The sequence below is a fragment of the Phyllobates terribilis genome, unplaced genomic scaffold (assembly GCF_046119375.1).
Source record: "Phyllobates terribilis strain yellow unplaced genomic scaffold, ASM4611937v1 Scaffold_12__6_contigs__length_324123572, whole genome shotgun sequence".
Taxonomy (NCBI): domain Eukaryota; kingdom Metazoa; phylum Chordata; class Amphibia; order Anura; family Dendrobatidae; genus Phyllobates; species Phyllobates terribilis.
In genome coordinates this window covers 244,078,058-244,366,415 of record NW_027362772.1, presented here as the reverse complement: position 1 = coordinate 244,366,415, position 288,358 = coordinate 244,078,058, and the positions used below count along the sequence as shown (strand labels likewise).

General features: G+C 47.5%; 2 protein-coding genes across 5 annotated transcripts; both read left to right on the top strand.

Annotated features, from left to right (window-relative positions):
* The first annotated feature begins 91,297 nt into the window (after positions 1-91,297).
* On the top strand, positions 91,298-127,299 carry LOC141171544 (membrane-spanning 4-domains subfamily A member 4A-like). 3 transcript variants are annotated; one of them, XM_073655225.1, is made up of 7 exons: positions 91,298-91,411; positions 92,941-93,109; positions 117,700-117,828; positions 120,077-120,133; positions 121,855-122,019; positions 126,643-126,762; positions 127,061-127,299. In XM_073655225.1, exons 3-7 carry the CDS (start codon positions 117,766-117,768, stop codon positions 127,148-127,150), a joined length of 495 nt encoding a protein of 164 aa, XP_073511326.1. In that variant the 5' UTR covers positions 91,298-91,411; positions 92,941-93,109; positions 117,700-117,765; the 3' UTR covers positions 127,151-127,299. The 3 variants fall into 3 exon arrangements, 2 of the variants coding, with proteins under 2 accessions (XP_073511326.1, XP_073511327.1); XM_073655226.1 differs by lacking the exon at positions 92,941-93,109 and having other exon boundaries at positions 91,317-91,411; XR_012252338.1 differs by lacking the exons at positions 117,700-117,828; positions 120,077-120,133; positions 121,855-122,019 and having other exon boundaries at positions 127,061-127,295.
* Positions 127,300-129,706: 2,407 nt separating this feature from the next.
* Positions 129,707-233,961, top strand: LOC141171543 (membrane-spanning 4-domains subfamily A member 4A-like). 2 transcript variants are annotated; one of them, XM_073655223.1, is made up of 7 exons: positions 129,707-129,856; positions 131,355-131,523; positions 132,891-133,022; positions 206,553-206,609; positions 230,786-230,947; positions 231,575-231,694; positions 233,614-233,961. In XM_073655223.1, the coding sequence occupies exons 2-7, from the start codon at positions 131,359-131,361 to the stop codon at positions 233,719-233,721; spliced, it is 744 nt and encodes a 247-aa protein (XP_073511324.1). In that variant the 5' UTR covers positions 129,707-129,856; positions 131,355-131,358; the 3' UTR covers positions 233,722-233,961. The 2 variants fall into 2 exon arrangements, with proteins under 2 accessions (XP_073511324.1, XP_073511325.1); XM_073655224.1 differs by lacking the exon at positions 206,553-206,609.
* The last annotated feature ends 54,397 nt before the right edge of the window (positions 233,962-288,358 follow it).

Here is a 288,358-nt window from a genome sequence, read left to right as displayed (position 1 = left end):
GGCAAGATTTCCGTGTCCTCACCAAGATGACGACTGACCATGCTCTCCTCCTCCTCCCCCTCCTTCTCCCCCCCCCCCCGTCCTCAGGCCACCCACGCTGAACCGACGGTATGACAGTTGTAGAGGTACTACCGTCTACAGCGGATGATACCAGCTCCTGTTCTTCCTCCTCCTCTTCTCCCTCATTGTCCCCCAATGAACGTTGGGATGAGATAAGGCTGGGCTGTGTGTAATCGCCCGCTACGGCTTCTTGATCCATCTCATCATACTCTGGCTCCAATGCCTCCTCTTTAATTCTCTGCAGAGAGCATTGCAAAAGACAGATAAGTGGGATGCTGACACTAATGATGGCTTAATCGTCACTCTCCATTTTGGTGGCCTCCTCAAAGTTTGTCAGGATGGTACATATGTCAGACATCAAGGTCCACTCCTGAGGTCTTATGTGTGGAGTCTGACCTGAATATCAACGGACTTGTTGCAGCTGGTATTCCACAACTGCTCTCTTCTGCTCACAAATCCATAGCAACATGTAGAGGGTAGAGTTCCAATGTGTGGGGACATCACACATCAGTAGGTGTGCCGGAAGCTGCAAACGCTGCTGCAACACAGCAAGGGCGGCGGAAGCTGAAGCCGACTTGCGAAAATGAGCTGACAGGCGGCGTACTTTCACGAGAAGATGTGGCAACTCGGGGTACGATTTAAGAAACCGCTGAACCACGAGGTTAAGCACATGAGCCAGGCATGGTACGTTTGTGATCTCGCCTCGCCTCAGAGCCGCCACCAGGTTACGGCCATTGACACACACGACCATGCCTGGATGGAGGTTCAGCGGTCTCAGCCACAGATCTGCCTGCTCTTTCACCGCTGTCTACAACTCACAAGCAGTGTGAGGTTTATCACCTAAGCTTATGAGTTTCAGCACAGCCTGTTGACGCTTGGCGGAGGCAGTACTGCAATGTTTCCAGCTTGTAACTGATGTGGCGATATCTGAGATGGAGGCTGAGCATGAGGAGGAGGAGGAGGATGATGCGCAGGAGCTGTACACTGTGGGGGCAACTCTGACTGACATAGGGCCCGCAATTCTCGGTGTGGGGAGGATGTGTTCCGTCCCAAGATCCGACTGGGTCCCGGCTTCCACAATGTTTACCCAGTGTGCTGTCAGGGAGATGTACCATCCCTGGCCACAAGCACTTGTCCACGTGTCCGTTGTCAGGTGGACTCTCCCAGTAACTGCGTTGTTGAGGGCACGGCAGATGTTTTGGGACACGTGCTTGAGTAGTGTGGGGATGGCACACCGGGCAAAATAGTGTCGGCTGGGGACCGAGTACCAAGGGACGGCCACCGCCATAAGGTTGCAGAAGGATTCCGTCTCCACCAGCCTAAAAGGCAGCATTTCCAACGCAAGCAGTCATGAAATGTGCGAATTTAGGACTGTGGCCTGTTGGGCGTTAGCTGCAAATTTCCGCTTTCGTTCAAAGGTCTGGGATATGGACAATTGAACGCTGCGGTGGGAGGTGGGCGTGGACGTTGATGCTGTTTCTTGAGAAACTGTCATAACAAGTGAAGACTGAGAGGAGGGGGCATCTTTACATGCAGTATGGACAGGGGATTTCCTTGCACACACAACAGGGGGTTCTATTGCACGCACAACAGCGGAAGAAGCAGTGGTGACACCTGCTGCAACTGGTCGTGGACCCTGGGGTTCACCCCACAAAGTCGGGTGCTTTGCTGTCATGTGCCTGATCATGCTGGTGGTGGTCAAGCTGGTAGTTTTGTCACCCCTGCTGATGCTGGCATGGCAGGTGGTACAAATGGCCTTTTTGGGGTTATCAGCAGAGTCTTTAAAAAAATTCCAGACTCTGGAAGACCTACCGGTTGTACTGGCAACGTCCCTGGTGTTGGTGTTATGGGGAACGGTTGCCTGCCTTCTGTCTGCGGCCCCCACACTGCTTGTTCCTGCCTGTTGCGGTACTCTGCCTCCCTCCCCCTGTGTGCTGCTGGCCTTACTCTGCATGTCCTCCTGCCACGTTGGGTCAGTTACTAGATCATCCACCACCTCCTCCTCTTCCACTTGCGCACCACGATCCTCCTCCTCACTTCCTGGCAATTGTGTCTCGTCATCGTCCACCTCTTGTGACAAATTGCCAGCGTCGACTTCCTGTGGCCGTGGCTGTTCAAATATTTGAGCATCGCTACATGGGATCTCCTCTTCCACCACTTCAAGCGGAGCAGGCGAGGGGCACAAATATGGAAATGGACCAGTGAACAGCTCTTCAAAGTGTCCAAGTGCGGGATCAGTGGCTGTCTGACGATACTCGGCATGGTGGGAGGAAGGAGCATAAGGGTGAGGAGGAGTATGCGGTCGAGACTCACGGCTACTAACATTTGACAGTGTGGAAGACAGACCGGAGGTGGTGGTGCTCAGGTAACAGGAAGAATTATCTGCTATCCAATTAATAACCTGTTCACACTGATCAGTTCGCAATACTTGTGTTGTTCTGTGCTTCCCTAGTAATTCAGTCAAGAAGTGGGAGCGAGAAGATGTGGCTGTTGCTTGTGGCACATTTTCACCTTGGCCACGGCCCCGTCCTCTGCACGCACCATCACCAAAACGTCCACTTCCACGTCACTTGCCACGCACCTTGCCCATTGTAAAGGAAGTAAAATGGCTTACACTCACACTATCAATGGAAAAAGGGAAATATAAAGGAGATTAGAACCGTGGAAGAGGAAAACCATAGTTCTATTTCTCTTGCCTACACCCGACTCTTTTAAACAATCAGAACAATCAGGGATAAACTATTACTGTTTTTCTTTACGGAAAAAATACCAAAACCTGAATAATAGAGATTTTTTACCGTGGAATGGCAAAACCACAGTTATTGTTTACTGGGGTATACCATAAAATTTTAAATATGTATATTTGAGGAAAAACAGTGAGCGACAAACTCAAACTGTTTTATTTTAGATACAAAAGGCCCACTACTGGATACTACAGAGATTTGACCGGCGGAAATGCAAAACCACACTGGGATTTGTCTGGCCTACAACAGACTATTTTCAACACATATATTTTTGTGTCAGAACAGTCAGGAGACACTACTGTTTTTTTTAAGGCAAAAAGAGCGAAAAGCAGGATATAAGAGATTTTTAACCATGGAACAGCAAACCCACAGTTATAATTTACTGGTGTATACCAGACATTTTTAAATATATAGATTTGCGGCTGACTAGTGAGCGACACACTCAAACTGTTTTTTTTTTTAGATACAAAAGGCCCACAACTGGATACTACAGAGATTTGACCCGTGGAAATGCAAAACCACACTGGGATTTGTCGGGCCTATAACAGACTATTTTCAACCGATATATTTTTGTGTGAGAACAGTCAGGATACACTACTGTTTGTTTTTTTTAAGCAAAAAAAGCGAAAAACAGGATAATAGTGATTTTGTAACCTTGGAACAGCCAACCCACAGTTATAATTTACTGGTGTATACCAGACTTTTTTAAATATATAGATTTGCAGCTGAACAGTGAGCGACACACTCAAACAGTTTTTTCTAGATACAAAAGGCCCACAACTGGATACTACAGAGATTTGACCCGTGGAAATGCAAAACCACACTGGGATTTGTCGGGCCTACAACAGACTATTTTCACCAGATATATTTTTGTGTAAGAACAGTCAGGAGACACTACTGTTTTTTTTTAAGGCCAAAAAAGCGAAAGGCAGAATAATAGAGATTTTTACCGTGGAACAGCAAACCCACAGTTATAATTTACTGGTGTATACCAGACTTTTTTAAATATATAGATTTGCGGCTGAACAGTGAGCGACACACTCAAACTGTTTTTTTTTAGATACAAAAGGTCCACAACTGGATACGACAGAGATTTGACCCGTGGAAATGCAAAACCACACTGGAATTTGTCGGGCCTACAACAGACTATTTTCAACAGATATATTTCTGTGTGAGAACAGTCAGGAGACACTACTGTTTTTCTTTCAGGCCAAAAAAGCGAAAAGCAGGATAATAGAGATTTTTTACCGTGGAACAGCAAACCCACAGTTATAATTTACTGGTGTATACCAGACTTTTTTAAATATATAGATTTGCAGCTGAACAGTGAGCGACACACTCAAACTGTTTTTTTTTTAAACCAAAGGCCCACAACTGGATACAACAGAGATTTGACCCGCGAAAATGCAAAACCACAATGGAATTTGTCGGGCCTACAACAGACTATTTTCAACAGATATATTTTTGTGTAAGAACAGTCAGGAGACACTACTGTTTTTTTTTTTTAGGCAAAAAAAGCGAAAAACAGGATAATAGAGATTTTGTAACCGTGGAACAGCAAACCCACAGTTATAATTTACTGGTGTATACCAGACTTTTTTAAACATATAGATTTGCGTCTGAACAGTGAGCGACACACTCAAACTGTTTTTTTAGATACAAAAGGCCCACAACTGGATACTACAGAGATTTGATCTATGGAAATGCAAAACCATACTGAGATTTGTCGGGCCTACAACAGACTATTTTCAACAGATATATTTTTGTGTCAGAACAGTCAGGAGACACTACTGTTTTTTTTTAAGGCCAAAAAAGCGAAAGGCAGGATAATAGAGGTTTTTTACCGTGGAACAGCAAACCCACAGTTATAATTTACTGGTGTATACCAGACTTTTTTAAATATATAGATTTGCGGCTGAACAGTGAGCGACACACTCAAACTGGTTTTTTTTAGATACAAAAGGCCCACAACTGGATACTACAGAGATTTGACCAGAGGAAATGCAAAACCACACAGGGATTTGTCGGGCCTACAACAGACTATTTTCAACAGATATATTTCTGGGTGAGAACAGTCAGGAGACACTACTGTTTTTATTTCAGGCCAAAAAAGCGAAAAGCAGGATAATAGAGATTTTTTACCGTGGAACAGCAAACCCACAGTTATAATTCACTGGTGTATACCAGACTTTTTTAAATATATAGATTTGCGGTTGAACTGTGAGCGACACACTCAAACTGTTTTTTTTTAGATACAAAAGGTCCACAACTGGATACTACAGAGATTTGACCCATGGAAATGCAAAACCACACTGGGATTTGTCTGGCCTACAACAGTCTATTTTCAACAGATATATTTTTGTGTCAGAACAGTCAGGAGACACTACTGTTTTTTTTTAAGGCAAAAAAAGCGAAAAGCAGGATAATAGAGATTTTTTACCGTGGAACAGCAAACCCACAGTTATAATTCACTGGTGTATACCAGACTTTTTTAAAAATATAGATTTGCGGCTGAACAGTAAGCGACACACTCAAACTGTTTTTTTTTATATACAAAAGGCCCACAACGGGATACTACAGAGATTTGACCCGTGGAAATGCAAAACCACAATGGGATTTGTCGGGCCTACAACAGACTATTTTCAACAGATATAGTTTTATCTCAGTACAGTCAGGAGACACTACTGCTTTTCTTTAAGGCCAAAAAAGCGAAAAGCAGGATAATAGAGATTTTTTACCATGGAACAGCAAACCCACAGTTATAATTTACTGCTGTATACCAGACTTTTTTAAATATATAGATTTGCGGCTGAACAGTGAGCGACACACTCAAACTGATTTTTTTTGAGATACAAAAAGCCCACAACTGGATACTACAGAGATTTGACCGGTGGAAATGCAAACCCACACTGGGATTTGTCGGGCCTACAACAGACTATTTTCAACAGATATATTTTTATGTCAGAACAGTCAGGAGACACTACTGTTTTTCTTTAAGGCCAAAAAAGCGAAAAGCAGGATAATAGAAATTTTTTACCGTGGAACAGCAAACCCACAGTTATAATTTACTGGTGTACACCAGACTTTTTTAAATATATAGATTTGCGGCTGAACAGTGAGCGACACACTCAAACTGATTTTTTTAGATACAAAAGGCCCACAACTGGATACTACAGATATTTGACCTGTGGAAATGCAAAACCACACTGGGATCTGTCGGGCCTACAACAGACTATTTTCAACATATATTTTTGTGTCAGAACATTCAGGAGACACGACTTTTTTTTTTTAAGGCAAAAAAAGCAAAAAGCAGGATAATAGAGATTTTTTACCATGGAACAGCAAACCCACAGTTATAATTTACTGGTGTATACCAGACTTTTTAAAATATATAGATTTGCGGCTGAACAGTAAGCGACACACTCAAACTGTTTTTTCTAGATACGAAAGGCCCACAACTGGATGCTACAAAGATTTGACCAGTGGAAATGCAAAACCACACTGGGATTTGTCGGGCCTACAACAGACTATTTTCAACAGATATATTTTTGTGTCAGAACAGTCAGGAGACACTACTGTTTTTCTTTAAGGCCAAAAAAGCGAAAGGCAAGATAATAGAGATTTTTTACCGTGGATCAGCAAACCCACAGTTATAATTTACTGGTGTATACCAGACTTTTTTAAATATATAGGTTTGCGGCTGAACAGTGAGCGACACACTCAAACTGGGTTTTTTAGATACAAAAGGCCCACAACTGGATACTACAGAGATTTGACCTGTGGAAATGCAATACCACACTGGGATTTGTCTGGCCTACAACAGACTATTTTCAACAGATATATTTCTGTGTGAGAACAGTCAGGAGACACTACTGTTTTTATTTCAGGCCAAAAAAGCGAAAAGCAGGATAATAGAGATTTTTTACCGTGGAACAGCAAACCCACAGTTATAATTTACTGGTGTATACCAGACTTTTTTAAATATATACAGTGCCTACAAGTAGTATTCAACCCCCTGCAGATTTAGCTGGTTGACACATGCGGAATTAACTTGGCATTGTGACATTTGTACTGTAGATCAGCCTGGAAGTGGGAAATGCACTGCAGCAAATTTTGTTTTTGTTTTTGTTGTTTGTTTTTTTAAAACGTTAAAAGTTAATTCAGAGTGTCATTTATTATTCAACCCCTCAAACCACAAGAATTCTGTTTGGTCCACCTAAATTATTAAGAAGTAGTCCAGGCACCAAAAATAATGAGCTTCACATGTGTGGATTAAAGATCTCTTTTGCCAGCCTTTTCTGACTATTTAAGACCCTCCCCAAACTTGTGAACAGCACTCAGACATGTTCAACATGGGAAAGACAAAGGAGCATTCCAAGGCCATCAGAGACAAGATCGTGGAGGGTCACAAGGCTGGCAAAGGGTACAAAACCCTTTCCAAGGAGTTGGGCCTACCTGTCTCCACTGTTGGGAGCATCATCCGTAAGTGGAAGGCTTATGGAACTACTGTTAGCCTTCCACGGCCAGGACAGCCTTTGAAAGTGTCATCCCGTGCCGAGGCCAGGCTTGTCCGAAGAGTCAAGGCTAACCCAAGGACAACAAGGAAGGAGCTCCGGGAAGATCTCATGGCAGTGGGGACATTGGTTTCAGTCAATACCATAAGTAACGTACTCCACCGCAATGGTCTCCGTTCCAGACGAGCCCGTAAGGTACCTTTACTTTCAAAGCGTCATGTCAAGGCTCGTCTACAGTTTGCTCATGATCACTTGGAGGACTCTGAGACAGACTGGTTCAAGGTTCTATGGTCTGATGAGACCAAGATCGAGATCTTTGGTGCCAACCACACACGTGACGTTTGGAGACTGGATGGCACTGCATACGACCCCAAGAATACCATCCCTACAGTCAAGCATGGTGGTGGCAGCATCATGCTGTGGGGCTGTTTCTCTGCCAAGGGGCCTGGCCATCTGGTCCGCATCCATGGGAAGATGGATAGCACGGCCTACCTGGAGATTTTGGCCAAGAACCTCCGCTCCTCCATCAAGGATCTTAAGATGGGTCGTAATTTCACCTTCCAACAAGACAACGACCCAAAGCACACAGCCAAGAAAACCAAGGCCTGGTTCAAGAGGGAAAAAGTCAAGGTGTTGGAGTGGCCTAGTCAGTCTCCTGACCTTAACCCAATTGAAAACTTGTGGAAGGAGCTCAAGAATAAAGTCCACATGAGACACCCAAAGAACCTAGATAACTTGAAGAAGATCTGCATGGAGGAGTGGGCCAAGGTAACTCCACAGACCTGTGCCGGCCTGATCAGGTCTTATAAAAGACGATTATTAGCTGTAATTGCAAACAAGGGTTATTCCACAAAATATTAAACATAGGGGTTGTATAATAATTGACCCACACTTTTATGTTTAAAATTTAATAAAATTCAACTGAGCAACATAACTTTTTGGTTTGTAAGATTTAAGCTTCTGTTCATAAAACCTACTCTCATTTGCAGTTTGAAGGCTCTAACTTATTTGCATCTTATCAAACCAGCTAAATCTGCAGGGGGTTGAATACTACTTGTAGGCACTGTAGATTTGCGGCTGTACAGTGAGCGGCCACACTCAAACTGTTTTTTCTTAGATACAAAAGGCCCACAACTGGATACTACAAAGATTTGACCAGAGGAAATGCAAAACCACACTGGGATTTGTCGGGCCTACAACAGACTATTTTCAACAGATATATTTTTGTGTCAGAACAGTCAGGAGACACTACTGTTTTTCTTTAAGGCCAAAAAAGCGAAAAGCAGGATAATAGAGATTTTTTACCATGGAACAGCAAACCCACAGTTATAATTTACTGGTGTATACCAGACTTTTTTAAATATATAGATTTGCGGCTGAACAGTGAGCGACACACTCAAACTGTTTTTTCTAGATACGAAAGGCCCACAACTGGATGCTACACAGATTTGACCCGTGGAAATGCAAAACCACACTGGGATTTGTCGGGCCTACAACAGACTATTTTCACCAGATATATTTTTGTGTCAGAACAGTCAGGAGACACTACTGTTCTTCTTTAAGGCCAAAAAAGCAAAAAGCAGGATAATAGAGATTTTTTAACGTGGAACAGCAAACTTACAGTTATAATTTACTGGTGTATACCAGACTTTTTTTTAAATATATAGATTTGCGGCTGAACAGTGAGCGACACACTCAAACTGGGTTTTTTTAGATACAAAAGGTCCACAACTGGATACTACAGAGATTTGACCTGTGGAAATGCAAAACCACACTGGGATTTGTCGGGCCTACAACAGACTATTTTCAACAGATATATTTTTGTGTCAGAACAGTCAGGAGACACTACTGTTTTTCTTTAAGGCCAAAAAACCGAAAAGCAGGATAATAGAGATTTTTTAACGTGGAAGAGCAAACCCACAGTTATAATTTACTGATGTATACCAGACTTTGTTAAATATATAGATTGGCGGCTGAACAGTGAGCCACACTCAAACTGTTTTTTTTTAGATACAAAAGGCCCACAACTGGATACTACAGAGATTTGACCCGTGGAAATGCAAAACCACACTGGGATTTGTCGGGCCTACAACAGACTATTTTCAACAGATATATTTTTGTGTCAGAACAGTCAGGAGACACTACTGCTTTACTTTAAGGCCAAAAAAGCGAAAAGCAGGATAATAGAGATTTTTTACCATTGAACAGCAAACCCACAGTTATAATTTACTGCTGTATACTAGACTTTTTTAAATATATAGATTTGCGGCTGAACAGTGAGCGACACACTCAAACTGATTTTTTTTTAGATACAAAAAGCCCACAACTGGATACTACAGAGATTTGACCGGTGGAAATGCAAAACCACACTGGGATTTGTCGGGCTTACAACAGACTATTTTCAACAGATATATTTTTATGTCAGAACAGTCAGGAGACACTACTGTTTTTCTTTAAGGCCAAAAAAGCGAAAAGCAGGATAATAGACATTTTTTACCGTGGAACAGCAAACCCACAGTTATAATTTACTGGTGTATACCAGACTTTTTTAAATATATAGATTTGCGGGTGAACAGTGAGCGACACACTCAAACTGATTTTTTTAGATACAAAAGGCCCACAACTGGATACTACAGATATTTGACCTGTGGAAATGCAAAACCACACTGGGATTTGTCAGGCCTACAACATACTATTTTCAACAGATATATTTTTGTGTCAGAACATTCAGGAGGCACGACTTTTTTTTTTAAGGCAAAAAAAGCGAAAGGCAGGAGAATAGAGATTTTTTACCGTGAAACAGCAAACCCACAGTTATAATTTACTGGTGTATACCAGACTTTTTTAAATATATAGATTTGCGGCTGAACAGTGAGCGGCCACACTCAAACTGTCTTTTTTTAGATACAAAAGGCCCACAACTGGATACTAAAAAGATTTGGCCCGAGGAAATGCAAAACCACACTGGGATTTGTCGAGCCTACAACAGACTATTTTCAACAGATATATTTTTATGTCAGAACAGTCAGGAGACACTACTGCTTTTCTTTAAGGCCAAAAAAGCGAAAAGCAGGATAATAGAGATTTTTTTACCATGGAACAGCAAACCCACAGTTATAATTTACTGCTTTATACCAGACTTTTTTACATATATAGATTTGCGGCTGAACAGTGAGCGACACACTCAAACTGATTTTTTTTAGATACAAAAAGCCCACAACTGGATACTACAGAGATTTGACCGGTGGAAATGCAAAACCACACTGGGATTTGTCGGGCCTACAACAGACTATTTTCAACAGATATATTTTTATGTCAGAACAGTCAGGAGACACTACTGTTTTTCTTTAAGGCCAAAAAAGCATAAAGCAGGATAATAGAGATTTTTTACCGTGGAACAGCAAACCCACAGTTATAATTTACTGGTGTATACCAGACTTTTTTAAATATATAGATTTGCGCCTGAACAGTGAGCGACACACTCAAACTGATTTTATTAGATACAAAAGGCCCACAACTGGATACTACAGATATTTGACCTGTGGAAATGCAAAACAACACTGGGATTTGTCGGGCCTACAACAGACTATTTTCAACAGATATATTTTTGTGTCAGAACATTCAGGAGACACAACTTTTTTTTTTTAAGGCAAAAAAAGCAAAAAGCAGGATAATAGAGATTTTTTACCATGGAACAGCAAACTAACAGTTATAATTTACTGGTGTATACCAGACTTTTTTAAATATATAGATTTGCGGCTGAACAGTGAGCGACACACTCAAACTGGGTTTTTTAGATACAAAAGGCCCACAACTGGATACTACAGAGATTTGACCTGTGGAAATGCAATACCACACTGGGATTTGTCAGGCCTACAACAGACTATTTTCAACAGATATATTTCTGTGTGAGAACAGTCAGGAGACACTACTGTTTTTATTTCAGGCCAAAAAAGCGAAAAGCAGGATAATAGAGATTTTTTACTGTGGAACAGCAAACCCACAGTTATAATTTACTGGTGTATACCAGACTTTTTTAAATATATACAGTGCCTACAAGTAGTATTCAACCCCCTGCAGATTTATCTGGTTGACACATGCGGAATTAACTTGGCATTGTGACATTTGTACTGTAGATCAGCCTGGAAGTGGGAAATGCACTGCAGCAAATTTTGTTTTTGTTTTTGTTGTTTGTTTTTTTAAAACGTTAAAAGTTAATTCAGAGTGTCATTTATTATTCAACCCCTCAAACCACAAGAATTCTGTTTGGTCCACCTAAAGTATTAAGAAGTAGTTCAGGCACCAAGAATAATGAGCTTCACATGTGTGGATTAAAGATCTCTTTTGCTAGCCTTTTCTGACTATTTAAGACCCTCCCCAAGCTTGTGAACAGCACTCAGACATGTTCAACATGGGAAAGACAAAGGAGCATTCCAAGGCCATCAGAGACAAGATCGTGGAGGGTCACAAGGCTGGCAAGGGGTACAAAACCCTTTCCAAGGAGTTGGGCCTACCTGTCTCCACTGTTGGGAGCATCATCCGTAAGTGGAAGGCTTATGGAACTACTGTTAGCCTTCCACGGCCAGGACAGCCTTTGAAAGTGTCCTCCCGTGCCGAGGCAAGGCTTGTCCAAAGAGTCAAGGCTAACCCAAGGACAACAAGGAAGGAGCTCCGGGAAGATCTCATGGCAGTGGGGACATTGGTTTCAGTCAATACTAGTGTTGAGCCACCCCCGTAGTGTTCGAGTTCGGTTCGGTTCGTCGAACACCCGTGTGTTCGCCGAACTGTTCGTCGAACTGTTCGTCGAACACCTTCGAACACCGTTAAAACCAATGGCAGGCAAACAAAAACACATAGAAACACATAGAAAACACCTTCAAAGGTGTCCAAAAGCTGACAAACTGCTCAGAAGACACAACTAACACATGGAAAAGTGACAAGTACATATAGTCATGCGAAAAGAAAAGAGGTGGAGGAGTAAAAGGAGGGGGAGACACAGATATAGGCATGTCATGCCCTTCTAAAATCCAAAAAGTGAGAAGCCGAGATGGCCAGTCCGCTCCTGCCCGTGCCACCTCCGTGTCGCCGGGTTTGTGCCAGAGCCGCGGTGAACCCTGACGGCCAGCCCCCCTCTCCCAATACTGGTGCCTGTCCGCTGGTGGGTCGAGAGAGCCCCCCTGTGGTGGAGGCAGCTCTAAGCTTTTTAATTTAAATTGTCCCTCTAATTTGAATGAATACACTTTAAATCCATTTACAAGGATCTATTGGAGGGCAAGTCTCATGCCAGCAGCCGTGTAATTCCAGCTCCAGTAGCGTCCACTAAAGCTGCTGCAGTTAAAAAGCTTTTATAAGGATCGAGCTCGGCTGTCCACCGCAAGGCATCCTAGTGCCAGTCCCAGCCCCTATGCCTTGGGGTGCCTCCTGATGCTCTTCACTAAGTATCCCGTGGTCCCGAAGCATTTCCTTTGAAAAAATTAAGTGTCCAAACTACAGGTGGTGTAGCTTGCTTAACAGCCGGGATAATCCGCTGACTAGCAGACACTGCTACTAGGCACAAAGTATTTCCTGGGCTAGATGCAGTTAAAAATTTGTAAGTAGATACTCTCGTTGGATGCTGAGAAAGCATTCCATAGAGTCTCCTGGCACGCCATATATGATTCTCTTAAAAAGCTTGGGGTAGGGGTCTAGGGGACCCTTTTATAGCCAAAATCACGGCCCTGTATCACAATACGTCACCTAGGCTGAAGATAAATGGAACTGTAGCACCGAGGGCTCGGTTGCTACAGACGTATTGCACCTCACCCAGAGGTGTGATATCTCACTCTCAGATAAGGATGGAGTGTGGATCAGGACCCGACACCTGCATGCATTACACCACATTGCCGTGGGGCAGGGCGACCAATATGCCCCTGAGATGGGCACGACAGTCCCTGTCCCTGGCTGGAGTGGGGGGAGGGAACACTGAGGAAGGGGAACCCTGCAGTGCAGGAGCAGGGAGGAAGCAGTTCCTGGGTGCATTGAGAAGGGAGTATAAAAGGTGGGCACCATCTTAGTTCAGTGCAGAGAAGTCTGAGCAGAAGTGGCAGGGAGCAGGGGCTCTGCATGAGCTCTGCTCCGGAGGCGGGCCTAGTAACAGAGGCCCAGGCCTGCAAGAGGGAGAAGGAAGGAAGAGGAGCGGAGAAGGCTCCAGGAACGAGGAATGAAGGGATCCCAGGGGTGCGGACGGGCGAGTCGCCACCGCACGCCCGAATCCACCTGCGTGGAGGGGTCAGGCCAAAGGGGGAGACCGGTCCCCGAACTAGTGGAGGCAGGAAACGACCCTCAGCTAGAAACCGGAGGCTCTGACATTTTATGTGGCGCAGCCCCTTGCTCCACCCGCTAGGAAGGCACCACATAGGGTCAGGGAAACTGGCGCCAAGTTTACCAAGAGGAGGCCCGAGGCAGCCGGACAGAAGTGTTGGTAAGAAAGGCCAGACAAAGGACACACAAAGGGGGTCCTGTGAAGCGCTCCAAAGTTATCTGGGAGTTGTCTGAGCCCCTCACCTGGTGAGCACAGTACGACGTGGGCAGCCGTTACCTGCAGACGTGGTCTGGATAATAAGAACTGTGAGTAAAGGCCCTGAACTGCATCACTGACTCCGTGTCGTTACTGCTGCTGCCCTGCACCATCACCCCCATCCTCCGCATACACTGCCCTGAGGCTATACTCCTCCCGTGGGGAGTTATGCTACGCTCTGCTGCACCCACAACACCAGCCTTAGCGGTCTGCCCTGTAGCGGCGGTTCACTCTGACCGCAATCCACGGGTGGCGTAGTCGGACATTTAAACATCAAAACCACATAAATAGTTCCGCCACTGGTTTGACCGCCCTGAGCCACGGAACCGGATCGCCGCCAAGAAGACTACAACCACCAGCATCCACCAAAAAGGGTCCGGCTCCGGGTGTCCCAAGGCCCAGGGGGTGCGTCAGAACATTTTCATCACCTTTCACAATCACCAATGGGACAAGGCAGGGATGTCCTCTGTCCCCTCTCTTATACATCCTAGTGACGGAGCACCTGCTCTCATCAATTCGCCATAACCCCAATATTAGGTGGATTGAGGTGGGAGGCACCGAGTACAAGTGCTCTCTATTTGCTGATGATGTCCTAGTAAATGTAGCACCCTGAGGATTCGGCTGCTACAGGGGTATTGCACCTCAACCCAGAGGTGTGATATTCCACTCCCGAGTAAGGAAGGAGTGTGGAACTGAGCTCGGTAGGCTGCATGCACTACATACATCCCATTTCCGAGGAGCAGACCGACGGTACTCCCACTTAGAAATGTGCAGGTACGACCGAGTCTGTTCCTGGCTGGAGTGGGAGGGGGGTGGTACATCCCAAGTAGTGTAGGGGCAGATAGGGGGAGCAGCCTGGGTAAAGATAGGAGCTCATTGGGTGCTGGTCACCTGAGCTCACACATAGAGGGTGTATATAAGGTGGGCACCAACTAAGAACAGGGTCAGTTGCAGAGAGGAAGTCAGCGAGCAGAGGAGAAGAAAGACCCAGAGTGAGAGAGGAGAAGAGAGAGAGAGACCCAGAGGGGGAAACAGCAGAAAAGGACTCCAAGACCCCAAACTTAAATCCCCGGGTGAAGAGTCGGCACAGGGTACCGGAACCCAAGCTGGTGGGGGCAAAACACACCCCAGCCAGAGACCGGAGACCGTGGGCAGCGTTTGTCACGGTCACCCACCAAATCCACCACGAAGGCATACCACGTGGAGGGTCAGGGAACCCGAGGCCAAGGGTCTCCCAACAGAAGGCCCGAGGGAGCTGGACTTGGGTGGATCAATAGTGGGGACGGCCAGAGAACGGACAGAAGGAGAGCTCAGGGTCACGCTCCGGACTTATTTGGGGGTTGGCTGGATCCAGAACCTGGTGGACGCAGCACGGCTCGGGAGGTCACTCGAAGCTGGAGTGACCAGAACATCAGCAGTGAGTAAACATCCTAAACTGCATAACCCGACTCTGTCTCTGATTGCCGTCTACACTGCATCACCACAACCCCCATCCTCTGCACCTGATCCCCCTGAGGCTACACCCCACCCGTTGGGGGTTATATCATCAAAGCTGCACCTACACCATCAGCCTCAGCGGACCCTGCTGCAGCGGCGGCCACAGTGACCGCAACACAACGGGTGGCGTAGTCGACATTAAGAACTTAGCAACATCTGTAGGACTGCCACATACAACTCAGTTTGACACCCTGGGCACGGACCGGGTCACAGCCACTCGGAAGACTACAACTCCCATCTGATCCGGCTCCGGATATTCCCCCTAAAGAATATGGCCCAGGGGGCGCGTCATATATATCACTCAATCACATATATCCATCCCTGCTGTTGTGGCTGAAATAGATCACTTTGTTACATGGTAAAATTTTAAAATCAATGCAGCGAAGTCTGAGGCCCTCGATGTCTCCCTCCCTAAATCCATATAGGATTCCATCCAGTCCAACTTTCCCTTTGCCTGGCCCTCACAGGGTATCAAATACTTAGGAATTCCTATTCATAGAGACCTCTCCCATCTATGTTATCTTAATTTTGGGCCCTTTATTGAACAATTCCATACAGACCACGGTTGGCAAGTTAGAACTGTAAGATTCACTACGTGAACCACTGGTGTTTTGTGGAAAAGCACATGTACACCGCGTTCCAAATTATTATGCAAAAAGTGTTTAGGAGTGATAAGGGAAGAATTTGTTTGTTTGTCAGTTAAACTCATTGATGGTGATGTGTGTCAGGGCTCTTTATATCACTGTAAGCAATTGCAGACACCTGTGCTAATTAGTTTGGCAGGTGTGTCCAATGAAAGGCAAGACTACTTAAGAAGGCTCTCTCACATTATTAAGCAGCCTACATTTTCTGCCAAAATGGGAAAGAAAAAGGATGTGTCGGCTGCTGAGAAGCAACAAATTGTGGAGTGTTTAGGTCAAGGCATGACTACAATCAACATTGTGCGATGATCAGGATGAAGTGTCTTGGCAATCAAGAAGTATGTAGCTGATTCACAGTACACACGTGTGCGTGCTGATAAGGGCAAATTGAGGACTCTTTCCTACAGGCAATTACGTCAGGTTGAAAGAGCAGCGGCAAAAAAGCCTTGTCATAGCAGCAGACAAGTTTTTGAAGCTGCTTGTGCCTCCAACGTCCCCCGAACAACAAGATGCAGGGTCCTTCAGAGGTTTGCAGCTGTGCATACGCCATCCTGTCGACCTCCTCTATCCACTTCACACAAGCAGAAACGGCTCCAGTGGGCCAAACATTACATGAAGACTGATTTCAAAACTGTTTTGTTCACGGATGAGTGCCGTGCAGCGCTCGATGGTCCAGATGAATGGAGTGGAGGATGGCTGGTTGATGGACACCCCACGCAAACACGGCTACAGCGCCAACAAGGAGGAGGTGGAGTAATGTTTTGGGCTGGAATCATGGGGAGAGAGATTGTCGGCCCCTTTAGGATCCCTGAAGGCGCTAAAGATGAACTCCATAATGTATGTGGATTTTCTCAAACAGCACTTCCTGCCATGGTTCAAGAAGAAGAACCGTGTATTTCACAGCAAGATCATTTTTCTGCATGATAATGCACCATCTCATGCTGCACATAAAACATCTGCATCTCTGGCTGATATGGGCATAAAAGGGGACAAACTTATGGTGTGACCCCCATGCTCCCCTGACCTCTACCCCATTCAGAACCTTTGGAGCATCATTAAAAGGAGTGTCTATGATGGCGGGAGGCAGTTCACATCTAAGCAACAGCTCTGGGAGGGTATTCTGTCCTCATGCAAAACAATTGAAGCAGAAACCATCCAAAACCTGACAAATTCAATGGACGAGAGAGTTCAGAAGCTCCTTTCGAACAAGGGGTCCTATGTGAAAATGTAACATCACCTAGAATAAAGTTTTGAGTTGAAAACTGTTTGATTTCAGTTTCTAACAACCTGCTAATGCTTATAATTTCAAAAATGACCATTTTTTTGGTCTTTATTAAAATGAAAAGGTTGATCGAAAAGTTTGGGGGATCTAAGAGTGTGGCAACCCAGTAGTCATGATTACTTCGAATTCTGACAATATGAGGGTCATGCTGCAGGTAGTGCAGCAAGAAGGCACTTATGTGTCTTGCGCATCTCGGAGCCCCAAAATTATTTTCCGGGCTAGATGCAGCTAAAAATTATTTTTAATTTTAAATCTGGTGAAGCTTATTATAGATGGCCTAATAGGATCAGTGCTGCACACTGCTACAAAGCCCAAATTATTTTCCAGTCAAGATACAGATAAACATGATTAGTAATTTGAAAGCTTAAAACGGTTGGTAGGGTGATTTTAACCAATCATCAAGCTTTTACTCTCCCCAGGATGACACAGGGGTAGAAAAGTCGTTTCGGATCCATGATTTGTTCATCTTTATGAACGTGAGTCTGTCTACATTATCAGTGGAGAGCCGCGTGCGCTTATCTGTCAGCACACCACCAGCAGCGCTGAACACACGTTCAGACAGAACGCTGGCTGCGGGGCATGACAAGATCTCCAAGGCGTAAGTGGCTAGCTCCGGCCATTTATCCAGATTGGAAGCCCAAAAAGAGCAAGGGTCCAGTGACACAGTCGTGGCTTCAATGTTTACTTGGAGATACTCCTGTACCATCGTCTCTAGGCGTTGACTATGTGTCAGACTTCTTGTCTCCTGTGGCCTTGCAAAGGATGGGCTAAAAAAGTGGTGAAATGATTCCGCAAAATTGATGTTACCAGCAGATACTGTGGTTCTGTTACGGTTTGAGTGCTGAACACTTGACGGTCCCACGGTTGGCAAGTTGGAACTGTGAGATTCACTACGTGCACCACTGGTATTTTGTGGAAAAGCACATGTAAGATTCTGCAACAGTCTCTGCTGATACTCCTGCATGCGTGCATCCCTTTCTATGGCAGGAATAATTTCTGCAAATTTACTTTTGTACCGGGGATCTAACAGTGTGGCAACCCAGTAGTCAGGATTATTTCTAATTCTCACAATTCGAGGGTCATGTTGCAGGTAGTGCAGCAAGAAGGCACTCATGTGTGTTGCGCATCCAGGAGCACCAAGTCCCTGTTGTGTTGGTGGCGAGGTAACAATCATGCTTCCTTCCTCTGTCCTCTCCCCCCAACCTCGCACAACAGAAATGTGATCAAGGTCTCCCTCATCTGATAAGTCTTCCATCAGTTCGTCCTCCACTTCTTCCTGGGCTCCTGCACCTTCCTCACTAGTTTGGCTGCTACCATGCGCCCTGGTAAAATCATCTCCCCCACCCTCACATGCCTGCCGCCCTGGTGCTGCCGACCGTCTGGACCTTGCAGATGTTAGCCCTTCCGCATACAACTCCTCCTCCTCTACTTCCTCCACCTCCTCTTGTGCCACCACCTGACTCCGAATTCTGTTTAACATGTGCTCCAGCATGTAAATCACCGGAATAGTCATGCTGATAATGGCATCGTCAGCACTAAACATCTTCGTCGCCATTTCAAAACTGTGCAGAAGGGTGCATAGGTCCCTGATCTGAGACCACTCCTCCAGCGTGATTTGCCCCACCTCTGAATCTCGTTGGCCCAGGCTATACGTCAGAACGTATTGCACCAGGGCTTGTTGGTGCTGCCACAGTCGCTGCAACATGTGCAGAGTTGAATTCCACCGGGTAGGCACATCGCATTTTAGCCGGTGAAGTGGCAGGCCCAACGACTTCTGTAGAGATGTAAGTCGCTGAGCTGCGGGATGCGAACGGCGGAAGTGAGCACACAGCGACCGTGCCCTCTGCAGAAGGCCATCTAGTCTGGGATAGTGGGCTAAAAATTGCTGGACAACCAGGTTCAACACGTGAGCCATACAAGGCACGTGTGTGACATTGCCCCGGCGAAGGGCCGCACCCAGGTTTGCAGCATTGTCGCACACGGCCTTCCCTGGTTTCAGGTCCAGTGGAGACAACCATTCATGAAATTGGTTCCCCAGAGCTGACCACAACTCCTCAGCTGTGTGACTCACATTTCCCAGACATTTCAATGTAAAAACCGCCTGATGACGTTGAGCCCTACTGCCAGCATAGTAAGGAGGTGTGCAGGATCCCTTCTGCGCAGTTAGAAAGCTTGTGGCATGACCAGACAGGCTTTGGGTGCAGGTGGAAGACCGAGAGGAGGTTGAGGAGGCAGAAGCAGTGGAGGAAAAATGACATAAAGAGGATTGACGCACAACTCGTGGGGACGGCAAGACTTGGACAGCAGCCCCTTGTCCTGCTGTCACCATAGTTACCCAGTGCCCAGTCAGCGACATGTAACGCCCCTGTCCATGCCTACTCGTCCAAGTGTCTGTGGTGAAATGCACCCTGTCACACACAGAGTTTCTCAAAGAAGCGGTGATGTTGTGTGCGACATGCTGGTGGAGCGCAGGCACACCTTTCTTTGAGAAGTAGTGCCGACTGGGCATCTGGTACTGGGGCACTGCGACGGACATAAGGTCTCGAAAATCCTCTGTGTCCACCAGGCGGAAAGGCAGCATTTCTGTAGCCAAGAGCTTGCAGATGGTGAAATTCAACCTCTTAGCTTTCTCATGGCTAGGAGGAAATGGTCTTTTACTTGTCCACATCTGAGGGACCGAGGGCTGGCTATTGTGCTTAGACGGGGTTGATAAGGGTGTCCCCGGCAAACTGCCGGTCTGTGAGGAAGATGCAGGCGGACATGTTAGGTTGCCTTGATCCAAAGGTGGTGCTATCGATGTCGGACAGCGCTCAAGACCAGCTGGTGTTACCACCTCCAAAGAAAATGATGACCTGCCAATCATGCTGGCTGTTGCGGGTAAAGAGGTGGCAGGTCTGCGCCCCAAAACAGGTGTGACTGCTGTCCCCCCAGTCACAGAGGATTAAGAGGCCGCGGATGTACAAGATATGGCAGACGGTGGTTGGCCCGGCCGGCTAGACCGCATTGTAGCACACTGAGCTTCCCACTGCAACTTATGCTTCATGTCCATGTGCCGGTTCATGCATGAAGTACTCAAACTATGTATTTTTTGGCCTCTACTTAGCTTTTGCTGACAAATGTTACAGATAACACGAGTTGGGTCATCTTTATCGATCTGAAAAAATGCCCAGGCTATGCAAGGCTTAGCACCCATGCGACCTGAAGAGCCACCACGACTTGTGGTGAGAGGCAGAGTTGTGTTTGAGGATGCAGTTGTTGACGTGCTTCCAGTACTACGTCTCTGTCCAGGAAGGCGCAACCTGACCTCGTCGTCACTAGCATCTTCCTCCACCTCCTCTGCTGACCTCATCTCTTGGCTGACTGTGGGTTGACAGTAAGTGGGATCTCCGACCTCATCATCATCACCCTGTGCGTTATCACACCCGTCGTCCTCAGAGCCAACCTGTTCCTGCCCTGACAAAAAACTAAAGTTGTCGCTCCAATCAGGTATTTGAGTCTTATCATCGTCTTCCTCATTGTCTCCACCAACAGGAGTTACAGTTTGGGAATGAGGGTCTACATTATGGTCAGAACCTTCTGCGTCTGGTCCTGGATCCGACTCATAAAGATTCTGGGCATCAGTGCAGATCATTTCCTCGTCTGGATTCACAGAAGCGCTGGAGTCGACCTCTGATTCCCAGGCTATAGTATGAGTAAACAGCTCTGCAGACTCAACCATCTGTTCTACCTCATACTCAGACGGGCAGCTGGAGATTTGGGAGCTGTGAGGAAGCAAGTGCGATTTGGGTGACACCTTTGAGGACTGGAGTATTTGTGATGTTGAAGTTGATGTGGAGGAGAGCCCACTTAAAGGAGCACTTGATATCCGTTGAAGCACCTGATGTTTTTGTGCCACATCTGGAATTTGTAGCGATTGGCGTGGCCGTAAGAAAGGGATCTTATCACATTGTCCGCTAAAAGAAGTAGACATTTTAGTTTGGCTGGAAGATGGTCTTTCTTCTGCACCTACCCCACGGACACAACCTTTTTTCCCCTTCCCAACACGCCTATTCCCCTTTCCACCAGCAGCAGGCCTTTTTCCACTCATTTTGGTGGTTAACTAATTCACAACTCTGGAGTTGTTTGCACAAAAAAACAATGGATGGTAACCGAGCAGAGCTGAGTGGCCAAACTGTGGTATTAGGCCAAAACTATTGGCTGGGTTAGATGCAGAAAAAAATTATTTTTAATTTGCAACCTGATGGAGGTCAGTATAGATGGACTAATAGACCAAGTCCCACACACCGCTAGAAGCCCAAATATTTTTTCAGAGCTAGATGCAGAAATTTTTTTTATTCAATTTGCAACCTGATGGAGGTCAGTATAGATGGACTAATAGACCAAGTCCCACACACTGCTAGAAGCAAAAATATTTTTTCAGAGCTAGATGCAGAAAAAAATTATTTTTAATTTGCAACCTGATGGAGGTCAGTATAGATGGACTAATAGACCAAGTCCCACACACCGCTAGAAGCCCAAATATTTTTTCAGAGCTAGATGCAGAAAAAAATTATTTTTAATTTGCAACCTGATGGAGGTCAGTATAGATGGACTAATAGACCAAGTCCCACACACCGCTAGAAGCCCAAATATTTTTTCAGAGCTAGATGCAGAAAAAAATTATATTCAATTTGCAACCTGCTGGAGGTCAGTATAGAAGGACTAATAGAACAAGTCCCACACACTGCTAGAAGCCCAAATATTTTTTCAGAGCTAAATGAAGAAAAAAATTATTTTTAATTTGCAACCTGATGGAGGTCAGTATAGATGGACTAATAGACCAAGTCCCACACACTGCTAGAAGCCCAAATATTTTTTCAGAGCTAGATGCAGAAATAAATTATTTTTAATTTGCAACCTGATGGAGGTCAGTATAGATGGACTAATAGACCAAGTCCCACACACTGCTAGAAGCCCAAATATTTTTTCAGAGCTAGATGCAGAAAAAAATTATTTTTAATTTGCAACCTGATGGAGGTCAGTATAGATGGACTAATAGACCAAGTCCCACACACCGCTAGAAGCCCAAATATTTTTTCAGAGCTAGATGCAGAAAAAAATTATATTCAATTTGCAACCTGCTGGACGTCAGTATAGAAGGACTAATAGAACAAGTCCCACACACTGCTAGAAGCCCAAATATTTTTTCAGAGCTAAATGAAGAAAAAAATTATTTTTAATTTGCAACCTGATGGAGGTCAGTATAGATGGACTAATAGACCAAGTCCCACACACTGCTAGAAGCCCAAATATTTTTTCAGAGCTAGATGCAGAAAAAAATTATTTTTAATTTGCAACCTGATGGAGGTCAGTATAGATGGACTAATAGACCAAGTCCCACACACCGCTAGAAGCCCAAATATTTTTTCAGAGCTAGATGCAGAAAATTTTTTTATTCAATTTGCAACCTGATGGAGGTCAGTATAGATGGACTAATAGACCAAGTCCCACACACTGCTAGAAGCCCAAATATTTTTTCAGAGCTAGATGCAGAAAAAAATTATTTTTAATTTGCAACCTGATGGAGGTCAGTATAGATGGACTAATAGACCAAGTCCCACACACTGCTAGAAGCCCAAATATTTTTTCAGAGCTAGATGCAGAAAAAAATTATTTTTAATTTGCAACCTGATGGAGGTCAGTATAGATGGACTAATAGAACAAGTCCCACACGCTGCTAGAAGCCCAAATATTTTTTCAGAGATAAATGAAGAAAAAAATTATTTTTAATTTGCAACCTGATGGAGGTCAGTATAGATGGACTAATAGACCAAGTCCCACACACTGCTAGAAGCCCAAATATTTTTTCAGAGCTAGATGCAGAAAAAAATTATTTTTAATTTGCAACCTGATGGAGGTCAGTATAGATGGACTAATAGACCAAGTCCCACACACCGCTAGAAGCCCAAATATTTTTTCAGAGCTAGATGCAGAAAAAAATTATATTCAATTTGCAACCTGCTGGAGGTCAGTATAGAAGGACTAATAGAACAAGTCCCACACACTGCTAGAAGCCCAAATATTTTTTCAGAGCTAAATGAAGAAAAAAATTATTTTTAATTTGCAACCTGATGGAGGTCAGTATAGATGGACTAATAGACCAAGTCCCACACACTGCTAGAAGCCCAAATATTTTTTCAGAGCTAGATGCAGAAAAAAATTATATTCAGTTTGCAACCTGATGGAGGTCAGTATAGATGGACTAATAGAATGATGCTATGCCCAAAAGATTTTACTTCACTAGGTGCAGTAAAAAAATTGGTATTCTATACACAGGTGGTATATCTTGCAACACAGATAGGCTACTCCACTGACTAACACACTCTGCAATAGGCCAAAAAGGATTAGCTTTGCTAGATTCAGCCAAATGCTGTGAAAAAAACTTGCACAGCACTGGCACAGACCTGCCTGGCAAAAACTGATAGGAACTGATGTAACCTAGTCCTGAAAAGGACTCCAATTACAATTAGTCTTTACTCCCACAATCTATCTATTTAAGAGCACAGACCTGCCTGATAAAAGTCGTAGGAAATGCTGTAACCTAGTCCTTAAAAGGACTGCAATCACAACTATTCCCTACTCCCAAGCTATCTGTATATTTGTGCGAAAATTGGCTTGAAATTAACAAGGTATAGCGCACACAGCAACAGCGGTGCCGTCTAACACGCAGCTGCAGCAGTGAGAAAATGGTGGCGACGGGGAAAATGGCTTGGTCTTATAGGGCAAGGACATGTGACATACACTGCCAATCACACATGCCCTTGCTTGTGTGAAAAAAAGCACTTCGCTCCGTGTGTGCGCTGCTGATAGGCTGACAGATTGCACCTCCCCACTGCAAATGCGGGAAAGAGAAAAAAAAATGGAGATCTTCATTGTTCCTGCAGAGATCCATCCCCTGCCCCTCCCCCCGCCCCGCTGTACACTCAAACTGCGTATTAACATTAATTTTCATCATTACTGAGAAAAAATCCAGTTATGATTTTGGTGCACGAACAGTTATCGAACATAACCTCGAACAGCCGAATTTTTCTCAAATTGTTCGTGTTCGCCGACCGGCTCGAACACCGCCCAAAACAGCTCGAATTTGAGATTGGCGAACAGTTCGAGTAGAACAACGCTCATCTCTAGTCAATACCATAAGTAACGTACTCCACCGCAATGGTCTCCGTTCCAGACGAGCCCGTAAGGTACCTTTACTTTCAAAGCGTCATGTCAAGGCTCGTCTACAGTTTGCTCATGATCACTTGGAGGACTCTGAGACAGACTGGTTCAAGGTTCTATGGTCTGATGAGACCAAGATCGAGATCTTTGGTGCCAACCACACACGTGACGTTTGGAGACTGGATGGCACTGCATACGACCCCAAGAATACCATCCCTACAGTCAAGCATGGTGGTGGCAGCATCATGCTGTGGGGCTGTTTCTCTGCCAAGGGGCCTGGCCATCTGGTCCGCATCCATGGGAAGATGGATAGCACGGCCTACCTGGAGATTTTGGCCAAGAACCTCCGCTCCTCTATCAAGGATCTTAAGATGGGTCGTAATTTCATCTTCCAACAAGACAACGACCCAAAGCACACAGCCAAGAAAACCAAGGCCTGGTTCAAGAGGGAAAAAGTCAAGGTGTTGGAGTGGTCTAGTCAGTCTCCTTACCTTAACCCAATTGAAAACTTGTGGAAGGAGCTCAAGAATAAAGTCCACATGAGACACCCAAAGAACCTAGATAACTTGGAGAAGATCTGCATGGAGGAGTGGGCCAAGATAACTCCACAGACCTGTGCCGACCTGATCAGGTCTTATAAAAGACGATTATTAGCTGTAATTGCAAACAAGGGTTATTCCACAAAATATTAAACATAGGGGTTGTATAATAATTGACCCACACTTTTATGTTTAAAATTTAATAAAATTCAACTGAGCAACATAACTTTTTGGTTTGTAAGATTTAAGCTTCTGTTCATAAAACCTACTCTCGTTTGCAGTTTGAAGGCTCTAACTTATTTGCATCTTATCAAACCAGCAAAATCTGCAGGGGGTTGAATGCTACTTGTAGGCACTGTAGATTTGCGGCTGAACAGTGAGCGACACTCAAACTGTTTTTTTTTAGATACAAAAGGCCCACAACTGGATACTACAGAGATTTTACCCGTGGAAATGCAAAACCACACTGGGATTTGTCGGGCCTACAACAGACTATTTTCACCAGATATATTTTTGTGTCAGAACAGTCAGGAGACACTACTGTTCTTCTTTAAGGCCAAAAAAGCAAAAATCAGGATAATAGAGATTTTTTAACGTGGAACAGCAAACTTACAGTTATAATTTACTGGTGTATACCAGACTTTTTTTTAAATATATAGATTTGCGGCTGAACAGTGAGCGACACACTCAAACTGTTTTTCTAGATACGAAAGGCCCACAACTGGATGCTACACAGATTTGACCTGTGGAAATGCAAAACCACACTGGGATTTGTCGGGCCTACAACAGACTATTTCCACCAGATATATTTTTGTGTCAGAACAGTCAGGAGACACTACTGTTCTTCTTTAAGGCCAAAAAAGCAAAAAGCAGGATAATAGAGATTTTTTAACGTGGAACAGCAAACTTACAGTTACAATTTACTGGTGTATACCAGACTTTTTTTTAAATATATAGATTTGCGGCTGAACAGTGAGCGACACACTCAAACTGTTTTTTCTAGATACGAAAGGCCCACAACTGGATGCTACTGTTAGAACCTTGCTGTTAGGTTTTTTTTCCTTTGCTGGTCTCATGACCTTGTTGGCCTATTTAATCCTGCTCCCCCCTTCTGGCTTTGCTGGACTTCATTGTATATCTACTTTCTAGCTAGCCTGTGCTCTGTATCTAACTCTGTTAGTTTGCTTGGTCTACGGACCTCTATGTTCTATCTATTTTGTTTGTTCGTCTGTCTGCTACTATTTCTGTTAGGAGGTGTCCCATATTCCTCCCAGTCCTTAGTACTTGTAGGGATTCCCTCCCCACATCTATAGGTCTCCGTACAGACTAGATTAGGACTTTAGCAGGTCTGATCGCAGGATCAGGTTCCCTGTTACATCGTAGGGATTCAGCTGAGTCCTATAGTAGGGACAGATCTCCTCTCTTTCCTTAGCTTTGGTAGCAGCAGTTCTTGCGTTGTTTTGTGGCAGACAATCAAGAGGGGTGGTCTGAGTTTCTGCCACTTGCCGAATTTGCTCTGAACAATCATACATCTTCTTCTGCTGGTTGTTCGCCTTTTTTTTGTTGTTCTGGGAGACATCCGTCGTTTGGGTCGTTCTCCAAGTTGGGATCTGCCGTGCCTGAGGAGGAGAATTTTTCCGATGATTTGGAAAGAGTTTGGACGGATGTGCGTGGTAATCTTCAGGAGGCCAACAGAAAATCTAAAGACTACTTTGATAGGAAACGACAGGAGGTTTTGTTCGCTGTTGGTGACATGGTTTGGTTGTCCTCTAGGAATCTGCGGTTGAGGATTCCTTCTAAGAAATTGGGTCCCAAGTTTGTAGGGCCCTTTAAGGTGCTTCAGGTTGTCAACCAATCTGCTGTTAGGTTGGAGGTTCCTACCTCCTGGAGAATTAATCCGGTCTTTCATGTCTCTCTGTTAAAAAAAGCTGTTGTGTCGGATGGTGACGCCTCTGCCTCTGTTCCTCCGGTGGTGGAGGACGGGGAATATGAAATTTCTCGCATCCTTGACTCTAGACGGTATAGAGGTAGTTTGCAGTATCTTGTGGCCTGGAAAGGTTTCGGACCCGAGGATAACTCTTGGGTGAGGTCAGATGATGTTTCCGCGTCCAGACTTATCAGAGCGTTTCACAGGAGATTTCCTGATAAGCCTGGTCCTAGGGGATCCGGAGGATCCTCTTAGAAGGGGGGGTACTGTTAGAACCTTGCTGTTAGGTTTTTTTTCCTTTGCTGGTCTCATGACCTTGTTGGCCTATTTAATCCTGCTCCCCCCTTCTGGCTTTGCTGGACTTCATTGTATATCTACCTTCTAGCTAGCCTGTGCTCTGTATCTAACTCTGTTAGTTTGCTTGGTCTACGGACCTCTATGTTCTATCTATTTTGTTTGTTCGTCTGTCTGCTACTATTTCTGTTAGGAGGTGTCCCATATTCCTCCCAGTCCTTAGTACTTGTAGGGATTCCCTCCCCACATCTATAGGTCTCCGTACAGACTAGATTAGGACTTTAGCAGGTCTGATCGCAGGATCAGGTTCCCTGTTACATCGTAGGGATTCAGCTGAGTCCTATAGTAGGGACAGATCTCCTCTCTTTCCTTAGCTTTGGTAGCAGAACATAACAGCTACAGAGATTTGACCCGTGGAAATGCAAAACCACACTGGGATTTGTCGGGCCTACAACAGACTATTTTCAACAGATATATTTTTGTGTCAGCACTGTCAGGAGACACTACTGTTTTTCTTTAACTCCAAAAAAGCGAAAAGCAGGATAATAGAGTTTTTTTACTGTGGAACAGCAAACCCACAGTTATAATTTACTGGTGTATACCAGACTTTTTTAAATATATAGATTTGAGGCTGAACACTGAGCGACACACTCAAACTGTTTTTTTTTTAGATACAAAAGGCCCACAACTGGATACTACAGAGATTTGACCCGTGGAAATGCAAAACCACACAGGAATTTGTCAGGCCTACAACAGACTATTTTCAACAGATATATTTTTGTGTCAGAACAGTCAGGAGACACTACTGGTTTATTTTTTATGGCAAAATAAGCGAAAAGCAGGATAATAGAGATTTTTTACCGTGGAACAGCAAACCCACAGATATAATTTACAGCTGTATACCAGACTTTTTTAAATATATAGATTTGTGGCTGAACAGTCAGTGACACACTCAAACAGTTTTTTTTTAGATACAAAAGGCCCACAATTGGATACTACAGAGATTTGACCCGTGGAAATTTAAAACCACACTGGAATTTGTCGGGCCTACAACAGACTATTTTCAACAGATATATTTTTGTGTCAGAACATTCAGGAGACACGACTTTTTTTTTTTTATGGCCAAAAAAGCGAAAGGCAGGATAATAGAGATTTTTTACAGTGGAACAGCAAACTTACAGTTATAATTTACTGGTGTATACCAGACTTTTTTAAATATATAGATTTGAGGCTGAACAGTGAGAGACACACTCAAACAGGTTTTTTTTAGATACAAAAGGCCCACAACTGGATACTACAGAGATTTGACCCGTGGAAATGCAAAACCACACAGGAATTTGTCAGGCCTACAACAGACTATTTTCAACAGATATATTTTTGTGTCAGAACAGTCAGGAGACACTACTGGTTTATTTTTTATGGCAAAATAAGCGAAAAGCAGGATAATAGAGATTTTTTACCGTGGAACAGCAAACCCACAGATATAATTTACTACTGTATACCAGACTTTTTTAAATATATAGATTTGCGGCTGAACAGTCAGCGACACACTCAAACAGTTTTTTTTTTATACAAAAGGCCCACAACTGGATACTACAGAGATTTTACCCGTGGAAATGCAAAACCACACTGGGATTTGTTGGGCCTACAACAGACTATTTTCAACAGATATATTTTTGTGTCATTACATTCAGGAGATACGACTTTTTTTTTTTAAGGCAAAAAAAGCAAAAGGCAGGATAATAGATATTTTTTACCGTGGAACAACAAACCCACAGTTATAATTTACTGGTGTATACCAAACTTTTTTAAATATATAGATTTGCGGCTGAATAGTGAGCGACACACTGAAACAATTTTTTATTTGATACAAAAAGCCCACAACTGGATACTACAGAGATTTGACCTGTGGAAATGCAAAACCACACTGGGATTTGTCGGGCCTACAACAGACTATTTTTAACTGATATATTTTTGTGTCAGAACAGTCAGGAGACACTACTGTTTTTCTTTAAGGCAAAAAAAGCGAAAAGGAGGATCATAGAGATTTTTTACCTTGGAACAGCAAACCCACAGTTATAATTTACCGGTGTATACCAGACTTTTTTAAATATATAGATTTGCGGCTGAACAGTGAGCAATACACTAAAACTGGTATTTTTTAGATACAAAACGCCCACAACTGGATACTATAGAGATTTGAACCGTGGAAATGCAAAACCACACTGGGATTTGTCGGGCCTACAACAGACTATTTTCAACAGATATATTTTTGTGTCAGAACAGTCAGGAGACACTACTGTTTTCCTTTAAGGCTAAAAAAGTGAAAAGCAGGATAATAGAGCTTTTTTAACGTGGAACAGCAAACCCACAGTTATAATTTACTGCTGTATACCAGACTTTTTTAAATATATAGATTTGCGGCTGAACAGTGAGCGACACACTCAAACTGTTTTTTTTTTTAGATACCAAAGGCCCACAACTGGATACTACAGAGATTTGACCCGTGGAAATGCAAAACCACACAGGGATTTGTAGGGCCTACAAGTGACTATTTTCAACAGATATATTTTTGTGTCAGAACTGTCAGGAGACACTACTGTTTTTCTATAAGGCAAAAAAAGCGAAAAGCAGGATAATAGAGATTTTTTACATTGGAACAGCAAACCCACAGTTATAATTTACTGGTGTATACCAGACTTTTTTAAATATATAGATTTGCGGCTGAACAGTGAGCGACACACTCAAACTGTTTTTTTTTAGAAACAAAAGGCCCACAACTGGATACTACAGAGATTTGACCCATGGAAATGCAAAACCACACTGGGATTTGTCGGGACTACAACAGACTATTTTCAACAGATATATTTTTGTGTCAGAACAGTCAGGAGACACTACTGTTTTTCTTTAAGGCCAAAAAAGCGAAAAGCAGGGTAATAGAAATTTTTTTACTGTGGAACAGGAAACCCATAGTTATAATTTACTGGTGTATACCAGACTTTTTTAAATATATAGATTAGCGGCTGAACAGTGAGCGACACACTCAAACTGTTTTTTTAGATACAAAAGGCCCACAACTGGATACTACAGAGATTTGACCTGTGGAAATGCAAAACAACACTGGGATTTGTAGGGCCTACAACAGACTATTTTCAACAGATATATTTTTGTGTCAGAACCGTCAGGAGACACTCCTGTTTTTCTTTAAGGCCAAAAAAGCGAAAGGCAAGATAATAGAGATTTTTTACCGTGGAACAGCAAACCCATAGTTATAATTTACTGGTGTATACCAGACTTTTTTAAATATATAGATTTGCGGCTGAACAGTGAGCGACACACTCAAACTATTTTTTATTAGATACAAAAGGCCCACAACTGAATACTACAGAGATTTGACCCGTGGAAATGCAAAACCACACTGGGATTTGTTGGGCCTACAACAGACTATTTTCAACCGATATATTTTTGTATCAGAACAGTCAGGAGACACTACTGTTTTCCTTTAAGGCTAAAAAAGCGAAAAGCAGGATAATAGAGCTTTTTTAACGTGGAACAGCAAACCCACAGTTATAATTTACTGGTGTATACCAGACTTTTTAAATATATAGATTAGCGGCTGAACAGTGAGCGACACACTCAAACTGTTTTTTTTAGAGACAAAAGGCCCACAACTGGATGCTACAGAGATTTGACCCGTGGAAATGCAAAACCACACTGGGATTTGTCGGGCCTACAACAGACTATTTTCAACAGATATATTTTTGTGTCAGAACACTCAGGAGACACTACTGTTTTTCTTTTAGGCCAAAAAAGAGAAAAGCAGGATAATAGAGATTTTTTACCGTGGAACAGCAAACCCACAGTTATAATTTACTGCTGTATACCAGACTTTTTTAAATATATAGATTTGCGGCTGAACAGTGAGCGACACACTGAAACAGTTTTTTATTTGATACAAAAAGCCCACAACTGGATACTACAGAGATTTGACCTGTGGAAATGCAAAACCACACTGGGATTTGTCGGGCCTACAACAGACTATTTTCAACAGATATATTTTTGTGTCAGAACAGTCAGGAGACACTACTGTTTTTCTTTAAGGCCAAAAAAGCGAAAAGCAGGATAATAGAGATGTTTTACCTTGGAACAGCAAACCCACAGTTATAATTTACTGGTGTACACCAGACTTTTTTAAATATATAGATTTGCGGCTGAACAGTGAGCGACACACTCAAACTGTATTTTTATTAGATACAAAAGGCCCACAACTGGATACTACAGAGATTTCACCTGTGGAAATGCAAAACCACACTGGGATTTGTCGGGCCTACAACACACTATTTTCAACAGATATATTTTTGTGTCAGAACAATCCGGAGACACTACTGTTTTTCTTTAAGGCCAAAAAAGCGAAAGGCAAGATAATAGAGATTTTTTACCTTGGAACAGCAAACCCACAGTTATAATTTATTAGTGTATATCAGACTTTTTTAAATATATAGATTTGTGGCTGAACAGTGAGCAACACACTCAAACTTGGTTTTTTTAGATACAAAAGGCCCACAACTGGATACTACAGTGATTTCACCTGTGGAAATGCAAAACAACACTGGGATTTGTCGGGCCTACAACAGACTATTTTCAACAGATATATTTTTGTGTCAGAACAGTCAGGAGACACTACTGTTTTCCTTTAAGGCTAAAAAAGCGAAAAGCAGGATAATAGAGCTTTTTTAACGTGGAACAGCATACCCACAGTTATAATTTACTGGTGTATACCAGACTTTTTAAATATATAGATTAGCGGCTGAACTGTGAGCGACACACTCAAACTGTTTTTTTTAGAGACAAAAGGCCCACAACTTGATGTTACAGAGATTTGACCCGTGGAAATGCAAAACCACACTGGGATTTGTAGGGCCTACAACAGACTATTTTCAACAGATATATTTTTGTGTCAGAACCGTCAGGAGACACTACTGTTTTTCTTTAAGGCCAAAAAAGCGAAAGGCAAGATAATAGAGATTTTTTACCGTGGAACAGCAAACCCATAGTTATAATTTACTGGTGTATACCAGACTTTTTTAAATATATAGATTTGCGGCTGAACAGTGAGCGACACACTCAAACTGTTTTTTATTAGATACAAAAGGCGCACAACTGGATACTACAGAGATTTGACCCGTGGAAATGCAAAACCACACTGGGATTTGTCGGGCCTACAACAGACTATTTTCAACCGATATATTTTTGTGTCAGAACAGTCAGGAAACACTAATGTTTTTCTTTAAGGCCAAAAAAGCGAAAAGCAGGATAATAGAGATTTTTTTCCATGGAACAGCTATCTTACAGTTATAATTTACTGGAGTATACCAGACTTTTTTAAATATATAGATTTGCGGCTGTACAGTGAGTGACACACTCAAACTGTTTTTTTAGATACAAAAGGTCCACAACTGGATACTACAGAGATTTGACCCGTGGAAATGCAAAACCACACTGGGATTTGTCGGGCCTACAACAGACTATTTTCAACAGATATATTTTTGTGTCAGAACAGTCAGGAAACACTAATGTTTTTCTTTAAGGCCAAAAAAGCGAAACGCAGGATAATAGAGATTTTTTACCTTGGAACAGCAAACCCACAGTTATAATTTACTGGTGTATACCAGACTTTTTTAAATATATAGATTTGCGGCTGAACAGTGAGCAACACACTCAAACTGTTTTTTTTTTTAGAAACAAAAGGCCCACAACTGGATACTACAGAGATTTGACCCATGGAAATGCAAAACCACACTGGGATTTGTTGGGCCTACAACAGACTATTTTCAACAGATATATTTTTGTGTCAGAACAGTGAGGAGACACTACTGTTTTTCTTTAAGGCCAAAAAAGCGAAAAGCAGGGTAATAGAGATTTTTTTACCGTGGAACAGGAAACCCATAGTTATAATTTACTGGTGTATACCAGACTTTTTTAAATATATAGATTAGCGGCTGAACAGTGAGCGACACACTCAATCTGTTTTTTTAGATACAAAAGGCCCACAACTGGATACTACAGAGATTTGACCTGTGGAAATGCAAAACAACACTGGGATTTGTAGGGCCTACAACAGACTATTTTCAACAGATATATTTTTGTGTCAGAACCGTCAGGAGACACTACTGTTTTTCTTTAAGGCCAAAAAAGCGAAAGGCAAGATAATAGAGATTTTTTACCGTGGAACAGCAAACCCATAGTTATAATTTACTGGTGTATACCAGACTTTTTTAAATATATAGATTTGCGGCTGAACAGTGAGCGACACACTCAAACTGTTTTTTATTAGATACAAAAGGCGCACAACTGGATACTACAGAGATTTGACCCGTGGAAATGCAAAACCACACTGGGATTTGTCGGGCCTACAAAAGACTATTTTCAACCGATATTTTTTTGTGTCAGAACAGTCAGGAAACACTAATGTTTTTCTTTAAGGCCAAAAAAGCGAAAAGCAGGATAATAGAGATTTTTTTCCATGGAACAGCTATCTTACAGTTATAATTTACTGGAGTATACCAGACTTTTTTAAATATATAGATTTGCGGCTGTACAGTGAGTGACACACTCAAACTGTTTTTTTAGATACAAAAGGTCCACAACTGGATACTACAGAGATTTGACCCGTGGAAATGCAAAACCACACTGGGATTTGTCGGGCCTACAACAGACTATTTTCAACAGATATATTTTTGTGTCAGAACAGTCAGGAAACACTAATGTTTTTCTTTAAGGCCAAAAAAGCGAAAAGCAGGATAATAGAGATTTTTTACCTTGGAACAGCAAACCCACAGATATAATTTACTGGTGTATACCAGACTTTTTTAAATATATAGATTTGCGGCTGAACAGTGAGCAACACACTCAAACTGGGTTTTTTTAGATACAAAAGGCCCACAACTGGATACTACAGAGATTTGACCCGTGGAAATGCAAAACCACACTGAGATTTGTAGGGCCTACAACAGACTATTTTCAACAGATATATTTTTGTGTCAGAACAGTCAGGAGACACTACTGTTTTTCTTTAAGGCCAAAAAAGCGAAAAGCAGGATAATAGAGATTTTTTACCTTGGAACAGCAAACCCACAGTTATAATTTACCGGTGTATACCAGACTTTTTTAAATATATAGATTTGCGGCTGAACAGTGAGCAATACACTCAAACTGTTTTTTTTTAGATACAAAACGCCCACAACGGGATACAATAGAGATTTGAACCATAGAAATGCAAAACCACACTGGGATTTGTCGGGCCTACAACTAGTGTTGAGCCACCCCCGTAGTGTTTGAGTTCGTTTCGGTTCGTCGAACACCCGTGTGTTTGCCGAACTGTTCGTCGAACTGTTCGTCGAACACCGTTAAAACCAATGGCAGGCAAACAAAAACACATAGAAACACATAGAAAACACCGTCAAAGGTGTCCAAAAGCTGACAAACTGCTCAGAAGACATAACTAACACATGTAAAAGTGACAAGTACATATAGTCATGCGAAAAGAAAAGAGGTGGAGGAGTAAAAGGAGGGGGAGACACAGATATAGGCATGTCATGCCCTTCTAAAATCCAAAAAGTGAGAAGCCGACACGGCCAGTCCGTTCCTGCCCGTGCCACCTCCGTGTCGCCAGGTTTGTGCCAGAGCCGCAGTGGACCATGACGGCCAGCCCCCCTCTCCCAATACTGGTGCCTGTCCGCTCGTGGGTCGAGCGAGCCCCCCTGTGGTGGAGGCAGCTCTAAGCTTTTTAATTTAAATTGTCTCTCTAATTTGAATGAATAGACTTTAAATCCTTTTACAAGGATCTATTGGAGGGCAAGTCTCATGCCAGCAGCCGCGTAATTCCAGCTCCAGTAGCGTCCACTAAAGCTGCTGCAGTTAAAAAGCTTTTATAAGGATCGAGCTCGGCTGTCCATCGCAAGGCATCCTACCGCCAGTCCCAGCCCCTATGCCTTGTGTGCCTCCTGATGCTCTTCACTGAGTATCCCGTGGTCCCGAAGCATTTCCTTTGAAAAAATTAAGTGTCCAAACTACAGGTGGTGTAGCTAGCTTAACAGCCGGGATAATCCGCTGACTAGCAGACACTGCTACTAGGCACAAAGTATTTCCTGGGCTAGATGCAGTTACAAATTTGTAATTAGATACTCTCGTTGGAAGCTGAGAAAGCATTCCATAGAGTCTCCTGGCACGCCATATATTATTCTCTTAAAAAGCTTGGGGTAGGGGTCTAGGGGACCCTTTTATAGCCAAAATTACGGCCCTGTATCGCAATACGTTACCTAGGCTGAAGATAAATGTAACTGTAGGACCCTGAGGGCTCGGTTGCTACAGTCGTATTGCGCCTCACCCAGAGGTGTGATATCTCACTCTCAGGTAAGGATGGAGTGTGGATCAGGACCCGACACCTGCATGCATTACACCACATTGCCGTGGGGCAGGACGACCAATATGCCCCTGAGATGGGCACGACAGTCCCTGTCTCTGGCTGGAGTGGTTGGGTGAGGGAACACTGAGGAAGTGGAACCTTGTAGTGCAGGAGCAGGGAGGAAGCAGTTCCTGGGTGCATTAAGAAGAGAGTATAAAAGGTGGGCACCATCTTAGTTCAGTGCAGAGAAGTCTGAGCTGAAGTGACAGGGAGCAGGGGCTCTGCATGAGCTCTGCTCCGGAGGCGGGCCTAGTAACAGAGGCCCAGGCCTGGAAGAGGGAGAAGGAAGGAAGAGGAGTGGAGAAGGCTCCAGGAACTAGGAACTAGGAACGAAGGGATCCCAAGGGTGCAGACGGGCGAGTCGCCACCGCACGCCCGAATCCACCTGGTGGAGGGGTCAGGCCAAAGGGGGAGACCGGTCCCCGAAACTAGTGGAGGCGGGAAACGACCCTCAGCTAGAAACCGGAGGCTGTGACATTTTATGTGGCGCAGCCCCTCGCTAGACCCGCTAGGAAGGCACCACATAGGGTCAGGGAAACTGGCTCCAAGTTTACCAAGAGGAGGCCCAAGGCAGCCGGACAGAAGGGTTGGTAAGAAAGGCCAGACAAAGGACACACAAAGGGTGTCCTGTGAAGCGCTCCAAAGTTATCTGGGAGTTGTCTGAGCCCCTCACCTGGTGAGCACAGCACGACGTGGGCAGCCGTTACCTGCAGAAGTGGTCTGGATAATAAGAACTGTGAGTAAAGGCTCTGGACTGCATCACTGACTCCGTGTCGTTACTGCTGCTGCCCTGCACCATCACCCCCATCCTCCGCATACACTGCCCTGAGGCTATACTCCTCCCGTGGGGAGTTATGCTACGCTCTGCTGCACCCACAACACCAGCCTCAGCGGTCTGCCCTGCAGCGGCGGTTCACTCCTACCGCAATCCATGGGTGGCGTAGTCGGACATTTAAACATCAAAACCACATAAATAGTTCCGCCACTGGTTTGACCGCCCTGAGCCACGGAACCGGGTCGCCGCCACGGAGACTACAACCACCAGCATCCACCAAAAAGGGTCCGGCTCCGGGTGTCCCAAGGCCCAGGGGGCTCGTCAGAACATTTTCATCACCTTTCATAATCACCAATGGGACAAGGCAGGGATGTCCTCTGTCCCCTCTCTTATACATCCTAGTGACGGAGCACCTGCTCTCATCAATTCGCCATAACCCCAATGTTAGGTGGATTGAGAGTACAAGTGCTCTCCATTTGCTGATGATGTCCTAGTAAATATCACTCAATCACATATATCCATCCCTGCTGTTATGGCTGAAATAGATCACTTTGTTACATGGTCAAATTTAAAAAATCAATGCAGCGAAGTCTGAGGCCCTCGATGTCTCCCTCCCCAAATACATACAGGATTCCATCCAGTCCAACTTTCCCTTTGCCTGGCCCTCACAGGGTATCAAATACTTAGGAATTCCTATTCATAGAGACCTCTCCCATCTATGTTATCTTAATTTTGGGCCCTTTATTGAACAACTCCATACAGACCAAGGTTGGCAAGTTAGAACTGTAAGATTCACTACGTGAAATACTGGTGTTTTGTGGAAAAGCACATGTACACTGTGTTCCAAATTATTATGCAAAAAGTGTTTAGGAGTGATAAGGGAAGAATTTGTTTGTTTGTCAGTTAAACTCATTGATGGTGATGTGTGTCAGGGCTCTTTATATCACTGTAAGCAATTGCAGACACCTGTGCTAATTAGTTTGGCAGGTGTGTCCAATGAAAGGCAAGACTACTTAAGAAGGCTGTCCCACATTATTAAGCAGCCTACATTTTCTGCCAAAATGGGAAAGAAAAAGGATGTGTCGGCTGCTGAGAAGCAACAAATTGTGGAGTGTTTAGGTCAAGGCATGACTACAATCAACATTGTGCGATGATCAGGATGAAGTGTCTTGGCAATCAAGAAGTATGTAGCTGATTCACAGTACACACGTGTGCGTGCTGATAAGGGCAAATTGAGGACTCTTTCCTACAGGCAATTATATCAGGTTAAAAGAGCAGCGGCAAAAAAGCCTTGTCATAGCAGCAGACAAGTTTTTGAAGCTGCTGGTGCCTCCAACGTCCCCCGAACAACAAGATGCAGGGTCCTTCAGAGGTTTTCAGCTGTGCGTACGCCATCCTGTCGACCTCCTCTATCCACTGCACACAAGCAGAAACGGCTCCAGTGGGCCAAACAATACATGAAGACTGATTTCAAAACTGTTTTGTTCACGGATGAGTGCCGTGCAACGCTCGATGGTCCAGATGGATAGAGTAGAGGATGGCTGGTTGATGGACACCACACGCAAACACGGCTACAGCGCCAGCAAGGAGGAGGTGGAGTAATGTTTTGGGCTGGAATCATGGGGAGAGAGATTGTCGGCCCCTTTAGGATCCCTGAAGGGGTAAAGATGAACTCCATAATGTATGTGGAGTTTCTCAAACAGCACTTCCTGCCATGGTTCAAGAAGAAGAACCGTGTATTCCACAGCAAGATCATTTTCATGCATGATAATGCACCGTCTCATGCTGCACATAACACATTTGCATCTCTGGCTGATATGGGCATAAAAGGGGACAAACTTATGGTGTGACCCCCATGCTCCCCTGACCTCTACCCCTTTCAGAACCTCTGGAGCATCATCAAAAGGAGTGTCTATGATGGCAGGAGGCAGTTCACATCTAAGCAACAGCTCTGGGAGGGTATTCTGTCCTCATGCAAAACAATTGAAGCAGAAACCATCCAAAACCTGACAAATTCAATGGACGAGAGAGTTCAGAAGCTCCTTTCGAACAAGGGGTCCTATGTGCAAATGTAACATCACCTAGAATAAAGTTTTGAGTTGAAAACTGTTTGACTTCAGTTTCTAATAACCTGCTAATACTTATAATTTCAAAAATGACCATTTTTTTGGTCTTTATTAAAATGAAAAGGTTGATCGAAGAGTGTGGGTGATCTAAGAGTGTGGCAACCCAGTAGTCAGGATTGCTTCGAATTCTGACAATCTGAGGGTCATATGTTTCAGGTAGTGCAGCAAGAAGGCACTTATGTGTCTTGCGCATCTCGGAGCCCCAAAATCATTTTCCGGGCTAGATGCAGCTAAAAATTATTATTAATTTTAAATCTGGTGGAGCTTAGTATAGATGGCCTAATAGAATCAGTACTGCACACAGCTACAAAGCCCAAATTATTTTCCAGCCAAGATACAGATAAACATGATTAGTAATTTTAAATCTGGTGGAGCTTAGTATAGATGGCCTAATAGAATCAGTACTGCACACTGCTACAAAGCCCAAATTATTTTCCAGCCAAGATACAGATAAACATGATTAGTAATTTTAAATCTGGTGGAGCTTAGTATATATGGCCTAATAGAATCAGTACTGCACACTGCTACAAAGCCCAAATTATTTTCCAGCCAAGATACAGATAAACATGATTAGTAATTTGAAAGCTTAAAACGGTTGGTGAGGTGATTTTAACCAATCATCAAGCTTTTACTCTCCCCAGGATGACACAGGGGTAGAAAAGTCATTTCGGATCCATGATTTGTTCATCTTTATGAACGTGAGTCTGTCTACATTATCAGTGGAGAGCCGCGTGCGCTTATCTGTCAGCACACCACCAGCAGCGCTGAACACACGTTCAGACAGAACGCTGGCTGCGGGGCATGACAAGATCTCCAAGGCGTAAGTGGCTAGCTCCGGCCATTTATCCAGATTGGAAGCCCAAAAAGAGCAAGGGTCCAGTGACACAGTCATGGCTTCAATGTTAACTTGGAGATACTCCTGTACCATCGTCTCTAGGTGTTGACTATGTGTCAGAATTCTTGTCTCCTGTGGCCTTGCAAAGGATGGGCTAAAAAAGTGGTGAAATGATTCCGCAAAATTGATGTTCACAGCAGATGATGTGTTTCTGTTACGGTTTGAGTGCTGAACACTTGACGGTCCCACGGTTGGCAAGTTGGAACTGTGAGATTCACTACGTGCACCATTGGTGTTTTGTGGAAAAGCACATGTAAAATTCTGCAACAGTCTCTGCTGATACTCCTGCATGCGTGCATCCCTTTCTATGGCAGGAATAATTTCTGCAAATTTACTTTTGTACCGGGGATCTAACAGTGTGGCAACCCTGTAGTCAGGATTATTTCTAATTCTCACAATTCGAGGGTCATGTTGCAGGTAGTGCAGCAAGAAGGCACTCATGTGTCTTGCGCATCCAGGAGCACCAAGTCCCTGTTGTGTTGGTGGCGAGGTAAAAATCATGCTTCCTTCCTCTGTCCTCTCCCCCCAACCTCGCACAACAGAAATGTGATCAAGGTCTCCCTCATCTGATGAGTCTTCCATCAGTTCGTCCTACACTTCTTCCTGGGCTCCTGCACCTTCCTCACTAGTTTGGCTCCTACCATGCGCCCTGGTAAAACCATCTCCCCCACCCTCACATGCCTGCCGCCTTGGTGCTGCCGACTGTCTGGACCTTGCAGATGTTAGCCCTTCCGCATACAACTCCTCCTCCTCTACTTCCTCCACCTCCTCTTGTGCCACCACCTGACTCCGAATTCTGTTTAACATGTGCTCCAGCATGTAAATCACCGGAATAGTCATGCTGATAATGGCATCGTCAGCACTAAACATCTTCATCGCCATTTCAAAACTGTGCAGAAGGGTGCATAGGTCCCCGATCTGAGACCACTCCTCCAGCGTGATTTGCCCCACCTCTGGATCTCGTTGGCCCAGGCTATACGTCAGAACGTATTGCACCAGGGCTTGTCGGTGCTGCCACAGTCGCTGCAACATGTGCAGAGTTGAATTCCACCGGGTAGGCACATCGCACTTTAGCCGGTGAAGTGGCAGGCCCAACGACTTCTGCAGAGATGTAAGTCGCTGAGCTGCCGGATGCGAACGGCGGAAGTGAGCACACAGCGAACGTGCCCTCTGCAGAAGGCCATCTAGTCCGGGATAGTGGGCTAAAAATTGCTGGACAACCAGGTTCAACACGTGAGCCATACAAGGCACGTGTGTGACATTGCCCCGGCGAAGGGCCGCACCCAGGTTTTCAGCATTGTCGCACACGGCCTTCCCTGGTTTCAGGTCCAGTGGAGACAACCATTCATGAAATTGGTTCTCCAGAGCTGACCACAATTCCTCAGCTGTGTGACTCACATTTCCCAGACATTTCAAAGTAAAAACCGCCTGATGACGTTGAGCCCTACTGCCAGCATAGTAAGGAGGTGTGCAGGATCCCTACTGCGCAGTTAGAAAGCTTGTGGCATGACCAGACAGGCTTTGGGTGCAGGTGGAGGACCGAGAGGAGGTTGAGGAGGCAGAAGCAGTGGAGGAACTTTGAGATAAAGAGGATTGACGCACAACTCGTGGGGACGGCAAGACTTGGACAGCAGCCCCTTGTCCTGCTGTCACCATAGTTACCCAGTGCCCAGTCAGCGACATGCAACGCCCCTGTCCATGCCTACTCGTCCAAGTGTCTATGGTGAAATGCACCCTGTCAGACACAGAGTTTCTCAAAGAAGCGGTGATGTTGTGTGCGACATGCTGGTGGAGCGCAGGCACACTTTTCTTTGAGAAGTAGTGCCGACTGGGCATCTGGTACTGGGGCACTGCGACAGACATAAGGTCTCGAAAATCCTCTGTGTCCACCAGGCGGAAAGCCAGCATTTGTGTAGCCAAGAGCTTGCAGATGGTGAAATTCAACCTCTTAGCTTTCTCATGGCTAGGAGGAAATGGTCTTTTACTTGTCCACATCTGAGGGACCGAGGGCTGGCTGTTGTGCTTAGACGGGGTTGATAAGGGTGTCCCCGGCAAACTGCCGGTCTGTGAGGAAGATGCAGGCGGACATGTTAGGTTGCCTTGATCCAAAGGTGGTGCTATCGATGTCGGACAGCGCTCAACACCAGTTGGTGTTACCACCTCCAGAGAAAATGATGACCTGCCAATCACGTTGGCTGTTGCGGGTAAAGAGGTGGCAGGTCTGCATCCCAAAACAGGTGTGAATGCTGTCCCCCCAGTCACAGAGGATGAAGAGGCCGCAGATGCACAAGATGTGGCAGACGGTGGTTGGCCCGGCCGGCTAGGCCGCATTGTAGCACAGTGAGCTTCCCACTGCAACTTATGCTTCATGTCCATGTGCCGGTTCATGCATGAAGTACTCAAACTATGTATTTTTTGGCCTCTACTTAGCTTTTGCTGACAAATGTTACAGATAACACGAGTTGGGTCATCTTTATCGATCTGAAAACATGCCCAGGCTATGCAAGGCTTAGCACCCATGCGACCTGAAGAGCCACCATGACTTGTGGTGAGAGGCAGAGTTGTGTTTGAGGATGCAGTTGTTGACGTGCTTCCAGTACTACGTCTCTGTCCAGGAAGGTGCAACCTGACCTCGTCGTCACTAGCATTCTCCTCCACCTCCTCTGCTGACTTCATCTCTTGGCTGACTGTGGGTTGACAGTAAGTGGGATCTCCAACCTCATCATCATCACCCTGTGTGTTATCACACACGTCGTACTCAGAGCCAACCTGTTCCTGCCCTGACAAAAAACTAAAGTTGTCGCTCCTATCAGGTATTTGAGTCTCATCATCATCTTCCTCATTGTCTCCACCAATAGGAGTTACAGTTTGGGAATGAGGGTCTACATTATGGTCAGAACCTTCTGCGTCTGGTCCTGGATCCGACTCATAAAGATTCTGGGCATCAGTGCAGATCATTTCCTCGTCTGGATTCACAGAAGCGCTGGAGCCGACCTCTGATTCCCAGGCTATAGTATGAGTAAACAGCTCTGCAGACTCAACCATCTGTTCTACCTCATACTCAGACGGGCAGCTGGAGATTTGGGAGCTGTGAGGAAGCAAGTGCAATTGGGGTGACACCTCTGAGGACTGGAGTATTTGTGATGTTGAAGTTGATGTGGAGGAGAGCCCACTTAAAGGAGCACTTGATATCCGTTTAAGCACCTGCTGTTTTTGTGCCTCATCTGGAATTTGTAGCGATTGGCGTGGCCGTAAGAAAGGTTTCTTATCACATTGACTGCTAAAAGAAGTAGACATTTTAGTTTGGCTGGAAGATGGTCTTTCTCCTGCAGATGTTACTGTTGCTTTAACACCTACCCCACGGACACAACCTTTTTTCCCCTTCCCAACACGCCTATTCCCCTTTCCACCAGCAGCAGGCCTTTTTCCACTCATTTTGGTGGTTAACTAATTCACAACTCTGGAGTTGTTTGCACAAAAAAACAATGGATGGGAACCGAGCAGAGCTGAGTGGCCAAACTGTGGTATTAGGCCAAAACTATTGGCTGGGTTAGATGCAGAAAAAAATTATATTCAATTTGCAACCTGATGGAGGTCGGTATAGATTGACTAATAGACCAAGTCCCACACACTGCTAGAATCCCAAATATTTTTTCAGAGCTAGATGCAGAAAAAAATTATATTCAATTTGCAACCTGGAGGAGGTCAGTATAGATGGACTAATAGAACAAGTCCCACACACTGCTAGAAGTACAAATATTTTTTCAGAGCTAGATGCAGATAAAAATTATATTCAATTTGCAACCTGATGGAGGTCAGTATAGATGGACTAATTGAACAAGTCCCACAAACTGCTAGAAGCCCAAATATTTTTTCAGAGCTAGATGCAGAAAAAAATTATATTCAATTTGCAACCTGATGGAGGTCAGTATAGATGGACTAATAGAATGATGCTATGCCCAAAATGTTTTACTTCACTAGGGGCAGTAAAAAAATTGGTATTCTATGCACAGGTGGTGTAGCTTGCAACACAGATAGGCTACTCCACTGACTAACACACTCTGCAATAGGCCAAAAAGGATTAGCTTTGCTAGATTTAGCCAAATGCTGTGAAAAAAACTTGCACAGCACTGGCACAGACCTGCCTGGCAAAAACTGATAGGAACTGATGTAACTTAGTCCTGAAAAGGAATGCAATTACAATTAGTCTTTACTCCCACAACCTATCTATTTAAGAGCACAGACCTGCCTGATAAAAGTCGTAGGAAATGCTGTAACCTAGTCCTTAAAAGGACTGCAATCACAACTATTCCCTACTCCCAAGCTATCTGTAGATTTGTGCGAAAATTGGGTTGAAATTAACAAGGTATAGCGCACACAGCAACAGCGGTGCCGTCTAACACGCAGCTGCAGCAGTGAGAAAATGGTGGCGACGGGGAAAATGGCTGGGTCTTATAGGGCAAGGACATGTGACATACACTGCCAATGACAACGCTCATCTCTACCTACAACAGACTATTTTCAACAGATATGTTTTTGTGTCCGAGCAGTCAGGAGACACTACAGTTTTTCTTTAAGGCCAAAAAATCGAAAGGCAGGATAATAGAGATTTTTACCATGGAACAGCAAACCCACAGTTATAATTTACTGGTGTATACCAGACTTTTTAAAATATATAGATTTGCGGCTGAACAGTGAGCGACACACTCAAACTGTTTTTTTTTAGATACAAAAGGCCCACAACTGGATACTACAGAGATTTGACCCATGGAAATGCAAAACCACACTGGGATTTGTCGGGCCTACAACAGACTATTCTCAACAGATATATTTTTGTGTCAGAACAGTCAGGAGACACTACTGTATTTTTTTAAGGCCAAAAAAGCTTAAGGCAGGATAATAGAGATTTTTTACTGTGGAACAGCAAACCCACAGTTATAATTTACTGGTGTATACCAGACTTTTTTAAATATATAGATTTGCGGCTGAACAGTGAGCGACACACTCAAACTGGTTTTTTTTAGATACAAAAGGCCCACAATTGGAAACTGCAGAGATTTGACCCGTGGAAATCCAAAGCCACACTGGGATTTGTCGGGCCTACAACAGACTATTTTCAACAGATATCTTTTTGTGTCAGAACAGTCAGGAGACACTACTGTTTTTCTTTAAGGCCAAAAAAGTGAAAAGCAGGATAATAGAGATTTTTTACCGTGGAACAGCAAACCCACAGTTAAAATTTACTGGTGTATACCAGACTTTTTTAAATACATAGATTTGCGGCTGAACAGTGAGCGACACACTCAAAATGTTTTTTTATTTGATACAAAAGGCCCACAACTGGATACTACAGAGATTTGACCCGTGGAAATGCAAAACCACACTGGAATTTGTCGGGCCTACAACAGACTATTTTCAACAGATATATATTTGTGTCAGAAAAGTCAGGAGACACTACTCTTTTTTTTTAAGGCCAAAAAAGCGAAAAGCAGGATAATAGAGATTTTTTACCGTGGAACAGCAAACCAACAGTTATAATTTACTGGTGTATACCAGACTTTTTTTAAATATATAGATTTGCAGCTGAACAGTGAACGACACACTCAATGTTAGGCGTCGGTCTGGTTCTGGATTTGAAATGGGTCCAGGACCTTCTGTGGTCTTCCATTTCAGTCCAGCCAGGGCTGATGCTGCTCAGCATCATCATCAGCCCCAACGCCTAGCTGGTCCACGAGACATACAGATTGTCTCTCATGTATTGGCACCTAGCAAGGTTAAGCATAGGTTGCAGAGTGAGACAGGGTGCTTGGAGTTTAAGTCCAGGATTCTCCGTACTGAGCATGCCCGTGACCTGGCGGATCGTGATTGGTAGTTTGGCACCCACCTGACCCGGTGACCTGGCACCGCCTGATTGGTCCACGGGTAACGTCACCAATGGCGTGTCGGTGGGCAGGGCTTAGTCTTTAAAAGGCCCGCCCACAAACATGGCGGCGCGCTCGGATCATTGAGCATGATGCTTTTGTGTGGACGACTGTGCTCCACGTGTAGTTTCCTCAGGCAGGTCTAGTGAAAGTAGGCAGGTAGCTCCGCCTTGCAGTCTGGCTCTGTCAGAGGGGATCGCCTTACACCCCGAGCAGCCTGCAGACGTCCTACTCCCTGTAGACACCTGTGGACCACGTGGAGAAATACTTCTCTGTCCAGTAGCACGCCGGCAGAGGGCACGTACCCGTCGGCGTGAGTCACACACGCATCTTAGCGCCAACTTCTAATGCGTAGCACCTGTATCGAAGACAGGGCTACTGTTTTTCCCTCGGTTGCACGTCTCCCTGCGGTTCTTGGAGATTGTGTGAACCGCTGAAATCCGCTCCGTGTGCTTTAACATGGAGTGGTTTATCAGTTAAGTAGGTGCTATCCTGGACGCTCTTCTCCCGTGCAGTTAACGGAGATAGAGCGAACCGCTATACCCGTTCCTGTGTGCAGAAACACGGAAGGGTTTAACATTTAAGTTTGTCGCTTTCCTTTCCACCCAGAAAGTGTTCGGCAGCAGTCCACCAGGCTGCATTGCGGACCCCGGGATTGGTTGCGCTCCATTTATTAAAGTTGTTTGCAACTGCCCTCCTAACACTCAAACAGTTTTTTTAGATACAAAAGGCCCACAACTGGATTCTACAGAGATTTGACCCATGGAAATGCAAAACCACACTGGGATTTGTCGGGCCTACAACAGACTATTTTCATCGGATATATTTTTGTGTCAGAACAGTCAGGAGACACTACTGTTTTTTTTAAGGTAAAAAAAGCAAAAAGCAGGATAATAGAGATTTTTTACCGTGGAACAGCAAACCCACAGTTATAATTTACTGGTGTATACCAGACTTTTTTAAATATATAGATTTGCGGCTGAACAGTGAGCGACACACTCAAACAGTTTTTTTTATATACAAAAGGCCCAAAACTGGATACTACAGAGATTTGACCCGTGGAAATGCAAACCACACTGGGTTTTGTCGGGCCTACAACAGACTATTTTCAACAGATATATTTTTGTGTCAGAACAGTCAGTAGACACTACTGTTTTTTTAAGGCGAAAAAAGCGAAAAGCAGAATAATATTGATTTTTTACTGTGGAACAGCAAACCCACAGTTATAATTTACTGGTGTATACCAGACTTTTTTAAATGTATATATTTGCAGCTGAACAGTGAGCGACACACTCAAACTGGTTTTTTTTCGATACAAAAGGCCCAAAAATGGATACTACAGAGATTTGACCCGTGGAAATGCAAAACCACACTTCTGTTTCTGTGGCCTTTACCAGACTCTTTTCAACTTATATATATTGTGTCTGAAAAATCAGAGACACACATTTTTTTTGCGGGGGGGGGGGGGACAGCAATAGGTTAACCAGCCCTGTTAATCGTTTTCTATTTTCAGCAAGATTACTTTAGTTAGAATTTTGAAACTCTAGGTATTCCTCAGTAATATAGTTGTTTGTCATTTCCAGTTGTTCATTTATTTTTATGTTACAGGCATTTTCGGTATAACAACTCTTTTTTGAAAATACCCATTTTTATGTTCATGCGTTCTAGGGTTAATAAGACGGGTATTTGTACAGTGTGAAGGAGGAAAAAAAAAGAGGATTTAGATGAAAAAAAAGGATTTTTACTGGCCCCCGAGACCTGGAGCTAAGTCCAGCAATTTCAGAAACAGGAGCACACAGGACTGTAATGCAGCGTTTGTTGGTATAACCACTATGTCTCCTATACAGCCTGCTTGCCTGATATCTGGGATGGATATTAGTCCTGAGAAGGACTGTTTGTTTGTTCTGGCAGCCTTTACAGACCCTACACTAACTATTTTGCAGGAAAAATCTCTCCCTAGCTCAGCAGCGCTCTCCCTACACTGTCTAATCTGGAGCGACTGTGTCCAAGATGGCGGCGCCCGGTTTTAAATACTCGAAGTGACGCTGTGCGGACAGCCAATCACTGTAATGCCCACAAACAACATGACTGCGGCATTACAGTGACTGGCTGGCAATCCCTGCATGTTCATTGGCTCTGTAAAGAGCGCCAAACATGCAGGGCGGAGACCCGAGCTCCCGCCCGAGTAACCCGGAAATGCTCTGTGCTCGCTGAAGCGTGATGCTAAGGCGAGTACCGAGCAGTGTCGAGCATGCTCGCTCAACACTAGTTATCTCACCTATCCAAGAGAAAGGAATAACTTTTTATGACGAATATAACATTAACTAGAAGTAGTCGTGACATTTTCTTTTTTCTTCCCAATTTTTGAGGAAATGGTGCTCTCTCGTATCTATTCTCCTCTTTTTCATATTTTTACTAACCTTTTACGAGTCAGCAAATTCAGACTGAAGCAGAACGGAAAGTGACTCTTTCCTATAAATTCCGTCACATTTTTTTTTTTATCTTTTTTGTTTTCCTGTTTTTCATATAGTCTTTAACAATCAACGGTTAAAAAGATACAGAAAGTGACGGTGCTCAGAAATTCATAAGAAAACCACAGATACTGTATAATTGAGGGGCAAAGTTCTTCCAGTAATTAGCAGGAAATTGCATGTATCAAATAAAAATCAAGTTATTCCAGTTTATGATGTGAGAGTACTGGAGGAAGTAACATGTCACACTGCAAACAATATAAAACCCTCTATTCCTGCTATCTACTTATTCTGCACAGTGTCAAATTCTGCATTGTTCTCACACTTGAAAATTGCAGAATACAATTACCTGCAGATTAGGTACACGGACCCCGCAAGGGGCAAAACCACTAGTGCAACATACAGTTCTTACAACAAAAAAATAGTTCTCAATAGGGCATTTAATAATAATAATAATAATAATGATCTTTATTTATATAAAGCTAACATATTCCACAGCGCTTTACAATTCAATTTTATACACTTTTATATTTTCCGTGACATGTTTCATACACATGTAACATCTTTTTCTTCTCACAGAGGTTTAGGAGCAGTTATGAAATGTAATAAAAAAACTATGTCAATGAACAGGCCAATGTAATATATATTCCAGCTGCTTCGTGACCTCTTTGAAAAACGGAAGGAGCAACTTCCTGGTGTGTGATGACTTGTGCCTGTCTGCTTTCAAATAGTCACAGGAGATCTTGTTGACTTCTAATATTTTAGCGAGTCAGTCGCTGGGTCACACATGCTTATAGATTATGGATACCTTTGAGGGTCATTTAATTTTTCACTTATATGCATGAATTTTGGAGTAAAGATAATTTTTTCAGTTGGGTTTCATTAAAAACGTACCAGTTGAATTTCAAGACCGTTTGTTTCCCTGCTTATTGCTGACTGCAGTATGAGTTCACCGAGAAAAGGTCAGTCAGCTCATTCTTGTGGGAGATTTTTTAGCTCTTGTAGGGCTTATTCAGACATCAGTTTTACATGTACGAGTTCAGTCTGTGTTTTTATTGGATAGAATACATACCCACTAAAGTCTTTGGGATTGCTCATTTGTCAGTGCATTTTTGTGGACTGAGCGGTCCGCACAAGAAAAGGGAGACCTGTCCGATCTTGATCAGAGTCATGGAGTCATGGATCAAACTCATCAATGCAAGTCTATGGGTCAGTGAAAAGCTCGGACAGCACTCGGATGCAGAGATGAGTGGATCGATCGGCTATGAAGCGACTTTGAGTTGAATTTCCTAAAATCCTCTTTTCTTGGAGAATTCGTACAATTTGCAATTCAATTTGGGAGGATCATAAAAAAATAAATGTCTGGTACCATTAACACACTGCTGAAGACTTCAGCAGCCAAAGAGCAGGCTCATGATATCAAGTGTCACCTCAAAGGCTTACCCATACTGACCTGCATCTATTGTAAAGTGCTACAGAGAAATAGTCATGACCGAGCAACTGTCGAGTTTCGCTCTGGCACCTTACAGACAAGGCGTGTCCCAGTCCCAGTGTGCTGTAGTGTGTAGGTGTTACGCCCACAGGTGGCACAAGTGGTTCGTGTACCCACTGTGCCACAGGGCCAGGCCTGCCTATGAGGGGGCTTAGCTACCTGGTGTTCATTGGAGCTCCTGATTGTGGAGTCAGGCTTGGCTGTAGGTAGCTGCCAGGTACCACTCCTGCTGCTGATCTCAGGGGTCAGGTATGCAGACACAGATAGGAAAGGATAGGACTAGGTCTCCATTTAGACTACAAGGTTCTGGATCCTCTGGCGGAACGGTTACTGACACGGACTCGGGCTCCGTTCAGACTACTAGTTTCAGGATCCACTGCAGAATGGTTACTGACACTGAGACTCATACAGGGCTGATTCGGAGACTGGTTGTATCTGTCCAGGTATACAGGGTACTCGGATAGGCACACGTTCAGACACAAAGGTCTCAGATACTGATTCAGGGACTGGCCGCACATGGACCGGGGGACGAGGTTTAGCACTGGCCACACTAGGACAAGGGACTTTGGATTCAGGGCTGGCCGCACAAGTAGCAGGGACTTTGGGTTCAGTACACTGACCACACCGGGACCAAGGATTCAGGTTCAGGACACTGACCACATCGGGACCGGTGATTCAGGTTCAGGACACTTGCCACACCGGGACCAGTGATTCAGGTTCAGGGCACTGACCACATCAGGACCAGTGATTCAAGTTCAGGACTCTGGCCAAACCGGGACCAAGCATTCAGGTTCAGGACCCTGGCCAAACCGGGAGCAAGGATTCAGGTTCAGGACCCTGGCCACACCGGGACCAGTGATTCCGGTTCAGGACACTGGCCACACACCGGGACCAGTGATTTAGGTTCTGAACACTGACCACACCTGGTCCAGGGGAACTCACAACTTCACTGGTAGAACACCACACTACCTAATAACTTAATTTGTTGCTTGATGACTTCCTATGGGGGTGGGAGTCTTTTATATAGGATGACTCCCAGCTATTCGCCATCTTGCAGATGAACACTAAATGCTTCTCAGCTATAGGCTGATGACATTTACTTTATCTGCGTGCTGCCCCTTTAAAAGCAGGGGAGCGCGTGCGCTTTAGGCACACCACCGGGAGGTGTGGCACGCACACACGTACCAGGAGGCAGGAAGCAGGGACCACAGCGCAGGGCTGAGGGTGAGTATGCTTGCATCCCACTGCCTCTAGGCTTTTGTCCTCAGGAGTCACTGCACACAATGCATTGGACACCAAGTTCTTTTCAACAGCCAAACATTTACTATACAGTCCAAGTTCATCAGGTGATGACAGGTGGGGTAGGGCATAGCAATTCACATTTTCTTCATCCTTAGCACAACTTCTTCAGTTCTGTTGCTAGCTCATTCTGGACTACCCCCGAGCCCACTGATTCTTTCAGTCTCAGGGATTTTCCGTCCACCTTGGCAGTGCATTCGAGATCGGCCATCACGTTCCGTTTATGCAGGTCCCTGTCCATCTTCCACTGTACTTCAGAGGACATGATGTATCCGGCAGTCCTGATAGCAGAACTTAGGCTTTGGATGCGACAGGCGCGACTGCAGGGGTATCCCAGTAATGCCTCCCCCTGCCAGGAACAAACGACAAGTGCCGCCCCTAGCAACACACCGCACCTTTACTTGACGTTCACTATCACTTCACTAACTCTCCTTGAACTCTCCCTATCAGGAAGTGCCCCCTCTTTTTATTAAGACTAGTGCCCACCCACTGGGCTAGTTCTATCATTAACTATTTTCTATCTCACTGCTCAACCTATTATCCTTATTCTATGTCATCTGCTATCCTAAGCTTATCATATACTATAATCTACTCACATTAAGCATTAATACTTCACATACTGTACATAATTCATTAAATAGGATACATATGACTTTTACATATAAAACCACACGATAGTCTTTACATGACGCATTTCTTGTCTTCTGGAGCAGGAACAGAGTAAGACAGTCCACATCCCTTACACTATCACATTGTTTAGCTTTTAGTGCAGGCAATCAGATGGACTATCACAGCCATTATAAAAGATGAGAGCAGGGAAATCAGCAGCCATTTTTGGATTTTACAGCATAGAGATAGGAGGTCAGAGCACACAAGGATAGAAAAAGGTTTAAATTAATGTGGTGTACTATTGCAGTGCTGAAGTACACTGAAAATGGGAGTGGTAGTCTGAGTCAGTGATTAATAATCCAAAGATTCAAGTGGTAGGGAATAGAGATGAGCGTTGTTCTACTCGAACTGTTCGCCAATCTCAAATTCGAGCTGTTTTGGGCGGTGTTCGAGCCGTTCGGCGAACACGAACAATTTGAGAAAAATTCGGCTGTTCGAGGTTATGTTCGATAACTGTTCGTGCACCAAAATCATAACTGGATTTTTTCTCAGTAATGATGAAAATTAATGTTAATACGCAGTTTGAGTGTACAGCGGGGTGGGGGGAGGGGCAGGGGATGGATCTCTGCAGGAACAATGAAGATCTCCATTTTTTTTTCTCTTTCCCGCATTTACAGTGGGGAGGTGCAATCTGTCAGCCTATCAGCAGCGCACACACGGAGCGAAGTGCTTTTTTTCACACAAGCAAGGGCATGTGTCATTGGCAGTGTATGTCACATGTCCTTGCCCTATAAGACCAAGCCATTTTCCCCGTCGCCACCATTTTCTCACTGCTGCAGCTGCGTGTTAGACGGCACCGCTGTTGCTGTGTGCGCTATACCTTGTTAATTTCAAGCCAATTTTCGCACAAATATACAGATAGCTTGGGAGTAGGGAATAGTTGTGATTGCAGTCCTTTTAAGGACTAGGTTACAGCATTTCCTACGACTTTTATCAGGCAGGTCTGTGCTCTTAAATAGATAGGTTGTGGGAGTAAAGACTAATTGTAATTGGAGTCCTTTTCAGGACTAGGTTACATCAGTTCCTATCAGTTTTTGCCAGGCAGGTCTGTGCCACTGCTGTGCAAGATTTTTTCACAGCATTTGGCTGAATCTAGCAAAGCTAATCCTTTTTGGCCTATTGCAGAGTGTGTTAGTCAGTGGAGTAGCCTATCTGTGTTGCAAGATATACCACCTGTGTATAGAATACCAATTTTTTTACTGCACCTAGTGAAGTAAAATCTTTTGGGCATAGCATCATTCTATTAGTCCATCTATACTGACCTCCATCAGGTTGCAAACTGAGTCTAATTTTTTTCTGCATTTAGCTCTGAAAAAATATTTGGCCTTCTAGCAGTGTGTCGGACTTTCTCTATTAGTCCATCTATACTGACCTCCATCAGGTTGCAAATTCAAAATAATTTTTATCTGCATCTACAGTACCTCTGAAAAAATATTTGGGCTTATAGCTGTGTGTGGGACTTGTTGTATTAGTCCATCTATACTGACCTCCATCAGGTTGCAAACTGAATATATTTTTTTCTGCATCTACCTCTGAAAAAATATTGGGCTTCTAGCTGTGTGTGGGACTTGTTGTATTAGTCCATCTATACTGACCTCCATCAGGTTGCAAACTGAATATATTTTTTTCTGCTTTTACCTCTGAAAAAATATTGGGCTTCTAGCTGTGTGTGGGACTTGTTGTATTAGTCCATCTATACTGACCTCCATCAGGTTGCAAACTGAATATAATTTTTTTCTGCATCTAGCTCTGAAAAAATATTTGGCCTTCTAGTAGTGTGTCGGACTTTCTCTATTAGTCCATCTATACTGACCTCCATCAGGTTGCAAATTAAAAATAATTTTTATCTGCATCTACAGTACCTCTGAAAAAATATTTGGCCTTCTAGCAGTGTGTCGGACTTTCTCTATTAGTCCATCTATACTGACCTCCATCAGGTTGCAAATTCAAAATAATTTTTATCTGCATCTACCTCTGAAAAAATATTTGGGCTTCTAGCTGTGTGTGGGACTTGTTGTATTAGTCAATCTATACTGACCTCCATCAGGTTGCAAACTGAATATATTTTTTTCTGCATCTACCTCTGAAAAAATATTGGGCTTCTAGCTGTGTGTGGGTCTTGTTCTATTAATCCATCTATACAGACCTCCATCAGGTTGCAAACTGAATATAATTTTTTTCTGCATCTAGCTCTGAAAAAATATTTGGCCTTCTAGCAGTGTGTGGGACTTTCTCTATTAGTCCATCTATACTGACCTCCATCAGGTTGCAAATTCAAAATAATTTTTATCTGCATCTACAGTACCTCTGAAAAAATATTTGGGCTTCTAGCTGTGTGTGGGACTTGTTGTATTAGTCCATCTATACTGACCTCCATCAGGTTGCAAACTGAATATATTTTTTTCTGCATCTACCTCTGAAAAAATATTGGGCTTCTAGCTGTGTGTGGGACTTGTTGTATTAGTCCATCTATACTGACCTCCATCATGTTGCAAACTGAATATATTTTTTTCTGCATCTACCTCTGAAAAAATATTGGGCTTCTAGCTGTGTGTGGGACTTGTTCTATTAGTCCATCTATACTGACCTCCATCAGGTTGCAAATTGAATATAATTTTTTTCTGCATCTAACCCAGCCAATAGTTTTGGCCTAATACCACAGTTTGGCCACTCAGCTCTGCTCGGTTACCATCCATTGTTTTTTTGTGCAAACAACTCCAGAGTTGTGAATTAGTTAACCACCAAAATGAGTGGAAAAAGGCCTGCTGCTGGTGGAAAGGGGAATAGGCGTGTTGGGAAGGGGAAAAAAGGTTGTGTCCGTGGGGTAGGTGTTAAAGCAACAGTAACATCTGCAGAAGAAAGACCATCTTCCAGCCAAACTAAAATGTCTACTTCTTTTAGCGGACAATGTGATAAGATCCCTTTCTTACGGCCACGCCAATCGCTACAAATTCGAGATGAGGCACAAAAACAGCAGGTGCTTCAACGGATATCAAGTGCTCCTTTAAGTGGGCTCTCCTCCACATCAACTTTAACATCACAAATACTCCAGTCATCAAAGGTGTCACCCAAATCGCACTTGCTTCCTCACAGCTCCCAAATCTCCAGCTGCCCGTCTGAGTATGAGGTAGAACAGATGGTTGAGTCTGCAGAGCTGTTTACTCATACTATAGCCTGTTAATCAGAGGTCGACTCCAGCGCTTCTGTGAATCCAGACGAGGAAATGATCTGCACTGATGCCCAGAATCTTTATGAGTCGGATCCAGGACCAGACGCAGAAGGTTCTGACCATAATGTAGACCCTCATTCCCAAACTGTAACTCCTGTTGGTGGAGACAATGAGGAAGACGATGATAAGACTCAAATACCTGATTGGAGCGACAACTTTAGTTTTTTGTCAGGGCAGGAACAGGATGGCTCTGAGGACGACGGGTGTGATAACACACAGGGTGATGATGATGAGGTTGAAGATCCCACTTAACGTCAACCCACAGTCAGCCAAGAGATGAGGTCAGCAGAGGAGGTGGAGGAAGATGCTAGTGACGACGAGGTCAGGTTGCGCCTTCCTGGACAGAGACGTAGTACTGGAAGCACGTCAACAACTGCATCCTCAAACACAACTCTGCCTCTCACCACAAGTCGTGGTGGCTCTTCAGGTCGCATGGGTGCTAAGCCTTGCATAGCCTGGGCATTTTTTCAGATCGATAAAGATGACCCAACTCGTGTTATCTGTAACATTTGTCAGCAAAAGCTAAGTAGAGGCCAAAAAATACATAGTTTGAGTACTTCATGCATGAACCGGCACATGGACATGAAGCATAAGTTGCAGTGGGAAGCTCAGTGTGCTACAATGCGGCCTAGCCGGCCGGGCCAACCACCGTCTGCCATATCTTGTGCATCCGCGGCCTCTTCATCCTCTGTGACTGGGGGGACAGCAGTCACACCTGTTTTGGGGCGCAGACCTGCCACCTCTTTACCCGCAACAGCCAGCGTGATTGGCAGGTCATCATTTTCTTTGGAGGTGGTAACACCAGCTGGTGTTGAGCGCTGTCCGACATCGATAGCACCACCTTTGGATCAAGGCAACCTAACATGTCCGCCTGCATCTTCCTCACAGACCGGCAGTTTGCCGGGGACACCCTTATCAACCCCGTCTAAGCACAATAGCCAGCCCTCGGTCCCTCAGATGTGGACAAGTAAAAGACCATTTCCTCCTAGCCATGAGAAAGCTAAGAGGTTGAATTTCACCATCTGCAAGCTCTTGGCTACAGAAATGCTGCCTTTCCGCCTGGTGGACACAGAGGATTTTCTGACCTTATGTCTGTCGCAGTGCCCCAGTACCAGATGCCCAGTCGGCACTACTTCTCAAAGAAAGGTGTGCCTGCGCTCCACCAGCATGTCGCACACAACATCACCGCTTCTTTGAGAAACTCTGTGTGTGACAGGGTGTATTTCACCACAGACACTTGGACGAGTAGGCATGGACAGGGGCGTTACATGTCGCTGACTGGGCACTGGGTAACTATGGTGACAGCAGGACAAGGGGCTGCTGTCCAAGTCTTGCCGTCCCCACGAGTTGTGCGTCAATCCTCTTTATGTCAAAGTTCCTCCACTGCTTCTGCCTCCTCAACCTCCTCTTGGTCTTCCACCTGCACCCAAAGCCTGTCTGGTCATGCCACAAGCTTTCTAACTGCGCAGAAGGGATCCTGCACACCTCCTTACTATGCTGGCAGTAGGGCTCAACGTCATCAGGCGGTTTTTACTTTGAAATGTCTGGGAAATGTGAGTCACACAGCTGAGGAGTTGTGGTCAGCTCTGGAGAACCAATTTCATGAATGGTTGTCTCCACTGGACCTGAAACCAGGGAAGGCCGTGTGCGACAATGCTGCAAACCTGGGTGCGGCCCTTCGCCGGGGCAATGTCACACACGTGCCTTGTATGGCTCACGTGTTGAACCTGGTTGTCCAGCAATTTTTAGCCCACTATCCCAGACTAGATGGCCTTCTGCAGAGGGCACGGTCGCTGTGTGCTCACTTCCGCCGTTCGCATCCCGCAGCTCAGCGACTTACATCTCTACAGAAGTCGTTGGGCCTGCCACTTCACCGGCTAAAATGCGATGTGCCTACCCGGTGGAATTCAACTCTGCACATGTTGCAGCGACTGTGGCAGCACCGACAAGCCCTGGTGCAATACGTTCTGACGTATAGCCTGGGCCAACGAGATTCAGAGGTGGGGCAAATCACGCTGGAGGAGTGGTCTCAGATCAGGGACCTATGCACCCTTCTGCACAGTTTTGAAATGGCGACGAAGATGTTTAGTGCTGACGATGCCATTATCAGCATGACTATTCCGGTGATTTACATGCTGGAGCACATGTTAAACAGAATTCGGAGTCAGGTGGTGGCACAAGAGGAGGTGGAGGAAGTAGAGGAGGAGGAGTTGTATGCGGAAGGGCTAACATCTGCAAGGTCCAGACGGTCGGCAGCACCAAGGCGGCAGGCATGTGAGGGTGGGGGAGATGGTTTTACCAGGGCGCATGGTAGCAGCCAAACTAGTGAGGAAGGTGCAGTAGCCCAGGAAGAAGTGGAGGACGAAATGATGGAAGACTCATCAGATGAGGGAGACCTTGATCACATTTCTGTTGTGCGAGGTTGGGGGGAGAGGACAGAGGAAGGAAGCATGATTGTTACCTCGCCACCAACACAACAGGGACTTGGTGCTCCTGGATGCGCAACACACATGAGTGCCTTCTTGCTGCACTACCTGCAACATGACCCTCGAATTGTGAGAATTAGAAATAATCCTGACTACTGGGTTGCCACACTGTTAGATCCCCGGTACAAAAGTAAATTTGCAGAAATTATTCCTGCCATAGAAAGGGATGCACGCATGCAGGAGTATCAGCAGAGACTGTTGCAGAATCTTACATGTGCTTTTCCACAAAATACCAGTGGTGCACGTAGTGAATCTCACAGTTCCAACTTGCCAACCGTGGGACCGTCAAGTGTTCAGCACTCAAACCGTAACAGAACCACAGTATCTGCTGGTAACATCAATTTTGCGGAATCATTTCACCACTTTTTTAGCCCATCCTTTGCAAGGCCACAGGAGACAAGAAGTCTGACACATAGTCAACGCCTAGAGACGATGGTACAGGAGTATCTCCAAGTAAACATTGAAGCCACGACTGTGTCACTGGACCCTTGCTCTTTTTGGGCTTCCAATCTGGATAAATGGCCGGAGCTAGCCACTTACGCCTTGGAGATCTTGTCATGCCCCGCAGCCAGCGTTCTGTCTGAACGTGTGTTCAGCGCTGCTGGTGGTGTGCTGACAGATAAGCGCACGCGGCTCTCCACTGATAATGTAGACAGACTCACGTTCATAAAGATGAACAAATCATGGATCCGAAACGACTTTTCTACCCCTGTGTTATCCTGGGGAGAGTAAAAGCTTGATGATTGGTTAAAATCACCCTACCAACCGTTTTAAGCTTTCAAATTACTAATCATGTTTATCTGTATCTTGACTGGAAAATAATTTGGGCTTTGTAGCAGTGTGCAGCACTGATCCTATTAGGCCATCTATAATAAGCTCCACCAGATTTAAAATTAAAAATAGTTTTTAGCTGCATCTAGCCCGGAAAATAATTTTGGGGCTCCGAGATGCGCAAGACACATAAGTGCCTTTGTAACATACCTGGCGGCGTCCTTGCATGGTGGTCCATCTCCCACTGTGCAAGAGGGCGCACTTGATCTCCTGTCCAGAATGTCTCTCTGGCTTCCCTCCATGCTGTCTGTTTGTGTCTGTTTCTGCTGCTTAAGGGCGGCGCCCGATCACTTCCTGCCTTTTGTACCTGCTGTGGGTCACACCCCTTGTGCGTCCTCAGCCTATTGCTGTCTGTCACCTGGTATATAGCTCAGCAGCTCCCTTCTATCCCTGCCTGAGCATAGTGTTTCCTTCAGTGTGTGCTTGCACTCTGAAGGTGCCAGGTCCCGTCTCTTGTCTCCTGCTTTTTGTATCAGTTCCCGTGTCTGAACTGAGTCCTGTATGTCTCCTGCCTTGCGGTATCAGCTCCCATGTCTGAACTGAGTCCTTTCTGTGTTCTCTTGTCTGTCCTGTCTGAACACGCTCCTAGCCTGTTCCTCCTGCCTTCTAGGGGCCGATTACCTAGACCCGTTCCTGTATCTTGTCTGACCTGTCTGAACTCGCTCCTAGCCTGTTCCTCTCGCCTTCTAGTGGCCGATTTCCTAGACCCGCTCCTGTGTCTGGTCTGTCCTGTCTGAACACGCTCCTTGCCTGTTCGTTCCGCCTCTCTGGGGGCCGTATTCCCAGACCCGCTCCTGTATCCCTCTGCAGTGTCGGTCTCCTCCGTACACTCAGTTCCAGTCTGAACTCTCTCCTGTCCTTTACCTGTTTTGCCTCTATGTCCGTTCCCTTCCTTTTTCTGCAGAGTCTGAACTCGTACCTAACTCCTGCTTGTTGTCTCTGCAAGTACTGTGTGAGTATCTGGCTCTGTCTTTCCCTTCCTGTCTGTTCCGTGTGAACAGAGCCCTGTCCTCCCTGCTCAGCCTTGTCTGCACTCTAGCTGTGCTTGCCTGTAACCCTCTGCCTGTATTGTTCCTGAGTCCCGGTGTGTACTGGGTCCTATCCCGCCTGTGTTCCTACCTGCTAGTGCCTCCCTGTCTGCACTCTAGCTGTGCTTGCCTTTACCCCCCTGCCTGCATACCAGTCGTGCCTGCCTATACCCACCAGTCTGTGTGCCAGCCTACCAGCCTGTTCCTGTATTCCCCTGTGTGGGTCAACAGCCGTGTCCGGGGTCTGTCCTGGAGTAGCACCTGGTCCCTCTGCTCGGTTCCTCCTTGGTGCACTGGCGTCGTATGCCGTCGTGCGACCCTGGTCGGATCGGGTGAATACTTAGTCACGCCCCTCCAGGCATTCACTCTCCGGCACGGTCCAGTGGAATCACTACCAATCACACGCACACGCCGCTTAGCCCGGGCGTGTGCATAACAGCCTTCTTGCTGCACTACCTGCAGCATGACCCTCATATTGTCAGAATTCGAAGTAATCATGACTACTGGGTTGCCACACTCTTAGATCCCCCAAACTTTTCGATCAACCTTTTCATTTTAATAAAGACCAAAAAAATGGTCATTTTTGAAATTATAAGCATTAGCAGGTTGTTAGAAACTGAAATCAAACAGTTTTCAACTCAAAACTTTATTGTAGGTGATGTTACATTTTCACATAGGACCCCTTGTTCGAAAGGAGCTTCTGAACTCTCTCATCCATTGAATTTGTCAGGTTTTGGATGGTTTCTGCTTCAGTTGTTTTGCATGAGGACAGAATACCCTCCCAGAGCTGTTGCTTAGATGTGAACTGCCTCCCGCCATCATAGACACTCCTTTTAATGATGCTCCAAAGGTTCTGAATGGGGTAGAGGTCAGGGGAGCATGGGGGTCACACCATAAGTTTGTCCCCTTTTATGCCCATATCAGCCAGAGATGCAGATGTTTTATGTGCAGCATGAGATGGTGCATTATCATGCAGAAAAATGATCTTGCTGTGAAATACACGGTTCTTCTTCTTGAACCATGGCAGGAAGTGCTGTTTGAGAAAATCCACATACATTATGGAGTTCATCTTTAGCGCCTTCAGGGATCCTAAAGGGACCGACAATCTCTCTCCCCATGATTTCAGCCCAAAACATTACTCCACCTCCTCCTTGTTGGCGCTGTAGCCGTGTTTGTGTGGGGTGTCCATCAACCAGCCATCCTCCACTCCATCCATCTGGACCATCGAGCGCTGCACGGCACTCATCCGTGAACAAAACAGTTTTGAAATCAGTCTTCATGTAATGTTTGGCCCACTGGAGCCGTTTCTGCTTGTGTGAAGTGGATAGAGGAGGTCGACAGGATGGCGTATGCACAGCTGCAAACCTCTGAAGGACCCTGCATCTTGTTGTTCGGGGGACGTTGGAGGCACCAGCAGCTTCAAAAACTTGTCTGCTGCTATGACAAGGCTTTCTTGCCGCTGCTCTTTTAACCTGACGTAATTGCCTGTAGGAAAGAGTCCTCAATTTGCCCTTATCAGCACGCACACGTGTGTACTGTGAATCAGCTACATACTTCTTGATTGCCAAGACACTTCATCCTGATCATCGCACAATGTTGATTGTAGTCATGCCTTGACCTAAACACTCCACAATTTGTTGCTTCTCAGCAGCCGACACATCCTTTTTCTTTCCCATTTTGGCAGAAAATGTAGGCTGCTTAATAATGTGAGAGAGCCTTCTTAAGTAGTCTTGCCTTTCATTGGACACACCTGCCAAACTAATTAGCACAGGTGTCTGCAATTGCTTACAGTGATATAAAGAGCCCTGACACACATCACCATCAATGAGTTTAACTGACAAACAAACAAATTCTTCCCTTATCACTCCTAAACACTTTTTGCATAATAATTTGGAACGCAGTGTACATGTGCTTTTCCACAAAACACCAGTGGTTCACGTAGTGAATCTTACAGTTCTAACTTGCCAACCGTGGTCTGTATGGAATTGTTCAATAAAGGGCCCAAAATTAAGATAACATAGATGGGAGAGGTCTCTATGAATAGGAATTCCTAAGTATTTGATACCCTGTGAGGGCCAGGCAAAGGGAAAGTTGGACTGGATGGAATCCTATATGGATTTGGGGAGGGAGACATCGAGGGCCTCAGACTTCGCTGCATTGATTTTAAAATTTTACCATGTAACAAAGTGATCTATTTCAGCCATAACAGCAGGGATGGATATATGTGATTGAGTGATATATACTAGGACATCATCAGCAAATAGAGAGCACTTGTACTCGGTGCCTCCCACCTCAATCCGCCTAATATTGGGGTTATGGCGAATTGATGAGAGCAGGTGCTCCGTCACTAGGATGTATAAGAGAGGGGACAGAGGACATCCCTGCCTTGTCCCATTGGTGATTGTGAAAGGTGATGAAAATGTTCTGACGCACCCCCTGGGCCTTGGGACACCCGGAGCCGGACCCTTTTTGGTGGATGCTGGTGGTTGTAGTCTTCGTGGCGGCGACCCGGTTCCGTGGCTCAGGGCGGTCAAACCAGTTGCGGAACTATTTATGTGGTTTTGATGTTTAAATGTCCGACTACGCCACCCGTGGATTGCGGTCAGAGTGAACCGCCGCTACAGGGCAGACCGCTGAGGCTGGTGTTGTGGGTGCAGCAGAGCGTAGCATAACTCCCCACGGGAGGAGTATAGCCTCAGGGCAGTGTATGCGGAGGATGGGGGTGATGGTGCAGGGCAGCAGCAGTAACGACACGGAGTCAGTGATGCAGTCCAGGGCCTTTACTCACAGTTCTTATTATCCAGACCACGTCTGCAGGTAACGGCTGCCCACGTCGTACTGTGCTCACCAGGTGAGGGGCTCAGACAACTCCCAGATAACTTTGGAGCACTTCACAGGACCCCCTTTGTGTGTCCTTTGTCTGGCCTTTCTTACCAACACTTCTGTCCGGCTGCCTCGGGCCTCCTCTTGGTAAACTTGGCGCCAGTTTCCCTGACCCTATGTGGTGCCTTCCTAGCGGGTGTAGCGAGGGGCTGCGCCACATAAAATGTCAGAGCCTCCGGTTTCTAGCTGAGGGTCGTTTCCTGCCTCCACTAGTTCGGGGACCGGTCTCCCCCTTTGGCCTGACCCCTCCACGCAGGTGGATTCGGGCGTGCGGTGGCGACTCGCCCGTCCGCACCCCTGGGATCCCTTCATTCCTCGTTCCTGGAGCCTTCTCCGCTCCTCTTCCTTCCTTCTCCCTCTTCCAGGCCTGGGCCTCTGTTACTGGGCCCGCCTCTGGAGCAGAGCTCAAGCAGAGCCCCTGCTCCCTGCCACTTCTGCTCAGACTTCTCTGCACTGAACTAAGATGGTGCCCACCTTTTATACTCCCTTCTCAATGCACCCAGGAACTGCTTCCTCCCTGCTCCTGCACTACAGGGTTCCCCTTCCTCAGTGTTCCCTCCCCCCACTCCAGCCAGGGACAGGGACTGTCGTGCCCATCTCAGGGGCATATTGGTCGCCCTGCCCCACGGCAATGTGGTGTAATGCATGCAGGTGTCGGGTCCTGATCCACACTCCATCCTTACCTGAGAGTGAGATATCACACCTCTGGGTGAGGTGCAATACGTCTGTAGCAACCGAGCCCTCAGGGTGCTACAGTTCCATTTATCTTCAGCCTAGGTGACGTATTGCGATACAGGGCCGTGATTTTGGCTATAAAAGGGTCCCCTAGACCCCTACCCCAAGCTTTTTAAGAGAATCATATATGGCGTGCCAGGAGACTCTATGGAATGCTTTCTCAGCATCCAACGAGAGTATCTAATTACAAATTTTTAACTGCATCTAGCCCAGGAAATACTTTGTGCCTAGTAGCAGTGTCTGCTAGTCAGCGGATTATCCCGGCTGTTAAGCAAGCTACACCACCTGTAGTTTAGACACTTAATTTTTTCAAAGGAAATGCTTCGGGACCATGGGATACTTAGTGAAGAGCATCAGGAGGCACCCCAAGGCATAGGGGCTGGGACTGGCAGTAGGATGCCTTGCGGTGGACAGCCGAGCTCGATCCTTATAAAAGCTTTTTAACTGCAGCAGCTTTAGTGGACGCTACTGGAGCTGGAATTACCGCGGCTGCTGGCATGAGACTTGCCCTCCAATAGATCCTTGTAAATGGATTTAAAGTGTATTCATTCAAATTAGAGAGACAATTTAAATTAAAAAGCTTAGAGCTGCCTCCACCACAGGGGGGCTCGCTCGACCCACCAGCGGACAGGCACCAGTATTGGGAGAGGGGGGCTGGCCGTCAGGGTTCACCGCGGCTCTGGCACAAACCCGGCGACACGGAGGTGGCACGGGCAGGAGCGGACTGGCCGTGTCGGCTTCTCACTTTTTGGATTTTAGAAGGGCATGACATGCCTATATCTGTGTCTCCCCCTCCTTTTACTCCTCCACCTCTTTTATTTTCGCATGACTATATGTACTTGTCACTTTTCCATGTGTTAGTTATGTCTTCTGAGCAGTTTGTCAGCTTTTGGACACCTTTGAAGGTGTTTTCTATGTAATTCTATGTGTTTTTGTTTGCCTGCCATTGGTTTTAACGGTGTTCGAAGGTGTTCGACGAACAGTTCGACGAACAGTTCGGCGAACACACGGGTGTTCGACGAACCGAACCGAACTCGAACACTACGGGGGTGGCTCAACACTAGTAGGGAATTGCTGGACCTGCAGAGTCAATGTTACTGTTAATTGATTGATCTGTGATATACTGCACCTTAATAACAGCATTTTTTTATTCTTCACACAGGGAAAACGAGGATATTTTGATACCCTTCTATCTTAATTTTGCTACTGAAGAAAAATCCTAAAACCAAGGCTTGTGTGTCATAGAAATCATGCTGCTAGGCTTGTAAGATGGACAAGCTATCAGCTATATCTTTTTTGCATTTCTTTTGCCTCTTTTGTAATTTTTTTGTTAAGACAAGAGAAAAAATTCCACATTCATGAAGTGTAAATGTTCTTGTAAAAAAATCATGACTTCGTCTGTTTGCATTGCCTGTATATAGACACTAGCAGCACAGGTATCTGCCTCCAAAAAGGGACAATATTTGGACCATACTTACAATTTAAGTGGTCTAAAAAGTTTGTTACTGGCGTGTTGCTAAAAAAGCTACTGATTACCACTACCACATGCGATTTCCCCTAGCCAGAAGGGCTGAGGTCATTTTAATATTACTAAGACTATGTTTGCATTAAAGAGCTCAAAAGGTGGTCAATACATTCCTAAAAGACACACATAGTTTCTGGGAAATTATATGATTTGCAGTATTAAGATTTGCTGCAAATCAAATTTTTAGGAAAAGTTTGGCGAAGCTGACGAATTCAAATTTCAAAAGATCCACTTATCTCTACTTATAATAGATGTCATCTGTGTGCTGTTTGCTTTTCACTAACTGATGTTTGAAAACCTCCATCTATTTTCTTTGCTAATGAGGAAAACTTATGAAAATCTGATGGTAAAAACTGAAACACTGACCATACACTGAGGAAACTCTGATCCAAAACACTGATCAAAATTGGACTTTTCTTTGTGTATAAGAAAAATAACTGATGCGTGAATGAGCCCTTGGTTTTTTTCTTTCTCTGAGCTCCTCTCTACTGGTTTATGACCACAGACCACCTTAAAGGAGAGCTGAACTTTTATGTGGTCATAAATCAACTGAGAAGAGCTCAATAAAGAGAAGTAAAAGATTTAGGGTACATGCACAAAATATGTTTTTTATTCAGATACGCTCTGAAACCTGCTTGAAAACGCGCTAAATAAGAGCTAAAACGTATCTGCAATGTAAAAGCTACTTGCTGTGTATTTGTTCTGTCTTTTCAATTAAATTTTTTCCAAAGATGCCAAGCGGTTAAAAAAAAATGATCTAATTATTGCTCAGGTGGCTTCCGCTTGGAAAACACTTACTAGTTTATTTAATACAGTTTTTTAAAAAAAAACAGCAGCCAAAGATGTTGCAAACCAACAACCGAATAGATGTCAAAAATATTTCAGGACAAAAAATGCTGGCATGTCCTGAAGTGTTTTCCCACTGAAAAACTTGCCTGGCTCGCTCACGTCTAAAAGGCATCATAATCACACACTCTTGCACTGACATCATTCTGCAGCCAGAAATATTGGAACACAGAGGTTGTAGGAGGAAATAGTGCAAAACGTTTAATGAAACCTAATTACAAAAATACATGCACTTACTTAAACAAATAAATAGTTAAAAAATTGCCTCAGAAAATGGCCCAAATCCTTTACCCCCGAGAGTGGTTTGCACATTAATGACCAGGCCAATTTTTACAATTCTGACCACTGTCATTTTATGAGGTAATTACTCTGGAACGCTTCAACTAATCCCCCTGATTTTGAGACTGTTTTTTTGTGACATATTGTACTTCATGATAGTGGTAAAATTTCTTCAATATCACTTGTGTTTATTTGTGAAAACAACGGAAATTTGGCAAAAATTTTGAAAATTTTGCAATTTTCAAACTTAGAATTTTCATGCCCTTAAATCAGAGAGATATGTCACACAAAATAGTTAATAAATAACATTTCCCACATGTCTACTTTACATCTGCACAATTTTGAAACCCAATTGTTTTTTGTTAGGAAGTTATAAGGGTTAAAAGTTGACCAGCAATTTCTCATTTTTCCAACAAAATTTACAAAAACATTTTTTTAGGGACCACATCACATTTGAAGCGACATTGAGGGGCCTTTATGACAGAAAATACTCAAAAGTGTCACTATTCTAAAAACTGCACCCCTCAAGGTGCTCAAAACCACATTCAAGAAATTTATTAACCCTTCAAGTGCTTCACAGGAATTTTTGGAATGTGGAAGAAAAAAATGAACATTTACATTTTTTCACAAAAATTTTACTTCAGACCCCAATTTTTTTTAATTTTGCAAGGGTATCGGGAAAAACTGGACCACAAAATTTGTTGTGCAATTCCTTCTGAGCACACCGATACCCCATATGTGGGGGAAAAACACAGTTTGGGCGCACAACAGGGTTCAGAAGGGAAGGAGCGCCATTTGACTTTTTGAATGTAAAATTTGCTTGAATAATTAGCGGACGCCATGTTGCATTTGGAGAGTCCCTGATGTGCCTAACCAGTGGAAACCCCCACAAGTGACACCATTTTGGAAACTAGACCCCATCAGGGAACTTATCTAGATGTGTGGTGAGCACTTTGAACCCCCAGGTGCTTCACAGAAGTTTAGAACATTGAGCTGTAAAAATAAAATTTTCATATTTTTCCCACAAAAATGTTTTTCAGCCCCCAATTTTGCATTTTCATAATGGTAACAGGAGAAATTGCACCATGCAATTGTTGTGCAATTTCTCCTGAATAAGCTGATACCCCATATGTAGGAGAAAACCACTGTTTGAGCGCATGGTAGGGTTCGGAAGTGAAGGAGAGCCATTTGACTTTTTGAATGAAAAATTTGCTTGAATAATTAGCGGACACCATGCTGCGTTTGGAGCGCCTAAACAGTGGAAACCCCCCACAAGTGACATCATTTTGGAAACTAGACCCCTCAGGGAACTTATCTAGATGTGTGGTGAGCACCCTGAACCCCCAAGTGCTTCACATAAGTTTATAACATGGAGCTGTGAAAATAAAAAAATCAAACTTTTTCCCATAAAAATTATGTTTTAGCCCCAATTTTTTTATTTTCACAATGGTAAGATGAGAAAATGGACCCCAAAAACTTTTGAACAATTTCTTCTGAGTACGCCGATACCCCATATGTAGGGAAAATGCACTGTTTGGGCGCACGGCAGGGTTCAGGAGGGAAGGAGCACTGTGTGACTTTTTGAACGCAAAATTGACTGAAATTGAGAGTGGACGCCATGTCGCGTTTGGGGAGCCCCTGATGTGCCTAAATAGTGACCCCATTTTGGAAACTAGACCCTTCAAGGATTTTATCAAGGGGTATAGTGGACATTTTAAACCCAGAGGTATGACACAGAAATTGATAACATTAGCTCATCATAATGAAGAAGTTGTCATTAGTCTTGAGCGCAAGTGCTCACTACTTGAGTTTGCATTGGGTACTTGGGTATGCACCATGTATCACTGGTGGTGAGTGACATGATGAGTCCCCGCCCCACATGTTTCACGGTTGCTCAACACCCAAAACAAAACATGCGGGGATCACTCATGCATGGCAAGCAATTCCCGCAAGTTTTTTTGGGCAGGAAGCATATGGGGCGGAGACTCGAGCATGTCACTCCAGCACCCGCGATACTCGGTGCATACCTGAGCACCCAAAGCAAACTCAAGTAGCGAGTACTTGCGCTCAACACTAGTCCCCATATCATCATTTTTTTTCTTTATTTTTGAAAGAATCCCAACCCCAACACAACCCTAACCCTAGCAAAACCCTAACCCTAACCCTAGAACCCTAACCCTAGCACAACCCTAGCACAACCCTAACACAATCCTAGCACAACCCTAACACAACCTTAACCCTAACCCTAGCACAACCCTAACCCTAGCACAACCCTAGCCCCGACCCTAGCAGAACCCTAACGCTAACCCTAGCACATCCCTAACCCTAACAATACCCTAGCACATCCCTAACCCTAGCACAACCCTAGCACAACCCTAGCCCTAGCACAACCCTAGCCCTATCACAACCCTAGCACAACCCTAACCCTAACTCTAGCACAAACCTAACACAATCCTAGCACAACCGTAACCCTAGCACAACCCTAACCCTAGCACAACCCTAACCCAAACCCTAGCACAACCCAAACCTTAGCACAACCCTAACCCTAGCACAACCCTAAACCTAACCCTAGCACAACACTAACCCTAACTCTAGCACAACCCTAACCCTAGAGTTTATTTTTTATGCCTTTCCTCGTGCGGTATAAGTGATTAGACAACTTTATTCTTCGATTACAGCGATACCAGATTCATATCGGGTGTTTATGATTGACAGCTGTCACACACTAAAAGACGCTTTTTTTAGCGAAGACTAGTTTTTGCATCGCCATATTTTGTGAGCTATAATTTTTCCATATGTCGGCTGACAGAGTCATGTGATGGCTTGTTTTTTGCGGGATGAGTTGACGTTTTTATTGGTATCATTTTCAGGCACGTGACATTTTTTGATCGCTTTCTATTCTGATTTTTGGGAGGCTGAATAAACAAAAAACAACAATTCAGGAATTGTTTTTTTTTTTTATGCCGTTCTGCGTGTGGTGAAATTGATAAGGCAGTTTTATTCTTCAGGTCAGTACATTTACAGTGGTACCACATTTAGATCTTTTTTTAAGTTTTGGGGCTTTTACACAATAAAAACAATTTTATAGAAAAAATAATTTTTTTTGCATTGCTTTATTCTGAGAGCTATAACTTTTTTATTTTTTTGGCTGATGGAGCTGTATAGCTTCTTGTTTTTTGCAGGACAAAATGACGTTTTCAGAGGTACCTTTTTTTATTTATATTCGTCTTTTTGATCGCGTTTTATTCCATTTTTTGGGGGCGGTATGATGATAAAGCATTGCTTCGTCTTTTATTTATTTTTTTTACTGTGTTCACTAGAAGGGTTAACTAGTGGGACACTTTTATAGGTCAGGTCGTTCCGGACACGGCGATATCAAATATGTGTACTTTTTTTTCATGATAATAATTATAGATGGTACATTATATTTTTCTTTTTGGTGGATTATTTTTTTTTTTCACTTTTTGACAGTTTTCCTACTTTTACACTTTGTCCCACTATGGGACTTTCACTTTTTTACAGTCTGATCGGCTGTACGTTTTCAGAAAATTCTGCCATTTCTGGCCTCCATTAAAAAAAAATTTCAGTGTGTTAGCGAAGTTTTTAACACCGGTTTGCCGTGCAAAATAGTTACCTACAGGCCAGGTATTTAAAATTGTTGTTTGTCTGTCACACGGATCACATATATTCAGCCATTTGTAGTGAGCGTGGAAGATATTGTCCTCCATTTAAAATGGGCAAGGCGCGTGGCAAAGGATGGGGAACTGGACGTGATGGTGATGGTGCATGCAGAGGCCGAGGCTGTGGGTAAGCTGAAATTGTGCCACAACAAATAGCCACATCTTCTCACCCGACCTTCCTGTCCAAATCCTAGGGGACCGCAGCACACCACTATTGAACCCAGAGCAGTGTCAAAAGGTTGTTGGTTGGATAGCAGATAATGCCTCCAGTCACTTTGCCACCACCAATACCCTGTCTTCCCGTCAAGTCTCAGTAGCCGTAAGTCTGGACTGCATATTCCTCACCTTGATCCTCCTTCCTCCCACTATGCCGAGTGCCCAGAGACAACTGATGCCCCACTTGGACACTCCGAAGAGCTGTTCACTTTTCCATTTATAGATTCAGGCCTCTCGCCCGCTCCACTTGAAGCCGGGCAAGAGGAGATCGCATGTAGCGATGCCCAAATATTTGAGCAGCCACGGTCACACGAAGGCAACGGGGTCACGGGGGGAAAGTGTCACAAGAGGTGGACGATGATGAGACACAATTGCCAGAAAGTCAGGTGGAGGACCAGGGTGCGGAAGTGGAAGATGAGGTGGTGAATGATATAGTAACTGACCCAACCTGGCAGGAGGACATGCAGAGCGAGGACAGCAGCACACAGGGGGAGGGAGGCAGAACACCCCAACAGGCAGGAAGAAGCAGTGTGGTGGCCGTAGACAGAAGGCAGGCAACCGTTCCCCGTAACACCAACACGAAGGAAGTTGCCAGTACAACTGCTAGGTCTTCCTGAGTCTGGTTGTTTTTTAAAGACTCTGCCGATAACCCCAAAAAGGCCATTTGCACCACCTGCCAGACCAGCATAAGCAGGGGTGGCAAAACTACCAGCCTGACCAACAACAGCATGATCAGGCACATGACAGCTAAGCACCCGACTTTGTGGGCCGAACCCCAGGGTCTAGGAACAGTGTCTGCGGGTGGCACCACTGCTTCTTCCGCTGTTGTGCATGGAAGCCAATCCTCTGTCCAGGGTGCACGCGAAGATGTCTCCTGTCCTGCACCTGTCATTGTACACTCTCAAGTAGCAGCATCAGGAAGCACATCCACGTCTTTGTCCCAGTGCAGCGTTCAGTTGTTCATACCCCAGTCCTTGGAACGCGAGCGCAAATACGCAGCCAACGCCCCATAGGCAGCACTACTAAATTCCCACATTTCGCAACTGCTTGCGCTCGAAATGTTGCCTTTTAGTCTTGTGGAGACGGAAGCATTTGCAACCTTATGGCGGTGGACGTCCCTTGGTTCCCCAGCCGCCACTATTTCTCCCCGTGTGCCGTCCCCACATTACACAAGCACGTGTCTCACAACATTAGCCGTGCCCTCAACAATGCAGGGAATGTCCACCTAACCACGGAAACGTGGACAAGTGCTTGTGAGTAGAGATGATACATCTCGCTGACAGCACACTGGGTCAACATAGTGGAAGCCGGGACCCAGTCGAACCTTGGGATGGAACACGTCCTCCCGAGGCCATGGATTGCGGGCCCTAGGCCAATCAGGGTTGCCCCCAAAGTCTACAGCTCCTGCACCTCATCCTCCTCAGCCTCCATCTCCAAAATGACCACATCAGTCACAAGCTGGAAGCACTGCAGCACTGCCTCAGTCAAGCGGCAACAGGCAGTGCTGAAGCTAATATTCTTAGGTGACAAACCGCACAATGCTGAAGAGTTGTGGACAGCTCTGAAAGAGCAGGCAGATCTTTGGCTCACACCGAACCTGCAGTCAGGCATGGTCGTGTGTGACAATGGCCGGAACATGGTGGCGGCTCTGAGGCGAGGTGAGCTCACACACGTACCTTGCCTAGCCCATGTGCTTAACCTTGTGGTTCAGCGGTTTCCCAAATCCCAGAGCTGCCAGATCAGCTTGTTAAAGTATGCCACCTGTGTGCCCATTTTAGAAAGTCACCTACAGCTTCCATCACCCTTGCCATGTGTGGCACCCCTGAGGGTTCAGTCGCCACAGAGGTACTGCATCTCACCCAGAGGTGTGGTATCCCACTCTCAGGTAAGAATAGAGTGCTGCCTGGGACCCTAACACCTGCATCACACCAGTAGGGCAGGGTGAGATTGCTCCTAAGGGAGAGCACAGTCCCTGGTCCCTGGCTGGAGTGGAGGGGAACCAAGTGAGGGGGAACCATGTAGTCGGTGTGGGTGGAGGACGTAGATCAGGGGAGCACTGGTGAGGGAGTGATATAAAAGAGGGAACCATCTTGAAAGTTAAGATCAGTCAGTGAGGAGTGGTGTTCAGTTGGAGGAGGAAAGTGAGGGGAGCAGAGGCTCTGCACGAGCTCTGCTCCAAAGCGGGCCTGAGGAGAGGCGCAGGCCTGAAGGAAGAGGAGAGGGAGCAGGAGAAAATCTCCAGGAGCAGAAGGGATCCCAGGGGGGGTACGGGAAGTGCTGGAGGCCACCCTTACGCCCGAATCTGCCAGGCGGTGGAGGGATCGAGCCGCAGAGGGGACCGGCCCCTAAACTAGTGGAGAACTACAAGGCTCAGCTAGGAACCAGAGGCTACTGTACTTGCAAGGTGCAGTGGCCACAACCGCAATTATATCGCCGAGAAGGTGGCCACAGAGGGTCCAGGGGATTGCAAGTCGCCCGACAAGACCCGAGGCTGCTGGATTGGGACACTGATTGTGAGGCGCAAGGCAGGAGGGCGAGAGCCAGCGCAGGAAGATGACTGAGGAAGGCACATAGAAAGGGGTCCTGTCAGGCACTCTTGAACTACCTGAGGGATTGCTGAACCCCTGCCTGGTAAATGCAACGCGACGTGAGAGGTTGTAGTCCGGAACCTGTAACCTGAGGAACTTAACAACTGTGAGTAAACTCAAAGAGATGGTCTATTCTCATCAGATCTATATCCACAGGTGTGCACCACCAAAATAGTCATGTTAGGTAGGGGAAAGGGGAAGTAGGAGAAGTGTGGATATATAGAAATATTTAAAATTCATAAACTTTATTAATTTATTAAAATCCTTTAAGTACAAAATTTCTCATGCATCTATAGATGCATATAAGGTAACCATCTATTGGAGTATAAAGATGGAACCCTTAGAAAAAGCCGGTATACCGGCGAAACGCGCATTGGGGATTATATCTGAGCTATATGAGAGTGTAGGGGGGAATGAGATTAAGCCCTAGGAATATGCACACAATTGCTGCACTTTGAAATAGGGGGAGCCGCGTTAGTATTCAAAGCTGCAGCGGACAGCAGAGAGTCTAAGTGCCCTAACTGCAGTGATCAGCTGTTCGAGCTGGGCACGCTAAGCACGTGTGCGGTGAGAGAGCTAGGAGATAGCGGACTGCTCCTGATACATGTATACGCACATAGTTGTTCATATGTATTGTATTACATATTTCTTATTCAGTTTTTCCAGAGTACATTTTTTGTTTTGTTTTCACCTTTTTCTTTTCATATATTCAGTCTAGTCTTCTCTGTGATTGGTATTTTCTTGATTGTTTTCATATGTTTTTTTGTATCCAGGATTATTTGTTAGCATACTTAAGTCCAGTTCAGAATATTTTTTTCATAGCCAGTGTTCAAGAGTTTTTTACTCGAAACGTGTATGGTATATGTTATACACATCACCCCATAATATATGCTTTGTCATCTGAGATGTCCATTTTTTGTCTTCTCTACAAGTTTTTAAAAGGATTTGCCAATAAGGATTGTTGAATTTTAATTAATTGCCTGGTGTGTTGAGCTGGATCCATCTTCAGTTCCTCATTGACCCAGGCGCTGTGCAGCAGCGAGGACACCGTGCTCCATGCCAGACTGGGATTACATCTCAGGGGTGAGCTGAAATTTTCTCTTTATTCATATACCAGTACAATATGCCTATAGGAAAGAAAAGTACTATTTAGATCTTTAGGAAGAGAAATATTTCCATTAATTAACCATGCAGACTGAAGTTCACTGTAGGGCTCTTACAGATGTCAGTGATTTTTTTTTTCATGCGCAAAAAAACTGACCTATTTTCATCATTTTGGATCAGATTTTCATCAGAGCCCTTAAAAATTTTAACCTGCAATGTGAAGCGTCGGCGTCCCTGCCCCCTGCTAGGCAGAGACGCCGTTCCTCTCACCTCCCTGCTCCGTCCTCGGCGTCCTCTTCCCGCGCTGCTGGCAGCGCTCGCCGCTTCCCGTGCACTGTGCTTAGGGCGCGCGAGTGCTCCCTCTCTCTTAAAGGTCCGCGCGCGCCGCCCTAAGGAGTCCCCGGCCAATTGCCGGTGGAGCTCCCATATATAAGGCACCTCCTCCAAAATGGAGGTGCCCGAGCAAAGTTGTTGCAAAGCCTTTCACCTCTGCTTCAGCCCTCAGGTCCCGTTGCCAGTCTGCTTTCCAGCTCTGTCTACCTGCTTGCATTCCTGCGGTCCGACAGTCTGTCTACCTGCATCCGCCAGTCTGTCTATGGACCAGTCCGCCGGCGGATCAGGAAGCTCCTGCCTGATACCTGCCTGATACCTGCCTGATACCTGCCTGAGAACACCTGCCAGCCAGCCGAGAGACTCTTACCCGCTCACCTGGGAGCGCTCACCTGCTACCCGCCAGTTAGCCTACCTAGAGGCTCTGCCGTCACTTGCCGTGACCTCCTGCCAGCCAGCCGAGAGACTCTTACCCGCTCACCTGGGAGCGCTCACCTGCTACCCGCCTGCTAGCCTACCTGGAGGCTCTGCCGTCTCTTGCCGTGACCACCTGCCTGTCTAGAGACTCTTACCTTGCTGTCACTTGCCGTGACAACCTGCCTGTCTAGAGACTCCTACCCTGCTGTCACTTGCCGTGACCACCCGCCTGTCAAGAGACTGTTCCCGTCACTTGCCGTGACCTCCTGCCCTTCTACCCAGAGACTGTTCATGTCACTTGCCGTGACTACCTGCCCGCCTTCCCTGGGAGCCACCCGCTTCCTTACAAGGACTGCCCCTTTGTATAGTAGCTCAGAGGTTCCACCTCCCAGACCCGTTACAGTTTGCTCGGGCCATGGAACCCGGTGGCACCCAAGCTCCCTCGCTCTCAGACCTATGTCATGAACTTTCCCGTCAGAGGTCCCAACAGGACTCCATCTTGGGCCACCTGCGTAGTGTTCACTCCCGCCTGGACACACTGACTGCCTCGTCAGGAGCTGCTTCCACTCGCACAACTACTACCCCGGCAGCGCCGCTGCCCATCAATACCATGGCATCCCTTCCCGGTCCCCGCCTTTCCGCCCCGCCTCGTTTTGGTGGAGATCCCGGTCAGGCACGGGGCTTCATTAACCAGTGCACCCTGCACTTCGAACTTTTGGCACACCAGTTTTCCACCGACCGAGCCAAAGTGGCCTTCATCATGTCCCATCTCACTGGGGAGGCGCTGGCTTGGCTAAATCCTCTATGGGAGAGAGGAGACCACCTGGTGTCCAACCTTCCAGCCTTTCTCACGGCCTTCCGGAAAGTCTTCGACGAACCAGGGCGAAAGACCTCATCCACCTCATCTCTGCTACGCCTCCATCAAGGGAGTCTCACCGTGGGCCAATATGCCATACGGTTCCGTACCCTTGCTTCTGAGCTTGCCTGGGATAACGACGCCCTGGTGTCTGTCTTCTGGGAAGGTCTATCCGGCCGGATTAAGGATGAACTTGCCGGTCGGGACATTCCTACCACTCTCGAAGATTTAATAACACTTGCCACCCGGATTGACATCCGGTTCCAGGAGCGTACCAAAGAGGTCACCCGTGAGAGGAGGTTTCCTCGCCTTGCTCCTACCTTCCAGAATCCCGTCACTTCCTCTGTTACTCCCCAGGCGCACTCACCCGAGTCTATGCAGGTCGACCAGACCAAGATGGTCAAAACCCGTCAAGAGTCACGCCGTGCCGAGGGGAGCTGCTTCTACTGTGGCAGTAAGGAGCACCGGATCCGTTCCTGCCCGGAGAGGTCGGGAAACGCCTGTGTCTAGGATTGCTCAGAGAGGTCGTCCTAGACAAGAATAAACCCTCTCCATCTCTGATGCTGTCGGTCTCTATCATCTGCGGGGAGAACCGTTACTTTGAACTAGCTCAACTTGATTCTGGAGCTGCCAGAAATCTTATTTCTCAGTCCCTGGTAGAGAAATACTGCATTCCCACCAAACCTCTGGCCGAACCCTTATCTGTCGCCTCCGTGGACGGGGGTCTCTTACCGCATCCCATCCAACTTATCACCGAACCCATAACTCTGCAGGTGGGAATGCAGCACTCTGAGAGCATCTTCTTTCATGTTCTACCTGGACTCTCTCATGCCCTTTTGCTTGGCCTACCTTGGCTCCAGAGACATGCACCCGTGCTTGATTGGCAGACCGGAGAAGTTCTTCGCTGGGGACTGCCATAAGACTTGTTTAGTTCCCGCTCGTCCTGACCGTCCTTCTCCTCCCCCAGCCAATCTACCCGGCCTGCCGGTACCCTATTGGTCTTATGCTGATGTCTTTAATAAAAAGGAAGCAGAGACATTACCTCCTCATAGACCATACGATTGCCCTATCGACTTGGTACCTGGCGCTACTCCGCCCCGAGGGCATATCTACCCTTTGTCCGCTGCTGAGACCCGGTCCATGTCTGAATATATCGAGGAGAACCTGGCCCGGGGATTTATCCAGAAATCTACCTCCCCGGCGGGAGCAGGCTTCTTCTTCGTTAAAAAGAACGACGGCTCACTTCATCCCTGCATAGACTATAGAGACCTTAACCAGATCACGGTGAAGAATAAATACCCCCTTCCGCTCATTCCTGAATTATTTGACCGTCTGAGGGGTGCTAGAATCTTCACCAAGCTGGATCTCCGTGGGGCCTATAACCTGGTTCGTATCCGTCAGGGGGATGAATGGAAGGCGGCATTCAACACCTGGGACGGCCACTATGAATACCTCGTAATGCCCTTCGGTCTCTGTAATGCTCCCGCCGTCTTTCAAGAGTTGGTCAATGATATCTTCCGTGACCTTCTCTACTACTGCGTGGTGGTATACCTAGACGACATCTTGGTCTTCTCTCCGGATCTCCCCACACACCGGAGGGACGTTCGTCAGGTCCTGCTCAGGCTCAGACAAAACCACCTCTACGCAAAATTTGAGAAGTGCCTCTTTGAGCAGACCTCGCTTCCATTTCTAGGCTACATCATCTCTCAGACCGGTCTACGAATGGATCCTGAGAAACTTTCTGCCATCCAGAAGTGGCCCCGACCGGAGGGGTTGAAGGCTATCCAGCGGTTCCTGTGCTTCGCCAACTACTACCGCCTCTTCATTCCGCACTTCTCTTCCCGGACTGCCTCTATCTCTGCGCTCACCCGTAAGGGCGCTAATCCCACAGAATGGCCGCCCGAGGCAGAGGAGGCCTTCCTGTTTTTGAAACAAGCTTTCTCCTCCACTCCTGTGCTGCACCGTCTGGACAGCAACAAACAATTCTTCTTAGAAGTAGACGCTTCCTCCTCCTCCTCCGGAGCGGTGCTCACCCATCCGGAAGAATGGTAACCTGCGGCTTCTTCTCCAAACTCTTCTCCTCATCTGAGCGCAATTATTCTATAGGAGACTGAGAATTGCTAGCCATTAAGTTGGCACTGGAGGAGTGGCGTTACCTGCTCGAGGGGGCTCTTCACCCGGTAATAATATACACAGATCACAAAAACTTGGCTTATCTCCAGAGTGCCCAAAGACTTAACCCGCGCCAAGCCCGGTGGTCCTTGTTCTTCGCCCGCTTTGATTTCATTCTTCATTTTCGCCCGGCAGACAAAAATATCAAAGCTGATGCCTTGTCCCGATCCTTTTTGTTCTCCGATCTAGAGGAGGAGCCAAAGCACATCATCGACCCCTCCAAGGTAATGCTGGTGGCTCCCGTTGGTCTAAATCGTCTTCCACCCAGTAAGACGTTCGTAACAGTACCTGATCGTGAGAAAGTCCTACACTGGGAACATTCGTCTAAGCTAGCTGGCCATGCTGGCCAGAAAAAGACCCTTTTGCTTATTACCCGGCATTACTGGTGGCCTACCCTGCACAAGGACGTAATAGACTTTGTCTCAGCCTGTGCGTCCTGCGCCCGCAAAAAGGTTCCTAGACATCTGCCAGCCGGCCGCCTTCTGCCTCTTCCCATACCTGCTGCCCCGTGGCAGCATATAGCCATGGACTTTATAACGGATCTCCCTGTTTCTGCTGGTTGTACGGTCATTTGGGTGGTCGCTGACCGCTTCTCTAAGATGGCTCACTTCATTCCCCTGCCGGGCCTTCCGTCTGCATCTGAATTGCTAAAGACTTTATCCATCATATTTTCTGTCTTCATGGTCTCCCTCTCCACATCGTATCCGACCGAGGAGTTCAGTTCACCTCTCGCTTCTGGAGAGCCATGTGTAAACTGCTGCTGGTCACCTTGGACTTCTCCTCTGCTTATCACCCACAGTCCAATGGTCAAGTAGAGCGGATCAACCAAATTTTAACCAGTTACCTCCGGCACTTTGTTAATGCCCACCATTCCGACTGGGTGGATATTTTACCGTGGGCCGAATTTTCCTATAATAATCACGAGAGCGAGTCTTCCTCCAAATCCCCGTTTTTTATTGTCTACGGTCAACATCCTCGGATCCCGTTTCCCGTCTCCGCCTCGGTGGATAATCCGGCCGCGGAATCTCTTGCTAGCGAATTCTCCTCCATTTGGGAGAGTACCAGATCCGCACTTCTTCAGTCCTCCGAGCGGATGAAGAAACAGGCTGACAAAAGACGTCTGGATCCGCCCCAATTCCGTCCTGGAGATAAAGTCTAGCTCTCGTCCAAGTATGTCCGGCTCAAGATTCCTTCCTACAAGTTAGGGCCTCGGTTCATCGGCCCACTGGAAGTTATCAAACAAATCAACCCGGTGGCCTATAAATTGAAACTCCCGGCCAACTTGCGGATTCCTAACTCCTTCCATGTATCTCTCCTCAAACCTGTGGTACTTAACTCTTTTTCCAAGTCTACAGGTACGCCTCCTGCTCCGGTTTCCGCTGAAGACGAGTTTGAGGTAGAGAGCATTCTGGCCACCAACAGGGTAAGAGGAAAGACCTTTTCTCTAGTGGATTGGAAGGGGTTTGGTCCTGAGGAGAGAACGTGGGCGCCCGGGAGAACATCCATGCCCCGCTCATCGTTGATAAATTTCTCTCCGGCCTAAAAAAGGGGGGGCCTAAAGGGGGGGGTACTGTAGCGTCGGCGTCCCTGCCCCCTGCTAGGCAGAGACGCTGTTCCTCTCACCTCCCTGCTCCGTCCATGGCATCCTCTTCCCGCGCTGCTGGCAGCGCTTGCCACTTCCCAGGCACTGTGCTTAGGGCGCGCGCTCCCTCTCTCTTAAAGGGGACGCGCGCGCCGCCCTAAGGAGTCCCCGGCCAATTGCCGGTGGAGCTCCCATATATAAGGCACCTCCTCCAAAATGGAGGTGCCCGAGCAAAGTTGTTGCAAAGCCTTTCACCTCTGCTTCAGCCCTCAGGTCCCGTTGCCAGTCTGCTTTCCAGCTCTATCTACTTGCTTGCATTCCTGCGGTCCGACAGTCTGTCTACCTGCATCCGCCAGTCTGTCTATGGACCAGTCCGCCGGCGGATCAGGAAGCACCTGCCTGATACCTGCCTGATACCTGCCTGAGACCACCTGCCAGCCAGCCGAGAGACTCTTACCCGCTCACCTGGGAGCGCTCACCTGCTACCCGCCAGCTAGCCTACCTGGAGGCTCTGCCGTCACTTGCCGTGACCACCTGCCAGCCAGTCGAGAGACTCTTACCCGCTCACCTGGGAGTGCTCACCTGCTACCCGCCTGCTAGCCTACCTGAAGGCTCTGCCGTCTCTTGCCGTGACCACCTGCCTGTCTAGAGACTCTTACCTTGCTGTCACTTGCCGTGACCACCTGCCTGTCTAGAGACTCTTACCTTGCTGTCACTTGCCGTGACCACCTGCCTGTCTAGAGACTCCTACCCTGCTGTCACTTGCCGTGACCACCCGCCTGTCAAGAGACTGTTCCCGTCACTTGCCGTGACCTCCTGCCCTTCTACCAAGAGACTGTTCCTGTCACTTGCCGTGACTACCTGCCCGCCTTCCCTGGGAGCCACCCGCTTCCTTACAAGGACTGCCCCTTTGTATAGTAGCTCAGAGGTTCCACCTCCCAGACCCGTTACACAATGCAATAGCTCCTGACAGATGGGAAGATACTCTACAGGAGAGATAAAACGAGAGAGAGAGGACTCCACTGACCATATGATCATACACTCTACAGGAGAGAAAAAGAACTCCACTGACCATACAACCTTACACTATACAGTAGAGAGATAGAGAGATGACCCCGCTGACCATATGAGTTTACACTCTACAGGAGAGAGAGAGGACGCCACTCACCATAAGAGCTTACACTCTACAGGAGAGAGAGAGGACGCCACTCACCATAAGAGCTTACACTCTACAGGAGAGAGAGAGGATGCCACTCACCATAGGAGCTTACCCTCTACAGGAGAGAGAGAGGACGCCACTCACCATAAGAGCTTACACTCTACAGGAGAGAGAGTATGCCAATGATCATAGGAACCTAACACTCTACAGTAGAGTGATAGAGAGATGACCCCGCTGACCATATGAGCTTAAACTCTAGGAGAGAGAAAGCGGACCCATTGACCATCAGAGCTTACACTCTACAGGAGAGAGAGAGAGGACGCCGCTAACCATATGATCTTACACCCTACAGGAAAGAAATAGAGAGAGTACCCTGCTGACCATATGAGCTTACACTCTACAGGAAAGAGAGATAGAACACTGCTGACTATATGTTAGGAATTGTGGTTCCATGCTCCCACCTGGGAATGGATCTAGTCTGGTGCTACGCTACTCCAGTCGCAGGTGCTGCCATTGTCCTGACCCTGGAGATGGAGCTACTACGCAAGCAGGATGGAGGAATGCCATGTCTCTCACTGATTTCTCTGTCCAGGAAATATGGGACGCTGTGCTCCCTGGTTGCCAGGCAACACAGGACGCTGCTTTGTCTGGCACTAGGCAATGGTGGGATTGTGTTCATTCTGCTGTGCAAGCTAGCAGGCAGGGGCTGTCTGGGGATGATTGGGAGGTATTCAACACCTGATCATTAGGCGGGCTATTTAGCCCTCTTCCCTGCTCAGTCCTTTGCTGTTTATTGCAGTTCCTATGTGCTATGGTGGTGAGTGGTGCTAGCAGTAGTGTTGCTATCTTTTCAAAGGTTTTTTTTATTTTCTCTTCTGGTTACACTTCCATTTACAGGGAGCTGGGTGAAGAGTATTTCCGGCCCTCAAGGGCTCTCCTAGCTGGGCAGCTTGCGCCAAGTGCGTCTGTGGCATGCCTTTGCTGGTTTGGTGCCAGTCTTGCTTGGTCTCTCTGTGTAGTGCATAACACCACACAAGCTTATGACGCGCCCCTGGGCCTGTGTCGCGCTGCGTTGCGCACGCGGGAGCTTACCCGGAGCCGGATCTCTTGAGGGTTGTAGTCTCGTGGCGGTGACCCGGTCCGTGCCCAGGGAGTCAAACTGAGCGGCGATGTAACAGCGGTAGATGCAGGACGACTACGCCACCCGTTGAATGCAGCTATGGAGCTGCCGCTGCAGGACAGTCCGCTGAGGCCGGTGGATGGATGGTGCAGCGTAGATGGTATAACCCCCAACGGGAGGGTATGGCCTCAGGGCAGCAGATGTGGATGATGGGGGTAGCAGGAACCACTCAGAGACGGTGCGGTGTAATTCAGGGTCTTTACTGGTAACAACGATAGACCCTCCCGGAGTACTTGCTAGTGAACGGGGCCTGGTCAGTCCTTGAGCAGATGGGATCTCCCCTGGCCAGGCGGAGTTGTAGGCCTCCCAAACTGACTGTACTCTTCTGGCTACCTTGCTAGAAGCGGATATAAGTAGCCCACGTCCCTGAGTGTACCGTGTGGTGCTCACCCGTATGGCCGGTGACTCGGGGCCTTCTAATGGCTTCCGCTCCACGATGGCGGTGCTGGTCCCACGCGTGTGACCGTGCCTTCGGGTTTCTGGGCCTGAGGACCTGAAATCCCCTGCCGGTCGGCTTCTGCTGCTGGGTAAGAGTTAGTCCCCACAGCCTCGGACGCCGGGTCCGGTAAGAAAGCTTCTCAGTCAGGGCGAGCTCTGCAGCTGCCAGCCCCTGACTCATAGTAATATTGCTCCCACTGAGCTTCTGCTGTTTCTTCCTATGCTGCTTCTCTGTCTCTACTCTCCTTGACTGACTAACCCTGCCTCAGCCCAGGGTTTATACAGGGGAAGTTCTTCCCCTCCCAAGACTGGGCAGGAGGTGTGGCATGCACAGGATCCCTGACCAAAGGACCTCCCACCTGCTCTCAGACATAACATTACATTACTGTGGAAAACCAGACCCCTGGGGTGCCACCTTCCCCCCTAGTGAAATTTAGTACTCCGGGACTAAACATATTTTAGAAAAACATAACAAGATATAACAACAATAACAGTACAATAAGAAGAAACACATAAAGGTGGTCACGGCATGTCCGTAACCGGGTGCAGTCTTTGAAGAAAAGCAAGGTGTCCATTTCACCAAAACAGGGAGACGTAACCAGGTAGGGGTTTGTCCTGCCCCGAGTCCTTAACAGTCTTTAGTCCATCCTGGGTTACGCTCCAACTATGTACAAGGGTTTCCCGGTAAATCCACCAAGGACTCCTACAAATAACTAGAAACACAAAATTATACACAAGCAACAATACACAGGTAAACATAAATAAAACAATTTATACACTTCAAATCCTCCAACGTGCGGGTAACTGGCCTCTAGTGGCCCTAGTGGACCTACGGAGCTGACTGTCTAGCCCTGAACTACAGGGTGTAGGAGCTGTCAAGGGTAAACTGGGCAGCTGTCTACCGGCTCTTTGGCTCACTAGGGATATGGCAGGCTCACTGCAAGCAGAGGGTTGATCCTCCTGGTCTGCTGGTGTGGGGTCTTCTGCCTCCTGGACCGGCTGTTCTTCCAGCTCTACCTGTTGCTCCGTAGGTGCTTGGGATGCTGGTTGGAGGAAGGTGAGTACGGGTACCACAACTGCACCATTAACTTGAGTCCAAGACCGAGGGAAGTCCCCGAGCACAGTACTAACCATATCTTCCCTTTCCTCTACGGGTCGATGGTCTTCTTGTTCCTCTTCAGGGTTTCTCAGTTGTTCGGGACACTTTTTCAGGTGGTCCCGGGATACAATGGCTGTGGTTTCCCCTCCGTCTTTACTGATGGTACAAACCTTCGGGTTCTCGTGGCTTGAGGGCAGTACGGTGTACGGGTCCTTCTCCCACTGGTCGTCCAACTTGTGGAGCCGTCTCTTCCTCTTCAAGACCTGCTCTCCGGGTACCAGGGGAACAGCGGGAGCATACTGGTTGTAAGTTTTCTCTTGTCTTTCCCTAGCCTGACAGAGACTTCGCTCCACGCTCTCCTGTACTCTCCGGTACTGCTGCTGCCTCTCTGTGTCCCAGTCTGCTTCTGGTGAAGTGTCCTCGGGTGTCAGGACTCCCATTTCCAGGTCAACAGGTAACTTACCGGGTCTTGCCCTCATTAGGTAAGCCGGGGTACAGTTGGTGGAACCTACCGGGATGTGGTTGTATAGGTCCACCAGATCGGGCAGCTTCTCAGGCCACAGACTGCGTTCTTCCAGGGGCAACGTTTTCAGAAGATCCATTACCACCTGGTTCATTTTCTCACAAAGTCCATTAGTTTGCGGATGATAGGGTGTCGTCCTTATCTTCCGGCAGCCATACAGAGTGCAGAATTCTTGGAAGACCTCCGCTTCAAAGGCAGGTCCCTGGTCTGTCAACACTTGGTCCGGGTACCCGTGTGGACGGCAGAAATGCTGCTGGAAGGCTCTCGCTGCTGTTCGAGCTGTTAAGTCCTTGACGGGGACGACAACCAAGAACCGGGAGTAGTGATCCACGATGGTTAGTGCGTAGACGTAGCCACTTCTGCTTGGGGTCAGTTTTACATGATCCAAGGCTACCAGTTCCAACGGCTGCCGGGTGACGATGGACTGCAGGGGAGTCTTCTGGCTGGCACGATCCTTCCTTCTTAGGTTGCACGGGCCACAGTCTCTGCACCACTTCTCAATGGTTCCCCTCATGCCTACCCAGTGGAATCGCTCGCGCAGCAGGAACTCCAGCTTCTTCCACCCGAAGTGTCCAGCTCCGTCGTGGTATGCCTCCATCACCATGGCTGCGTCTCTTCGTGGCACCACTACTTGCCAGAGTAGTTCATGCGTCCGGGAGTTAACCATTCTGCGGCACAACTTCCCCTTGTAAAGGAACAGTCGACTCCTCTCTGCCCATAGTTGTTTGGCTTCCTCCGGAGCGTCTGGTTCAAGGCAAGCCTCCGGGCGAGTCAGCATCTCCTTCACCAGTCGGACGGCAGGGTCGCTGTCTTGCGTTTCCGCCCAGTTGTAGTGAGGTAAGGGGTTCAACGTAGCAGCCTGCTTACTCCTTACCCGGTGGGAGTACTGGATAGTCCCATGACGGTGGAACGCAGGGAGTTCAACTTCTTCCAGTCCCTCCGGATCTTCTCCTTCGTCCGGCAGGTTGGGCATCCTGGACAGGGCGTCCGCTTTGGTATTGGAGCGTCCGGCCCGGTATTTGATTGTGAACTCGTAGTTGGACAGACGGGCCATCCACCTCTGCTCCAGGGCACCGAGTCTTGCCGTGTCCAGGTGTGTCAACGGGTTGTTATCCGTGTACACGGTGAACCGGGAAGAAGCGAGGTAATGCCTAAAGCGCTCGGTGACTGCCCATACTACGGCCAGGAACTCTAGCTTAAATGAGCTGTAATTCTCGGGATTCCTTTCGGTGGGTCGCAGCTTTCGGCTGGCGTAGGCGATTACTCGTTCCTTCCCCTGCTGGATCTGGGACAGTACGGCTCCTAGCCCGATGTTACTGGCGTCGGTGTAGAGGATAAAGGGCTGGCTATAATCCGGGTACGCCAGGATTTCGTCCCCCGTGAGGGCCATCTTCAGCTGGCGGAAGGACTCTTCTTCCAGCTCCTCCCATTTGAAGGGCGGCTTCTGGTTCTTGGCCTTCCGGGACTGGCCTATCAGGAGGTCCTGCATAGGTGCTGCCTTTTTGGTGAAACCGGGAATAAACCTTCGGTAGTAGCCTACCAACCCGAGGAACTGCCGCACTTCTTTTACGCTGGAGGGGCTTGGCCATTCCTTAATTGCGGTGATCTTATCAGGGTCGGGAGCCACTCCGTCAGCGCTCACCACGTGTCCCAGGTACTGCACCTTTGGTTTCAGGAGGTGACACTTGGAGGGTTTCACCTTTAGGCCGTAACTCGCCAGAGCTTCGAACACTTCCGCCAGGTGTTTCAGGTGGTCCTCATACGTCTTGGAATATACGATGACATCGTCCAGGTACAACAGGACCGTCTCGAAGTTTCTGTGGCCCAGACAACACTCCATTAGTTGTTGGAAGGTTCCTGGTGCGTTGCAGAGTCCGAACGGCATGCAGGTGAACTCGCTAAGTCCCATCGGGGTGGTGAATGCGGTCTTCTCCCGGTCCGCCTCTGCTACAGGAACCTGCCAGTACCCGCTAGTGAGATCCAAGGTAGAGAAGAAGTTAGCAGATCTTAAAGCAGCCAATGACTCCTCTATCCTTGGTAAGGGGTACGCATCCTTGTGTGTGATACGGTTGATTTTCCGGTAATCTACACACATCCTCATGGTGTTGTCTTTTTTTCTGACTAAGACTAGTGGAGCTGCCCAGGGGCTACAGCTATCCCTGATCACCCCAGCCTCCTTCATGTCTCTAAGCATCCCCTTGGCGTGTTGGTAGTGTGCAGGGGGTACGGGTCGATACCTCTCTTTTATGGGAGGATGGTCTCCCGTGGGGATGTGGTGTTCTACCCCCTTGACTCGCCCGAAGTCTAACGGGTGTTTACTAAACACTCTCTCGTACTCTTGAACCACCCGATAGACTCCCTGTTTCTGATGTGAGGGAGTGGAGTCAGTACCCAAATGTAGTTGCTGACACCAGTCCTCCTTTGTTTTCTTAGAGCCGTTACCTTCCTCCGGGTGAGATGGAGGCAAGGGTTCCACAGATTGTATAGCATTTTGGTTAATGGTATATAATTTGGCTAGCGTGGCATACCGGGGCAGGTACATTTCCCTCTTCCCGATATTGATTATGCGAACGGGCACCCTCCCATGGCGTACATTAACCACCCCCCGTGCTGTCAAGATGGTGGGCCTACTGTCTGAGTAAACTGGTTCTACCATTGCCTGGTAATCTCTACCTCTCAGACCAATAGCTGCCCGGCACCAAATCATCATTTCACTTTTTGGGGGCATGGCAATAGGAAAAGGGTCACACATTCTTACGCTACCAATCTCACCGCCGGAGAGTTCCACCTGTTGCCGTCGCATCAGTGCCCGGATCTCTTTCTGGAGCACCCGCTGCTCGCCGGAGCTGGCGTTCTTGGCAACCTGCTGTAAAAGGAAAATCACCTCTGCAAGACAATTTTCAATTACATTAGTTCCTAGAGTTATTTTTGGGTGACTCTCATGTTTGTCAATATCTACAATGATCAGTCCCTGTGCTGCCAGTTCGACTCTACCGATTTTGATGGTCACCTCTTTAAATCCGATCTGTGGCACGGGCTGGCCATTGCTGGCGATGATACTCAAGTCGTCGTCAGGGTAGCGGGTAATATCCGAGTCATTCCAGTACTGCTTAAAGAGCACGTACGGGATGGTGGTGACCTGTGACCCGGTGTCCAGTAGGGCACTCATGGGAATGCCATCCAGTACCACAGGCAAGACTGGACGTCCTCCCACATATCTGTCGCGCCAGTTCGATGGGCCTGGTGATCTTTTTCCTGGGGGTTGGCCCTCTACCCCAGGTTGTGCCCGTTTAAAGAACAGTACCTTGCCATATGTCCGGGTTGATTGCAGCGGCGGCAGATGGGTCGTCCGTCTTCGCTGTATCGGTCACTGGGTCTTCCTCTGGCCGGTGGGGTCCTCCTTGGTCGACGCCACGGGATGTCCTCCGGTCCGGATGCCAGCTGGATCTTCCCTGGGGTGGAAACCTGTAAAGACTGCACAGTTCGGGTTAGCGCAGCAACGCTCTTAGCTAGCTCTTGGACCTGATGGTGTAGGTCTGGAGCCGGGTCATTGTCCAAAGCCTGCGCATCAGCTCCCACAGGCCCTGCCGACAAGGGCGCCGCCTCCTGGTGGTAAGTGATAGCTGGGCGCCTGTGGGTCACAACGCCACCCGGTGCCGGTTCTCGGAGCACCCGGATGGCTCTGTCCTTGAACTGTGCAAAGCCCAGATGGGGATCCTGTAAGGCCATCGCCCGCAACTGGGTTCGGTGGGCATTACAATATAGTCCCTCTATAAATTGTTCGGTCAACAGCCTGTCCTCGTTTCCCACTCCATCAGGGTCGGTCTGCTTAATGGCCCTCAGGGCCTCTTGTAGGTTTAGTGCATAGTCCCTTATACTCTCATGCGCTCGCTGCTTGCACCCGTAGAATCTAAGCTTAATCTCGGCTGAGGTGCGGGTATCAAAGGTGTCCTTCAGCCGGGTTAGTATCCCTGCGACAGTCTTCCTCCCAGGTGGCCAGGATTTTACTTCCCTTTTGGCTGCCCCGGTTAGTTGGGCCACCAGGATGCTCACTTTTTGCTCTTCTGTGAGGGGGTACACCTGGAAGAGGCTATCCAGCTTTTCTCTAAAGTCATGCAGGGTATGTGACTCCCCTGAGTACTGGGGTAGCCAAGCTGCTCCCGGGATATAGGGCATGGTGAAGGGCATAACTGCAGCAGCGGTAGCGCTGGCGGGGGTTGAGGCAGTGAAGCTCTCCTCCGTATCCGACATCTTCCTCCCCCCTAGTGGACCGTGGCCTACCTTGCGATGATCCTGTTCCGTAGGCCGCGGCTCCGCAGTAGATCGTCAGGGTTGAGGACCTTCCGTCGCGCTCCGGTGACGTCGGCGTCTGCTGGGCTCCTTCCAGGACCTTACGCAACGTCCGGACGTGAGGCGGGGCTTCAGTTCTCGCGCGCTTTCGGAGTCCACGCCCCTCTTCTTCCCGCGCGGCGTCCTCAAGATGGCGTCCAACGGCGGGAAAACTCCACGGATGGCGGGAAGAAGGCTGAAGATGGCGCCGGATGGCGGGAATCTTCACAGATGGCGGGAAGAAGGCTGAAAATGGCGCCGGATGGCGGGAATCTTCACCGATGGCGGGAAAACTTCACGGATGGTAAGTTTTAAAAGTCTCTTTTTCAGGCACGCAGTACCCGGTGGTTGCGGGCACGAAATCCTGCCGACTACGCCAAAGTTGACGCGCCCCTGGGCCTGTGTCGCGCTGCGTTGCGCACGCGGGAGCTTACCCGGAGCCGGATCTCTTGAGGGTTGTAGTCTCGTGGCGGTGACCCGGTCCGTGCCCAGGGAGTCAAACTGAGCGGCGATGTAACAGCGGTAGATGCAGGACGACTACGCCACCCGTTGAATGCAGCTATGGAGCTGCCGCTGCAGGACAGTCCGCTGAGGCCGGTGGATGGATGGTGCAGCGTAGATGGTATAACCCCCAACGGGAGGGTATGGCCTTAGGGCAGCAGATGTGGATGATGGGGGTAGCAGGAACCACTCAGAGACGGTGCGGTGTAATTCAGGCTCTTTACTGGTAACAACGATAGACCCTCCCGGAGTACTTGCTAGTGAACGGGGCCTGGTCAGTCCTTGAGCAGATGGGATCTCCCCTGGCCAGGCGGAGTTGTAGGCCTCCCAAACTGACTGTACTCTTCTGGCTACCTTGCTAGAAGCGGATATAAGTAGCCCACGTCCCTGAGTGTACCGTGTGGTGCTCACCCGTATGGCCGGTGACTCGGGGCCTTCTAATGGCTTCCGCTCCACGATGGCGGTGCTGGTCCCACGCGTGTGACCGTGCCTTCGGGTTTCTGGGCCTGAGGACCTGAAATCCCCTGCCGGTCGGCTTCTGCTGCTGGGTAAGAGTTAGTCCCCACAGCCTCGGACGCCGGGTCCGGTAAGAAAGCTTCTCAGTCAGGGCGAGCTCTGCAGCTGCCAGCCCCTGACTCATAGTAATATTGCTCCCACTGAGCTTCTGCTGTTTCTTCCTATGCTGCTTCTCTGTCTCTACTCTCCTTGACTGACTAACCCTGCCTCAGCCCAGGGTTTATACAGGGGAAGTTCTTCCCCTCCCAAGACTGGGCAGGAGGTGTGGCATGCACAGGATCCCTGACCAAAGGACCTCCCACCTGCTCTCAGACATAACATTACATTACTGTGGAAAACCAGACCCCTGGGGTGCCACACTTACACTCTACAGGAAAGTGATAGAGAGAGGACCCAGCTAACTATATTTTGTTACGCTCTACAGGAGAGATAAAGAGAGGACCCACTGATCATACAATCTTATACTCTACAGGAGAGAGAGAGGACCCGCAGACCATACGAGCTTACACTCTAGAGGAGGGAGAGGACCCTGCTGACCATAAGAGCTTACACTTTACAGAAGAAAGGACCCCACTGAGCATAAGAGCTTACGCTCTACAGGAGAGAGAAAGAGGACCCACTGACCATAAGAGCTTACACTTTACATGAGAGAGGGAGAGGACCCTGCTGACCATAAGAGCTTACACTTTATTGAAGAGAGACATCTGATCTGTTATGACTCAGGTACTAACCACCACTGTACAAGGTATGTAATTCGCTACATGTCACGTCTGCAGAGCATTATGGGAAGCCCAGTAAGGCAATACAATAAAAATATCAGCCTGCTCTCCAGCAGTGTTGGAAACGGTACAGGGCAGTTTTGCGAATGGTGAACCAAAATTCAGTGTTCAGATTCCGTTAATGTCAGGAAATTCTAATCAAACTTGGTCCTCACGGATCAATCCGCTCATCTCTAAACAAACTTATAACTAATATGTAATTTGAGCTATAATACCAGATGAAATCCAAGGACAGACGTGTCTCTGCTTCTGGCACAGACCATCTATGTTTTTGAAATACTGGACAACTCCTTTAATCACATAGTAAAAAGAAGGAAGTAGAACCAGCTTACCACCATACAGTTTACCTCTAGGCCATGGACCTTCCCTCCAGCCATGTGAGGAATAGAAGAAAGAAATGTTGTGTCCAACCAACATCTGGCCCTGGGCAAGACATATATTTGGTCCCTACTCCCTATGGTTCCTTTAAACCTCAATCCAGGCCATTTCCAGGATTCCAGTCACAACTGAAACCACAACTATGCAGATCTGTTGTTCAACAGATACAAACAGATACAGTGGGTACGGAAAGTATTCAAACCCCTTTAAATTGTTCACTCTTTGTTTCATTGCAGCCATTTGGTAAATTCTAAAAAGTACATTTTTTTCTCATTAAAGTACACTCTGTACCCCATCTTGACTGAAAAAAACAGAAATGTAGAAATTTTTGCAAATTTCTTAAAAAAAAAAAACTGAAATATCACATGGGCTTAAGTATTCAGACTCTTTGCTCAGACACTCATATTTAAGTCACATGCTGTCTATTTCCTTGTGATCCTCCTTGAGATGGTTCTACTCCTTCATTGGAGTCCAGCTTTGTTTAATTAAACTGATAGGACTTGATTTGGAAAGGCACACACCTGTCTATATAAGACCTCACAGCTCACAGTGCATGTCAGAACAAATGAGAGTCATGAGCTCAAAGGAACTGCCCAAAGAGCTCAGAGACAGAATTGTGGCAAGGCACAGATCTGGCCAATGTTACAAAAGAATTTCTGCATTACTCAAGGTTCCTAAGAGCACAGTGGCCTCCATAATCCTTAAATGGAAGAAGTTTTGGACCACCAGAAGTCTTCCTAGACCTGGCCGTTCAGCCAAACTGAGCAATCATGGGAGAAGAGCCTTGGTGAGATAAGTAAAAAAGAACCCCAAGATCACTGTGGCTGAGCTCCAGAGATGCAGTAGGGAGATAGGAGAAAGTTCCACAAAGTCAACTATCAGTGCAGCCCTCCACCAGTTGGGCCTTTATAGCAGAGTGGCCCGACGGAAGCCTCTCCTTAGTGCAAGACATATGAAAGCCCGCATAGAGTTTGCTCATAAGCACATGAAGGACTCCCAGACAATGAGAAATAATAAGATTATCTGGTCTGATGAGATGAAGATAGAATTTTTTGGTGATAATTCTAAGCGGTATGTGTGGAGAAAACCAGGCACTGCTCATCACCAGCCCAATACAATCCCAACAGTGCAACATGGTGGTGGCAGCATCATGCTATGGGGGTGTTTTTTAGCTGCAGGGACAGAACGACTGGTTGCAATTGAAGGAAACATGAATGCGGCCAAGTACAGAGATATCCTAGATGAAAACCTCTTCCAGAGTGCTCTCGAACTCAGACTTGGCCGAAGGTTCACCTTCCAACAAGACAGTGACCCTAAGCATACAGCTAAAATAGCAAAGGAGTGGCTTCAGAACAACTCTGTTACCATTCTTGACTGGCCCAGCCAGAGCCCTGACCTAAAGCCAATTGAGCATCTCTGGAGAGACCTGAAATTGGCTGTCCACCAACGTTCACCATCCACCCTGACAGAACTGTAGAGGATCTGCAAGGAAGAATGGCAGAGGATCCCCAAATCCAGGTGTGAAAAACTTGTTGTATCATTCCCAAGAAGACTCATGGCTGTACTAGCTCAAGAGGGTGCTTCTACTCAATACTGAGCAAAGGGTCTGAATACTTATGACCATGTGATATTTCAGTTTTTCTTTTTTAATAAATTTGCAAAAATTTCTACATTTCTGTTTTTTTTTCAGTCAAGATGGGGTGCAGAGTGTACTTTAATGAGAAAAAAAATTAACTTTTTAGAATTTACCAAATGGCTGCAATGAAACAAAGAGTGAAAAATTTAAAGGGGTCTGAATACTTTCCTTACCCACACTGTACAATTGACTTATAACAAGGTCGGTCCCTTCCCTGTGAAAGCAAGAGCACTGTCCAGACTAGGCACAATTGCACCCACAGTTTACCGGAGCACTGAACTAGGGTATGTACAGGTTTGCAGCCTCTGAATATAAAATGAAAGTGCTCTTGTTCACTGACAGCAGAAAAACTTAAAAATTAGTGAACAGAAGCAGAAAGTATGTTAGGAAGTTGGAACACTTCCTTTCAATAATAACTAGATACACTATATACACACACTATAGCTTTATACACTATATTTTATGTATTTAATGTATATTATACTTTTTTATGTCAACCAGAAAAAAACACTTTACCTCTAGGAGGTCTGAAAGACTGTGCACAAATCCATTACAGAATTTTCTTAAGAGATTGGGATATTTGTTTTTTTGGACAGGCACATTGCCCAGAAATCTCCTCCTCTTAAAAGTCACATGACTTCCATGTCTCTCTTGTAAACAGCCCCCAGATGTCCACCGAGCTAACACAGAAGACGAAAAACTGATCAGATAACAAAAAAGGTATTATCCAAAAAACAGTATTTATAACCATGTAAAACATACTTATATTTCTGTTGAGTGATAAGTGGAAATACTGAGACAATCCTTAAAAGGATGAAATGCCTAGAATCATCAGTGAGTGAACATAATAATAAGGGAAGTCAAAAGTGCTGAGTTTTCACAAAACATCTGATTTCTTGTAGAACACGTTTTGTAAAATGTGTGTTTAGAAGGTGTCTCGTGGAAGGTTTCTTATAGAACAAGTGTTCACAGATTGTGTCTTGTAGAACATGATTTTTAGTAGGTATCTTGTAGAACTTGTCTTGTAGAACTTGTAGCGCGAGTCTTGTAGAGTGTGTTTGTAGAGAGCATCTTGTAGAACTTGCCATATATCTTATGGAATTTGTCTTGTAGAATGTGTCTTGTACAAGTTGTTTAGTAGAACATGCCTTGTAGCACATTTTATTAAAAATGTCTCTGTAGATCAGATCTTGTAGATCATGTCTTGTAGATTGTGTTTTGTAGGTCGTGCCTTGTAGGTCCTGTCTTGTAGGTCCTGTCTTGTAGGCCCTGTCTTGTAGGCCCTGTCTTGTAGGCCCTGTCTTGTAAGCTGTATCATGTAAACCTTGTCTTGTAAAATGTGTCTTGTAGAATGTGTCTTGTGGATTGTACCTTGTAAAACGTGTCTTGTAGAACTCATCTGGTTAAACTTGTCTTATAGTAAATCTTATGGAAAATGTTTCTATAGAACCTGCCTTTCCAACTAAAGGATTTCACGGATGAGGCAATCCCCACTTGTGTGTGAGGTGCATCTGGCAGTTTTTAAAGGGAACCTGTCAACAGGTTTTAGTACCCCAACTGATCTAATCTGTGTTAGGCTGTATTGCTGATTAATTCTGTACGTTTGTTTTTTTCAATCCTTATTCCATTTCCTAATTTAGCAAATACCTCCAATTAGAAATGTAGTATAGTTTTTCAGATTTACTATGTCTCTTTCCTCATATGCAGGCATTGAAGGACCTTTGGTATCCATGGTTACGACCACTGATATAGTGACAGACAGCTAGTTGCTAGTGGTCGTAACCATGGATACCCAAGGTCCTGCAATGCCTGTACATGAGGAACGAGACATAGCAAATCAGAAAAACTATACTGCATTTCTAATTGGAAGTATTTGCTAATATTATTACTACACCTGCTACATATTGGGATAGGATCTTGGAGATGGGAATAACCCTTTAATATAATTATTTTAATGTTATATTCAGTTATGGAGAAAATTTCTAAGATAAATGTAGGTAATTTTTAGGAATGTCTATATGTAACACCACCAGTTATATTGCCAGGCATCATCGTGTTCTGGATAGTGAAAAACACTGAGAAGCCCATATGCAGAACATGTTTTTTTGGGCTTTTTTTAGGTAAATAGAGAGTTTGCAGACATCAGGGATGAGCTACTATGAAATACGCATTAAAAAGTTATCAGAAGAGGATGAAGATAGAATGTTCAGTATGTTATGTCCATGCCTGAGTTGTTCTTGCTGTTACAGAGCCATGTCTACACTGACCACAGATGCAGGGGGCTTTGTTCTTATCTCACAATCAAGTCCTCAAAATGATCAGGGGAATGCACCAAGCGAAGGACGGTCCCGTAATGCTCCAGACAATATGCCCAAACCACTCGTCACATTTTACCAGGGAGAACCGGAAATTCTCGGAGTAAGTTAGGATTATTTTAAAATAATCGATATGTTAAGAAATCTATATTATATGCTAGCCTTCCAACATTTGAATCCCCATTTCCAAAACAGTTTAAGCACCACTTTCCCAGGAACACACAAAATATTACATAAACATCTTTGATTGCTAAGTTTGCAGTTGTACTGCAGGGGGCAGCACAGTGGCACTGCCATTTGGCATTGCTTCACTGAGTTTCTAGATTCAAAGCTAACCAGGGGCAACACGTGCATGAATTCCTTGGATGCCTGAAAACCCCTTGAAAGGGAACCAAACTAAGACATGTTCGTTTCTTGATCAGAGTTTCAGATCACATTCCCGAATGCAAATCAAAGGGTACATGGAGCTGAAGAAGGAGCCATTCATGGCCTCAATTTGCCGATGTGACTTGCCCGAGTTTTACAACTGCTGCCTGAACTTAGACTTAAAAAGAAAATTTAGAAGTATGATCTTACATAAGGCCCAAACTCAAATTCTGACCATATCCCTATTAGTGGTGCTTAAGTTCTTTTTATGAAAGGTGACAGAGTGCCGTTATAAGCAGTATTAAAATGTTTTCACAAATAGTATTGAAATGCTCCAATAATCAATGCCAGAATGCCTCACGGAGCCCAAATGCTTCCACAATAGAGCAAAAGAGTCATCATAAAAGTGTCAGTTATATTGTTTATTGATTACCAACAATTCTCCAACACACATTGTCCTTCCGTATGCTCAGATAAGGATGAAAACCTAGCACTGTGCACTCTTAGTGCTCCTGGCAATTTATGAATAATTTGACAACTTAGAGCATACATGTCAAACTCTGGGCTGTGGGCCAAATCTGCCCTGCAGGGTGGTTTTATTTGGCCTGCGAAATCAGAATCACCACCCCTATGTGGGGCCCATTATTCTGTATGGAGGACTATGTGAGGCCATTATTCTGTATAGAGGACTATGTGGGGCCCATTATTCTGTATGGAGGAATATGTGGGGCTTATTATACTGTACGGAGGACTATGTGGGGCCCATTATTCTGTATGGAGGACTATGTGGGGCCCATTATTCTATATGGAGGACTATGTGAGGCCATTATTCTGTATAGAGGACTATGTGTGGCCCATTATTCTGTATGGAGGAATATGTGGGGCTTATTATACTGTATACTGGTTGGCCTGTGATTTTGTCCAAGTTTTTTATTTTGGTCCTCTGTTTGAGATTCACATGCCTGACTTAGAGTGACCTTCCCTCTTGGCATGACCATGCCTCTACACAATCTTACAGTGTCACATCAGTGCTGACAGTGTTAGACTATGTAGGATGTTATTCAAGAAAGAAACAGTAACATCTAGTTGTGAAAATATTCGTGTAATTACAGAAGGCTTGTTAGAGGAACAGCACAATACAGAACTCTAAGGGAAGACGCTCCAGACTTGTTACTGTATTTCATGAAGATTATGGCCTCAATCCATTAATGTGCATAAACCAGAATTTTGGCTTAAAACATCTTAATAAATCACAAAAATATTGTGGCTCTTGCAGTTTTCACATCAGTATGGACGTAGGATAAACAACGGGGGGCGTTTGCCACTTTAGAAGAGACAAAGAAAATGGATTTTCCAGCATTTCCATCCATAAAATGAATCTTTTTATTAGAAATTAATTTAAAAACAGGAGAATTCATCATGAGAATAAAATCTTACTCGTTTCTGGCGAAACCTACACCCTTAGTCATTGTGCCCTTTCCTATGAATAAGGTCGTAGTGTACACCAGAAACGCATAAGGTTTTATCCTCATAATGAATCCTTCTGATTTTAAATTAATTTCTAATAAAAAGATTAATTTTCTGGATGAAAGTGCCAGAAAATCCTTTTTCTTCATCAGTTATACAGTAGCTGAGCTTCAAAAGCAGGAATTGGCACCCATTCATCAACTTTCCAGTGTATCCCGAACAATATTGGCTTGGTGAGCTTCTTTATTTCTTTTTTCAACAAACTGTGATGCCACAAAGTGGTATTACTTACTCCAGAATTGTACTGCAGTCCCATCAGAGGCCCCTCATACAAGCAAATCAGCTCTCCTGCTTCGCACTGATGAGGGGAAAACACCCCAAAATACGTGTCTACAAATTGTAGTGTCTAGTTTGGCTTTTATACCAAGTCAAGTGGCAAGGCTCGTTAAAGGGTTGATATTGTCTTTTAGGATTTTTACCCCCCCCCCCCCAATAGGTGGTGTTAGAGTTCCTATCCTCCTCCTCTCTGAAGAGGATATTTGGATATTTAAATTCACAGAAAAGCATTACATGGCCTATAAGTTGTCAAGGCAGCCGGAGGTCACATGACCGCCTCCGGGTCTGCCATGTACAGTGTCCTGCTAGGCTCAGCCTGCAGCTGAAGTCTAGCAGGAGACAGACAGTGTAAAACTGTCAGCAAAGCTCTCATGCAATGCAATACATGTCTATTGCATTGCATGAGAACAGTGTTTAGAAAACTAAAAATTAATGTCCCATATAGGACTAAGTAAAAATGTAAAAAAAAGTAAAAAAAAATGTTTTCAAACTGTTAAAAAAATCACAAAATAAATAAAAATAAATAAAATATTAAACCAATAAATCCTTATATTTATGTAAAAACAAAAAAAGTACACATGTTTGGTATCGCCGCGTCCAAAACAACTCGATCTATAAAACTGTCACACTAATTAACTCCTTCTGTGCACATCGTAATAAAAATAAATAAAAAAGGGAGCAAAAACTATGCTTTTTCATCATATCGCCAAACAAAAAGTGGAAAAAAATGAGATCAAAAAGCAAAATGGTAATAAAAATGGTACTGCTGAAAACGTCATCTTTAGAGATGAGCGTTGTTCTACTCGAACTGTTCGCCAATCTCAAATTCGAGCTGTTTTGGGCGGTGTTCGAGCCGTTCGGCGAACACGAACAATTTGAGAAAAATTCGGCTGTTCGAGGTTATGTTCGATAACTGTTCGTGCACCAAAATCATAACTGGATTTTTTCTCAGTAATGATGAAAATTAATGTTAATACGCAGTTTGAGTGTACAGCGGGGTGGGGGGAGGGGCAGGGGATGGATCTCTGCAGGAACAATGAAGATCTCCATTTTTTTTTTCTCTTTCCCGCATTTACAGTGGGGAGGTGCAATCTGTCAGCCTATCAGCAGCGCACACACGGAGCGAAGTGCTTTTTTTCACACAAGCAAGGGCATGTGTCATTGGCAGTGTATGTCACATGTCCTTGCCCTATAAGACCAAGCCATTTTCCCCGTCGCCACCATTTTCTCACTGCTGCAGCTGCGTGTTAGACGGCACCGCTGTTGCTGTGTGCGCTATACCTTGTTAATTTCAAGCCAATTTTCGCACAAATCTACAGATAGCTTGGGAGTAGGGAATAGTTGTGATTGCAGTCCTTTTAAGGACTAGGTTACAGCATTTCCTATGACTTTTATCAGGCAGGTCTGTGCTCTTAAATAGATAGGTTGTGGGAGTAAAGACTAATTGTAATTGGAGTCCTTTTCAGGACTAGGTTACATCAGTTCCTATCAGTTTTTGCCAGGCAGGTCTGTGCCAGTGCTGTGCAAGTTTTTTTCACAGCATTTGGCTGAATCTAGCAAAGCTAATCCTTTTTGGCCTATTGCAGAGTGTGTTAGTCAGTGGAGTAGCCTATCTGTGTTGCAAGATATACCACCTGTGTATAGAATACCAATTTTTTTACTGCACCTAGTGAAGTAAAATCTTTTGGGCATAGCATCATTCTATTAGTCCATCTATACTGACCTCCATCAGGTTGCAAATTGAATATAATTTTTTTCTGCATCTAGCTCTGAAAAAATATTGGGCTTCTAGCTGTGTGTGGGACTTGTTGTATTAGTCCATCTATACTGACCTCCATCAGGTTGCAAACTGAATATATTTTTTTCTGCATCTACCTCTGAAAAAATATTGGGCTTCTAGCTGTGTGTGGGACTTGTTGTATTAGTCCATCTATACTGACCTCCATCAGGTTGCAAATTAAAAATAATTTTTATCTGCATCTACAGTACCTCTGAAAAAATATTTGGGCTTCTAGCTGTGTGTGGGACTTGTTCTATTAGTCCATCTATACTGACCTCCACCAGGTTGCAAATTGAATATAATTTTTATCTGCATCTAGCTCTGAAAAAATATTTGGCCTTCTAGCAGTGTGTGGGACTTTCTCTATTAGTCCATCTATACTGACCTCCATCAGGTTGCAAATTAAAAATAATTTTTATCTGCATCTACCTCTGAAAAAATATTTGGGCTTCTAGCTGTGTGTGGGACTTGTTCTATCAATCCATCTATACAGACCTCCATCAGGTTGCAAACTGAATATATTTTTTTCTGCATCTACCTCTGAAAAAATATGTGGCCTTCTAGTAGTGTGTGGGACTTTCTCTATTAGTCCATCTATACTGACCTCCATCAGGTTGCAAATTCAAAATAATTTTTTGTCTGCATCTAGCTCTGAAAAAATATTGGGTTTCTAGCTGTGTGTGGGACTTGTTGTATTAGTCCATCTATACTGACCTCCATCAGGTTGCAAACTGAATATATTTTTTTCTGCATCTACCTTTGAAAAAATATTGGGCTTCTAGCTGTGTGTGGGACTTGTTCTATTAATCCATCTATACAGACCTCCATCAGTTTGCAAACTGAATATATTTTTTTCTGCATCTCCCTCTGAAAAAATATTGGTCTTCTAGCTGTGTGTGGGACTTGTTGTATTAGTCCATCTATACTGACCTCCATCAGGTTGCAAATTGAATATAATTTTTATCTGCATCTAGCTCTGAAAAAATATTTGGCCTTCTAGCAGTGTGTGGGACTTTCTCTATTAGTCCATCTATACTGACCTCCATCAGGTTGCAAATTGAATATAATTTTTATCTGCATCTAGCTCTGAAAAAATATTTGGCCTTCTAGCAGTGTGTGGGACTTTCTCTATTAGTCCATCTATACTGACCTCCATCAGGTTGCAAATTGAATATAATTTTTATCTGCATCTACCTCTGAAAAAATATTTGGGCTTCTAGCAGTGTGTGGGACTCATTGTATTAGGCCATCTATACCAAGCTCCACCAGCTTTGAAATTAATAATAATTTTTAGCTGCATCTAGCCCTGAAAATAATTTTTCCCAATAGTGGTAGCAATAGAAATATGGGGCGCGCGCCTGGCTAACAAAAATATACGCTTCATAACACAAAACACCAGCCTAGCGCACTGCATTAATAAGATGGCATCATCGTCTCTCCCAGTGCTAGGCCTACTACGCAGGCTAGTATTCCTGTGCCTAAAACACAATGTATGGGTCCGCGCTAGCCACTATGCTGAGGGGTATAAAGCTGCTGCTAACGCTTTATAACAATTCAATTGGCAGATTTTCACAGAGCTCTTCCACAACGCCCACCCATCGGGCAACAGTTGCCCACCCTCCCTATGGGATCTAGTGGCGAATAGTTGATGCCATTAATCAGAGCGTCAGTTGCCCCGTCAACGTGGCAAGCATACGGTAAGGCATGGGAAGAGTGGACACGACTAGTAGCAGGCAGACGGGTTGACCAATGTGAACAAGCCAGATCACAAGTCACCATAGAATTTCTCCACCAGCTAATGATGAGGGGCATATCAGGGGCGTCAGCGCAGCGGTGTCTGACCGGAGTAGCATTTCACTTCCAACTACTGAATTGGGGAGATGTGACAAAGATTCATCATCAGACAATCCATAAAAGGGTGGAAAAGGGGTCAGCCAAGTCAGGAATGTAGACGTCCCGTCCCGTGTCACTAAAACTGATTTCTCACATCTTATCCCTAACACCATTAACATGACACTCACAATTTGAAGCAACACTAATGTCTACTGCATTTGTGATCGCCTTCTTCGGGGCGCTATGTATAAGCGAATTAGTCCCTCAATCCAAAATTACCACCAGTGGACGCTTATTACACCAGGAAGTAGTCATAGCCAATAATGCAATACGTGTACGCATACACCAATCGAAAACGGTTCCAACGGGCAGGGGTACTTGGGTACTTCTACAACCCACAAACAGTACACTGAGTCGGGTAACAATAGTAAAAACATATCTAACCATCAGATCACAAAGTAATTTCTTCGTATCACACATTGATGGAACGCCATTATCAAGATACCTGTTCCAAGCTATATTTAATAAATGCATAACATCGGCAGGGAACCACCCCAAAGATTACGGGACACACTCATTCCGCATAGGTGCGGCCACGGAAGCAGCAAGAGCAGGACTGTCAGAAACGGAAGTTCAGAGGATAGGGAGATGGCGATCCACGTGTTTGGCGAGATACATAAGACCGGACTTGTTATCCTAACGTGGTTTGTTTCTTTTACAGGTGACGCTAAGCCAACAGTGTGAGTGATAGGCCACTCGTATATATATTGGGCACAAAAAAGGGCGAAAGTCCGCCCAGACGGGAGGAAATTAGAGTTTCATAACACATATTTCAACTGGAGAGGTATTAGAGGCCTGCTATGGCCACAGGTACTAATGGAGGTAATCAAGGTAGGGAGAGAGGCAAGAGGTCCGGTCATCTTAGTTATACAGGCCGGGGGAAACAACCTAGGTCATCACAAGAGCGCATAACTAATGGCAATAATGAAACTAGACACTGAGCGCTTCAGAGAATTTTTCACAAAATTAGCTATAGTATGGTCAGAGATTGTGCCGATAGCGGTATGGCAAGGTGCGCGAGACATCACAGCCATCGAATGGACAAGGCGGGTAATAAATATTCGGATGGCAAAATTTAGAAGAGACAGAGGCGGTGTAGTGATACGACACCGACAACTGGAAGGAGATAAAGCAGGCCTCATACGGCCCGACGGTGTTCACTTAATAGATATTGGACTGGACATATTCCTGTCAGGACTCCAGGACGGAGTGGAACAAGCGTTAAGAGTGATGGGTGGGGGTTAGAGTCCTGCATACGAGTACGCTGGATCCTCCATGGCCTGGAAATAGAAAGGACATGTTGGAGAGTTACACTTGTTGGCCAACTTGCCGGAGTGGGGACCCAGGGCATGCTGCAACAAGCTGAATTATTTTAGAAATAAAATGCCTTTCTAATGGAATGAGTATAAAGAGTTAATAAAGCTGTGACCGATCCTCACCCATCCAGTTGTAAGAGTTACATTATTGGGTTGTCCATGAAAGGGGGGCGGTAGGGGGGCTGAGCATCTGGGTTTGGTTGGGGGTCCCCACAGTCTGCCTAGGCTAGATTAATTTAAAAATTCTTATTAGATACACAGGCGGTGCAGCTTGCTTCGCAGCTGGGCTACTACGCCCAAAGTATTGCCTAGGCTAGATGCAGTTAAAAATTCTACGCTGACTAGCAGACACTGGAGATCTGGAGCAGACCTCTGAGTAAACAGCTCTTCAGACTCAACCATCTGTGTTACCCCAAGCCATAGTGTATGTAGTTTCTTAGAGTTAAAAGGGGGGGGGGTGCGACCCAACCCACCTGGAATTGACGATGCCAACGTCACGTAAGACACAGCAAGGGGACTCCCAAAATTGTGGCAAAGACACCACTTAACCCTAGAACGCATACCTGTGGCCTTGCAGGCCCGCCCAGTTAATTGTTTTCTATTTTCTGCAAGATTGCTTTAGTTAGAATTTTGAAACTCTAGGTATTCTTCATGTATATAGTTGTTTGTCATTTGAGTTTGAGTTATTCCATGTTATTTGCACACGGGCCTAAAGGGCCCCAGGTATGTGAAAGTGTAGATTTTTATGGTCATGCGTTCTAGGGTTAAGTGGCATCAATTGCCCCACTGTTGCTTAAAACGGTTGGTGAGGTGATTTTACCAAATCCCCAAGCTTTTAGTCTCCCAAGGATGACACAGGGGTAGAAATGTCCTTGCGAATCCATGATTTGATCATCTTTATGAACGTGAGTCTGTCTACATTCTCAGTGGACAGCCGCGTGCGCTTATCTGTCAGCACACCACCAGCAGCGCTGAACACACGTTCAGAGAGAACGCTGGCTGCATGGCATGACAAGATCTCCAAGGCGTGAGTGGCGAGCTCCGGCGATTTTTCAAGATTGGAATACCAAAATGAGCAAGGGTCCAGTGACACAGTCATGGCTTCGATGTTCACTTGGAGATTCTCCTGTACCATCCTCTCTAGGCATTGACTATGTGTCAGACTTCTTGTCTCCTGTGGCCTTGCAAAGGATGGTCTAAAAAAGTGGTGAAACGATTCCACAAAATTGCTGTTACCAGCAGATACTGTGTTACTGTTACTGTTTGAGTGATGAAGACTCGACAGTCCCACCGTTGGCAAGTTAGAACTGTGAGATTCACTACATGCACCACTGGTGTTTTGTGGAAAAGCACATGTAAGATTCTGCAACAGATACTCCTGCATTCGTCAATACCTTTTTATGGCAGGAATTATTTCGGCAAATATACTTTTGTACTGGGGATCTAAGAGTGTGGCAACCCAGTAGTCGGGATTACTTCGAATTCTGACAATCCGGGGGTCATGTTGCAGGTAGTGCAGCAAGAAGGCACTCATGTGTCTTGCGCATCCAGAAGGACCAAGTCCTTGTTGTGTTGGTAGCGAGGTAAGAATCATGCTTCCTTCCTCTGCCCTCTCCCTCCAACCTCGCACAACAGAAATGTGATCAAGGTCTCCCTCATCTGATGAGTCTTCCATGCCCATTGCCAGTTCGTCCTCCACTTCTTCCTCGGCTCCTGCACCTTCCTCAACAGTTTGGCTGCTACCATGCGCCCTGGTTAATCCCTCTCCCCCACCCTCCCATGCCTGCCGCCTTGGTGCTGCCGACCGTCTGGACCTTGGAGATGTTATCCCTTCCGCATACGACTCCTCCTCTACTTCATCCACCTCCTCTAGTCCCACCACCTGACTCTGAATTCTGTTTAACGTGTGCTCCAGCATGTAAGTCACCGGAATAGTCATGCTGATAATAGCATCGTCAGCACTAAACATCTTCGTCGCCATTTCAAGACTGTGCAGAAGGGTGCATAGGTCCCTGATCTGAGACCACTCCTCCAGCGTGATTTGCCCCACCTCTGGATCTTGTTGGCCCAGGCTATACGTCAGAACGTATTGCACCAGGGCTTGTCGGTGCTGCCACAGTCGCTGCAACATGTGCAGAGTTGAATTCCACCGTGTTGGCACATCGCATTTCAGCCGGTGAACTGGCAGGCCCAACGACTTCTGTAGAGATGTAAGTCGTTGAACTGCGGGATGCGAACGGCGGAAGTGAGCACACAGCGACCGTGCACTCTGCAGAAGGCCATCTAGTCCGGGATAGTGGGCTAAAAATTGCTGGACAACCAGGTTCAACACGTGAGCCATACAAGGCACGTGTGTGACATTGCCCCGGCGAAGTGCCGCACCCAGGTTTGCAGCATTGTCGCACATGGCCTTCCCTGGTTGCAGGTCCAGTGGAGACAACCTTTCATGAAACTGGGTCTCCAGAGCTGACCAAAACTCCTCAGCTGTGTGACTCACATTTCCCAGACATTTCAAAGTAAACACTGATGCGTTGAGCCCTGCTGCCAGCATAGTAAGGAGGTGTGCAGGATTCCTTCTGCGCAGTTAGAAAGCAGGTGGCATTGCCAGACAGGCTTTGGGTGCAGGTGGAGGACCGAGAGGAGGTTGAGGAGGCAGAAGCAGTGGAGGAAGTTCGAGATAAAGAGGATTAACACACAATTCGTGGGGACGGTAAGACTTGGACAGCAGCCCCTTGTCCTGCTGTCACCATAGTTACCCAGTGCCCAGTCAGCGACATGTAACGCCCCTGTCCATGCCTTCTCGTCCAAGTGTCTGTGGTGAAGTGCACCCTGTCACACACACAGTTTCTCAAAGAAGCGGTGATGTTGTGTGCGACATGCTAGTGGAGCGCAGGCACACCTTTCTTTGAGAAGTAGTGCCGACTGGGCATCTGGTACTGGGGCACTGTGACGGACATAAGGTCTTGAAAATCCTCTGTGTCCTCCAGGTGGAAAGGCAGCATTTCTGTAGCCAACAGCTTGCAGATGGTGAAATTCAACCTCTTAGCTTTCTCATGGCTAGGAGGAAATGGTCTTTTACTTTTCCACATCTGAGGGACCGAGGGCTGGCTGTTGTGCTTAGACGGTGTTGAGTAGGGTGTCCCCGGCAACTGCCGGTCTGTGAGGAAGATGCAGGCGGACATGTTAGGTTGCCTTGATCCAAAGGTGGTGCTCTCGATGTCGGAGAGCGCTCAACACTAGCAGGTGTTTCCACTTCCCAATGAACTGACGACCTGCCAATCACACTGGCTGTTGCGGGTAAAGAGGTGGCAGGTCTGCGTCCAAAAACATGTGTGACTGCTGTCCCCCCAGTCACAGAGGATGAAGAGGCTGCGGATGCACAAGATGGGGCAGACGGTGGTTGGCCCAGCCGGCTAGGCCGCATTGTAGCACAGTGAGCTTCCCACTGCAACTTATGCTTCATATCCATGTGACGGTACATGCATGAAGTACTCAAACTATGTATTTTTTGGCCTCTACTTAGCTTTTGCTGACAAATATTACAGATAACACGAGTTGGGTCATCCTTATCGATCTGAATAAATGCCCAGGCTATGCAAGGCTTAGAGCCCATGTGACCTGAAGAGCCACTACGACTTGTGGTCAGAGGCAGAGTTGTGGTTGAGGATGCAGTTGTTGACGTGCTTCCAGTACTCCGTCTCTGTTCAGGAAGGCGCAACCTAACCTCGTCATCAATAGCATCTGTGATGCCCCGCTGCGCTTGGTATCACAGATCCTACAAGAGTGCATTGATGGAATCCTCCACAAGAGGCCCCCATAAACATTCACACATCTCCACCTTCCACCTCAGACCAGCAGAGGGAGCCCGTTAGGGATATAAATAGGGAAGGTGGAGCTAGGCAGTTCAGTTCCTCTGAAGAGTTCCTGCAGTAGAGAAGCCTAAGAGAGGTCAGTCTGCAGTGGAGCTCAGTCTAGTCTAGAGAACGCAGTTAATAGTTCAGCAGTGGAGCACGAGGCTCCTGCTTGCTAGATTCAGGGAGCCCAGATAGAGCTTAAGGTGTGCCGGTGCCGTAAGATCAGTGAAGCGCGGCAAGCTGCCGTTAGTGTGTATAGCCTAGTGAGGGCCCGAGTAGGCCGAAGGCGAGTGGCGAGTTAGTACATAAGGGGCAGAGGAGCTTAACCAGCTCACCCCGAAGCATTTACCGGACACAGGATCCGAGCTTACCGGTATCTCTATGACCCAGTAAGGCATAACCGGAATCCCTGGAGAACTACAAGTCCCAGGATCGCTAAGGTGCTGATATGTAACAGAGCCAGGAGACGCTTAGGCCCTGCATACTGGGAGCGTGAACTCCAAGAGAAGGCCCTACCACAAGGTCAGCCAGCGCAGGACAGAGACAAAGTTAGGCCTAGCTCCAGGCAGGTCAGAAACTTACTACGCAGAGGCAAGAAACAGGAGGCCCTACACCCGCTCATTGGGGAGGATCCTGATATGCACCCTTCACCCTACAGTGCTCTGGGATGTGCCTGAATTTCCACCAGTAAAAGGTACTGAAGTGACTACCGTGTCCGTTCCCGTTATAGCTCTGACCCAGCTGGGTCTCGCCTGTCCTGCATTCCCCCTGCATACGCTGCCCTGAGACCTATCTCCACCTGTGGGGAGCTATACCATCGAGCTGCCTTATCACCGGCCTCAGTGGACTGCTGCAGCGCTGGTGCTTGTCACCAGATACCACAGGTGGCGTCATGAACTCTTATAAAATTAACAATTATCCACCCTTTTAAAGAGAGACCCCAGGGTACGGGCCAGGGAGCCGACCACCGCGACATCCCCAAGGCCAGGCAAATGCCCGGGTACCTAGTCATCCCTATCCCCAGGGCTAGTTACATCCTCCTCCACCTCCTCTGCTGACCTCATCGACTGTCTGACTGTGGGTTGACAGTAAGTGGGATCTCCAACCTCGTCATCATCACCCTGTGTGTTATCACACCCGTCGCCCTCAGAGCCAACCTCTTCCTGCCCTGACCGAAAAGTCAAGTTGTCGCTCCAATCAGGTATTTGAGTCTCATCATCGTCTTCATCATTGTCTCCACCAACAGGAGTTACAGTTTGGGAACAAGGGTCTACATTATGCTCAGAACCTTCTTCATCTGGTCCTGGATCCAACTTATAAAGATTCTGGGCATCGGATCAGATCATTTCCTCATCTGGATTAACAGAAGCTCTGGAGCAGACCTCCGTTTCCCAGGCTATAGTATGAGTAAACAGCTGGGCAGACTCAGCCATCTGTGTTACCCCATACTCAGACGGGCAGCTGGAGACTTGGGAGCTGTGAGGAAGCAAGTGCGATTGGGGTGACACCTCTGAGGACTGGAGTATTTGTGATGTTGAAATTGAGGTGATGGAGAGCCCACTTGAAGGAGCACTTGATATCCGTTGAAGCACCTGCTGTTTTTGTGCCTCATTTAGAATTTGTAGCGATGGGGGTGTCCGTAAGAATGGGATCGTATCACATTGTCCACGAAAAGAAGTCGACATCTTAGATTGGCTGGAAGATGGTCTTTCTTCTGCAGATGTTACTCCCTCCCCCACCGTGGGGGGCCTCGACCCACCGGCGGACAGGCACCAGTATTGGGATAGGGGGGCTGGCCGTCAGGGTCCACCGCGGCTCTGGCACAAACCCGGCGACACAGAGGTGGCACAGGCAGGAACGGACTGGCCGTGTCGGCTTCTCACTTTTTGGATTTTAGAAGGGCATGACATGCCTATATCTGTGTCTCCCCCTCCTTTTACTCCTCCACCTCTTTTCTTTTCGCATGACTATATGTACTTGTCACTTTTCCATGTGTTAGTTGTGTCTTCTGAGCAGTTTGTCAGCTTTTGGACACCTTTGAAGGTGTTTTCTATGTGTTTCTATGTGTTTTTGTTTGCCTGCCATTGGTTTTAACGGTGTTCGAAGGTGTTCGACGAACAGTTCGACAAACAGTTCGGCGAACACACGGGTGTTCGACGAACCGAACCGAACTCGAACACTACGGGGGTGGCTCAACACTAGTCATCTTGTTCCGCAAAGAAAAAGCCGCCATACAGCTCCATCAGCCGAAAAATAAAACAGTTATAGCTCTCAGAATAAAGCGATGCAAAAAAATATTTTTTCTATAAAATTGTTTTATTGTGTAAAAGCGCCAAAACATAAAAAAATATACGGTAAGTGTAGTATCGCTGTAAACGTACTCACCCGAAGAATAATGCTGCCTTATCACTTTTACCACACGCAGAACGGCATAAAAGAAAACCTCAAAAAACAATTCCTGAATTGTTGGCTTTTGTTAATTTTACCTCCCAAAAAACGGAATAGAAAGCGATCAAAAAATGTCACATACCCAAAAATGGTACCAATAAAAATGTCAACTCGTCCCGCAAAAAACAAGCTGTCACATGACTCTGTCGGCCGAAATATGGAAAAATTATAGCTCTCAAAATATGGCGATGCAAAAACTAGATTTTGCAAAAAAAGCATCTTTTAGTGTGTGACAGCTGTCAGTCATAAAAACCCGATATAAATCTGGTATCTCTGTAATCGCACTGACCCGAAGAATAAAGTAATCTCATCATTTATACCGCACGAGGAACGGCATAAAAAATAAATAAAACCAATTCTTCACCTGCTACTGATTTGTTTATTATGTCTCCCAAAGATCGCAGTAAGGCTCTGCGCACATTTATCCTGCGCTCTGCGCTGAGCACTTACACCAGAGTTTCCGTGTAAATCTTTGAAATACGTGATTCAGACGGAACCCATGGCGGAAGATTCCCTGTAATGAGGCAGATATAGGCCACTGTGGATGCCGTCTGACCTGTGATCCCACGGTGTCAGTTTTTTTATGCGTGCATAAAAGTGCGGTTGGCCACAGTTTTGTGCACTTCTGAAAAAAGGACACCGCTAAACAGAGGCCAGACGGAGTCCAGAGTAACTCTGCTGCCTCATTACAGTGAATGGATCCCGCAGGGGTTTCATCTGAATTACATCACTTGAAAATTTAGATGGAAACCCCGATGTATGTGCTCAGCCTAGAGCGCCGGATAAACAATAAGTAAAATGTTCCCAATAAAAGCTTCAACTCAGTCCTCAAAAAAAGCTAGTCCCCACTCAGGTCCGTTATCTGTTAAAAATATAAGGGACTTCCAAGTTACTGGTAGCAGAAAGGCTCTGGAAAAGCGAAATGGCCCTTGCCCACCAAAAGAAATTCAGAAAATGTTGTGCTTCCAAATCCAAATGCCTATTCTACAATAATTTGTTCTCCAATTGTCAAATAGCGCTCCGTCCCCCCCAGATCTCGCCGTATGGCTAAGCGGTACGATACAGCCACATATGGGGTATTGCCACTTTTAGAAGAAATTGTGTGACACATTTCGGCACCATTTTTACCCATTGCCTTGTGTGAAAATGTAAAATCTGAGGGTAAAACTATTTTTTGTGGTAAAAATATAATTATGTTTTCTTCACTGCCCAATAGTATAAATTTAAAAATTAAAAAGTACTCACTACTTCCCTAGATGAATTCCTCGAGAGGTGTAATTTACAAAATGGGGTCACTTGTGGGGGTTTCTGCTGTTTCGGCGACTCTTCAAATGAGACATGGTGTCTGCAACCTATCCCAGCCAACATAGCGCTCCTTTCCCTTCTGAACCCTGCCGTACACCAAAGCAGTGGTTTTCCCCCACATATGGGGTATCGGCGTACTCAGGAGAAATTGCACAACAAATTTCATAGCGCAATTTCTCCTGTTATGCTTATGATAATGCAAAATTAGGGGATGAAAAACATTTTTTGTGGGAAAAATGTGAAAATTTTATTTTTACGGCTCAATATTATAAACTTCTGTGAAGCACCTGGGGGTGCAAGGTGCTCACCACACATCTAGATAAGTTCCCTAAGGGGTCTAGTTTCCAAAATGGTGTCACTTGTGGGGAGTTTCCACTGTTTAGGCACATTAGGGGCTCCCCAAATGCGACATGGCGTCCGCTAATTATTCAAACAAATTTTACATTCAAAAAGTCAAATGGCTCTCCTTCCCTTCCGAACCCTGTAGTGTACCCAAATAGTGGTTTTCCCCCACAAATGGGGTATCTGCATACTCAGGAGAAATTGCACAGCAAATTTCATGGTGCAATTTCTCCTGTTACCCTTATGATAATGCAAAATTAAGTGATGAAAAACGTTTTTGTGGGAAAAATGTGAAAATTTTATTTTTACAGCTCAATATCATAAACTTCTGTGAAGCACTTTGGGGTTCAAGGTGCCCACCACACATCTAGATAAGTTCCCTAAGGGGTCTAGTTTCCAAAATGGTGTCACTTGTGGCGGGTTTCCACTGTTTAGGCACATCAGGAGTAGAGATGAGCGGTGTTCGACTAGAACTGTTCGCCAATCTCAAATTCGAGCTGTTTTGGGCGGTGTTCGAGTTGTTCGACGAACCCGAACGATTTGCAAAAAATTCGGCTGTTCGAGGTTATGTTCGATAACTGTTCGTGCACCAAAAGCGTGTCCTGCATGTCTGGCGCTATTTAGAGCACCAATCATGCAGGGATTGTCTGCCACTCACTGTAATGCCACAGCCATGGTGGTTGTGGCATTACAGTGATTGCCCAAATCGATGGGAACAGTGCTCACAGTGAAACATGTAAAGCCGGCAATTCAGCAGCGGCATACACCGGTACCCGACAATTTAGAACCAAAAGAATAGAGCTTCACACATAGATTAGATAGATAAAAACATGTCAGCCACATATATATGAAGTACAGTGACAGTGTTGCTTGCTGTACTTGTCATTTAGTGTAAAGGATTTATCAAAAAAAATAATAGTGTTTTCATGCACCGTCTCTTTAAAAAAGCCGGCCGGCAATTCAGCAGCGGTACCCGACAATTTAGAATAGAAGGAATAGAGAATCACACATAGATTAGATAGATAGAAACATGTCAGTCACATATATATGAAGTACAGTGACAGTGTTGCTTACTGTACTTGTCATTTAGTGTAAAGGATTTATTAAAAAAAATAATAGTGTTTTCATGCACTGTCTCTTTAAAAAAGCCGGCCGGCAATTCAGCAGCGGTACCCGACAATTTAGAATAGAAGGAATAGAGAATCACACATAGATTAGATAGATAGAAACATGTCAGTCACATATATATGAAGTACAGTGACAGTGTTGATTAATGTACTTGTCATTTAGTGTTAAAATAAAGGATTTATTTAAAAAAAAATTGGCATGGGGTTCCCCGTAATTTTAGGCTCTAGCGGAGGTTAAGCAGACGGCTGGGGCAGATGTTTGAAGCCTGGGAAGGGGGTAATACCCACAGAGCTTCCCAGGCTACTAATATCAGCCCCCAGCGGAATACCTAGCCTTTACTAGCTATTAAAATGGGGGACCCCCCCAAAAAAATGACGTGGGGTCCCCCCTATTTTAATAGCTAGCAAAGGCTAGGCAGACAGCTGGGGGCTGATATTAATAGCCCAGGAAGGGTGCCATGAATATTGGCCCCCTCCCAGGCTAGAAACACCAGCCGTCAGCCGCCCCAGAAATGGCGCATCCATAGGATGCGCCAATTCTGGCACTTAGCCTCGCTCTTCCCACTGCCCTGTAGCGGTGGCAGTGGGGTAATAGGGTTGGGGTTGATGTCAGCTTATAATGCCAGCTGACATCAAGCCCAGGTTAGTAATGGAGAGGCGTCTATAAGACACCCCCATTACTAACCCCATAGTCAAAGTTAAAAGAAAACACAAACACCCAGAATAAAGTCCTTTAATTGAAATAAAGACAAAATTCTTTATTGTTCTAAATTAAACCATACTTACCGTCACGCCCATTCCACCTGAAGCCAACGATCTCCTGCAATAAAAGTAAAATAATAAAGCAACCTCATCCTTACCTTTCCATGGTTCCCACGACAGCTTCAGCTCTGCTACATCGAGATGACAGGCTGGACCGCAGCAGAACGCTGCCATCCAGCCTGTCATCCCGCGGACACTGAGAAGCGCAGGCATGCTTGCGCTCCTCAGTGTCTCGCTGTGACGGCATAAAGATGAGACGAGTTCATGTCCAATGAACTTGGCTCAAATCATGCACGTCACTGACAGCGTGGGAGAATTCTCACGCTGTAGCGCTGAGTGCAGGAGAATTTTCCCACGCTGTCAGTGACGTGCATGAGGTGAGCTGAGATCATTGGACATGAATGAGCTCACCTCATGCACGTCACTGACAGCGTGGGAAAATTCTCCTGCACTCAGCGCTTCAGCGTGAGAATTTTCTCACGCTGTCAGTGACGTGCATGAGGTCAGCTCATTCATGTCCAATGAACTTAGCTCACCTCATGTACGTCACTGACAGCGTGGGAGAATTCTCACGCTGAAGTTCTGAGTGCAGGAGAATTTTCCCACGCTGTCAGTGACGTGCATGAGGTGCGCCGAGTTCATTGGACATGACCTCGGCTCATCTGGATGCCGTCACAGAGAGACACTGAGGAGCGCAAGCAAGTCTGCGCTTCTCAGTGTCTGCGGGATGACAGGCTGGATGGCAGCTTTCTGCTGCGGTCCAGCCTGTCATCTCGATGTAGCAGAGCTGAAGCTGTCGTGGAAACCATGGAAAGGTAAGGATGATGTTGCTTTATTATTTTACTTTTATTGCAGAAGACATTGGCTTCAGCTGGAATGGGCGTGACGGTAAGTATGGTTTAATTTAGAGCAATAAAGAATTGTGTGTTTATTTCAATTAAAGGACTTTTTTCTGGATGTTGTGTTTTTTTTAAATACTTTACTAGAAATTCATGGCGGTCATGTCTAATATTGGCGTGACCCCATGAATTTCGGGCTTAGGGCCAGCTGATAATGCCAAGCTGGCCCTAACCCCTTTATTACCCAGTGAGCCACCGCACCAGGGCCCTGGATGAGTTGGGTACAGCGCCAGAAGATGGCGCTTCTATGAACGCGCCATTTTCCGGGGTGGCTGCGGACTGCAATTTGCAGCTGGGGGGACCCAGAAAGCTTGGGCCTCCCTGCGTTGCAGATTCCAGCCCCCAGCTGCCTAGTTGTACCTGGCTGAACACAAAAATAGGGCGAAGCCCCACGTATTTTTTTTTTTAATTATTTCATGAAATTCATGAAATAATTAAGAAAAAAAGGGCTTCCCTATATTGTTGTGTCCGGCCAGGTACAAATAGGCAGCTGGTGGTTGGGGGCAGCCCGTTCCTGCCTGCTGTACCTGGCTGGACACAAATATAGTGCGAAGCCCCACGTCAATTTTTTTTTTAATTATTTCATGAAACTAGATGGTGGCCCGATTCTAACGCATCGGGTATTCTAAAATATGCATGCGGCAGACCCGGCGCAATCAGCAGAGCGGTGTTTAAATTTGGCGCCAAAATCGCTGAATGGTCGCGGCCAGCAACCGCGACCCATCAGCAAAGCGGTGTTGAAATTTGGCGACTATATCACTGATTGGTCACGGCCGGCGGTTGCGACTAATCAGCAGAGCGGGGTTTAAATTTTGCGCCAATAATGCTGATTTGTCGCAGTCGCGACCAATCAGCAAAGCGGTGTTTAAATTTTGCGCCTATAATGCTGATTGGTTGCGGTCGCGACCAATCAGTAAAGCGGTGTTTAAATTTGGCGCCAATAATGGTGATTGGTCACGACTGTGACAATTCAGCAGAGCGGTGTTTAAATTTGGCGGCAACAATGTTGATTAGTCGCGGCCGGCGGTCGCAACCAATCAGCAGAGCGGGGTTTAAATTTGGCGTCAATAATGCAGATTGGTCGCAATCGCCGGCCACGACCAATCAGCAGAGCGGTGTTTAAATTTGGCGCCAAAATCACTGATTGGTCGCGGCCGGCAACTGTGACCAATCAGCAGAGCGGGGTTTAAATTTGGCGCTAATACTGCTGATTGGTCGCGGACGGCGACCGCGATCAATCAGCAGAGCGGTGTTTAAATTTGGCGCCAATAATGCTGATTAGTCGCGGCCGGCATCCGCGACCAATTAGCAGAGCGGGGTTTAAATTTGGCGCCAATCTCGCTGAATGGTTGCGGCTGGAGTCCGCGACCAATCAGCAGAGCGTTGTTTAAATTTGGCGCCAATCTCATTGATTGGACGCGTCTGGCGTCCGCGACCAATCAGCAGAGCGTTGTTTAAATTTGGCGCCAAGCTCGCTGATTGGTCGCGGCCGCTATTTAAATGTGGCGCCCAAATCGGTGATTGGTCGCGGGCAGCGTCCACGACCAATCAGCAGAGCGGTGTTTAACTTTAGCGCCAAGATCACTGATTGGTCGCGTGCGGAGAGCGCGACCAATCAGCTAATCGTATTGGTGAGGACCGGGGAGCGCCGCTGCCTGGTCGGATACTTCCGTTGCGAGAAGCCGGGAGATGAGCGACTGCTCGCAGCAGAAGTATCCCGACCCGCAGCGCCGCTCCCCGGTCCTCCCTTGACACCCTAGCCGCTGATGTCCCCACAGTATCCGCGTGGTGTTACAAAGATCCGGACATTTGTGTTAAAAATCGCTGATTGGTCGCTGGCGCTGCCCGCGACCAATCACCGATTTGGGCGCCAAATTTAAATATCGGCCGCAACCAATCACCAATCTTGGCTCCACATTTAAACATCGCTGTGCTGATTGGTCGCCGACGCTGGGCGCGACCAATCACCGATTTTGGCGCCACATTTAAATAGCGTCCGCGACCAATCAGTACAGCGGTGTTTAAATGTGGAGCCAAGATGGGTGATTGGTCGCGGCCGATATTTAAATTTGGCGCCCAAATCGGTGATTGGTCACAGGCAGCGCCAGCGACCAATCAGCGATTTTTAACACAAATGTCCGGACCTTTGTAACACCATGCGGATACTGTGGTGACATCAGCGGCTAGGGTGTGAAGGGAGGACCGGGGAGCGGCGCTGCGGGTCGGGATACTTCTGCTGCTAGCGCCCGCTCATGTCCCGGGTTCTCGCAGCGGAAGTATCCGCACAGGCAGCGCCGCTGACATCCATGCGGCTAGGGTGTAAAGGGAGGACCGGGGAGCGGCGCTGACATCCAATTGGTCGCGTCCGCTATTTAAATGTGCCGCACAAATCGGTGATTGGTCGCCGTCTTGACCGCGACCAATCACTGATCTTGCCGCCAAAGTTAAACACTACTGTGCTGATTGGTCGCGGACGCTGCCCGCGACCAATCACAGATTTGTGCGCCAAATTTAAATATCGGCCGCGACCAATCACCGATCTTGGATCCACATTTAAACAACGCTGTGCTGATTGGTCGCGGCCGATATTTAAATGTGGCGCCCAAATCGGTGATTGGTCGCGGTCTTGGCACGCGACCAATCACTGATCTTGCCGCCAAAGCTAAACACTACTGTGCTGATTGGTCGCGGACGCTGCCCGCGACCAATCACCGATTTGTGCGCCAAATTTAAATATCAGCCTCATGCACGTCACTGACAGCGTGGGAAAATTCTCCTGCACTCAGCGCTTCAGCGTGAGAATTCTCCCACGCTGTCAGTGACGTACATGAGGTGAGCTGAGTTCATTGGACATGAGCTCACCTCATGCATGTCACTGACAGCGTGGGAAAACTCTCAAGCTGAAGCGCTGAGTGCAGGAGAATTTTCCCACGCTGTCAGTGACGTGCATGAGGTGCGCCGAGATCACTGGACATGAACTCGGCTCATCTGGATGCAGTCACAGCCTGACACTGAGGAGCGCAAGCATGCCTGCGCTTCTCAGTGTCTGCGGGATGACAGGCTGGATGGCAGCGTTCTGCAGCGATCCAGCCTGTCATGTGAATGTAGCAGAGCTGGAGCCGTCGTGGGAACCATGGAAAGGTAAGGATGAGGTTGCTTTATTATTTTTCTTTTATTGCAGGAGATCGTTGGCTTCAGCTGGAATGGGTGTGACGGTAAGTATGGTTTAATTTAGAACAATAAAGAATTGTGTCTTTATTTCAATTAAAGGACTTTATTCTGGGTGTTTGTGTTTTCTTTTAACTTTGACTATGGGGTTAGTAATGGGGGTGTCTTATAGACGCCTCTCCATTACTAACCTGGGCTTGATGTCAGCTGGCATTATAAGCTGACATCAACCCCAGCCCTATTACCCCACTGCAACCGCTACAGGGCAGTGGGAAGAGCGAGGCTAAGTGCGAGAATTGGCGCATCCTATGGATGCGCCATTTCTGGGGCGGCTGACGGCTGGTGTTTCTAGCCTGGGAGGGGGCCAATATTCATGGTACCCTTCCTGGGCTATTAATATCAGCCCCCAGCTGTCTGCCTAGCCTTTGCTAGCTATTAAAATAGGGGGGGACCCCACGTCATTTTTTTGGGGGGTCCCCCATTTTAATAGCTAGTAAAGGCTATGTATTCAGCTGGGGGCTGATATTAGTAGCCTGGGAAGCTCCGTGGGTATTACCCCCTTCCCAGGCTTCAAACATCTGCCCCAGCTGTCTGCTTAACCTCCGCTAGAGACTAAAATTACGGGGAACCTCACGCCAATTTTTTTTTTTAATAAATCCTTTATTTTAACACTAAATGACAAGTACAGTAACCAACACTGTCACTGTACTTCATATATATGTGACTGACATGTTTCTATCTATCTAATCTATCTGTGATGCTCTATCTTTCTGTTCTAAATTGTCGGGTACAGATGCTGAATTGCCGGCCGGCTTTTTTAAAGAGACGGTGCATGAAAACACTATTATTTTTTTAAATAAATCCTTTACACTAAATGACAAGTACAGTAACCAACACTGTCACTGTACTTATTATATATGTGATTGGCATGTTTATATCTATCTATCTATGTGTGAAGCTCTATTCTGTCTGTTATAAATTGTCGGGTACAGATGCTGAATTGCCGGCCGGCTTTTTTAAAGAGACGGTGCACGAAAACACTATTATTTTTTTAAATAAATCCTTTACACTAAATAACAAGTACAGTAAGCAACACTGTCACTGTCCTTCTTATATGTGTGACTGACATGTTTCTATCTATCTAATCTATGTGTGATGCTCTATTCCTTCTTGTCTAAATTGTCGGGTATCGGTGTATGCCGCTGCTGAATTTCCGGCCGGCTTTTTCAAAGAGAGCGTCTTCTGAGCAGTTTGTCAGCTTTTGGACACCTTTGAAGGTGTTTTCTATGTGTTTCTATGTGTTTTTGTTTGCCTGCCATTGGTTTTAACGGTGTTCGACGGTGTTCTAAGGTGTTCGACGAACAGTTCGACGAACAGTTCCTCGAACATCCCGGTGTTCGACGAACCGAACCCGAACACTACGGGGGTGGCTCAACACTAATCAGGAGCTCTCCAAACGCAACATGGCGTCCGCTAATTATTCAAACAAATTTTACATTCAAAAAGTCTAAGGGCGCTCCTTCCCTTCCGAACCCTGCAGTGCGTCCAATCAGTGGTTTTCCCTCAAATATGGGGTATCAGCACACTCAAGAGAAATTGCACAAAAAAATTTGGGGTCCATTTTTTCCTGTTACCCCTGTGAAAATAAAAAAAATTGGGTCTAAAGTAACATTTTTGTGAAAAAAAGTAAAATGTTCATTGTTTTCTTCCACATTCCAAAAATTCCCGTGAAACACCTGAAGGGTTAATAAACTTCTTGAATGTGGTTTTGAGCACCTTGAGGGGTGCAGTTTTTAGAATGGTGTCACTTTTGGGTATTTTCTGTCATAAAGGCCCCTCAAAGTCACTTCAAATAAGATGTGGTCCCTAAAAAAATGTTTTTGTAAATTTTGTTGGAAAAATGAGAAATCGCTGGTCAACTTTTAACCCTTATAGCTTCCTAACAAAAAAAAATTTTGGTTCCAAAATTGTGCTGATGTAAAGTAGACATGTGGGAAATGTTATTTATTAACTATTTTGTGTGACATATCTCTCTGATTTAAGGGCATGAAAATTCAAAGTTTGAAAATTGCAAAATTTTCGCCAAATTTCCGATTTTTTCACAAATAATCGCAAGTGATATCGAAGAAATTTTACCGCTGTCATGAAGTACAATATGCCATGAAAAAAACAAACTCAGAATCAGGGAGATCCATTGAAGCGTTCCAGAGTAATTACTTCATAAATTGACAGTGGTCAGAATTGAAAAAATTGGCCTGGTCACGAAGGCAAAAACAGGCTCTGGCGCAAAGTGGTTAAGGTCATGACACAGCATCTCAATCGAATTAAGGTCAGGACTTTGACTAGGCCACTCCAAAAAAAAATTGTTTTTCTTAAGCCATTCAGAGGTGGACTTGCTGGTGTGCTTTGGATCATTGTCCTGCGGTATAACCCAAGTGCGCTTCAGCTTAAGGTTGTGAACAGATGGCCAGACATTCTCCTTCAGAATTTTTTGGTAGACAGCAGAATTCATGGTTCCATTTACCACAACAAGTCTTCCAGGTCCTGAAGCAGCAAAACAGCCCCAGACCATCACACTACCACCACCATAGTTTACTGTTGGTATGATGTTTCTTTTCTGAATTGCTGTGTTACTTCTACGCCAGATATAATGGGACATACACCTTCCAAAAAGTTCAACTTTTGTCTTGTCAGTCCACAGAGTATTCTCCCAAAAGTCTTGGCGATCATCAAGATGTTTTCTGGCAAAACTGAGATGAGTCTTTATGTTCTTTTTGCTCAGCAGTGGTTTTCATCTTGGAACTCTGTCATGCATGCCATTCTTGCCCAGTCTCTTCTTATGGTGAATTCATGAACACTGACCTTAACTGAGGCTAGTGAGGCCTGCAGTTCTTTTGGATGTTGTTGTGGGGTCTTTTGTGACCTCTTGGATGAGTCGTTGCCCTGCTCTTGGGGTAATAATGACTCTGTGGTTCGGTGGAGTCCCAAAGCTTTAGAAATTTCTTTATAACCTTTTCCAGACTGATAGATCTAAATTACTTTGTTTCTCATTTGTTCCTCAATTTCTTTGGATTGCAGCATGATGTCTAGCTTTTGAGGATCTTTTAGTCTACTTCACTTTGTCAGGCAAGTCCTATTTAAGTGATTTCTTGATTGAGAACAGGTGTGGCATTAATTAGGCCTGTGTGTGACTACGGTAGTTGAACTCAGCTTCCCAAAGGTGTGATAAACCAGAGTTAAAATATAAATTGACGTTGTGGGGGGGCAATCACATTTTCATACAGGGCCCTGTAGGTTTGAATTTATTTTTCCCTTAATAATAAAGATCTTCATTTAAAAACTGCATTTTTTAGTTACTTGTGTTATCTTTGTCTAATATTTAAATTTGTTTTGTGATCTGAAACATTTAAGTGTGACAAACATGCAAAAGAATAAGAAATCAGGAAGGGGGCAAACATTTTCACACCACTGTACATACATACACATATAGTATATATACACACACTCGCATACACTCGCATACATGTACAGGTAGATACATTCATGCAAGCGTTTACCCAGACACGTATACACACATATAGTATATATCTATATACATTTATTTGAATTATTATTTTTCTTATTTTACAGACTGTTTAAATATTTGTGGGAATCCTTTTCATCACATTTGGTATCACATTTGCATTCATATGTAGTATGAGATGCTTTTACATGGAAAGTGTCACGTTTAACCATCTGTTTATATGGTCCGGTGCATTGGTAAGACAATTTACAATTTACAGCTCATCTTATTAATGTTTATGTTTAGAATTCTACGGAGTTTATGGGGCAGCACAGATAGAAAAATAAAGAGGAAAAAAAAATGATCTTTTCAAAAATAAAGTTTGGTCTATAGAAAAACAATTTGGATAAAGTTAATATAAAATTATTGGGGCAGATTTATCAAAACTGTCAAACTGTCTTCACTGCTCATATCAACCAATCACAACAAAGCTTTTATTTTCCCACAGAAGCTTACGAAATGAAAGCTGAACTCTGATTGGATGCTATGAGCAACAAGGATAGTTTTGCCTGAGAGGTCTGTACATGGCTTAATTACTATTTTGTTGTCATGTGCCAGCCCCTTCGTCCCAGGAATAGACATACCAGGGCCAAGTTATAAGGAGGGCACATGGACTTTAATAATGCACCTAATTTGACCAGTCCGGTTCCTCTGATTAAAGGGGGTTTGCTACTTCCTAATTATTTGTAAAAATGACCAAGTCATATCCAGTTACTAATATCATGTAATCACCACAACAATGCTGTGTCCTCATCTCAAAGGATCCGCCACTGTGCAATATGACTCTCTGGTCCTGGTTATGTCAGCTAATGGAGGGGAATGTGACTAAACCCAGTCATCAATGGCCTCCATTGGACAATTCTGTGCACAATGCCCATGCACAGTGTGATTGAAGGCCGATGGATGGGTCTAGTCAAGTACCCCTCGACCAGCAGCCATGTTCCACACCAGAGCTCATTGTGAGGGGACAACGCTTTATGATCAGCAAGCTTCTCTCTCACCTGTAGCGTGTAAGTGATCAGCGGTGTCCTCTCTCATAGAGTGTAAGCTCGTATGGTCAGCAGGGTCCTCTCTCTCTCGTAGAGTGTAAGCTCTTATGGCCAGTGGGGTCCTCTCTCCTGTAGAGTGTAAGCTATTATGGTCAGCGGGGTCCTCTCTCTCTCGTAGAGTCTAAGCTCTTATGGCCAATGGGGTCTTCTCTTTCTCGTAGAGTGTAAGCTGTTATGGTCAGAGGGGTCCTATCTTTCTCTCCTGTAAAGTGTAAGCTCGTATGGTCAGCAGGGTCCTCTCTCTCTCGTAGAGTGTAACCTCTTATGGTCAGCGGGGTCCTCTCTCTCTCATAGAGTGTAAGCTCTTATGGTCAGCGAGGTCCTCTCTCTCTCCTGTAGAGTGTAAGCTCTTATGGCCAATGGGGTCCTCTCTCTCTCGTAGGGTGTAAGCTCTTATGACCAGTGGGGTCTTCTCTCTCTCGTAAAGTGTAAGCTCTTTTGGTCAGCGAGGTCCTCTCTCTCTCCTGTAGAGTGTATGCTCTTATGGCCAATGGGGTCCTCTCTCTCATAGATTGTGAATTCGTATGGCCAGTGGGGCCTTCTCTCTCTCGTAGAGTGTAAGCTGTTATGGTCAGCGGGGTCCTCTCTTTCTGTCCTGTAGAGTCTAAGCTCTTATGGTCAGCGGGGTCCTCTCTCTCTCCTGTAGAGTGTAAGCTCTTATGGCCAGTGGGGTCCTCTCTCTCTCGTAGAGTGTAAGCTCTTATGGCCAGTGGGGTCCTCTCTCTCATAGGGTGTAAGCTCTTATGGCCAGTGGGGTCCTCTCTCTCTCATAGAGTGTAAGCTCTTATGGCCAGTGGGGTCCTCTCTCTCTCATAGAGTGTAAGCTCTCATGGCCAGTGGGGTCCTCTCTCTCTCGCAGAGTGTAAGCTCTTATGGCCAGTGGGGTCCGCTCTCTCTCGTAGAGTATAAGCTGTTATGGCCAGTGGGGTCCTCTCTCTCATAGGGTGTGAGCTCTTATGGCCAGTGGGGTCTTCTCTTTCTCGTAGAGTGTAAGCCCTTATGGCCAGTGGGATCCTCTCTCTCTCGTAGAGTGTAAGTTCTTATGGCCAATGGGGTCCTCTATCTTTCTTTTCTCCTCCATGTGTATTTTCTGAGCAATGACAAGCTCACCAGTATTGAGACTCACGCAAATTTATTCGCTGTAAATCAAATTTTAGAACAAAATCCGACAAATCCTGCTAATTCAAATTTCAAAAGTTCCGCTCATCTGTACTGCTCAGCTCTGTTGGACCCCCACCGATCTGATTATGAGGATAGGTCATCAATATCAAAGGATAGATCATGGAGGATAGGTCGTTTATATGAAAGTAGTGGACAACCCCTTCAAAACCCTACTGTACAGTTTCTTAGACTAAATCTGTTGTTAATGTCTGATAATTTTTTCTCCTCATTGTAGTATGTTATTTCTGGATCCATTTCATTGGCTTCTGCAGTCAAACCCACAATAGGGAAGGTAAGAAGAGTTGAAAACTAGAAAGGAAAAATTAGTAGGTCTCTAATTTAGGGATTGCACCAGCCAGACATCACTTGTGATTACATTTCTAGGAGAAAATGGAGCTTCACATAGCAGCCATTCAAATGAATAGTAAATGAATGGAGCTGCTCTTATAGGTATTCAATGGAGGTTTACAGCTTTAGACGTTTTTGGTAAATTCTACCATTTGATAGAAGACCTGTAGTCCAAGGATAATCATAAGTCAATCCAAAGAGGACTCATGGGTACATTCAAGAAAAGAATGAATGTCATTCAATATGGATGAATTTTATCTCTTCTTCATTTTAATTTTGTTCTTCAAGTTTCTATCCTTAAGGCTTCCCTATAGGAACTGGCTACCCTGGGCAACCAACCTAAGGCTATGTGCACACAGCATTTTTTTCAGACGGGCAGACCTGAGTTTTCCATGAGAAAGATGCTTCAGGAAACATCAGTGAGGTTTTTTTTCTGAAGCATCTTTTTTGACATTTTTGTGTTGTTATTTCCTGAGCGTATTTTTAATGCTTTGAGACATTTTATGAGCATTTTCCAGTATTTTTGTGAGTCTTTTTTACGGTTGCTATTCAGATGTTTCTTTAACTCTCTTCAACAATACAGAAACTGCTAGAGGAGCATTGACTTGTATTGTAGATATAGAGCGTCTTCTGAGCAGAAAAGTCCTGAAGAATGGTCAGGTCTCTTCTTTTATCCGCTGGGCGTCTTTGGAACCATGAAGCAGCTAAAAGACGCTCAAAAGACTGAACATATGAGCAGCAAGTTATTTTTTACATAGAAATGCATGTGATTAAAAGTTAGAATGTTTTCTGGGCAAATTTCAGGCTGACTACATTGCGGACACACCTAAATAGATGTTCCAAGCAAGTATCCTAAAAGTGGTCCTAACTCTAAAAGAAAGGTTAGATTTCTCTACAAACAGCGGTCTCTCAGCCTTGTTTATCAAAAAAGGTGGAGAGAATGGTTCCCTGCCGGCGCTGTGGTCAGCATCAGCAGGGACAATGATGAGGGTAGTAGTGTCTGCTCCCGCAGTGTCCATGTGTAAAAGTAAGAATAAAATAATAAAATCCTTATATTCAACTATCCTAGGTGTTCCCCGCAGTAATCCATGCGACCGCTGACACAGAGGAGCCAGGGAGAATGAGCCGCTCCAGCGAACTCCCTGAGAGCAGCTCCGGCTCATTCTCTCCGGCTCCTCTGCTGATTGGTCACATGGATTACAGGGGGGGACATCTCCGGACAGGTGATTGTAAGGATTTTATTATTTTATTCTTATTTTTATACAGGGACACTGCAGGAGCAGACTACTACTACCCTCATCATTGTCCCAGCTAACTGTAGCGCTGATTCCCAGGCCCCGGCACGCGTCACATGGGTGACACACGGATGTCATCCGCGTGGTACATTTTGCGGACCATGCATTCTTAAAAAAATGGACATGTCAGCGTGTGGAGCACATGGACACACGGTCCGTGGAAACACACTGAGATGTGTCCAGACCCAATCATTTGAATGGGTCTGCGTGTGTCAGTGTCTCCGGTATGTGTGGAATCTGTCACCACACATACCGGAAAATATTGATGTGTGAAAGAGCCCTAGGTCAGATATATATAGTTTTTGGTGAAGTTGTTCTTGTTCTCTTGTTTGTGTTTTTTTTGCATCTCAAAATTGTTAATTTTTTCTAGGTGAGGTCAACTTTGGTGATGAACGTGATCAGTACTGCTGCTGCCAGCTTTTCAATAATAATGTTTACATCCATTTTTTCTTCACCTTTCCATTTCGAAATTCCTCATTTGTATTGTGCATATTATAAAGCAAATATGGAATGCATAGGAGCGTTTAACTCAACGGTAAATTCTCTATTTCATGCCTCTATTCTGTCAACATTTATACTAAATTATCTTCATCATCATGTCATTTTTGAGTCCAACATTATGTACTGCTTTATGTCAAAATATAGCTATAGTCAGTCTGCTTTTCTGATAGAGCTAATAATAATACATTTCTATAGCCCCAACATATTCCGCAGAACTTTACAATACAGAGTTCCAAATTCACTGCATAAACATAGGAGAGAATTCACTTCTAGTGGCATTTCATATGGCAGTCTTAGGGTATGTGCATACGGCGTCTTTTCTTAGGCGAATTTCACATAAAGGACTGCAAATGTGCCCTAAAAATAAACATAATGCGCAGCACAGCAATGTCAAAACAACATTGATGTGCACAATTTCCATCTTATGTCTCTTCTTATAATCACTTCAGGGTTCAGAAAACCTGAAGCAGTTGAAGGAATCGATATGCTCATTTTCAGGCGGCTTCCACTAGGAATCAACAAGCTCTCAATAGTTGAAAGTATTGACGCCTAAAAAAAGACCATCGGCACAGCAGCTTCAGGAAAATGCCCACCAGTGTCTATAGTAGATCTTTCAGTAGACATAGGCTGCCATTGTTCTTGGCAGCATGAGTTCTGCTGAAGGGCCTGCTGAAGGTACTCCTGTTAAGTTCAACAGCAGGAGACCATGGGAGATCATAATGTTCCCCATATACAGCAATACTGTGGTATCATGGTATATAAAACAAGCGATCAAATGATCACTCATTCAAGTTCCCTAAGGAGACTAAAAACGTAAAAAAAAATTAAAATATAAAAATTGAATATACATATTTTTTCCAGCTTAAAAATCTTTAAATAAAAATACTTGGTATCTATTAAAATCTATTTTTTAATCCCTGCGGCAATTGGCATAAAGCAAAAAAAATAAAAAAATTGAATCACAAAATTGCCATTTTTAGTTCACAGAAAATGCAATAGAAACCATTAGTGATGAGCGAGTATGTTTTCTTAACCCTTTCGCCGAGTATGCTCGGGCGAGCACCGAATAGTTACAGCTGCTCGGTGTTATGTTTGAATCACTCCCGTGTGCATGATTTGCAACTGTTTGACAGCTTTAATACATGTGAGGAATGTGTAAGAAATAGACATTCCTCACATGTATTAAAGCTGTCAAACAGTCGCAAATCATGCACATGGGAGTGATTCAAACATAACACCGAGCAGCTGTAACTACTCGGTGCTCGCCCGAGCATACTCAGCGAAAGGGTTAACAGAACATACTCGCTCATCACTAAAAACCATAAATACTTTCTAAGATTCCCAAAATAGTATCAATAAAAACAACAGCACATCACAAAAAACACAAGCAATCACACAACTCTATTGATGGAAATATACAAATTTCTCAATTTTTTTTCATCATTTTAAAGGCTGGGTCACACGACAATTTTTCACTCATTCAAGAAAATCGGTCCGACTGTGCTAATCACACTCTGATCAAACGCTGATCAGAGTTTGATCAGATTGTGATACGTTTTTCTCGGATATGAAGAAAATAATAATAAATAAAATTCTCGATAATCAGATGCAACTCAAGCATTGTGCAATTTTGTCCTTGGACTGACTCGGTCCGAGGAAAAAGGATCGAACATCTGCACAGCCCCACAGAATTGTTATCAGTCAAAACAATGGATTGACTTCATCCGATTTTTACGTTCATGTGCATGAGCACAAATACAATTTGTCCTACAAAACACAAATAATGAGTATATGTCGATGGAAAAATAAAAAAGTTCTGACTCTTGTAAGAAGTGGAGGATAAAGCAAAAGGGCCAAAACAAAAATTGGTCTTGGAGAGAAGGTGTTAGACCATGTTTACACGTTCAGTATTTTATATCAGTATAATTAGAGGAATAGTATAATTGAAACACACGCAAAACTTTGGTATTTTTTGCCAACTCCTGGTTTTGGCTTACAAATACTGATGTCAAATACTGACCAAATACTGAACGTGTGAATGTAGCCTTAGGCTGGGGTCACACTAGCGTATAATAAAAAAAAATAGTCTAAAAAAAAAGTCAGCCCAATGTTGACCCAGAAAAGTAGAATGAGTATCATGCGATACGATTTTTCTCACCTAGCATTCATATGACATGAGTGTTTAATCCGTATGCCATGCGTTTTTAACATCATCTTTTACATACTGTAATTCTCTATATAATTTAAAGCTAGTTTACAAACTAATAAACAATACAATGTACAGAGATAGATAGTTTGATAGATAGATATCCTGTAGACATATAATGTCACAAGCCCCCTACATATTATAAACTTGCACCCTTTAGTGCCATTCATTTGGTATTAAAGAGTATTTCGCTTTATTTAATTTTACATATAATTATAAATTTTAAAAAAATGACTTGTGGTCCCCCATATTTGTCATAACCAGCCAAGGTAAAGCAGACAGCTGGGGGCTTATATTATCAGGCTGGGAAGGTCTGTGGTTTTTGGGCCCATCGCAGCCTAAAAATACCAACCCCATATCCGCCTCAGAATTGGTCATCTAATGAGATGCGCCAATTCTGGCCCTTTGCCCGGCTCTTTCCAATTACCTTGGTGCGGTGGCAGTTGAGATAATGGTTGTTGGGGTTGATGACAGCTGTGATTTGTAAAAAATCAACCACTGGGGTTAATAATGGAGAGGTGTCTATCAGACACCCCCATTACTAACCCAGTAATCAAAAAGAAAAACACTTTATTTGAATAAAGACTCCCCCACACTATCACTCGTTCACCAATTTATTGAAAAAAAAGGAAATCCCATGCAGGTCCAAAGTAATCCAATGAATCCAAAGTAGTTCAGTAAAGAATATGACGCGCCCCCTGGGGCCGTGGGGTACTCGGTAGCCGGGCTGGTCCTTTTCTGGGGTAGTCACGGTGGCAGTGACCCGGTCCGTGGCCCCGGGCGGTCAAATGAAGAAAAGTAAAAGTTAATTTTGGGGAAAATGTTTGTGACGCCACCTGTGGTATGCGGCTATATGGGGCCACCGCTGCGGTGCAGTTTCCCTGGAGCTGATGGTGACGCAGCAGAGTTGGTTCAGCTCTCCACTGGCAGAGCTAAGCTCCAGGGCAGTGTAGATGATTTTATGAGGTAGATGTTGTTGATGCGGTGTAGTGCAGGGCTGGTAATGGTGCAGCAATTATTCAAGGACACAGTGGGGTGCAGTCTTCAGGTTTTATTCACAGTTGTTCAATTCTCCAGGTTACAGTTACCGGTGTGTAAGTGCCCACGTCGTCCTGTGTCCTCCGGGGTAGTGATCCAGCAAACTCTCAGGTATCTCAGGAGCACTTAGACGGGACCCCGTTCTATGTACCTTTCCTGGTCGTCTCTCTGCGCTGGCTCTCTCCCTCCTGCCCTGCGCCTCACACCCAGTGTCCCAAGCCAGTGGCCCCGGGCCTTGTCGGGCGACGCCCTCTTTGTCCACTGGGTCCTCTATGGCCACCTTTTCGGCGATTAGGTGTTGAGTGTGGCTGCAGCACCTGAAATGCAGCCTCCGGTTTGCTAGCTGAGACCTAAAGTACTCCACTAGGCTGGGGCCAGTCCCCTACTGCGGCCTGATCCCTCCACGTCAGCGTGAATTCGGGCCCACTGGTGGCATCCGCACTCGCCGTGCCCCTGGGATCCCTTCTATCTCTCTGGAGCCTTTCTCACTCCTGCTGTCTTCTCTCCTCACTTTCCACCTCCTGGGCCTCTCTGACTGGGCCCGACTCCTCTCTCTCCTTCCTTGCTCTCCTGAGCAGAACTGACCTCCTGCTCCAAACACTGGAACAGGAGACTGGCCTCTTTTAGAACTTTCCACCTTCCTTTTATTCTCCCACTTCAGTGCTCCCCTGAACCTCTTCCTCCACCCACACCCACTACATGGTTCCCTCTCTTCTGGTTCCCCCCCTTCCAGCCAGGGACAGGGCTCAGCAGTGACCAAGTGCATCTTGCCCCGCCTGCTGGTCTGGAGTGGTGTAGTGTTGGATGTAGGTGGGTGGGTCCCGGGTAGTGCTCCCTCCTTACTTGAGAGTGGGGTACCACACCTCTGGATGAGATGCAGTACCTCTGTGGCAACTGGACCCGCAGGGGCGCCACAGATACCTTAAAAACATAAAAAGGCAGAAATAAAAACTATAAACACGCCCTCGTTCACCAATTACCCAAAATGTTCCCACAAAGCTCCACCATAGCCCACTTTCCCCGATGTCTTCGGCGACTGTGAATAGCAGGAAAGTTCCTGCTATTCACAGGTGCCAGGTAGTGACTACAATGTTCATCAGAGAAGCCGGGTCTCGCTGCGCTCAGTGAGACCCGATGATGATGAACGTTGACCAGGAACCAGAGCCTGAGTGTGATAGCTGCCTTTACACATCCCAGTCAATGTTTTCTTGATAAAGACTGATCAAGAAGAACAAATAAAGTACAAAAGTGTAATGCAATAGCCTGAATTCATGTTGTTGCTTGTGGAATATGAGAAATCCATACAAATTTGTTTTAACACATATTCTCTTACTCTCCATTCAATGAACAAGAAATTTCATATTTTGTACCTTTATTTTCAGTTTTCGACACATTATTTTTTTTCTATTTTAGGTGTGCTTTAGTGGCATCATAATATACATGTTTTTACTTACCATACTAATGTTTTGCATCACCATATCTACATCAGTGTTTGGATGCAGGACTATATGCCGTACATCTTACGAAGAAATGGTGAGCTACCAGTCAAAAATATGTTTTCAATACTTTCGCATAAGCAGTATCTACTTTTATTGAGTGAAAAAAGTGCTCAGAGTATCATAGAAAACAAGACAATAACCCATTTACTAGTTCATATATAGTACTGTGCAAAACAAATAAATCCATGTTAATAAAACCTGTGTGAACAATTTGTAGAATTTTTTTTCGAACCAATGGAACTCTGTAAAAATCTATTAATTTATAATGTATTTTAATAGAATAACACCCATTAAAGATTGACATACGTTAATATTCAATGTATTTATTTTAGAGTGTGGTCATCTATCAAGCTACTACTTTGAATGCTCCAGTTACAACCACAGAAGCGCCTCCACCCTCCGCAATTACGCTGGACTCCTGAGCAGATCTTAAAGGATTATGGCACAAAACAAGGATCTGATATAAGAATATTCATAATAAATGGCAGAGCTCATTATTATCTGACCCATTTAGAGAGCTTGTTTTTTATATTAAATGGACAAAACACAATAAAAAACATTATTTTCAATAAGCAAAGGATTGCATTATTCTAGTATTTATTATTAACTAATAATATATACACTGCTCAAAAAAATAAAGGGAACACTCAAATAACACATCCTAGATCTGAATGAATGAAGTATTCTCATTGAATACTTTGTTCTGTACAAAGTTGAATGTGCTGACAACAAAATCACACACAAATCATCAATGGAAATCAAATTTATTAACCAATGGAGGCCTGGATTTGGAGTTACCCCAAAAATTAAAGTGGAAAAACACACTACAGGCTGATCCAACTTTGATGTAATGTCCTTAAAACAAGTCAAAATGCGGCTCAGTATTGTGTGTGACCTCCACGTGCCCGTATGACTTCCCTACAACACCTGGGCATTTGTGAGATGCAGAACAACTGAAAAGATGCTGGAAGAGTGCCTGACGCCATCTGTCAAGCATGGTGGAGGTAATGTGATGGTCTGGGGTTGCTTTGGTGCTGGTAAAGTGGGAGATTTGTACAAGGTAAATGGGATTTTGAATAAGGAAGGCTATCACTCCATTTTGCAACGCCATGCCATACCCTGTGGACAGCGCTTGATTGGAGCCAATTTCATCCTACAACAGAACAATGACTCAAAGCACACCTCCAAATTATGCATGATCTATTTAGGGAAGAAGCAGGCAGCTGGTATTCTATCTGTAATGGAGTGGCCAGCGCAGTCACCAGATCTCAACCCCATTGAGCTGTTGTGGGAGCAGCTTGACCTTATGGTACGCAAAAAGTGCCCATCAAGCCAATTCAACTTGTGGGAGGGGATCAGGAAGCACAGGGGGAAATTTCTCAAGATTACCTCAGCAAATTAACAGCTAGAATGCCAAAGGTCTGCAATGCGGTAATTGCTGCAAAGGGCGCATTCTTTGACGAAAGCAAAGTTTGAAGGAGAAAATTATTCTTTCAAATGAAAATCATTATTTCTAACCTTGGCAATGTCTGGACTATATTTTCTCATCATATTGCAACTCATATGATAAATAAAAGTGTGAGTTTTCATGGAAAACTCAAAATTGTCTGGATGACCCCAAACTTTTGAACGGTAGTGTAGGTACGTCATAGGTCGCTAGCCCCTCTTTGGTGCGGGCTCCAGCGCTGAGCCCGCACCTTTTCAGGCACATGACAGCTGATCTGATCAGCTGACATGTGCCCCTAACAGCCGCCGATTGAATCGCAAAAATCGAGAAAAAAGTCAAAACACAAGAATTTAATTTTTTTGGTGTCCGCAACATTGCAATAAAATGCAATCAACCCCAAAATAGTATCAATAAAACCATCAGCTTGGCGTGCAAAAAATATGCCCTGACCCGGCCATAGATCACGAAAAATGAAGATGCTACGGGTCTCGGAAAATGGTAACTTTTTTTCTCCAAACTTAGGATTTTCTTTTCATCACTAAAAGAAAAAAATATATAAATGTTTGGTATTAAGGAACTCGTAAGGACATGGAGAATCATAATGGCAGGTCAGTTTTAGCATTTAGTGAACATGGTAAAAAAAAAAAATTGTGGAATTGCACTTTTTTGCAATTTCAGCGCACTTTTGTTCTCATTTTCCGATACACTACATGGTGTCGTTCAAAACTACAACTTGTCTCGCAAAAAACAAGCCCTCACGCGGTCATATTGACTAAAAAATAAAAAAAAAGTTATGGCTCTGGGAAGAAAGGGAGCAAAAAAATGCAAAATCCAAAGGTTGTGAAGGGGTTAATGTTAAATACAGCCCATTTACAGGTAGCGTGCTTTTTGTGTAAGAAAGCAGACATTTTTTTTCTAACCATATACAATGCTTTGAAACTTTTGCCGCGTGAACACTGCAAATTACTGGACATATTACTGCAGCACAACTAAAAAAAAAAAAAAAAAGTCAAATGGTGAATAAAAGTCTACAACCTCCGCAAAGAGAAAACAAAGGGAAAAAAAAAACAAAGAAAAAATGCAAAACACAATTACATATATTCAGATATAATTAATATGGATCTGGCTGGAATGGTTTTATAAATTGTATTCACTTTGCTGGAACTTTGAGACAACTTAAATACGCAGTGCCAAAAACTCATCGTGGGAACCTAACCTAAGAGGTCTGGCTGGAATAGCTGAATTCTCAATCAGATATTTATATGTACAAACATTTATCAGTCTCATCACTCACTCCAGTCCTTTTAATTTTCATATCGCCCACCAGTAAGTTTTATGAAGCCAATTAACCCTTCAAGGTGTGTATGAGATGTGAGTGGAGATCTATGCCAAGAAGATATTGTCCTTAGTTGGATTTGAACCCAAGGCCTCTCAGTGCTCCATAGGACGGCAGTGCTGCAAACTGTCAAATTAAATAAATCCTTTAAAGCAGAATTAGTATACACTGATATTTCTATACAAAACTGAAAAAGTATCTAAAAGAACTGATCTGAAGTGGCACATGTAACAGGAACAAGGAAACCCATAAGTCCTCCTCCCTATATGGAGTCACATGAGCATTGTGCAATTTCTGTAAGCAGCTCCTTCATACTTTCTGGACCATCGGGGAGGAAACCTCTGGGTAAGTCTCCTTCAGGTCTGGCAGCACAAGGTGCTAAAGATCTACAGAGCATGAACTCTACACTGATCCATTCTGCGATACTTTGTAGCAACTCTGTTCAGTGATACTTTGTAGCAAACTAATATGATACATTGTAGCAAACTATGAAGACAGGAGAGAGTTTAATGCTGTTGTGTTCAGTTCTGCAACTCACTTTCAGTCTCTGGACATAAACAGGAAAAAGACCCCAACAGATCTAATATTAACCCTTAAGGACCCCCCTATTTAGGACCTAAGCCATTTCTTTTTCTTTTTTTGTGTTCCAAGAGCAATATTATTGTTTTAAGTCTATGTATATTCAATATAGGGTCAGATTCAATATTGCGTTTCTGACTGTTTTTTTTTTTTTTTGATGGAGGTGGTGAATACCTTTCAAGTAGTGACTTTGTGGTTTGCAAAAAATTCATCAAACGATTTGCACCTTTTTTCTGATTGCCTTTTGCGGTTTAGTTAGTTTTTATGTCAATGCGGCTGTTTTAGACAGTCAGGAAATGCAATTCTTTCTAGAAAGTCACAAAATTTGGCACAACTCTTCTCCAGTCCTCTCCCCCCCCCCAAAGTGTTTTTATGTATGTCAACTATGTCGCATTTTTTGACATATTTTCGAAAATGTACAATGCAAAATTCATAAATTCAATTGACAATACAAGCGCATTTGAATTTCTTCTGGTTTCCTGGGTCCATTCATCCAATCTCAATTTTGCACTCTTTGGCAGTGCAGAAAAAACTCTGTTCCTTATTTTTTATCCTGGATCACTTTGCTGCTCTGCAGCAGCCATTATCATTCACTATCATATTGTTGTGGTCGCACAACTTTGCCAGGTGAGAAAATTCCCTACTACTGATTTCTTATGTAATATGGACAAGACTCTATTGTTTTTTTTCCAGCTTCCTTTTCTCTCAGCAGAAACGACAAGTTATGAAAGTGACTTAAACGTTCAAATGTTGACTCAGGTCAATAATGTGTTGAAAAACTTTTAATCATCTTTTAGGGGGTAAAAACGGAGCAAAAATAGCACTCTGTAATTTATTAAAATTTTAAAGGTTTCTTTGTTAGGGTTTTTTTTAAGGCATTCATTGTGCAGTAAAAGTGACATGTTGGCTTTGTTTTACATGTCCGTACGATTATGACGATACCAATTGTGCATAATTTTTTATTTTGCTTTCCTAGATTTGTGAAATAGAATCAATTAAAAAAAAATCATTAGCTTTTGTTTTGCCAAGTTTTCAGAGCCATAGGTAATTTTTTTTGTGGGATGAGTCAGTGTTATCATTAGTACCACTTTGGACTGAGGTGTTTTTTTTAAGTTTTTTTTTATTCATTTTTTTAGGAGATGAATAAATGTGAAAAAGCAATATAAGCTTTTTTTTAAGTCTTTTTTTCCGTAGATTTAAGAAATAGAAATGTTGTTTTCATACATTAAAATGTAATTTATATCACTTGCCTTTGCATTTTAAGATTCATGTCTACAGCTGTAGCAGATGCGGGTGGTGTTGTGGTTATCTCTCAGGTGAGACCCCAAAGTGATCAAGGAAATGGACCTGAGGAAGGAGAGACTGGCGCTGCTCCAACCAGCATGCCCAAGCAAGTTGTTACATTTTACAGGGGAGAACCTGAAGTTTTAGGGGTAAGTCCATGTCCTATTTGTTAATACAGTTGTGCTCTGCCAGGATTTACAGCAACATTGAGTAACACAAGCCGATCCTCCCAACCGCTCCAGAAATAGGTGTCAGTTTCTCCGTCCCTCGCGAGACTCACCGTATGGCTAAGCAGTACTGTACAGCCACATATGGGGTATTTCCACGTTAAGCAGAAATTGTGTGACACATTTTGGTGCCAATTTTAGCCATTTCCCTTTTGTAAAATCTAGGACTAAAAAAAATGGGGGGAGGGGGGGTAAAAATTTAATTAATTATTGTGTCTACACTGCCCAATGGTATAAACTTCTATGACAAACCCAAGGTATCAATATGATCACTGCACCCCTAGATGAATCATTGAGAGATGTAGTTTGTATAATGGGGTCACTTATGGGGGGGTTCTGCTGTTCTGGCACCTCAGAGGCTCTTCCAGTGGGTCATGGCACCATAACGGTAAAATCTGTGTTATAATATAATGCTTCTTCCCTTCTGAGCTTTCCACTGTGCCTGAAAAGTAGTTCCCGATTACATGTAGGGTATTGGCGTACTCAGGAGAAATTGCACGACAAACTGTGACGTCCATTTTTTCCTCTTAGCCCTTATACTAATTAAACATTTGGGGATAAAACAACATTTTAGAGGTAAAAATGTAATTATTCTTTCTTCACCGCCCAATGGTATAAATCTCTGTTAGGCACATGTAGTGTCAACATGCTCACTGCACCCATAGATTAATTCATTGATAGGTGTAGTTTGTAAAATGACGTCGCTTATGCAGAGTTTTTGTCGTTCTGGCACCTCTGGGTCTCTGCCAATGTTACATGGCACCCTCAAACCATTCCAGCAAAATCTGAAGTCCAATATGGCTCTTCTTCCCTTCTGAGCTTTGCACTGTGCCTCAAAAGCAGTTTACAACCACATATGGGGTATTGGCATACGTAGGAGAAATTGCACAGCAAATTGTATTGTGTAATTTCTCCTTGTGAAAAAAAAAAAAAATTGGACCTAAACGAACATTTTTGTGGGAAAAATGTTTGTGTTTTTTTTCATTATTTTCACAGCTCAATGTTATAAACTTCTGTGAATCACCTAAGCGTTCAAGGTGCCTACCACACATCTAGTTACATTCCTTGAGGGGGCTATTACTCCGAGGATATCAGCTTGGGGACTACATGATCACAATCTCTTAGACTCCGCTCCCTGGTTTAACCCAATGTCAAATCCATAACCACCCATCACCATTAGTAAGCCTCGCTATACTTTGACATTTCGTATACTTATAGGTTTATACTCCTTTCCTGGCAATATAACTTGTTGGTCTCATACAAATAAATAAATGTCTCTTATTTTGCAGACAGCACAGATATTTACTGGGATCCTTTTTATATCCATCGGCATTCTTACATCAATAGTCTACAGTCGAAGATATTATTTTTACATGCCAGTTTCGGCCCGCAGTGGTATCGCAATATGGTCTGGAATATTGGTAAGATATCCACATTTAAAGCGAATGTATATCTACAATGACTGTCTGATATTCCCCTCAGTTCTTGCTGCTTTTCTGTAATCACAGGATCATATCCATGCCTATGGGTCCAGGCTGCTGTTCTCCTTCCTCTCCGCAGCTCTGCTTCTTCTGCCTGCCTACTGTGTAAAGACACAAGCCCACCACAAGCTCCCTAGGTGGTCAGTACAAGGAAAACTGATTTCTTTATAGCAAGGGAGGAAACAGAGTACAGATTACTAAGCTATTAATTAGGGAAGATAAAAAACATAGACATACTGTACACATGTACAGTACAGACCAAAAGTTTGGACACACCTTCTCATTTAAAGATTTTTCTGTATTTTCATGACTATAAAAATTGTACATTCACACTGAAGGCATCAAAACTATGAATTAACACATGTGGAATTAATAACTTAACAAAAAAGTGTGAAACAACTGAAAATATGTCTTGTATTCTACAAAGTAGCCACCTTTTGCTTTGATGACTGCTTTGCACACTCTTGGCATTCTCTTGATGAGCTTCAAGAGGTAGTCACCGGAAATGGATTTCACTTCACAGGTGTGCCCTGTCAGGTTTAATAAGTGGGATTTCTTGCCTTATAAATGGGGTTGGGACCATCAGTTGTGTTGTGCAGAAGTCAGCTGGATACACAGCTGATAGTCCTACTGAATAGACTGTTAGAATTTGTATTATGGCAAGAAAAAAGCAGCTAAGTAAAGAAAAATGAGTGGCCATCATTACTTTAAGAAATGAAGGTCAGTCAGTCCGAAAAATTGGGAAAACTTTGAAAGTGTCCCCAAGTGCAGTTGCAAAAACCATCAAGCGCTACAAAGAAACTGTCTCACATAAGGACCGCCCCAGGAAAGGAAGACCAAGAGTCACCTCTGCTCCTGAGAATAAGTTTATCCGAGTCACCAGCCTCAGAAACTGCAGGTTAACAGCAGCTCAGATTAGAGACCAGGTCAATGCCACACAGAGTTCTAGCAGCAGACACATCTCTTCAACAACTGTTAAGAGGAGACTTTGTGCAGCAGGCCTTCATGACAAAATAGCTGCTAGGAAACCACTACTAAGGACAGGCAACAAGCAGAAGAGACTTGTTTGGGCTAAAGAACACAAGGAATGGACATTAGACCAGTGGAAATCTGTGCTTTGGTCTGATGAGTCCAAATTTGAGATCTTTGGTTCCAACCACTGTGTCTTTGTGTGACGCAGAAAAGGTGAACGGATGGACTCTACATGCCTGGTACCCACCGTGAAGCATGGAGGAGGTGTGATGGTGTGGGGGTGCTTTGCTGGTGACACTGTTAGGGATTTATTCAAAATTGAAGGCATATTGAACCAGCATGGCTACCACAGCATCTTGCAGCGGCATGCTATTCCATCTGGTTTGCGTTTAGTTGGACCATCATTTATTTTTCAACAGGACAATGACCCCAAACACAGACCTGAACCCAATTGAGATGGTTTGGGGTGAGCTGGACCGCAGCGTGAAGGCAAAAGGGCCAACAAGTGCTAAGCATCTCTGGGAACTCCTTCAAGATTGTACGAAGACCATTTCCGGTGACTACCTCTTGAAGCTCATCAAGAGAATGCCAAGAGTGTGCAAAGCAGTCATCAAAGCAAAAGGTGGCTACTTTGAAGAACCTAGAATATAAGACATATTTTCAGTTGTTTCACACTTTTTTGTTAAGTATATAATTCCACATGTGTTAATTCATAGTTTTGATGCCTTCAGTGTGAATGTACAATTTTCATAGTCATGAAAATACAGAAAAATCTTTAAATGAGAAGGTGTGTCCAAACTTTTGGTCTGTACTGTATGCAGGGATGTAGAAATAATGGTTGCATTTACAGCCTCTGCAAGAAGATGATGATTATAAGAGATAGGAAGATATCCTGTAACAGGTTTGAATTGGGGTCTAGCACTCCAGGGTTATACAGAGCTCACCATTCAGGGAAATGTTAGATCTGCAGCAAATAAAAAAAGGGATTTTATTAAAACTGCAGCAAGCAGCTCAGGAAGTGGCATATCACTAGAATCAGGGTCTTTGCCCCTACATCTTGCTGCTCTCAGATGGAGCAGCAAAAACCGGGTAACAGATTCTATTTAAAAGGCTACCCTGACATTAACCCCTTAACGACCTCGCATGTATGAGTACGTCCAAGGTCGCATCCCTCTCTGATCTGATCAGCTGTCATGTATCCCTAACAGCCACAGGTAGAATCGCGATCCACCTGCGGCTGTTAACAGGTTAAATGGCGCTGTCAATATCTGACAGAGGCATTTAACATGGCCGCGCTGGAAGGGCCGCCCATCGGCGCCCGTGTCACATGACTGTAGGTCACCGATGGGTTGGCATGACAACACAGGGTCTGCAGGAGACCCCTACGGTTGTCGTTGCCGGCATGCTATAAGTGCCAACCAGCAGTCGGTGCTCATAGCAAGTGAGCACTTTAGCTTCACACAGTAGGGATGAAGCCCTGCTGTGTATAGAACAGGCGATAGAATGATCGAAGCTTCTAGTCTCCTATGAAACAAGTGAAAAGTCAAAAAAGTTTTTAAAAATATTGAAAAATTTAAAAAGCATATAAAAGTTCAAATCACCCCCTTTCGCCCCATTCAAAATAAAACAATAAAAAAAAATTAAATCTACACATATTTGGCATCACCGCATTCAGAATCGCCTGATCTATCAATATATAAAAATAATTAATCCGATCGGTAAACGGAGTAACAAGAAAAATTATCAAAATGCCAGAATTAAGTTTTTTTTGGTCACCACAACATTGCAATAAAATGCAATCATGGGCGATCAAAAGATTGTATGTACCCCAAAATGGGTATCAATAAAAACATCAGCTAGGCACACAAAATACAAGCCCTCACCCGGCTCCAGATGCTGAAAAATGGAGACGCTACAGGTCTCGGAAAATGGCGACTTTTTTTTTTTTTGCAAACTTTGGATTTTTTTTTCACCACTTAAATAAAAAAAGAGGAGATATATGTTTGGTATCTATGAACTCGTAATGACCTGGGGAATCATATTGGCAGGTAAGTTTTAGGATTTAATGAAGGTGGTAAAAAAAATAAATAAATAAGAACACATTGTTGAATTGCAGTTTTTTTGCAATTTCACCGCACTTTGATTTTTTTTCCTATTTTCCAGTTCACTACATGGTAAAACCAATGGTGTCGTTCAAAAGTATTACTCGTTCCGCAAAAAATAAGCCCCCACTCGGCCATATTGACCAAAAAGTAAAAAAGTTATGGCTCTGGGAAGAATGAGAGAGAAAAAAAAAAGTGCTAAAAACGGAAAATGGCCCAGGGGTAAAGGGGTTAAGATATCTTATTTGAGAAATTTGCTTCTTTCACCTTCTGGACTGATCAATCATTCTCTATTCAATGTGAAAGAACTTCACATTACTAAGATAAGACATGACAGTTAGTGCTTTTAAAATTCTATGGAGCTAGAGGCAGGGGAGGATCTATAAACAGTTACAGTTCTCCATAGAACTTTATAAACACCAAGTGTCATCTCCTATCTTGTTAATTGGAATTTGTATTCAGTGAAGACACATTTTACCCATGAATTGAGAATTTTGAGAATGAAAGATCATTCTAGGAGGAGAAAGAATCAGATTTCTCTGATAAGATGGATTACATTGTTTGTATTTTCATATGTGACACCGATTTATGAAAAATAAATTAAAACAATGTTTACTCTTTAAGCTCTTTATAGAGTGTCTTGATACTTTGACCCCAGTGATCAGCTTCTGTAATCAGCAGTGGAACCCAGCAGTGAGTGTTCAGTTCTCCTGCAGCGCCACCAAAGAGTAAATAAAGTATTACACATAGTGATGAGCGAATGTGTTCGCCACTGCTCGGTACTTGCCCGAGCATCACTGTGCTCGACAAGCTCGGCGAGTATTTCCGGGTTGCTCGGGCGGGAACTCAGGTCCCCTACCTGCCTGTTTGACGCTCTTTAGAGAGCCAATGAACATGCAGGGATTGCCTGTCACTCACTGTAATGCCGTAGCCATGTTGGTTGTGGGCATTACAGTGATTGGCTGGCCACATAATGTCATCAGGTCTATATTAGACCGGGCGCCGCCAAGCTCGTCACAGTCTACATTAAAAAACAGGCAGAGTAGGGAGAGCTGCTGCTGCCTCAGGGAGAGATTTGCTTGTTTATATGTTTATAGTTAGTATAGGTATTCCACAACATATATCTATAATTCTATATCCATCTGAACTAACAGTCCTTCTGAGGACAAATCCAGCTGCATATATTCAGTGGTGATAGCAGGAGTTAGGCAGGTAGGCAGGGTATGTGGCAGACTGCAGTGTATGATAAAGCACAAGAGGGTCCATTGAACATCTGGTCTGCTGCTGGTGCTGCTGCTATAATAATTACAGATATTTCTAGACATAGCCCCAGATATCAGGGGCCAGGGCAATTTTTTTTTTATCTTAATCCTGGTTATTTGCTTAAAAATCAATCCAGAGTACACCATTTTTCTGCTTCATTTGCTTGTTCTCACTACAGAATAAAGCCAGATCTGTTCCATGTTTCAGAAATAAAAATCCATAAATTTGAACTGAACGTGAAAAATATTGCCCTCCTTTTCCATTCTGTTGCAGTGTGTCGGTGAAGCTATTCACACTAGGTCTCCGTGTAGAATAATATTAATAAATTACTGGCCTGCTATTTAAAATCGTGCTTCTCTGTCAGACACCACATATAACTGCGTTCCAAAATCAGCCATTTTTCGTGAACTTGGAAAATGTTGTCCTCCATTTAAAATGGGCAAAGTGCGTGGCAAGGGACGGGGAAGTGGACGTGATGGTGCATGCAGAGGCCAAGGACGTGGCCGTGTGCAAGCTTAAATTGTGCCACAACAAACACCCACATCTTGTCACTCGACCTTCCTGTCCCAATTACTAGGGAACTGCACAACACCACTATTAAAGACAGAGCAGTGTCAAAAGGTTGTTGGTTGGATAGCAGATAAAGATAATGCTTCCAGTCACTTTGCCATCACCACCTCCACCCTGTCTTCCACACGGTAAAGTCTTAGTAGCCGTGACTCTGGACCGCATATTCTTCACCCTGATCCTCCTTCCTCCCACCATGCGGAGTGCCCGGAGACAACCACGGTCACACAAAGGCGACAGTGGGAAAGTGCAATTACTGTTACAAAAGGTGGATGATGATGATGAGGCACAATTGCCAGAAAGTCAGTAGGAGGACCAGGGTGCGGAAATGGAAGACGAGGTGGTGGATGATATAGTAACTGGCCCAAACCGGCAGGGGGACATACAGAGTGAGTACAGCAGGCACACAGGTGGAGGGAGGCATAGCACCACAATAGGCAGGAAGAAGCAGTGTGGTGGCCGCAGACACAAGGCGGGAAAGCGTTCCTCGTAACGCCAACATGACGAAAGTTTCCAGTACAACTCTAAGGTCTTCCCAAGTCTGGTTATTTTTTAAAGACTCTGCAGATAACACCAAGAAGGCCATTGCACCACCGGCCAGGCCATCATCAGCAGGGGTAGCAAAACTACCAGTCTGACCACCACCAGCATGATCAGGCACATGGCAGCAAATCACCCGACTTTGTGGGCCGAACCCCATGGTCCAGCAATAGTATCTGCGGGTGACACCACTGCTTCTTTCGCTGTTGTGCATGCACGCCAATACCCTTTCTATGACGCATGCCAAGATGCCTCCTGCCCTGCACCTGTCATTGCACACTTTAGTAGCACCATCAGCAAACACGTCCACATCCTTGTCCCAGTGCAGCGTTCAGTTGTCCCTACTCCAATCCTTGGAACGCAAGCTCAAATACGCAGCCAATGCCCCACAGGCCATACTACTAAATTCACACATTTCGCGAATGCTTGCACTCGAAATGTTGCCTTTTAGGCTCGTGGAGATGGAAGCTTTCCACAACCTGATGGCGGCGTCCGTCCCTCGGTACTCAGTCCCCAGCCGCCACTATTTCTCCCGGTGTGTCGTCCCCGCATTACACGAGCATGTGTCCCACAATATTAGATGTGATCTCAACAACACAGTTACTAGGAAAGTCCACCTAACCACGGACACGTGGACAAGTGCTTGTGTGCAGGGACGGTACATCTTGCTGACTGCACACTGGGTTAACATAGTGGAAGCCGCGACTCAGTAGGACCTTGGGATGGAACACATCCTACCGACGCCGAGTATTGCAGGCCCTGAGTCAATCAGGGTTGCCCCCACATTTTACAGTTCCTGCACCTCCTCCTCCTCTTCAGCATCCATCTCCAAAATGACCACATCAGTTGCAATCTGGAAGCACTGCAGCACTGCCTCGGCCAAGCAGAAACAGGCTGTGCTGAAGCTAATATGCTAAAGTGACATACCGCACAATGATGAAGAGTTGTGGACAACTCTGAAAGAGCAGGCAGATCTGTGGCTGACACTGCTGACCCTACAGCCAGGCATGGTCGTGTGTGACAATGGCTGGAACCTGGTGGCGACTCTGAGGCGAGGCGAGTTCACACACGTACCATGCCTGGCCCATGTGCTTAACCTCATGGTTCAGCAGTTTCTCAAAACCTACCACGATCTGCTGGATTTGCTTGTCAAAGTACGCCGCCTGTGTGCCCATTTTCGAAAGTCAGCTACAGCTTCCGGCCCCCTTGCCATGCTTCAGCAGCGTTTGCAGATTCCAGCTCACCGACTGATCTGTGATGTTGCCACGCATTGGAACTCTACACTGCAGAGGTTGGGAAGGATTTGTGAGCAGAAGAGGTCAGTTGTTGACTACCAACATCAACAAGGCCACCGGTATTCAGTTTAGACTCCATGTTATGCACACGCCCGGGCTAAGCGGCGTGTGCGTGTGATTGGTAGTGATTCCACTGGACCGTGCCGGAGAGTGAATGCCTGGAGGGGCGTGACTAAGTATTCACCCGATCCGACCAGGGTCGCACGACGGCATACGACGCCAGTGCACCAAGGAGGAACCGAGCAGAGGGACCAGGTGCTACTCCAGGACAGACCCCGGACACGGCTGTTGACCCACACAGGGGAATACAGGAACAGGCTGGTAGGCTGGCACACAGACTGGTGGGTATAGGCAGGCACGACTGGTATGCAGGCAGGCGGGTATGCAGGCAGGGGGGTAAAGGCAAGCACAGCTAGAGTGCAGACAGGGAGGCACTAGCAGGTAGGAACACAGGCGGGATAGGACCCAGTACACACCGGGACTCAGGAACAATACAGGCAGAGGGTTACAGGCAAGCACAGCTAGAGTGCAGACAAGGCTGAGCAGGGAGGACAGGGCTCTGTTCACACAGAACAGACAGGAAGGGAAAGACAGAGCCAGATACTCACACAGTACTTGCAGAGACAACAAGCAGGAGTTAGGTACGAGTTCAGACTCTGCAGAAAAAGGAAGGGAACAGACATAGAGGCAAAACAGGTAAAGGACAGGAGAGAGTTCAGACTGGAACTGAGTGTACGGAGGAGACCGACACTGCAGAGGGATACAGGAGCGGGTCTGGGAATACGGCCCCCAGAGAGGCAGAACGAACAGGCAAGGAGCGTGTTCAGACAGGACAGACCAGACGCAGGAGCGGGTCTAGGAAATCGGCCACTAGAAGGCGGAACGAACAGGCAAGGAGCGTGTTCAGACAGGACAGACCAGACACAGGAGCGGGTCTAGGAAATCGGCCACTAGAAGGCAGGAGGAACAGGCTAGGAGCGTGTTCAGACAGGACAGACAAGAGAACACAGAAAGGACTCAGTTCAGACACGGGAACTAATACCGAAAAGCAGGAGACATACAGGACTCAGTTCAGACACGGGAGCTGATACCGCAAAGCAGGAGACAAGAGACGGGACCTGGCACCCTCAGAGTGCAAGCACACACTGAAGGAAACACTATGCTCAGGCAGGGATAGAAGGGAGCTGCTGAGCTATATACCAAGTGACAGACAGCAATAGGCTGAGGACGCACAAGGGGTGTGACCCACAGCAGGTACAAAAGGCAGGAAGTGATCGGGCGCCGCCCTTAAGCAGCAGAAACAGACACAAACAGACAGCATGGAGGGAAGCCAGAGAGACATTCTGGACAGGAGATCAAGTGCGCCCTCTTGCACAGTGGGAGATGGACCACCATGCAAGGACGCCGCCAGGTATGTTACAGTACCTCCCCCCTTACGCCCCCTCTTCTTCAGGCCTGCCAGAATCTTCCGCAGGGAATTCGAGGACCAGTCGTTCACTGGGTTGGAGGGGGACAGAGACTTAAGGGTAATCTCTGCTTCGAGGTACATCTTGTCAAGCTCACAGGAAGAAATAGACGGGTTATCAGGTACATAATGAGGAAAAGTCACTGTCTCTTTGTTATCTGGTGGTATCCCGGAGGATTCAGGAAACAACTGGAGGTCCTCCGCCGGGTCAGAAGAGTGCAGAGGCTCAGAGAAAACAACTGCTTCAGAGTACACAAGGTCGGACTCACTGGAGGAAGCAGGCGAGGTATCGGGTACCGAGTATAGGAAAGTCTCTGTCCATTCACCACCAGGTGGCACCCCGAAGGGTTCTGAACACAACTGGAGGTCCTCCGCCTGGTCGGAGGGGTGTAGAGACTCGGGAGTAACCTCTGCTTCGGAGTACACTAGGTCGGACTCACTGGACGAAGCGAGCGAGGTATCAGGTACAGGATATAGGAAAGTCTCTGTCCATTCACCACCAGGTGGCACCCCGAAGGATTCTGAACACAACTGGAGGTCCTCCGCCTGGTCGGAGGGGTGTAGAGACTCAGGAGTAACCTCTGCTTCGGAGTACACTAGGTTGGACTCACTGGACGAAGCGAGCGAGGTATCAGGTACAGAGTATAGGAGAGTCTCTGTCCTTTCGCTACCAGGTAGCACCCCGAAGGGTTCAGGAGACAACTGGAGATCCTCCGCCTGGTCGGAGGGGTGTAGAGACTCGGAGGTAACTACCACTTTGGGGTACCCATTGTCAGGCTCACAGGACGAAGCGGACAAAGTATTGTGTACCGGGTGTAGAGAAGTCTCTCTCCATTTGTCATCGAGTGGTATCCCGGAGGGTTCAGGAGGCAACAGGGGATCCTCCGCCAGGTAGTAGAGGTGCACAGACTCTGAGGTAACCACAGCTTTGGAGCATCCTTGGACATGCACACCGGTTAAAGAGAGAGAAGCATCTGATGCCGGGTGCAGGAAGTTCTCCTGTGTGGAGTCTGGATGGGCAGAAGTCTCTTCAGCCAGGAGAACTGGTGCACTACCCACGCACATTACCCATTGGGGTTTCTCCGGGATACAGGGAGATGAAGCTTCAGTAGGGACTTCAAGGTTGGGGTCAGGAGGTCTCAGGGAGGACAGACCCTGGCGTGACGGCTTGCCTCTAAGTCTAGCACGTCTGGACTGCCTCTTGAGGTTGAGAGAAGTATTCCGGAAAGCGTAGTCACCCTGTGAGGATTCTGGGTGGGCAGTAGTCTCATTGGGCTGGAGGACTATTGCGCTACCCACACACATTACCCGTCGGGGCTGCTCCGGGATATTGGGAAGTGAAGCTTCAGCAGGGGCTTCAGAGTTAGGGTCCTCGAAGACCATACGAAAGGCCACCAGGAAGGCCTGCAGGTCAAGGATGACAGGATCCCATGCTTCCCATAGGGGGGTGACCCATTTCAAGGCATCACCCGCTAGGTAGTCAATCATAAAGGCCACTTTAGCCCAATCGGAAGGAAAATAGAGAGGGTAGGCCTTAAAGTGTAGCATGCATTGCTCCACAAATGCACGACACTGTCTTGGATCCCCATAGTAACGTGGCGGATCCGCAGGAACGAGAGCTGATAGATCCATCTGGACGGGTGCGAAACTCGCCTGGAACTCAGCTAAAGGGGGAAAAAAATTTATTTATTTTATTTTAATGCATGTATTCGCTGGAAAAACTTCTCAAAGAGCGAAGGCCGTGGGGCTCAACGGGAACCATGGCCTGAGCATGCTGTTATGCACACGCCCGGGCTAAGCGGCGTGTGCGTGTGATTGGTAGTGATTCCACTGGACCGTGCCGGAGAGTGAATGCCTGGAGGGGCGTGACTAAGTATTCACCCGATCCGACCAGGGTCGCACGACGGCATACGACGCCAGTGCACCAAGGAGGAACCGAGCAGAGGGACCAGGTGCTACTCCAGGACAGACCCCGGACACGGCTGTTGACCCACACAGGGGAATACAGGAACAGGCTGGTAGGCTGGCACACAGACTGGTGGGTATAGGCAGGCACGACTGGTATGCAGGCAGGCGGGTATGCAGGCAGGGGGGTAAAGGCAAGCACAGCTAGAGTGCAGACAGGGAGGCACTAGCAGGTAGGAACACAGGCGGGATAGGACCCAGTACACACCGGGACTCAGGAACAATACAGGCAGAGGGTTACAGGCAAGCACAGCTAGAGTGCAGACAAGGCTGAGCAGGGAGGACAGGGCTCTGTTCACACAGAACAGACAGGAAGGGAAAGACAGAGCCAGATACTCACACAGTACTTGCAGAGACAACAAGCAGGAGTTAGGTACGAGTTCAGACTCTGCAGAAAAAGGAAGGGAACAGACATAGAGGCAAAACAGGTAAAGGACAGGAGAGAGTTCAGACTGGAACTGAGTGTACGGAGGAGACCGACACTGCAGAGGGATACAGGAGCGGGTCTGGGAATACGGCCCCCAGAGAGGCAGAACGAACAGGCAAGGAGCGTGTTCAGACAGGACAGACCAGACGCAGGAGCGGGTCTAGGAAATCGGCCACTAGAAGGCGGAACGAACAGGCAAGGAGCGTGTTCAGACAGGACAGACCAGACACAGGAGCGGGTCTAGGAAATCGGCCACTAGAAGGCAGGAGGAACAGGCTAGGAGCGTGTTCAGACAGGACAGACAAGAGAACACAGAAAGGACTCAGTTCAGACACGGGAACTAATACCGAAAAGCAGGAGACATACAGGACTCAGTTCAGACACGGGAGCTGATACCGCAAAGCAGGAGACAAGAGACGGGACCTGGCACCCTCAGAGTGCAAGCACACACTGAAGGAAACACTATGCTCAGGCAGGGATAGAAGGGAGCTGCTGAGCTATATACCAAGTGACAGACAGCAATAGGCTGAGGACGCACAAGGGGTGTGACCCACAGCAGGTACAAAAGGCAGGAAGTGATCGGGCGCCGCCCTTAAGCAGCAGAAACAGACACAAACAGACAGCATGGAGGGAAGCCAGAGAGACATTCTGGACAGGAGATCAAGTGCGCCCTCTTGCACAGTGGGAGATGGACCACCATGCAAGGACGCCGCCAGGTATGTTACACTCCACACATAAGACCTCAGGAGTGGACATATGTACCATCCTCCAAAACTTTGAGGATTCCCCAAGATGGTGAGTGGTGATGATGCCACAATTGGTATTACCATCCCGCTTCTCTGTCTTCTGAAAAGCTCTCTGCTCACAATCAAAGAGGATGCATTGCAGGCGGAGCACAATGAGATGGAGCAAGGAACTATACAGGGTGAGTACACACAGCCCAGCATCCTCTCATACCAATGTGGATTGGGTGACAATGAGGAACTGTAGGAGGAGGAGGAAGGAGCTAGTTTCCTGCGCTATAGACAATTACTACCTGCACAACTGTCATACCGTCTGTTCAGCGTGGATGGCCTGAGGACAGGGAGGAGGATGACGAGGAGAGCATGGTCATTGGTCCTCTTGGTGAGGACATGGAAGTCTTAACTCTTTGCAGTTTGGCACACATGGCTGAGTTTGTTGCGCTACTTTTCCCGTGACCCTCACGTTGTCCAAATTTTGGGTGACAGTCATTATTGGTTGGTGACACTTCTAGACCCATGCTACAAGGAGAACTTTCTGTCTCTTATTCCCGCGCAGGACAGGCCTAATAAAATGGGGCAGTACCAGAAGGCCATTGTTGCGTAGTTATTTAAAAAATTCCCATCTGAAAACGCTGGAGACAGAAGTCACCGTCTGTTGGACAACCAAGGAGTACAGGAAAGAGAGACACAAATGCAATCCAGCAGGGGAACACTGTCAAAGTTCTGGGAGAGTTTTCTCAGACCCTCCTATCGCACAAGCCCTGATGCACGGGGTACTCTCGCCGACCATACCAATGTCCTCCGTGATTCCTCTGTGCCTTATAATTATTGGGTATCCAAACTGGACACGTGGCATGAACGGTCTCTCTATACCTTTGGAGGTCCTGGCCTGCCCTGCCGCTAGAGTTTTGTCAGAGCGGGTTTCTAGTGCTGCCGGTGGAATTAAATGATAGGTGCATCCGCCTATCAACTGAAAATGCTGACAGGCTGACTTTTATAAAAATGAACAAGGGCTGGATTGGGCCAGACTTCTCAACATCACCGAATGATAGCAGCGCAACATAACCTCAAATAGTGTCTTTTTTTTTTTTTGGAGGTCTAACTCTATTCCCATTCACATCTGTCTTCACACCCAGACATAGGTATATGTGTAGCACCCTGAGGGTTCGGCTGCTACAAGGGTATTGCACCTCACTCCAGAGGTGTGGTATTCCACTCCCGGGTAAGGATGGAGTGTGGGACTGAGCTCAGTAGGCTGCATGCACTACATACATCCCATTTCCGGGGGACAGAACTACGGTACTCCCACCAAGTAAATGTGCAGGTACGACAGCGTCTGTCCCTGGCTGGAGTGGGAGGGGGGTGGAACATCCCAGTAGTGTAGGGGCAGATAGGGGGAGTACTCTGGGTAAAGCTAGGAGCTCATTGGGTGATAGTCACCTGGGCTCACACATAGAGGGAGTATATATGGTGGGCACCATCTTAGAATAGGGTCTTTGGTCGAGTTCAGTCTGAGGAGGAGCAGAGCAGAGGAGCTCAGCCAGGAGGGCCGACAGGGAGCTGTGGCTCCGGCAGGGCCCAGCTCCAGGGCCAAGCCTGCAGTGAAGAGAGAGGAGGAAGAAAGGCCCAGAGAAGCAGAGACAGAGGGAACCCTAAGATCCCAGAATTAAGCCAAAAGGGTGAAGGGTTGGCAGAAAAGGGCACCGGATCCCAAGCTGGCAGAGGCAGAAGTAACCCTTAACCAGGAACCGGAGGTCGTGGTCAAGTTTTGCCACGACCCTCACCATATCCACCAGGAAGGCACACCACGAGTAGGGCCAGGGAAGCCAGAGAAGGTTCAACCACTAAGAGGCCCGAGGGAGCCGGACAAAGGTGGATCCCTGGTGGGGACGGCCAGGAGAAAGAGAGTGAGAGGGAAGCTCAGGACCACGCTCCGGAACTGCCTGGGGGTTAGCCGAGTCCCGCACCTGGTGGACGCAGCACGGCTCGGGTGGTCACTCAAGGCCAGAGTGACTAAAGCAACATCAGTGAGTAAAAACCCTGAAACTGCATCTCACGTCTCTGCCTCTCCTTCCTGCATCATCACAACCCCCATCATCTACACCTACTGCCCTGAGGCCATACCCCTCCCGTTGGGGGTTATACCACCACGCTGCACATCCTTATACACCTGGCCTCAGTGGACTGTTCTGCAGCGGCGGCTTCAAAGCCGCACTCAACGGGTGGCGTAGTCGATCAAGTTAACATCTACTGCCATAGACTGCCACTTAGTTTGACTCCCTGGGCACGGACCGGGTCACGGCCACAAGGACTACTACCCCCCATCTGATCCGGCTCCGGGTAAGCCCCCGTGCGCGCGATGCCGCACGACACAGAAGGCCCAGGGGCGCGTCATATGCTTCCTGATGTATTTGCTCTTGTCCTCCTCCTTCTTTGCATCCTCATCCTCCACTACCATATTACCACCATACCAACATATCTTCGTGTCTTGCAAGGGGCATTGGAGTTCCTCCAAATTTTTGGCAGCCATTGCATTCACTGCATACCCTATAACTGTATAGCAGACCCTCTCCTTTCTAATGGGAACATGTCATACTCGTTACTGTGGCCCAGCTCTATGTGTCTTTAAATTGTTAGTTGCATATGCAGTAACAGTATAGGACACCCACTCATTAATAATGGGAACAACAAAGCATAGCTGGCTGATGGCTCTCTAACAATAGAGAAGGCAGACTGCTGGCCCTATAAAAATAGGCTTTATGACTTTGAGTCCCTCCATCATAAATTAAAAAGGATGTGTCCGATGATGTGTCACACACCACATGGCCAGATAAGGTTTCCCGGTGAATGCATTTGTCTTAAGAAATAATGTAAAAAACAAACGAACAGTAGGATCTTTCTTTAGTATAAAAAACAGAGTCGCCAATGTAACCTCAATGTAATCACATTGTTCAGCTCCTGCACCTCCTCCTCCAGTTCGGCCTCCATCTCCGAAATGACCACATCAGTCACAAGCTGAAAGCACTGCCTTGGCCAAGTGGCAACAGGCTGTGCTAAAGATAACATGCATAATGCTTAGGTGACAAACCATCCACCGCTGCAGAGTTGTTGAAAGCTGTAACACAGCAGCCTGATCTATGGCTCTCACCGCTGAACATACAGCCAGGCATGGTCATGTGTGACAATGGACGGAACCTGGAGACGGAGAAATGACAGCCGGAGTAGATACGGTTTCCCTCTATGCCAGTCCTTTCACCGAGCTAAAGAATATGGTTGTGGTGAAGTAAAACTCCCACTGAGAAGCAGTGTCAGACTGAAAAACATTGGGCCCACCAGAGGATTTGATTGATGGGGAAACCACGACCCACCCGAGGATTCTCTGGTGGGCCCGTCCAACCCTGCCAAGAAGCATCCCTGGCTAAGAAAAGTGTGTGGGAAAGTTCCCGGACACTCTAGGCTGCATTTTTAATGTGGACTGGCTCCGTACCGCCCCTGGCCACATTCACCTGTCTACATGTTTGTGTCCTACCCATTAAGTGCACTGGGGAGGGCATGGGTAATGTTCTGGGACCCACGCTTGTGGAAGGCGGAGATGATACTGGGAGAAATAGTGGCGCCTAGGGACCAAGTATGAGCACATACGCCACCATGAGGTTGTGAAAAGCTTCCACCTCCACGAGTCTAAAAGGCAACATTTCAAGTGCAAGCGCCAAGGACCACTTATGATGGACACACCTTTAGGCAGTGACCTGTGAGCCAGAGATGCTTCCAGGGGTCTTCCCCATGCTGTTCCCATGTCTTTTCAGCATTGTATGCATGTGTCTGATCATGTCTCACACACCACATGGCCAGATAAGGTTGTAAAATGTTAAAATGACATTTCCCAGAGAATGCATTTGTCTTGGTTGAAAGCAACGCAAAAGTGCAAAAACACATCAAAAACGCTACGTGTGAACATAGCCCAAGGTGTGGAGGAGTATTTTTGGCTTTGGCTATTCATTTTGCCTTATATACAAGTCATTACCCTGGAAAGGATGTTCCTTAACATATTTCCCAGGAAAATCCATTTTGGTTTCGTCTTTGTATGTTTTATTGTGAGTCCGTAAAAGTGGTGTAATATCTCTGGCAACATTGACAGCAGTGACCTGGCAGTCAGAAATGCTGATCCTATGTCATTTGAGCACTGTTCCCATTGATTTGGGCAATTTTTAGACCCTCTGCAGACTGCCGAGGGGAGCCGCCGGAAAAATTCTCCAGTCTCCCACAGACATACGTTGGGCTCGTTAACCCCTTTGCAACCTTGGGATTTTCCGTTTTTGCATTTTCGTTTTTTGTTCCCCTTGTTCCCAGAGCCATAGCGTTTTTATTTTTTGGTCAATATGGCCGTGTGAGGGCTTATTTTTTGCGGGAGGAGTTGTACTTTTCAACACTATTACTAGTTTTACAATATCGTGTACGGGAAAACGGGAAAAAAATTCCAATTGCGGTGAAATTGCAAAAAAAGTGCAATACAACAGATGTTGTTTTTTTTTTTAATTTTTACCACGTTCACTGAATGCTAAAGCTGACCTGCCATTATTATTCTCCAGGTCATTATGAGTTCGTAGATACCAAATATGTATAGGTTCTTCTTTAAGTGGTGAAAAAAAATTCCAAAGTTTGGTTTAAAAAAAAATAAATAAAAAATAGCGCCATTTTCTAAGACCTGTAGCGTCTCCATTTTTCGGGATCTGGGGCCGGATGAGGGCTTATTTTTTGCGCACCGAGCTGAAGTTTTTATTGATAACATTTTGGGGTAGATCCAATGTTTTGATCGCCCATTATTGCATTTTATTGCAATGTTGCGGCGACCAAAAAAACGTAATTCGGGCGTTTAGAATTTTTTTCTCGTTATGCCGTTTACCAATCGGATTAATTATTTTTTTATATTGATCACGCGATTCTGAATGCAGCGATACCAAATATGTGTATGTAGGTTTTTTTTTTTAATTATTTTATTTTGAATGGGGCGAAAGGGAGGTTATTTTAAACTTTTATATTTTTTTAATTTTTTTTATATTTTTAAGAACTTTTTTTTTTTCACTTTTTGCTTGCTTCTATAGTCTCCATAGGAGACTAGAAGCAGCAACTGTCCGATCGCCTCTGCTACATACAGATGATCAGCAGATGATCCCAGATGACATACACCCCCGGGTACTAAAAGAATTAAGTAATGTGATAGACAGACCGCTGTATCTTATATTCAAGCACTCTTTATGGACAGGGACTGTCCCACTAGACTGGCGCCAAGCAAATGTGGTACCAATATTCAAAAAGGGGTCTAAAAGTGACCCTGGGAACTATAGACCAGTCAGCTTAACGTCTGCTGTGGGTAAATTGTTTGAAGGATTTCTTAGAGATGCTATTGTAGAATATCTTAATGATAATAACTGTCTAACTCCATATCAACATGGATTCATGAGGGATCGCTCCTGCCAAACAAACCTGATCGCCTTCTACGAGGAGGTGAGCTCACAGCTGGACCGGGGAGAGTCAGTGGATGTTGTATACCTTGACTTCTCCAAAGCGTTTGATACCGTGCCACACAAAAGGTTGGTATATAAAATGAGAATGCTTGGTCTGGGGGATAATGTGTGCAAGTGGGTAAATAGCTGGCTGAGTGATAGAAAGCAGAGGGTGGTTATCAATGGAGTAAGCTCAGGGTGTGTCAGGGTTACTAGCGGGGTGCCTCAAGGGTCTGTCTTGGGCCCTATATTATTTAATATATTTATTAATGATCTAGTGGAAGGGTTGCATAGTAAAATAGCAATATTTGCAAATGATACTAAACTTTGTAAAGTAGTTAATACAGATGAGGATAGGGCACAGCTACAGGAGGATTTAGATAAATTGGGGAGTTGGGCCAAAAAATGGCAAATGGGGTTCAATGCCGATAAATGTAAGGTCATGCACATGGGAAAGAAAAACAGCAGTCACCCATACATATTAAATGGGAAACCGTTGGGGAAATCTGACATGGAGAAGGACCTGGGCGTCTTGGTTAATAGCAAATTAAATTGGAGTGCCCAGTGTCAGGCAGCAGCTGCGAAGGCAAATAGAGTCATGGCATGCATCAGAAGAGGAATAGGGGCATATGATGAGAACATTGTTCTTCCTCTGTATAAAGCGCTGGTAAGGCCGCACTTAGAATATTGTGCACAGTTCTGGGCTCCGGTGCTCAAGAAAGACATATTGGAGCTAGAGAGGGTACAAAGGAGGGCGACTAAGGTAATAAAGGGAATGGAGGGACTAGAATACCCAGAGAGGTTGTCAAAATTAGGCCTATTTACATTGGAAAAGAGAAGGCTTAGGGGAGACCTCATAAACATGTATAAATACATCAGGGGGCAGTACAGAGATCTCTCCCATGACCTGTTTATACCAAGGATGGTGACAAAGACGAGGGGGCACACTATGCGTCTGGAGGAAAGGAGGTTCCTGCACCAGCATAGAAGGGGATTCTTTACGGTCAGAGCCGTGAGACTCTGGAACTCTCTGGGAGAGGAAGTGGTGATGTCCAACTCACTTAATGAGTTCAAGAGAGGCCTGGACGCCTTTCTTGAGAACAATAAAATTACATCTTATGCTTAGTGATAGTTAATTAATCCAGGGATTTAATTTAACTGCCAGATTGGTGTCGGGAAGTGAATTTTTCGTCAATTATGTAAATTGGCCTATACCGCATGGTATAGGAATAGCGGAATAGCTGCAGTGCACAAGAAATAGGCTGAACTGGATGGACGCTTGTCTTTTTTTCGGCCTTATAAACTATGTAACTATGTAACTATGAGACTGCATGTAAGACCCCCTGTGGGGATGGCTCCACTGTGTCTGCAATCTACACACATATAATGAGATTATTGGCTATTGGAACAATGGTTAGATAGTCCTGAGATACAGATTAGTGGAATGCCGGACATTTTACAAGTGAATCTAGTGCACATACTGACAAGTTAGCAGAACTAAATAAAACATAACAAGTAAATCACTAATAAAACACAATAATAATATTAACAAAAATGGTGGTCCATTGCTGGAAAAGTATCATAGTCTTTAGAAAATGGGCAGCTCCTCACACCGATAATTATAAGGCACAGAGGAATCGCGGAGGACGTTGGTACAGTCGGCAAGGTACTCCCTCAGCATCTTCCCAAACTTTGCACTCCTTGTGAGAGTACCCCGCGCCTCAGGGCCTGTGCAATAGGAGGGGCTGAGAAAACTCTCCTAGAACTTTGACAGTGTTCCCCTGCCTCTTCCGGATTGGAGTTCTGTTTCTCTGGGAGGTACTCCTTGGTTGTCCAACGAACTGTGACCTCTGCCCCCAGCGTTTTCAGATGGGAATTTTTTTTATAGTTCCGCAACAAGGTCCTTCTGGTACTGCCCCATTTTTGCAGACCTTTCTGCCTCAGGAATAAGAGATATAAAGTTCTCCCTGGAGCGTGGGTCTAGAAGTGTCACCAACCAGTAATGACAGTCACCCAAAATTTTGAGAACGAGAGGGTCAAGGGAAAGGCTGCATAACATAAACTCAGACATGTGTGCCAGACTGCTAACAAGCAAGACTTCCGTGTCCTCACCAACAGGACGACTAGCCATGCTCACCTCCTCCTCCTCATCCTCCTCTTCCTCCTCCTCCTTCCTGTCATCAGGCCATCCACGCTGAACAGACGGTATGACAGTTGTGCAGGTAGTATCGTCTATAGCGCATGAAACTAGCTCCTGTTCTTCCTCCTCCTCCTTCTCTTCCTCATTGTCACCCAATCCATGTTGGGATGAGATGAGACTGGGCTGTGTGTAATCACCCTGTATGTTTCCTTGCTCCATCTCACCATGCTCCGCCTGCAATGCATCATCTTTGTTTGTGAACAGAGAGCATTTCAGAAGACAGAGAAGCGGGATGGTGACGCTAATTATGGCGTCATCACCGCTTACCATCTTGGTGGAGTCCTAAAAGTTTTGGAGGATGGAGGATGGTACAGATGTCTGACATTCATGTCCACTCCTGAGTTCTTATGTGTGGAGTCTGAACTGAATACCGACGGCCTTGTTGATGCTGGTAGTCAACAACTGCCCTCTTCTGCTCACAAATCCTTCCCAACATCTGCAGTGTAGAGTTTCAACACATGGGGACATCACACACCATTCAGTGAGCCAAAAGCTGCAAATGCTGCTGAAGCATGGCAAGGGGGCCGGAAGCTGTAGCTGACTTTCTAAAATGGGCACACAGGCGGCGTACTTTGACAAGCAGATCCAGCAGCTCTAGGTAGGCTTTGAGAAACCGCTGAACCACGAAGTAAAGCACATGGGCCAGGCAAGGTACATGTGTGAGCTCGCCTCGCCTCAGAGCCGCCACCAGGTTCCAGCCATTGTCACACACGACTAGGCCTGGCTGTAGGTTCAGTGGTGTCAGCCACAGATCTGCCTGCTCTTTGAGTTGTCCACAACTCTTCAGCATTGTGCGGTCTGTCACCTAAGCAAATTAGCTTCAGCACAGCCTGTTGCCGCTTGGCTGAGGCAGTGCTGCAGTGCTTCCAGCTTGTGATTGATGTGGTTATTTCAGAGATAGAGGCTGAAGAGGAGGAGGCTGAGGAGGATGAGGTGCAGGAGCTGTAGACTTTGGGGGCAACCCTGATTGACCTAGGGCCTGCAATCCTTGGCGTCGGTAGGATGTGTTCCGTCCCAAGGTCCAACTGAGTCCCGGCTTCCACTATGTTAACCCAGTGTGCCGTCAGCGAGATGTACCGTCCCTGCCCACAAGCACTTGTCCACGTGTCCGTGGTTAGGTGGACTTTCTCTGTAACTGCATTGTTGAGGGCACAGCTAATGTTGTGAGACACGTGCTTGTGTAATGCGGGGATGGCACACCGGGAGAAATAGTGGCGGCTGGGGACCAAGTACCGAGGGACGGCCGCCGCCATCAGGTTGTGGAAAGCTTCCGTCTCCATGTGCCTAAAAGGCAACATTTCAAGCACACGCAGTTGAGAAATGTTGGAATTTAGTAGTGTGACTTGTGGGGCATTGGCTTCGTATTTGCACTTGCATTCCAAGGACTGGGGTGTGGACAACTGAACGCTGCGATAGGACAAGGACATGCTTGCTGATGGTGCTAGTTGAGAGTGTGCAATGACAGGTGCAGGGCAGGAGGCATCTCCGCATGCAGTATGGACAGGGGATTGGCTTGCACGCACAACAGCGGAAGAAGCAGTGGTGTCACCCGCAGACACTGTTGCTGGACCATGGGGTTCGGCCCACAAAGTCGGGTGCTTTACTTCCATGTGCCTGATCATGCTGGTGGTGGTCAGGCTGGTGGTTTTGCCACCCCTGCTGATGCTGCCCTGGCAGGTGGTGCAAATGGCCTTCTTGGGATTATCAGCAGAGTCTTTAAAAAACAACTAGATTTGGGAAGACCTAACAGTTGTACTGGCAACTTCCGTCATGTAACGGGGAACGGTTGCCCATCTTCTGTCTGCGGCCACCACACTGCTTCTTCCTACCTGTTGGGGTGCTCTGCCTCCCTCCCCTGTCTGCTGCTGTCCTCGCTCTGCATGTCCTCCTCCTGCCAGGTTGGGTCAGTTACTATATCATCCACCACCTCGTCTTCCACTTCCGCTCCCTGTTCCCCCTCCTGACTTTCTGTCAATTGTGTCTCATCATCATCCACCTCTTGTGACACTTTCCCACCGTCGCCTTTGTATGATCGTGGCTGCTCAAATATTTGGGCATCACTACATGCGATCTCCTCTTGCCCCGCTTCAAGTGGACCAGGTGAGAGGCCCGAATCTATAAATGGAAAAGTGAACAGCTCTTTGGAGTGTCCAAGTGTGGGATCAGTTGTCTCTGGGCACTCAGCATGGTGGGAAGAAGGAGGATCATGGTGAGGAATATGCGGTTCAGACTCACGGCTATGGAGACTTGATCGTGTGGAAGATAGGGTGGTGTTGGTGGTGGCTAAGTGACTGGAAGCATTATCTGCTATCCAACCAATAATCTTTTCACACTACTCTGTGTTCAATAGTGGTGTTCTGCAGTCCCCTATTAATTGGGACAGGAAGGTCGAGCGAGAAGATGTGGGTGTTTGTTGTGGCACAATTTCAGCTTGCCCACGGCCTCGGCCTCTGCATGCACCATCACCATCATGTGCAGTTCCCCATCCCTTGCCACATGCCTTGCACATTTTAAATGGAGGACAATATCTTCCACGCTCAGTACAAATGGCTGAATTTGGAGCGAACTTATATGTGATCCATGTGACGGACAAACCACAGTTTTAAATGGCTGGATTTTTAGCGCTGTAATATGGAATGACCTGGCTTTATTCTGCAGTGCCAACAAGCAAATGGCGCAGAATAATTGCTTATTTTTAAGCAAATAATCAGGATTAAAATAAAAGAAAATATTCCTCACTCCTGATACCTGGGGCTATTTCTACAAATATCTGTAAAAGCAGCAGACCGAACTGGAATGGACCCTCTTGCTATATGCACTGCAGTCTGCTATATACACTGCCTGCCTGCCTAGCATTGATATCTCTGCAGCTGGATTAGTCCTCAGAAGGACTGTTAGTTGAGATGGATATGTGTCTCTAATATCGTCTGGTATACTTACACTAACTAGAAACAATCAAATCTCTCCCTAGCTCAGCAGCAGCTCTCCCTACACTGTCTGATCCGGAGTGAATGTGACGAGCATGGCGGCGCCAGGTCTGATATAGACCTGATGACGCTGTGCGGCCAGACAATCACAGTAATGCCACAACCAACATAGCTGCGGCTTTACAGTGAGTGACAGGCAATCCCTGCATGTTGATTGGCGCTCTAAAGAGCGTCAAACATGCAGGGGGGTGACCCGAGCTCCCGCCGAGCAATCCCGGAAATACTCGGCGAGCACCGAGCAGTAGCGAGCATGCTCGCTCATCACTACTAATTACACATACTAAAATTATCGGGCTGCCTCAGTAATTAATTTTGTCATCACCTTGAGACAAACAGCGGTTCTTTCTAAAGTTCTCTGCTCTGGTTTCAAAATAAAATAAAAAGTGTTCAGTGACCCCCTCGATTAACCACTTTCTGCTAAGGTCATTTACAGTGGCTTGAAAAAGTATTCACATCCTTGGCTTTTTACCTATTTTGTTACATTACATCCTGTGTTTAAATATTTTTGTAATACGATTTGTGTGTGATACATCAGCACTAAATAGTCTAGGTTGGTGAAGTGAGAAAAATATAGGCATACATTAAATTTCTGGGATCAAATAACTAAAAATTGGCATGTGCATTTGTATTCACCCCTTTTGTGATGAAGCCACTAAACATTTTTGGTTGCAAGCAATTACCTTCATAAGTCACATGATTAGTGAAAGGAAGTCCATCTGTGTGCAATCTAAGTGTCACGTGTCTGTCACTATATACATTTCACCTTTTTTGAAAGGCCACAGAGGCTGCAACACTATTAAGCAAGAGGCACCACTAACCAAACAACACCGTGAAGACCAAGGAGATCTCCAAACAAGTTAGGGACAAGGTTGTTGAGAAGTACAAGTCAGGATTAGGTTATAAAAAAAAAAAACACAATCTCTGATTCCCCAGAGTACCATCAAATCCATTATCCTCAAATGAAAACAACATGGTACCATAACAAACCTGCCAAGAGAGTGTGGCGCCCCTGAGGGTTCGGTCGCCACAGGGATGCTGCACCTCTTCAATGGGGTGTGGTATCCCTCCTTCGAGGTAAGGACGGTGCAATGGTCAGGACCCCACCTCCACATCGAACACCACACTTCTCACACCAGAGGGGGCTAATAGGCACTAGTGTGCTGCCCCTCCCGGGAAAATGGGAGACTGGGGAACCAAAAGATAGGGGGAACCATGTAGAGGGTGAGGGTGGAGGACGCACATTTAGTTTACACTTAATATTTCATATTTAATAAACAGCCATCTTGGGCTCATGGTCTTTTGACTGTGATCTTCATCCCTGAATGTGGCTTCTGGGTGAACCTGCAGTGGATGGAGACACAGCCCTTGCACTCTGGCCTTGAGTCGAGGGGCGAGTTGGAGATAACTGATGTCTCAACCCGGTCAAGGTCCATACCCAAGAAGGCCTGGAGCTTAGGAGTGCAGCTACATCACCAAAGGATCCCAGGGGGATGCAGATGGAGCGGTATACGCCACCTGTCCTCGCTTTCTGGCCTAGTCAGAGGGATTCAGGCTGCAAGAGGGGTACCGGCCCCCGTCACCTGACTTTGCTACTCTACGTCCTAGTCAGGGAAGCCCGGCAGGCCCAGAGGACCCCACCGGGTAATGGAAGGAGCGGAGTCGCCACCCGTACCCTTATTCTGAGCGTAGTCCAGAGGGAGACCCGGCCTATCTACACACACACAGACAGGAGTGGACTCGGTCTGTAGTCCAGGAACACTCTGGTGCGGGGTCCTGATTCAAGCACTGGAATTACCCGGAGGTTGTCGGACCCCAGTTCCTGGTGACCGCAGAGCTCTGTGAGGAGCAGGGAGAAGCCTTGCAGCTGCACGTTTTACCGTGAGTAAAAACTCTGGAAGTCTACCCCTATGGCTTCTGGACTCTTTATTTCAGCACTGCACCGCACCGCGCAGCACCAGACCTCCTTCACTACGACTCCCTCCATCCTCGTCTCTGCCCTGAGGCCCTGCTCCGCCTGTGGGGAGTAGTATCAACGTCGGCTGCCACAACATCCCGCCTCAGAGGACTGTAGCAGCAGGTGGCGTAGTCGATAGCAACCACTCAACCCTGATAGCCCATTACATCTTTTTTTAATGTGACGGCCCTGGGCACGGAACGGGTCCAGGCCACGGCTGCAACCCACCAAACATCTGACCCGGCTCCGAGTAAACCCCCCCATCTTCCCAGGGCAGGGCTGCGAGCGTCACAAGAGTGCCGCCCACCAAAACTCTCAGCCCAGGTAAGAAGGGTATTAATCAGAAAGGCAGCACAAAGACCAAAGGTAACCCTGAAGGAGCTGCAGAGTTCCCAAGCAGAAACTGGAGTATCTGGAGTTTGTATGTTATCCCCGTGTTTGCGTGGGTTTCCTCCGGGTTCTTCGGTTTCCTCCCACATTCCAAAGACCAATCATAGGGAATGTAGATTGTGAGCCCCAATGGGGACAGTGCCCATAATGTCTGTAAAGCACTGTGGAATTATGGCTATATAAGTGAGTAAATTAAATAAATCTGCCCATATGACCACAATAAGCCGTAATTTCTATACAGAAGAGTGGGCAGAAAAATTTGAGTTTGCCAAAAGACATGTGAGAGACTCCCCAAATGTATGAAGGAAGGTGCTGTGGTCAGATTGTGATGCCTCTACTCGAAAGCCCCGTTTTACCCTGGGAGATGGGGCACTCGGAGTCGGGTCCTGTGATGGAGAGATGGGGTGCAGCCGTGGCCCGGACCCGACCCGTGCCCAGGGCCATCACATTAAAAAGAAGGATGGTATGGGCTTATCCGGGTTGAGTGGCTGATTACAACTACACCACCTGTGGCACCTGGTGAAGGCCACCAGCGCTGCTGCAGTCCTCTGAGGCCTGGTGTTTAGGGCAGCCGACGTTGTTACTACTCCCCACAGGCGGAGCAGGGCCTCAGGGTCGAGGGACAGGATGACGTGGGTAGTAGTCTAGAAAGTCTGCGTAGTGCGGTGTAGTGCAGAATAAAGAGTCCGGAGGCCATAGGGGTGAACTTCCAAGGCTTTACTCACATAAGATATGGCAGAAGGAAGGCGACTCCCTGCTCCTCGTGGAGTTCTGCGGTCACCAGAGACGAAGAGGGTCCGACAACCTCCTAGTAAGTCCAGCATTGAATCAGGACCCCGCACCAGAGTGTTCCTAAACTACAGACCGAGTGCTTTCCTGTCTGTGTGTGTGTAGATAGGCCGGGTCTGCCTCTGAACTCCTCTCAGAAAAAGGGTACGGGTGGCAGCTCCGCTCCTTCCGATACCCGTTGGGATCCTCAGGGCCTACCAGGCTTTCCCGACCAGGACATGGAGTAGCAAAGTCGGGTGTCGGGGGCCGGTACCCCTCTTGCAGCCAGACTCCCTCTGAATATATCAGGTTGGCGAGGACAGGTGGCGTATACCGCTCCGTCTGCATCCTCCCTGGTATCCATTTGCTGTGGAGCTACACTCCTAAGCTCCGGACCTTCTTGGTCGTGGTCCTTGACCGGGATGAGACATTCCTTGTCTACAGCCTGCCCCTCGACCCAAGGCCAAGGTACGAGGGCTATGTCTCCATCCGCTGCAGGTCCACACAGGATCCACATTCAGGGTGAGAGATCACAGTACAAAGACAGTCAAAAGACCCAGAACCAAAATGTCTTTTTATTAAATATGAAATTTAAAGTGTCACTAAAATGTGAGTCCTCCACCCTCGCCCACTAAATGGTTCCCCTAACTCTTGGTTCCCCAGTCTCCCTGTAACCAGGAGGGCAGCACCTAGTGCATTCTAGCCCCCCTCTGGTGGAGAAATGTGGTTCTGGATGTGAAGGTGGAGTCCTGACCATCACACTGTTCTTACCTCAGAGGAGGAACACTACACTCCATTAAAGAAGTGCAGCATCCCTGTGGCAGTCGAACCCTCAGGGGCACCACAAGATGATACCAAAATTTGACTTTTTGGCCAACAAGGTTAACATGTCTGGTGCCAAACCAACAAAGCTCATCACCCTAAGAACACCACCCCCACTGTCAAAAATGGTGGGGATGTTTTTCAGCAGCAGGGAAAGAGAAAATAGTCCAAGTCGAGGTGAAGATGAATGGTGCGAAATACAGGGATATTCTTGAGCAAAACCTTCTTCAGTTTGTTAGTGATTTGAGACTGGGACAGAGGTTTACCTTCCAACTAGACAATGACCCAAAGTATACTGGTTAAGAAACACTGGTGTGGTTTAAGGGGAAATGTGTAAATATTTTGGTGTGGAATAGTCAAATCCCAGACCTTAATTCAATTGAGCATCTGTGGTCAGACTTGAAGATTGTGGGTCCTGGTCAAGCGGCGTTGCCCCCACATTCTACATCTCCTCCTCCATCTGTGCCGTCTTCCAAAACTTTGAGGACTCCACCAAGATGGTAAGAGGCGATGTCACCATCAAGCTTCATAGTCTACTGAAATGCTCGCTGCTCACAATTAAAGAGGAGGCATTGCAGGCGGAGCACAATGAGATGGACAAGGAACTATACAGGGTGATTCTACACAGCCCAGCCTCATCTCACCTCAACGTTTATTGGGTGATAATGAGGAGGAGAACTTGAACAGTTGTCCTCTTGGTGAGGACAAGGGAAGTCATGGCTGTTGGCAGTCTGGCACACATGGCTGCCTTTATGTTCCACTGCCTTTACCGTGACCCTCGAGTTGTACGCATTTTGGGCATTACAGAAAACTGTCGCGGTATGAGAGAAGTATTGGAGACGGAAATGTGAGGTTCGGATTAAGGAGGATGTTAGTCTTAGATCAGTTGCAGAACGGAGGGCACAGGAGGGGTGATATACATAAATGAGGGGTGAGCTATATGGCGGTGCAGATCTGTGGAGAGCTTGGTGGGTGAGAGAGATGAGTTTGCATTGTATTCTGTAGTGAATGGGTAAACTAACCAGTGCAATGACTGGCACAGGGTAGAGGCATTGGTGAAGTGGCTTGAAAGAAATATGACTGCCTGCTGCAGTCAGGCAGGATTGGAGAGGAGAGAGTTTGTTTAAAGGGAGACCAATGGAAAGAGAGTTGCAGTAGTGAGTAAGAGCGACTGTAAGAGTTTTTACAGTATCAAAGGTGAAAAAAGGTTGGATCGTGGAGATGTTTTTAAGGTTCAGGTGACATGAGCGAGTGAGTGATTTTCGATGGGAATTATAGGAAAGCTGTGTGTCAAATATGACTCCAAGTCAGCAGGCGTGCTGAGTGGGAGCTATGGTGGCACCACCTAAAGGAAATTGCAGAGTCAGGTATATGTAGATTAGTAAAAGTCAGATATAGGTAGCTTAGTAAAAGTCTGGTATAGGTAGGTTAGTAAAGGGAGGAAACATAAGGAGTTCATTTTTGGAGACATTCAGTTCAGGTCCTTGTTGAAGAAGTATATAAAAAAAAATTCCCACCTGACAGCGCTGCCGGCAGAGGTCATAGACAATTAATTGGACAACCAAGGAGTACAGGTGAGGGAGACACAAACCAGATGTGGCTCAGGCAGGGGAACGCTGTCAAAGGTCTGGGACAGTTTTCTCAGACCCTCCCAGAGCCCAGGCCCTGATGCACAGGGTACTCTGACAAGGAGGGAAAAGTTTTGGAAGATGCTGAAGGACTACCTTGGTGACCGTACCAGTATCTTCCATGATTCCTCTCTGTGCCTTACAACTATTGGGTATCCAAGCTGGACACATGGCATGAACAGTCTCAGCACATCTTGGAGGTCATGGCCAATAGGGTTTTGTCAGAGATGGTTTTTAGTGCTGCTGGGGGCACTATAACTGATAGGCGCATCCACATGTCACCTGAAAATGCTGACAGGTTGACTCTTATCAAAATGAACAAGGGCCGGATTGGGCCAGACTTCTCAACACCACCAGATGATAGCATCGAACATGAACTTAAATCCAGTGGTTATTTTTTTTGGGGGGTCTATTCCCATGCACCCCTTCAAACCCAGACATGGGTAATATATACACCTCAGGATTTCTTCTATTTTATGTCGCCCTCCTCCTCCTCCTCACCCTCCACCACCATATCACCAGGGTGACCATCATTCAACACCCACATAATTTTTTAAGGGTGTTTATGATGCACGTAGGAACTATGTTTAGAGGCCTATCTGTAACTTGATATATAATATATGTATACCCATCAGGGGTCAATAGTTTTCAGTCCATGCACGTAGTGCATGAGCATTACCAGTCTAGGAGACCTACTCCTTAATTATAGAAAATACATATTTAACTGTGGCCCTCCACTCCTGTGACGAAACAGCTTATAATCTTAATCAGCCAGACGGTTAGATTTTTTAAGCCAAGAGAAATACACTATTGTGTGTGTGTGTCAACTTGTGAATGCATGTGTATTACTGTGGTGGGCCAAGAAGGACAGACCAGTATTTGTGTAACCCTGATTGATGTCTTCTCTTGGTTCTGAAACATTGATTGTTGTTACTATGCTAATTGCATATTATACTAAAGCCAGCTAGATGTGTATTAAAAAGAGCCCCCTACTGTACCATTTATGTAAATTGATTAAAGGCTCAAACAATTAGACCTGAGCCCCATGGAATAATACCCTCCCTAATCCTTGACCTCTGGATGTGTACTTCATTGGACAAATGAACTATTTAAGGAACATATGCTTCTGTAGCAGGAGATTAGAGACAGAGAATTGAAAGAGGCTTTACATGGATAATCAAAGATCAGACTCTCTGCAGACCATCAGCTTGGTAGCATGGCTTTATCCAAAGAGACAGGCACTGCAGGAGAGGAGCCATGGAGCAGAAAGGAGCAGCCAGTGCAGTCTCCGAGCCTCAGATATGCCTCTGTGAACAGGAAAAATAAAGCTGTACTCCTCGAGTGAATGAGGAGCTTTAATTTATCACTGGTGCAAGAGAATGGACAAAGGAAATATGGTGCCCCCCCCTCCAGGTTGGAGAAGCTGAAAAGCTCCCCCACATGGTTCTGAAACTTTTATTTGCAATATTCCTCAGGAAATCTATGAAGATTGTAATGCACACGCCCGGGCTGAGTGGCGTGTGCGTGTATATGTAGTGATTCCACTGGACCGTGCCGGAGAGTGAATGCCTGGAGGGGCGTAACTAAGTATCCACCCGATCCGACCAGGGTGCACGACGGCATACGACGCCAGTGCACCAAGGAGGAACCGAGCAGAGGGACCAGGTGCTACTCCAGGACAGAACCCGGACACGGCTGTTGACCCACACAGGGGAATACAGGAACAGGCAGGTTAGGCTGGCACACAGACTGCTGGGTATAGGCAGACACAGCTGGTATGCAGACTGGCGGATGCTGGTAAGCACGACTGGTATGCAGGCAAGGAGGTACTGGCAGGTACGACAGGTTGGAGCACCGAGTGGATAGGACGCAGTACAGACTGGGACTCAGGAACAGAACCGCAGATGCGGTGGACAAACAGCAGAGTGAGGCCGCCCAGAGCGGCGAGCAAGAGCAGAACAAGACGAAACCGCCTGGAGTGGTGAGCGAGAGAGAAGCAGGACGAGACTGCCGAAGCAGCGAGCAAAGGGTCGGAGCAGAGCGAGACTGACGGAGCAGCAAGCAAAGGGTCAGAGCAGAGCGAGACTGCCGGAGCAGCGAGCAAAGGGTCAGAGCAGAGCGAGACTGCCGGAGCAACGAGCAAAGGGTCAGAGCTGAGCGAGACTGCCGGAGCAGCGAGCAAAGGGTCAGAGCAGAGCGAGACTGCCAGAGCAGCGAGCAAAGGGTCAGAGCTGAGCGAGACTGCCGGAGCAGCGAGCAATGGGTCAGAGCAGAGCGAGACTGCCGGAGCAGCGAGCAAAGGATCAGAGCAGAGCGAGACTGCCGGAGCAGCGAGCAAAGGGTCAGAGCAGAGCGAGACTGCCGGAGCAGCGAGCAAAGGGTCAGAGCAGAGCGAGACTGCCGGAGCAGCGAGCAAAGGGTCAGAGCAGAGCGAGACTGCCGGAGCAGCGAGCAAAGGGTCAGAGCAGAGCGAGACTGCCATAGCAGCGAGCAAAGGGTCAGAGCGAGACTGCCGGAGCAGCGAGCAAAGGGTCAGAGCAGAGCGAGACTGCCGGAGCAGCGAGCAAAGGGTCAGAGCAGAGCGAGACTGCCGGAGCAGAGCAAGGCAGAGCAGAGGGGACAGGGCTCTGTTCACACGGAACAGACTGGAAGGGAAAGGCAGAACCAGGTACACACAGGATACTAGCAATGAAGTAGTGAGTGGACTCTAAACTCACAAACGGGAGTACAGGGACAACGAGTAGGAGTTAGGTAAGGGATCAGATTCTGCAGGAAAAGGGAAGGTACGGACATAGAGAAAAACAGGTAACAGGCTAGGAGAGTATTCAGACAAGAACAGACACAGCAGCAAGATACAGGAGCGGGTCTAGGTATGCAGCCCCTAGAAGGCGGATCGAACAGGCTAGGAGTGAGTTCAGACAGGAACAGGCAAGATACAGGAAAGGGTCTAGGTATGCGGCCCCTAGAAGGCAGAAAGAACAGGCTAGGAGCGTGTTCACACTGGCCTGGAAATACAGCCTCCAGGATAGGCAGAAGACAACAGGCTAGAAGATAGTTCAGACAGGACACAGTTCAGACACAGGAACTGATATCGCAAGGCAGGAAACATAGACAGGACCTGGCACATCAGTGACAGAAAGCCAACTGACAGAACACAATGCTCAGGCATGGATTCCAGGGAGGAGCTGGGTTAAATACCAGGTGACAGACAGCAATAGGCTGAGGACGCACAAGGGGTGTGCCTGCAGCAGCTACAAGAAGCAGGAAGTGATCGGGCGCCGCCCTTAAGCAGCAGAAACAGAGGCAAGCAGACAGCATGGAGGGAAGCCAGGCTAGCAGACTGGACTGGAGATCAAGTGCGCGCTCTTGCACAGTGGGAGATGGACCACTATGCAAGGACGCCGCCAGGTATGTTACAAAGATGCATTGATACCTCTCTTTTGAGACTGTGGGAATGCTGTATGAGTTTCGCTTAATGATGATCTTCAGTGGCCTAAACCGTGGCTTTGCTTATGCATGTTATTTCTCAAAACGCATTGTAGATCAGGCAAATGCTCAACGGTGTAGTCATGAAATTCAAGGCCTAAAGAGATCTTCGTGTGTCGAAGCACCTCTGATATCTATCCATGCTTGGGAAACTTGCACCTACTACCACTCAGTGTCTTCAGCTCCTTTTGTGAGAAACTAATGTTTGGGCAGCCAGTCTATCAAATAAAATTCTTCAGATATGGAAATTGTGGATGGCTTTGCTTCTGGTACTGGGTGCTAATTAGAGATGAGCGAACATTTCAATGTTCGGTTAGGAAATGTTCGCCGAATATTTAGACATTTGCCGATTTATATTCCTCGAATGTTCATCAAACATTACTGAACAGATTGAAGGATTCAATGGAAGGACAAAAAAAAGCATATACAACACCTTCAAACTGATCCAGAAGCTTCCAAAACACATCAAATTAGGGGTAGATACCAGGAAAGTGCCATCAACTGACCCAGAGTACAAGTACTATAATTATTATTACTACTACAGCGACATTTATTCCGTGGCGCGTTACATGTGAAAAGGGGTCACTGACTGGCACAAGAGGAGAGAGGACCCTGCCTATGAGGGTGCACAAACGATCTACAAAGGATGGATGAGGAAACAGTATGTCAGGGTACAGCTAGTCATGCAGTGGTTTGCTGGAGTGAGGGTTATCGCAGATTGTACGCTTGTCACAAGAAGTGTATCTTCAGCTTCCTTTTCAAGGTTTCCACGGTAGGCGACAGTCTGATGTGTTGGGGTACAGCCTTTTCACAGTAGGGGAGATGCATAGGGCAAATCTTCTGAGAGACTAAATCATGGTAAGCTTCCAGGAGCTCACAACTGAGCAGATTAACCCCTACACTGATTTAATATGAAGTCGAAAGGCTCCTAATGACTGCAGGAGTGGGAGGAATCAAATGCTGTGGTCTTCTGGCTCCTCTCTGTCACGGTAAACCAATGACACCTTGCAAGCTTCAACACAATGTTCACAAGGTAGACAGCAGCGGTGGTCGGTCTACTAGACAACGAGCTAACTCCTTTATGATGATAGAGGTCAACATCTGCAAGTAGTTTGTATGTTCTTCCCGTGTATGTGGGGGTTTCCCCCAGGTTCTCCAGTTACCTCCTCAGTGAAAAAGCAGACATACGGGAGTGTTCACAGTTCTGACACCACCATTTCCGTGGCCAACATATTGGAGATGGTGGAGTTCAACCTCTTAGCTTTGTCGTGTGCCGGAGGAAACAATCTTTTACGTGACCACAACTGTGGGACGGAGAGCTGGCTGCAATGCTGAGAGAGGGCAGAGTACGGTGAAGCGGACAAACTGCTGGACCATGAATGAAGTGCAGGCGCAGATGTTACAGTGGATTGAGAAACATGTGGTGTGCTTGGTGAAACAAACACAGCAGGAATGTCCACTTCCATTACGGGCTCCTGACGGGCTCTCACTCAGCCTGACTGAAGTGGGTAGAGAACCAAAAGTTTTGCTTTGGGAGACCTGCATGACAATACTTGGCAAGGCAACAGAGGAGGAGGAAGAAGCAGCGAATGTGGTTGATGGGGCATCTGATGGTTGTTGAGGTCCGCTGGTCCGCATTTCAGCGCAGTGAGATTCCCAACGTAATGCATGTTGTTTGCGCATGTCAACGTTCATGCATGTAGTAGTCGAACTATTGCAGTTTTTGCCTCTGAGTTTTTTATCGCAAAGTTTGCAAAGAACATGAGTTGGCTCGTCCTTTGCGGTGACAAAAAAGGCCCAGGCTAGGCAAACCCACTGCAGACCCGCGACTGCTGCTGGCCACAGCCACAGTTGTAGTTGTGGCTAAGGATGCAGTGCTCCTCATGCTTGCATCACTCCGTGTCTGCACTGTAGGGCGAAAGGTAACCTCCTCCTCTTCCTCCTCCACCTCCTCAGATGAGCTACTCGTCTGCTTGACTCTGAGTTCACACCAAGTAAGATCTGACGCGCCCCCTGGGCCGTGGGGTACCCGGAGCCGGGCCTGTAGATGCTGGGGGCTGTAGTCACCATGGTGGTGACCCGGTCCGTGACCCAGGGCGGTCAAACTAGGGTAGTTTATGTATAGTATTTATAATGTCCGACTACGCCACCTGTGAAATGCGGTTATTGGGAACCGCCGCTGCAGAGCAGTCCACTGAAGCTGATGGTATGTGCAGCAAGGTGATGTAACTCCCCACAGGAAGAGCGGAGCTTCAGGGCAGCGTGTATGGATGATGGTGGTGATAGTGCCTGGATCAGTAATAATAACACGGAGTCTTTGCAGTGCAGTCCTAGGGTCTTTACTGGTGGTAATTATATAGGCCCCAACGGGAGTACTTGCTAGGGATGAGGGCCTTGTCAGTCTGGGAGCAATCCTAGAATTCCTCTGGCCAGGTGGAGTTGTAGGCCTGCCGTTCTGACTGTACTCTTTGGCTATCCCGCTTATAGTCGTGTTGTAGCCCACATCCCTGAGTGTGACGTGCTGTGCTCACCCGTATGGCTGGCGACTCGGATCCCGTGTATTCCTCGCTCCTCTGTGGCGGTACTGGTCCTTTCGTGTGGCTGAGCCTCCGGGCTTCTGTTGGGCCAGGAGACCTGCAATCCCCTGCCCTGCGGTATCTGCTGCTGGGCCTGAAGGGTCCCACAGCCTCGGACTCCGGTGTCCGGTCCTCTGTGTACTCTGGCCAGGACGAGCTATATCCAGCTCCAGTCCCTGGCTTCCTACTCCTGTGTCCTCAACTCGACTACAGCCCTGTCTGAGCTAACCCCGCCTCCAGATCCAGTTATATAGGGCAGGATCCTCCCCTTTCTGGCCTGGGGCAGGAGGTGTTGCATGTAGTATGTTACTGACCAGGAGACTCCTGTTTTGCTCCTAGACATGGTATTACTACCACTGTGGCAACCAGACCCCCTAGGGTGCCACACTTCAACCTCGTCATCATCCAATGTGTTATCCCATTCCTTGCCGTCAGAGTGACCCTTCTCTTCTTGTTGCCCTGACAGCACAGTACAGTCCGCATGAGCCTCAGGTATCTGAGTCTCATCAGGATGACCTCTCTCCCCGGTTTTTAACGTCTGGTGACGAGGGTCAGGAACATGCTCGAACCCTACTCCATCCTGCCCTAAATACAACCTAAAAAAATTTTGGGCATCGGTGCAGATGCTTTCCACCTCTTCTTGACTATGTGAATATTTGGAGTACACTTCTGATGTCCATGGTATAGAATCTACAGACTCAGCCATCTGTGGTTCGCTACAGTCTTTTGGGCAGTTGGACTGTTGTGACGTGGGGGGAAGCAAGGGTAATTGGGGTGCCACCTCTGTGGACTGTACTGTGTATAATGTTGAGGTGGAGGAAGAAGAGGAGAGGCCACTTGAAGCTGTGCTTGCCATCCACTGGAGCACCTGCTATTTCTTGTCCTTATCAACAAGGCGTATAGCTGTGTGGCTGCCAAAGAAAGGGAGTGGAGTAGCCTGTCCACTAACAGAAGTTGTAAGTTGTCTTCAGATAGGACATGACGGTGTTGGTCCACTAGTTCTTTCACTAACATTACCAAATACTCCACGTATGCCTTGAACACCAAGCCCCCATCCCCCATCCACCACGTCCTCTTCTTCCCACTCATGTTGCTCAGATACTGTGGTAGGAGCACGCTATTAACAAAACAAAACTAGATTTTTTTTGTGGACTCTGCCTAGCAAGACAAAAAAATAAATATTTTAACTATGAAAACAGCTGATGTTCACAGACACTAATTTAGTAGGTGGCTTTTAGAGTGTATCACATTTGCGACAAAAAAATCTTTTGTGGATTCTGCCTGCCAACAGAAAAAATATATTTGTTTTACTGTGCATACAGCTGAAGTTCACCCACCAAAAAAAATGACAAACTGGGCTAACACAGCTTGCACTATCACATTAGCAAATGAAAAAAAGGGTTTTTTTGCACTCAGAAGCTCTGCACTGACAAGCTCTGCAGATAGCTGAATTTCAACCCCACAAAATCAAAAAATAGCCTACAAGGGCTTGCTTGTTTTATCACATTAGCAAGTGCAAAAACAGATTGAAGGTCAGCATTGAGCACAGACAGTACAACTGGTGCACAACACTGTTCTATGGCATGGGCCCTGCTCTTTCTGTCAGAATCTCAGTAATTGCACAAGAAAAAAAAATGTGCTGCAAGGTCAATTGAACAGGTACACAGCACATGACTTATCTACACTATCTAGCTAATATTTCTCAATACACATGCACATGACTTGCCCCCTGGGCCGTGGGGTACTCAAAACCGGGTCTCTAGGTTACACGGTGCTGATGGGGGTAGTAGTGGCAACCCGGTCCCGTGCTCAGGGTGTCAAGCTAAAATGGTGACAGTCTCTTTATATATATCCGACTACGCCACCGGTGGATTGCGGTCAGGGATAACCGCCACTGCAGTACAGACCACTGGGACTGGTGTTGGTGAGCAGCACAGGAATGGTATAACTCCCCACAGGAGGAGTGTAGCCCCAGGGCAGTGTAGGTGGATGTTGGGGGTGATAGTTCCGGCCGTGATGGTCAGAATGCAGAGTCCGCTTAAACAGTTCAGGGTCTTTATTATAACAGATGGTAATGACCCAACAACAGTACCGGCTAGAAGGGGCCTGGATGTCTGAGAACACTCGGGAAGCCCCTCTGGTCAGGGTGAGGGTGTAGGCCTACCATGCTCTCTATGCTCTTTCTGACTATTCCCCTCTTAGTGGTAAAATAGCCCACGTCCCTGAGCGTGCCGTGTATTCTCACCCGTATGGCTTGCAACTTGGGCTCCTTTTACCTCTGGCCTCTCTTGGCTTTGCTGGTCCCTTCTGTTGTGGCGGAGCCTCCGGGCTTTTTAGGCCAAAGGACATGAAATCCCTCGCGGATTGGTTTTCTGCTGCTGGACTTAGAGTCTTTACAGCCTCGGACCCCAATGTCCGGTAGGTAATTCTCCCTTTCTGCCAGGACAGGTCTCCGCGCCATACGTCCCTGGCTAGCAGTTCCTCCACTGCCTCAAGGCCTCCTCAGCCTGCTGCTGACCCTTACTCCCTGGGCCTAGACTCTGTTACGGTCTTAGGTCTCCCAGGTCTCTGGTCTTTGGTCTCTGGTCTCTCTAACCCTGCCCCCAGTTCCAGCTTTTATAGGGCAGCCTGCTCCCCCTACTGGCCTGGGACAGGAGATGCTGCATGCTAATTGTCCCTAACCAGGGAACCTCCCTCCTGCTCTCAGACACAGCCTTTATTATTTGTGGCATCCAGGCCTGGGATGACACATTCCCCCCTAGTAAAAGTTTAGTACTCCGGGACTAAGCCTTTTTGGCCAAAAACAAACAGGGTAAATACACACAACCATAAAACATCAGCAAATACCAGCACAATTTGAGTTCTTAAGGTCACAGTGTGGTCTGTGACCGGGTGTCCATATCACCAACAAAAGGGAGCTTAAACCAGTTGGGGGTTTGTCCTAGCCCCGAGTCCTTGACAGTCTTTGGTGGACAGTCTTTATTCATTCCTTGGTTAAGCTCCAAACAAACCTTACAAAGAGTCCCGGTTATTTAATGTCCATAACCTGTTAGTCCGTTTGGTTAACTGAAATAAACTGAAAAACATAACCACTGGTCATGCAGTTAACTTTTCAAACATTTGAAGGGTTATTTACAGTTCTTTACACACCCTATATTTTCCAGCGAGCGGGTATCTGCCCCCTAGTACTCCGGGTTGACCTACGTAACCCACTGTCGGGTGGTGGTCTAACCTGGTTTTCCCCACTAGCATATAGGGTACAGCTACTAGCTGGGTTTACAGGCAGTGCAGGCAGTTGTCTGCGGGTCCTTTGGCTTACCGCAGGCATAGCAGGCTCACTATCAGCAGAGGGTTGACTCTCCTGGGCTGCTGGCATGGGTTCTTCTGCCTCCGGGGCTGCTTGTTCCTCTGATTCTTCCTGCTCTCCTGTAGGTTCCTGCTGGGTTGGTTGAAGGAAGTGTAGGACGGGTACCACAATTGCGTCGTTTATCCGAGTCCAAGACCGGGGAAACTCTCCGAGAATGGTGCTGACCGTTTCTTCCTTGTCTGCTGCGGGCTCAAGGTCATCTTGATCTTCACTTGCACTCTGTAGTTGCTCGGGGCACCGTTTTAGGTGGTCTCTGGAGACTGTGTTCGTGGTCTCTCCTCCATCCTTGCTTATTACACAGACCTTCGAGTTGTCGTGGTTGGACGGCAGTACTGTGTATGAGTCTCTCTCCCACTGGTCATCTAGCTTGTGAAGCCTTCTCTTCCTCTTCAGGACCTGCTCGCCAGGTTCCAGGGGACCAGCAGGGGCGTGTTGGTTGAAGAGCCTCACTTGCTTTTCTCTTGCTTGAGCCAGGCTCCTCTCCTCGCTCTCCTGTACCTTTTTGTACTGTAGCCACCGTTCTGTATCCCAGTCTGCATCTGGGGAGGTATCCTCGGGTGTCAGGACTCCCATCTCCAGGTCCATAGGCAGCTTACCTGGTCTCGCTCGCATCAGGTAAGCCGGGGTGCAGTCTATCAGGTACGGCAGTTTTTCCGGCCACAGGCTGCGTTCTTCCAGGGGCAACGTCTTGAGGAGATCAATGACTATCTGATTCATTTTCTCACACATCCCGTTGGTTTGTGGGTGGTAAGGCGTCCGAATCTTCTTACAGCCGTAGAGGTTGCAGAACTCCTGGAAGACTTCAGCCTCGAACGCTGGACCTTGGTCTGTTAGTACCTGTTCCGGATACCCGTGTGGGCGGCAGAAGTGCTGCTGGAAGGCTCTGACCGCCGTTTGGGCTGTCAAGTCTTTAACCGGGACCACCACCAGGAACCAGGAATAGTGATCCACTATTGTCAGGGCATAGATGTAGCCCGACCGGCTTGGAGCCAATTTCACATGATCCAGAGCTACCAGCTCAAGAGGCTGCCTGGTGACGATGGGCCTCAAGGGTGTCTTCTGGCTGGTACGGTCCTTCCTTCTTAGGTTACATGAGCCACAGTCCATGCACCACTTCTCTATGGCCCCTCTCATACCTATCCAGAAGAACCGTTCTCTCAGTAGGAACTCTAGTTTCTTCCACCCGAAGTGTCCCGCTCTGTCATGGTAAGCCTCCAGAACCATAGCCGCATCTCGTCTTGGGACCACTACTTGCCAGGTCAGCTCGTGCGTTCGGTGGTTGACAAGTCTTCTGCACAGCTTACCTTCGTAGAGGAATAGTCTGCTATTCTCCTTCCACAGCTGCTTAGCTTCCTCTGGAGCATCCGGATCAGGGCGAGCGTCTGCCTGGGTCAGCATCTCTTTCACCAGGCTGACTGCAGGGACACTATCCTGCGTTTCAGCCCAGCCGTGATGAGGTAAGGGGTTGAACATGATGGTGGGTACGTTCTTGTCTCTTACGCTGTGGGAATATTGGGTGGCCCCATACCGGTGAAACGCAGGGAGCTCCACCTCCTCCAGCTCTTCTGGATCTTCTCCCCCATCGGGAAGTGAGGCATTCTGGATAGGGCGTCTGCTTTGGCATTGGTTCGGCCCGCCCGGTATTTGATCGTGAAGTCATAATTTGACAGCCGAGCCATCCACCACTGCTCTAGGGCACAAAGTCTAGCATTGTCCAGATGTGTCAACGGGTTGTTGTCCGTATACACCGTGAATTTTGCAGAGGCCAGGTAATGTTTAAATCGTTCTGTTACGGCCCACACCACTGCCAAGAACTATAGCTTGAAGGAGCTGTAATTCTCCGGGTTTCTTTCGGTGGGCCTCAGCTTCCAGCTGGCATACGCTATCACTCGTTCCCTGCCCTGTTGATTTTGGGACAGTACGGCTCCTAGCCCCACATTACTGGCATCAGTGTGGAGGATAAAAGGCTGGCCATAATCATGGTAGGCCAGAATTTCATCCCCCGTGAGGGCCATCTTCAGTTGGCGGAAGGAATCCTCTTCCAACTTATCCCACTTGAAGGGTGGTTTGTTACTTCTAGTTTTGGACTGACCTATCAGGAGGTCCTGCATTGGGGCTGCCATCTTAGTGAATCCGGGGATGAACCTTCGGTAGTAGCCTACCAACCCGAGGAATTGCCTCACTTCTTTGATGTTAGAGGGGCTTGGCCAGCTCTTGATTACTGTAACCTTGTCGGGGTCGGGGGCTACTCCCTCTTCACTCACCACGTGTCTTAGGTACTGTACCTTCGGTTTCAACAGGTGACACTTTGAGGGCTTCACCTTCAGGCCAACGCCTGCCAGGCCTTCGAACACCTCTGCCAGGTGTTTCAGATGGTCCTCGTAGGTCTTTGAATATACAATCACGTCGTCCAGGTAAAGTAGGACCGTCTCAACGTTTCGGTGCCCTAGACAGCATTCCATCAGCCTCTGGAAGGTCCCGGGTGCGTTGCAGAGCCCGAATGGCATACAGTTGAATTCACTTAATCCCATCGGGGTGGTGAAGGCGGTCTTCTCCTTGTCAGCCTCTGCCACAGGAACCTGCCAGTACGCGCTAGTAAGGTCCAAAATAGAGAAGAAATTAGCTGATTTTAGTGCGGCCAAAGACTCCTCTATTCTAGGCAACGGGTATGCGTCTTTATGGGTGATATGATTGACTTTTCTATAGTCCACGCACATTCTCATAGTACCATCTTTCTTTTTTACCAGAACCAAGGGGGCTGCCCAGGGGCTACAGCTGTCTCTAATGACCCCGGCTTCTTTAATTTCTCTCAGCATGCCCTTTGCGTTCTGATAGTGTGCGGGGGGTACAGGTCTGTATCTTTCTTTTATTGGTGGGTGGCTCCCCGTGGGGATGTGGTGTTCTACCCCTTTCACTCTGCCGAAGTCCAGCGGGTGCTTACTAAAGATTCTCTTGTACTCCTGAACCACCCGGTAGACTCCTTGTTTTTGGTGCAAGGGAGTGGAGTCAGCACCCACATGGAGTTTCTGGCACCAGTCCTCCTTGTGTTTCTGGGAGCCATTATCCTCCACCGGGGGAGATGGAGGCAAGGGCTCCACGACCCTGAGAGCATTGTGTTCGACAGCAAACAATTTGGCTAGTGTAGCGTACCGGGGCAAGTGTACTTCCCTTTCCCCAATGTTTAAGATCCGGACGGGCACCCTTCCATGGCGGACATCAACCACCCCCCGGGCTGTCAAAATGGTGGGCCTGCTGTCTGACTACACGGGTTCTACCATGGCTTGGTAGTCTCTTCCTCTTAACCCGATTGCAGTCCGACACCAGATCATCATTTCACTTTTGGGAGGCATGGCAATGGGGAACGGGTCGCTCATCCTCATGCTACCGATCTCACCACCAGGCAGTTCTACTTGTTGCCGTCTCATCAGGGCTCTTATCTCTTTCTTGAGGACCCTCTGTTGGCTGGAGCTAGCATTCATTGCCACCTGCTGCAAAATTACAATTATTTCTGAAAGACAATTTTCAATCACGTTAGTACCCAAGGTTATTTTAGGGTGACTTTCTCGACGGTCAATTTCCACAATAATCACTCCCTGTGGTGGCAGTTCAACTGTTATGTTCTGCTACCAAAGCTAAGGAAAGAGAGGAGATCTGTCCCTACTATAAGACTCAGCTGAATCCCTACGATGTAACAGGGAACCTGATCCTGCGATCAGACCTGCTAAAGTCCTAATCTAGTCTGTACGAAGACCTATAGATGTGGGGAGGGAATCCCTACAAGTACTAAGGACTGGGAGGAATATGGGACACCTCCTAACAGAAATAGTAGCAGACAGACGAACAAACAAAATAGATAGAACATAGAGGTCCGTAGACCAAGCAAACTAACAGAGTCAGATACAGAGCACAGGCTAGCTAGAAAGTAGATATACAATGAAGTCCAGCAAAGCCAGAAGGGCGGAGCAGGATTAAATAGGCCAACAAAGTCATGTGACCAGCAAAGGAAAAAAAACCTAACAGCAAGGTTCTAACAGTACCCCCCCTTCTAAGAGGATCCTCCGGATCCCCTAGGACCAGGCTTATCAGGAAATCTCCTGTGAAACGCTCTGATAAGTCTGGACGCGGAAACATCATCTGACCTCACCCAAGAGTTATCCTCGGGTCCGAAACCTTTCCAGGCCACAAGATACTGCAAACTACCTCTATACCGTCTAGAGTCAAGGATGCGAGAAATTTCATATTCCCCGTCCTCCACCACCGGAGGAACAGAGGCAGAGGCGTCACCATCCGACACAACAGCTTTTTTTTAACAGAGAGACATGAAAGACCGGATTAATTCTCCAGGAGGTAGGAACCTCCAACCTAACAGCAGATTGGTTGACAACCTGAAGCACCTTAAAAGGCCCTACAAACTTGGGACCCAATTTCTTAGAAGGAATCCTCAACCGCAGATTCCTAGAGGACAACCAAACCATGTCACCAACAGCAAACAAAACCTCCTGTCGTTTCCTATCAAAGTAGTCTTTAGATTTTCTGTTGGCCTCCTGAAGATTACCACGCACATCCGTCCAAACTCTTTCCAAATCACCGGAAAAATTCTCCTCCTCAGGCACGGCAGATCCCAACTTGGAGAACGACCCAAACGACGGATGTCTCCCAGAACAACAAAAAAAAGGCGAACAACCAGCAGAAGAAGATGTATGATTGTTCAGAGCAAATTCGGCAAGTGGCAGAAACTCAGACCACCCCTCTTGATTGTCTGCCACAAAACAACGCAAGAACTGCTCAACATCCTGGTTTTTCCTTTCTGTCTGGCCATTAGATTCAGGATGATATCCGGACGAAAACGACAAATGAATTCCCAACCTGTCACAAAAGGCACGCCAAAAACGAGCCACGAACTGAGGACCCCTATCAGAAACAATGTCAGTAGGAACGCCATGAAGTCTGACAATTTCCTTGACAAAGGCCTTAGCGAGAGTTTTAGCGCAGGGCAGTTTGACGAAGGGAACCAAGTGACACATCTTGCTAAAACGGTCCACGACCACCCAGATGACAGTAAAACCCTCAGAGGAGGGAAGGTCAGTTATAAAGTCCATAGCCAAATGTGTCCAAGGAGCACTGGGGACCTCCAAAGGACAAAGCAACCCCGCAGCAGGAGTATGTGAGGACTTAGATCTAGCACATATAGTACATTGGCGCACCCACTTAATGACTTCCTTCTGCCATCCAGGCCACCAAAAACTGCGACCCACCAGTCTCTTGGTCTCAGAGATTCCGGGATGACCTGCCAACCGAGATTCGTGACACTCAACAAACAAATCTCTCCTAAAGGTCCCAGGCACAAACAACCTCCCATGAGGAGTGTTAGATGGGGCATTCTCCTGAGCTTTAAGAATCTCATCTTCCAAAACGGAGTCTAAAGCAGCTATCACAACACCTTCTTGTAAAATGTTTTCCTCTTTCTCAGCACCGACTATGGGAGAAAAACTGCGAGATAAGGCATCCGCCTTAACATTCTTAGTACCAGGGATGTAAGTAACGGAGAAATTAAACCGCGAGAAAAACAGTGCCCACCTAGCCTGACGGGCATTCAGGCGCTTGGCAGCATCAAGATATATCAGATTTTTATGATCCGTAAGAACCTGAAAGGGAAATTCCGCACCTTCCAAGAAGTGGCGCCAGTGTTCAAATGCGAGTTTAATAGCCAATAATTCCCGATTACCAATATCGTAATTCAGTTCAGTCTCCGAAAATTTTTTTGAAAAAAAAGGCACAGGGATGTAATCCATCCCCGTTATCCTGAGACAATACTGCGCCAACCCCCACAGAGGAAGCATCAACCTCAACCAAAAACGGCCTAGTAACATCAGGCTGCATAAGGATGGGAGCAGAGGTGAACCTCTCCTTGAGATACACAAAAGCTTCAATGGCCTCAGAAGACCACTGAACCGCATCAGCACCTTTCCTGGTGAGATCAGTCAGAGGTTTGACAATACTAGAAAAATTTTTTATGAATTTTCTATAGTAATTGGCGAAACCCAAAAACCTCTGTATCGATTTCAAACCAATAGGCCTAGGCCATTCCTGCACAGCCTGAACCTTAACCGGATCCATCTCAAAACCTTTGCTGGAGATAATGTAGCCCAAAAAACTAATTCTCTGTACAGCGAACTCACATTTCTCCAGCTTAGCAAAAAGCGAATTGTCCATTAATAACTGTAATACTTCACGCACGCTACGCCAATGAGACTCCAGATCTGGCGAATAAATCAAAATGTCATCCAAATACACAACCACATTTTTACCGATCAAAGGTCTAAGGATGTCATTAATCAGATTCTGAAAAAATGCAGGAGCATTAGTAAGACCAAAAGGCATAACCAGATTCTCAAAATGACCCACAGGAGTGTTAAAAGCAGTCTTCCATTCATCACCCTCCTTCATGCGCAACAGATTGTATGCCCCCTTAAGGTCAATTTTAGAGAACCACTTGGCCCCCAATAACTGGTTAAACAGATCAGGAATCAATGGCAGTGGGTAAGGATTGCGTACCGTAATTTTATTAATCTCACGAAAATCCAGACAAGGACGTAAACCGCCGTCCTTTTTTTTTACAAAAAAAAATCCAACCGCCACAGGAGACTTAGAGGGCCTAATGTGACCGGCGGCCAAACTTGTCTGTATGTATTCCTCCAAAGCCTTCCTCTCAGGAATAGTAAGGTTAAATAAACGACTTTTAGGAAGAGTCGCTCCAGGGACAAATTCAATAGAACAATCATAGTCTCTATGGGGAGGCAAAACCTGCGATTCCTTCTCAGAAAAAACTCTCCAAAAATCCTGAATAGGAACAGGCAATTCTCCCCTATCCAAAGCTGCAATACGCCCATTACAACACTTGTCATAACATTTATGGCTCCAGGATTTAATTTCACTGGTAGACCAATCCAGTACAGGATTGTGAAATTTTAACCAGGGCAAACCCAATATTACTGGAGAAGGCAAGTTATTCAACACTACCAAATCCAATTTCTCATGGTGAACACCATTAATAGTGAGAGGAAATTCACTGACCTTGAGAGTAATATTCTTCAAAGGGGAGCCATCCACAGAAACCACAGCAATGGGGGATGATAAAGGTTCAGGTTTTAAATTGAGTTTTTCCACGAATCCCCCATCAATTACATTCAGTGTAGACCCGCAATCAACAAACACCCGAAATTCCATTAATTTTTCCTGAGCAATCGTGGAAGCAGCCAAAAATATACCCTTGGAATTTAAACAGGCAATACGGGCGTGACTGACCATTTTTTTTTCTTTCTTCATCCGAAGCTCACAGCCTTTAATCAAATGACCAGATTTTCCGCAATAGAAGCACAAGCCTTCTGAAAAACGACGGTCTTTTTCTTGAGAGCGAGGTGCCACCGATCCAATCTCCATCGGTTCACCACTGTTAGTACACACATTATCATAACCAGAAACTGACATAGCAGAGGATTTGCTCTCATTAACCCTAGCACGCAGTCTTCTATCCACCCGTATAGCTAATTGCATAGCCTGTTGCAAATCCTCAGGAGTAGGATAAGCAATTAGCAGGTCTTTAACCCTTTCACTGAGCCCAGCAAGAAATAGACTTTTCAGAGCAGAATCGTTCCACCCTGTTTGAGTGGACCAACGACGAAAATGTGTACAATATTATTCCACATTACCCGATCCTTGTTTTAGACGTCTCAACTCAGTCTCAGCTGATGCGACACGGTCAGGATCATCATATAATAGTCCCAAAGCAGAAAAAAAACTATCCACTGATCTGAAGCATGAATCACTAGGTTGCAAAGAAAAGGCCCACTCCTGAGGCTCTTTGCGCAAAAGTGACATTATGAACCCTACGCGCTGGGATTCATCCCCAGAGGACTTAGGTCTCAAACGAAAATACAATAAGCAAGCATTTTTAAATGAAAAAAATTCTCGGTGTTCACCAAAAAATAAATCCGGCAAACATACCTTAGGCTCCAAGAAATGTGCTCCAGGACAGTTACTCACGTGCTGACGGAGCTCGGCCACCTCCAGAGAGAGTCCCTGCAGGCGATGAGCCAAATCCTGAACCGACACCATGATGGAACAGAAAAATCTTTCCTTAGAGAATTTGCAGGCTGGACTTACTGTTATGTTCTGCTACCAAAGCTAAGGAAAGAGAGGAGATCTGTCCCTACTATAAGACTCAGCTGAATCCCTACGATGTAACAGGGAACCTGATCCTGCGATCAGACCTGCTAAAGTCCTAATCTAGTCTGTACGAAGACCTATAGATGTGGGGAGGGAATCCCTACAAGTACTAAGGACTGGGAGGAATATGGGACACCTCCTAACAGAAATAGTAGCAGACAGACGAACAAACAAAATAGATAGAACATATAGGTCCGTAGACCAAGCAAACTAACAGAGTCAGATACAGAGCACAGGCTAGCTAGAAAGTAGATATACAATGAAGTCCAGCAAAGCCAGAAGGGCGGAGCAGGATTAAATAGGCCAACAAAGTCATGTGACCAGCAAAGGAAAAAAAACCTAACAGCAAGGTTCTAACATCAACTTTACCAATCTTAATGAACCCCACCTGCGGCACGGGTTGGCCATTGCTGGCGATGATGCTTAAGTCATCGTCTGGATAACGGGTTATATCAGTGTCACTCCAGTACTGCTTGAAAAGTACATAGGGGATGGTAGTCACTTGGGACCCGGTGTCCAGCAGTTCACTCATGGGGATACCGTCCAGCACTACGGGTATAACCGGGCGTCCCCCCACGTACTTATCGTGCCAATTAGACGGGCCTGGTGACCTTATGCCTGGGGGTTGGCCCTCTGCCCCAGGTCTGACCCGTTTAAAGTACAGTACCTGGCTATGTGTCCTGGCTGGTTGCAACGGCGGCAAATCGGCTGTCCATCCTCAACGTAGCGGTCTGTGGACCTCCCTCTGAATGACGGGATCCTCCTCCGTCGACGCCACGGGACATCCTCCGGACTGGAAGCCAGCTTGGTTGGTCCTGATTGGTCCATCTGTAACGACTGTACGGTCCTGGTCAATGCAGCAACACTCTTTGTTAGTTCTTGGACCTGATGGTGCAGGTTTGCAGGCGGGGATGGGTTTAGGGCCTGCGCATCAGCCCCCACAAGGTCTGCAGGGTAGGGCTCCTGGTGGTACATAATGGCAGGACGCCGGGAAGCTACAGCGCCACCTGGTGTGGGTTCTCGGAGCACCCGGATGGCCCTCTCTTTAAACTGTGCAAAAGTTAAATCGGGGTTCTGTAGGGCCATGAGGCGCAGCTGGGTTCTGTGGGCGCTGGACAGCAGACCTTCTATGAACTGGTCAGTCAATAGCTTATCTGTATCCTGCACGCTGCCAGGGTCAGCTTGTTTGATTGCTCCCAAGGCTTCCTGTAAATTAAGAGCATAATCTCTGATGCTGTCCTGTGTCCGCTGCTTACATCCGTAGAACCGCATTTTAATTTCAGCTGAGGTACGGGTGTCAAAGGGTCAAAATGTCCTTTTCTCCTCAGCTGGCCATGATTTTACCTCCCGCTGGGCCGCACCAGTTAACTGCCCTGTCAGTATGCTGATTTTCTGTTCTTCTGTTAGGGGATAGACTTTAAATAAACTGTGCAGTCTTTCCTTAAAGTCACTTAATGTATGGGATTCCCCTGAGCACTGGGGCAGCCAGGCCGCTCCGGGGATATAGGGCATGGAAAGCGGCATCACCGCTGCTGCAGCCACGCTGGTGGTAGTGGGCCCCTCCGCTTCCGACATCTTCCTCCCCGCTAGTTAACGGTGGCCTACCTTCCGTTGATCTTCTTCCGTAGGCCGCGGTTCCGCTAGCACTGCTCTGGGCGAGGACCTTGCGTCGCGTCCTGGTGACGTCAGCGTCGCTCTCTCTCCTTCCAGGACCTTGCGCAGCGTCCGGACGTAGGGCGGGGCTTCAGGTCTCGCGCGGTTTTGGTGTCCACGCCCCTCTTCTTCCCGCGCGGTGTCCCGAAGATGGCGCCTTTTGGCGGGAAACGGCCCCGAATGGCGGGAAACTTCACTCAGGTAAATATAAAGTCTTTTCAGGCATGCAATACCCATTTGTGGCGGGTTGGTTACGATCCTGCCGACTAAGCCAAAAATCTGACTCGCCCCCTGGGCCGGGGGGACCGGGTCTCTAGGTTGCGCGGTGCTGATGGGGGTAGTAGTGGCAACCCGGTCCCGTGCTCAGGGTGTCAAGCTAAAATGGTGGCAGTCTCTTTATATATATATATATATATATTCATGTGAAAGTCCGACTACGCCACCCGTGGATTGCGGTCAGGGATAACCTCCGCTTCAGGACAGACCGCTGGGACTGGTGTTGGTGAGCAGCACAGGAATGGTATAACTCCCCACGGGAGGAGTGTAGCCCCAGGGCAGTGTAGGTGGATGTTGGGGGTGATAGTTCCGGCCGCGATGGTCAGAATGCAGAGTCCGCTTAAACAGTTCAGGGTCTTTATTATAACAGATGGTAATGACCCAACAACAGTACCGGCTAGAAGGGGGACTGGATGTCTGAGAACACTCAGGAAGCCCCTCTGGTCAGGGTGAGGGTGTAGGCCTACCGTACTCTCTATGCTCTTTCTATTCCCCTCTTAGTGGTAAAATAGCCCACGTCCCTGAGCGTGCCGTGTATTCTCACCCGTATGGCTTGTAACTTGGGCTCCTTTTACCTCTGGCCTCTCTTGGCTTTGCTGGTCTCTTCTATTGTGGCGGAGCCTCCGGGCTTTTTAGGCCAAAAGACATGAAATCCCTCGCGGATTGGTTCTCTGCTACTGGATTTAGAGTCTTTACCGCCTCGGACCCCAATGTCCGGTAGGTAATTCTCCCTTTCTGCCAGGACAGGCTCTCCGCGCTGTACGTCCCTGGCTAGCAGTTCCTCCACTGCCTCACGACCTCCTCAGCCTGCTGCTGACCCTTACTCCCTGGGCCTAGACTCCGTCACGGTCTCAGGTCTCCCAGGTCTCTGGTCTCTCTAACCCTGCCCCCAGTTCCAGCTTTTATAGGGCAGCCTGCTCCCCCTACTGGCCTGGGACAGGAGGTGCTGCATGCTAATTGTCCCTAACCAGGGAACCTCCCTCCTGCTCTCAGACACAGCCTTTATTATTTGTGGCATCCAGGCCTGGGGTGACACACGCACACTCAGGAGTGTCTGTCTCCAGCAGTGACATGCATAAAATGGCACTGAGGGAACATGGCTGTATATGTATTGTATAGAGAGGACATGTGATTTCAGCAGCCAATTGCAGAAGCCCTTGTGTCTGGACAGTTTGGATCTTTGCTGCGCTCTTATTGGCTAGCCGTGCTTTCCTGACTTAGTTACCGCCTACAGGAAGAGAAAAAAAAAGTACAAGCGCGCCGCTGATCTGACCTGTTCTGACCTATCACCAGCCCCCCCCCACTCATCTACCACGTCCCCCCACTCATCATACACAAGCACTATGCTAGCAAAACTGTTAAAAATTCTGTTGTTGCCCCACAATCGCTTTCCCGCATTTATTTGCCAATCCTTGCTAATTTTTCCTAAATTTTAAGAAATTTTGCTCACATTCCCGATCACGAATCCGAATGTGCCATATTTGTGTCGAATTTAAGTTGTAAGTTCAGATTTCGATCAAATTCATCACTAGTGCTAATACCAAATCATGGCATGCCATTCACTGGCTATTCCTGGCTGATTGGAGACAAGCTCATTCCCACAAAAAAATTACCAACAAGCTAAGGAGATAGTGGCCTCTATAATCATGAAGGAGTTGACTCGTTGTCTAGGAGACCGACCACTGCTGCTGTCTACCTTGTGAACATTGTGTTGAAGCTTGCAAGGATTAAGAGGTTACATTGGCGAGTCTAGATTTTATACTAAAGATCCTGCAGTGTTTTTATATATATACACTGCTCAAAAAAAATGAAGGGAACACTTAAACAACAGAATCTAACTCCAAGTACGTCAAACTTCTGTGACATCAAACTGTCCACTTAGGAAGCAACATTGATTGACCATCAATTTCACATGCTGTTGTGCTAATGGAATAGACAATAGATGGAAATTATTGGCAATTATCAAGACACCCTCAATAAAGGAGTGGTTCTGCATGTGGGGACCACAAACCACATCTCAGTACCAATGCTTTCTGGTTGATGTTTTGGTCACTTTTGAATGTTGGTTGTGCTTTCACACTCGTGGTAGCATGAGACGGACTCTACAACCCTCAGAAGTTGCTCAGGTAGTGCAGTTCATCCAGGATGGCACATCAATGAGAGCTGTGGCAAGTAGGTTTGCTGTGTCTGTCATTGTAGTGTCCAGAGGCTGGAGGCGCTACCAGGAGACAGTCCAGTACACCAGAAGACATGGAGGGAGTCGTAGGAGGCCAACAACCGAGCAGCAGGACGGCTACCTCTGCCTTTGTGCAGGGAGAAACAGGAGGAGCACTGCCAGAGCCCTGCAAAATGACCTCCAGCAGACCACAAATGTGCATGTGTCTGCACAAACTGTTAGAAACTGACTGCATGAGGGTGGTAAGAGGGCCCGACGTCCACAGATGGGGGTTGTGCTTACAACCCAACACCGTGCAGGACGCTTGGCATTTGCCACAGAACACCAGGATTGGCAAAGTCGCTACTGGCGCCCTGTGCTCTTCACAGATGAAAGCAGGTTCACACTGAGCACATGTGACAGATGTGACAGAGTCTGGAGACGCCGCGGAGAGTGATCTGCTGCCTGCAACATCCTCCAGCATGACCGGTTTGGCAGTGGGTCAGTAATGGTGTAGGGTCGCATTTCTTTGGAGGGCCGCACAGCCCTCCATGTGCTCGCCAGAGGTAGCCTGACTGCCATTAGGGTACTGAGATGAGATCCTCAGACCCCTTGTGAAACCATATGCTGGTGCGGTTGGCTCTGGGTTCCTCCTAATGCAGGACAATGCAAGACCTCATGTGGCTGGAGTGTGTCAGCAGTTCCTGCAAGATGAAGGCGTTGAAGCTATGGACTGGCCCGCCCGTTCCGCATACCTGAATCCGATTGAGCACATCTGGGCCATCATGTCTCGCTCCATCCACCAACGTCACATTGCACCACAGACTGTCCAGGAGATGGCAAATGCTTTAGTCCAGGTCTGGGAGGATATCCCACAGGAGACCATCCGCAACCTCATCAGGAGCATGCCCAGGCATTGTAGGGAGGTCATACAGGCACGTGGAGGCCACACACAATACTGAGCCTCATTTTGACTTGTTTTAAGGACATTACATCAAAGTTGGATCAGCCTGTAGTGTGTTTTTCCTCTTTAATTTTGGGGGTGACTCCAAGTCCAGGCCTCCATTGGTTAATACATTTGATTTCCATTGATGATTTTTGTGTGATTTTGTTGTCAGCACATTCAACTTTGCACAGAACAAAGTATTCAATGAGAATATTTCATTCATTCAGATCTAGAATGTGTTATTTGAGTATTCCCTTTATTTTTTTGAGCAGTGTGTATATATGTGTATATGTATGTATGTATGTATACAGTGGTGGCCAAAAGTATTGGCACCCCTGCAATTCTGTCAGATAATACTCAGTTTCTTCCTGAAAATGATTGCCATCACAAATTCTTTGCTATTATTATCTTCATTTAATTTGCTTGCAAGGAAAAAACACAAAAGAGAATGAAGCAAAAATCAAATCATTGATCATTTCACACAAAACTCCAAAAATGGGCCAGACAAAAGTATTGGCACCCTCAGCCTAATACTTGGTTGCCCAACCTTTAGCCAAAATAACTGCGAACAACCGCTTCCGGTAACCATCAATGAGTTTCTTACAATGCTCTGCTGGAATTGTAGACCATTCTTCTTTGGCAAACTGCTCCAGGTCCCTGATATTTGAAGGGTGCCTTCTCCAAACTGCCATTTTGAGATCTCTCCACAGGTGTCCTATGGGATTCAGGTCTGGACTCATTGCTGGCCACCTTAGAAGTCTCCAGTACTTTCTCTCAAACCATTTTATAGTGCTTTTGGAAGTGTGTTTTGGGTCATTGTCCTGCTGGAAGACCCATGACCTCTGAGGGAGACCCAGCATTCTCACACTGGGCCCTACATTATGCTGCAAAATTTGTTCATAGTCTTCAGACTTCATAATGCCATGCACACAGTCAAGCAGTCCAATGCCAGAGGCAGCAAAGCAACCCCAAAACATCAGGGAACCTCCGCCATGTTTGACTGTAGGGACCGTGTTCTTTTCTTTGAATGCCTCTTTTTTTTCCTGTACACTCTATGTTGATGCTTTTTCCCAAAAATCTCTACTTTTGTCTCATCTGACCAGAGAACATTCTTCCAAAACATTTTAGGCTTTCTCAGGTAAGTTTTGTCAAACTCCAGCCTGGCTTTTTTATGTCTCGGGGTAAGAAGTGGGGTCTTCCTGGGTATCCTACCATACAGTCCCTTTTCATTCAGATGCCGACGGATAGTACGGGTTGACACTGTTGTACCCTCGGACTGCAGGGCAGCTTGAACTTGTTTGGATGTTAGTCGAGGTTCTTTATCCACCATCCGCACAATCTTGCGTTGAAATCTCTCGTCAATTTTTCTTTTCCGTCCACATCTAGGGAGGTTAGCCACAGTGCCATGGGCTTTAAACTTCTTGATGACACTGCGCACGGAAGACACAGGAACATTCAGGTCTTTGGAGATGGACTTGTAGCCTTCAGATTGCTCATGCTTCCTCACAATTTGGTTTCTCAAGTCCTCAGACAGTTCTTTGGTCTTCTTTCTTTTCTCCATGCTCAATGTGGTACACACAAGGACACAGAACAGAGGTTGAGTCAACTTTAATCCATGTTAACTGCCTGCAAGTGTGATTTAGTTATTGCCAACACCTGTTAGGTGCCACAGGTAAGTTACAGGTGCTGTTAATTACACGAATTAGAGAAGCATCACATGATTTTTCAAACAGTGCCAATACTTTTGTCCACCCCCTTTTTGGGTTTGGTGTGGAATTGTATCCAATTTGGCTTTAGGACAAATATTTTTGTGTTTTTTCATTGAAGACAAATTAAATGAAGATAATAATACCAAAGAATTTGTGATTGCAATCATTTTCAGGAACAAACAGAGTATTATCTGACAGAATTGCAGGTGTGCCAATAATTTTGGCCACCACTGTATATATATATATATATATATATATATATATATAACTATGAAAATTGTACATTCAGACTGAAGGCATCAAAACTATGAATTAACACATGTGGAATTATATACTTAACAAAAAAGTGTGAAACAACTGAAAATATGTCTTATATTCTAGGTTCTTCAAAGTAGCCACCTTTTGCTTTGATGGCTGCTTTGCACACTTTTGGCATTCTCTTGATGAGCTTCAAGAGGTAGTCACCAGAAATGGTTTTCACTTCACATGTGTGCCCTGTCAGGTTTAATAAGTGGGATTTCTTGCCTTATAAATGGGGTTGGGATCATCAGTTGTGTTGTGCAGAAGTCTGGTGGATACACAGCTGATAGTCCTACTGAATAGACTGTTAGCTGCTTTTTTCTTGCCATAATACAAATTCTAAGTAAAGAAAAACGAGTGGACATCATTACTTTAAGAAATGAAGGTCAGTCAGTGCTAAAAATTGGGAAAAGTTTGAAAGTGTCCCCAAGTGCAGTTGCAAAAACCATCAAGCGCTACAAAAAAACTGGCTCACATGAGGACCGTCCCAGTAAAGGAAGACCAAGAGTCACCTCTGCTTCTGAGGATAAGTTTATCCGAGTCACCAGCCTCAGAAATCACAGTTAACAGCAGCTCAGATTAGAGACCAGGTCAATGCCACACATAGTTCTAGCAGCAGACACATCTCTTCAACAGCTGTTAAGAGGAGATTTTGTGAAGCAGGCCTTCATGGTAAAATAGCTGCTAGGAAACCACTGCTAAAGACAGGCAACAAGCAGAAGAGACTTGTTTGGGCTAAAGAACACAAGCAATGGACATTAGACCAGTGGAAATCTGTGCTTTGGTCTGATGAGTCCAAATTTGAGATCTTTGGTTCCAACCACCGTGTCTTTGTGCGACTCAGAAAAGGTGAACGGATGGACTCTGCATGCCTAGTTCCCACCGTGAAGCATGGAGATGGAGGTGTGATGGTGTGGGGGTGCTTTGCTGGTGACACTGTTGGGGATTTATTCAAAATTGAGGGCATACTGAACCAGCATGGCTACCACAGCATCTTGCAGCGGCATGCTATTCCATCCGGTTTGCATTTAGTTGGACCATCATTTATTTTTCAACAGGACAATGACCCCAAACACACCTCCAGGCTGTGTAAGGGCTATTTGACCAAGAAGGAGAGTTATGGGGTACTACGCCAGATGACCTGGCCTCCACAGTCACCAGACCTGATCTCAATCGAGATGGTTTGGGGTGATCTGGACCAACAAGTGCTAAGCATCTCTGGGAACTCCTTCAAGATTGTTGGAAGACCATTTTCGGTGACTACCTCTTGAAGCTCATCAAGAGAATGCCAAGAGTGTGCAAAGCAGTCATCAAAGCAAAAGGTGGCTACTTTGAAGAACCTAGAATATAAGACATATTTTCAGTTGTTTCACACTTTTTGTTAAGTATATAATTCCACATGTGTTAATTCATAGTTTTGATGCCTTCAGTGTGAATGTACACTTTTCATAGTCATGAAAATACAGAAAAATCTTTAAATGAGAAAGTGTGTCCAAACTTTTGGTCTGTACTGTGTGTGTGTGTGCGTGTGTGTATATATATATATATATATATATATATATATATATATTTGTGAGGCAGTGACCGGGATCGTATACGAGGGACGTTATATATCCCCCAGAATGTGTACAGAGACCTATTAAATTCATTGGAGTGCATTGCAGTCACACACACAGCTGCGGCTGCAATGCAGGAATGACGGTGAGCAATGACCTGGTCAGACTACCTGGCTAAGGCAGATTAAGTAAAACCTGGCAGGGCCTTCATTTCTTGGAGGAGGCCACAGGAGGCAGTGGGGCGGCCTCCACCCTCCAACCCGGGTTTTCCAGTGGCTCTTGCCACAGGTCCTTTAAAACTCCTGCACTAAGGATTAGTGTTGTTCTATGTTAGAACCTGCTAAGAGCACAGCAGGAAAGCTCACCAGGATTGAGTGTGGCTGAACCCCTGCCTGGGAAGGCTCAGCACCTGTCAGGCTCTGATCGGCCCGGCGCGGCCGTTGTCCCCGGCAACCGTTGTTTATGGACTCATGTTAACCCGGCTGCGAACCGGAGGACTTTCTGTTACCCGTGAGTTGCTGAATAAAAGCTGTTTATGTTGGACTTGCTTGGGTCACTGCCTCAGTTACTGCACGGCGTGAACACCGCCGCCTTACAGTTTGGTGGAGAATGCGGGCATAGTGACTGAGGCATACCCCCACCGGCAGCTTCATGACCACAATCCGGCCGGCCACTTTTCAGCCTCACCCCATGGACAAAATGGAGGAGCTGTTAAGGCAATTGGTCCTCACGCAGCGGCAGCAGCAGGAGCAGTTCAAGCAGCAGCAGCACACCAATGAGCTGATTGTGCAGCAGCTTACTGCCCTGCAGGAGACGCCGACGGCATCAGCCCCAGAATGTCGAGAGGCCCGGGACAAGGTTCTCTCAGCGTTAAGGAAGATGGGACCGGAGGACAATCTGGAAGCCTTCCTTACCATCTACGAACGCACAGCAGAGCGGGAAAACCTGCCAGCCGACCAGTGGGCGGAAGTGGTGGCTCCGTTTTTGGTTGGCGATGCCCAGAAGACCTGTTTCGACCTCAGTCGGGAGGACGCCCAGGACTACCAGAGGCTCAAAGGTGAGATCCTTGCCCGGCTGGGGGTCAATACATAAGTGAGGGCTCAGCGTGTGTTTTCGTGGGCCTATGTGGAGACCCGACCCACCCGGTCTCAGGCTTATGACCTCCTGCAGCTGGTAAAGAGGTGGCTCCAACCTGAGACTTTGTCTCCAGCCCAGATGGTGGAGAGGGTGGTGGTTGACCGGCTGGTGAGGACTCTGCCAGTCACTATCCAACGTTGGGTGGGGCAAGGGGACCCCGGCACACTCGACCAGGTGGTCAGTTTGATCGATCGCTACTCGGCCACTCAGGACTTCATTCGAGACTCCGCCCCCTCTCGGCTGTCACGCCGATCCCTGCCAACCCAGGAATCAGGAAGGGGGTCGCGTCCCTCTGCTGCGGACAGTCAGCACCGTACCCTGAAGGGGAACCCCGGAGTGAGAGTGGCAGGAGACCGGTTCCCTCCCAAACTGTCATAAGACCTAACAGTACCTCCACCCTTAGGTGTTGGAGGTGTCAGGGGCCGGGACATGTGGTTGCTAATTGTCCCCTGACTACGGACCCCATGGACTGCGGATAAAGCCACCGGGTCTCAATGTATGCCCAGACCGTTTGCACGGCGAGGTCCGACCTCCGGGACAGTGAACTCCAACTATGCCAGGTACTGGTTAATGGGTACCCAACAGAGGCCCTCTTGGACTCAGGGAGCCTCGTGACTTTGGTACATGGGTCGCTGGTGGCAGGAGACAACCCCAGTGGTCGGCCAGTCGGGGTTGTGTGTATCCATGGGGACCTCCGAGAGTATCCAACTGCGGAGGTAGTTTTGTCCACGCCATGTGGAGACATAAAACATGTGGTGGGAGTGGTAAAAACTCTTCCCTATGGGACTGTGTTTGGAAGAGACTTGCCCCTGTTCTGGACTCTGTGGAAAAACAAAATCCACTCTCCCCCGGTAAAATGTATTACAGACGCTGTACCCAACGAACCTGCCATAGGGGTGTCCAACCTAGGGACAGAGTGTGACCCCGATAGGTTTCCCTTAGAGGTGATGGCAGGAGAGGTCGAGGAGACCCCATCGATCCCCGAGCTGGGACGGCTCAGCTACAGGATCCCACCCTGACTCAGGCGTGGGAAAGGGCGGTAGTGGTAAACGGCGTAGCCCAACTGCCCAATGCAGATACTGTATTTCCACGCGTGGTAGTTAACGGTGAGTTGCTCTATAGGATAGATAAGATCAGGGACGAGGTCGTGGAACAGTTGGTAGTACCTCAGTCGTACCGTCGGGTGGTTCTAGATTTGGCACACACACACTTGCTGAGTGGACACTTAGAGGAAAAAAAAACGCAAGAACGTCTCTTGCAGCGGTTCTTTTGGCCTGGGGTTTACGCTGAGGTCAAAAGTTACTGCGAATCCTTCCCCGAATGTCAGTTGACCTCGCCCACTGCAAGTTTCCGTAGCCCATTGGTACCCCTGCCAGTGATAGAGGTACCTTTTGAACGGATTGCAATGGATTTGGTAGGGCCCATTGTAAAATCCGCCCGTGGCCACCAACATATACTGGTGGTCGTCGACTATGCCACCCGGTACCCGGAGGCTATACCACTACGCCACACCTCGGCAAATCTGATTGCACGGGAGCTGTTTGCCATGTTCTGTCGCCTTGGACTACTTAAGGAGATCCTGACGGATCAGGGGACCCCTTTTATGTCCAAAGTGACAAGGGAACTGTGCAAATTGCTAAAAATTAAACATTTGCGCACCTCGGTGTACCACCCTCAAACCGATGGGCTAGTAGAACGGTTCAATAGAACCCTCAAGTCCATGTTAAAAAAGGTGGTTTCTAAGGACGGAAGGGATTGGGACATGTTGCTACCCTATTTGATGTTCGCCGTCCGAGAGGTACCCCAGGCTTCCACAGAGTTCTCTCCCTTTGAGTTATTGTACGGCAGACACTCTAGGGGTCTGTTGGACATAGCCAAAGAGACATGGGAACAAGAGCCGACTCCACATAGGAGTATAATTGAACACGTGGCTAGTATGCAGGACCGGATCGCGGCGGTCATGTCCATCGTGAAAGAACATCTGTTAGATGCCCAGGCAGCACGGAGGCGCACATATAATAAAAGAGCCAGAGTCAGGTCTTTTAACAAGGGCGATCGGGTGTTAGTACTGGTACCCACAGCCGAGAGTAAGCTCATGGCCAAGTGGCAAGGGCCATATGAGATTCAAGAAAAAGTGGGGGAGGTAAATTACCGGGTGTATCAGCCCGGAAAGAGTAAACCTGAGCAGCTTTACCATGTAAACCTGCTAAAGCCTTGGAAAGATCGAGAGTGTTTAGTTACAGACGTCACCCGGGGCATATCACCAGAGAGTTCTCTACCTTCAGCCAGGGAAGCATCCGAGGGGGAGGTCAGGATAAGTGATGCCCTCACTAAACAGCAGCGACGGGAGGCTCGCTCGCTTGTGCAGCACAATACCGACGTGTTCTCAGAGCTACCAGGTAGGACTACGGTTATCCAACATGACATTGTCACCGAACCTGGGGTAAGGGTACGAATAAGACTGTACCGAGTACCCGAGGCCCAGAGGCAAGCCATCACCGCTGAGGTAAAACAAATGCTTCAGTTAGGCATCATAGAGGAATCACGGAGTGAGTGGGCTAGCCCCATCGTACTGATTCCAAAACCAGACGGATCATTACGCTTCTGTAACGATTTCCGGAAATTGAATGAAGTGTCAAAGTTTGACCTTTATCCAATGCCCAGGGTGGACGAGCTGATTGAGAGACTGGGGCAGGCCCAGTACTTTACCACGCTCGATCTCACCAAGGGTTACTTTTGGTACCTCTCACAGATTCGGCGAAGGAAAAGACCGCCTTCTTAACTCCAGGGGGTCTATACCACTATGTGGTCTTACCTTTTGGGTTACATGGGGCCCTGGCGACATTCCAGAGGTTGATGGACATAGTGCTCAAGCCTCATCAGGAGTACGCATCCGCGTATCTAGATGATATTATCATCTTTAGCACCGACTGGCATACGCACCTATCACAGGTACAAGCGGTGCTGGATTCTCTCAGAGCTGCGGGGTTAACGGCAAACCCCCAAAAAATGTGCGATAGGGCTAGAGGAAGCCCAATATTTGGGGTATGTTATAGGCCGAGGAGCTATCAAGCCCCAAATCAATAAAGTTGAGGCTATAAAAAACTGGCCTAAACCGTCAAGTACAAAACAGGTGAGGGCGTTCCTTGGCATCCTTGGGTATTACCGCCAGTTTATACCTAATTTTGCTGGGCGAACGGCGGCCCTGACCGATCTCTTGAAAGGAAAGAAATCGGTGATGGTTCGGTGGAACCCTCAGGCAGAAGAAGCTTTTCAGTCCATGAAGTTGGCCCTGTGTGGACAGCCGGTCCTCATCAGCCACAACTTCAATGAAACCTTCATTGTACAGACAGATGCCTCAGAGGTAGGCCTAGGGGCGGTATTGTCACAAAAAGGGAATGGTGAAGAGCACCCGGTCACCTACTTGAGTAGAAAAATTGTCCCGGCAGAGAAAAACTATAGAGTGGTAGAGAAGGAGTGTTTGGCTATTAAGTGGGCCTTGGAATCACTACGTTATTATTTACTCGGGCGTCAGTTCCGCTTGGTGACGGACCACTCACCCTTGGTATGGATGAGGAATGCCAAGGAGAGGAATGCGCGAGTCACCAGGTGATTCCTGTCACTGCAAAATTTCAGTTTCTCTGTAGAACATCGCCCTGGGAAGTTGCAAGCAAACCAGGTGCCCTGTTCCGGGCACCTTGTATGGTGGCAAATGTTCAACCCCACAAGTTTGAACAGAGGGGGGGGATATGTGAGGCAGTGACCGGGATCGTATACGAGGGACGTTATATATCCCCCAGAATGTGTACAGAGACCTATTAAATCCATTGGAGTGCATTGCAGTCACACACACAGCTGCAGCTGCAATGCAGGAATGAAGGTGAGCAATGACCTGGTCAGACTACTTGGCTAAGGCAGATTAAGTAAAACCCGGCAGGGCCTTCATTTCTTGGAGGAGGCCACAGGAGGCAGTGGGGCGGCCTCCACCCTCCACCCTCCAACCCTGCTAAGAGCACAGCAGGAAAGCTCAGCAGGATTGAGTGTGGCTGAACTCCTGCCTGGGAAGGCTCTGCACCTGTCAGGCTCTGATCGGCCCGGCGCGGCCGTTGTCCCCAGCAACCGTTGTTTATGGACTCATGTTAACCCGGCTGCGAACTTGAGGACTTTCTGTTACCCGTGAGTTGCTGAATAAAAGCTGTTTATGTTGGACTTGCTTGGGTCACTGCCTCAGTTACTGCACGGTGTGAACACCGCCGCATTACTATATATATATATATATATATATATATATATATATATATATATATATAATAATATTTATTTATTTGCCCTTATATACAAGTCATGACCCTGCTAAGAATGTTTCTTAACATTTCTTCCAGGAAAACACAATTTAGCTTAGTTTTCAGATGTTTTATTGTCAGTCTGTAAAAGTGGCGTAATACTCTTGACAACAGTGTTCACAGATATGGTATTGGCCAGCGACCAACTGTGAATAGATTTGAACACACAACTGGCCCACTTTAAATGGAGTATAATATTTGACACATTCCGTAAAAATTTCAGTATTACTACTGCAGAAATATCTGATACGTCTGCCGACCATGGTTTTAGGCACTGGCTATGTAGTACACTTAGTATTGATCAGCGACAAAGTGTGAATAGGTTGAACAACACACAGCTGCCATACTTTACTTTAAATGGAGTATAATATCTGACACATTCCCTAAAAATGTATGGATTAGTACCGCAGAAATATCTGATACGTGTGACGACCACAGTTTTGGCCACTGGACTTGTAGTATGGTATTGGTCAGTGACCAATGTGAATAGTTTTAGAACAACACACAACTCCCAGACTTTAAATGGAGTATAATATTTGACATTTCATAATGGCACAGCAGCAGTCAGCCATGGGCCATGAATGAGGTATCAGGGTCTGGGCCAGCATTTCCAGCTTTAAATTTAACTTCAAATAAAGACGAGGTGGGTGAGGGCCACTGTGCTGGGAGCCCTGATACCACATGTAGTGAGTCTCCACATTTCAAAAAATTAGGGGCTGACACCACCAAAGTGGCATCAGTTTCACCAGAGTAGAACTACTATAATGGGAACCGACACCTCTTCCACTACAGCCAACTCAGCAGATGGAGACCCAATCAGGAGTTTTAAAATTTAAAAAAATTAGAGCTTGACGCCACCAAGGTTGTGTAAAAGGGTGTTTCGATACTCCAGCATTAACGGGTCCCTTTCCAGGGCGGGAAGCATCTGGCAAAATGTACTCTTATAACGTGGATCTAACAGAGTGGCAACCCAGTAGTCAGCACTATTTTGACAGGGGTCATGTTGCAGATAGTGCAGCAAGATGGTGCTCATGTGTCAGACTCTTCCATGCATTCCAAGTCCATGGTGTCTTGGTGGCTGGGTAATACCACTTGTTTCCTCTGTCCCCTCCTGCCAACCACAAACAGAGGGGATGATTATCCTCATCATCTCCTGACTATTGCTCGCCCATCACCTCTTCCTCCTCCATTTGTTCCTCAGCTCCTGCACCTTCACGAACAGTTTGTCTGGTATCCCCAGCCCTCTTGATTGCTGTAATACACCCTCCCTTGGCACCCGCCTGTGTGACAACAGTCTGGAACTTGGAGACATTGTTATTCCTTCCGCATCCTCCTCTTCTTCTGGGACCACCACCTCCTCCCGCAGTCTATTCAAAGTGTGCTCCAGAATAATGATGCTGATGACTGCATCATCAGTGCTAACCATCTTAGTAGCCATTTCAAAACTGTGCAGAAGGGTGCAGAGGTCTTTAATCTGCACCCACTCTACAAATGTTATTTGCTCGCCATCAGTACTGTGTTGGCCCAGGCTATACGACATGACAAACTGCATCAGGACTTATCACTGCTCACACAGTCATTGCAACATGTGCAGAGTGGAATTCCACCATGTCGGCAGATCGCATATCAACTGATTAACTGGCATGGACAAAAACCTCTGTAGCAATGCAAGTGTGATTGGCATAAGTGAGCACACAGCTTCTGTGCTTTCTGCAGCAGCGCATCCAGGCCGGGATAGTGGTGAAGCAATTGCTGTACCACCAGGTTGAGGATGTGAGCCATGTGTGTGTGACGCCCAGCTGCGCTTGGTATCACAGATCCTAGAAGGGTGTATTGTTGGATTCCTCCACAAGGGGCCCCCATAACCATTCAGACATCTCCACCTTCCACCTCAGACCACCAGAGGGAGCCCGTTAGGGATATATAAAGAAGGGAAGGTGGAGCCAGGCAGTCAGTTCCTGCAGAGTGAGACGCAGAAACAGGTCAGTCTGCAGTGGAGCTCCGTGACTCAGCAATTCCTCTGGAGAGTTCAGTTAGTGCAAGCCTGAATACAGAGTTGAGCCCGGTTGAGTCATAGCTCAGTGAAGTGAGCTTCAGGTGTGTCGGCGCCATAAGATCGGTGAAGCACGGCAAGCTGCCATTAGTGTGAGTAGCCTATTGAGGGCCCGAGTAGGCTGAAGGCGAGTAGAGAGAGTTAGTTCATAGGGGGCAGAGGAGCTTAACTAGCTCACCCCGAAGAAGCAATTACCGGACACCGGGTCCGAAGCTTACCGGGATCTCCATGACCCAGTAAGATAAAACCGGAATCCCTGGAGAACTACAAGTCCCAGGATCGCTAAAGTGCTGATACGTACCAGAGCCAGGAGACACATAGGCCCCGTAGGTCGGGAGCGTGCACTCTAAGAGAAGGCCCTACCACAAGGTCAACCAGCGCAGGACAGAGACAAAGTTAGGCCTAGCTCCAGGCAGGTCAGAAACTTACTACGCAGAGTCAAGAAACAGGAGGCCCAAAACCCGCTCATTGGGGAGGATCCGGACATACACCCTTCACCCTACAGTGCTCCGGGGAGTGCCTGAATTTCCATCAGTAAAAGGTACTGAAGTGACTATCGTGTCTGTCCCTGTTCTTGCTCTGACCCGGCGGGGTCTCTTCGTCCTGCTTTCCCCGTTCATACACTGCCCTGAGGCCTAGCTCCACCTGTGGAGAGCTATACCATCCAGCTGCCTTATCACCAGCCTCAGTGGACTGCGCAGCGCTGGTGATTCTCACCAGAAGCCGCAGGTGGCGTCACAAACTCTTTTATAAACTTAACCAAAGCACCAACCCTTTTAAAGGATCGGCCCAGGGTGCGGGCCTGGGAGCCAACCACCGCGACATCCCTAAAGGCCAGGCTAAAGGCCCGGGTACCGAGTCATCCCCATCCCCCTGGGCTAGTCATCTCCAACTTGGCGTCACGAACAGGATCATGTGCCCGCTGCAATGACGAAGTGTTGTGCCCGTTGCCACCGGGTACTGTGCGGCTTTATTCTGAACTGTGTACGTAAGGTTGTGGTGAAGGTTGCTGCCATTGTTGGGCCATTGAGCAAGGAGAAGGGCGTAACCACGGGAAAATAAGGGGCGTACCTGCAAAAGATCGCGAAGCCTCGGACACGCCCCACGCCTCGACGTCAAAGCGAGAAGCGCCAGGTCCTGTAAGGAGCGTCGCTGAACGTGCTGACGTAGGACGCAAGCGACGCAAGGTCCTGAAGACACCCGTCACCTGCGGAGCTGCGGCTTACTGGAAGAAAAACCAGAAGGTAGGCCACGGTTAACTAGGGGGGCGCCAAGATGTCCGACGAGCAGCAGAACGCCGACCTGCCGGTCAACGTCCCTAAAGTTCAGCCCACGCCAGTTGATGAGCAGGCCTAGGCCGCCGCTCCACCAGCAGCGCCTGTAACACCCGTAATTCCCATGACTTTACCGTACATTCCTGGAGCAAAGTGGCTCCCCCAGTACAACGGCAAGCCAGATACCCTGTCTGGATTCAAACGGAAGATATGTGGTATCTTGGACATGTACTCTATGACCGGCAAACAAAGAGCCGCCATTGTATTAGGACATCTGACCGGTGCTGCGGAGCGGGAAGTGGAAACATGGTCAGCCGCAGACCAGGAGTCAGTGTCCGCGATATTCCAAAAACTACAGACTGTCTTTGAGGACCTTACTGAGGTGGACCTCAGGATGAGGTTTTACAGCTGTTCCCAACAACCAGAGGACAATGTTCGGGACTACGCCTGGCGTCTCCAAGGGGCCCTGCGGGTTCTGAACCAGGTTAGTCCAACCAGCATTGAGAATGAGAACAAGATGCTGAAGGAACAGTTTGTCCGGGGACTGAGGTCTCCAGAGGAGAGCAGGACTGTGCGTTGGTGGTCCCTGGATCATCCAGATGCCACCTTTGACAATCTCAAGGACATGGCTATAAAAGGACTGCAGCCCCTGGAAACAAATGCCATCCAATGTTACCAGGGTTGGTTTACCCCAGTGCCTGCTACACCCACCTTTTCCCCAGTGGCAGCTGAAGCTAAAGTCCCAGCAACGTCCCCTAAAGAACTGGACAGTTTGCGCTCTGAGGTGCGTCAGTTGAGCAAAACTCTGACCACTGTGCTGAGTGCTCTGCAGCTGCGGACAGAGCCTGAGGAAGGAGGGAAGATCCTGTTAGCCAACAGCCCTGAGGATGTTCCCTGGATGAGGAGGAGGAGGAGACCAACACCACCCTCGCCAAGGACCAGTGACCAGCGCCGTCCACCGAAGGACCCAGCCTGCTACTGCTGCCGCAAGACCGGACACATCGCTCAGAATTGTCCTTTAAACGAGAAAACCCTGGGTCCGAGGGCCGACACCCAGGAGTAGACTCACCAGGCCCATCAGACTGGTACAACAGGTTCGTCGGAGGAAGACCTTTCCTATCCATTGTACTGGATGGGATCCCGACGCATGCCCTGCTGGACACAGGATCTCAGGTAACCATCATGCCTGAAGTCCTCTACAAGAGGTTCTGGTCCATGGACGATCTACATCCGCCAGCTCCAAATTTGTCCGTATATGCTTCAAATGGACTCCCCCTTAACCTACTTGGGGTTAAGAACGTGACTGTAAAGGTGGGGAGAGTGGAGCTGAAGGACCAGGGACTAACTGTAGTGGAGACTAATCCTGATGACAGCAACCCGTATATGGTGTTAGGCACTAACATTGTTGGTAACTGTTTGGGAGAGGTTGTGTTCTTGCTCCAACAGATCGCCGACACTGCCAGACCGAGACAGAGAAGGGCACTGCAAAGGGAGATCCGAGTCCTGATGTATCAACAGCAAGTAAGGCTAACAGATGGTGAAATCGGTAACGTGAGGGTAACAGACCCCATACCCATTGTCATCCCCCCAATGAGTGAGATGCTCATCTGGTGTAGAGCTGCCATAGGTCTTAGAGGACAGAGCTATCAGGCGGTAGTAGAACCTCTTTGCTTCGAGCATAGACCCACGCTCTTAACCGCCAGTGGAGTGGTAGATGTACGTAATGGGAGGGTGCCTGTCCATCTTCTCAACTTAGGGGAAGATGAGGTCAAACTGCCACGATATGCCACTGTTGCCAAATTACATGCTGTCAATAATAACTGCATCCATGAGGCGGAGTCCTTAACCTCACCAGATGAAGTAGAGGATAATGACCCTGCAACCCAGGTGGAGGATTGGTGCCAACAGCTCCATGTTGGGACAGACACCACTCCTGCCCATCAAAAACAGGGTGTACACCGGGTGGTTCAAGAGTACTCGCAGGTGTTCAGTAAATATCCACTAGACTTCGGGAGGGTTAAGGGGGTTCAACATCATATCCCCACAGGCAACCATTCCCCAATCAAAGAATGTTATAGGCCTATACCCCCAGCTCACTACCAGAAGGCAAAAGAAATGCTGCATGACATGAGGAAGGCGGGAGTGATAAGGGATAGTTGTAGTCCCTGGGCGGCTCCCCTAGTGCTGGTTAGGAAAAAGGACGGGAGCATGAGAATGTGTGTAGATTACCGTCAAGTTCATCGCATTACACATAAAGATGCATACCCTTTACCATGCATAGACGAATCCCTAGCTGCCTTGAAGACTGCAAATTACTTTTCCATCCTTGACCTCACTAGTGGGTACTGGCAAGTAGCTGTGGCTGAGGAGGATCGGGAGAAGACGGCCTTCACCACCCCGATGGGACTCTGCGAGTTCAATAGCATGCCGTTTGGACTCTGCAATGCCCCCGGAACGTTCCAGAGATTGATGGAGTGCTGCCTGGGACACCGCAACTTCGAGACTGTGTTACTTTACCTGGATGACATAATTGTGTACTCCAGAACGTACGAGGACTACTTGAAACACCTGGCAGAGGTATTTGAGTCACTGTCCTGGTACGGGATGAAGTTGAAGCCCTCAAAGTGCCACCTGCTCAAGAGAAAGGTACAGTACCTGGGGCACATTGTCAGTCCAGAAGGGGTAGCACCAGACCCGGAGAAAGTCACAGCCATCCAGAAGTGGCCGGAGCTGAAGAACCTCAAGGAGGTGCGTCAGTTCTTGGGACTAGTCGGATACTACCGGAGGTTCGTAAAGGACTACACAAAGAAAGCAGCTCCTCTGCAAGACCTCCTGGTAGGGCAGTCCCCTAAAGGCAAAAATCCCCCGTTCCACTGGGGTAAGGAGCAAGCGGAGTCGTTTCATGAGATGAAGGAGATCCAGACAGGTGATGAGATCCTAGCCTACCCTGACTACAGCAAACCGTTCCTGCTGTATACGGATGCCAGCAACGAAGGCCTGGGTGCTGTCTTAAGTCAGAAGCAGAATGGGCAAGAGAAAGTCATCGCATACGCAAGCAGGAAGCTCCGTCCGACTGAGAAGAACCCAGAGAACTATAGCAGCTTCAAGTTGGAGTTCCTGGCCATAGTCTGGGCCATCACTGAAAGATTCAAGCACTATCTGGCTTCCAGCAAGTTCACTGCCTTCACTGATAACAATCCCTTGACCCATCTTGAAAACAGCTAAGTTGGGGGCACTGGAACAACGATGGATGGCTCGGCTGTCAAACTACCAATTTACAATCAAATACCGGGTGGGCCGCAAGAACACCAACGCCGATGCCCTGTCTAGGATGCCTCACCAGTCAGACACAGAAGAAGAAGTGGATGACCTGGAAGAGATAGACCTACCTGCCTTTCATCGGAATGGGGTGATCCACGAGCAACGAGCCTCCAGGAAGCAGCGTGAAAAGACATTAAACCCCCTTCCTCACCACAGCTGGAAAGAGACCCAACACAGCGACCCAGTTGTCAGCCGCATCAAACAGCTGATAACTCAAGAAGGTGCTTCCCGGGAGAAGGAAGCGTCTCTGCAAGCAAAGCAGCTGTGGAATGAGAGAAGCCGGCTGTTTATCTACCGTGAGAAGCTGTGCCGGAGGTACGTCAATCCAAAAACTCATGAGATGGTATGGCAGATAGTAGTCCCTAAGACAGACATCCATATGGTATTAGAAGCTTACCACAATCAGGCGGGGCCCTTTGGCTGGAAAAAGCTAGAGACCTTGCTGAAGTGTCGATTCTACTGGGTAGGATTGCGCAGCACCATTGAAAGGTGGTGCCAGGACTGTGGACCCTGCGGCCTAAGAAGGAAAGACGTCAGCAGCCAGAAGGCACCCCTGCAACCCATCAAGATGACTCGGCCCCTGGAGATCGTGGCCCTGGACCATGTCAAGCTCTCCCCCAGCAGGTCAGGGTACTCCTATGCTCTCACCATGGTGGATCACTACTCACGTTTCCTTGTGGTCGCCCCCGTCAAACACCTGATGGCAGAGACAGCAGCAAAAACGTTCCAAGCGTATTTCTGCAGACCCCATGGCTACCCTGAGCAGGTGCTGATGGACCAAGTCCCGGCCTTTGAGGCTGAGTTGTTCAAGGAGTTCGGCCATCTCTACGGGTGTAAAAAGATAAGAACTACACCGTACCACCCACAAACCAACAGTCTCTGCGAAAAGATGAACAACATCATCATCGACCTGCTAAAGACCATACCACTTGAGGAGAGAAACCAGTGGCCAGACCTACTACCAGACCTAGTGGATCTGTACAATCATATACCAGTCAGTTCCACCAATTGCACTCCGGCATATCTCATGGGGGCAAGGCCAGGAAAGCTGCCCTTGGATTTGGAGCTTGGTGTTGTTGAACCTGAAGCTGATATGACCACTGAGGACGGGGACAAGACCAGACAAGAGCAGTACAGAAGGGTACAAGCTTGTGTCAAGGACAGTCTTACTCGGGTGAGAGAAAAGCAGGAAATGCACTACAACAAAAACGCACCCGCAGAACCTTTTACACCAGATGAAACAGTACTAAAAAGGAAAAGACGTAACCACAAACTTGATGACCAGTGGGAAAAAGACCCCTACACTGTGTTACCGTCAAGATTTGACAACAAAAAGACATGCATAATCAGTCGTGATGGAGGAAAAACATCAGCTACAGTGTCCAGGGACCACTTAAAGTTGTGCCCAGAATTACTGAAACCCCAAGAAAAAGTGCCTCTCACAATCCCGGAAGAACCTAAAGAAGCGGTGATACACACTGACCTTGGAGACTTCCCAGCTGATTGGCCTCAGATAGGAGGTGCAGTAATCATTCCAGTACTCCAATTCTATGAACAGCCAGAAAGCCCTCCACAGCAAGTTGTACCTGTAAGTGCTGCAGAAGAGCCAGCTCAAGAAGAATCCCCGGATGAAGGATCCCCGGCAGGAGCAGAGCAAGAGGGCCCAGCCAATAGTAGGCTTGCCAGTCCAAGAGAGAGGTTAAGGCAGTTTTACAACATGGTCACCCGTAGAACTGGTAGAGTAACTGAGGATACAGACTCTGACACTCCACCAACCACAGCACTACGCAGATCAGTACGCAGCACAAGAGTTAACCTCCTGCTTGGTACACACAGTAGATGATCAAAATTGCTGAAAGTGTGGATAGTTACCCCTGGGGTATTAAATTGAATTATATTAACTTGAAATCTACTGAATTAATTGTCTATTTTCATGCATGCTAATCAATTTGTGCTTTTTCCTATTAATTCTTTATGCCCACATAATGAACTGCGTGGCTGAGGACTGTGTGCAGCCCAAAAACTTTTATTGTATATAATTGCGCTCCCTGGAGTGCCCTTTAGGTGACCTCAGAAGGAAAACCTGTCTGGAGTGGCTCTCTTGGAGGTCCAACTCGGGATCTTCATGTCCTGCAGCCACCCCAGGGCCTACGCAGAGGGTTTAGGACAGATCCCTCAAAACCACCAAAGTACTCTACCTTGTGAGATGGACATCCTGTATGGGAACCTCACCACAGGAGACTTGGATTCTGAGGACACTCAGTATTTGATTTGTTATGTAACGTTTAAGATTCGTGCCTCCCATAAAGGGAAGATTGTCCTTATTGTTCTTGTATTGTTCATGTTTCCTGTTGTTATAAAATGTACTTCAGCCTGGGAGTGCTGAGCTTAACTAGGGGGGAATGTGACGCCCAGCTGCGCTTGGTATCACAGATCCTAGAAGGGTGTATTGATGGATTCCTCCACAAGAGGCCCCCATAGCCATTCACACATATCCACCTTCCACCTCAGACCACCAGAGGGAGCCCATTAGGGATATATAAAGAAGGGAAGGTGGAGCCAGGCAGTCAGTTCCTGCAGAGTGAGACGCAGAAACAGGTCAGTCTGCAGTGGAGCTCCGTGACTCAGCAATTCCTCTGGAGAGTTCAGTTAGTGCAAGCCTGAATACAGAGTTGAGCCCGGTTGAGTCGTAGCTCAGTGAAGTGAGCTTCAGGTGTGGCGGCGCCATAAGATCGGTGAAGCGTGGCAAGCTGCCATTAGTGTGAGTAGCCTATAGAGGGCCCGAGTAGGCCAAAGGCAAGTAGAGATAGTTAGTTCATAGGGGGCAGAGGAGCTTAACTAGCTCACCCCGAAGAAGCAATTACCGGACACCGGGTCCGAAGCTTACCGGGATCTCCATGACCCAGTAAGATAAAACCGGAATCCGCTGAGAACTACAAGTTCCAGGATCACTAAAGTGCTGATACGTACCAGAGCCAGGAGACACATAGGCCCGTAGGTCGGGAGCGTGCACTCGGGGAAGGCCCTACCACAAGGTCAGCCAGCGCAGGACAGAGGCAAAGTTAGGCCTAGCTCCAGGCAGGTCAGAAACTTACTACACAGAGTCAAGAAACAGGAGGCCTAAAACCCGCTCATTGGGGAGGATCCGGACATACACCCTTCACCCTACAGTGCTCCGGGGAGTGCCTGAATTTCCATCAGTAAAAGGTACTGAAGTGACTATCGTGTCTGTCCCTGTTCTTGCTCTGACCCGGCGGGGTCTCTTCGTCCTGCTTTCCCCATTCATACACTGCCCTGAGGCCTAGCTCCACCTGTGGGGAGCTATACCATCCAGCTGCCTTATCACCAGCCTCAGTGGACTGCGCAGCGCTGGTGATTCTCACCAGAAGCCACAGGTGGCGTCACGAACTCTTTTATAAACTTAACCAAAACACCAACCCTTTTAAAGGAGTGGCCCAGGGTACGGGCCTGGGAGTCGACCACCGCGACATCCCTAAAGGCCAGGCTAAAGGCCCGGGTACCGAGTCATCCCCATCCCCCTGGGCTAGTCATGTGAGCTTGCCTTGGCATAGGGCCGCCAACAGCTTCGCACCGTTATCGCACACGGCCTTCATTGGCTCCAAGTTTAGTGCAGATAGCCATTGCTTAAACTCAGCCTGGACAGCTGTCCACAACTCTTCAGCTGTCTGACTGCGATCTCCAAGCCATATTAATTTTAACACTGCCTGATTGCGGTGAGCCCTGGTTGCGCAGAACAGAGGTGGTGGGGATTCACTCTGCACTGTTGGAACACATGTCTCATTATAAGGCAGAGTTTAAGGGTGAAGGTGGAGGCCCTAGAGGAGGTGGAGGAGGCAAGAAGCAATGGAGGAAGTGTGAAACACAGAGGTTTTTCCCACAAGCCTTGGGGATTCCAAGACTTTTGGAGCAGCCCCTACCCCGCCTGCCCCCACAGCCACCTTAGTCACCCAGTGCCCAGTGAGCGAGATGTAATGCTCCTGGCCATGCTTACTTGTCCAGGTGTCTGCGGTGCAATTCACCCTGGCAGATGTAGATTTAGTCAAGGAATGGGTGATGTTGTCTGCGACATACTGGTGTAGTGGAGGCACAGCTTTCTTACAAAAGTAATGGCGACTGGGCAACTGGTACTGCGGGACTGCAACGGGCATCAGCTTTCAGAAATAGTCTGTATTTACCCGGCAGAAAGACAGCATTTTGGTTTCCAACAGATTGGAGATGGTGGAGTTCAACCTCTTAGCTTTGTTATGTGTAGGAGGAAGCAACCTTTTACATGACCACAACTGCGGGACCGAGGGCTGGCTGCAGTGCTGAGAGAGGGTGGAGTAAGGTGAACACAACAAACAGCTGGACCGTGAGTGAGGTGCAGGTGGACATGTTACAGTGGATTAAGAAAGATGTGGTGTGCTCGTTGAAGTAAAAACAGCAGGTATGTCCAATTCCGTTACAGCTGATGGACTCTCACTTAGCCTGACTGGTCTGGGTAATCAAGTGGAGGTTCTGTGGTCGGAGACCTGAGTGACAACACTTGGCATGGTGACAGAGGAGGATGAAGAAGCAGCAAATGTGGTTGATGGTGTGGACGAGGGTTGGTGAGGTCTGCTGATCCGCATTTTATTGCAGTGAGATTGCCCGATTAACGCATGTTGATCACGCATGTGACGGTTCATGCATGTAGTCAAATTACTACACTTTTTCCCTCTACTGAGTCTTTGTTTGCAAAATTGCCAGATAACGTGAGTTGACTCATCTTTACAGTGTCAAAAAAGGCCCAGGCTTGGCAACATAGCTGCAGACCCGCGACTGCTGCTGGCTACAGCCACAGTTGTGGCTAAGGATGCAGTGCTCGTCATGGTTGCATCACTCCATATCTGTGCCATAGGGCACAACGTAACCTTGTCGTTTTCCTCCTCCTCCAACTACTCAGATGAAATACTCAGCTGCATGCCTCTGGGTTCACTGTGGGATCTACAGCCTCATCATTATCTTCTCTGTTCTCCCATTCCTTGCCCTGAGGTGTCACCCTCCTTCTCTTCCTGCCCTGACAGCACAGTACAGTCCGTGTGAGCCTCAGGTATCGGGTTCTCATCAGGATCATTCCCCCCCACCGGGAGTTAATGTCTGGTGACGAGTATCAAGATGCTGCTCGGACCCTACTTCCAGATCCAACCTAAAAAAAAATTTTTGCTCCGGTGCAGATGCTTTCCTCCTCTTGAGTCTGTGAATCTTTGGAGCAGACTTCTGATGCCCATGGCATAGAATGTGTGAACAGCTCTGCAGACTCACCCATCTGTGTTTCCCTACAGTCAGTTGGGCGGTTGGGGAGTTGTGACGCCGGGGAAAACAAGCGTAATTGGGGACCACCTCTGAGGACTGAACTGTGTGTGATGTTGAGGAAGAGGATGAGAGGCCACTAGATGCAGCGCTTGCCATCCACTGGAGTACATGCTCTTTCTGGGCCTCCTCTACAAGGCGTACTGCTTCCCAAAGAAAGGGAGTGGAGTAGCCCGTCCTGTAGCAGAATTTGTCAGTTGTCTTTGGATAGGACGTGACGGTGTTGGTTCACTAGAGCTTTCACTAACATTACCACCTACACCACGTATACCTTGAACACCAAGCCTATTCCCCCTTCCACCATGACCTTGCTTTTTCCCACTCTTGTTGCTCAGATAGTTTGGTTGGAGCACGCTATTAGCAGCAAAAAATATTTTTTTTTTACTGTGGATGAGGCCTGTATGAAATAGAATATATGCTCCAAACAATTTCAAACTGAGATCTCCCCTGCTGTATTACGTCAGTAACAGAAGAATTTTTTTTTTTACTGCGGATGAGCTCTGCATACAGCTTCATTTCAGTGCTATAAAATGACAAGCTCAGATGTGGTGTGGTGTTAGTAACAGGAAAAATTAGATTTTTAAAGGTGTACTTGTGCATGGAGCACAATAGGAGCAGCGCACAACAGTGTTCTATGCTGAAATGTGCCCTGCTGTGTTTGTCTGGACCTCAATAACAAAAAAAAATCTGCTGGAAGGTTGATTTCACAGCCACACAGGACCCCATCTATCTAAGCTATCTGACTTAGAAGCAACCACCTAGCTAACTAGCTAAAATCTCTCAGTATCCAGAAGCAGCATCAGGAGCAGTCTGTCTGGCCTGTTATACTCACAAAATGGCGGTAAAATAACATGTCGCATCTTTATATAGATTTCACATATAGATTTAAATGTGATTTCAGCAGCCAATGACACAAGCCCTTGTGTCTGGACATTGTGGATGATTCCTGCACCTGATTGGCTAGCCACAATTTGCACACAAAGTTAGGGAAAAAAATGACAAGCAAGCTGCTCCTCTGACCTCTCCCCATCCCCTCCCCTTATTAAACATGTCCCCCCACTGTTCATCATACAGCACCACTATCCTAGTCAAAGTGCTAAAAATACTGTAGTGGAAATGCAATAATTTCCCACACTTTTACCGAATTTTGCAGATGTTAAGTAAAAACGCTCGGGTGTCCGATCATGAATCTGAATGTGCAACGTTCGTGACGAATTTGAAATTGGCAAACGTTTTTCGAACATATTCGCTCATCTCTAATCTCGACCCTACAAAGACAATGTATCTCAAAATTCATATGGAGATATATGACTGTCCTGTGGAAATGAGCGAATCTCCCAAAAGTCAATTCAGGCAGATTCACTCAATTCAGGGGGGAAGATTTGATTTACATAAAATTAATTTGTTACAAATTGAGTCTCTTCGGCCATTATCTGCATATCTCTGCTGTCACCACTGCTCCACTTTTTTCTTCCCATACTCTCCTTTTCATTCATCTCTCTTCAGTCTTTCTTTGCTCCAAGCTTCCGAAGGGCAATGCAGCTCCAGCGGTCAATGCAAATCTATGACATCAGTAGGACCCCATATGACCACTGTGGTCTCATCAGCAGGGGTAAATAAAGGAAGAACCAAGTGGACTTTATTATTTTTTTAACTCATTCCCAGCCCTCAGAATCCAGCAATATGGCAGCTGTCTGGACGCCATTTTGCTGGACCTCAGTAAATTGAACCTCCTCAAAATTATATTTGCTTAGAATTCAAATTTTTGGGCAATTTCTAGTGGATTCAATAAGTTTAGAATTGGTTTGCTCATTTCCCCCTGGGATTTACCTCCGTCCTATGCTACTCCGGCACAAACGTTGCCTCTCCTTTTACTTATTTCAGTGTGTTAAATATAGTATCTCATCCATTTGTAAGGAAAAATTCTAAATTGACAAAAAAAGCTAATTGTTCAGAGAGCTGCTTTTTTTATTATTTAAAAAGGACTTTTTATTGTTATTCTGGAAAACCGCTTTGTATATTTATATTACCAACTGCACATTTTATTTATGATACTGGTTAGAGAAACTCTTCATTTAATTAAGGCACATTTCTCTTGATTTCTACAGTAAAATATAATCTAAGTTTGCTCTATTTTAATTTGTATAGTGTATTATCTCCGGATCACTGACAATTTCTGCTTCAGTGAAACCAACAGTGGGAAAGGTAAGAAAATCAAAACTATTTCCGAATGCGTGAATGAAAGTTGAGAATAAGGGCCTCAAAGTGTAGATCATCTTTGCCTTCTTTCAAGGATATCTCCAGGAAGAATTGAGATGCGTGCATTACATTTTTTCTATGGCCTTCCATAGGTTAAGGCTAAGTCAGGTGCAGTGCCTCAATTAACCATGCCATCAAAATGAACCTGTTAAAACTGTCATTAGAATGCTCCATGTAAGGGTTGCCGGCGGAGTGCTCCATGTAAGGGTTGCCGGCAGAGTGCTCCACGTAAGGGTTGCCGGCAGAGTGCTCCAAGTAAGGGTGCCAGTAGAAGACTAGGGATCCTACATGTTATCATAGATCTCGCAGTTTTGACTAATGGAGAACTGACTGCATCATTAAAAAAGTAGGTAACTGTTACTATAATGATGCAAACAGCGCTCTTTTAGTCAAAACTGCAAAATTTCTGGTTCTGACACTGGACACTATTTTGGAGGTTTGTGGGATGCCTCTTACCAAGTTGGGATCCAACAACTTAGAAGTGAAGTAGCACCACCTCCTGGAGAGTGGGGTCCCCTAGAAGCTGCATACAGCCAGTTTGAATTGACTTTTTTTTTTGTAAACAGTCATATCTAGAAAAATATTAAGTCCAGGGCAAGTTAGCGTCTAATTTCTTTTTTTAATAAAAAGGGCAGTCATCGAGCAGTGATAGGTGCTCTATAAGTTACCTTCTTCAAAATTAACCCTTTAGATTGGCAGCTTCAGGATTTTGTCAATGGCTAACATGTTTCACTTACCGGGGTGTTCAGAAGTTATCCGCCAACTACTGGATAGGGGGTAACGTCCCAATCGCTTGGGGTCTGAATACTGTAACTGTGAATGGAGCAGTAGTCGATCATGCGCTCTGTCGCTCAATTCATTCTCAGGCCTCATTCACACACCAAGCAATCTCAAGTACGAGAAAAGTAGATTATTTTGATCAGACTTTGATTGGAGTTTGATCACAGTGTTGCCCGATTGTCATTGGTTTTTCTCATCTGATGTCATCTGAGTGCAGGCCAATTTTTTTTTACAGACCCATAGACTTGCATTACTGATTTTGCTCCGCCACTCGATCAAAATCGGAAAGGTTTCTGTAATTTCCCGCTGACTACTCTGTCTGCAAAAAATCACTGGCATGTGAATGGCCCCATAGACTATCACAGGTATGAGTGCTATATGTGAAAACCACAGATAGCACTCGTACGAGAACTTCAGACATCTGAATGAGGCCAAAATGGAACCACCAAAGATAACCAAGTACTCGGGGGGTCTTCGGCAATTCCATAAGAATGAATGGAGCGGCAGTGCACGTGATCGATTACTGCTCCATTCACATTGGGTTCTTCACAGCCCTGGTTCTCAGGAACAATGGGAGTGTCCCAGCGGTTGGACCCCTAGCAATCCCCTATCTGTTGTATATTCCATAGATAGGAGAATACTTCCAAACTTAAGAATAACCTTTTAAGAAAAATATGGATAACTTATTTTGTTTTTGAAAATAAACAAAAGTACAGAAACCAAAAAATACATGGACAAAGGAAACTCTTAGTCACTTCTATCTACTTTGACTGCTCCTGAAGACTATTTCCCTATATTAAATAGGCTATCCTTTTTTGGATTGGAATTTCAGACAGCTCAAATCAACCAAAGTGCAAGCCACCATTACATGTCATAGACTGAGATCCCAAGCTGACAATCCCTTTAATGTCTATATGCCAGTGATGGTGAACCTTTAAGAGACTGAGTGCCCAAACGGCAACCTAAAACTCATTTATTTATCAAAGTGCCAACACGGCAATTTAACCTGGGGCTGAAGCAGACATCACAGGAGACTTGCAAAATACCCCACCACCACACACACACTCTACCCCTCTGCAAAATACACACACACACACATTGCCCCCTGCAAAATACACACATACACACTGTCCCTCTGCAAAATACACACACATACTGCCCCTCTGCAAAATACACACACATATTGCCCCTCTGCAAAATGCACACACATACACACTGCTCCTCTGCAAAATACACAGACGCACACACTGCCCCTCCCCTCTGCAAAATACACACACACACACACACACTGCCCCTCTGCAAAATACACACACGCACACACACACACACTGCCCCTCTGCAAAATACACACAGGCACACACACACTGCCCCTCTGCAAAATACACACACGCACACACTGCCCCTCACCTCTGCAAAATACACACACGCGCACATACACACACACACACACACACACACACACACTGCCCCTCTGCAAAATACACACACACACGCACACACACTGCCCCTCTGCAAAATACACACACGCACACACACACACACACTGCCCCTCTGCAAAATACACACACACGCGCACACACACACTGCCCCTCTGCAAAATACACATACACGCACACACACAGACATGCGCGCGCACAGACAGTACGCAGACACGCGCGCGCACAGACAGTACGCAGACACGCGCGCGCACAGACAGTACGCAGATACATCTTTTTAATATGGTGACTCTCCTGTCCAGCTCTTGTGGCCTGTGGCTCTGGAGTGCACGCTGCTTGACTGCCGTCACTAAAATAGACATGGCCGCACACAGTGTGCTGTGTCTGCTAGTAATGACGTAGCCGGGTTGGCACACAAGCAAACTTAAAGGTGCAGTATTGCACACAGTATGCAGACATGTGCGCGTGACGCGCCCCCTGGGCCGTGGGGTACTCGGTAACCGGGCCGGTCGATGCTGGGGGATGTCACAGTGGCAGTGACCCGGTCCGTGACCCAGGGCGGTCAATAAAAGGGGAATAAAGAAATGTTTTTATATATAATGTTCGTGACGTCACCTGTGGTATGCGGCTATATGGAGCCGCCGCTGCGGTGCAGATCCTCTGGAGCTGATGATGACGCAGCAGAGTTGGTTCAGCTCGCCACAGACAGAGCTTAGCTCCAGGGCGGTAAGTGGTGATGTTATAGATGTTGCTGTACAGTGTAGTGAAGGTGATGGCGCAGATAAAGACCAGTCCACAACTTAATAGCTGATAGTAGAGGTCCGGGCGGCCTGGAAGCAAGTTGGGAATCCACCTCGCCAGATGAAGTTGTAGGCCTTCCCTCTTCGCTAATCTCTTTGGCCCTGCTGCTTATAGCTGCTTATAGCTGTGCTGTGGCGGTGCTGGGCCCTATGGTGCTGCTAAGCCTCCGGGCGTCTGATGGGGCCTGGAGACCTGCAGTCTCCTGCCCTCCGGTTTCTGCTGCTAGGCCTTCAGTGCCCCACACCCTCGGACTCCGGTTCTTCTGCACTCCTCTCTGGGGTGAACTTCCGTGCAGCTCCACTTCCCAGGTCTTTCCTCTTCGCTCTCCTGACTTCAACTCCTCTCACTAACTCTAACCCCGCCTCCAGATTCCAGTTGCTAAGGGGAGGAGCTCCCCTTGCTGGTCTGGAGCCAGGAAAGTGTTGCATGCTAGTATACCTGACTAGGGGACGCCTGCTTGCTTCCAGGCATGGCATCACCCCTTGTGAGGGAGGCAATGCCACTGTGGCAACCGGACTCCTGGGGTGCCACATTCCCCCCTAGTTAACTTCAGTACTCCCGGACTGAGGATACCTTTTAAAATTAACAATAACAGTTCACATTACAAATAGTCACTATTTGCAAAGTCAAAAATTACAAAAACCCAACCAAAAACGTATAGCAGTCACTGTGGCGCTTAGTCTTTATGCCACAATCCGGATAACTGAAATTTGGCTGGTGGGAACCGCATCAACCCACTTTGTGTATCATCCCTGGGCGTGGCTTCAGGGCACTCTGTCGTTGGGCCTGGTCTTTGGCCACGCCTGCGGTTTATTTTCAAGGCCACTTACTAACTATTTTCAATATTGTCCTGACCACACCTAGTCCTGTGGTCCGATTGTCCATAAATGTAACAAATATAAATATCTAGGATTATTTAACGGTTACAACTATATAACATACACTTTTATTCTCTTACACTTTAGTTTCTCCAGCAGGCAGGGAGCTGCCCTTTAGTACTATGGGTCAATCTACATAGTACATTTGTTGTCACTGACCTACCCTGGTCTCTAGTGTCTATCCCTGGTGTGGTGGGATCAGTGTGAACTACACTACGGGTAGTCTGAGGTTAACACCGGTAGGCTGTATAATCTCCTACGAATTCTTTGACTCACCCTGGGTGCGACAGGTTCACTGCTAGCACAGGGTAGATTCTCCTGATCTGCTGCTGATGAAGCATCTGTCTCTGGGGCCGACTGGTCTTCCAGATGTTCTGGAGCCTCTGCAGCTTCCCGTGAGGCCGCTTGGAGAAAGGTAAGGACAGGTACCACAATTGCTCTGTTCACCTGCGTCAAAGACCAGGGAAATGCTCCAAGAACTGTCTGGACCGTTTCTTCCACCTTCTCTGTGGACTGAGGGCTGTCTTGGTCTTCTTCTTTGCATTTCAACTGTTCAGGGCATATCTTCAAGTGGTCTCTTGAGACTGCCGCTGAAGTTTCCCCTCCATCTTTTCTGATGAGGCACACTTTGGTGTTATCGTAAATCGAGGGTAGGACGGTGTATGGCTCAACCTGCCACTGGTCATCTAATTTATGGACTCTTCTTTTCCTCTTAAGTACCTGTTCTCCAGGTGATAAGGGAACGGCAGGTGCGTGCTGATTATAAGTTTTCTCTTGCTTCTGTCTCGTCTGGGACAAACTTTTCTCAACACACTCTTGCACCTTGCGTTATTGTTGCTGCCACTCGGTATCCCAATCCGCATCTAGTGATGTCGTATCTGGTGTTAAAACTCCCATGTCTAAGTCCATGGGTAGCTTACCAGGTATTGCTTTCATCAGGAAAGCGGGGGTACAGTTGGTGGAGTTCACCGGGATGTGGTTATATAGGTCCACCAAATCCAGTAACTAATCTCACCACAGGCTGCGTTCTTCAAGGGACAACGTCTTACACAGGTCTATTACCACCTGGTTCATCTTCTCACACAACCCATTAGTCTGGGGATGATACGGCGTCGTCCTTATATTCTTGCAGCCGTACAAGTTAAAGAATTCTTGAAACACTTCTGCTTCAAAGGCTAGACCTTGGTCGGTAAGCACTCGTTCAGGGTAACCGTGCGGGTGACAAAAGTGCTGTTGGAATGCTTTGGCTGCTGTCTGAGCCGTCTGGTCTTTCACTGGCACTACTACCAAGAACCGGGAGTAGTGGTCTACTATGGTGAGAGCGTAGACATAGCCTGACCGGCTTGGGGCTAGCTTCACGTGGTCCAAGGCTACCAGTTCAAATGGTTGTTTGGTGATTATGGGCTGCAGGGGAGCCCTCTGGCTGTCACGGTCTTTTCGTCTCAGGTTGCATGGACCACATTCTCGACACCATCTCTCGATTGCTTTCCTCATGCCAACCCAGTAGAATCGCTCACGTAGCAGGACTTCCAACTTCTTCCTCCTGAAGTGTCCTGCTCCATCGTGGTACACTTCTAAGACCATTGGCGCATCCCGCCTTGGGACTACCACCTGCCAGACCAGTTAGTGTGTCCGGGAGTTGATGCTTCTTCGACCCAGCTTTCCATCGTAGATAAACAGCTTGCCCTTCTCCTTCCACAACTGTTGGTTCTCCTGTGGAGCATCTGGATCAGGGTGCGAGTCATCTTGTGTCACCAACTCCTTTACCAGGCGGACAGCCGGGTCGCTATCCTGCGTCTCTACCCATCCATGGTGGGGCAATGGGTTGAACATGGCCTCTCTGTTGGCGGAGCGCTTGTCCCTCACACAGCGGGAGCACTGGGTCACCCCGTGACAATGGAAAGCGGGTAGCCCTATCTCCTCCAGCTCTTCCGGGTCTTCTCCCCCCTCTGGCAAGTTGGGCATCCTGGACAGCACATCAGCATTAGTGTTTTTATGCCTTGATGGTAAACTCGTAGTTAGACAGTCGGGCCATCCATCGTTGTTCTAGGGCACCAAGCTTCACAGTCTCCAGGTGCGTCAGCGGGTTGTTATCCGTGAAGACTGTAAATCTGGAGGAGGCGAGGTAGTGTTTGAAGCGCTCTGTTACAGCCCAGACTATGGCTAGAAACTCCAACTTAAAGGAACTATAGTTGTCGGGGTTCCTTTCGGTGGGACGGAGCTTCCTGCTGGCATAGGCAATCACTCTTTCTCTGCCCTGCTGTACCTGGGACAGCACCGCTCCCAATCCCACGTTGCTGGCATCCGTATGAAGTATAAAGGGTTGGCCATAGTCGGAGTAGGCCAGGACTTCGTCTCCAGTAAGAGCCATTTTCATTTGAGTGAAAGATTCGTCTTCTGGTTTACCCCATTTGAACGGAGGTTTCGAGTTCTTGGCCTTCTTGGACTGGCCCACTAACAGGTCCTTCATGGGTGCCGCTATCTTGGTGAAACCCTTGATAAATCTCCTGTAGTAGCCTACCAGCACAAGGAACTGCCGCACTTCCTTGATAGTGGAGGGTCTTGGTCACGGTGACTTTTTCAGGGTCTGGTGCTACACCTTCGGCGCTTACCACATGACCTAGATACAGCACCTTGGGCTTCAACAGGTGGCACTTGGACGGTTTTACTTTCAGGCCATAACCAGATAGGGCTTCGAACACCTCGGCCCAGTGCTCCAAGTGGTCTTCATATGTCTTTGAGTAGACAATTACGTCGTCTAGGTACAGCAGGACTGTTTCGAAGTTTTTGTGTCCTAACACTCCATTAACCGCTGGAAGGTTCCTGGGGCATTGCAGAGCTCGAATGGCATGCAGTTGAACTCGCTGAGGCCCATTGGTGTTCTAAACGTGGTCTTTTCTCTGTCCGCCTCTGCCACAGGAACCTGCCAGTACCCACTGGTGAGATCCAAAGTGGAGAAATAATTAGCAGATCTTAGTGCAGCTAATGATTCCTCAATCTTGGGTAATGGGTAGGCGTCCTTATGTGTAATGGGGTTAATCTGCCTTTAATCAACACACATCCTCATTGTACCATCCTTCTTTCTAACGAGAACTAATGGAGCTGCCCAGGGGCTACAACTATCTCTGATCACCCCAGCCTCCTTCATCTCCCGTAACATTCCTTTGGCACATTGATAGTGAGCTGGGGGTACAGGCCGGTACCTCTCTTTAATGGGTGGATGATCTCTTGTGGGGATATGATGTTGGACCCCTTTTACCTGCCCAAAGTCTAGTGCGTGTTTGCTGAAGACTCGCTCATATTCTTGAACCACCCGGTATACTCCATGCTTTTGGTGCAAAGGGGTGGAGTCAGTGCCCACTTGTAGCTTCTGACACCAATCCTCCATCTGCCCCTTGGAGCCGTTATCCTCCACCGGTTTGGATGGAAGCAAGGGTTCCACTGCTTTTATTGCATTGTTACTGACAGTGAACAGATTAGCAAGAATGGCATACCGGGGTAACTGGACCTCTTTCTCCCCACAATTCAGGATGCGTATCGGTACTCTCCCCTTGCGGACATCGACTACCCCCCTGGCTGTCAAGATGGTGGGCCTACTATCAGAGTACACAGGTTCTACCAGGGCCTGATAATCTTGACCCCTGAGACCGATTACTGCCCGACACCATATTAACATTTCATTCCTAGGGGGGCATTGCAATGGGGAATGGATCACTCATCCTGACACTGCCAACTTCTCCACCAGACAGCTCTACCTGTTGTCTTTTCATCAGGGGTCTGATTTCCTTCTGCAGCACTCTCTGCTGACTGGAACTGGCAGTCTCTGCGACCTGTTGCAACAAAAGAATAATTTCCCCAAGATAAATCTCTATCACATTGGTGCCTATAGTTATCATAGGATGACTTTCTCGGCGATCAATATCAACAATAATCATTCCTTGTGATGGCAATTCTACTCGGCCAACTTTTATGGTCACCTCTTTATACCCCACCTGAGGCAGGGGCTGACCATTGCTGGCATAGATGTTAAGATGTTCATCTGGACTGCGGGTAATGTCCAGATGCAGTGTCCAGCAGTGCGTTCATCGGGATGCCATCAAGCACAACAGGTAGGACCGGCCGTCTTCCCACGTACTTGTCTCGCCAGCTTTGTGGGCCTGGTCGTCTTACTTCTGGGGGTTGGCCCTTTATCCCAGGGGTTGCTCATTTAAATTACAGAATCTTGCGTAGTGCCCCACCTTTTGACAGAGGCGGCAGATGGGTTGTCCGTCCTGGTCGTAGCGATCGCTGTTCCTACCTCTGGTCGGTGGAATTCTTCTCTGTCGTCGCCACGGGACGTCATCTGGACTGGAAGCCAGCTGGATATTTTCCTTTGGAGGCACTTGCATGCCCTTAACGGTTTTAGTTAGGGTAGCCACATTTTTGGTCAGCTCCTGGACCTGAAGACGTAGGTCTGCAGACGGGTGATTGTCTAGAGTCTGCGCGTCAGCCTCCACAGGTGCTGGGAGAAAGGACGCCACCTCCTGGTGGTATGTGATAGCTAGACGCCGGAGGGATGCAGTGCCGCCTGGGGTTGATTCTCGCAGCACCCAGATGGCTCGGTCTTTAAATTGCGCGAAGTCCAGATCAGGGTTTTGCAAAGCCATAATGCGCAGCTGTGTCCGGTGAGCGTTAGACAGGAGCCCCTCAATAAACTGCTCAGCTAGCAATCTGTCCTCGTCTCGCACACTGTCGGGGTCCACCTGTTCAATGGCCCGCAGTGCCTCCTGCAGGTTTAGAGCATAGTCCCGTACACTGTCCTGCACCCTTTGTTTGCACCCGTAGAACTTCATTTTAATTTCTGCAGCGGTGCGGGTGACGCGCCCCCTGGGCCTAGTGTGGACGTGTGTGGGATACCCGGAGACAGGTCTCTGGGGGTTGTAGTCTCCGTGGCGGCGACCCAGTCCCGTGGCTCAGGGTGGTCAAACCAGTGGCAGTCTTTTATGGGTTTTAGGTTAATTGTCCGACTACGCCACCCGTGGAGTGCGGTCAGTGCAGACCGCCGCTGAAAGGCAGACCGCTGGGGCTGATGGTGTATGCAGCTTAGGTAGTGTGACTCCCCACGGGAAGAGTGCAGCCCCAGGGCAGTGTAGTTGATGGTGAGGGTGATAGTGCACGGGAGTCCCAGCACTAGTAGTGCTGGTGCGGCGATGAAGCAGGAATGACTCAGAGTCTTTGCAGTGCAGTTCAGGGTCTTTACTGGTGATATTAAGGCAGACCCTCCCGGGAGTACTGGCTAGCATAAGGGGCCTGGTCAGTCTGCGAGCAAACAGGAGTTCCCCTGGTCAGATGGAGTTGTAGGCCTCCCCGCCTATCTGCACTCTTTCTGGCTACCTTGCCTCGGACTCCGTTGTCCGGTTGTAGTCTCTTCAGCCAGGACGAGCAATATATCTGCTTCCAGTCCCTGGCACTCAGCTCCTGCTCCTACAGAGCTCCTAGCTGTAACTTTCCCTCTCCAGGCTCTGACTGAGTAATCTCGCCCCAGACCCAGTTTATAAGGGCAGATTCCTCCCCTCCCAGGTCTGGGCAGGAAGTGTTGCATGCTTAAGGGCTCCTGACCAGAGAAACCTCCCACTTGCTCCCAGACGTAATATTTCTATTACTGTGGTAACCAGACCCCTGGGGTGCCACATTCCCCCCTAGTAAATTTTAGTACTCCGGGACTAAACACATTTTCAAGAAAACACAAATACAGGGTATAACAATAATACAACCACATATATACAAGAAGCTTTAGTCTTTAGACGTTACGGCGGGTCCGTAACCGGGTGTCCATGTCACCCAACAAGGTGAAGTCTTGGCACAGAGTAGGGGGACCTGTCCAAAGAAAACCCCAAGCGTTGGCCCTGGGCATGGCTGCAAGGCTGAGGCTAGCTACTTTGGGCCAAAAGGAGGCCACGCCAGACAGGTTTTCTCTTCCGCGGCCATCTTCGCAAGAGGCACCAAGGTGCAACTATCTACAATGTAGTTACGGTTATTCAGCGTCCATAACCTGTCAGTCCAAATAAACCTGCAGGGTAATTAGAGAAAAGTAATCAATACACAGGCAACAAAAACATAAACTATTTTCAACATTTGCAATTTACAGATTACATTTTAGATTCTCCAGCGAGCGGGCATTTGTCCTCTAGTGCTCCTGGTGGACCTACGTAACCCACTATCTGGCTCTGCACTACAGGGTGTAGAAGGTGTTGCGGGTAGGTCTGGCAGCTTTCTGCGTACTCTTTGGCTTACTAGGGGCACGGCAGACTCACTACTAGCAGAGGGTTGATTCTCCTGGTCTGCTGGTATGGATTCTTCTGCCTCCTGGGCCGGCTGCTCTTCTGACACTCCCTGTTCTTCTGTAGGCTCTTGAGGGGCTGGCTGGAGAAAGGTGAGGACGGGTACCACGACTGTGTTGTTGATTTGAGTCCAGGACCGGGGAAAGTCTCCGAGTATGGTACTGATCATTTCTTCCCTTTCCTCTGCGGGTTGAGGGTTTTCTTGATCTTCGTCAGGGCTTTGCAGCTGCTCGGGACACTTTTTCAGGTGGTCTCTGGAGACAATGGCTGTGGTCTCTCCTCCATCCTTACTGATGACACACACTTTTGGGTTTTCATGGCTTGAGGGCAGTACGGTGTACGGGTCCTTCTCCCACTGGTCGTCCAATTTGTGGAGCCGCCTCTTTCTCCTGCTCTCCAGGTACCAGGGGAACAGCGGGAGCATGCTGGTTATAAGCCTTCTCTTGCCTTTCTCTTGCTTGAGACAGACTTCGCTCGACGCTCTCCTGTACTTTCCGATACTGCTGCTGCCGTTCTGTATCCCAGTCTGCCTCTGGCGAGGTGTCCTCAGGTGTCAGGACTCCAATATCCAGGTCCATAGGCAGCTTACCAGGTCAGCTCTCATTAGGTAAGCCGGGGTACAGTTGGTGGAGCCTACGGGGATGTGATTGTACAAGTCCACCAAATCAGGCAGTTTTTCAGGCCACAGACTGCGTTCTTCCAGGGGCAACGTTTTTAGCAAGTCTATCACCACCTGGTTCATTTTCTCACATAGTCCGTTGGTCTGAGGGTGATAGGGCGTTGTTCTTATCTTCCTGCAGCCATACAGGTTGCAGAACTCCTGGAAGACCTCCACTTCGAAGGCTGGTCCTTGGTCCGTCAACACTTGCTCCCGATACCCGTGTGGACGGCAGAAGTGCAGCTGGAAGACCCTGGCTGCTGTTTGAGCCGTTAAGTCCTTGACAGGGACCACCACCAGGAACCGGGAGTAGTGATCTACGATGGTGAGGGCGTAGACGTACCCAGATTTGCTTGGAGCCAGTTTCACATGGTCCAGGACTACCAGTTCCAGTGGCTGCCTGGTGATGATGGGCTGCAGGGGACTCCTCTGGCTGGCACGGTCCCTTCTTCTTAGGTTGCACGGGCCACAGTCTCTTCACCACCTCTCGATGGCTCCTCTCATGCCTACCCAGTAGAACCGTTCACGCAACAAGAACTCCAGCTTTTTCCATCTGAAGTGTCCTGCTCCGTCGTGGTACGCCTCCAGAACCATAGCCGCGTCTCGTCTTGGGATCACTACCTGCCAGGTCAGCTCATGTGTTCGAGAGTTGACCATTCTCCGGCACAGCTTCTCCTTGTAAAGAAACAGCCTGCTTTTCTCCTTCCACAGTTGCTTGGTCTCTTCCGGAGCGTCTGGGTCAAGACGGGCATCAGCCTGTGTCAGCATTTCCTTCACCAGATGGACTGCTGGATCACTGTCTTGTGTCTCTGCCCAGCTGTAGTGGGGTAAGGGATTGAACGTAGCAGAGGTAATCCCATGACGGTGGAACGCAGGGAGTTCAACTTCTTCCAGTTCTTCTGGATCTTCCCCTACGTCCGGCAAGTTTGGCATTCTGGGCAGGGCATCCACGTTGGCATTTGAGCGTCCCGCCCGGTATTTGATGGTGAATTCATAGTTGGACAGGCGGGCCATCCATCTCTGCTCCACGGCACCAAGTCTTGCAGTATCCAGGTGTGTCAATGGGTTGTTGTCCGTGTACACGGTGAACTTGGAAGAGGCAAGGTAATGCTTGAAACGTTCGGTCACTGCCCACACCACTGCCAGGAACTCTAGCTTGAATGAGCTATAATTCTCAGGGTTTCTCTCTGTGGGCCGTAGTTTTCGGCTGGCGTAAGCGATTACCCGTTCTTTCCCCTGCTGGATCTGGGACAGTACGGCTCCTAGCCCGATGTTGCTCGCGTCCGTGTGGAGGATAAAGGGCTGGCTGTAGTCAGGGTACGCCAGGATTTCATCCCCCGTGAGGGCCATCTTCAGCTGGCAGAAGGACTCATCTTCCAGCTTTTCCCACCTGAAGGGCGGCTTCTGGTTTTTGGCCTTCCGGGATTGACCTATCAGGAGGTCCTGCATAGGGGCTGCCATTTTGGTGAAACCGGGAATGAATCTTCGGTAGTAGCCTACTGTAACGGGTCTGGGAGGTGGAACCTCTGAGCAACTATACAAAGGGGCAGTCCTTGTAAGGAAGCGGGTGACTCCCAGGGAAGGCGGGCAGGCAGTCACGGCTAATGACGGGGACAGTCTCTGGGTAAGAGGTCAGGAGGTCACGGCAAGTGACGGGGACAGTCTCTCGACAGGCGGGTGGTCACAGCAAGTGACGGGGACAGTCTCTTGACAGACGGGTGGTCACGGCAAGTGACGGCTAAGCCTCCAGGCAGGCTAGCAGGCAGGTAGCAGGTGGACGCTCCCAGGTGAGCGGGGCAGAGTCTCTGGACAGACAGGTGGTCACAGCAAGTGACGGCTGAGCCTCCAGGTAGGCTAGCAGGCAGGTAGCAGGTGGACGCTCCCAGGTGAGCGGGCGAGAGTCTCTGGACAGGCAGGTGGTCACAGCAAGTGACGGCAGAGCCTCCAGGTAGGCTAACAGGCAGGTAGCAGATGGACGCTCCCAGGTGAGCGGGCAAGAGTCTCTGGACGGGCAGGTGGTCACAGCACATGACGGCAGAGCCTCCAGGTAGGCTAGCAAGCAGGTAGCAGGTGAGCGCTCCCAGGTGAGCGGGTAAGAGTCTCTGGACAGGCAGGTGGTCACAGCATGTGACGGCAGAGCCTCCAGGTAGGCTAGCGGGCAGGTAGCAGGTGAGCGCTCCCAGGTGAGCGGGTAAGAGTCTCTGGACGGGCAGGTGGTCACAGCACGTGACGGCAGAGCCTCCAGGTAGGCTAGCGGGCAGGTAGCAGGTGAGCGCTCCCAGGTGAGCGGGCAGACGGATCCATAGACAGACTGGCAGGGCTGGTAGGCAGACTGTCAGACCGCAGGAATGTCAGCAGATAGACACGTATCAGGCAGGTATCAAACAGGAAACTGGCAGGTAACTGGCAGGTATCTGGCAACGGGACCTGAGGGCTGAAGCAGAGTGATAGGCTATGCAACAACATTGCTCGGGCACCTCCATTTTGGAGGAGGTGCCTTATATATGGAGAGGTCCTCCGGCCATTGGCCGGGGACTCCTTAGGACGGCGCGCGCGGCCCCTTTAAGAGAGGGGGAGTGCGCGCGCGCCCTAAGCACAGTGGCCGGGAAGGAGCGCGCGCTGCCAGCAGAGCGGGAGGAAGACGCCGGGCACGGAGCGGAGAGGTGAGGGGAACAGCGTCCCTGCCTAGCAGGAGGCAGGGACGCCGACGCTACACCTACCAACCCGAGAACTGCCGCACTTCCTTTATGCTGGTGGGTCTTGGCCAGTTTTTAATCACGGTGATCTTATCAGGGTCGGTAGCCACTGCGTCAGCACTCACCACGTGTCCCAGGTACTGCATCTTTGGTTTCAGGAGGTGACACTTGGAGGGTTTCACCTTTAGGCCGTAGCTTGCCAGGGAGTCAAACACTTCCGCCAGGTGTTTCAGATGGTCCTCGTAGGTTTTGGAATAGACAATGACATCGTCCAGGTATAATAGGACCGTCTCGAAATTCCGGTGTCCCAGACAGCATTCCATCAACCACTGGAAGGTTCCTGGTGCGTTGCAGGGCCCGAACGGCATACAGTTGAATTCACTGAGACCCATCGGGGTGGTGAATGCAGTCTTCTCCTTGTCTGCCTCTGCTACAGGAACCTGCCAGTACCCGCTAGTAAGATCCAAAGTGGAGAAGAAGTTAGCAGATTTTAATGCAGCTAAAGATTCTTCTATTCTAGGTAACTGGTACGCATCTTTGTGTGTGATACGGTTGACCTTTATGTAGTCTACACACATTCTCATTGTGTTGTCCTTCTTTTTCACTAGAACTAATGGAGCTGCCCAGGGGCTACAGCTGTCCCTGATTACCCCAGCCTCCTTCATGTCTCGCAACATCCCCTTTGCATGCTGATAGTGTGCAGGGGGTACAGGTCGGTATCTTTCCTTTATGGGCGGATGGTCTCCTGTGGGGATGTGATGTTCTACCCCCTTTACTCGCCCGAAGTCTAGCGGGTGTTTACTAAAGACTCTTTCGTACTCCTGAACCACCCGGTAGACTCCCTGTTTTTGGTGTGAGGGAGTGGAGTCAGTACCCACATGCAGTTGCTGACACCAGTCCTCCATTTGTTTCTTAGAGCCGTTACCTTCCTCTGGTTGAGATGGAGGCAAGGGTTCCACGGCCCTTACAGAATTTTGGTTTATGGTGAACAATTTAGCTAGCGTGGCATACCGGGGCAGGTATACGTCTCTCTCCCCGATATTTATATTGCGGACGGGCACCCTCCCATGGCGTACATCAACCACCCCCCATGCTGTCAAAATGGTGGGCCTACTGTCTGAGTAGACGGGTTCTACCATTGCTTGGTAGTCTCTACCTCTTAGACCAATAGCTGCCCGGCACCAGATCATCATCTCACTTTTCGGGGGCATGGCAATAGGGAACGGGTCACACATTCTCACACTACCTATCTCATCACCAGATAGTTCCACTTGTTGCCGTTTCATCAGTGCCCGTCATCTGGGTAGCGGGTTATGTCCGAGTCATTCCAGTACCGCTTAAAGAGCACGTACGGGATGGTAGTCACTTGTGACCCAGTGTCCAGTAGGGCACTCATAGGAATGCCATCCAGTACCACAGGCAAGACCGGACGTCCCCCTACGTATTTATCACGCCAGTTCGATGGGCCTGATGATCTTATGCCTGGGGGTTGGCCCTCTACCCCAGGTTGTGCCCGTTTAAATGACAGTACCTTGCCATGTGTCCGGGTTGATTGCAGCGGCGGCAGATGGGTTGTCCGTCCTCGTTGTATCTGTCGCTGGGTCTTCCTCTGGACGTTGGGATCCTCCTCTACCGGACGTCCTCCGGTCCGGATGCCAGCTGGATCTTTCCTGGAGGGGAAACCTGTAAAGACTGCACAGTTCTGGTTAGCGCGGCTACGCTTTTGGTTAACTCTTGGACCTGATGGTGCAGATCTGTAGCCGGGTTGTTATCCAAAGCCTGCGCACCAGCTCCTACAGACTCTGTAGACAAGGGCGCCGCCTCCTGGTGATAGGTAATAGCAGGGCGCCGGTGGGTTACAGCGCTACCCGGTGCCAGTTCTCGGAGCACCCGGATGGCCCTGTCTTTGAACTTTGCAAAGTCTAAACCAGGGTTCTGCAAGGCCATTGCACGTAACTGGGTTCGGTGGGCGTTGGACAGCAGACCCTCAATGAATTGCTCAGTTAACAGTTCATCTGCATTCCGCACACTGTCAGGGTCTGCCTGTTTAATGGCTCCCAGGGCCTCTTGCAAGTTCAAAGCATAGTCTCTTATACTGTCTTGGGCCCGCTGCTTGCACCCATAAAATTTCATTTTGATCTCTGCTGAGGTGCGGGTGTCAAAAGTGTCCCTCAGACGGGTTAAGATCTCTTTTACAGTCTCCTTGTCCCGGACTGACCAGGACTTTACTTCACATTGGGCTGCCCCGGTTAGCTGGCCTACCAATATGCTCACTTTTTGTCCCTCTGTCAGGGAGTACACCTTAAACAGGCTGTACAGTCTCTCTTTAAAGTCGCTTAGGGTATGCGACTCCCCTGAGTACTGGGGCAGCCAGGCCGCTCCGGGGATATAGGGCATTGTAAATGGCATTACTGCGGCAGCGGCCGCGCTGGTGGTAGAGGGTCCCTCCGTATCCGTCATCTTCCTCCCCCCTAGTTAAGTGTGGCCTACCTTCTGTTGCTTCTTCTCCGTAGGCCGCGGCTCCGCAGACGATCGTCAGGGTGGAGGAGAACCTTGCGTCGCGCTCTGGTGACGTCAACGTCGCTCTCTCTCCCTTCCAGGACCTTGCGCAGCGTCGGTGCGTAGGGCGGAGCTTCAGGTCTCGCGCGCTTTCGGCGTCAATGCCCCTCTTCTTCCCGCGCTGCGTCCTGAAGTTGGCATCCGATGGCGGGAAAACGACTGCGGATGGCGGGAAACGGCTCCGATGGCGGGGAACGGCTGCAGATGGCGGGAACCGGCTGAAGATGGTGGCGACCTTCACCACCGCAGGTATGACAGTCTTTTGAAGGCGCACAGTACCCGGTGGTTGCGGGCACGAAATCCTGCCGACTACGCCAAAGTTGACGCGCCCCCTGGGCCTAGTGTGGACGTGTGTGGGATACCCGGAGCTGGGTCTCTGGGGGTTATAGTCTCAGTGGCGGCGACCCAGTCCCGTGGCTCAGGGTGGTCAAACCAGTGGCAGTCTTTTATGGGTTTTAGGTTAATTGTCCGACTACGCCACCCGTGGAGTGCGGTCAGTGCGGACCGCCGCTGCAAGGCAGACCACTGGGGCTGATGGTGTATGCAGCTTAGGTAGTGTGACTCCCCACGGGAAGAGTGCAGCCCCAGGGCAGTGTAGTTGATGGTGAGGGTGATAGTGCACGGGAGTCCCAGCACTAGTAGTGCTGGTGCGGCGATGAAGCAGGAACGACTCAGAGTCTTTGCAGTGCAGTTCAGGGTCTTTACTGGTGATATTAAGGCAGACCCTCCCGGGAGTACTGGCTAGCATAAGGGGCCTGGTCAGTCTGCGAGCAAACAGGAGTTCCCCTGGAGTTGTAGGCCTCCCCGCCTATCTGCACTCTTTCTGGCTACCTTGCTGTAAGCGGGTAGAAGTAGCCCACGTCCCTGAGTATACCGTGTGGTGCTCACCCGTATGGCTGGTAACTTGGGGCCTTCTGTTAGCCTCCGCTCCTCGATGGCGGTGCTGGTCCCTTCCTTGTGACTGAGCCTCTGGGCTTCTATGGCCAGAGGACCTGGAATCCCCTGCCGGCTGGTTTCTGCTGCTGGACTTGAAGATCCTTGCGGCCTCGGACTCCGTTGTCCGGTTGTAGTCTCTTCAGCCAGGACGAGCAATATATCTGCTTCCAGTCCCTGGCACTCAGCTCCTGCTCCTACAGAGCTCCTAGCTGTAACTTTCACTCTCCAGGCTCTGACTGACTAATCCCGCCCCAGACCCAGTTTATAAGGGCAGATTCCTCCCCTCCCAGGTCTGGGCAGGAAGTGTTGCATGCTTAAGGGCTCCTGACCAGAGAAACCTCCCACTTGCTCCCAGACGTAATATTTCTATTACTGTGGCAACCAGACCCCTTTGGTGCCACACGGGTGTCAAAGGTATCCTTCAGCCAGGCCAGTATTTCCTTGACAGTGCCTTTGTCCCTGCCTGGCCAGGACTTCACCTCTCTCTGGGCTGCACCGATTAGCTGGCATATGAGGATGCTAACTTTTTGCTCCTCAGACAGGGGGTACACTTTAAACAAACTGCGCAGTCTCTTCTCAAAGTCGTTCAGGGTGTGTGACTCCCCTGAGTACTGGGGCAACCACGCCGCCCCTGGTATATATGGCATTGATAACGGCATTACAGTGGCGGCGGCCACAGCTAAATCCTCTCCTCGGTTGGGCATCCTCCTCCCCCCTAGTGAACCTCAGCCAGGTCCTGGGCGTCTGCTGACGTACCAGTATGCTGCTTTGCAGGCAGAAGGATCTCTTACCCGGCGGTTCCGGATCGGGGCCTCCTGCTTCCCCTCGGCTGATGGCAAATGACGTGAAGTGATAACACAGTTCAGTACAGTCTATGGCACACAGGACCCGGTTATACCGGGCTACGTGAATCCTGTTCGTGACACCAAGATGACGCGCCCCCTGCGCCGTGGGGTACTCGGTGCCGGGCCGGTCATTGCTAGGGGAGATGTCACAGTGGCGCTGACCCGGTCCGTGACCCAGGGCAGTCAGTAAAAAGGGGATATTTACAGGGGAATATTTACAGGGGAATTAAAGTTCTTATATACAGTTCGTGACGCCACCTGTGGTATGCGGCTAAAGGGAGCCGCCGCTGCGGAGCAGGTCCTCTGGAGCTGTTGTTAATGCAGCAGAGTTGGTTTAGCTCTCCACAGGTAGAGCTTAGCTCCAGGGCAGTGTAGACGTTGCTGTTATGGTGTAGTGCAGAGGATGGCGCAGTTAATAATCAGTCCACAACTTAATGGCGGTTTATTCTTATCTTTACTTCGTTGGTTAGGCAGACCGGGGCACGGGTACTAGCTGGTAGTAGAGGTCCGGGCGGCCTGGAAGCAAGTTGGGAGATCCACCTAGCCGGGTGGAGTTGTAGTCCTTCCCTTTGCGCTACCTCTTTGGCCCTACTGCGTATAGCCCTCGTCCCTGAGTAAAACGTCGTTTTGCTCACCTGTATGGCAGACAGCTCGGGCCTTCCTGGGGTGTCACTCCCACATGGCGGTGCTGGGCCCTATTTGCTGCTGAGCCTCCGGGCGTCTGATGGGGCCAGGAGACCTGCAGTCTCCTGCCCTCCGGTTTCTGCTGCTGGACTTTCAGTGCCCCACAACCTCGGACTCTTGTGTCCAGTTCTTCTGCGCTTCCCTCTGGGGTGAACTGTCGTGCAGCTCCACTCCCTAGGTCTTTCCTTGTTGATGTCCTGACTTCAACTCCTCTCTGCTCTCCTCACACTAACTAACCCCACCTCCAGATCCCAGTTGCTAATGGGAGGAGCTCCCCTTGCTGGTCTGGAGCCAAGATAGTGTTGCATGCTAGCAAAACCTGATTAGGGGACCCCTCCTTGCTTCCAGGTATGGCATCACACCCTTGTGAGGGAGGCAATGCCACTGTCGCAACCAGTCTCCTGGGGTGCCACACGGGAGTCAAAGGTATCTTTCAACCGAGCCAGTACTTCCTTAGCAGTGCCTTTGTCCCTGCGCGGCCAGGACTTCACCTCTCTCTGGGCTGCACCGATTAGCTGGCCTATGAGGATGCTAACTTTTTGCTCCTCAGACAGGGGGTACACTTTAAACAAACTGCGCAGTCTCTCTTCAAAGTCGCTCAGGGTGTGCGACTCCCCTGAGTACTGGGGCAACCATGCCGCCCCCGGTATATATGGCATCGATAATGGCATGACAGCGGCGGCGGCCGTGCCCGCAGCTTAACCCTCTCCCAGGTTGGGCATCTTCCTCCCCCCTAGTGAACCTCAGCCAGGTCCTGGGTTTCTGCTGGCGTACCAGTCTGCTGCTCTGCAGGTCACTGTACAGCTGCACTCTTTGTAATGCACGCGCCCGGACTGACTGGCGTGTGCGTGTATATGTAGTGATTCCACTGGACCGTACCGGAGAGTGAATGCCTGGAGGGGCGTAACATAGTATTCACCCGATCCGACCAAGGTCGCACGACGGCATACGACGCCAGTGCACCAAGGAGGAACCGAGCAGAGGGACCAGGTGCTACTCCAGGTCAGACCCCGGACATGGCTGTTGACCCACACCGGGGAATACAGGAACAGGCAGGTTAGGCTGGCACACAGACGGGTGGATGCTGGCAAGCACGACTGGTATGCACACAGGGAGGTACTGACAGGTACGGCCAGTATGCAGGCAGGTGGATGCTGGTAAGCACGACTGGTATGCAGGCAGGGAGGTACTGGCAGGTACGACAGGTTGGAGCACAGAGTGGATAGGTCCCAGTACAGACTGGGACTCAGGAATAGAACCGCAGATGCGGTGGACTAACACAGCAGAGTGAGGCCGCCCGGAGCGGTGAGCAAAAGCAGAGCAAGACGAAACCGCCTGGAGCGGTGAGCGAGAGTAGAGCAGGACGAGGCCGCCTGGAATGGTGAGCAAGAGTGGAGCAGGACGACACTTCCGGAGCAGTGAGCAAAGGGTCAGAGCAGAGCGAGACTGCCGGAGCAGTGAGCAAAGGGTCAGAGCAGAGCGAGACTGCCGGAGCAGTGAGCAAAGGGTCAGAGCAGAGTGAGACTGCTGGAGCAGTGAGCAAAGGGTCAGAGCAGAGCGAGACTGCCGGAGCAGTGAGCAAAGGGTCAGAGCAGAGCGAGACTGCCGGAGCAGTGAGCAAAGGGTCAGAGCAGAGCGAGACTGCTGGAGCAGTGAGCAAAGGGTCAGAGCAGAGCGAGACTGCTGGAGCAGTGAGCAAAGGGTCAGAGCAGAGCGAGACTGCCAGAGCAGTGAGCAAAGGGTCAGAGCAGAGCGAGACTGCCGGAGCAGTGAGCAAAGGGTCAGAGCAGAGCGAGACTGCCGGAGCAGTGAGCAAAGGGTCAGAGCAGAGCGAGTCTGCCGGAGCAGTGAGCAAAAGGTCAGAGCAGAGCTAGACTGCCGGAGCAGTGAGCAAAGGGTCAGAGCAGAGCGAAACCGCCGGAGCAGCGAGCAAGGCAGGGCAGAGGGGACAGGGCTCTGTTCACACGGAACAGACTGGAAGGGAAAGGCAGAACCAGATACCCACAGGGTACTTGCAGTGAAGTAGCGAGTGGACCACAAACTCACAAACGGAAGTACAGTGACAACGAGCAGGAATTAGGTACGAGTTCAGACTCTGCAGAAAAAGGGAAGATATGGGCATAGAGAGAAAAGGGAAACAGGCTGGAAGATAGTTAGGGCAGGAACAGACACTGGGAAAAGACACAGACAACAGATCTAGGTATGCGGCCCCTAGAGGGCAGAAGGAACAGGCTAAGAGCGTGTTCACACGGGCCTGGAAATACAGCCTCTAGGAAAGGCAGAAAGACAGCTGACTAGAGTACACAGACAGGACACAGTTCAGACACGGGAACTGATACGGCAAGGCAGGAAACATAGACAGGACCTGGCACATCAGTGACTAGAAGCCAACTGACAGAACAAGATGCTCAGGCATGGATTCCAAGGAGGAGCTGGTTTAAATACCAGTTGACAGACAGCAATAGGCTGAGGACGCATTAGGGGTGTGTCTGCAGCAGCTACAATAAACAGGAAGTTCGGCGGGCGTCGCCCTAAGCAGCCAGAGCAGAGCAAAGCAGACAGTATGGAAAGAAGCCAGAGTGGCAGTCTGGACTGGAAATCAAGTGCGCGCTCTTGCACAGTGGGAGATGGACCACTATGCAAGGACGCCGCCAGGTATGTTACACTCTAGCTGCACAGCTTCTCACACTTGTATTGTATTCACAGAGCTGCTGCAGCTGGGTGGATGGGATCACAGAGCATAGAGCTGCAGCAGCTAGATGGATGAGATCACACAGAGCTGCAGCTGCTGGGATGGATGGATGGATGGGATCACACATCCCTCTGCAGGGGGAGGCGACAATCTCCCCCCTCAGTCTGATGCAAAGGGGAAGGCTGGCACCTTTCAGCCTGAGTGACAGACAATTCTGATATTCAATTCTATTCAAGTGGGAGGGGCATATTTTGGCGCTGATTCTGAGGCTCCGCCCACAATGGGACACCCCACATATCATTAACTCCGTATGTGCTACAGTAATGGCTGCGGTTTATACAGTTATACACAGTCTCTGTGGCACACAGGACCCGGTTATACCGGGCTTCATGAATCCTGTTCGTGACGCCAAGTTGATGTGCCCCCTGGGCCGTGGGGTACTCGGTAGCCGGGCCGGTCAATGCTGGGGGATGTCACAGTGGCAGTGACCCGCTCCATGACCCAGGGCGGTCAATAAAAGGGGAATAAAGAAAAGGGAATGAAGTTTTTATATATAATGTTCGTGACGCCACCTGTGGTATGCGGCTATATGGGGCCGCCGCTGCGGTGCAGATCCTCTGTAGCTGATGATGATGCAGCAGAGTTGGTTCAGCTCTCCACAGGTACAGCTTAGCTCCAGGGCGGTAAGTGGTGATGTTATAGATGTTGCTGTGCAGTGTAGTGCAGGTGATGGCGCAGGTGATGGCGCAGATAATGACCAGTCCACAACTTAATAGCAGTTTCCTCTTATCTTTACTTGCGGTGGTTAGGCAGACTGGGGCACAGGTACTATCTAATAGTAGAGGTCCGGGCGGCCTGGAAGCAAGTTGGGAATCCACCTCGCCAGGTGAAGTTGTAGGCCTTCCCTCTGCGCTAATCTCATTGGCCCTGCTGCTTATAGCTGTGCTGCGGCCCTCGTCCCTGAGTAAAACGTCTTTGTGCTCACCCGTATGGCAGGCAGCTCGGGCCTTCCTGGAGTGTCGCTCCCATGTGGCGGTGCTGGGCCCTATGTGCTGCTGAGCCTCCGGGCATCTGATGGGGCCAGGAGACCTGCAGTCTCCTGCCCTCCGGTTTCTGCTGCTGGGCCTTCAGTGCCCCACAACCTCGGACTCCTGTGTCCGGTTCTTCTGCACTCTTCTCTGGGGTGAACTGCCGTGCAGCTCCACTCCCCAGGTCTTTCCTCTTCGCTCTCCTGACTTCAACTCCTCTCACTAACTCTAACTAACCCCGCCTCCAGATTCCAGTTGCTAAGGGGAGGAGCTCCCCTTGCTGGTCTGGAGCCAGGAAAGTGTTGCATGCTAGTATACCTGACTAGGGGACCCCTCCTTGCTTCCAGGCATGGCATCACCCCTTATGAGGGAGGCAATGCCACTGTGGCAACCGGACTCCTGGGGTGCCACACGCGCAGACATGCGCTCGCACAGACAGTACGCAGATACATACATTTTTTTAATATGGTGACTCTGGCAACAAGCCTCGTTCAGCTGCCCCTGGCTTGTCTCCTGTCCAGTTCCTGTGACCTGTGGCTGTGGAGTGCACGATGCTTGACTGCCATCACTTAAATAGACATGGCCGCACTCAGTGTGCTGTGTCTGCTAGTAATGATGTAGCCGGTCTGGCACTGCACCTTTAATTTTGCTTGTGTATCGCCCGTGGCTGCGCTATCACTAGCAGACACAGCCACACTGCGCGTGGCCACGTCTATTTAAGTGTCAGCAATCAAGCAGTACCAGCAGCCCTGCAGAGCTGCTGCGGAGCGGCCCAGGTCCCAACGACAAGTGGGCCCCCCTTTGCGCTGATGCCGGCCCTGCACACACACACCCACCATCCCTCTACAAAATACATATACACACACTATTCCTCTGTAAAATATATATACATACACACACACACACTCTGCTCCTCTGCAAATATATATACAGACACACAGTTCTTCTGCAAAATACACACACACTATTCTGCAAAATATATACACACACACACCATTCCTTTGCAAATTACATATACAAATACAGTACAGACCAAAAGTTTGGACACATCTTCTCATTTGAAGATTTTTCTGTATTTTCATGACTATGAAAATTGTACATTCACACTGAAGGCATCAAAACTATGAATTAACACATGTGGAATTATATACTTAACAAAAAAGTGAATGCCAAGAGTGTGCAAAGCAGTCATCAAAGCAAAAGGTGGTCTGTACTGTATATATACACACACACACACACTTCCTCTGCAAAATACACACACAGACACACACACTGCCCCTCTGAATAAAGCAGCCCCCCATCCCCACACACTGCCTCTAGCCAAACTGTGCCCCCTTTCACTTTAATACATTTAATGCTTGGCTCCTGCTGGAGCTCTCACCAGCGCCTGTGCTCAGCGCATTGTCTCTGCTCCTCTGCGCTGTGGCCCCGGCACAGGCAGCAGTGTGATGAGGTCAGTAGCTGAATGACGTCATCATACTGTTGCACATCGGACCTGGGGCTGACAGGTGCTCCTCTGCCTCAGTCCTGGCACAGCACTGTTCAAATGTATTCTCATCTAAAAGAAGCAAATGCATTTAAACATGGGAGCTGAGCGGCTTGCGGGCGGCGGGCCTGGCGTGCGTGCCCACAGAGAGGGCTCTGAGTGCCACCTCGGGCACTGCTATAGGCCATAATAAAAAAAATATGGACACAGGTTGTCTTCATGTGACTGCCCCTATTACTCTTAATTGCACCATAAGGTACTTGAAAACATTTTTTTTTAATCAGACAACTCCATTAAGTCATTTTTGTGATTTTGTGTTCCAGGTAAAGTCAGGCTTGGTGATGAACATTTTCAGCACTCTTGCTGCAGCTTGTGGAATAATACTTGCTATACTTGATCTGTTATTCCGTCCCTACTACCTGCGCTCATTATATTGTGCACATTATAATAACGATTTGCAATGCATAGGAGCCTTTAGACTCGAGGTAAGAATCTATTTAATTCGCTTTAAATAGAGACTATAGAAACCTGTCCGTATGCAGTTATGAGAAATATCACTTAAAGCGGTTGTATGAGTCCAGAAAATAATGTCTTCGAAAAACAGGGCCATCTTTATCCATTGGCCGTGCACAACCGCCTTCACTAAATGCACTCATCATCTTAAATAATCTCTATCTTTACCCAAGGCTTCATCTTTGACTTCCTTCAACTAAAAATCAATGTTGTGCTGCTTGTTTTTATGTGACGTCCAGATGAAAAACGCGATTCCTAATGTAGTCTGCCCATGTAGTCATCGCCTCTTCATTTGCTCCCTTCTTCTTGCAAACACACACTCAGAATTATAAAGCAATGGGAATGGAGGCACTAACAGACAAAACAGTTCATAGATCTGCATCTAAGCTGTAGAGAATTTGAACCCAAATATTGATAGCTATTTCCTTTTTTTTATTTTAGTTTTAATGAAGTAATAAAACAATATTTGTGGATAGAACCTTTAAATCTGTAACTTATTGTACTTTGTTTAAAGTCCTAACTGGACTTTAACTGTCTTTAACGCAAAAGTAATTACATTCTATTTTTTTTTATAAATTGTACTTTTTTTTTCTTTTCAGAGCTTGTTAATTGGCATTACTTTCTTTACCTTAATGCTTTTCCTGATGATGTTTTGCATTACCATATCAACAAGTGTGTTTGGGTGCAAAACTGTCTGCCGATCGTCTTTTAATGAAACGGTACAGTATCAATTCTATTATCTATTGTATCTACCAAAAAAGTTTCATCAATCCCAAAAGGTGACTGCAAAGATACAGGTGATGTGCAAGAGATTGCTGTGTGAATGAGGGCAGAGCTCTCCAAAAGGTCAAATTGCTATGATTCACCATGCTCTCCTACGATATGGAGCCATATTTAGTGACACTTACAAACTTTTCCATCTCCTGTTTCTTTCAATAGACTGTGGTCTAAGGGGTAACCTCTCTTCTTGTGCAGAGTGATTTGCCTGACATGCCAGTGTAAGGAAACTTATAGGCCATGCAATTGAGTAGGCTGTTTCAACAGAATGCAAAGTGAATCCACAGGTTTTCACTGAAAGTGGGGATCAGGGATCATGGACCAGTTTAGATGCATGGAGCAACACTCCACGCTGAAGTAACATCACAGGTATAAATAGCCACAGTTCCAACCTAAATGCCATCCCTCTGAGGAAGCTAGAAATGCGAAACGCGCGTTAGGGGCATTCTTTGGATCTTCTGCATTAATCCTGGGTAAATAGGATTTTAGGATTGTCATTGAATATGCATTACTATGTTTGAGCAAAAGCATTGCAGTTTAAGCTATATTTGGGCTAATAATACTATGTGACAGTACTTTCTTTGGACACCACTTGGGCAAACAATGAAATATGTGACAGCTTACATGACATATATAAACAAACCTTTGTGAATATATTTTAGTATACTATATACTGTGGAGTCATCTACATTTCAGATCCAGTGATTGATTAGCACTGCAGCCTTGCAGCTCTGAGGTCCTGGGTTTGAATCCCACCAACAACAACATCTGCAAGGATTTTGAATGTTCTCCCCCATGTTTGTGAGGGTTTCCTCCGGGTTCTCTGGTTCCTCCCACACTCCAAAAATAGATTACAAATATGTGTGTTAATTAATCAATTAGTTGTTAAAAAATTGTATGGATAGAATATACCCATCAACTCAGGAGTAAAATCAAAGACATGAGAAACACATTATAAATAATAGTATATATAATAGATGTGCAAGTCATAAAGATCTGCTGCTGGCTATTCCTTATGCAAACATCTGGGATGTCATTGGTCGGCAATTGCACAGGAGCTGGCAGCAGAGGATCTTGATGATTTGCCCAAGTGCATACACTGTGGCAGAACATTCCACAAACAATCATTAATAACGTCACTGATATCATGACAAGGCTGCAAGTACCAGGATTTCTGTACTTGGCGCTTTTTCATCATTAGAATATCATTAACATGTCTATCCATCCTGTCACTTCCAATATCTCCATGACATTTCCTTCTTGGTGATGCTATTTCGTTGTTGAGGAGTGTGTTTCTTTAACAAATTATATATATATATATATATATATATATATATATATATATATATATATATATATATATTTTATATATAATACACAATGGTGTAGGAAAATGTTTGCCCCCTTCCTGATTTCTTATTCTTTTGCATGTTTGTCACACATGTTTCAGATCACAAAACAAATTTAAATATTAGACAAAGATAACAGAAGTAAACACAAAATGCAGTTTTTAAATGAAGGTCTTTATTATTAAGGGAAAAAGAAATCCAACCCTACAGGGCCCTGTGTGAAAAGGTGATTGCCCTTCCCCCTTAAAACATAAATTAACTGTAGTTTATCACATCTTTGGGAAGCTGACTTCAATTTCCCTAGCCACACACAGGCCTGATTACTGCCACACCTGTTCTCAATCAAGAAATCACTTAAATAGCACCTGCCGGACAAAGTGAAGTAGACTAATAGATCCTCAAAAGCTAGACATCATGCTGTAATTCAAAGAAATTCAGGAAAAGATTGTATCGATTTTATATAGATGACGGCATAGTCTTCAATCATGCAGTAAATACATATTTTATTTTAGGTTGTAGTCATCTATCAAACCCCATCTTTGAATGTACCCGATACCACCAAAGATTGTCCTCCTGACTCCCCAGCAGCATTGACGTCTGCCTTAAAGTCACAGATATGAAATCACGAGTCGATGACGAACCATTAACAGCAACAAGAAAACAAATCAATGATCCGATCCTGATATGAAACCTGTGATTTTATAAATTTTCTAGTAATGTATCATTTTTCAAACAGTCAATCAAATACTATTATTTTATATAAGCAAAAAGGGCAGCAGACAAACAATTGGTGCAAAAGAATGATAAATAAATAATGAATACAAAGAATGAAGTAATGGAATAAACGAAGTACCAAAGGCAAGCGTATAGAGGCTAAAAACACCTGATTAACTAGAAAAACCTGCAAAAAAAAGTATCAGTTTAAATTTATTGAGAAAAATACAAACAATAGATAAAAGACAAATGTTTAATATAGGGGGAACACTAGAGGGCGACAAACACAGCAGGGGGAAATGGTGAGTAAAATGAGTACAATCAATATGTATATAAGAACACCAAATAAGAAGAATATTAAATAGATGAGAGAAAGAGGGGGAAAATGACAACTGACCAACAAACAGTTATGTGCAGCAAAGTAAATGAGTAAGACTGATGTCAGTAAATAAAGCCGCATATATAATAAAAATAAATGAATGAGAAGTCAAAAGTCAGTCTTATTCATTTATTTTGCTGCACATAACTGTTCTTTGGTCAATTGTCATTTTCCCCCTTTTTCTCTCATCTGTTTAATATTCTCCTTACTTGATGTTCTTGCATAGATATTGATTGTATTCATTTTATTCATCATTTCCCCCTGCTGTGTTTGTCGCCCTCTAGTGTTATTTCCCCCATTGCAGTTCGCCATTAAAAGGTATCAATCACCGAGAACTCTCAAATTTTAATATTTTCTATCTACTGGCTAACATGGAACAAAAATATATATATATCCCCCTATTTTAAACATTTGTCTTTTATCTATTGTCTATATTTTTCTCAATAAATTTATATTGATACTTCTGGCTGCGCACATTTTTTGTAGGTTTTTCTAGTTAATCAGGTGTTTTTAGCCTCTATACGCTTGCCTTTGGTGCTTTGTTTATTCCATTACTTCATTCTTTGTCTTCATTTCCTTCTGCTGTGTTTGTCGCCCTCTAGTGTTCCCCCTTATTTAAACATTTGTCTTTATTGTCTGTATTTTTCCTCAATAAATATATATTGATACTACTTTTGGCTGCACACTTTTTTTATATATTTTTTAATCATTTTATATAGTATTAAGTGTTATATGTGAATCTAATTGCCGGTAAAAACTTTTTCACATCCAGTTATTTTACATGGCATATTCTCATTTCATGCCTACAAATACAATTATTTTATATTTTTATTGCCTATGTTGCACCAATATCTTCCACAAAGTTGCAAAGTTGTACATAGATGCTTATTAATCCCAACAGGTACTGTAACTTCCATATCACTGACACACACTAGCACAGGCGAATATCCTAACTCTTAGGCCACGTTCACACATTCAGTATTTGGTCAGTATTTTACATCAGTATTTATAAGCTAAAATCACTAGTGGAACAATCAGAAGAAAAGTGAAGAAGAAACATGTCACCACTTCTGCATTTTTTACCCACTCCTGGTTTTGGCTTACTAATACTGATGTGAAATACAGTTTATTGATTAACTTAGGTTGACATGATTTGCAAAAATTGGAAATTTGATGAAAATTTTGAAAAATTAGCAATTTTCAAACTTTTAATTTTTATGCCCTTAAAACAGATAGTCATACTAATATGTAGTTAATAAATAACATTTTCCACATGTCTTCTTCACATCAGCATCATATTTGAAACATAATTTTAGAGGGGTTAAACAGCAATTTTTTAATTTTTCCAACAAAATTTACAAAATGAATTTTTTAGGGACCACATCACATTTGAAGTGACTCTGAGGGACCTATGTGACAAAAAATACCCAAAAGTGATACCATTTAAAAAAAATGCACATTTCAAAGTGCTCAAAACCACATTAAAGAGGTTTATTAACTCTTTAGGTGCTTCACAGGAATTAAAGCAATGTGCAAGGAAAAAAAATATAATTAAATTTTTCCGACAAAAATGTTGCTTTAACCCTAAAGTTTTAATTTTCACAAAAGATGTGAAATTTTTTTTAAACTACACCCCTCAAGGAATTTATCTAGAGGTGCGGTGAGCAAAGGTGCTTACAAGGTACCTAACAAGTGTTTCACAGAATTTTATAACGCTGAGCAATCAAAATGGAAAAATACATTTTTCACACAAATATGTTGCTTTAGCCCCAAATTTTTAATTTTCACAAGGTTAACAGGAGAAAATGGACCACATAATTTGTTGTGCAATTTCTCCTGAGTACAGAGATATCTCATATGTGTTCACATACTCTTGTTTGGGTACACGGCAGGACTCTGAAGGGAAGGAGTGCCATTTGATTTTTGGAGTGCAAAATTGTCTGGAATATATTGTGGATGCCATATCGCATTTGAAGAGCCACCGAGGTTTCTAAACAGTAGAAACCCCCACAAGTGACCCCTTTTTGGAAACGACACTTCTCACAGAATTCCTCTAGGGGTGTAGTGATCATTTTCAACCCATAGGTATTTCACAGAATTATATAACATTGGGCTGTGAAAATGAAAAATTAATTTTTTTCACTAAAATGTTGTATTAGCCCAAAACTTTTAATTTTCAAAAGGCCTAATAGGAGAAAATGGACCTTTTAAATTTGTTGTGCAATTTCAACTGAGTAAAGCAATACCCCATGTGTAGCGAAAACTACTTTTCAGGCAGAATGCAAAGCTTAGAAGGGAAGGAGCTCTATATCGAAGTGCAGATTTGCCTGAAATGGTTAGCAGGAACCCTGTCACATTGGCAGAGCTTCTGAGGTGTCAAGAAAGCAGGACCCTCCATAAGTGACCCCATTTTACAAACTACACATCTCAATGCAATCATCTAGTGGTGCAGAGAGCATATTGACATAACATTTTGTGAAACACATGTAATATGATTGGGTGGTAAAGAAAAAATAAATACATTTTTACCACTAGAATGTTGTTTGCGCTTCAGATTTTACATTTTCACAAGGGGAAATAGGTAAAAATGACCACACAATTTGTTATACAATTTCTCTTGAAGGCAGCAATGTCCCATAAGTGCTGTACGGTATTGTTTGGTCAAATAGGGAGACTCGGGAGAGTAGGAGCACTATTTGACTTTTGGAGCAAAGACTTTTCTAGAATAGTTTGGAAAGCCCATAAGTGCCAGAAGAGTGTTCAGTGTATTGTATTGACTGAACTTTGTGCCAGCTTGTGCTTCTGGAGACACGCACCCCGTAAATTAAGTGGGCTCTCCACGCTACAATAATTCCAAACACTAAGTTTAGGCATACTGTGGGGCTCAGGAGGGGGGCATTTGGATTAGGTATCGCAGATTTTGCTGGATTTCTTTAGGCTGGTGCCATATCACTTTTCCAGAGCCTTTCTGCTACCATTAATATAAAAGCCCCCTATATTTCTGTAAACAGATGACGAACCTGAGTGTGGACTTGTTTTTTGTGAGTTGAGTAGAAGCTTTTATTGGTGGCATTTTTGGGTACAGAACATTTTGGATCAGTTCACATTTATCCTGTACTCTACGCTGAGCACTTGCATCGGGGTTTCCATCTAAATCTACAAAATAAGTGATTTGGATAAAACCCCCAATGAATCCATTCACTTGTAAGGGTGTGACAGGTACTGTTATATATCTTCCCTGAAGGCAATAATTGTAGTGTGAATATGAATATGTGGCTGCATTTTGTTTTTATGGTATAATGTAAAATGCATAGAGTGTTATAGGTACTGATGCTGCTGTGTGAGTAGTGTATTGACAATGCCTAATGTAACTTGGTGCACTTAACTTAGGAGTAGGGACAGTACAGAACATGGTTTAGTGTTTAGTTATTGATAGATAGGAACATTACAGCAGATTAAACAATGATAGGCATTGTAAATATAATATGCTTAGTGCATCCTATTAGAAGATAGTGACTGTAGTTAAGTAGGTGAACGGTTAAGGTTGCCCACCAACAGATTGCTGGGGAAGACAGATTATGATACAGTTAAATGTTTGGGACCAGCCCAGCATGGGAAGAGTGGGTCAAGCTAAAAAGGGAAGCATTTCCTGGTTTAGATACAAATGTGTTGGCATATACAACAGATTAGGACTTATTATAAGTGAAAGGAGGACTTTATGCTAACCAGACAGCAGATGGCGATAGTGTGTAAAGTTATATGCTTGCTGTAATGGTGGGGAGGAAAGCTCTCAATTGTTGGTTGTTTTTACTTCCTGTGTTTTCTTTTTTTTCCTGAATGTGTTATGTCAGCAGCACATGGACTGTGTGACACTGAATTGTATCTCATGTTTAACCAGTATGAAGTAAATACCGTTTACTCAAGATATCTTTCTGATTGAAGCTCTCATAAGTACAGTGGTGACTGTAAGAAGATGCACTCTGCGATAAAATGCACAGGCAACCAGCACTGCAGCGACTCAGTCCTTGTGCAGAGACTCCAGAAGCTCGACCTCATCAGCTGGAGCAATCAGTCTTACCATCGGGTGCAACCCCCTCCAGAAACAAAGTCAGCCACAGTTCATACATGAACAAAGCGAGGTGGCACACCGAAGTATAAAATCTTCTTTTATTCCATTAAAAATGCAGGGAAGCGGCACCTTTTACGGACGACGGCCGTTTCGCGTGTCCTGGTTTAGTCAGTCTGAGTTAGTGTGAGGTTCGTGTGAAGTTCAGGTCCAAGCTACAGTGTGCTGGAGGCACTTGGAGCACAAAGCGTTCAGACAGCATGAGGTCGTACTGAATTTCCTGTGGATATTCCTGTAACGTCCGGGGCCTATGGCCTGAACTAGACAATGGGAAGTGGGCCTTATTCCCCTGCATGCAGAGGAAGCCGAATGGGGAACCAGAAGAGAGATGTAACAGATCTCGGGAGTGCTGTGGGGCTGGACGGAAAATCCCTGGTGCTGATAGGAGGATCAAGTCTATGGAAAGTCTGAGCTAAATGCAAGCGGGAGATTGAAATTAGTGTTGAGCGAATTTGTTCGGCATTTCAAATTCAGGTTCATGTTCGGGGTTCCGGCTTGCTTGCGCAAAAAAATCGGCTCTGCCCATGAACATCCCTGATTTCTCACGCAGATGTTATCTGCGTGATAGCATGTTTTTATGCATGCCTAAAAAGACGGACACGGCTGCTTCACAGGCCAGACGGCATCCACATTGCCTCCATCTGCCTTTATTATCAGGTATTTCAGAGATTTACACGGAAACCCGGGTGCAAGCGCTCAGCGCAGAGCACAGGATAAATGTGCAATGAGCCTTACTGCGATCTTTGGGAAGCAGAATAAATAAATCCACAACAGGGAAAGAATAAGATTTGTTTTATTTATTTTTTATGCTGTTCACCATGCAGTATAAGTGATTAGATGACTTTATTCTTCGGGTCGGTGTGATTACATCCATACCAGATTTTTATAGTTTGTTTGTTTTTTTTAATTTTGGCTGCTATCATACACTAAAAAAAAAACTTTATTTTATTAAAAAAAGTTTTTGCATTAATTTGCTATATTTTGAGAGCTATAATTTTTCCATATTTTGGCCGAAAGTCATGTAAGAGCTTGTTTTTGCGGGACAAGTTGACATTTTTATTGGTACCATTTTTGGACATATAACGTTTTTGGATCACTTTCTGTTCTGATTTTTGGGAGGCAGAATGAACAAAAAACAGCACTTCAGAGATTTTTTTTATTTCATTCATTGCGTGGTAAAAGTGATAAGTCAGCTTTGTTCTGCGGGTCAGTACGATTACAGGGATACCATATTTATATAATATACAGTATGTTTTGCCATTTCTATGGAATAAAAACTATTTTATAGAAAAAAGAATTGCTTTTGCATTGCTATATTCCGAGAGCTACAGCTTTTTCCTTTTTCCACTGATAGAACAGTATGGCGGCTTGTTTTCCATGTGACAAGATGTTTTCAGCTATACCATTTTCATTTACATTTGTATTCTTATTGCGTTTCATTGAACATTTTTTCTGCGGTATGATGAAAAAGCATAGTTTTATGCCACGCTATTTTTTTTTACCGTGCTCACTGTAAGGGTTAAATAGCGTGACAGTTTTACAGATCGGGTAGTTCTGGATGCCGAGACACCAAATATGTGCACTTTATTACATTATTTTTGTTTTCATTTAAATATGCATATGTATTGGTGTAATAGTTTTTGTTCTTTATTTTGTGGGTGTTTTCTTTTGGTTTTTAATAATTTATTCTTTTTTCTTAACTTTTTTTTACTTAGTTCCTCTATGGGACTCTAATTTTTATTAGTTTGATCACCGATCTCATGCATTGTAATATAGAAGTACTGCAATACATGAGACTCATCAGATTACACTGGCAGATCACCTGTTAGACCCTGCCTAGACCCTGGCCTGTCTAACAGGCCACCATGCCTGGCACACCGGGAAGTCATTGTTTAAACTTTGGATTCCATGACAACCTTCTAAATGACGCGTTCACAGTTCTTCTCTATGCACAGTGACAATACGCTCTTTTGCCGGCTCTGATCATAAGTGATGAGCCAGCAACTGAGCGCACTGTCATTGCACAGTTTAAGTAACAAACAATCAAGCAAAGACCTGCACCACCCCCGCAAGTGACGTGAAGAATAGTGCACAGTAACAGGAATCTACTGAGCATCCTTCGGAATTGAAATCGACGTATATTCAGTAGAGCAGAGACTAGCCCAGCTGCTAAAACAGTGGTTACTGATGACACTTAATTTCAGGGAGGGGGCAGAGGCTGCTGCAGAGATTGCAGACTCTGGCCCCTGATGACGCTTCACTTGAGTATCCTAGCATGCACTGGGGATTTTCAAACGAAGCATCATCAAAAAGGAAATATAAAAAATAAATAAATAAAGCAGTTATATAGGTGTAGTTAAGGAAGGATTGGAATTTTTTAATAAAAATAAAGATTAAATAATGACATTAAATAGAGATGTAGGATGAAAACGAAATTTGGTTTTGGTCCATCACTTTAATAGCCTTATTAAACAGAATGACCGCAGTAAACGACAGCCAATTGGAGGTAATGCTTTACTGGTTGGTGGTTATTTAGTGCAAAACCTTCATGTCGACGTCCTAACGCCAGGACTCGGTCACTGTGCAATTTGCCAAACTGATCAACGCACCTCTAAAAATAAAAAAAAGTCACAGTTGTTTCCTGAATAATAAATCCCCCACACTGTGCTGCTGAATACCGACATACATCCACCATGTTAGGCATCAGTCTGTGCCTGGATTTGAAATAGGTCCAGGACTTTCTGTGGTCTCCCATTTCAGTCCAGCCAGGGCTGATGCTGCTCAGCATCATAGTCAGCCCCAACGCCTAGCTGGTCCACGAGATGTACAGATTGTCTCCTGTGTATTGGTACCTAGCAATGTTAAGCATAGGTTGCAGAGGGAGACAGGGTGCTTGGAGTCTGAGTCCAGGATTCGCCGCACTGGGCATGCCCGTGACCTAGCGGATCGTGATTGGTGGTTTGGCACCCACCTGACCCGGTGACCAGGCACCACCTGATTGGTCCACGGGTGGCGTCACCAATGGCGCGTCGGTGGGCAGGGCTTAGTCTTTAAAAGGCCCGCCCACAAACATGGTGGCGCGCTCTGATCATTCAGCAAGTGTTGTTGTGTGTGGACGATTGAGCTCCACGTAGTTTCTGTCAGGCAGGCTAGTTCCATAGAGGCAGATTGTTTCATCTAGCAGTCTGGCTCTGCCAAAGGGGTTGCCTAACACCCCGAGCAGCCTGCAGACGTCCTATCCACGGCTATCGCCTGTCAGCCACGTGGAGTAGTACCCTTCAGTCCGGTAGCACGCCGGCTGGAGGCACGTGTACCCGTCGGCGTAGTCACACACGCATCCTAGCGCCACCACTGTAGTTCCTGTGCTGTAACAGGACTACAGATAGTTTTTCTCCGCCTATCTCTCGTGCTGTTAACAGAGATAGTGCGAATTGCTATACCCGTTCCAGTGTGCAGAAACACGGAAGGGTTTTGCATTTAAGTTGGTTGCTTTCCTTTCCACCCGGAAAGTGTTCGGCAGCAGTCCACCAGGCTGCATCGCAGACCCCGGGGTCGGTTGCGTTCCATTATATTAAAGTTGTCTGCAACCGCCCTCTTAACAGTATCAGAGCGCCAGGGTCTTGCCGAACATGGCCGACAACCATCAACTGCAGCGTTACATACAGCAACTGGAGACCAGACTTAGGTCTCTGGAACAAGCTCCGGTAGCTGATATCACTGCAGTAGCTACCCAGGCGGCTTCGCAAGCAGCCAATATGGTTAACTCGGCTGCGATAAATGCTGCGACAGCTGCAACTGCCCCATTACCGCGTTTTGATCTCCTGGAAAAATTTTCTGGGGACAGTAAATCCTGCAGGGGTTTTATTAATTTATGCTCCATTCACTTGGAGATGATGGAGGCACGGTTCCCCTCCGAAAGAGCCAAAGTGGGATATGTCATCTCGCTACTCTCCCACAGAGCTCTGGAGTGGGCTACTCCCCTGTGGGAGCGCAATGACCCGGTAGTGACTAATGAGGGTCTCTTTCTCAAAGCCCTAAAGAGTGTATTCCTTGGTCCTCAGGTCACGCATGAAACGGCTCTTAAGCTTCTTGCGCTGATTCAGGGTTCGGCCACCGCAAGCCACTATGCCATCCAATTCAGAACCTTAGCGGCTGAATTGGATTGGTCTGAGCGGTCTTTAATCCCGGTGTTCTGGAAGGGTCTGGCTGGTCATGTTAAAAATGCTCTATCTACCAGAGAGATCCCAACCTCCCTGGAGGAGTTAATATCTCTCGCTAACCGTATAGACTTGTGTCATGCGGAACACAAGTTAGAGATGGAGGTCGCCAGACCACAGTATCAGTTGGCACCATCCTTCTCTAGACCCATTTCCAAACCCGAGACTCCCGACCCAGAGCCTGAGGCTATGGATATATCTCGAACTGAGTCTAACGCTTCTCGTTTCTGACCTGCTCATCTCTTGGAGTCCCCCGTTAATAAGGGTTCCAAGCAGTCGGGTAAACGAGTTGGTCTTACCACCATTGGAGGAGGTGTATTAAATTCTGGGACTTCTTCCTCCAAATTATTATATAATGTGTCATTGTCCTTTGGTACATCTGCAGTTACTGTCAAGGCGTGGGTGGACTCTGGTGCTGATGGCAATTTTTTATCATCTACGTTTGCCTAGAGGCATGCCATTCCTATAGAGTTACTGTCAAGGCCCATGAACATTAATGTTGTCAATGGTTCACTCCTGGACACGCAAATCACCCACCAGTCGATTCCCCTCACCATGTCATTTCTTCAGGACCACCGGGAGGTCATCTCATTTCTTATTATTCCCGGTGGATTAGATGAGGTGTTATTGGGTCTCCCCTGGTTACGTTGTCATACTCCACACATTGACTGGAATACGGGGGAAATTTCTTCCTGGAGTGAGAATTGTGCGTCTCAGTGTATGGTCGCAGTCACCCGGAGGGTAGTCTCTGATCCCCCTACCGTTGTGGCTTCCGGTACAGATTCTTTGTCTGTCCCCAGGACCCGGGTCTTGTCAGACTATGTCAAAAGGAACTCTCAGGTAGAGAGGGTGGCTGCTGTGTCCTCTAACCAGGTTCCATCGGGGAGGACTTTTGTTTCCCCTAATCTACAGAATATGGTGCTCTCCTGGGCTCATGCCCCTAAGATCGGAGCTCATCTGGGGGTCAAGCGTACCACTAAGTCCCTTCAACGGTCCTATTGGTGGCCCCGGTGGCGCCAGGACGTTAAGGACTTTGTCCTTGCGTGTCCCGTCTGTGCGGGAGATAAATCTTTCCGCCAAAGTCCGGCGGGTCTCCCCCATCTGTCACCCGTGACTTATTTCACACATAGAGAGTCGATTGTCACTTCTCGTCGTCCTGTCCCCGTATTCTATCCAGGCGACAGAGAGGGGCCCACGGCCTGTAATACTAAAGTATGCGGGGAATCTGCGAGGTTTGCCCTCCGCTTTAAAAAAGGGTACCCTGTACACCAGAGGTGTCACGGTTCTGTGAATCCCCTCTGTGACCCAGTGGACCACATTTTTGCCCCTCTGCTCATGGAGGAAAATGAGCGTCAAGTGGAGGGGGATGTTAGAATGGGGGATAATGTGCCTGGATTCGAAATAGGTCCAGGACTGCCTGTGGTCTCCCATTTCGGTTGAGTCGGAGCTGATGCTGCTCAGCATCGTCATCAGCCCCAAAGCCTAGCTGGTCCACGAGACATACAGATTGTCTCCTGTGTATTGGTACCTAGCAATGTTTAGCATAGGTTGCAGAGGGAGACAGGGTGCTTGGAGTCTAAGTCCAGGATTCGCCGCACTGAGCAGGCCCGTGACCTGGCGGATCGTGATTGGTGGTTTGGCACCCACCTGACCCGGTGACCTGGCACCACCTGATTGGTCCACGGGTGGCGTCACCAATGGCGCGTCGGTGGGCAGGGCTTAGTGTTTAAAAGGCCCGCCCACAAACATGGCGGTGCGCTCTGATCATTGAGCAAGTGTTGCTGTGTGTGGACCACTGAGCTCCACGTAGTTTCTGTCAGGCAGGCTAGTTCCATAGAGGCAGGTAGTTTCATCTAGCAGTCTGGCTCTGCCAAAGGGGTCGCCTGCAGACGTCCTATCCACGGCTATCGCTTGTCAGCCACGTGGAGTAATAGCCTTCAGTCCGGTAGCACGCCGGCTGGAGGCACGTGTACCCGTCGGCATAGTCACACACGTATCCTAGCGCCGCCACTGTAGTTCCTGTGCTGTTAACGTAGATAGTGCGAATTGCTATACCTGTTCCAGTGTGCAGAAACACGGAAGGGTTTTACATTTAAGTTGGTTGCTTTCCTTTCCACCCGGAAAGTGTTCAGCAGCAGTCCACCAGGCTGCATCGCGGACCCTGGGGTCGGCTGTGTTCCATTATATTAAAGTTGTCTGCAACTGCCCTCTTAACACACCATTAATATATAATTAGCTATTATGCAACCCACCATTACAATTGTAAATTGATAATCCACCACTGTGCCCCCGTTAACTATAATTAACCACTTTTACACGCCTAATATATAAATTTGCCACTGTACACTTTCCCCCTATTCACTACCAGTCACATTCCTGCATTCTCAACCTCCCCACTGCTGTGCATCTCACAATCTGCTGATTTATTATAATTATATGCCCCCTCCCATAATTCATTATAATATAATGTCCTCTCTCCCACCCCACACCCTTAAGTCATTCTTCTTTCCTCTCTCCCAGCACACATCTCCATTTCATTTATTTTATTGGAAAAAAAAAGTTTTTCATATTTACCTCTCCATACGACCTCCAGTGGCTCCACTTCTTGTGACCAGTGTATATGTAGCACCCCGAGGGCTTGGCTGCTACAGGGGTATTGCACCTCAAACCAGAGGTCTGATATTCCACTACCGGGTAAGGATGGATTGTGGACCAGGGCTCGTTTAGCTGCATGCACCACACACACCCCATTTCCGAGGGACAGCTCAACGGTGCTCCCACAGAAGTGCAGGCATGACAGAATCTGTCCCTGGCTGGAGTGGGGAGGGGAAAGTACACCCAGTGGTGTAGGAGCAGATAGGGGTGGGTCTCTGGGCATAGGTAGGAGCCCATTGGTTGCAAGTCACCTGGGCTCGGGTGTTAGAAGGAGGTATATAAGTTGGGCACCATCTTAGGACAGGGTTCAGTTCAGTCAGAGGAGAGGAGTGAGGGAGGAGTTCAGCCAGAGAGGGCTGACAGGGAGCTGTGGCTCAGTCTGGGCCCAGCTCCACGAAGCAGGCCTAGGGTGAAGGCCAGAGCCAGAGAGAAGGAACAGAAAAGAAAGTAAGAAAGGAAACAAGGAACAGGAACACAGAGAAAGGCCAAGAGACACGAAGGCAGAATGAACCCCAAAGGCCCAGGAGATTGCGGGTGAAGGGTTGGCAGAGCAGGGTACCGGAACCCAAATTGGTGGAGGCAACAGATTCCTCAGCCAAAGACCGGAGGTTGTGACCACATCTTGGTGCGACCCCTCACTACATCCACCAGGAAAGCATACCACATAGGGTCAGGGAAACCGGAGATAGGTTTCGCCAAGAGAAGGCCCGAGGGAGCTGGACAAAGGTGGGTCACTGGTGAGGACGGCCAGAGAAGGGAAGAGAAGGGAGCCCTGTGCCACGCTCTGGAATTGCCTGGGAGTTGGTCGAGCCCCTTGCCTGGTGGACGCAGCACGGCTTGGGCAGTCATTCCCTGCAGAAGTGACTCGGATAACAACTGTGAGTAAAGCATTGGAAACTGCAACCACACGTCTCTGTGCTTCATCGCCGCACCAGCACCATCAGTACTGGGACGCTCACACCATCACTCTCATCTTCCACACTAGCTGCCCTGAGGCAATACTTCTCCCGTGGGGAGTTATCCCATACTCGGCTGCGCAAACAACACCAGCCTCAGCGGTCTGCAGCACAGCGGCGGTCCCCACTGACCGCAATCCACGGGTGGCGTAGTCGGACATTTGTTATTACACTAAGACTGCCACTGGTTTGACCACCCTGAGCCACGGACCGAGTCGCCGCCACACTGAGACTACCACCCCTAGCATCCCACCAGAGGCCCGGTTCCGGGCTCCCCACGCGGCCCAGGGGGCGCGTCATATACATGGTGGCTCGATGACTTAATCACGCCAGCGCCGGCTGAGGCATTGGATGATGATATAATCGCACTGGCACCACACGTCACAGAAGAGGCAACGGGAACTTCTCTGGAGCTCCGTTACCATTCTGCATTGCCAGCAGGAGCAGAAATTTGTGCCAACGATGGTTACGCACAATACATTATAATGAGGATAATGTGGACATGGGTTACCCAGGAGCCTCGGGCGGTACCTCAGACTGCCCTCATTATAATCCATCTATGGATATGGGCAAATGTGGCGCCCCTGAGGGTTCAGTCGCCACAGATGTACTGCACCTCACTCAGAGGTGTGGTGCCTCCCTTCTTTCAGGTGAGATGGGAGTGCTGCACGGAACCCCAAACACCAGCATCCAATATCACACTGTTCCAGGCCAGCAGTAGGGGCAAGATGCAGTGTAGTTTTCTGCTGAGCCCTGGCCCTGGCTGGAGTAGGGGGGAACCCAAAGGTAGGGGGAACCAATAGTGGGTGTGGGTGGAGGAAGCATATACAGTAAGCACTTATACAGTAGATATAAAAAGGGAAGCCATTTTAGGCCATTTCAGTTCATTAGTTGGAGAGCAGTCAGGGAGCAGAGGCTCTTTAGGAGCTCTGCTCCGCAAGTTAGGGCCCAGGATAGAGGCCCCGGAGGGGAGCAGGGAGTAGGCTCCGTTCTACAAAAGGATCCCAGGGGGTACGGCGCGTGCAGGAGGGATCAGTTGCTTCATTCTAATCCCCAGGGGGTCAGGTTGGTCCCGGATCCGACGTACAGGAAGGACTTCAGCATACCGGAGCGAGATTGAGAGTGGGCAGCGTAGGGCAGCGGTGAGAAGGACCAAGTGTGAAGACGGTCAAAGCAGGAACACGAGAAAGAGGGGTTCCGCCAGGCATTCCTAAGTTGCTTGAGGAAGGACTGGACCCCTGTCCGGTGAAGCGCGACGAGGGATGCCTTCACCTGTAAAGTGCACTTGTGAATTGCCTAAGAACTGTAAGTAAAACCTTGGACGACTGCATCGAACAGCCTTTGTCTGTTTCTTCACCGGCGCCATAAATCCTCACCGCACTACAACGCCCAGCGCACCTTCCATCTATATTTACACTGTCCTGAGGCCCGCTCCGCCTGTGGGGAGCCGCACCATCTTTAGCTGCCCTGACATCTGCCTCAGAGGACTGTTGCAGCGCTGGTGATCCTCACCAGACGCCACAGGTGGCGTCACAAACTCTTTGAACATTTACTAATTATCGGTATCCCCTTTTGTGCACTGACCGCCCTGGGCCAGCCACCGTGATAACCCCAGTGATCTGTCACCGCGTCACAAACACTTGGCAAATGACATTTTTTTTGGAACCTTGAGATGCTGAGTTTTTGGTGCAACGAAAAAGGTCTGGCTGTAATGGTTGAACTCACTATCAGAGAAGATATCTATATGTAGAAACATTTATGAGTGTTCCCATGACACATGCTACCATCACACCTACATACGCCAAACAATTTTACATCTCCTGTTTCACCAATATTGTCCACATTGCTGTAAAAAAAAGTTAACAGTCATCACTCACTCCAGCCCCTGTAGCTCACAGTCTAATTTCCATACTGCCCAAACGTTAGGGACAATTTTATAAGAAGACAAGTCGACTGATCTGAACTGACACATTTCCAAAGAGCGCTGGAAACCCCAACTCCTCCTCCCTATATGGAGTCACATGAGCATTGTGCAATTTCTGTAAGCTGCTCCTTCATACTTTCTGGACCATCGGGGAGGAAACCTCTGGGTAAGGCTCCTTCAGGTTTGGCAGCACAAGGTGCTAAAGATCTACAGAGCATGAACTCTACACTGATCCATTCTGCGATACTTTGTAGCAACTCTGTTCAGTGATACTTTGTAGCAAACTGTAATATGATACATTGTAGCAAACTATGAAGACAGGAGAGAGTTTAGTGCTGTTGTGTTCAGTTCTGCAATTCACTTTCAGTCCCTGGACATAAACAGGAAAAAGACCCCAACAGATCTAATATTAACCCTTAAAGACCCCGCTATTTTGAACCTTGAGGACATAAACCATATTTTTTTTGTTTTGTGTTCCGAAATCCATGACTGTTTAATTTTTTTCAGTCTACGTAGCCATAGGAGGGCTTGTTTTCCACAGGATAATTTATGTTTTAAGTACCATTTTGAGATATTTTAAATATAGGGCCAGATTCAGAGTGAATACCTTTCAATTAGCGAGTTTGTGATTTGCAACAAATTCATCAAACGATTTGAACCTTTTTTTCTAGTTGTCCCTTGCAGTTTAGTTAGTTCTCTGATTTTTATGTCAATGTGGCTTTCACAGATGTTTTAGACAAATTCATAAAATGCAACTTTTTGAAAAAAGTTGAAAAATTTGGCGCAACTCTTCTCCTGTTCTCTCCTCTCAGAGTGATTTTTTTTTCCAAAAAGTACAACACAAAAACGATTGAGTATAAAAAAAAAGTCAATTTGGGGATTAGCGCAAAATTCATCAATTGGATGCGCCATTTTGATTCATTTGTTACAAAAAACGTCAGCGAAAACCACAAGTCAAAAAAAAAGTAACTTAAAAAAATGCAAATGATGAATCAGTTAATCTTTTAGGGGGGAAGGATGGAGCAAGAATAGCAGTCTGTAATTTTTTTTTATGGTGTTCCAGTTAAGGTTTTTTTTCAAGTGCTGATAGTATAATAAAAGTGACACGTTGGCTTTATTTTACAGGTCTGTTTTATTATGACAATACAAATTGTACATAGTTTGCTTTATGCTTTCTTAGATTTGTGAATTAAAATCAATTAAAAAAATCATTAGCTTTTGTATTGCAAATTTTTGTGGGATGAGTTAATGTTATCATTAGTACCATTGTGGACTGAAGTCTCTTTTCATGTTTTTTTTTATTGATTTTTTTAGGAGACAAATAAATGTGAAATAGCAATTTAGACATTTTTTTACTTTTTTTTCTGTAGATTTAATAAATAGAAATGCGACTTTCATACATAACATGTAATTTAAGTCACTTGCCGTTGCATTGTAAGATTCATGTCTACAGCCATAGCAGATGCGGGTGGTGTTGTGGTTATCTCTGAGGTGAGACCACAAAGTGATCAAGGAAATGGACCTGAAGAAGGAGAGACTGGCGCTGCTTCAGCCAGCATGCCCAAACCAGTAGCTACATTTTACAGGGGAGAACCTGAAGTTTTAGGGGTAAGTCCATGTCCTATTTGTTAACACAGTTGTGCTCTGCCAGGATTTACAGCAACATTGACTAACACAAGTCGATCCTCCCAACCGCTCCAGAAATAGGTGTCAATCCAAAAGATTAAGCTATCAGCCCTACAATCCATGCCAAATCAGCTTAAAGGCCTTCTCATCTTCTTAAATGGGTAACATTGCAAATTGATTGGAAAAATAAGCAATTTTGCAATTTATTTCATATTAAAAATTCTCTCTGTTCTCAAGAATCAAGAGATTTTTAATTTTATCACCAATCTATCCAATGCTGCAGAGGCAAAACTACCTCTGGTAGCAGCATTGGAGAAAGCACAGTTGGGTCCAACGGCTCAACCACAAGACTGGTCTGAACTGTCAATTTTCAGGAGCACACACCTCTCTGGCAGCAAAAAGCTGGGAGGCAGGAGAGTAGTGTTATCCTGAAGACAGAACATAGGACAAAACCTTTAAGTCAAGTGTGGACAATTAATTTTCCCCAGGGGCCACGTGAGAGACTGTGACTTGTGGAGAACCGAACCAATAGTCTCTGAAATTATGCTCAATTTTAATATTAACATATTAAATGGGCACAAAAGGATACAGTAACCTACCTTTCCTCCCAAAAAAATATAAGGTGAAGTAGGCTGGGTCATATTTCCCAACTTTTACAAATTGGGAGATGTACATGTATTGTGAAATATACACAGTAATTGTGTGTCTATTGAAGCCTCTATGTCACTAAGTGTTCTCCCCCATTATTCCCCTTTCATGGGAATAACAGAGTATGACTCTCCCAAAAATCCCTCCACACATACAGAGTATGATATCCCCTCAGTGAATACCCCCTATAATTATACCCCACAGTCGACCCACATGTACAGTATGATGCTTCCACAGCATTGATGTCCGTGAAGTGCCTCCCTCCACAGTATGTTGTCCCCATAGTTCTCCTATAAACAGTATCATGCCCCCCACGGTATGATAGCATGTCAGTATGATGGCCTCCTCTCAGTATAATGCCCCCACAGCCCCCTTACTCAGTGTCATGGTCCGCATAGCCCCACACATAGTATAATGTCCCCCCACTAAGTAAGATGTCCCCATAGCCCCTCAGAATGATGGTCCCTGTAACGGGGGGCAGGGTGGTAGTCATGGGCAAGGGATGTTAGGTTTTCTTCATCACCCCGGCCCGCTACAGAAATATAGGGACGTGCTTGTCCCTGGGTGTGTGTGGTGAGCTGTACTTTGGGCTGTATGCTGTGGGAGTCTTTGCTCACTTTCATCCTTGGTTCAGACGGGTGCAGATCCTCTGCGCTTTGAATAAAAGACGACACCGTTCTTTAAAAACAAACAGTCCAGTTTACTTCACCAGCACGACCTTAGAAACGGGATTACCGGTACAACACTTGCTTCAAAACACGGCATTCACAGATGGTAAAACACCCTCTCAATCCCCACATAGTGTTAATCATGGTGTGACTCGGCCCTAGGGGAAACTGCCTCTGGACTTTCTCATGGGGAAGCTCCTGCTTCATCCCACGGCTCCCAATACCTGACTCTAACAGGGACTACCTCACTTCTGAGGCTCCCTAGTCCAGGCACGTCCGTTACTGCCTATCGGCTGGAAGAGGCCAGGATCCACAAATTGATCTTTAGAATATAGATTATACTGTGGTGTGCCTGTTCCTGTTAATCCTCCTGCTTTCCCCCGCACACAGCTGTCTCTCTTCTTCCCTGTCTCTTCTCACTGCTACTATTTAACTGACTAAAAAAATGGCCAACACCAACTCCCAGTGTTCCCTCAGTCCTAACTTGTCACTAAGGGCCCCCCCTAAACTAATTAACCCTGTGTTCCACTGACATAAGGGTAATGTAGTATCCAACTGTACCTCTGCTGCCATCTAATGGCCATATCTCAAAATATCCCATTTCGAGATCACTCAAACACATATGGAATTACTAAAACAGTACTAGAGTTGTATAGCGGGGTGGAGTAGGAATTCTCCACACACCCTCACATCCCTACAGTCCCTCACTCTGTATGATTACTCCCACATTTCAATAAAAATATCACTACTCACCTAGCAGTGTTCCCCCCGATGTGCTGCTCAGGTCTTGTGCTTCCAGTATGCTGGGTTTGAGACACACACGACACACAGGCTGAATAGTGGATCAGGGATCTGTTGCTTCTCCGATCCACCATTCTATTCAATGGTATTCACAGCCTGATGGTGCTCCTGAAATTGTGATAGTGGAGGGGGGGGGGGGGGGGGGGGGCGACAATTGGTCTTCTGCTATGGACGATACGCCTCTAGCATTGACTGGTGTAAAATTTCCCCAGTGGGCTCCTGCACGGGACTGGACAAAAAATGCTAAATTTCTAAAAAAAAAAATCCATGTCTTCCATGATTATTGCTTACCTATAGTCATATATGTTGAGGACAATCATATTAACATCACTGAAGCAGTGTTTATGTTTAAGATCTTGAAAGTAGTTGGATGTAGACCTGGGAGACGTCAGAGTGTCACACACGTCTTTTCAGTGCAATTGGAGGCTTTCGAGTATTTTCAATTCACAACAAATCAATTTGCTGTGAATCAAATTTTTGGGGAAAAATGTAATGAAGCTGGCAAGTTTTCTTACCTCTAGAATGAACAACTTCCAACACTTGTAATGGCCAATTCAAGTATCTTGTTACATTCTTAGGTCTCTCAACAATGTCCAGGCTGTCTTCCAGGAGTTCATGCATAACATTTTCTTTCGTATAGGAGTTTTTGTGTATTTACGACACTATGCAAAAATGTTCAAATCAGGGGAGAATACCAGTGTATCTCCAAAAGAATCATTCTTATAATGAACTGGAGAAATAAAGCCACGGAGCAGGTCACAGGTATAGTGCAGTAAGTGGCCTGATGGGGAAGTTAGCTAGGAAAATTACGGTAAAAGATAGTAGAGGGTCAGGTGCAAAAAAAAGTGTAATTACGATACATAGAAATAATGGTTTTATGGCAAGAAAATAAGGGTACGTGAACTTGATCAGGTATAAGAAAAAGGGAGGACCTGGAAAATTATTTAAAGAGTGACCATCATTTTTATTTCATAAATCAATAGTTGACATGAAAGCAAGCAACTTTGTAATATATCATATCAGAGAAATCTGCTTCTTTCTCCACTAGGATGGATCATTCATTCTCAATATTCTCAATTCACAGGTAAAATCTGTCTTCAGTGAATACAGATTGTTACATTACTGAGAGAGGAGATGACAGTTGCTACTGATAAGATTATATGGAGAAAGGAGGAGAAGAGGCGGTAGGAAGAGGGGAAGAGTTAGAAGCAGAGCTCTTCTCTCATTCGGTCTACCGGGGATCTTATCAGTAACTGTCATCTCCTCTCGGTAATGTAAAAATGTCTTCACTGAATACAGATTTTACCTGAGAATTGAGAATTTTGAGAATGAACAATCAGTTCTAGAGGTAAAAGAAGCAGATTTCTCTGATAAGACATATTACAAAGTTGCTTATTTTCTGGTCCACTATTAATTTATGGAATACAAATTATAAAAACTGTTGTAAAGCGACTTACTCTACTCTCACAGAGGCAAATGACGCGCCCCCTGGGCCATGTTTGTGTAGCGTTGCGCACGCGGGGAATACCCAGAGCCGGATCAGATAGGGGTAGTAGTCCTCGTGGCGGTGACCCGGTCCGTGCCCAGGGTGTCAAACTAAGTGGCGTTATTGATATGATGGTATTAGTGTCCGACTACGCCACCCGTTGAATGCGGCTATGAAGCCGCCGCTGCAGGGCAGTCCGCTGAGGCCGGTGGTTCGGATGTGCAGCGTGGATGGTATAACCCCCAACGGGAGGGTTATGGCCTCAGGGCAGCTATGTTAGAGATGACAATGGGAGTGATGGTGCGGGTGTCCCAGTACTGATGGTGCAGGTGCGACGACGAAACACGGAGGCTTGAAGTGCAGTTTCAAAAGCTTTACTCACAGTTCTTTATCAGGTCCCTTGTGCACAGTTGGACCACCCGAGCCGTGCTGCGTCCACCAGGTCAGGGACTCGGCCAACTCCCAGGCAGTTCCAGAGCGTGGTCCTGAGCTCCCCTCTCTTCCTTCCTACTGGCCGTCCCCACCAGGGATCCACCTTTGTCCAGCTCCCTCAGGCCTTCTGGTGGTGATACCTTTCCCGGCTTCCCTGACCCTATACGTGGTATGCCTTCCTGGTGGATATGGCGAGGGGTCGCGCCAAAACTTGTCCACGACCTCCGGTTCCTGGCTAAGGATAATTGGCCTCCACCAGTTTGGGATCCGGTACCCTGCTCTGCCAACCCTTCACCCGTTTCCGTTCTCTCGTGGGATCTCAGGGTTCCCTCTATGCTTTCGTCTCTGGGCCTTTCCTTGCGTCTCTCTTCTTCCTCCTTTTTCCTTCTCTCTCTCTCTCTGCTTCAGGCCTGGCTCTGGAGCTGGGCCCAGACGGAGCCACAGCTCCCTGTCAGCCCTCTCTGGCTGAGCTCCTCTCTGCACAGAGCAGACCAAAAAAAGACCTTGTCCTAAGATGGTGCCCACCTTATATACTCCCTCTGACACCCGAGCCCAGGTGACAAGCACCCAATGGGCTCCTACCTATGCCCAGAGTCCCTCCCCTATCTGCTCCTACACCACTAGGATATTCCTCCCCCCTCCCCACTCCAGCCAGGGACAGACGCTGTCGTACCTGCACATCTATCTGGTGGGAGTACCGTTGATCTGTCCCCCGGAAATGGGGTGAGTGTGGTGCATGCAGCTATCTGAGCCCAGTTCCACACTCCATCCTTACCCGGGAGTGGAATACCACACCTCTGGTCTGAGGTGCAATACCCCTGTAGCAGCCGAGTCCTCGGGGTGCTACATTCCCCCCTGGTAAACCACAGCACGTCCTCGGGCTGAAACAGAGCAAAACAATTAAACATACAAAAATTTGAAAGTGCACTCACATATAAGACATTAACTACAACTCGTCCCTTTATGGGAGGTACTCTACTCTTTTTAAACGTTACAGGTATAAAACATTACGAAAACATTATCAGAAAATACCATTAACTCTCTTAGCATCATAAAACTTTTTCATATAAAACATTCTTGATCAACACGTTCTTGATCTCTGGCCACCGTGCAACTTGTGACCAGGTAAAGTGCAACAGTCTCTAGTTCTAAAGTAGAAACGCAGTTCCTCTATAAAACCAGTAGGGGGCGCCTTAAGAAGCGCAACTATTTACAGGGTATGGCCGCTCTCAGTCCTCGGCCAGTGGGAATAGGGAAATGGCTGCTCACAGTCCTCAGCCTGGTAAGGGATTAAGGGCACACTGGTAACAGTTCCTTTAAACAGTTCCACACTAGTCCCAATGGGGACCACACTTCACTCAGCAACAACTTCAGCAACAGTTCTCATTCCCTGACGGGTAACTATATACAGTACTTTGTTTATGCTACTTCCTTCAGTAGCGGTATCCTCTCCTTGCCTCCTCCTGAGGGTAGTCTTTAGACCCGTCCGGGTCCTCTTGGCTTTCCTCATATTGTATCTCCTCCTCAGTCAGCCGGTGTACGTGAAGGGCGTACGGTCCTTTAGCACACTGATGCCGGGTGAAGGTGACCTCATCACCCGGGTAGAGGTCACGTCCGCGATGTCCCTCCGGCAGGTGGCTCTCGACATCCCTGCGGGTGACAAAGACGTCGCCGGGGGTTCGGTGATCCCGGATAAAGCCCCAGCCATGCTCCAGCTGGAACTTTATTACGGTCCCGGTGGCGCGAGGACCGTGGGCCGCACGGGGGTTTCGTCGGGCTCGGCGTTTCTGCTCCGCGCTCCGGACCTGCAGCTGTTCTTCGCGGATCCGCCTCTCTCGTCGTTCTCTCCCGAAGACCTCTAGCTGCTGACGGCAGCACTCTTCACACCGGGCTGCGTCCACCCGGGTCTCCTGGGTAAACCCCATTAGGTTCTCACCGGTGGGGTCCCATGCAAACTGGGCTTCCTCCAACGGGAGCGGGACAATTTTGGCGGGCGCCGGAGCCGGGATTAGAGGCTCACACAGGGGCCGTTCCCTCCGGAGTCGGGGATTGATGTACTCCGGTGGCCAAACGAAGGGCAGCCCATCCGGGCTAGTATGCTGTGCAAACAGATCTTCACCCAGGGGTGGCACGGTGGAGGTAGAGGGCGCTGTAGGGGCAGCGGCGCCCGGGAGTGCTCGGCCTTGTGTCCAGGCCGTAGGCATCCTGTCTGGATTCAAATATGGCGCCTTCCGGGAGGAGGGCGCTGTTGAGACCGCGGCGCCCGGGGGTACTCGGCCTTGCGACCAGGCCGGGGGCACTTCCTCTTTTGCCGCGCTCAGGGTCAAGGGGCGTGGCGCGGAAGGGGGCGTGACCGCGGCTCCGGCCGCTTGAGGCCTAGTTGGGAGCAGTGACGGTGCGGCAACGGCCGCGGTGAGTGGGACTTCGGGCTCTGCGACGGGGAGCTGGGGCAGGCTTTCGGCTTCTGGGCTCAGGGTGGTGACGTCCCCATTACCTGCTTCCATCCCTGCGGCTCCCTCCGCGGCGTCGTCTCCGGCCTTCGTCCCTCCTGCACCATCCTCAGGGGCAGACATGCTCCACGTTGCGGGTGGTGTCCTCTGCTGGCGGGTTCCAGCCTGCTGGGCCATCTCCCTTCCCCATTCGGCCAGTGCTTCCTGCTGTACTCGGGCCATCTTCCGGGCCAAGGCCTCCAGCGCGGTCTGTGCACGCTCCCGATCTCTGGGGAGCTGTGCCAGGATCTCCACCAGGCCTTCTGGGGTGGCGGCCTGCAGCAGGCCCCGGACCACGGGGTCGGTACCGCTTGTCTCTTCCTCCATCCCCGGGTGTGATCTGTCCAGACTCCTCCAGGCTGCACCCATCTTCTCCGTTTTGTTCTCTATCCGCCCCCCTTGGGAGTGGTCCCGGGGCAACTTAGTGACAGTCAGTTTCAGGGGCAGACCCCCCACTTTGATGGACATTTCCATGGTGGTAGTCTCAGCTGGTGGGGGCGGTCTCCGCTTTTGGCGCCCTTCTGGGACCGCGCCCACGATGGGAGGTGGTCTCTTGCCACCCTCTGGCACGCCCATAATGGCGTCCACTCTGCCAGGGCGGGAAACTGTCCAAGATGGCGGGAATCGTCCACTGATGGCGGGAAACTTCGTGGATGGCGGGCAAAGGCTGCAGATGGCGGGCAAACGGCGGGAAACGACTCCGGACGGCGTCCGATGGCGGGAACCCTCTGGAATTGGCGGGAGACTCCTTTTTGAGGTAAATGTGAACTTTTCTTCAGGCACGCAGTACCCGGTGGTTGCGGGCACGTAATCCTGCCGACTACGCCAAAGTTGACGCGCCCCCTGGGCCATGTTTGTGTAGCGTTGCGCACGCGGGGAATACCCGGATCCGGATCAGATAGGGGTAGTAGTCCTCGTGGCGGTGACCTGGTCCGTGCCCAGGGTGTCAAACTAAGTGGCGTTATTGATATGATGGTATTAGTGTCCGACTACGCCACCCGTTGAATGCGGCTATGAAGCCGCCGCTGCAGGGCAGTCCGCTGAGGCCGGTGGTTCGGATGTGCAGCGTGGATGGTATAACCCCCAACGGGAGGGGTATGGCCTCAGGGCAGCTATGTTAGAGATGACAATGGGAGTGATGGTGCGGGTGTCCCAGTACTGATGGTGCAGGTGCGACGACGAAACACGGAGGCTTGAAGTGCAGTTTCAAAAGCTTTACTCACAGTTCTTTATCAGGTCCCTTGTGCACAGTTGGACCACCCGAGCCGTGCTGCGTCCACCAGGTCAGGGACTCGGCCAACTCCCAGGCAGTTCCAGAGCGTGGTCCTGAGCTCCCCTCTCTTCCTTCCTACTGGCCGTCCCCACCAGGGATCCACCTTTGTCCAGCTCCCTCGGGCCTTCTGGTGGTGAAACCTTTCCCGGCTTCCCTGACCCTATACGTGGTATGCCTTCCTGGTGGATATGGCGAGGGGTCGCGCCAAAACTTGTCCACGACCTCCGGTTCCTGGCTAAGGATAATTGGCCTCCACCAGTTTGGGATCCGGTACCCTGCTCTGCCAACCCTTCACCCGTTTCCGTTCTCTCGTGGGATCTCAGGGTTCCCTCTATGCTTTCGTCTCTGGGCCTTTCCTTGCGTCTCTCTTCTTCCTCCTTTTTCCTTCTCTCTCTCTCTCTGCTTCAGGCCTGGCTCTGGAGCTGGGCCCAGACGGAGCCACAGCTCCCTGTCAGCCCTCTCTGGCTGAGCTCCTCTCTGCACAGAGCAGACCAAAAAAAGACCTTGTCCTAAGATGGTGCCCACCTTATATACTCCCTCTGACACCCGAGCCCAGGTGACAAGCACCCAATGGGCTCCTACCTATGCCCAGAGTCCCTCCCCTATCTGCTCCTACACCACTAGGATATTCCTCCCCCCTCCCCACTCCAGCCAGGGACAGACGCTGTCGTACCTGCACATCTATCTGGTGGGAGTACCGTTGATCTGTCCCCCGGAAATGGGGTGAGTGTGGTGCATGCAGCTATCTGAGCCCAGTTCCACACTCCATCCTTACCCGGGAGTGGAATACCACACCTCTGGTCTGAGGTGCAATACCCCTGTAGCAGCCGAGTCCTCGGGGTGCTACATTCCCCCCTGGTAAACCACAGCACGTCCTCGGGCTGAAACAGAGCAAAACAATTAAACATACAAAAATTTGAAAGTGCACTCACATATAAGACATTAACTACAACTCGTCCCTTTATGGGAGGTACTCTACTCTTTTTAAACGTTACAGGTATAAAACATTACGAAAACATTATCAGAAAATACCATTAACTCTCTTAGCATCATAAAACTTTTTCATATAAAACATTCTTGATCAACACGTTCTTGATCTCTGGCCACCGTGCAACTTGTGACCAGGTAAAGTGCAACAGTCTCTAGTTCTAAAGTAGAAACGCAGTTCCTCTATAAAACCAGTAGGGGGCGCCTTAAGAAGCGCAACTATTTACAGGGTATGGCCGCTCTCAGTCCTCGGCCAGTGGGAATAGGGAAATGGCTGCTCACAGTCCTCAGCCTGGTAAGGGATTAAGGGCACACTGGTAACAGTTCCTTTAAACAGTTCCACACTAGTCCCAATGGGGACCACACTTCACTCAGCAACAACTTCAGCAACAGTTCTCATTCCCTGACGGGTAACTATATACAGTACTTTGTTTATGCTACTTCCTTCAGTAGCGGTATCCTCTCCTTGCCTCCTCCTGAGGGTAGTCTTTAGACCCGTCCGGGTCCTCTTGGCTTTCCTCATATTGTATCTCCTCCTCAGTCAGCCGGTGTACGTGAAGGGCGTACGGTCCTTTAGCACACTGATGCCGGGTGAAGGTGACCTCATCACCCGGGTAGAGGTCACGTCCGCGATGTCCCTCCGGCAGGTGGCTCTCGACATCCCTGCGGGTGACAAAGACGTCGCCGGGGGTTCGGTGATCCCGGATAAAGCCCCAGCCATGCTCCAGCTGGAACTTTATTACGGTCCCGGTGGCGCGGGGACCGTGGGCCGCACGGGGGGTTCGTCGGGCTCGGCGTTTCTGCTCCGCGCTCCGGACCTGCAGCTGTTCTTCGCGGATCCGCCTCTCTCGTCGTTCTCTCCCGAAGACCTCTAGCTGCTGACGGCAGCACTCCTCACGCCGGGCTGCGTCCACCCGGGTCTCCTGGGTAAACCCCATTTCTCACCGGTGGGGTCCCATGCAAACTGGGCTTCCTCCAACGGGAGCGGGACAATTTTGGCGGGCGCCGGAGCCGGGATTAGAGGCTCACACAGGGGCCGTTCCCTCCGGAGTCGGGGATTGATGTACTCCGGTGGCCAAACGAAGGGCAGCCCATCCGGGCTAGTATGCTGTGCAAACAGATCTTCACCCAGGGGTGGCACAGTGGAGGTAGAGGGCGCTGTAGGGGCAGCGGCGCCCGGGAGTGCTCGGCCTTGTGTCCAGGCCGTAGGCATCCTGTCTGGATTCAAATATGGCGCCTTCCGGGAGGAGGGCGCTGTTGAGACCGCGGCGCCCGGGGGTACTCGGCCTTGCGACCAGGCCGGGGGCACTTCCTCTTTTGCCGCGCTCAGGGTCAAGGGGCGTGGCGCGGAAGGGGGCGTGACCGCGGCTCCGGCCGCTTGAGGCCTAGTTGGGAGCAGTGACGGTGCGGCAACGGCCGCGGTGAGTGGGACTTCGGGCTCTGCGACGGGGAGCTGGGGCAGGCTTTCGGCTTCTGGGCTCAGGGTGGTGACGTCCCCATTACCTGCTTCCATCCCTGCGGCTCCCTCCGCGGCGTCGTCTCCGGCCTTCGTCCCTCCTGCACCATCCTCAGGGGCAGACATGCTCCACGTTGCGGGTGGTGTCCTCTGCTGGCGGGTTCCAGCCTGCTGGGCCATCTCCCTTCCCCATTCGGCCAGTGCTTCCTGCTGTACTCGGGCCATCTTCCGGGCCAAGGCCTCCAGCGCGGTCTGTGCACGCTCCCGATCTCTGGGGAGCTGTGCCAGGATCTCCACCAGGCCTTCTGGGGTGGCGGCCTGCAGCAGGCCCCGGATCACGGGGTCGGTACCGCTTGTCTCTTCCTCCATCCCCGGGTGTGATCTGTCCAGACTCCTCCAGGCTGCACCCATCTTCTCCGTTTTGTTCTCTATCCGCCCCCCTTGGGAGTGGTCCCGGGGCAACTTAGTGACAGTCAGTTTCAGGGGCAGACCCCCCACTTTGATGGACATTTCCATGGTGGTAGTCTCAGCTGGTGGGGGCGGTCTCCGCTTTTGGCGCCCTTCTGGGACCGCGCCCACGATGGGAGGTGGTCTCTTGCCACCCTCTGGCACGCCCATAATGGCGTCCGCTCTGCCAGGGCGGGAAACTGTCCAAGATGGCAGGAATCGTCCACTGATGGCGGGAAACTTCGTGGATGGCGGGCAAAGGCTGCAGATGGCGGGCAAACGGCGGGAAACGACTCCGGACGGCGTCCGATGGCGGGAACCCTCTGGAATTGGCGGGAGACTCCTTTTTGAGGTAAATGTGAACTTTTCTTCAGGCACGCAGTACCCGGTGGTTGCGGGCACGTAATCCTGCCGACTACGCCAAAGTTGACGCGCCCCCTGGGCCATGTTTGTGTAGCGTTGCGCACGCGGGGAATACCCGGAGCCGGATCAGATAGGGGTAGTAGTCCTCGTGGCGGTGACCCGGTCCGTGCCCAGGGTGTCAAACTAAGTGGCGTTATTGATATGATGGTATTAGTGTCCGACTACGCCACCCGTTGAATGCGGCTATGAAGCCGCCGCTGCAGGGCAGTCCGCTGAGGCCGGTGGTTCGGATGTGCAGCGTGGATGGTATAACCCCCAACGGGAGGGGTATGGCCTCAGGGCAGCTATGTTAGAGATGACAATGGGAGTGATGGTGCGGGTGTCCCAGTACTGATGGTGCAGGTGCGACGACGAAACACGGAGGCTTGAAGTGCAGTTTCAAAAGCTTTACTCACAGTTCTTTATCAGGTCCCTTGTGCACAGTTGGACCACCCGAGCCGTGCTGCGTCCACCAGGTCAGGGACTCGGCCAACTCCCAGGCAGTTCCAGAGCGTGGTCCTGAGCTCCCCTCTCTTCCTTCCTACTGGCCGTCCCCACCAGGGATCCACCTTTGTCCAGCTCCCTCGGGCCTTCTGGTGGTGAAACCTTTCCCGGCTTCCCTGACCCTATACGTGGTATGCCTTCCTGGTGGATATGGCGAGGGGTCGCGCCAAAACTTGTCCACGACCTCCGGTTCCTGGCTAAGGATAATTGGCCTCCACCAGTTTGGGATCCGGTACCCTGCTCTGCCAACCCTTCACCCGTTTCCGTTCTCTCGTGGGATCTCAGGGTTCCCTCTATGCTTTCGTCTCTGGGCCTTTCCTTGCGTCTCTCTTCTTCCTCCTTTTTCCTTCTCTCTCTCTCTCTGCTTCAGGCCTGGCTCTGGAGCTGGGCCCAGACGGAGCCACAGCTCCCTGTCAGCCCTCTCTGGCTGAGCTCCTCTCTGCACAGAGCAGACCAAAAAAAGACCTTGTCCTAAGATGGTGCCCACCTTATATACTCCCTCTGACACCCGAGCCCAGGTGACAAGCACCCAATGGGCTCCTACCTATGCCCAGAGTCCCTCCCCTATCTGCTCCTACACCACTAGGATATTCCTCCCCCCTCCCCACTCCAGCCAGGGACAGACGCTGTCGTACCTGCACATCTATCTGGTGGGAGTACCGTTGATCTGTCCCCCGGAAATGGGGTGAGTGTGGTGCATGCAGCTATCTGAGCCCAGTTCCACACTCCATCCTTACCCGGGAGTGGAATACCACACCTCTGGTCTGAGGTGCAATACCCCTGTAGCAGCCGAGTCCTCGGGGTGCTACACAAACACAGGAAACACATCTCGGGTTAACTTCCTGCAGGTTTATTGATACAGTATATGGCAATAACCACAGCAGGGTTCCACAAAATAAACAAATCCTCTCCGGGATAACGAAAAACAAAAAGATAAAGTATCTTGCCTGCTCTGGGTAGCACAATAAAGTTTCACCACAAAGTCTTTCTCTGGAGCTCTCTGGCTTCTACACACACAATCTGGAGACTTCCTTCTCCAGACTACACCAGAGGAAAAAAAAACAGTGACTGAGCATTTAACTTGCCCAGCCACAACCTGAGATGGAGATATAGTGATTGACTTCCCACCCTTTTCTATGTCATTCACAAAAAATACTCCCTTTCAAAATGGTGGTATAACCCCCAACACTTAACATGCATAGAAAATTTGTAGGTTTAGTTCACTGAAGATAGTAGCCGCAGTGAAACATATCTCCCCTCACATATATCACCAGTGACTCTGTCACACAACCAGGGCCGGCATCAGCACCCGGCGCACCCGGGCAAATGCCGGGGCCCTGAGCAGGCAGAGGGGCCCACTGGCAGTCGCGCACCGCGCTGGGCTATGAGCGGAGGAGAGCGGTGTCAGCGCCCGCCCTTCTCCGCCGCTTGCTCAGGGCCCCGGCAGCTGGATACTTACCTCTCCCCGTGCCTCCGCAGATCCGCTGTCTTCCTGCTCTGAGCTCCCTGTGACGTCTCAGGTCAGAGGGCGCGGTGACGTCTTTTCACCGCGCCCTCCCCTGGCCGTCACAGGGAGCGCTGAGCGGGAAGACACCGACAACGCTGGCGTTCGGACCCGAGCAGCGGGCAGCAGGTAGCAGGTGAGGAGAAGGGAGGTGAGTATTTGATTTTTTTTTTTAATGTATGGAGGCATGGGGCAGTATAAAGAGAAGGGGGGGGGCATCCTGCATGGGGCATTATAAAGAGGGGGGGGACATCCTGCATGGGGCATTATATAGAGGGGGGGTGACATCCTGCATGGGGCATTATAAGGTGGGGAACAGCCTGCATGGAGCATTATAAGGGGGGGCAGCCTGTATGGGGCATTATGTGGGGGGGTAACAGCCTGCATGGAGCATTAAAAGGGGGGGGCCTGTATGGGGCATTATGTGGGGGGGAACAGCCTGCATGGAGCATTATAAGGGGAGGGCATCCTGCATGGGGCATTATAAAGAGGGGGGGCATCCTGCATGGGGCATTATAAAGAGGGGGGGGACATCCTGCATGGGGCATTATATAGAGGGGGGGTGACATCCTGCATTGGGCATTATAAGGTGGGGAACAGCCTGCATGGGGCATTATAAAGGGGGGGGCAGCCTGCATAGTGCATTATGTGGGGGGGAACAGCCTGCATGGAGCATTATAAGGGGGGGCAGCCTGTATGGGGCATTATGTGGGGGGTAACAGCCTGCATGGAGCATTAAAAGGGGGGAGCCTGTATGGGGCATTATGTGGGGGGTAACAGCCTGCATGGAGCATTATAAGGGGGGGACAGCCTGTATGGGGCATTATGTGGGGGGTAACAGCCTGCATGCAGCATTATATGGGGGTCAGTATCCTGTATGGAGAGTTATAAGGGGACCGGTATCCTGTATGGAGCGTTATAAGGGGACCGGTATCCTGTATGGAGCGTTATATGGGGGCCAGTATCCTGTATGGAGTTTTATAAGGGGACCAGTATCCTGTATGGAACGTTATATGGGGGCCAGTATCCTGTATGGAGCTTTATAAGGGGACCAGTATCCTGTATGGAGCGTTATATGGGGGCCAGTATTCCGTATGGAGCCTTATATGGGGGCCAGTATTCCGTATGGAGCCTTATATGGAGGCCAGTATTCCGTATGGAGCCTTATATGGGGGCCAGTATTCCGTATGGGGCATAATATGGGGGCCAGTATTCCGTATGGAGCCTTATATGGGGGCCAGTATTCCGTATGGAGCCTTATATGGGGGCCAGTATTCCGTATGGAGCCTTATATGGGGGCCAGTATTCCGCATGGAGCCTTATATGGGGGGCCAGTATTCCGTATGGAGCCTTATATGGAGGCCAGTATTCCGTATGGGGCCTTATATGGGGGCCAGTATTCCGTATGGGGCCTTATATGGGGGCCAGTATTCCGTATGGAGCCTTACATGGGGGCCAGTATTCCGTATGGGGCCTTACATGGGGGCCAGTATTCCGTATGGAGCCTTATATGGGGGCCAGTATTCCGTATGGAGCCTTATATGGGGGTCAGTATTCCGTATGGAGCCTTATATGGGGGCCAGTATTCCGTATGAAGCATTATATGGGGGCCAGTATTCCGTATGGAGCCTTATATGGGGGCCAGTATTCTGTGTGGAGCGATTCACCGGTTTCTGAGCTATTGTGGAATTTACAATAGATATCACTCATGTAATGTAAGAAGTGAAATCTTTGCATTGTACTATATATATATATATATATTTCTCCGCTGTATCTCTGCATCATGAATCGTGGTATGTGTTAAAGGGGCCCACTGAGACTCTTTCGCCCGGGGCCCAGAAAAACCTGGAGCCGGCCCTGCACACAACGTTTACATTTTAAGGAAATAATGTGGAGTAATGGTTGGCAGATTGGTGAGACACCATTCACCACCTGACTACAATTTCTGTCGATGTACTTTGTGCCACGTTTCAGCTATTACTCAGAGGATATCAGCTTGGGGAATACGTCATCACAATCTCTTAGACTCCGCACCTGGCTTAACCCGATGCCAAATCCATAACCACCCATCATCATTAGTAAGCCTCGCTATACTTTGATATTTTAGATATTTATAGGTTTATACTCCTTTTTCGGCATTATGACTTGTTGGTCTAATACAGTGATATTATAACTGGATGAAATTAATTTCTCTTATTTTTCAGACAACAAAGATATTTACTGGGACCCTTTTTACATCCATCGGCATTCTTATGTCAATAGTCTACAGTCAAGGATATTATTTTTACACGTCAGTTGTGGTCCTAAGTGGTATCACAGTATGGTCTGGAATATTGGTAAGATATCCACATTTAAAGTGAATGTATATCTACAATGACTGCCTGATATTCCCCTCTGTTCTTGCTGCTTTGCTGTAATCACAGGATCATATCCATGCCTATGGGTCCAGGCTGCTGTTCTCCTTCCTCTCCGCAGCCCTGCTTCTTCTGCCTGCCTACTGTGTATAGACACAAGCCCACCACAAGTTCCCAAGGCAGTCAGGAGAGCTGATTTCTTTTACAGCAAGGTACAGATGACTAAACTATTAGTTAGGGAAGAAAAAGTACATAGATATACTGTATACGGGTATGTAGGGATGTGGAAATAATGGTTGCACTTACATCCTCTGCAAAAAGAAGATGATAATAAGGGACAGGAAGGGATCTTGTAACAGGTTTGCATAGGGGTTCAGGAGCCTGGGCTATACAAAGCTCAGCTGTCACGCACAGTGAAGGAAAGACAAAGTGCAACACGAAGGGATGAGGGGAAGGGAGCCCAGACACTATGAGGGGGTGGAGACCTCCTAGGCTGATCTGATATCACCCAGTCTTCACTACCATCCCTATATTGGTTTCTCACCAATCGCCGATCAAGAATCTAAAACCCTGTATCTCCCCAGAGCTAGGCCATGGATAGGGAAGGGGGGATGAGCGCTAGTCAGTCCCCACTAACAACTAAAGACATCAAGGGGAGAAAGACATGGGGGAAGTAACTTAGCTTGTGCCGACTTCAGAGAGATTACACACACGGCTCTTAGCACCAAAGAGGAAGTAAGCAGACTACAATAGCTCCAAGCCTTCACAAGGGGTCATGTGAATATCACCGGCGCCACCCTATAGCAAACTGAAAGTATTTAAACACCCAGGCCAGGGTGTTAATTAGAGCAGGATGGAGGTAGCCGCTGGGTCCTAAAGTGAGACAGCTTCTAAGAAAGTGTCTGTAATGCCAAACGAATAGATCTCCTGCAACCAACTGCAGGGCGACTGACTGTCACATCTGACACACCCGTGAGTACTGGTAGATCTGCAGCAAATAAAAAAAGGGATCTTATCAAAACTGCAGTGAGCAGCCCAGTGATACATCGCTGGAATCAGGGTCTCTACCCCTACATCATGCTGCTCTTAGATGGAACAGTGAAGACCTGGTAACAGATTCTATTGAAAAGGCTACTGTTATGCACACGCCCGGGCTGAGCGGCGTGTGCGTGTGATTGTAGTGATTCCACTGGACCATGAACCGGAGAGTGCCTGGAGGGGCGTGACTAAGTATCTGGCCGATCCGACCAAGATGGCACGACGGCATACGACGCCAGTGCACCAGGGAGAAACCGGGCAGAGGGACCAGGTGCTACTCCAGGTCAAACTCCGGACACGGGGGTTGACCCACACAGGGATTACTGGATCAGGCTGGTTAGGCTGGCGCACAGACTGGAGGGTATAGGCAGGCACGACTGGTATGCAGGCAGGCGGGTAAAGGCAAGCGCAGCTAGAGTGCAGACAGGGAGGCACTAGCAGGTAGGAACACAGGCGGGATAGGACCCAGTACACACTGGGACTCAGGAACAATACAGGTAGAGGGGTACAGGCAAGCACAGCTAGAGTGCAGACAGGGAGGCACTAGCAGGTAGGAACACAGGCGGGATAGGACCCAGTACACACTGGGACTCAGGAACAGGCAGGTTAGGCTGGCACAGACTGGTGGATATAAGCAAACACGGCAGGTATGCAGATGGGTGGATACAGGCGAGTATGCAGGCAGGGAGGTACTGGCCGAAAGGACGGGCTGGAGCACAGAAAGGTTAAGACCCAGTACAGACTGGGTCACAGAACCGCAGATGCGGTAGACAACCACAGCAGAGAGGGAACGCCCGAAGCGGTGGGCAAGAACAGAGCAGGACGGGGCTGCAGGAGCAGCGAGCACAAGCAGGGCAGGACAGGACTGCCGGAGCAGCGGGCAGAAGCAGGGCAGGACAGGACTGCCGGAGCAGTGGGCAGAAGCAGGGCAGGACAGGACTGCCGGAGCAGTGAGCAAGGAGTCAGAGCAGGCTAGAACCGCCGGAGCGGTAAGCAAAGGAGACAGAGCAGACTAGAACCGCCGGAGCGGTGAGCAAAGGAGTCAGAGCAGGCTAGAACCGCCGGAGCGGTGAGCAAAGGAGTCAGAGCAGGCTAGGCTGAGTAGGGGGGACAGGGCTCTGTTCACACGGAACAGACAGGAAGGGAAAGGCAGAGCCAGACACCCACAGGGTACTTGCAGTGAAGTAGCGAGTGGACCACAAACTCACAAACGGGAGTACAGAGACAACAAGCAGGAGTTAGGTACGAGTTCAGACTCTGCAGAAAAAGGAAGGGAACGGACATAGAGGCAAAACAGGTAAAGGATAGGAGAGAGTTCAGACTGGAACTGAGTGTACGGAGGAGACCGACACTGCAGCGGGATACAGGAGCGGGTCTGGGAATACGGCCCCCAGAGAGGCAGGACGAACAGGCAAGGAGCGAGTTCAGACAGGACAGACAAGATACAGGAGCGGGTCTAGGTAATCAGCCCCTAGAAGGCGAGAGGAACAGGCTAGGAGCGTGTTCAGACAGGTCAGACAAGATACAGGAACAGGTCTAGGTAATCGGCCCCTAGAAGGCAGGAGGAACAGGCTAGGAGCGTGTTCAGACAGGCCTGGAAATACAGCCTCCAGGATAGGCAGACAAGAGAACACAGAACGGGACCTGGCACCTTCAGAGTGCAAGCACACACTGAATGAAACACTATGCTCAGGCAGGGATAGATGGGCGCAGCTGAGCTATATACCAGGTGACAGACAGCAATAGGCTGAGGACGCACAAGAGGTGTGACCCACAGCAGGTACAAAAAGCAGGAAGTGATCGGGCGCCGCCCTTAAGCAGCAGAAACAGACACAAACAGACAGCATGGAGGGAAGCCAGAGAGACATTCTGGACAGGAGATCAAGTGCGCGCTCTTGCACAGTGGGAGATGGACCACTATGCAAGGACGCCGCCAGGTATGTTACAGCTACCCTGATATTAAAGAGTAACCGTCATTTTCATTTTTTTCATAAATCAATAGCGCATATGAAAATAAGCAACATTGTATAATATCTTATCTGAGAAATCTGCTTCTTTCACCTCCTGGACTGATCAGTCATTCTCAATGAGATTCGCATTACTAAGATAAGACATGACCGTTGGTGCTTTTAAAAATTTTATGGAGCCCGGGACAGGAGAGGAGCTAGAGGCAGGGGTGGAGCTAGAAACAACAGTCACAGTTCTCCATAGAACTTTATAAACACCAACTGCCATCTTATATCTTGGTAATTCGAAAATGTGTATTCCATGAAGACAGATTTAACCCGTGAATTGAGAATCTTGAAAATGAAAGCTCAGTCTTGGAGGAGGAAGAAGCAGATTTCTCTGATGGATAACACTGTTTCTTATTTTCATGTGTAATACTAATTTATGAAAAATAAATTAAAACAATGTTTACTCATTATGCTCTTTACAGAGTGTCTTGATACTTTGACCCCAGTGATCAGCTTACTGTAATCAGCAGTGGAACCCAGCAGTGAGTGTTCAGTTCTCCTGCAGCGCCACCAAAGTGTAAATAAAGTATTACACATACTAAAATTATCCGGCTGCCCTAGTAATGAGTTTTTTCAGCCCATTGAGACAAACAAATGTTCTTTCTAAAGTTCTCTGCTCTGGCTGAAAATAAAAAAAAGATTGTTCACAGTGACCCCCAGTATTAACCATTTCCTTCTAAGGTCATTTACAGTGGCTTGTGAAAGTATTCAAACCCACTTGGCTTTTTACCTATTTTGTTACATTACAGCCTGGGTTTAAATATTTTTGTAATACGATTTGTGTGTGATGTGACGCGCCCCCTGGGCCAGTGTTGTTTGGGGGATACCCGGAGCCGGATCAGATGGGGGTTGTAGTCTCCGAGTGGCGGTGACCCGGTCCGTGCCCAGGGTGTCAAGCTCAGTGTGTGGCAGTCCTACAGATGTTACTGGATGTTCTTTAGTGTCGACTACGCCACCCGTTGATTTGCGGTCACTACGGCCGCCGCTGCAGCAGGGTCCGCTGAGGCTGGTGGTGTGTGTGCAGCTTCGGGTAGTATAACCCCCAACGGGAGGGGTATAGCCTCAGGGGGTCAGTTGCAGAGGATGGTGGTTGTGGAGGTGCAGTGAGGATGGTAATGAAACTCAGAGTCGGGCTGTGCAGTTCAGGGTTTTTACTTACTGCTTTTGTGTTGGTCACTCCGGCCTTGAGTGACCGCCCGAGCCGTGCTGCGTCCACCAGGTCCTGGACTCGGCCAACCCCCAGGTGATTCTGGAGCGTGGTCCTGAGCTCCCTTTCTGACTTGTCCTTCTCTCTGGCCTTCCCCACCAGGGATCCACCTAAGTCCGGCTCCCTCGGGCCTCTTGTTGGTAAAACCCTTGTCTCTGGGTTCCCTGACCCTATTCACGGTTTGCCTTCCGGGTGGATTTAGTGGGTGGTCGTGGCAGATCCTGCCCACGACCTCCGGTCTCTGGCTAAGGATTAGGGCCCTCCACCAGCTTGGGATCCGGTACCCTTGTGCCAACTCTTCACCCTCTGGTCTAATTTTGGGTTCTTGGAGTTCCCTCTTCTCCCCCTCTGGGTCCTTCTTTCTCCTCTCTCTCTCTCTTGGTCTTGGAGCTGGCTGTTGACTTTCAGACCAAACCTCTACAAAAGACCCTGTTCTAAGATGGTTCCCACCTTATATACTCCCTCTATGTGTGAGCTCAGGTGACCAGCACCCAATGAGCTCCTAGCTTTACCCAGACTGCTGCCCCTATCTGCCCCTACACTACTGGGATGTTCCACCCCCCTCCCACTCCAGCCAGGGACAGACACTGTCGTACCTGCACATTTCTCTAGTGGGAGTACCATTGGTCTGTCCCCCGGAAATGGGATGTGTGTAGTGCATGCAGCCTACTGAGCTCAGTTCCACACTCCATCCTTACCCGGGAGTGGAATACCACATCTCTGGCTTGAGGTGTAATACCCCTGTAGCAGCCGAATCCTCAGGGTGCTACATTCCCCCCTGGTAAATCACAGCACGTCCTCGGGCTGTAAGAGAATAAACATCCAAAACATACAATTTTTTTTCATAAACATAAACATAGAAAACATCATATATATATCATCAATAAAACTTTTCATATAAATAACATTCTTGTTCCTCCGGCCACGGTGCAACTTGTGACCGGGTAAAGTGCGACAGTCTCTTTAAGAAACACGGTTTTCCTATAAAACCGGTAGGGGGCGCTTTAAGAAGCGCAACTATATACAGGGGGAATATGGCCGCTCTCAGTCCTCGGCCAGGTAATGGGAATAGGGACACACGGGTTAACAGTTCACTCTTGTCCCAACGGGGACATATTTAAAGCAGCAACAGTTCACTGTACCCCGATGGGTAACTATTTACAGTCTCTTTACCGTACTTTAACGACGGCATCCTCCTGCTCCTTCTTTGGATTCAGACCCGTCCGGGTCCTCTTGCTCCTCCTCCGTCAGGCGATGTACATGGAGAGCGTAGGGTCCTTTGGCACACTTGTGCCGGGTGAACGTGACCTCGTCCCCTACATACAGGTCACGACCTCTGTGTCCCTCCGGCAGATGGCTTTCTACGTCTCTGCGTGTGACAAAGACGTCGCCGGGGGTATGATGGTCTCTTATGAAGCCCCACCCATGCTGCAGGTTGAATTTAATCACAGTCCCGGTGGTACGGGGACCATGAGCTGCACGGGGGTTCCTCCTGGTCCGGCTCTTCTGCCCTGCGCTCTGTTCTTGCAGCCGCTGCTCTCGGACCCGCCTCTCTCTCCGTTCTCGCTCGAAGTCTGCCAACTGCTGGCGGCAGCACTCCACTCGCTCTGCTGCGGCTGCCCGCGTTTCTTGAGTGAACCCCATGAGATCTCCTCTGGTGGGGTCCCACTCGAATTGTGCTTCTTCTAGCGGGAGCGGGGTTCTCCTGACAGGCTTCGGAACCGGAATCAGGGGCTCATCTAGGGGTCTTTCTTTCCGGAGTCGGGGATGGTGAAACTCCGGTGGCCACACAAAGGGCTGCCCATCCGGGCACGTATGCTGGGCGAACAGGTCCTCACCCAGGTGCGGTACTTTAGGTGTTATGGGCGCTGTAGTGGTAGCGGTGCCCGGGTTGACCAGGCCTTGCGACCAGGCTTGGGGCACGCTAAAGGAAAAGGGCACCGTAAGAACGGCGGCGCCCGTGGTTACTCGGCCTTGCGACCAGGCTGGTGGCTCCGCGGAGGTAGGGGGCGCTGTTGGAATGGCGGCGCCCGGGTGTACTAGGCCTTGCGACCAGGCCGATGGTATTTCCTGCTTTGCCGCGCTCAGGGTCGAAGCGCGTGACGTCACAGGGGTCGCGGCCGCGGTTTCCGGTTGAGGCCTAGTCTGTGGCGGTGACGATGCAGCGACGGGCACGGCAGGGGGAACTTCGGGCTCTGCGACGGGGAGCTGGGGCAGGCACGCGGTTTCCCGGCTCGGGGTAGAGACGTCCCCTTTACCTGCCTCCGTCCGTTCAGCTCCCTTCTTGGCGCCGTCTCCGGCCTTCACTCCTCCTGCACCATCCTCAGAGGCGGTCTGTCTCCTCGTCTCGGGTGGCGTGCTCCGCTGACGGGTTTCGGTCTGCTGGGCCATCTCTCGGCTCCACTCCGCCAACGTCTCTCGCTGCACCCGGGCCATCCTCCATGCGAGGCCCTCCAGCGCAGTCTGTGCACACTCCCGGTCTCGGGGGAGCTGTGCCAGGACCTCCACTAGGCCTTGTGGGGTTGTGGCTTGTAGCAGGCTCCTGACCACTGGGTCGGTGCTGCCTGACTCTCCCTCCATCTCCGGGTAGGCTTTCTCTGGACTCCTCTCCAGACTTCTTGTCTCCGGGTGCGCTCTCTCCAGAGTGCTCCAGGCGACACCCATCTTTGCTCTCTTGTTCTGTCTCCGCCCACATTGAAGGTGGTCCCGGGGCAACTTTGTGATTGTCAGTTCCAGGGGCAGTTCTCTCACGCTGATGGACACTTCCAGCATCACAGTCTCTGTTGGTGGGCGCGGTTTCCGCTTTTGGCGCCATTCTTCGACCTGGCCCACGATGGGAGGTGACCTCTTGCCACCCTCTGGCACGCCCATAATGGCGTCCGCTCTTCCAAGGCGGGAAATCTTTGGAAATGGCGGGAATCGTCTCCCAGTGGCGGGAAACTCCATGGATGGCGGGAAAAAGCTGCAAATGGCGGACAACCGGCGGGAAACGACCTGTGATGGGGTCCGTTGGCGGGGACCCTCCGGAACCGGCGGGAGACTTCTTTTTGAGGTAACGGTGAACTTTTCTTCAGGCACGCAGTACCCGGTTGTTGCGGGCACGTGATCCTGCCGACTACGCCAAAGTTGACGCGCCCCCTGGGCCAGTGTTGTTTGGGGGATACCCGGAGCCGGATCAGATGGGGGTTGTAGTCTCCGAGTGGCGGTGACCCGGTCCGTGCCCAGGGTGTCAAGCTCAGTGTGTGGCAGTCCTACAGATGTTACTGGATGTTCTTTAGTGTCGACTACGCCACCCGTTGATTTGCGGTCACTACGGCCGCCGCTGCAGCAGGGTCCGCTGAGGCTGGTGGTGTGTGTGCAGCTTCGGGTAGTATAACCCCCAACGGGAGGGGTATAGCCTCAGGGGGTCAGTTGCAGAGGATGGTGGTTGTGGAGGTGCAGTGAGGATGGTAATGAAACTCAGAGTCGGGCTGTGCAGTTCAGGGTTTTTACTTACTGCTTTTGTGTTGGTCACTCCGGCCTTGAGTGACCGCCCGAGCCGTGCTGCGTCCACCAGGTCCTGGACTCGGCCAACCCCCAGGTGATTCTGGAGCGTGGTCCTGAGCTCCCTTTCTGACTTGTCCTTCTCTCTGGCCTTCCCCACCAGGGATCCACCTAAGTCCGGCTCCCTCGGGCCTCTTGTTGGTAAAACCCTTGTCTCTGGGTTCCCTGACCCTATTCACGGTTTGCCTTCCGGGTGGATTTAGTGGGTGGTCGTGGCAGATCCTGCCCACGACCTCCGGTCTCTGGCTAAGGATTAGGGCCCTCCACCAGCTTGGGATCCGGTACCCTTGTGCCAACTCTTCACCCTCTGGTCTAATTTTGGGTTCTTGGAGTTCCCTCTTCTCCCCCTCTGGGTCCTTCTTTCTCCTCTCTCTCTCTCTTGGCCTTGGAGCTGGCTGTTGACTTTCAGACCAAACCTCTACAAAAGACCCTGTTCTAAGATGGTTCCCACCTTATATACTCCCTCTATGTGTGAGCTCAGGTGACCAGCACCCAATGAGCTCCTAGCTTTACCCAGACTGCTCCCCCTATCTGCCCCTACACTACTGGGATGTTCCACCCCCCTCCCACTCCAGCCAGGGACAGACACTGTCGTACCTGCACATTTCTCTAGTGGGAGTACCATTGGTCTGTCCCCCGGAAATGGGATGTGTGTAGTGCATGCAGCCTACTGAGCTCAGTTCCACACTCCATCCTTACCCGGGAGTGGAATACCACACCTCTGGCTTGAGGTGTAATACCCCTGTAGCAGCCGAATCCTCAGGGTGCTACAGATGCATCAGCACTAAATAGTCTAGGTTGGTGAAATGAGAAAAATATAGGCATACAGTACATTAAATTTATGGGATCAAATAACTAAAAATTGGCATGTGCATAAGTATTCACCCCTTTTGCGATGAAGCCCCTAAAAATTTCTGGTGTAAGCAATTACCTTAATAAGTAGCATGCTTAGTGGAAAGAAGTCCACCTGTGTGCAATCTAATGTCACATTGTCGGTCAGTATATAGACACATTTTCTGAAAGGCCACAGAGGCTGCAACACTATTAGACAAGAGGCACCACTAACCAAACAACACCATGAAGGAGATCTCCAAACAAGTCAGGGACAAAGTTGTTGAGAAGTACAAGCCAGGGTTGGGTTATAAAAAATCTCCCAGTCTCTGATGATCCACCGCCGCAACATCAAATTCATTATCATCAAAAGAAAAGAACATGGTACCACAACAAACCTGCCAAGAGAGAGCTGCCCACCAAAACTTTCAGCCCAGGCAAGGAGGCCATTAATCAGAGAGCCAGCACAGAGACCAAAGGTAACCCTGAAGGAGCTGCAGAGTTCTCAAGCAAAGACAGGAGTATCTGTGCATATAACCTCAATAAGCCATAAACTCTATACAGGTGGCGTTTTTGGAAGAGTGGGCAGAAAAAAAGCCTTTACTTACACACGAAAGAAAAAATTGTAAGGCTCGTTTTGAGTTTGACAAAAGACATATGGGAGACTCCCCAAATGTATGGAGGAAGGTGCTGTGGTCAGATGAGACTAAAATTGAACTTTTTGGCCACCAAGGTAAACGCTATGTCTGGCGCCAAACCAACACAGCTCATCATCCCAAGAACACCATCACCATAGTCAAACATGGTGGGGATGTTTTTTGGCAGCAGGGACAAGGAAAATGTTTCGAGTCGAGGGGAAGATGGATATTCTTGAGCAAAACTTATTTTAATCTGTCAGTGATTTGAGACTGGGACAGAGGTTCACCTTCTAACAAGACAATGACCCAAAGTATACTGGTAAAACAACACTCGAGTGGTTTATGGGGAAATGTGTAAATGTTTTGAAGTTGCCTATTCAAAGCCTAGACCTTAATTCAATTCAGAATCTGTGGTTAGACTTGAACATTGCTGTTCACCAGAGGAAACCATCTAACTTGAATGAGCTGGAACAGTTTTGCCTTGAGGAAAGAGCAAAAATCCCAGTGGCATGGTGTGGAAAGCTCATAGTGACTTATCCAAAGCGATTTGCAGCTGCACTCCCATTAACATTTTCATCCTTTTAAATATTGCAACCATCATATTATATAGCACTGTGTACTTACAGTTGCTCATTTTGCCTTTGTACCCAGCTAATTCTTCTCTTTTCCATCAGGTTTATGACATCACATGATTAAAAACTGACTAGCTGAATCCTTCTATGCTCTATGTAGAAACAGGAGGTCAATTTTCCCCATATGAGTTAACAGTCACTGCAAAAGTCTCTGGCAGGAAGGAGCAGCTGGGTCAGGAGTTGAAGATGGGAATGATAAATGCAGGGAAAAGAGACGTCCTGTTTCTACATAGAGCAGAGAAAAGAGAAGAAGTTGCTGAGTAGAAAGGCAAAATGAGCAATTGTAAGTACACAGTGATATATAATATAATGATTGCAATGAATTAAGAGGATAAAAACTTTGATGGGAGGAGTGCTTCTTTAAAATACTTTGAAGGATGACATCAGAGGTGTTAGCAGACTAGAACAGAGGGAGCAGGCGATATGAGTAGGGAGCAAAGGCTGGCCCTGGAGCCGGGACAATTACTAAACAAATTTCACCTCTTTATTCACCTCACTTAAAGAAAAAAAAAATAGAACAATGGTATTTCACTGTTATATCATGGGTTGGTCATATCCTGTGCACTTTCTTAAAATAGTTTCTCTCTAATATTGTACCTAGAACTTAGAACTTTACCCATTCTTATCCAAGACCAGATATTGTGACCCTGCAAAGATATAATTTAAAACTTATCCTACTCCTGCACAAAGGTTGCCTCTCCTTTCACTTATTTCAGTGTGTCTAATATTGTATTTCATCCATTTGTAAGGGAAAATTCTAAATTGCCAAAAATAGCCAATGGTTCCAAGAGCTGCTTTTTTAATTATTTTAAAAAGGACGTTTCATTGTAATTCTGTAAAACTGCTTTGTATATTTTTATTAACAACTGCACATTTTATAAATGATATTGGTTAGAGAAAAGCTTCATTTTAATTGATGCACGTTTTCTCTTGATCTCTACAGTAAAATTAAATCTAAGTTTGTTCTATTTTAATTTGTATAGTTTATTATCTCCAGATCACTGACTTTGGCTGCTTCAGTGAAACCAACAGTGGGAAAGGTAAAAATAAAAAGTATTTTAGAATGCATGAATGAAAGTTGAGTATAAGGGCCTCAAAGTGTATATCATCTTTGCTTTCTTTCAAAGATATCTTCAGGAAGAATTGAGATTAGTGTTGAGCGAGCACTAAAATGCTCGGGTGCTCGAAGCTTGGGCCGAGCTCGCCGTGATACTCGGGTGCTCGACCCGAGCAGCGAGCCCAATGTTAGTCTATGGGAGACCCGAGCATTTTTGCGGCGGCACCCCCAGCAGTCTGTAGCAAACCTAAAAAGTGCCCAAAACGATAGTGACAGTGCTCAAATGACATGGGGACAGCATGGGGATCGCCCCAGGAAGCATTTCTGACCCCCAGGTCACTGCTGTCAACAATGTGGTCAGAGGTATTAAGCCACTTTTACGGGCTCAGAATAAAACGTTCAAAAACGAAACTGAAACGGTTTTCCTGTGAAATATGTTAAGGAACATCCTTTCCAGGGTAAAGACGTGTGTATAAGGTAAAATAAATAACCAAAAACAAAAATACTCCTCCACACCTTGGGCTATGTTCACAAGTAGCATTTTTTATGCGTTTTTGCACTTTTGTATTGCTTTCAACCGTGACAAATGCATTCACCGTGAAATGTCATTTTAACATTTTACAACCTTATCTGGCCATGTGCTGTGTGACACATACATACAGTGCTGAAAAGACATGGGAACAGCATGGGGAAGACCCCTGGAGGCATCTCTGACACCCAGGTCACTGCCTAAAAGTGTGCCCATCAGAAGTGTTCCTTGCCGCATCAGAAGATGCAGACTTGCAACTATCCCCGTGGGTATGCCACCTACCCACCCCCAGGCTGCAATACCATACTGCTTGCTTGCACTTGAAATTGGGCCTTTTAGGCATGTGGAGGCGGTATCTGGCCACCACGTCATGGCTGCGTCGGCGGCCAGGTATCCATACTCAGTCCCCGGTGGCGGGTGTCCGCGCTTGGTCCCCAGCTGCCAGGGGGTGGCCAGGTGTCCATACTCGGTCCCCAGCTGCCCCACGGCCGGGTGCCCACACACGGTCCCCAGCTGCCTGGGGGTGGCCGGGTGTCCATAAACGGTCCCCAGCTGCCCCTATTTGAAGGACAGCTTAACCACAAACACATGGACAAGTGAATGTGGCCAGGGATGGTCCATCTCACTGACGCCTTCACACTGGGTTAATATTGTGGAAGTCGGGACACAGTTGGAAACTGGGATGCAACACGTCCTCCGGACATAAAGGATTGCGGGTCCTGGGTCAACCAGGCTTCAACACAAAGTTCAGAAGGTAGACAGCAGCAGTGGTCGGCCTCCTACACAACGAGTAAATTATTCATGATCATGAGGCCATCCATCTCCTTAGCTTTCTGTTCCTTGGAATGCAAGCGCATGTATGTAGTAGCGGCTAGGCCTGAGGTGATCAGCGTTTTGGCGCATATCTTACCTCCTTCGAGGATTGCTGGATGTTTTCCTGCTACTATCCCAGTTCTATGACTCCCGTTAAAACAAAGCTTCAGGTGATGAATGATGGATGAGGTGGTGGCAAAGGAGAAAGAGCAGGAGGAACAGGGACCATTCACACCAATATCGGGCCAGTCAACCACACATGTCTTGTAGGATATGTTTCTGTACCAAAAGGAGCGGTTCGGCTACACAGTTATAGGGCATACAGTGAGTGCAATGCCTACCAAAAATTTCGAGGCACTCCAATGGCCCTTGGAAGTGACATGGAGGTCAGAGGGCCTTAACTAAACCTTTTTTTCCATTTATAGCAACTGGGTCTCCTGAACACTGTTGGCCTAAGCAGTGAATGGAAGGCTTTCCAAAAATTATGAGGAACTGCAATGCCCCTTGAAACAGACGTGGATTACAGTGTACTAAAAACCTTCTACCCATTATTGGGGAGTGGGTCTCCCTTAGTGTTCGCCTATGCATTGAAAAGCAAAAGCTGACTAAATTAAGGAGGAAATGCTATGCCCGTTGGAAGAGTCGTGGAGGTTAGAGGTAATTAAAAACAACATTTCAATGCCCCTTGGAACAGCTGTGGAGTTCAGAGTGGTTTAACAAGATGGTTTTAATGCCCCTTGGAAGAGACGTGGAGGTCAGAGTGGTTTAACAAGATGGTTTTAATGCCCCTTGGAAGAGACGTGGAGGTCATAGTAGCTTAACAAGACGGTTCAATGCCCCTTGGAAGAGACGTGGAGGTCACAGTAGCTTAACAAGACGGTTTTAATGCCTTTTGGAAGAGTGGTGGAGGTTACAGTGGAATAAAAAGACAATATCAATGCCCCGTGGAAGAGACATGGAGGTCACAGTAGCTTAACAAGATGGTTTTAATGCCCCTTGGAAGAGTTGTGGAGGTTACAGTGGAATAAAAAGACAATATCAATGCCCCTTGGAAGAGTGGTGGAGGTCGTAGTAGCTTAACAAGACGGTTTTAATGCCCTTTGGAAGAGTGGTGGAGATCGCAGTGGAATAAAAAGACTGTTTTAATGCCCCTTGGAAGAGACGTGGAGGTCGTAGTGGAATAAAAAGACAGTATCAATGCCCTGTGGAAGAGACGTGGAGGTCACAGTAGTTTAACAAGACGGTTTTAATGCACCTTGGAAGAGATGTGGAGGTCGCAGTGGAATAAAAAGACAATATCAATGCCCCTTGGAAGAGTGGTGGAGGTCGCAGTAGCTTAACAAGACAGTTTTAATGCCCCTTGGAAGAGTAGTGGAGGTCGCAGTAGCTTAACAAGACGGTTTTAATGCCCCTTGGAAGAGTGGTGGAGGTCGCAGTGGAATAAAAAGACAATATCAATATATCAATACCCCTTGGAAGAGTGGTGGAGGTCGCAGTAGCTTAACAAGACGGTTTTAATGCCCCTTGGAAGAGATGAGGAGGTCAAAGTAGCTTAACAAGACGGTTTTAATGCCCCTTGGAAGAGACGTGGAGGTCACAGTAGCTTAACAAGATGGTTTTAATGCCCCTTGGAAGAGTGGTGGAGGTTACAGTGAAATAAAAAGACAATATCAATGCCCCGTGGAAGAGACGTGGAGGTCACAGTAGCTTAACAAGACGGTTTTAATGCCCCTTGGAAGAGACGTGGAGGTCACAGTAGCTTAACAAGACGGTTTTAATGCCCCTTGGAAGAGTGGTGGAGGTCGCAGTAGATTAACAAGATGGTTTTAATGCCCCTTGAAAGAGTGGTGCAGGTTACAGTGGAATAAAAAGACAATATCAATGCCCCGTGGAAGAGACGTGGAGGTCAAAGTAGCTTAACAAGACGGTTTTAATGCCCCTTGGAAGAGTGGTGGAGGTCGCAGTAGCTTAACAAGATGGTTTTAATGCCCCTTGGAAGACTGGTGGAGGTTACAGTGGAATAAAAAGAAAATATCAATGCCCCGTGGAAGAGACGTGGAGGTCACAGTAGCTTAACAAGACGGTTTTAATGCCCCTTGGAAGAGACGTGGAGATCACAGTAGCTTAACAAGACGGTTTTAATGCCCCTTGGAAGAGTGGTGGAGGTTACAGTGGAATAAAAAGACAATATCAATGCCCCGTGGAAAAGACGTGGAGGTCACAGCAGCTTAACAAGACGGTTTTAATGCTCCGTGGAAGAGACGTGGAGGTCACAGTAGCTTAACAAGACGGTTTTAATGCCCCTTGGAAGAGTGGGGGAGGTTACAGTGGAATAAAAAGACAATATCAATGACGCGTGGAAGAGACGTGCAGGTCACAGTAGCTTAACAAGACGGTTTTAATACCCCTTGGAAGAGTGGTGGAGATCGCAGTAGCTTAACAAGACGGTTTTAATGCCCCTTGGAAGAGACGTGGAGGTCACAGTAGCTTAATAAGTCGGTTTTAATGCCCCTTGGAAGAGTGGTGGAGGTTACAGTGGAATAAAAAGACAATATCAATGCCCCTTGGAAGAGTGGTGGAGGTCTCAGTAGCTTAACAAGATGGTTTCAATGCCCCTTGGAAGAGACGTGGAGGTCACAGTAGCTTAATAAGTCGGTTTTAATGCCCCTTGGAAGAGTGGTGGAGGTTACAGTGGAATAAAAAGGCAATATCAATGCCCCGTGGAAAAGACGTGGAGGTCACAGTAGCTTAACAAGACTGTTTTAATGCCCCTTGGAAGAGTGGTGAAGGTCGCAGTAGCTTAACAAGACGGTTTTAATGCCCCTTGGAAGAGTGATGGAGATCACAGTGGCTTAACAAGATGGTTTTAATGCCCCTTGGAAGAGACTTGAAGGTCACAGTGGAATAAAAAGACAATATCAATGCCCCTTGGAAGAGTGGTGGTGGTCGTAGTAGCTTAACAAGATGGTTTTAATGCCCCTTGGAAGAGTGGTGGAGGTTACAGTGGAATAAAAAGACAATATCAATGCCCCTTGGAAGAGTAGTGGAGGTGACAGTAGCTTAACAAGACTGTTTTAATGCCCCTTGGAAGAGTGGTGGAGGTCGCAGTGGAATAAAAAGACAATAACAATGCCCGGTGGAAGAGACGTGGAGGTCACAGTAGCTTAACAAGATGATTTTAATGCCCCTTACAAGAGCCATGCAGTACAGCATATTAAAAATATTAAAAATATTATTTCCATTATTGGGGAGTGGGTCTCCCATAGTCTTTGCCTATGCCTTCCAAGCAAAAGCTGCCAAAAATTAGGACGGAGGAACTTGCAATGCTGGAAACACGGACCATGGACACCCTGGTGGTATAGTGGTAGTGGAGGCTGAGGATAAGGAGAAGAGCAAAAAACAGCCGAAATGAGGAAGCGTATAACCATATGTAGCTGTGAAGCGGTGCATGGGAATACACCTCCCGAAACATCACAGTGGATTTGACTTTGTTACTCTGCTGTCATTTGGTGGTGATGAGAAGTCTGGCCCAATCAAGCCCTTGTTCATTTTGATAAGGGTCAGCTTGTCAGCATTGTCAGTTGACAAGCTAGTGTGCTTATCAGTTATAATTCCCCCAGCGGCACTAAAAACACGCTCCGATAACATGCTAGCGGCAGGGCAGGCCAGGACCTTAAAGGCGTACAGAGCGAGTTCATTCCAAGTGTCCAGCTTGGATACCCAATAATTAAAAGGCACAGAGGAATCACGGAGGATGCTGGTACGGTCGGCAAGGTACTCCCTCACCATCTTTTGAAACTTTCCACTCCTTGTGAGAGTACCCCGTGCCTCAGGGCCTGTAAGCTGGGCGGGTCTCAGAAAACTGTCCCAGAATGTTGACAGTGTTCCCCTGCCTGTGTTGGATTGGAGTTGCGTCTCTCTCGCCTGTACGCCTTCGTTGGTCAACGAACTGTGACCTCTGCCGCTAGCGTGTTCAGATGGGAATTTTTTTAACAATTCTGCAGCAAGGGCCTTCTGGTACTGCCACATTTTTGTAGACCTCCCCACCTCAGGAATAAGAGAGTGAAAGTTCTCCTTGTAGCGGGGGTCTAAAAGTGTCATCAACCAGTAATGACTGTCACCCAACATTTTGACAACGCGAGGGTCACAGTTAAGGCAGCGTAACATAAAGTCAGTCATACGTGCCAGACTGGTAATGGGCAAGACTTCCGTGTCCTCACCAAGATGACGACTGATCATGCTCTCCTCCTCCTCCTCCTACCCCCAGTCCTCAGGCCACCCACGCTGAACCAATGGTATGACAGTTGTACAGGTACTACCGTCTACAGCGCATTATACCAGCTCCTGTTCTTCCTCTCCTCCTCCTCCTACTCCTCTCCCTCATTGTCCCCCAATGCACGTTGGGATGAGATGAGGCTGAGCTGTGTGTAATCGCCCTCTACGGCTTCTTGATCCATCTCATAATACTCTGGCTGCAATGCCTCCTCTTTAATTCTCTGCAAAGAGCGTTGCAAAAGACAGACAAGTGGGATGCTGACGCTAATGACGGCGTCATCGCCACTCACCATCTTGGTGGACTCCTCAAAGTTTGTCAGGATGGTACATATGTCAGACATCCAGGTCCACTCCTGAGGACTTATGTGTGAAGTCTGACCTGAATATCGACGGCCTTGTTGCAGTTGGTACTCCACAACTGCTCTCTTCTGCTCACAAATCCTTTGCAACATGTGAAGGTTAGAGTTCCAACGTGTGGGCATATCACACACCAGTCGGTGTGCCATAAGCTACAAATGCTGCTGCAACACAGCAAGGGCGGCAGAAGCTGTAGCCGACTTGCGAAAATGAGCTGACAGGCGGCGTACTTTGACGAGCAGATCTGGCAACTCGGGGTACGATTTAAGAAACCGATGAACCACGAGGTTAAGCACATGAGTTAGGCATGGTACGTGTGTGATCTCGCCTCGCCTCAGAGAAGCCACCAGGTTACGTCTATTGTCACACACGACCATGCCTGGATGTAGGTTCAGCGGTCTTAGCCACAGATCTGCCTGCTCTTTCACAGCTGTCCACAACTCACAAGCAGTGTGAGGTTTGTCACCTAAGCTTATGATTTTCAGCACAGCCTGTTGCCACTTGGCTGAGGCAGTACTGCAGTACGTCCAGCTTATAACTGATGTGGTGATATCTGAGATGGAGGCTGAACATGAGGAGGAGGAGGAGGATGATGGGCAGGAGCTGTACACTGTGGGGGCAACTCTGACTGACATAGGGCCCGCAATCCTCGGTGTGGGGAGGATGTGTTCCGTCCCAAGGTCCGACTGGGTCCCGGCTTCCACTATGTTTACCCAGTGTGCTGTCAGGGAGCTGTACCGTCCCTGGCCACAAGCACTTGTCCACGTGTCCGTTGTCAGGTGGACTCTCCCAGTAACTGCGTTGTTGAGAGCACAGCAGATATTTTGGGACACGTGCTTGTGTAGTGCGGGGATGGCACACTGGGCAAAATAGTGTCGGCTGGGGTCCAAGTACCGAGGTACGGCCACCGCCATAAGGTTGCGGAAGGATTCCATCTCCTCCAGCCTAAAAGGCAGCATTTCCAACGCAAGCAGTCGTGAAATGTGCGAATTTAGGACTGTGGCCTGTGGGGCGTTGGCTGCGAATTTGCCCTTTAGTTCAAAGGTCTGGGATATGGACATTTGAATGCTGCGGTGGGACGTGGATGTGGACGTTAATTCTGTTTCTTGAGAAACTGCCATAACAAGTGAAGACTGAGAGGAGGGGGCATCTTTGCATGCAGTATAGACAGGGGATAGCCTTGCCCACACAACAGGGGGTTCTCTTACACGCACAACAGCGGAAGAAGCAGTGGTGACACCCGCTGACACTGGTCGTGGACCCTGGGGTTCGCCCCACAAAGTCGGGTACTTTGCTGCCATGTGCCTAATCATGCTGGTGGTGGTCAGGCTGGTAGTTTTGTCACCCCTGCTGATACTGGCCTGCCAGGTGGTACAAATGGCCTTTTTGGGGTTATCAGCAGAGACTTTAAATAATTCTAGACTCTGGAAGACCTACTGGTTGTACTGGCAATGTCACTCGTGTTGGTGTTATGGGGAACGGTTGCCCGCCTTCTGTCTGTGGCCACCACACTGCTTTTTCCTGCCTGTTGGGGTACTCTGCCTCCCTCCCCCTGTGTGCTGCTGGCCTCGCTCTGCGTGTCCTCCAGCCACGTTGGGTCAGTTACTAGATCATCCACCACCTCCTCCTCTTCCACTTCCGCACCATGGTCCTCCTCCTCACTTCGTGGCAATTGTGTCTCTTCATCGTCCACCTCTTGTGACAAATTGCCAGCGTCGCCTTCCTGTGGCCGTGGCTGTTCAAATATTTGGCCATCGCTACATGGGATTTCCTCTTCCACCACTTCAAGCGGAGCAGGCGAGGGGCACTGTGATGAAAGCCGGCCGGTGGGTGCAGCTCTCTGGCGCCCCTTTACCTCTCAGGTCAGTCAAGGTACTGCACCTAGAGAAAGTAGTGCCAGGTAGCTGCAACCAGCGCAGGGAACACGGTGAGTGTTATCCCTTCAACGTCACTAAACCGTAACGTCACTACACAGCACAACTCGCTAGCGCCCTCTTAGCCTCAGGTCAGTCAAAGAACTGCACCTAGGATAGGCGGTCGCCAGAGAGACTGTCCTGTAACCTACTGGGTATCGGGGCCCTCTGTAGTGAGGGCGGTATATATATCTTCCTTGGCCGCGCCAGGAATATATATATCTGAACCTCCGACCGTCACTACCAGCCTTCCCCAATCCCCAGTTGGTATGCTGCCACCAGTCCCTATTTTAGATATACGCCCAGTCCGTGAATGGGCCTATATCGGGTCAGGAACCAACCCTGGGTAGCGTTTTTGGCTTGAGCCGAGCTCACACGGACGTGCGTTCGTTATGCAGAATAAAAGGCAGGCCCACAATTACTTGAGGTAATTGATTATAATAATACACTAGATACACGATATACAACTAAATATACACAGGTATAAGGTCAGGCTAAACTATACAACAATGGAATACAACACACAGAATCACCACAGCATATCAGTTACCGGTTTCTTGATTTTCTTGTGACGCAGGGAGAGGATTCTGCGGTCGCAGGCACGGTTCTTTGTTACAGGCTGAGGCCTACCACCGCATGGTCAAACTGCTCCTCCCCTTGGTGGCCTCAGCTGGTGCTCAGATGTTCAGCACCTCACTCTTGGGTCAAGACTGACTTATCTCTTGTCTGTCCTGCTATCTTACCTGCCCCGTCCCGCCCACTGCTGGTGAGGTCAGCTGGCTCAGTCTCCACCCTCAGGTCTAACTTCGATCAGAAGCCCAAATTCTAAGGAACCCAATAACTTCTTCTGGGATGGTCTCAGGACACCCCCAGGGGTTCCCATGGATTCGGGCCGCCGTAACCGACCTTTTGATATCAATTATGATACCATACGGTCCTCAGGAATGGCTCAGCGCTATATCTTGGCTTCCAGAGCACGTACCAACGTCTACCGCGGAGGCTTGTGTGCGCAATGGCTCCGGGACGCCGTGATATTTTTTTATTGGCCCATCCCACGCAACATGCGTGTACTATTCATGTTTCTATATCTTATGCCTCCATGCTTGTGACAGACAAAGAAACTAGTCCTATGGGACAAATGGTCAGTTACAGATGGACGAAGCACCCCCCCCCCCTGCTGGCTGTGTTTCCTCTCGAAGTCTTTGAAGCTCCTAGCATTCAAGTGTTAAGTAGGCCCTGGGGCTTCTTATCTCACAGGAGCCTGGATGGGGGAAACTATCTAGTTGACGTTTTAACAGAAGGTCCCAAGGGTGGGGGCTGCTGAAGTGTGGCCATCCCTGGATATGATTTATCATTACCAAGATGGCGGCTACGGGTTCATCACAGGCACAAATATGGAAATGGACCAGTGAACAACTCTTCAGAGTGTCCAACTGTGGGATCAGTTGCTGTCTGACGACACTCGGCATGGTGGGAGGAAGGAGCATCAGGGTGAGGAGGAGTATGCAGTCGAGACTTATGGCTACTAAGACTTGACCGTGTGGAAGACAGACTGGAGGTGCTGGTGCCCAGGTGACTGGACGTATTATCTGCTATCCAATTAATAACCTGTTCACACTGATCAGTTCGCAATTGTGGTGCTGTTGTGTGCTTCCCTAGTAATTTGGTCAAGAACTGGGAGTGAGAAGATGTGGCTGTTGGTTGTGGCACATTTTCACCTTGGCCATGGCCCCATCCTCTGCACACACCATCACCAGAATGTCCAGTTCCACGTCCCTTGCCACGCTCCTTGCCCATTGTAAATGAAGTAAAATAGCTTACACTCGCACTATCAATGGCAAAAGGATAATAGAAAGGAGATTTGAACCGTTCTAGTTCTCTGGCCTACACCAGACTCTTTTAAACAGATATATTGGTGTCTGAACAGTCAGCGAGACACTGAAAATGTTTTTTTTATGCAAAAAAGACAAAAAAGTGGATAATACAGAGATTTGATCCTTGGAACAGCAAAACCACAGTTATAATTTCCTGGTGTATACCAGACTTGTTAAAATAGATATATTTGTGTCTGAACAGTCAGCGACACACTCAAACTGTTTTTTTTATGAAAAAAAGGCAAGCAGGTTGATAACACCCAGATTTCAACCGTGGAAGAGGAAAACCACAGTTCTAGTTCTCTGGCCTACACCAGACTCTTTTAAACAGATATATTGGTGTCTGAACTGTCAGCGAGACACTGAAAATAATAATAATAATAATAATTTTTATTTTTATAGTGCCAACATATTCCGCAGCACTTTATAAATTTTAGGGGGGACTTATACAAACAATACAGAATAAACATATCTCATATCAAAAGGAGTGAGGGCCCTGCTCACAAGCTTACAGTCTATGAGGAAATGGGGGAGACACAAAAGGTAGAATGTACATATATTGTATAATATATTGATATACTAAATAGGATAAATAATACATGGACTGGTCGCCTGCCAGTATGTGTGCAGTCCTGACCGAAGCTATTATGTGCATGGTTGGTATGAACCTGAAATTGAAGAAGATTTTAATATGGGGGAAAACTGGGACGGACAACTGGGATGGACAGATAGTGTGTGGAGGCGATACGCCAGTCTAAAGAAATGGGTTTTTAGGATCCGCTTGAAACTGTGGGTATTGGGAATTAATCGAACTGTCCTGGGTAGTGCATTCCAAAGAATTGGCGCAGCACGTGAGAAATCTTGGAGAGGGGAGTGGGAAGTTCGGATTATGGAGGATTTTAGTTTTAAGTCACTGGCAGAACGGAGGGCATGTGTAGGGTGGTAGACTGAGACAAGGGAGGAGATGTAGGGGGGTACTGAAGCATGGAGCGCTTTGTGGGTAAGCGTTATATTGGATGGGTAACCAATGCAATGACTGGCACAGGTAAGAGGCATCGGTGTAGCGGTTGGCGAGGAATATGATCCTGGCTGCTGCGTTAAGGACGGATTGGAGAGGGGAGAGTTTAGTAAGAGGGAGCCCGATAAGTAGAGCGTTGCAGTAGTCCAGACGGGAATGAATAAGAGCTACAGTTAGTTTTTGCCGAGTCAAAGGTGAGAAAAGTCCTGATTCTTGAGATGTTTTTGAGGTGTAGATGACATGAACGAGCGAGTGATTTGATGTGAGGAGTGAAGGAAAGATCTGAGTCAAAAATTCCCCAAGACAGCGGGCTTGTTGCTGGGGACTAATGGTTGAGCTGTAGTAGAGGCGAGACAGCCGTTAAGAGAACTCTTACATGATGCTTCAAAGATTGAGAGAGACTGCCATCTGCTGGCCAGACACAGTTAAACGGAACCAACATATACAAGAGAAGTTGAAGGGAGAGCAGATTTAGACGCTGGACCGGGCCAGGTGACTTCCAGGAAGGAGCTCCTAAAGATAAGAGGCCAACGCGCCAAGCCTGAGGAGTTTTTGGCGCCAAGCAGCAGAGAGGATCAGACGTGTTCTCTGCGTGCTTAGAAGCCTAAGCCAGAGGCCTGTGAGGTGCCACAGCCGGGCGCCGGGGGAAGAGCTCCGGATCCCTTACAGATTTGACCCGAGTGCTGTGCCTGCTGCGGAGACTTGGAACCTGCTTGCAGTGCTGAGTGAGTTCGCGGAACCCAACGTCGCCCGCCGACAAACCAGGTCTGGACCCCTCTACCCAAGGCTTGAGAGACTTCTGCGCCCGGAAAGTCACGCCAGTGAAGGCAGAGGAGCTGCATACGTGAACAGGGCCTTCACTTCTACTGTTCACTCACGGTACTGGGGCCAATTAGGTTTAGGTACTCAGGTTGGGAGGGGAACGGTTGGGGCTAAAGAAGCTCAACGTGATCTAATTGAACTTGTCCGGAAAAGACTTTCGGCCTAGAGGGAATAACCGGTGACCCCCGCTAGGGCCATATGCAGAGTTAAAGCACTCACGTGGTGTCTCCCATGATTTAGGGCAACACATCACTTTGAGAGACTTCGTATTTTGCTAACATTTCAAATTACTGTTCATTACCCTTTTTGCCAATCCCTTGTTCAGAATACCTGTTATATATATATAAACTGTTTATATTCATCTCTGACTGTTCTCGCCTTGTGTCTCTGTGCGTTTCCTTCCGGCACCTGCATTACATTTGGCGTAGTCGGCAGGATGCATCATTCAGACGCAGAGATGGCAGGTCAGTCTGGGGCTGGGGCTGGCCGGAACCATATACCCCTGGGGCTATGCTCAATCATCTTCCCAAATTCACGGGGGATGGCATGTCACTGTGGGACTGGGTAGAAAAACTGAGAAGTATGCTGCGTTTGTATCCCCTCGATCCCCCAGCCCAGGCTGAACTGGCCCTCCTAACCCTTGATGG

Excerpts from the sequence above, each read along its gene's own strand:
- LOC141171543 (XM_073655223.1), top strand. The coding sequence starts at position 131,359 with ATGTCTACAGCTGTAGCAGATGCGGGTGGTGTTGTGGTTATCTCTCAG. Across the intron at positions 206,610-230,785 it reads TGAAACCAACAGTGGGAAAG|GTAAAGTCAGGCTTGGTGAT; the intron begins GTAAGAAAATCA and ends TTTGTGTTCCAG. Across the intron at positions 231,695-233,613 it reads GATCGTCTTTTAATGAAACG|GTTGTAGTCATCTATCAAAC; the intron begins GTACAGTATCAA and ends ATTTTATTTTAG.
- LOC141171544 (XM_073655225.1), top strand. The coding sequence starts at position 117,766 with ATGAGATGCTTTTACATGGAAAGTGTCACGTTTAACCATCTGTTTATA. Across the intron at positions 117,829-120,076 it reads TTATATGGTCCGGTGCATTG|TATGTTATTTCTGGATCCAT; the intron begins GTAAGACAATTT and ends TCCTCATTGTAG. Across the intron at positions 122,020-126,642 it reads TAGGAGCGTTTAACTCAACG|GTGTGCTTTAGTGGCATCAT; the intron begins GTAAATTCTCTA and ends TTTCTATTTTAG.